The sequence below is a fragment of the Leucoraja erinacea genome, chromosome 3, assembly GCF_028641065.1.
Source record: "Leucoraja erinacea ecotype New England chromosome 3, Leri_hhj_1, whole genome shotgun sequence".
Classification (NCBI taxonomy): Eukaryota; Metazoa; Chordata; class Chondrichthyes; order Rajiformes; family Rajidae; genus Leucoraja; species Leucoraja erinaceus.
The window spans coordinates 5,576,122-5,864,479 of record NC_073379.1 but is presented as its reverse complement, the minus strand read 5'-3'; the positions used below and the strand labels follow the sequence as shown (position 1 = coordinate 5,864,479).

At 45.9% G+C, this 288,358-nt stretch overlaps 8 protein-coding genes across 16 annotated transcripts; 7 read left to right on the top strand and 1 right to left on the bottom strand.

The window, feature by feature from the left end:
* The first annotated feature begins 43,931 nt into the window (after nt 1-43,931).
* On the top strand, nt 43,932-85,812 carry slc30a5 (solute carrier family 30 member 5). The gene is made up of 16 exons (XM_055631848.1): nt 43,932-44,495; nt 48,831-48,953; nt 52,857-52,923; nt 54,112-54,197; nt 56,885-56,972; nt 57,771-57,858; nt 57,988-58,064; nt 62,289-62,459; nt 67,446-67,734; nt 69,817-70,025; nt 71,112-71,269; nt 73,290-73,419; nt 73,637-73,877; nt 79,201-79,427; nt 82,162-82,290; nt 85,160-85,812. Exons 1-16 carry the CDS (start codon nt 44,425-44,427, stop codon nt 85,328-85,330), a joined length of 2,325 nt encoding a protein of 774 aa, XP_055487823.1. The 5' UTR covers nt 43,932-44,424; the 3' UTR covers nt 85,331-85,812.
* Nucleotides 85,813-90,998: 5,186 nt separating this feature from the next.
* Nucleotides 90,999-105,376, top strand: ccnb1 (cyclin B1). Of its 2 annotated transcripts, none has more exons than XM_055631831.1 (9): nt 90,999-91,194; nt 93,547-93,672; nt 94,077-94,166; nt 97,780-97,950; nt 99,564-99,722; nt 100,400-100,636; nt 102,033-102,173; nt 102,255-102,365; nt 105,149-105,376. In XM_055631831.1, exons 1-9 carry the CDS (start codon nt 91,018-91,020, stop codon nt 105,257-105,259), a joined length of 1,323 nt encoding a protein of 440 aa, XP_055487806.1. In that variant the 5' UTR covers nt 90,999-91,017; the 3' UTR covers nt 105,260-105,376. The 2 variants fall into 2 exon arrangements, with proteins under 2 accessions (XP_055487806.1, XP_055487812.1); XM_055631837.1 differs by lacking the exon at nt 90,999-91,194 and adding an exon at nt 92,004-92,039.
* A 12,127-nt stretch (nt 105,377-117,503) lies between these two features.
* On the top strand, nt 117,504-137,288 carry LOC129695062 (G2/mitotic-specific cyclin-B1-like). Of its 2 annotated transcripts, XM_055631816.1 has the most exons (7): nt 117,504-117,919; nt 123,574-123,738; nt 128,953-129,111; nt 130,613-130,849; nt 132,408-132,548; nt 133,380-133,490; nt 136,980-137,288. In XM_055631816.1, the coding sequence occupies exons 1-7, from the start codon at nt 117,581-117,583 to the stop codon at nt 137,082-137,084; spliced, it is 1,257 nt and encodes a 418-aa protein (XP_055487791.1). In that variant the 5' UTR covers nt 117,504-117,580; the 3' UTR covers nt 137,085-137,288. The 2 variants fall into 2 exon arrangements, with proteins under 2 accessions (XP_055487791.1, XP_055487800.1); XM_055631825.1 differs by lacking the exon at nt 117,504-117,919 and having other exon boundaries at nt 122,963-123,738; nt 136,980-137,286.
* A 5,930-nt stretch (nt 137,289-143,218) lies between these two features.
* LOC129695028 (uncharacterized) lies at nt 143,219-159,666 on the top strand. The gene is made up of 6 exons (XM_055631794.1): nt 143,219-143,462; nt 144,705-144,856; nt 148,779-148,944; nt 153,044-153,118; nt 157,295-157,430; nt 158,826-159,666. The coding sequence occupies exons 1-6, from the start codon at nt 143,402-143,404 to the stop codon at nt 159,094-159,096; spliced, it is 861 nt and encodes a 286-aa protein (XP_055487769.1). The 5' UTR covers nt 143,219-143,401; the 3' UTR covers nt 159,097-159,666.
* cdk7 (cyclin-dependent kinase 7) lies at nt 157,532-262,637 on the top strand. 3 transcript variants are annotated; one of them, XM_055631785.1, is made up of 13 exons: nt 157,532-157,535; nt 224,949-225,029; nt 235,059-235,118; nt 237,955-237,988; nt 244,651-244,718; nt 248,320-248,388; nt 248,500-248,610; nt 252,117-252,235; nt 253,775-253,874; nt 255,848-255,934; nt 258,043-258,192; nt 260,948-261,092; nt 262,414-262,637. In XM_055631785.1, exons 2-13 carry the CDS (start codon nt 224,961-224,963, stop codon nt 262,440-262,442), a joined length of 1,041 nt encoding a protein of 346 aa, XP_055487760.1. In that variant the 5' UTR covers nt 157,532-157,535; nt 224,949-224,960; the 3' UTR covers nt 262,443-262,637. The 3 variants fall into 3 exon arrangements, with proteins under 3 accessions (XP_055487760.1, XP_055487753.1, XP_055487748.1); XM_055631778.1 differs by having other exon boundaries at nt 224,946-225,029; XM_055631773.1 differs by lacking the exon at nt 157,532-157,535 and having other exon boundaries at nt 224,896-225,029.
* Nucleotides 163,187-180,036, bottom strand: LOC129694988 (uncharacterized). Of its 5 annotated transcripts, none has more exons than XM_055631751.1 (9): nt 179,928-180,036; nt 178,539-178,760; nt 176,380-176,456; nt 175,469-175,551; nt 173,395-173,512; nt 172,823-172,959; nt 169,677-169,828; nt 167,236-167,353; nt 163,187-164,157 (listed from the first exon to the last, which is right to left on the bottom strand). In XM_055631751.1, exons 2-9 carry the CDS (start codon nt 178,754-178,756, stop codon nt 163,915-163,917), a joined length of 1,146 nt encoding a protein of 381 aa, XP_055487726.1. In that variant the 5' UTR covers nt 178,757-178,760; nt 179,928-180,036; the 3' UTR covers nt 163,187-163,914. The 5 variants fall into 5 exon arrangements, with proteins under 5 accessions (XP_055487726.1, XP_055487705.1, XP_055487716.1 ...); XM_055631730.1 differs by lacking the exon at nt 179,928-180,036 and adding an exon at nt 179,503-179,876; XM_055631741.1 differs by lacking the exon at nt 179,928-180,036 and adding an exon at nt 179,515-179,875.
* Nucleotides 180,145-199,555, top strand: cenph (centromere protein H). The gene is made up of 10 exons (XM_055631803.1): nt 180,145-180,223; nt 187,749-187,886; nt 190,316-190,371; nt 193,551-193,599; nt 193,759-193,830; nt 194,936-194,992; nt 195,881-195,944; nt 196,744-196,795; nt 197,471-197,631; nt 199,373-199,555. The coding sequence occupies exons 1-10, from the start codon at nt 180,180-180,182 to the stop codon at nt 199,481-199,483; spliced, it is 804 nt and encodes a 267-aa protein (XP_055487778.1). The 5' UTR covers nt 180,145-180,179; the 3' UTR covers nt 199,484-199,555.
* On the top strand, nt 202,849-219,504 carry mrps36 (mitochondrial ribosomal protein S36). The gene is made up of 4 exons (XM_055631812.1): nt 202,849-202,938; nt 212,977-213,040; nt 216,509-216,705; nt 218,911-219,504. The coding sequence occupies exons 1-4, from the start codon at nt 202,888-202,890 to the stop codon at nt 218,926-218,928; spliced, it is 330 nt and encodes a 109-aa protein (XP_055487787.1). The 5' UTR covers nt 202,849-202,887; the 3' UTR covers nt 218,929-219,504.
* Nucleotides 262,638-288,358: the final 25,721 nt, after the last annotated feature.

Below are 288,358 nucleotides of genomic sequence, written 5' to 3'. Positions count from 1 at the left end.
AAGGGATGGGCGACGTTTCGGGTTGAGACCCTTCTTCTGACTGATGTCAGGGGAGGGGGCGGGACAGGGATAGAATGTGGGCGGAGACAGTAAGACTAGTGGGAGAACTGGGAAGGGGAAGGGGATGGAGAGAGAAAGCAGGGGCTATTTGAAGTGGGAGAAGTCAATGTTCCCATCGCTGGGTAGGTAAACTAAACAAGGGGAAATATGAGGGGCTGGACAGATTAAGGGACTGAAAGTTCAGATTGGGAATGAGGGGGAGTTAAAGTGCTGGGCCACAGGAGATCGGGTCGGTTAAGTGGAAGCGAGCTTTCAGTGAAGCGATCGCCAAGCCTGCGCTTGGTCTCGCCGATGTACAGAAGTTGACACCTGGAACAGCGGATGCAATAGTCAATAGTCAATAGTCAATAGTCTATTTAATTGTCATTTGGACCCCTGGAGGTCCAAATGAAATGCCGTTTCTGCAGCCATACATTACACACAAATAGACCCAAGACACAACATAATTTACATTTTACATAAACATCCATCACATAGCTGTGATCGGATGGCCAAAAAAACCGTGCTGTAATTGTTACACTCTTATATGGTTATATTTGAGAGTTAGAGAAGTCAATGTTCATATGGCGATGGGGTGTATTAAAGCCAAGCGAAATGTGCGGGGGTCTGGACAGGTCATGAGGGCAGAGACCGGCGTGCGCTCGCATCCCGGGAATGGCCGAAGGGGCAGTGAGTTAAAGTGCTGGGCCACCCCGCAACTCGGGCGGGAGAAGTCGCCGTTGCAGGGCGGTCTCCCTCCAGGGATCCGCGGGGCGCTCCGGTGCTAAGACGCAGACCCGAGCGGCAGCCTCCGCAGTCAGCAGCGATCGCCAAGCCTGCGCTTGGTCTCGCCGATGTACAGAAGTTGACACCTGGAACAGCGGATACAGTAGATCATAAAGGGAATGTGTTGGGGTAGAGGTTTGAAAGAGTGGAGGGAATCTAATGCGTGATTGCAGATCCACTTCTGGGGCCAGCCCGCAGAGAGTCGCTGGCTGAGGTGCCATCTTAGCTCGTTCCCCTCGCGCAGGTGGTGGTGAGAAGCTGTCTGGAACCACTGTAGTAGTTCCGGGTGTTAGGTTTGGACAAAGAACAGGTTCGTGAGACCATTAAGACATAGCAGGTGAATTAGGGCCATTCTGCTAATCGAGTCTGCACTGCCATTCGATCAACCCCATTCTCCTGCCGTCTTCCCATAACCTTTGACACGCGAACTAATCAAGAACCTATCAAATCTCCAACTTTTAAAAATGCCCAATGGCTCGGCCTCCATAGCCGTACAGGTTTGTAGGTTAATTGGCTTCGGTAAATTGTAAAAATTGTCCCTCGTATGTGCAGGTTAGTGTATGGAGCAATCGCTGGTCGGCACGGACAGACTCAGTGGGCCGAAGGGCCTGTTTACGCGCTGTACCCCTGAAGTCTAAAGTCTCAAGTGAGCAGGAAGGAACTGCGGATGCCGGTTTACACCGAAGATAGCCACAATAAGCTGGAGTAACTCAGCGGGCCTGAGACAGCACCTCTGGAGAAAAGGAACAGGTGACGTTTCGAGTCGGCTGAGAAAAAAACTTTTTCACCCAGAGAGTTGTGAATTTGTGGAATTCCCTGCCACAGAGGGCAGTGGAGGCCAAGTCACTGGATGGATTTAAGAGAGAGTCAGATAGAGCTCTAGGGGCTAGTGGAGTCAAGGGATGTGGGGAGAAGGCAGGCACGGGTTATTGATTGGGGACGATCAGCCATGATCACAATGAATGGCGGTGTTGGCTCCAAGGGCCGAATGGCCTCCTCCTGCACCTATTGTCTATGTCTCTGAGTCTGAAGGTTCTCGAGCCGAAAGGTCACCTATTCCTTTTATCCAGAAATGCTACAGTCTAAATCGAAAGCATTTTATTTTATCCCGTGACCCTTGCAATTATCCCCACCCCCCCTTCAAGTATTTATCCAATTTAATTTTGAAAGATGAGAGAACCTGCTTCCAACATGCTTTCAGCCCATGTGCATTGTGGAGCATATTAGACTGCTGCATAAAATAAATCCCACATCTCCTCCTCTGCCAATTAACTCAAATCTGCATCCTTGCGATACCAGTCCCTCTGCCTGAGATGGAGAATGGGAATGACATCATCCCTGGGCACAAGGTAAGGATCAGGAGTTTGACAGAGGGGGGCGGAGGGAGAAGTACCCAAACCATCATTCCTAACTCACAAACCATCATTCCTAATTCACTGAGGCTTAACTGCAAGCTGTGATTTTTTCTTTTGCTTTTGTGGGAGAAAGCTCTCCAGAGAAGGGGTAGAAGAACAGCTAAATAATGAGATCCCCCCTCCCCCCTTCCACAATTCATCGCACAGCCTAGTTTCGGAGGCAGAGGATTATTTTGACAGGCTGCAGCCTGACTTGTTAAAGGACGCCTTTTTTTCTCTCTCTCTCTCTCTCTCTCTCGACGTTAGCATTACCTCACCCTCTCCTTTTAGCACATGATGTCATTGGCACTGAGTGAAAGCTCTCCCCAGGTAACACACGCTGCAGCCTGCCCGAAACATATTGTGTGCAGGGCGCACTTTCGTGGTTTCGGAAATCTGTCGAGAAAAGGGGCGATAAAAATAGAGCTGCAACATTTACTTTCATCGTTAGAGATGATATAATTGCGTAACCTTAAGGGCAAGAAAATGGAACAGTAATGTGGCAGTCTTCTGTGTTCACAATGAACCTGTGAAGCTGAAACTGTTAGGAATGTCACCATTTACCGCAGCATATTAGCACCCCGAGTCTAAATGCTTTATCCGCCTTACTGATTATTGTTGTTCGACTCGGAAGAAAGGCACCTGCACTGCCTGTGGGTTACTGGCATTAGCAAAGTTTGTAATCGTTTAGTAGAAGCAAGGTACTGCAGATGCTGGTTAATGCACATAAGGGTCTCATATGACTTGAGTAACTCAACAGGTAGTCAAAAATGCTGGAGGAACTCAGCGGGTGAGGCAGCATCTATGGAGCGAAGGAATAGGTGACGTTTTGGGTCGAGACCCTTCTTCAGACTGATGTAGGTGTGGGTTGGGGGGGGGGAAGAAGAAGAAAGGAAGAGGATGAGACAGTGGGCTGTGGGAGAGCTGGGAGGGGGAGGGGAATGAGGGAGAAAGCAGGGACTACCTGAAATTGGAGAAGTCAATGTTCATACCGCTGGGGAGAATCAAGTACACAGGACTAGATGTTAAAAGTCCCTTGTGCCAATAAGTGGGGAGCATTTCACGACATCCGTTGATTGTTGAGAGTGGTAGATGCTCAACATCGGTGGGGGGGGGCGGGGGGGTGATACACATATCTTGGCCTGTGTAACCTTCAGGATAGTTGGGCACAGGACACATGCAGTGTGTACCCTGCATCACTGGGTGTTTCGGCCTCGGAACACGGCCACAAGGGCGGCCCGCTGCAGGATGATCAGCCCTCAGCGCGTGTCCCGTGTCAAACCATCCCAAAGATCACCCTGATGTACTTGGGGCCCAGCATGGGTCTTTCCGCTTGAGCCAAATCCACCGGCTGCTTCTTTCAGCCGCCTCTGAGAGTGATCTTATGGTCTTCTGCAGAGCCTGACCGTGGATTCCAAGCTCCTTCAGCAGTCTGATGGTAGATGACACAACAAGTCCTCTGCATCCCACTTCAACTGGATAGACTTTGGTGTTGCAGCCACGCTGCGTTGCCTCTGCTGCAAGCTCTGCGTAGCGCAGCTTCTTACGCTCATAGGCCTACTCAACAGAGTTCTCCCGTGGAACTGTGAGCTCCATGATGTAAGCACTCTTCTGTGAAGGGGACCAGAACACCAAGTCTGGCCTGAGGTTGGTGGAAGCAATTTCAGGTGGAAAAACTAGTTGTCGGCCGATGTCCGCCAGCATCCTCCAGTCACGGGCCCTGCATAGGTTTCCTTCTTCTGATCTGGTGGAAGGATGTTTAGATGTTTTCTGTCCTTCTCGGACAAAGGTTGTTGCCCTTAGCCCTCCTCAGAGGCAAGGAGTGTGCAAGCTGGGAGTACCTGATTAACCGAAGCGAAATATGAGTGCAACTCCTCCAGTTGCGGTGGGACTCACTCTGGCCGTGGACAGAAAGGTCGGATGTGGAATGGGAGGGGGAGGAAGTGCTGAGCCACCGGGAGCTCAGGTTGGTTAATGCGAACTGAAGAAGCTGGAGCTGTGAAGCCCCCCCACCTCCCCACCTCCCCACCCACTGGCCAGCAATATTGAAATTGGTGGAGAGGTGGAATATTGCGTTGGGGGACCAGCCCTCCCATGTGAAGCTGGGACCCGACGGGTCCCACTTAGTCTAGTAAACAATACATTGCATCTTCAAACAAAATGTTGGAGTAACTCAGCGGGTCAGGCATCATCTCTGGAGAGAAGGAATAGGTAATACTTGAGGTCGAGACCCTCCATCAGACTGAGAGTCACGGAGGGGGAAACTAGAGGGCTGAGAAGGTGCTGAATCCTCCCTGAACCTCAGTCTGAATAAGGGTCTCAACACGAAACGTCACCTATGCTTTTTCTGCAGTGATGCTGCCTGACCGGCTGAGTTACTCCAGCATTTTGTGTCTATTTTTGCTGTAGACATTTTGGTGGCAAAAACAGGAATGCATATTATTGTCTGAATGGTGTCAATTTAGGAAAAGGGGAAGTACAATGGGATCTGGGGGCTCCTTGTTCATCAGTCTATGAAAGTAAGCATGCAGGTACAGCAGGCAGTGAAGAAAGCGAATGGCATGTTGGCCTTCATAACAAGAGGAGTTGAGTACAGGAACAAAGAGGTCCTTCTACAGTTGTACAGGGCCCTAGTGAGACCACACCTGGAGTGTTGTGTGTAGTTTTCGTCTCCAAATTTGAGGAAGGACATTCTTGCTATTGAGGGAGTGCAGCGTAACTTTACAAGGTTAATTCCCGGGATGGTGGAACTGTCATCTGTTGATAGAATGGAGCAGCTGGGCTTGTACACTCTGGAGTTTAGAAGGGGGAGAGGATATCTCATTGAAACATATAAGATTATTAAGGGTTTGGACACGCTAGAGGCAGGAATCATGTTCCTGATGTTGTGGAAGACCAGAACCAGGGGCCACAGTTTAAGAATAAGGGGTAAGCCATTTAGAACGGAGATGAGGAAAAACTTTTAGTCAAGTCAAGAGAGTTTATTGTCATGTGTCCCAGATAGGACAATGAAATTCTTGCTTTGCTGCAGCACAGAACAGTTCAGTGTGTCTATATAGCATAGACCATATATATACACATAAATAAACAGATAAAGTGCAATAAGCTGTTACAGTTCAGAGTTTGTTAGATCGCGAGTTTAATAACCTGATGGCTGTGGGGAAGAAGCGGTTCCTGAACCTGGATGGTGCAGATTTCGAGCTCCTGTACCTAATACCTGATGGCAACGGAGAGATAAGTGTGTGGCTAAGATGGTGTGGGTCCTTGATGATGCTGCCAGCCTTTTTGAGGCAGTGACTGTGACAGATCCGTTCGGTGGGGAGGTCAGAGCCGATGATGGACTGGGCAGTGTTTACTACTTTTTGTAGTCTTTTTCGCTCTTGGGCACTCAAGTTGCCGAACCAAGCCACGATGCAACCGGTCAGCATGCTCTCTACTGTGCACCTGTAGAAGTTCGAGAGAGTCCTCCTTGACATACCGACTCTCCGTAATCTTCTCAGGAAGTAGAGGCGCTGATGTGCTTTCTTTATAATTGCATCAGTATGCTGGGACCAGGAAACATAGAAACATAGAAATTAGGTGCAGGAGTAGGCCATTCGGCCCTTCGAGCCTGCACCGCCATTCAATATGATCATGGCTGATCATCCAACTCAGTATCCCGTACCTGCCTTCTCTCCATACCCTCTGATCCCCTTAGCCACAAGGGCCACATCTAACTCCCTCTTAAATATAGCCAATGAACTGGCCTCAACTACCCTCTGTGGCAGAGAGCTCCAGAGATTCACCACTCTCTGTGTGAAAAAAGTTCTTCTCATCTCGGTTTTAAAGGATTTCCCCCTTATCCTTAAGCTGTGACCCCTTGTCCTAGACTTCCCTAACATCGGGAGCAATCTTACTGCATCTAGCCTGTCCAACCCCTTAAGAATTTTGTAAGTTTCTATAAGATCCCCTCTCAATCTCCTAAATTCTAGAGAGTATAAACCAAGTCTATCCAGTCTTTCTTCATAAGACAGTCCTGACATCCCAGGAATCAGTCTGGTGAACCGTCTCTGCACTCCCTCTATGGCAATAATGTCCTTCCTCAGATTTGGAGACCAAAACTGTACGCAATACTCCAGGTGTGGTCTCACCAAGACCCTGTACAACTGCAGTAGAACCTCCCTGCTCCTATACTCAAATCCTTTTGCAATAAAAGCTAACATGCCATTCGCTTTCTCTACTGCCTGCTGCACCTGCATGCATACCTTCAATGACTGGTGTACCATGACACCCAGGTCTCGCTGCATCTCCCCCTTTCCCAATCGGCCACCATTTAGATAATAGTCTGCATTCCCGTTTTTGCCACCAAAATGGATAACCTCACATTCAAGAAAGATCTTTGGAAATATGCACGTCCAGGAATTTGAAGTTCTTGACCCTTTCCACCAGTGTCCCGCTGATATAAACGGGATTGTGGGTCCCTATCCTACCCCTTCCAAAGTCCACAATCAGTTCCTTGTTTTACACACATAGGGTTGTGAACCTGTTGAATTCTCTGCCTCAAGAGGGCGATGGAGGCTGGTTCTCTAGATGCTTTCAAGACAGAGCTCTTGAAGATAGCGGAGTCAGGGGATATGGGGAGAAGGCAGGAACGGGGTACTGATTGTGGATGATCAGCCATGATCACATTGAATGGCAGTGCTGGCTCGAAGGGTCGAATGGACTACTCCTGCACCGATTGTCTATTGTCTAAACCAGCATCTGCAGTTCCTTCCTACACATCCAGGCAAAGCTAATTGGCCACAATTGCTTCAGCCCCTCATGCTAAGTCTACACCGAGATGGAGGTGGTGCATGCAAAGATCATCGTGACTGCTCACAGCTCCATTCCTTTGGTGGAGGACTGGTTGCAAACCCCCTTCAGCGGACACAAGACTTGGATGGAGTGGATGTGGAGAGGATGTTTCCACATCCGGGCAGACGGGCGGTGAATCTGTGGAACTCATTGCCACCGAAGGCTGTGGAGGCCAAGTCAATGGATATATTTAAGGCAGGGATTGAGAGATTCTTGATTAGTGCGGGTGTCAGGGGTTAAGGGGAGAAGGCGGGAGAATGGGGTTGAGAGGGAAAGATAGATCAGCCATGATTGAATGGCGGGGTAGACTTGATGGGCCGAACGGCCTAATTCTGCCCCTGGAACCTATGAATAACAGCTTCTCGATTACTTCCTGGCTGGGCTGGAGCCTCCCTGGATGCAGTTAGTTGTCCTTCCCTGTTGCCAAGTGGTTGTGTTTGAGCCTGAAGAATATCAGTGTGTACGATGCCTGACATGGGTAGTCTGCCACCTGGTGTCTCGACAGCCCCCTGCTATTTCTGCCCTCCTTATCCACGAAGATGGACAAAATGCTGGAGGAACTCAGCGGGACAGGCAGCATCTCTGGAGAGTATTGAAGGTAGGCATGCAGGTGCAGCAGGCAGTGAAGAAAGCGAATGGTATGTCAGCATTCATAGCAAAAGGATTTGAGTATAGGAGCAGGGAGGTTCTACTGCAGTTGTACAGGATCTTGGTGAGATCATACCTGGAGTATTGCGTACAGTTTTGGTCTCCTAATCTGAGGAAGGACATTCTTGCCATAGAGGGAGTGCAGAGAAGGTTCACCAGACTGATTCCTGGGATGTCAGGACTTTCATATGAAGAAAGACTGGATAGACTCGGCTTGTACTCGCTAGAATTTAGAAGATTGAGGGGGGATCTTATAGAAACTTACAAAAATCCTAAGGGGTTGGACAGGCTAGATACAGGAAGATTGCTCCCGATGTTGGGGAAGTCCAGAACAAGGGCTCACAGTTTAAGGATAAGAGGGAAATCTTTTAAGACCGAGATGAGAAAAACATTTTTCAGACAGAGAGTGGTGAATCTCTGGAATTCTCTGCCACAGAAGGTAGTTGAGGCCAGTTCATTGGCTAAATTTAAGAGGGAGTTAGATGTGGCCCTTGTGGCTAAAGGGATCAGGGGGTATGGAGAGAAGGCAGGTATGGGATACTGAGTTGGATGATCAGCCATGATCATATTGAATGGCGGTGCAGGTTCGAAGGGCCGAATAGCCGACTCCTGCACCTATTTTCTATGTTTCTGTGCTGCCGGTCTGTGCTGCCGGTCCCGCCCAGTTACTCCAGCATTTTGTGTCCATCTTCAGCAGAAAATAGCATCGGCAGTTCCTTCCCACACGTCCTTATCCACGAACCGTGTTCGAGGGAAGCACTGAGATCTGGTCACGCAGCTCCAAGTAAATACACGGCGCAACAGAACCCGTATCGATAGGCAAAATGGCGGTTCGCTGCGTGGAATATTCACACACACACGGGGTGACACGGTGGCGCAGCGATAGAGTCGCTGCCTTACAGCGCCAGAGCTTCAATCCTGACTACGGGTGCTTGCCTCTGCGGAGTTTGTACATTCTCCCCGTGACCTGCATGGGTTTTCTTCGGATGCTCTGGTTTCCTCCCACGCTCCAAAGACATTCAGGTTTGTGGATTATAAGTGATAGTAGTAGAATTAGGCCATTCGGCCCATCAAGTCTACTCCGCCATTTAATCATGGATGATCTATCTCTCCCTGCCCGGGGAATGCGGTTAGACACCGGTACTAATCAAGCATCTATCTATCTCTCTGCCTTAAAAAAAAATATCCAGACTTGGCCTCCACAGCCTCTGTGGCAAAGAATCCCGAAGGTTAATTGGCTTAGTAAAAATGTAAAAACTGTCCCTAAAGTTGGATAGTACTAATGTGCGGGGATAGCTAGTCGGGATGGACTCGGTGGGCAGAAGGGCCTGTTTCTGCACTGTATCTCTAAACCTAAAACTCAACTAGTGTAGGAAGGAACTGCAGATGCTGATTTACACCGAAGATAGACACAAATTACTGGAGTAACTCAATGGGTCAGGCAAAATGGGTCCGTAGAAAAGGAATAGGGTGGCGTTTCGACATTCCAAAGACGCGCAGGTTTGTAGGTTTTAATTGGTGTGTGTAAAATTTGTCCCAAGTGTGTAGGATAGATCTAGTACATGGGCGACTGCTAGTGGCGCAGGCTCTGAGAGATAAGATGTTGCCTTCCATCACAGTGAGGAGGAGATTCACTGCGATGGATGTTTGTGTAAATTGTGTTGTGTCTTGGTTCTTTTTCTTGTGTGTATGACTGCAGAAACCAAATTTCGTTTGAACCTCAAGAGGTTCAAATGATAACAAATAAATGGTATTGTATTGTATTGGCACGGACTCGGTGGGCCGAAGGGCCTGTTTCCACACCATCCATGTTCTCCAGCGACACTGTGTGTTGGGAGGAACTGCAGATGCTGGTTTAAACCACATCAAGGCTCTCCTGAGCTCTCTGTTGGATTTTGTGGCCACCATCACCATTGTGCTGGTCTTCCCCACTTGTATTTTCCCTTGAGCGAAGGTCATTAAAGGCTGGAGCCCAAAGGACCACACAAAGGAGGAGCCGGTGGAGGTACTTTGTAACTTTGTCAGTGCTGTAAGTGGCAACTATAGAAACAGGCCCTTCAGCCCACCTTGCCCATGCCGGCCAACATGTCCCATCTACCCTAGTCCCCCCTGCATGCATTTGGCCCATTATCTCTCTAAACCTGTTCTATCCATGTACCTGCCTAAACGTTGGGATAGTCCCTGCCTCAACTACCTCCTCCGGCAGCTCGTTCCAAACACCCCCCACCCTTTGTGTGAAAAGGTTACCCCTCAGATTCCTATTAAATCTTTCCCTCCTCACCTTAAATCCATGTCCTCTGGTCCTCGATTCCCCTACTGTGGGCAAGAGACTCAGTGCGCCCACCCGATCTATTCCTCACACCCGGCGTGGCTTTAATGGCCGCGGGACAATCGCCATCGCCAGCCGGGGGCTTTGACTTTGACTCTGTCATCGGGGGGGGGGGGGGGGGGTGCGGTGGAGAGATACGTTTTTTTTGGCCTTCCATCACAGCGATGTGATGGATGTTTATGTAAAATGTAAATTATGTTGTGTCGTGGGTCTATTTGTTTGTAATGTATGGCTGCAGAAACGGCATTTCGTTTGGACCTCAAGGGGTCCAAATGACAATTAAATTGACTATTGACTATTGACTATTGACTCTCATGATTTTGTCCACCAATATCAGATCAGTCCTCATCTTCCTGCGCTCCAGGGAATAAAGTCCCAGCCTGCTCAACCTCTCCCTATATCTCAAGCCCTCGAGTCCTAGCAACATCCTCGTAAATCTCCACTGCACCCTTTCCAGCTTGACAACATCCATTGTGTATCCTTCGTGTAGTAAAAAAGTTACCCCATGGATTCATATTGAATCTTCCCCCCCCCCCACCCTCCTCACCTTAAGCCTACAGTATGTCCTCTGGTTCTTGGTTGTTGTAACTCAGTCAGAAGCGAGCATTAAAAATATATACTACGGACATAGACCAGGTATATAATAAAAAAAAAGAAAACGGTCTCAGTATTTATATTTCAGCCAAGGGGATTATGCAAAATTCTGAGCCAATCTGACAGCCTATTCCCAAAAGTATATTAAGCATATTGTGGAGGCAAAACAAACAATGCTGCAATAAAAAATATTCTGCATTCTCCGCCAACTGATTAGTATTAAATTAAATCTTGATTCAGATGACACCCCCCCCCCCCCCACACACACACACATACACACACACACACGCTAACTGCTAAGCAATTCCTTGCACACACCTCTTAAAAAATGATGCCTTCAAGTCTGTCGCCCGCGGCTGTAAATTTGAGCTTTCTCTTAACAGTGATAAGAAGTAACAATCACTCTAATGATTTTCAAACCCGTCCCCTAATTTCATTAATGTGAGAAACAGATGCAGACGGAGGGGGTGATGTCATTTTTTTCCTCCACGCGGTGTAAACGTGAGTCATGTTCCAGATATAGAAAGCAGCGATACAGCCTTCTTATCGGATTTAATGCCGTCGCACCTTGTGATCAAGAGGCTTTTTTTTTTGTGGCTGCAATCTATTAAAGCCGAAACTGTCCTTCCGTATTTCGTGGCGGACACCGAATCACAGCCGCGATGCTTTTCAACAAACCTCATGAGTTGTAGGAGTAGAGTTAGGCCATTCGGCCCATCGAGTCTACTCCGCCATTCAATCATCTATCTTTCCCTCTCAACCCCATTCTCCTGCCTTCTCCCCATAACCCCTGACACCCGCACCAATCAAGAATCTATCAATCTCTACCTTAAAAATATCCATTGACTCGGCCTCCACAGCCTTCTGTGGCAATGAGTTCCAAAGATTCACCACCCTCTGACTCTTATTAAGCTATACCTTATCATGTACACTGTGAACGGCTCAATTGACGCTGCCACCATGTATTTAATTTAGTATAGAGATACAGCGTGGGAACAGACCCTTCGGCCCACCGCATCCATGCCGACCAGCGATTCCCGCATTATAACACTACCTCGCACACACTAGGGACAATTTACACTTATACCAAACCAATTAACCTGCAAACCTGTACGTCTTTGGAGTGTGGGAGGAAACCGAAGATCTCGGAGAAAAGCCGTGCGGTCACGGGGAGAACGTACAAACTCCGTGCAGACAGCACCCGTAGTCGGGATCGAACCCGGGTCTCTGGCGCTGTAAGCGCTATAAGGCAGCGACTCTACCGCTGCGCCACCGTGTCACACGCTGACTGGTAAGCACGCAACAAAATAAAATAGTCAGTTAAAGATTATTTGTTCTTTCACAGCTAGTCAGTGCATTCTGAGATGTTTCATTCTATTCCCCCTCTATTTTACATTTCACCTCAGCAGTAAAATGTTCCTGGAATAGATACTATATCCTTGCATTATATCAATAGACAATAGGCGCAGGAATAGGCCATTCGGCTCTTCGAGCTAGCACCGCCATTCAATGTGATCATGGCTGATCATCCACAATCAGTACCCCGTTCCTGCCTTCTCCCCATATCCCCTGACTCCGCTATCTAACTCTCTCGTGAAACTATCCATAGAACCGGCCTCCACCACCCTCTGAGGCAGAGAATTCCACAGACTCACAACTCTCTGTGTGTAAAAGTGTTTCCTCATCTCCGTTCTAAACGGCATACCCCTTATTCTTAAACTGTGGCCCCTGGTCAAATGTACTCATGGAACTGATACCGGAAGCCGGTGTATAGGATGGCACAGCAGTGCAGCGGGAGAGTTGCTGCCTCACAGCTCCAGAGACCTGGGTTCGATGCGGTCTACGGGCGCTGTCTGTACGGAGTTTGCGCGTTCTCCCCGTGACCTGCGTCGGTTTTCTCTGGGAGCTACGGTTTCCTCCCACACTCCAAAAGCGTACAAGTGTGTACGTTAATTGGCTTGGTGTATATGTAAATTGTCCCGAGTGTGTGAAGGATAGTGTTAATGTGCGGGGATCGCTGGTCGGCGCGGACCAGCGATCCCTGTGTTGAAGCGTCTGTTTTCGCGCTGTGTATCTCTAAACTAAACTAAACATTAACATCAAGGACCTCGCAGTCTCTGGTTGAGACCAACATCGGGAAGCTCCAAAAGCCACACGACTAGGCCCAACCCGGGGTAGATCGCCCGGTGCGGGGGAGCAGAGATCCCTCCGCCCCCGATCGCTATGGTGAGGATGCCCGCCACCAGCTATGGAGCAAGATCGTCCCATCAACGGAAGGTTAGAGGCTCCTGCCCGCTGGAGGACAAGGAAGGGAGAGATTGAACTATTTTTAGCCTTCCATCACAGCGAGGAATGTGGAGGAGTCACTGTGGTGGATGTTTATGTTAAAATGCTTTTTATTTGTATGACTGACTCGGCAAACCAAATTCCTCGTATGTTGCAAAAACACACTTGGCTAATAAAGTATGATCATGAACTAAATAGCTTTTCACTGTATATACACATGTGACAATAATAATCTAAACTAGACTCAGTGGCAAAATGTCGCCTCACACTTTGCTGCCACATTCAAGTCACCTTCTCACGTCCAAGTTCTTATTTTGCTTAACTATCCTTCTGGGTGAAAGCCGCAATTAGTATTCCAGCACTAACGCAGAGCGATCCCCTCTCACCCTGATGCCATTGGCAGTCCTTCCATTTTAATACGCTTTTCAATCTCAACTCCCCAACCACAGTTACTGACGCAGCACTGTTTAATATATAACAAGGTGACATTTTTTTCCAACTCCCCCAGAATCACAAAGATGGCTTTGAAAGGAGGACATTAGTCCACGCTTGTGAATAAAGAATTGATAACAATTGCACAGATAGCAGGAGAGGTGCAATTTTATCAGCAAATATGCTGTGGATTAGTTTAGTGATACAGCACGGAAACAGGCCCCGTAGGCCCATCAAGTCCACGCCGACCGGCAATCCTCGCACACAAACACTACCCTATACACACTCGGGACCATTTTACATTTTACATTTGTACATTCATGCCAAGCCAATGAACCTACAAACCTGTACGTCTTTGGAGAGTGGGAGGAAACCGACGATCTCGGAGAAAATCGACGCAGGGCACGGGGAGAACGTTGGTGGGTATATGGAACAATCTACCGGAGAAGGTAATTGAGCCACGTACTATAACAACATTTAAAAGATACTTGGACGGGTACATGGATAGGACAGGTTAAGTGGGATATGGGCCAAATGGGGGCAGGAGGGACTAGTGTAGATGGGGCATCTTGGTTGGCACGGGCAAGTTGGGCTGAAGGGCCTGTTTCCATGCTGTAATACTCTACAACTATAAATTAGCCCCATGGACAGTACAGACATTGTGGGTTGAAAGGCCTATTCCTGTGCTGTACTGCTCTCTGACTAGCAGGGCAGGTTAGTGGGGATGAGTTTCCTACTTTGTTTCTGATTTCTGATGTTCTTTGTAACGGATAAACATTTCCTTTTTAAAATGTCGTACTTTCAATCGCCATCCCTTTCCAATGCTGAAATGGGCAATCCGTGGAAGCATGCACACTCTGTATAATCCAAGGTAGTATTATAATTTTCTCACCTTGGTCTACAGATAATTTGCATAGGTCGTGCACTTAATGTACTGAAAACAGCCCCGCGTTCGATTTCAAATGAGAATGACAGCTATAATAATGTCAAATCTAAAAATAAATCAGTGTGCTAACCCACACTATATGTCAAACAACCCCCGTTTAACATTTCTTTCCACCTTTCATTGATTAAAGTGCTCGCATTTGGATTGTGAAGCAAAAGGGGAACAGGAGCGATACGTAAAAGATACCGTGGCAAAGGTTATCTGCCAGCTCTGGGTCTGAATAACGTGCGGAAATAAAACCAGCCATGCGTCAAAGGTAGACATGAAAAGCTGTAGCAACGCAGCGGGTCAGGCAGCATCTCTGGAGAGAAGGAATGGGTGGCGTTTCAGGTCGGGACCCTTCTTCGGACTGAGAGTCAGGGGAAAAAGGAAACGAGAGATATAGACGGCGATGTAGAGAGATATACTGAGAGCAAATGAATGAAAGATGTGCAAAAAAAGTTACGATGATAAAGGAGACAGGCCATTGTTAGCTGCGGGCGATGTGAAAACGAGTTACCGACAATGAGACTCAACAAGACTACTTCAGTCATGCTTCTAGCCTTGTAGCGAGTGTGGTTTATCACCTTCAGCTGAAACAGGCACGGAGAGGGCCGTCGGTTCACTTGTCAATCCACACAGCATCAGTAACAGCTATCTGGCTATTAAACACTACAACCTCCAATAAGCTCTGACCTACACAAGGCTTTGGTTTTGTCATATTGCACTATTATTGTTTGTTTTTTATCAGTGTGTGTGTGTGTGTGCATACAAACTCCATACAGACAGCACCCGTAGTCAGGATCGAACCCGGGTCTCTGGCGCTGTAAGGCAGCAACTCTACCGCTGTGCCACCGTCCCGCCCAGAGGCCCGGGTTCGATCCTGACTATGGGTGCTGTCTGTACGAAGTTTGTACGTTTGCCCCGTGACCTGGGTAGGTTTTCTCCGGGATCTCAGTTTTCCTCGCACAATCCAATGACGTACAGGTTTGTACGTTAATTGACTTGGAAAAATTGCAAATTGTGTCTAAGGTAGTGTTAGTGTGCAGGGATCGCTGGTCAGCATGGACTCGGTGGGCCTAAGGGCCTATTTCCGCATTGTATCTCTAAAATATTACATTTATGTGTGTGTGCATATATGTGTTTATGTGTTCAGTCTGAAGAAGGGTCTCGACCCGAAACGTCACCCATTCCTTCTCTCCAGAAATGCTGCCTGTCCTGCTGAGTTCCTCCAGCATTTTGGGTCTACCTTCGATTTAAACCAGCATCTGCAGTTCTTTCCTACACAACCTGCAAACCCGTACTTTTTTGGAGTGCGGGAGGAAACCGGAGATCCCGGAGAAAACCCAAGGGGAGGAGATACAAACTCCGTACAGACAGCACCCGTAGTCAGTATCAATAGAAAATAGGTGCAGGAGTAGGCCATTTGGCCCTTCGAGCCAGCACCGCCATTCAATGTGATCGTGGCTGATCATCCCCAATCAGTACCCCGTTCCTGCCTTCTCCCCATATCCCCCGACTCCGATATTTTTAAGAGCCCTATCTAGCTCTCTCTTGAAAGCATCCAGAGAACCTGCCTCCACCGCTCTCTGAGGCAGAGAATTCCACAGACTCACCACTCTCTGTGAGAAAAAGTGTTTCCTCGTCTGTTCTAAATGGCTTACTCCTTGTTCTTAATGTAGGAGTTCGTGGATGTCATACAGTACAAAAGTATGCAAAGAGTCACCACCTCAAGGGCATGGACAAAGTTACAGAAGTAACAGCGGCTCATACGAGTAACTGTATGTGTACACAGGAAATCCGGTAAACTCGTGACATTTTTTTCAACACTGTGAAAAATGTCCACAAGTAAAAAAATACTCGTGATGAAAAAAATGGTTACTTTTTACTCGTACGAGGCGCTACGAGGCATCCACGAACTCCTACGGACCCACTACGGACATTCTCCGAGTTCGAATCAGGGGAAAACTCGGGAGAACTCTTGAATTACCTCGTACAGTGGGACAGCCCCTTAAGTCATGTCTGTCATAAAGAAAGCAAAGCAATAAGAGATCATTCACGTGCTGAACAATGCTGTTGATAGTGAATCTGTTCGGCAGTTGTCTGCGTACAGCCATTCCTCACCTGCCTGGTACTCTGTGGAGACCCCTAATATCTTGACAACATGCTCACAAATGTCCTCAACGTTGGAAAGTTGCAACTGCTGTATTTTGAGAATGTAATCGGGGACTCCATGTCCATAGGATCAACAGGCCAGCCAGAAGGTTGAGAAATACAGGGAGGGTATGTGTGCGTTATTCTCTGTGATAAACAAGGAACATTTCCTCAGAGTCGTTATCACGAGCCGACACTCAAATATCTTCACAAAGAAGATGAATACATTTCTGCCCTCGTGCTGACAAAGAGCCCCAGCGGTTTGCAGGGAACATTAGTATATCTGTTGGCTTCAAACGACGACAACAGCAACTCTTTTACTAATTACTGTACATGCACCTGAAACATCGCCTCACGGTCTTGTTGAACAGGTCCGTCATATATGTTTAATTAAAAAACTGACGTTGAGCAAGATGAATTAGGTGAAGCAGAATTTTAAACGCTTCCCCTGTGGCTGACTTGTTAAACTTTTATCTGAGCCAGCCTTGCTTGCCATGCCAAAGGACAATGCTATTCTTGTCTGCTTGCCTGGGTTGCGTTTTGTTTCGTTTCGTCTAGAGATACAGCGTGGAAACAGGCCCTTTGGCCCGCTGAGTCCGCACCGACCAGAGATCCCCGTAAACTGACACTATCACACGCACACGCACACACACACACCCTCGTCTCCCCTCTGCCATCAAGTATAGAAGTATGGAAATTCACACCTCCAGATTGAGGGACAGTTTCTTCCCAGCTGTTATCAGGCAACTGAATCATCCTACCACAACCAGAGAGCGGTGCTGAACTACTATCTACCTCATTGGTGACCCTCGGACTATGCTTGATCGGACTTTGTTGGCTTTACCTTGCACTAAACGTTATTCCCTTATTGTGTATCTGTACACTGTGAATGGCATGATTGTAATCATGCATTGTATTTCCGCTGACTGGTTAGCGCGCAACGAAAGCTTTTCACTGTACCTCGGTACACGTGACAATAAACTAAACTAAACTAGGGACAATTTACAATGATACTGAGCCAATGATGCAATGATACTTTTTGCACACCTTTAACTCTTGGCATAGGAAAGCAACTTGCCCCATCTTGGTTTAGTTTCCAATGAGGCACTCCAATGACATTGACAGGCAACATTTTGGATCGGGACACTTGTCGATTCAAAACATCATCTCTCCGTTCCCTCCACAGATGCTGGCTGACCCACTGAGTTCTTCCAGCACTTTGTGTTTTACTGAATATTCCAGCATTTGTGTCTCCTATCAGTAGCCTCGAGGCTTGATAGATGAGGAGAGGATTGAATGCATTTGGCTTTAGACTTTCAAAATACAGTGAGCGGGACTCGATGCTGTCCAGACAAGAATGAGGTGGGACACAAAGTTTGTCCAGCCAGTAAAATCTTTAATGTTAATCCGCAATACAGCTCCCTACTATCACCCTCGGCACAGGCGTTCCCGACCTTAAATATTCCCTAGGGGAGTCCCCTTGATCTCCACCTCCCATCACCAAGACAGACACGTGACTCCCCCCTCCAGATCCGAGGGTTCGCACTGCGCGTAGCTCACCACCAGGGGCCGCCACAACAGCGTGAAAACAGAATCGTCCGCGCCAACCAGCGATCACCCCGTACGCTAACACTATCCTACACGCTAGGGACAGTTTTTACAGTTTTACTGAAGCCAATTAACCTACAAACCTGCGCGTCTTCGGAGTGTGGGAGGAAACCGTAGCTGCCGGGGAAAACAGCGAGAACGTACAAACTCCGTACAGACAGCACCCGTAGTCAGGATCGAACCCGGGTCTCTGGTGATGTCGCTGCCTGCACCACTGTGCCAACTTTAAGCATATTGGTGCACATGAGCTTCCTTTTTGGCATGAAAACAAAATATAAAGCTTGCTGTTCCCTTCATTGGAGATGGGGGGGAATGAGCGTGACAATACGTTTTGGTTGTGTAATACCAAGGGCTCTGCAAATCTCACCGCTACGAGTCCAGATGAACACTTTAAATTCATTAAAAAGAATTAAAAGCCCAACTGTGTATAGAGATGAGAATGTTAATGATGCTTTCATGTTAACAATGTGGTTTCAAAGGTCATTCATGGCTGAAGTATTTTCCACATCTGCCTTTCTATTTATGGCACGTCGTCTACAGTATCTTCCTACTAATTGTTATCTGCGTTATTTCCAAGCAGACGCGAGGGTGGCACGGTGGCGCAGCGGTAGAGTCGCTGCCTCACAGCGCCAGAGACCCGGGTTCGATCCTGACTACGGGCGCTGTCTGTACGGAGTTTGTACCTTCTCCCCGTGACCTGTGTGGGTTTTCTCCGGGAGCTCCGGTTTCTTCCCACAACCCACAGACGTACAGGTTTGTAGGTTAATTGGCTTTGGTATAATTCTAAATTGTCCCTCGTATGTGTACGATAGTGCTAGCGCGGGGGGGATCGCTGGTCGGTGCTGACTCGGTGGGCTGAAGGGCCACACTGTTTCCACACTGTATCTCTAAACTAAAACTGAACTACAGTAGGAAGCTGAAGCACGCATTGATACTGTATATGCGGCAGCTTGTTTAGCCGCTATGGGGCAGCACAGTGGTAGAGCAGCTGCCTCACAGCACCAGAGACCTCCGATGCATTCTGTGTGGAGTTTTGCACGTTCTCCCTGTGACCGCGTGGGTTTTCTCCAGGTGCTCCGGTTTCCTCCAAATCATGTGTGTGTTTGTAGATTAACTGGTCTCTGTACATTGCCTCTAGTGTGTAGGGAGTGGATGGGAAAGTGGCATAACACAGAACATAGAACATGAATGGGTAATCACTGGTCGGCATGGACTTGCTAGGCCGAAGGGCCTGATTCCATGCTGGATCTCTAAACTAAGCTAAAAACTGACCAAAGATCTTTTCAATGCATTTTTACACAATTAATTGAGAAATTTACTTTAGACCGTAGATTCAGTGCAGAAACTGGCCCTTAAGCCCACCGAGTCCGCACCAGCCAGCAATCACCCCATTCACTAGCACTATCCTACACACTAGGAACAGTTTCCAGTTTGCAACGATGGTCCAATTCTACACGGCCATCGTAAAGTCTGTTCTCACCTTCTCCATCATGGTCTGGTTTGGCTCGGCCACCAAGCACGACACCTGGAGGCTGCAGCGAATCGTCCGATCAGCTGAGAAGGTTGTTGGCTGCAACCTTCCCCCCATTGACGAACTGTACACTGCAAGGGCCAGGAAGTGAGTGGGTAAGATCATCTCTGACCCCTCTCACCCTGGCCACAAACTCTTTGAATCACTTCCCTCTGGAAGGCAACTCCGGACTGTCAAAGCCGCTACAGCCAGACATGAAAACAGTTTTTTCCACAAGTAGTTGCTCTACTCAACAGCCATAAATCAGTAGCCTCCCTTTGACCTGGTATTTTATTTCATTCACATGTTTAAACTATAATGTTTCATTCTTAATGTTTTAATATTTTATGTTTTATTCTTAATTGTTTACTGTATGTTATGTTGTTACTTGCGAGCGGAGCACCAAGGCAAATTCCTTGTATGTGTGCATACTCGGCCAATAAACTTATTCATTTTACCGAAGCCAATTAACCTACAAACCTGCACGTCCTTGGAGTGTGGGAGGAAACCGGAGCACCTGGAGAAAACCCACGCGGTCACGGGGAGAACGTACAAACTCCGTACAGACAGCACCCATAGGCAGAATTGAACCTGGGCTCTGGCACTGTAAGGCAGTAGCTCTACCGCTGCGCCACCGTGCATCCCAAAGCTCAAATCTCAAGATTGATGGAAATACAGCTAGTAAACAGTCCTTTTGGCCAAGCTGACCGATAATATAATGCATAACCTGAAAAGTTGATTCTGATGAAAGTTTCAGACTTCTAACGCCGCCTATCCATGTTCACCAGAGCTGCTGCCTGATCTGCTGAGTTTACTCCAGCACTTTGTGTCTTTTCTGTAAATCAGCAGCTGCACTTCCTTGGGTCTACTAGTTCTATCTTATCCCACTTTTGCATTAATTCCCTACGCATTTAGGGACAATTTACGGTGACCAATTAACCTACGAACCCGCACGCCTTTGGGGAAACGGAGCAGCCGGAGAAAGCTCATGTGGTCACGGGGAGAACATGCAAACTCCACACAGACAGCACCCAAGGTCAGACACCAGCCAAGGTCTCTGGCGCTGTGAGGCAGCGGCACTACCCGCTGAACCACTGTTTTATTTAGTTTAGTTTAGTTTAGTTTAGTTTAGAGATACAGCACGGGAACAGGCCCTTCGGCCCACCGGGTCCGTGCCGACCAGCGATCCCCGCACACTAACACTATCCTACACCCACTAGGGACAATTTTTACATTTACCAAGCAAACTAACCTACAAACCTGTATGTCTTTGGAGTGTGGGAGGAAACTGAAGATCTCGGAGAAAACCCATGCAGGTCACGGGGAGAACGTGCAAACTCCATACAGACAGCGCCCGTAGTCGGGATCGAAACCGGGTCTCCGACGCTGCATTCACTGTAGGGCAGCGACTCTACCGCTGCGCCACCGTGACCGCAAAATCTACGATTAGATTTAGTTCTGGTATATCAATGAAAACGCCAAGTGCTCATGAAAGGACAAGTCCTTTGTGTTCACTTTCTGATGTCTAGGATCAGAATATTTGATTCAAAGTCAAATGTCTTTGAGAGTGGATAGCAACATAGAAGGCTCAATGCCAGGTATTCACCTCTGGTATGGGGTGGGAGATTGCAACCTTCACGTGGTCCACCCTGTTTCGACTAATGCAATCAACCTGACATGCAACTGACAAGATCAAACAATAGACAACAGACAATAGACAATAGGTGCAGGAGTAGGCCATTTGGCCCTTCGAGCCAGCACTGCCATTCAATGTGATCATGGCTGATCATCCACAATCAGTACCCCGTTCCTGCCTTCTCCCCATATCCCCTGACTCCGCTATTTTTAAGAGCCCTATCTAGCTCTCCCTTGAAAGCATCCAGAGAACCTGCCTCAACCGCCCTCTGAGGCAGAGAATTCCACAAACAAGTTGACCTGCAACTTTAGGCACGCAAGAAGAAGAGGACCTCTGGAATCATGGATTAAATGCTGGAAAAAGGATGGATCACTGCTTATAAAGGAAGTAGGTTGGAGTTTAGGTTAGGTTTGTTATAGTCACGCGTACTGTGAAACAGATACAGTGAAAATCTTGGTTTTGCCTGCTAACCTGTCAATTAAGATAATACTCTACAGAAATACAACCATGTCAAACTCAAGAACAAAGAGTAGACCAAAGGGGAAGACACAGAGCATAAAATATAGTTCTAAGCATGGGAGTGCACCAGTCCCAAAGCACAATGTCCGCAATGGTACTTTTTCACCCAAAGGGTGGTGGTGAGTGTATGTAGCGAGTTGCCAGAGGAGGTAGTTGAGGCAGGAATTATTTAAAGGTGCCAAGGAAACATTTAGACAGGTATATGGATAGGACAGGTTTGGAGGGATATGGGCCAAACGCAGGCAGGTGGGACTAGTGTAAATGGACATGTTGATTGGTGTGGGCAAGTTGACCCGAGGGGCCTGTTTCCACGTGGTATGCCTCTATGATTCTATACAGGTATCAGAGGTTATGGGGAGAAGGCAGGAGAATGGGGTTAGGAGGAAGAGGTAGATTAGCCATGATTGAAAGGCAGAGTAGACTTGATGGGCCGAATGGCCTAATTCTACTCCTATTCCTCATGGCCTTATGCCCCTAATGGAGTAGAGATCCTAGTATCAGAATCCTAGCTTATGTAAGAAGCCTGATAAACAGAGGGGAAGCTGTTGGTGAATCTGATGCTGTACACTTTCTAGTTTCTGTATCTCCTGAAGGATGAGAGTGCGGAGAAGAATGAATGACCGGGGATGGGTAACATCTTTGAGTGCGTTGGCTGTTTTCCCGAGGCAGCGTGAAGGGTGGATGGAAGGTAGGAGTCCAATTTCTTTACTATAGGTGCCAAGGAAAACAAAAGTTGATTCGAAGCCTTGCTGACTCCAGTCAAACCAGGAGACAAGACATCTGAAGTGTTGATGAACTCGAACAGCTGGAATCCGTCTCTAGACTAGAACTGTTGTGGAGTTTGTCAGAGCAATAAAATGACGGAAGGGTTAATTGCGACAAGATGTGGGGAGAGTAGATTGTTATCAGCTGCTTGGTGCCAAAGCCGAGTATCTTATGCCCCTGTCCCACTTAGGAAACCTGAACGGAAACCTCTGGAGACTTTGCGCCCCACCCAAGGTTTCCGTGCGGTTCCCGGAGGTTGCAGGTGGTTGCCGGAGGTTGCAGGTAGTGGAAGCAGGTAGGGAGACTGACAAAAACCTCCGGGAACCGCACGGAAACCTTGGGTGGGGCGCAAAGTCTCCAGAGGTTTCTGTTCAGGTTTCCTAAGTGGGACAGGGGCATAAAAGGCCTGATGATGTGTGTTCAGGACCCACATGTAGATGAAAGGCCAAGATGGCAAGGTTCCAGAACCTCCGATGACAGGAGATTGTAAGTTTAGTTTACGAATAAGGAAGCATATGTACGGATTTGGAAACTGAAATCAGACTAAGCCCATGATGAATGAAGCAGGAAATAACTCAAACAATGAATTAGGAGGGTAAACATAGAAACATAGAAACATAGAAAATAGGTACAGGAGTAGGCCATTCAGCCCTTCAATCCAGCACACCCATTCAATATGATCATGGCTGATCATCCAAAATCAGTACCCCGTTCATTCCTTTTCCCCATATCCCTTGATTCTGTTAGCCTTAAGTGCTATATCTAACTCTCTCTTGAAAACATCCTGTGAATTGGTCTCGACTGCATTTTGCGGCAGAGAATTCCACAGATTCACAACGCTCTGGGTGCCATAGAATGTCTTTAGCAAGTCGGACATTATCTTGCGCTAAACATTATTCCCTATATCTGTGTCTATCTTGGATATAAACCAGCATCTGTAGTTCCTTTCTACACATTTTGTCTTCTCTGCTTCAGAAATCCCAATGGTTCAGGACAAACGGACACAGAGTGCTGGAGTAACTCAGCGGGTCAGGCAGCATCTCTGGAGAACATGGATAGGTGACGTTTCGGGTCAAGACCCTTCTTCACTGTTCTGTGTTCCTTGTTCTGTAAATATCCAGTAGATCTGGCAGTTTCTGTGCAATGGGAGGGGAATAAAATCACCGTTTATCAGCAAAGGCCAACATTTTCTGCGGATTAGACACAAGATGCTGGAGTAACACAACGGGACAGGCAGCATCTCTGGAGACTCTGTGCCTGAAAGAAGGGTCTCAACCTGAAACGTCACCCATTCCTTTTCTCCAGGGATGCTGCCTGTCACGCTGAGTTACTCCAGCTTCTTGTGTCTATCATTGGTTTAAACCAGCATACACAATTTTCTGCAGTTTTATGCTTTTGAGATGTGTGTTAATTGAATTGCTTATGATATTTGCATGCAGCTCCCTCTACTGGTGAAGAGTATAATTTTCGAAAGAACACTGGGTCAAGCAGCATCTCTGGAGGACATTGACAAGCACCTGAAGGAGGATCTCGAGAGATTCTGTCTGACCCGCTGAGTTACTCCAGCTCTTTACACCTATCTTCAGTGTAAACCAGCATCAGCAGATCCTTGCTACACGTTTCTCCAGAGATGTTGCCCGACCCACTGAGTTACTCCAGCACTCTATGTCCTTTTATGTAAACCAGCATCTGCAGTTCCTTGTTTCTGACATAGAACTAGTGTGAATGGGTGATTGAATGGTGGGCGTGGACTCAGTGATCCGAGGGGCTTGTTTCTGTGCTGTATCATCCTATCATCATCAATTTAATCAATCAGTACCCAGCACTTTCCAGGATAGAAACATAGAAACATAGACAATAGGTGCAGGAGTAGAGGGCATTCGGCCCTTTGAGCCAGCACCGCCATTCAATATGATCATGGCTGATCATCCAACTCAGTATCCCGTACCTGCCTTCTCTCCATACCCCCTGATCCCCTTAGCCACAAGGGCCATATCTAACTCCCTCTTAAATATAGCCAATGAACTGGCCTCGATTACCCTCTGTGGCAGAGAGTTCCAGAGATTCACCACTCTCTGTGTGAAAAAAGTTCTTCTCATCTCGGTTTTAAAGGATTCCCCCCCTTATCCTTAAGCTGTGACCCCTTGTCCTGGACTTCCCTAACATCGGGAACAATCTTCCTGCATCTAGCCTGTCCAACCCCTTAAGAATTTTGTAAGTTTCTATAAGATCCCCTCTCAATCTCCTAAATTCTAGAGAGTATAAACCAAGTCTATCCAGTCTTTCTTCATAAGACAGTCCTGACATCCCAGGAATCAGTCTGGTGAACCTTCTCTGCACTCCCTCTATGGCAATAATGTCCTTCCTCAGATTTGGAGACCAAAACTGGACGCAATACTCCAGGTGTGGTCTCACCAAGACCCTGTACAACTGCAGTAGAACCTCCCTGCTCCTATACTCAAATCCTTTTGCATGAAGCAGCTCGTTCCATTTTCACCTCTTCCTCCATCCTGAACATTCAATCCACTCATCCCTGAAAAACCTTGACCATAGTGTGCGTATCATCTGATAATGGACAATGGGGACCTGGCATGTGGGGAACGCTGTAAGGAAGGGGGGGGGGGGGGGGGGGGGGGGGTGGGGGGGGGGGGGGGGGGGGGGGGGGGGAAGAACAAGTATTTAATTCAATCTCAAGAATTTCATTCAATCTCAAGCATGCTGACCGGTTGCATTGTGGTTTGGTTCGGCAATTTGAGCGCCCTGGAGAGGAAAAGACTACAAAAAGTAATAAACACTGACCATTCCATCATCGGCTCTGACCTTCCCTTCCATCGAGGGGATCTATCGCAGTCACTGCCTCAAAAAAGCTGACAGCATCATCAAAGACCCACACCATCCTGGCCACACACTCATCTCCCTGCTACCTTCAGGTAGAAGGTACAGGAGCCTGAAGACTGCAACGACCAGGTTCAGGAATAGCTACTTCCCCACAGCCATCAGGCTATTAAGCCTGGCTCGGACAAAACTCTGATTATTAATAACCCAATATCTGTTATTTGGACTTTATCAGTTTGTTTATTCATGTGTGTATATATTTATATTATGGTATATGGACACACTGATCTGTTTTGTCGTAAATGCCTACTATTTTCTGTGTGCTGAAACAAAGCAAGAATTTAATTGTCCTATCAGGGACACATGTCAATAAACTCACTTGAACTTGAACTTGAACTTGAATGCACTGCATTACTCTCCTAGGCCACTCCAACACCCATCCCCTGACCCATAACTCATAGGTTCATAAGTGATAGGAGCAGAATTAGGCCATTCAGCCCATCAAGTCTACTCCGCCATTCAATCATGGTTGATCTATCTGTCCCTAACCCCATTCTCCTGCCTTCTCCCCATAACCCCTGACACCCGTACTGATCAAGAATCTATCTATCTATCTCCACCTTAAAAAATATCCATTGACGGCCCACATCGCCGTCTGTGGCAATGGATTCCACAGATTCACCACCCTCTGATGAACAAAATTCCTCCTCATCTCCTTCTTAAAGGAATGCCGGGTGAGGTAGAGGGAGCACCGTACCGTCCCTGATGCCCACACTACCCCTCTACGGGTAACCTGTGACAACAAGAAGTACAAGGGCAGTCGGCACTAATGAACTCCATCACCAGTCAGTCCCCTGCAAAGTTGCACATCTGCCTAACTTTGAACTAAAAAGCAATTCCTTCATCATCTCTGGGTCTAAGTTATGGAACTCCCTCCTCCACAGCATTGAGGAAGCGTGTACGGACGTGGCGTCTAAGGACGAGAAGTTGAAGCGAAGAAGTGGAAACCAAATAACCGAACTGAAACAAAGCCAAAAAGCCAAAATGCACAAAATAAAAGTGTACAGAGTCAAAAAGCCAACTAACCGAAAGGCTACAATGTTGAAAAGCCAACTCACCAAAAGGCCGCAATGCCGAAAATCCAAACGTCACCTGGGGGGCGGGACTTGTCAGCGATTGGTCTAGACCCCCGCATCCATCACATCACTGCCCAGGGGAGTCGGGAGGGTGGGGGTCATTTTCCCACACAAGACCGCCCAGGCTGGAGGGTGACTGGGCGCTCTGCACCCGAGCACCAAGGTGTAAGCGGTCGAAGGAGCGCATCCCTCGGGACAGCCCCCACTCTCCCACGCAATCAAGAATCTACCAATCTCTGCCTTAAAACTATCCCCCGAGTTGGCCTCCTTGGCCTTCTGCGGCAAAGAATTCCACAGATTCACCACCCTCTCACTAAAGAAATTTCTCCTCATCTCCTTCCTAAAAGGACATCCTTTATTTCTGAGGCAATGACCTTTAGTCCTAGACTCTCCCACCAGTGGAAACATCCTCTCCACATCCACCCTATCCAAGCCTTTCACTAATCGGTATGTTTCAATGAGGTCCCCCCCACATTCTTCTAAACTCCAGCGAGTGCAGGCCCAGTGCCGACAAACTCTCATCATATGTTAACCCACTCATTCCTGGGATCATTCTTGTAAACCTCCTCTGGACCTAGGGTTGCCAACTTCCTCAATCCCAAATAAGGGACGAAAGGTCAAAATACGGGACAAATTTCCCACAGCAATTCGTTGACCGACTCGGCCGTGGCTGGATGAATGATGAGTTGGACTTTACACAAAGCCCAGCCGGCTGAGGCGTTTTTGACCGGGCCACCCACAAAGTCCGGCACCCCATCCAACTCATGAACCGATTATCGGCCATGAGACGGAGGGGTGATGGTGTCGGCGGTAAGCGAAGGTCCGAAGGTCGGACTGCCGAATAGACAGGGCCACGGGTGAGGGGCCGCTGCTGCACTCCACGGGCTGCACTACGTCGGGACGTGTGACATGGCGCTCCGACCCGACAGCCCCCTCGACGCGAGTAGTAGCAGTCAAATACGGGACAAGGGCGGTCCCATATTGGACAAACACATTTAGCCCAATATACGGGATGTCCCGGCTAATACGGGACAGTTGGCAACACTATCTGGACCCTCCCCAGAACCAGCCCATCCTTCCTCAGATATGGAGCCCAAAATTGCTCGCAATATTATATATAAGGCAATAAAAGTGCAGCTGACAGCAAGAAATTCTGTAGCCTTCATTTTAATTGCTAATTGAGTGATTCATTGGCTTTATAAATAGCACAGGGATATGAATATCTCAATCATAAATATTTCATGAATTTTGGGGTTCCAATTTTCACCACTTCTCTTTGACAAGGAGGAGTCCAGGTTCAGGTTGAATGCTCATTCTACACTTGTCCAATTTTATTCTTCATTGAAATTAATGAGGAACAAACTGTGGCAGGACGTGAAGCGGATGTCTTCCGCTGGGTTTTTAATGATTCCCATAGAGTCGGGCTAAAATCGTAGCTCAGAATCAGAATCAGAATCAGAATCGCACTTTATTCGCCAAGTATGTTTTGCAACATACGAGGAATTTCATTGGCCAAGTCAGTCATACAATTAAAAGCAACAGATCATTCAAAAACACATTTTAACATAAACATCCACCACAGTGACTCCTACACATTCCTCACTGTGATGGAAGGCAAAATAAATTTGTTCTTCCTCGGTCGGGGGCCTCGAGCCCTCCGTTGACGGGACGGTCTTGACTCCCATAGCCGGCAGCGTTTGGGCCCTCCGCGTCGAGGCGTTCAGCTCCCGCATCGGGGGGATGTCAGCTCCCCTGTGTCAGGAGATCGAACCTCACGTCGGGGCTGGTCGAACCTTCCGCGACATTGGAGCTCCCGACTAGCCTCACCCGAGACTGTGAGCCCACGTGGTAAGTCCACGGTGGTCGCGGTGGGAGCGATCCCAGGTAAGGGGTCAGGTCCGATGGTAAGTCCACGCCCCGCGGTGGGGCTCGCGACAGTCCAAGGAGACTTCCAACTCCATCGATGGTAGGCTGCAGAGCGCACCAGAGAATGTGATCCGAAAATTGATCACATCTCCGGGAAGGTAAGAACTTGAAAAATAGTTTTCCCCGTTCCCCTCCCCCCTCCCCCCACATAAGACATACCAAAGAACATTAAAATGTTCATAAAACTTTTAGCAAACTAAAAATAACGAAAAGAAAGACAAAATCAACAGACTGCCAGCAGGGCTGACATCTCCCCGGCGTCACTCGAGCAGATTGAACTGCTGAAGAATAAAAAAAACAGAGAGTCATAAGTTCATAAGAGTTCATAAGTTCACCAACTAGAGAGCAGTCACAAGCTGCCACCTACCTCAATGGTTACATGGATAGGGCAAGTTTAGAGGGATACGGACCAAACAGGGACAGGTGGGACAAGTGTAGATGGGACATGTTGGCCGGTGTGGGCAGGTTGGGCCAAAGGTCCTGTTTCCATGCTGTATCACGTTATGACTCAAAGGTATCAAAGGTATTTTATTAGTCACATTCACATACACCGAGGTGTAGTGAAGTGAAATGCTTTTTGCCATTTTGCAACACACAAAATAATACAGACATAACACCAATGAGAGTCTTAAACACAAAGAACATCCCCCCACCATGAGGGAAGGCACAAAGTCCAGTCCCCAACCCCAGTTCACCCATAGTCGGGCCTATTGAGGCCTCCACAGTTGCCTCTACGGAGGCCCGATGTTCCTGGCCGTTCTCGCCGGGTGATGTTGCTCCGGCATCGGGAGAATCCTCTATGACTCTATGACACTGTTAGAGATATTGGCAAAATTAGGCCATTCGGTCCATCAAGTTTGCTTCGCCATTCAATCACGGCTGATTTATATTTCCCTCTCAACCGCTTTCTCCTGCCTTCTCCCCATAACCCCTGACATCCGTACTAATCAAGAATCTGTCTAACTCTGCCTTAAAATTTTCCGTTGACTTGGCCTCAACAATGAATTCCACAGATTCACCACCACCTGACTAAAGAAATTCCTCCTCATCTCAAAGGAACGTCCTTTAATTCTGAGGCTATGACCTCTGACAATAGACAATAGGTGCAGGAGTAGGCCATTCGGCTCTTCGTGCCAGCACCGCCATTCACTGTGATCATGGCTGATCATCCCCAATCAGTAGCTCGTTCCTGCCTTCTCCCCATATCCCTTGACTCCAACATCTTTAAAAGCTCTATCTAACCCTCTCTTGAAAGCATCCAGAGAACCGGCCTCCACTGCTTTCTGAGGCAGAGAGTTCCACAGATTCACAACTCTTTGCGTGAAAAAGTTTTCCATCATCTCTATTCTAATGGCCTACCCCTTATTCTTAAACTGTGGCCCCTGGTTCTGGACTCCCCCAACATCGGGATCATGTTTCCTGTCTCTAGCGGGTCCAAACCCTTAATAATCTTATATGTTTCAATATTCAATCTGGTCCACGACTCTCCCACTAGTGGAAACATCTTCACCACACCCACTCTATCCAGGCCTTTCACTATTCGGTTAAGCCCCTGTCCCACGATGCAAGTTTACCCAAGAGCTCTCCCCCTCCTCTACTCCCTCTTCACCTATGACTGCACACCTGTACATGGTACTAACACCATCATCAAGTATGCAGATGATACAACGGTGATTGGCCTCATCAGCAACAACGATGAGCTGGCCTACAGGGAGGAGGTCCAGCACTTAGCAGCATGGTGCGCTGACAACAACCTGGCCCTTAACTCCAAGAAGACCAAGGAGATCATTGTAGACTTCAGGAAGTCCAGGGGCGGCACGCACACCCCCATCCACATTAACGGGACGGAGGTGGAACGTGTTTCTAGCTTCAGGTTCCTGGGAGTCAACATCTCCGATGACCTCTATTGGACCCACAATACCTCTACTCTGATCAAGAAGGCTCATCAGCGTCTCTTCTTCCTGAGGAGACTGAAGAAGGTCCATCTGTCTCCTCAGATCCTGGTGAACTTCTGCCGCTGCACCATCGAGAGCATCCTTACCAACTGCATCACAGTATGGTATGGCAACTGCTCTGTCTCCGACCGGAAGGCATTGCAGAGGGTGATGAAAATTGCCCAACGCATCACCGGTTCCTCGCTCCCCTCCATTGAGTCTGTCCAAAGCAAGCGCTGTCTGCGAAGGGCGCTCAGCATCGCCAAGGACTGCTCTCACCCCAACCATGGACTGTTTACCCTCCTACCATCCGGGAGGCGCTACAGGTCTCTCCGTTGCCGAACCAGCAGGTCGAGGAACAGCTTCTTTCCGGCGGCTGTCACTCTACTCAACAACGTACCTCGGTGACTGCCAATCACAACTTCATCACAAGTATTTTTTTACTCTTGGAAATTTTTCACACTGTTGAAAAAACTTCACGAGTTTCCGCGTTTCCCGAGTACCTGTCGTTAGCATTACGAGCCGCTACGAGACATCCACAAGCTCCGACGTACCCGCTACATACATTCTACATACTTACCAGGAGTTTGATTTTTTTTTTAACTCGGTAGAGCTCTTGGATAATAAGAGCATCGTGGGACAGGGTCTTAAGTTTCAATGAGTTCTCCCTTCATCCTTCTAAACTCCAGCATGTGGCCCAGTGCCTACAAAAACTCATCATATGTTAACCCACTCATTCCTGAGATTATTCTCGTAAACTACCTCTGGACCCTCTGCACGCCAGCACATCCTTCCTCAGATATGTGGCCCAAAATTGTTCTTTCCTTCTTTCCCTTCTTCACCTTCTTTCCAAGTTGTATCTCTAGAATGTCTCTAAGTTTTAATTTTAGTTTCAACCATTTGACCATGGACAGGTGGTAACTTATTGGAAACGTTCTATTAAATTAGCATTCGCAACTGCATTCCTCCCTCCCATTTAAGGTGAGGGGGGAAAGATTCAATAGAAACCTGAGAGGTAACGTTTTTCACACAAAGGGTGGTGGGTATATAGAACGAGCTGCCGGAGGAGGGAGGTGACGCAGGTAGTATCGCGACGTTTAAGAAACATTTAAACAGATACATGGATAGGACAGGTTTATGGGGCAACTGTCAGCAGGTGGGTGTAACGTAGATGGGACATGTTGGGCAGTGTGGGCAAGTTGGGCCAAAGGGCCTGTTTACACGCTGCATGACTCTATAACTCATCCAGTCCAATGTCACAGTCATTGCACAGAAACAGGCGCTTTGGCCCAACTCATTCCAATGCCAACCAAGATGCCCCATCTAAGCTAGTGTCAATTGCCCACATTTGGCCCATATCCCTCAAAACCATTCTTATCACTGTACTTGTCCAAGTGTCTTTTAAATACCTCAATTCCCAAAAGGACACAAAGTGCTGTAGTAACTCAGTGGGTCAGGCAGCATCTCTGGACAACGTAGATAGGTGGCGTTTTGGGTCGAGACATTTCTCGGTCCTCACCTCACACTTCACCTTACCATGTTCTCCAGAGATGCTGCCTGACTTGCTGAGTTATTCCAGCACTTTGCGTCCTTTTGTGTATTAACCAGTTTTTTGTTTCTACCTCCACTGGCAACTCATTCCATATATCCACCAACCTCAGGGAGACAGAAGAGAAATAGAGAAAATATAGGATCAGAGAAAGAGAGAAAGGAAGGGAGAGAGAGAGGAAAAAAGAGAGATGTAAATAAAGAGGCAAAGAATCACAAGAAGCAAGAAAGAAAACAGAGGCTTTCATTTATATGGCATCTCTTAATAGTTTAGCTTAGTTTAGAAATACAATAGACCATAGACAATAGGTGCAGGAGTAGGCCATTCAGCCCTTCGAATCAGCACCGCCATTCACTGTGATCATGGCTGATCATCCACAATCAGTACCCCGTTCCTGCCTTCTCCCCTTATCCCTTGACTCCGCTATCTTTAAGAGCCCTATCAAGCTCTCTCTTGAAAGCATCCAGAGAATTGGCCTCCACTGCCTTCTGAGGCAGAGATTCACAAATCTCTAGGTGAGAAAGTGTTTCCTCGTCTCCGTTCTAAATAACCTACCCCTTATTCTTAAACTGTGGCCCCTGGTTCTGGACTCCCCTCACCGGGAACATGTTTCCTGCCTCTAGTGTGTCCAATCCCTTAATAATCTTATATGTTTCAATAAGATGCCCTCTCATTCTTCTAAATTCCAGTGTATACAAGCCCAGTCGCTCCATTCTTTCAACATATGACAGTCCCGCCATCCCGGGAATTAACCTTGTGAACCTACGCTGCACTTCCTCAATAGCAAGAGTGTCCTTCCTCAAATTTGGAGACCAAAACTGCACACAATACTCCAGCTGTGGTCTCACTAGGGCCCTGTATAACTGCAGAAGGACCTCTTTGCTCCTATTCTCAACTCTTCTTGTTATGAAGGCCAACATGCCATTAGTTTTCTTCACTGTCTGCTGTACCTGCAGTGACTGATGAAGCAGTAACTGATGATGCAGCCCAGATCTCGCTGTACTTCCCCTTTCCTAACTTGACACCATTCAGATAATAATCTGCCTTCCTGTTCTTGCCACCAAAGTGGATAACCTCTTGGTTATACAGTATGGAAACAGGTCCTTTGCCCACGGAATCCGTACCCAATACACTAGTTCAATCCTACACACTAGGGACTATATGCAGAAGCCAATTAGCATACAAACCTGTGATTTGTGGTGTGGAGGCAACAAAGTAGGGCCCGGCAGGGGGGCGAGAAGGCAGAGGGACCATCGTGACTATAATGAATACTTTTAATAATAAAATAATAATAATGTGCTTTATTGTCATTGTAAATACATTTGTAACATTGTCGGTGCCCATTGCATGTTGTAGGTAAAACAAAGAATTTCACTGTATCAAGTGCATGTGACAATAAAGTATCAATCAATGGGCGTCACGGTTGCGCAGCGGTGGAGTTACTGCCGTACAGCGCTTGCAGCACTGGAGACCCCAGTTCGATCCCAATTATGTCTTCCGGTGCTGTCTGTACGGAGTTTGTACGCTATCCCCGTGACTGCGTGGCTTTTCTCAGAGATCTTCGGTTTCCTCCCACACTCCAAAGACGTGCATGTTTGTAGGTTAATTGGCTTGGTGTATGTGTAAATTGTTCCTAGTGTGTGTAGGATAGTGTTGATGTGCGGGGATCGCTGGTCGGCGCGGACTCGGTGGGCCGAGGAGCCTGTTTCTGCGCTGTATCTCTAAACTAAACAAAAATAAACTAAATCAATGAAATACCCGGGGAAAACCCCCGCAGGTTAAAGGGAGAAGGCGCAAACTCCACACAGACAGCACCCGTGGTCAGGATCGAACCCGGGTCTCTGGTGCTGCGAGTCGACAACTCTACCGCTCCCCTTACGATCTCAAAATGTCCCATTATACTTTACAAACAGTTAAGCGGAGTTTTGAAGACTGATTAAGGGCCTGTCCCACTTACGTGATTTTTTTCGGCGATTTGCCGGCATTCGTCATAATTGCAGCAGGTGGCCGAAAATTTTCAACATGTTGAAAATCCAGCATCCAGCGGCGACCAGAAAAAGGTACAACTCTTTGGGCGACTACTCACGACCACGACATGTCAACATGTGACGACTGTGGTCGTGAGTAGTCGCCCAAAGAGTCGTACCTTTTTCTGGTCGCCGCTGGATGTTCAACATGGTGACAATTTTTGGCCACCTGCTGCGACTATGACGGGTACCACCAAGTCGCCGAAAAAAATAGCGTAAGTGGGACAGGCCCCCTTAGTGTTGCAATGTGAGAAAATTACGTTGAATATTTGGAAGAAAACATTCTTCCAGCAATGGCTTTATTTCTGGGTATTGGGTATACTTCCTTCCTTCCTTCCTTCCTTCCTTGAAATGAAACTGCTGAGCGATGATCTGAGATTTATGACTGATATTAAAAAGTCCCTGGCAGTCATGAAAACAGGTCAAGAGAAAATAGGCATTTAGGTCGACTTTTGGAGATGAAAAGAAATATGATTTTTAAATAAATCAATGGGTGCCCGAAAGGAGAATTTTAACATTTTCCAACAAAGTAACAATGATTAGCCAAATAAAATCACAAGATCATGTGGTTGGAGCAGTATTAGGCCGTTTGGCCCATCTAGTCTACTCCGCCATTCAATCATGTCTTTCCCTCTCAACTGTATTCTCCTGCCTTCACCCCATAACCCCTGACACCCGTACAAATCAATTAGTAATCAATCAAGAAATAGATTTCATCAACCATAATTACTCTCTGACCTTTGGAAAGGATAATATTCAAGTTCAAGTTACATTTATTGTCACATGAACCAATTGGTACATTGAGATTTGAGTTACCGTACAGCCACACGAATAAAAAGAACACAACACACGATAGAATTTAACATGAACATCCCCACACAGCGGAATCAACGATCCCCACTGTGAGGGAAGGCAATAAGGTTCAGTCATCTTCCTCTTTGTTCACCGTGGTCGGGGCCCCAAACCCTCCGCAGTCGCCGCTACGGCGGCCCGATGTTCAGGCCCTCTCGCCGGCATGATTGGAACTCCAACATCGGAACGGAAGAACATTCTCAGTGGCTTGGAGTTTCCGAATCGGCCACTTCTCACACAAATAAATTACACCGGAAACCAAACAGATTTTACCTCACTCAAACAGGAACGTTTCCAGGGAGCACAAGAGTTTACGCAGAGAAATCTAGCTTGTTAAGAACCTTAAGAACCACCTCTTAAGGGGTTGGACAGGCTAGATGCAGGAAGATTATTCCCGATGTTAGGGAAGTCCAGAACAAGGGGTCACAGTTTAAGGATAAAGGGGAAATCTTTTAGGACCGAGATGAGAAAAACATTTTTCACACAGAGAGTGGTGAATCTGTGGAATTCTCTGCCACAGAAGGTAGTTGAGGCCAGTTCATTGGCTATATTTAAGATGGAGTTAGATGTGGCCCTTGTGGCTAAAGGGATCAGGGGGTATGGAGAGAAGGCAGGTACAGGATACTGAGTTGGATGATCAGCCATGATCATATTGAATGGTGGTGCAGGCTCGAAGGGCCGAATGGCCTACTCCTGCACCTATGTTTCTATGTTTCGTGAGCGGAATAGATAGGCCAAATGGCCTAATTCTGCCCCTAGCTCTCATGAACTCTCATGATAGGATGAAACGCACAGACCCTTTTACCCAGGGTAGGGGACACCAAGCAGCAGAGAAGCTGTAGGGTGAAAGGGACAAGAGTTAATAGGAGGTTACACAAAAAAGCTGGAGAAACTCAGCGGGTGCAGCAGCATCTATGGAGCGAAGGAAATAGGCAACGTTTCGGGCCGAAACCCTTCTTCAGTTGATAGGTTAATAGGAACAAGGGGTCTATTAGTTAAAGAGTTAATAGGAACCTGAAGGGCAGCTTTTTCACTCAGAGTGTGGTGTGTGTGTGGAACGAGTTGCCAGAGGAGGTAGCTGAGGCAGGCACTGTAACCGCACTTAAAAGACACTTGCGTGGGTACATGAATAAGAAAAGTTTTGAGGGATATGGGCCAAATGCAGGCAAATGGGACGAGCTTGGATGGGGCATCTTGGTCAGCGTCGGCAAGTTGGGCAGAAGGGTTTGTTTCCACACTGTATGATTCTATGACTCTATGACTCTAAAGAGAACAAAACTCTACTCTGTCCATGTCTGCAAGCATTTAAAAGAGACTTGCACAGCTACATGGATGAGGACGGTTTATAGGGATTTGGACCAAATGCAAGCAAATGGGATGAGCTTAGATGGGGCATCTTGGTCAGCATGGGCAAGTTGGGCTGAAGAACCTACTTCTGAGCTGTATGGACTTAATGACTCTGTGACATTAGAGGAATGTTAACGCTAATATATAGTACATTTCCAATAAATTATCACCTATGCATAGTCAAATGTTCATAATTAAAATCAAGTCTGGGCGTATCAATTTGACTCAACTTCCTGAATTAACCACCCACACTTCTCAACTGTGTTATACAATTCTTTAGTGGGTTTTTTTTTAACAAATATTAAAGATCAGTACCTTTTTCCCCAAGGGTGGAAATATCAAAGACCTGAGGACAAATTTTTATTTTGAGAGGGGCAAAGTTTAAAGGAGATGTGCGGGGCAATTATTTTTTTAGACAGAGGACGAATGGTACTGACGGAGTTGGTGGTGGAGGCAGATCAAGGTGGAGGCAGATACGATAGTGGCATATAAGAAATGTTTAGATAGGCATATGGTTATGCAGGAAATGGAGAATTATATGGATCACGTGCAGGCAGATGAGATTAGTTGGTCTCGGTATCATTTTCATCACAGACATTGTGAGCTGAAGGGCCTGTTCCTGTGTTGTGCTGTTCTATGCTCTATGTTCCATAAAAGATGAGAATCCATGCGCCAAAACCACCGAGGAAGGGTCTCGACCCAAAATGTCACCCATTCCTTTTCTCCAGAGATGCTGCCCGACCTGCTAAGTTACTCCAGCGTTTTGTGACTATTGTGGCGGCCTAGTGGTGGCTTGGGGAAATGCGAACCCTCGTTATTGGCTGGCGCCATCACGTGATCGCGGGTGTGTTTTCGTGGGCTTTTCTCCTCAGTCGACAGCGCTCCTCCCGAGGAGCAGGAGATATTATATACTTGGCTGACCCAGCACGCGGTTCCCTTTTGTTTGTTGTTTCCAAATAAAAAATTGGAAACAACCTGCCTGTCTCGCCAAACTATCTTTTGCCAAAACTACATATTAGTGAGAATCCAGTGGGCCCCCTTAAAAACATGACATTTAGCATGAGTAAAATTCTCTTTACAACAAGACAGAGCAGTGCAGATTGTTCAGAAATTGTTTATGTTCCAATGTTACCTGACCAGAAAAGAGAACAGATAGTCTTTAGACTTTAGACTTTAGAGGTACAGCACGGAAACAGGCCCTTCGGCCCACCGGGTCGGCACCAACCTGTGATCACCCAGTACACCAACACTATCCTCTACACACTAGGGACAATTTACAATTTTACTGAAGCCAATTAACCTCCAAACCTGTACGTCTTTGGAGTGTGGGAGTGGCCGGAGCACACGCAAGAAACCCATGCGGTCACAGGGAGAACATACGCTCCATACAGACAGCACCCGTAGTCAGGATCGAACTTAGGTCCCTGGCGCTGTGAGACACCAACTCTACAGCTACGTCACTGGGCTGCCCCGTCTCAGGAATGAATTGAATTGAATTGAATTGAATTTCTTTATTTGTCGTTCAAAAACAAGTTTGAACTAAATTGCGTTGCCTTGCAGTCATAACGGTAAGAAAGCAACAAAACACACAATTAAACACAATTTAACACAAACATCCATCACAGTGACTCTCCTCCAGGCACCTCCTTACTGTGATGGAAGGTAAAAAAAAGTCTTATCTCTTCCTTGCTTCTTCTCCCCCTGTCAGGCAGTCAAACTGCTGCGTTGAGGCGATCGAGGCTCCCGATATTGAAGCACCCCCACCGGGCGATGGAAGATCCCGCGGCCGATTTTAAGCCACACCGAGCGATGAAAGGCCCTGCAAACACACGCACTTACATCTGAAGAAGGATCTCAACCTAAATCGTCACCTTTCCATGTTCTCTGCAGATGCTGCCTGACTCACTGAGTGACTCCAGCACGTTGTGCCCATTTGCGGGGACACGTCTAACTTTTCCTGGGAGCTTGTGGGAATCGTTTTGGCGCCCTTGTGTCTCTTCCACCATCAGTTCATAAGTGTAGGAATATCGGAGCAAAGAGGTCCTTCTGCAGTTGTACAGAGCCCTAGTGAGATCACACCTGGAGTATTGTGTACAGTTTTAGTCCCCTAATTTGAGGAAGGACATTCTTGCTATTGAGGGAGTGCAGCGTAGGTTTACAAGATGGCGGGACTGTCATATGCTGAGAGAATGGAGCAGCTGGGCTTATAATAATAATAATAATAATAATAATTTTATTTATAGAGCACTTTAAAAACAAACATAGCTGCAACAAAGTGCTGTACATCACTAATCATTGACAAAAAAGTTAATACACACCAAAAATAACAATCAAAAGAAATAGTAGGAAAAGACATGTAAAATAAAGAAACATCAAAAACACCACAAACAGAAGCAAAGCCTCAGGCATGGTCAAAAGCCAGGGAGTACAAATGCGTTTTAACACTGGATTTGAAGATGGACAGTGAGGGGGCCTGTCTGATGTGCAGCGGCAGGGTGTTCCAGAGTGCCGGAGCAGCAACAGAGAAGGCTCTATCCCCTCTGAGCCTCCGACTAGACCTCGGTACCTCCAGGAGCAGCTGACCAGCTGACCTGAGGGACCGGGCAGGAGTGTATGGGTGGAGCAGCTCAGAGAGGTAAGGCGGGGCGAGCCCATTCAGAGATTTAAAAACAAATAACAGTAACTTAAAATGATCCCGAAAGTGCACCGGGAGCCAGTGTAGGGAGGCCAGAATTGGCGATATGTGCTCCCTCTTTCGAGTCCCTGTTAAAAGGCGAGCAGCAGCATTCTGAACCAACTGGAGACGAGCCAGTGAAGAACGAGCAACACCAAAATAGAGCGCGTTACAGTAATCCAGCCTAGATGTAATAAAGGCATGGATTACTGTCTCAAAATGCTGCCGCTCGAGAATGGGCTTCACCTTCGCCAGCTTCCTTAGGTGAAAGAAGCTGGACTTAACCACCGCGCATATTTGGCGATCTAATTTAAAGTCACTGTCCATCCTAAAACCCAGGTTCACAACTGTTGGCTTCACGTACCTTGACAATGGACCTAAATCAACAAATGGAGGTTCACGGCAGCCATTGGGATCAAATAAAATCACCTCTGTCTTCTTTTCATTAAATCCAAGAAAGTTTAGGGCCAACCAGGACTTAATGTCATCAAAACAAGACAGAAGACAGAAGCGATTTTACAGAAAAGGCATCTTCCCCCCTCAGCGGCAAATAAAGCTGGGTATCATCTGCATAACAGTGGAAGGAGATGCCATGCTTTCTAAGGATGGAACCCAGAGGAAGTATGTACAGCGAGAAAAGCAGGGGCCCCAGAATCGAACCCTGTGGAACCCCATATGACAGGGGAGCGGAAGATGATTCAAACCCAGCAAGGCTAACACACATGGTTCTGCCCGCCAGATAGGACCTGAACCATCCCAGGGCACTGTCGCAGATGCCCACTAACTGCTGTAGCCGAGATAATAAGATATTATGGTCCACCGTATCAAAGGCGGCAGACAAGTCCAGCAGGACAAGAACCACACAATCCCCAGAATCATTAGCCAGGAGGATATCGTTAAACACCCTTAGCAATGCTGACTCCGTGCTGTGCATGGTTTTAAATCCAGACTGGAAGATCTCCCGAATATCATGCTCCTCCAGGAATAGTTTTAGCTGAGCATAAACAACTCTCTCCAGTAATTTAGAAATAAAAGGCAATTTCGAGATGGGTCTAAAATTGGCCAGAACAGATTGATCCAGGCCAGGTTTCTTAAGCAGTGGTTGCACTACCGCATGCTTAAAACTCACGGGGACAACCCCAGAACACAAGCTGCTGTTAATAATGGTAAGAACCGACTGCCCTATACTAGAGAAAACCTCCTTAAAAAGATGTGGAGGGGCCGCATCACAAGGAGAACCCGATACACCAGAGTTTAGAAGGATGAGAGGATATCTCAGTGAAACATGTAAGATTGTTAAGGGTTTGGACACGCCAGAGGCAGGAAACATGTTCCCGATGTTGGGGGAGTCCAGAACCAGGGGCCACAGTTTAAGAATGAGGAGTAAGCCATTTAGAACGGAGACGAGGAAACACTTTTTCTCACAGAATTCTCTGCCTCAGAGAGTGGTGGAAGCGGGTTGATTTCAAGAGGGAGTTAGATAGGGCTCTTAAAAATAGCGGAGTCAGGGAATATGGGGAGAAGGCATGAACGGGGTACTGATTGTGGATGATCAGCCATGATCACATTGAATGGCGATGCTGGCTCGAAGGACCGAATGGCCTACTCCTGCACCTATTGTCTATTATCTATTGTGATAAGAACAGAATTAGTCTACTTCACCATTCAATCTTTGTTGATCCATCTTTCCCTCTCAACTACATTCTCCTGCCTTCTCCCCACAACCCCTGACACCCGTACCAATGAAGAATGTCAATCTCCACCTTAAAAATATCTATTGATTTGGCCTCCACAGCCATCCATAGCAATGAATTCTCCAGATTCACCACCCTCTGACTATAGAAATTCCTCCACATCACCTTTCTAAAAGGGAGGTCCATTTATTCTGAGGCTATGACTTCTGGTCCTAGACTCTCCCACTAGTGGAAACATCCTCTCCACATCCACTCTATCCAGGCCTTTACTGTTCGGTAAGTTTCAATGACGTGTCCCCTCATCCTTCTAAACTCTACCGAGTAGAGGACCAGTGCCGACAAACACTCATCATATGTTCACCCAATCACTCCTGGGAACACTCTCGTAAAACTCCTCTGACCACTCTCCAGACCCAGCACATCCTTCCTCAGATATGGGGCCTAAAATTGCTCACAATGCTCCAAACGTCGCCTGCCCAGTGCCATATTAAGCCTCAGCATTACATCCCTTTTGATGGACACTTGGAAAAACCTTGTGACGCTGCTGCAAGCAAGATTTTCATTGTACCTGTAACTCATCGTGTTTGTGCATGGGACAATAAACTCAAACTTGACGTGACCTGAGATAAGGGGGAAATTAATGAGGTTTAATGATTTCAGTGAGGCATTCAATGAAATTATCATCAATTAACAGTGATAAGAACAGACATTGTCAGCGTTCAATGCAAAATATTCCATCATAGCACATTTATAAAATTCCCTTGGAGAGAGATCCAAACATATTTCTACCCCCATCATTATCCAATTATTCCCCATTGGACCTTGAAGCTCAAGTCCATAGTTTCCTGTAATAGTTAGGATGGTGAAGAAGGCATGCCTGCCTTCATAGTTTGATGTACAGAATATAAAATGGGATGTTAGGTTGCAAGTTTATCAAACATTGGGTAGTCCGCGCTTGGGAGTATTGTGAGCAAATGCTAATAGTGATTACCAGATATTTTTCTAGGTGATAGTTAAGTGTACAACATTTTCAAAGCCATGAAAAATAATTTGTTTTAGTTTATGATAATTTTCAGCTAATAAAAATAACCAGGAATTGGAGATGAAAACAAAGTTCATAAGTTCTAGAATCAGAAGTAGGCCATTTGGCCCATGAAGTCTACTCTGCCATTCAATCATGGCTGATCTATCTCTCCCTTTCCATCCCATTCTCCTGCCTTCTCCCCATAACCGCTGACACCCTTACTTTTCAAGAATCTGTCAATCTCCACACTACAAAATACCCATTGACTTGAACTCCACAGCCATCTTCTTCTTCATCTCCTTTCTAAAGGTACATCATTTTATTCTGAGGCTGTAGCCTCTGGTCCCTGACTCTCCATAAATGCAGGAAACCCATGATAGGTACTCCTGGTGAATCTCTGCCCCACGTTCTCCAGAGTAACCGCATTGTTTCCACAGAGTGGTGACCAGAGCTGCTCCAAGTGCAGGCTACCCAATATTTTACAATCTTGCAATATAACATCCCAAATTAACTCCCCAAATGAGAGGAATAGATAGGGTAAACGCACAGTCTCTCTTGCCCAGAGTAAGGGAATCAAAAAACAGAGTACATAGGTTTAAGGTGAGCGGGGAGAGATTTAGTTTAGAGATACAGCGTGGAAAAAGGCCTTTCGGCCCACCAAGTCCACGCCAACCATCGATCACCCATGCACTATTTCTATATCCTACACACTAGGGGCAATGTACAGAAGCCAATTCACCTACAAACCTGCAGACCTTTTGAATGTGGGAGGAAACAAGAGCACCTGGAGAAAACTCACACGGTCACATGGGGGGAACCTACAAGCTCCATACAGGTATCACCCGTAGTCAGGATCAAACCTGGGTCTCTGGCACTGCAACTCTACCACTGCACCACTGTGCCGCCTCATGGGTAGGGAGCAATGTGTAGGTGAATGGTGGTATCTGGTAGTGGGTAGGCAGGGAACATGGGAATGTGGAGATCATAAAATGGGATATCAAAGTTTCAAGGTCTGTTTATTGTTACATGTACCAATTGAGGTACAGTGAAACTCGATTACCATACCATTATCAAAAAGCACCAAGACACACAAATACATCTCTATAATACTAAAGGCCTTTCTATTATTTGTGTTTGTGCCGACGATGTGCCCACATTGTATCAATCTGCTTTTCCTACCTTCCTCCATACCCTAGGCCACAGCCTTCCCTTTTTCACATATCCTACTCGTATTTTTCCCGTCGTGGCGATAAACATCTTCCCGTCGCATTCCCACTCATATTTCCGAAGTTAATAATCATTTAAATTTTAAAAACAGCCATTTCGGGCTGAGCCCGGGGGTTGCGATGGGGCCGGGTCTGGGGCCGAGAAAGAAGCCACCGCTGGAACCAAGGACGAGCCTGGGTCCGGGGGTCAGGGACGAGCCCGGAGATGAAGTCAGGGCCCGCACTGGAGCCCAGGTGGCAGCCAATCTGACAGCTGGAGTCTACAGCCAGGGTCGGGCCAAGTTCCAGGCCCTGGCGATCGATGCTCTATGACCTAGGAAGGTCCTGGGGCAGGGAATGGGCGTGAGGGGCGGAGGATGAGAGAAATGAGGAGGAGGGAGATGGGATGAGAGGGGATCTTATTGAAACATATTAAGCGATTGGACACGCCAGAGGCAGGAAACATGTTCCCGATGTTGGGGGGAGTCCAGAACCTGGGGCCACAGGTTAAGAATAAGGGGTAAGCCATTTAGAACGGAGACGAGGAAACACCTTTTCTCACAGAGAGTGGTGAGTCTGTGGAATTCTCTGCCTCAGAGGGCAGTGGAGGCCGGTTCACTGGATACTTTCAAGAGAGAGCTAGATAGGGCTCTTAAAGATAGCGGAGTCAGGGGATACGGGGAGAAGGCAGGAACGGGGTACTGATTGTGGATGATCAGCCATGATCACATTGAATGGCGGTGCTGGCTCGAAGGGCCGAATGGCCTACTCCTGCACCTCTTGACGATGTCTGTGTGTGTCTAATAGAGGTGTGAATCGTGAATGTGTTGGAAGGAACTGCAGATGCTGGTTTAAAACAAAGATCCTATAGAGCAGCTCTGCTATCTTTGGTTTAAACTGAGGCTAGACACACAGATACACACACGAGGCGGTGGCCGGGAGGGGGAGCGGCAGCGGGAGGCCAGGCCTGGCCAGGCCCGGTTGCTAGGCTTCCCTGTACCGGCGGATTCCCGCTGTCGTCGTGGCCGCTTGTGTCCGCTCCCTCTCCCGCTGGGGGAAACACGGAGCGTCCCGCGGCCCCGCTCCACACTCCAGCCGCAGGCCCCGAGCCCCGACCTAGGCCCGAGCGGCTGCACTGAGGCCTGCACTACACCCAGTGTGTGTGTGAGTGAGTGAGGGTCTGTGTGAGTGTCTCTGTGAGTGAGGGTCTGTGTGAGTGCGGGTGTGTGTATAACGGTGCGTGTGTATAAGGGTCTGTGGGTCGTGGGTGTGTAAGGGGGTGTGTTGTGTAAGGGTGCGTGTGTGAGGGTCTGTGGGTGTGTACAGGTGAGTGTGTGAGGGTCTGTGTGTAGGTGTCTGGGTGTGTGTGTGTGTCTGAGTGTGTAAGGGTGTGTGTGTGAGGGTCTGTGTGTAGGTGTCTCTGTGTGTGTCTGAGTGTGTAAGGGTGTGTGAGTGTGTAAGGGTGCGTGTGTGTGGGTGCGTGTGTGAGGGTCTGTGGGTGTGTACAGGTGAGTGTGTGAGGGTCTGTGTGTAGGTGTCTAGGTGTGTGTGTCCGAGTGTGAGTGTAAGGGTGTGTGTGTGAGGGTCTGTGTGTAGGTGTCTGGGTGTGTGTGTCTGAGTGTGTAAGGGTGTGTGAGTGTGTAAGGGTGGGTGTGTGAGGGTCTGTGGGTGTGTGTATGTGTGAGGGTCTGTGTATGTGTGGGTCCGGGACGAGGGGTGAGGAAAAACCTGAGTAACCCGCCCTCCCCGGGGTCAGACTGAGGATGGAGGACAAGTACAGCAGCAACATCATCTCCAGCGCCCGCCTGGGCCCTGTCGATGCGCCCAGCTCCAGGTACAGACCAGTCGGTTAGGTAGTTATTTAATCATGTACAGATGGCAACAACCAGGAGGGTGCAGGAAGGAAAAGCAGATGCTAATTTACACCAAAGATAAACACAAACTGCTGGAGGAACTCAGCAAGTCAGACAGCATCTCTGGAGAAACCTTTCTTCAGACTGGGTCCAATGTCGCTGGTCCAGTCATGTTAAACTGTGTTTAAAAAAAAAAATAGCAAAATGGACTGAAGAAGGGTCCCGACCCAAAATGTCACCTATCCATTCCTTCCACCGATGCTGCCTGACCAACTGAGTCACTCCAGCGCTTTGTGTGTTTTTGCTCAAGATTCCAGCATCTGCAGTCTCTTGTGCCTCTATATATTCCATGTCATGGAGTCATACATTGTGGAAACAGGTCCTTTTCCCAACCAGCCCACACTGGCCAACATGTCCCATCTACACTAGTCCCACCTGCCTGTTTTTGGCTCATATCCCTCTAAACCTGTACCAGTTTACAACGTTTCTTAAACATTGCAATAGTCACTGCCTCAACTACCTCCTCCGGCAGCTCGTTCTTTACACCCACCTATTGAACCCTGATATTGAACCCTTGTGGGTGAACAGGCATTTTCCGGTGTCACTTCCTACTAAAGCCAACTAAAGCATTCCAGATAGACACAAAATGCTGGAGTAACTTAGTTGGACAGGCAGCATCTCTGGAGAAAAGGAACAGATGATGTTTTGGGTCAAGACCCTTCATCGGACAAATTTCCCTCTCCCCCGACTCTCAGTCTGAGAAAGAGTCACAATCTATGATTAACAAGGAGGGTGAAGGATAATATTAAACTGAGGAGGCTTTCTAAGTGGCATGGGTGAGTGGTAGGACAGAGATATGGGAAGTTTGTAGAATCGGGCAACTAAAAACTAAAAAGATTGATTTGAGAGAAAATCTGTATAATATCAAAATAAACAGGAAGAGTTTCTATAGATATGTAAATATGAAGAAGAAAGATAAGTATGAAACCTCTTGAGAACAAGGTTTGTCAATTAATAACAGGAAGCAAAGAAATAGTAGATATGAAATGGTAGATATCATTTTTTTTTGCAGCAATCTGCACGTTAATAATCTCCCAGTTGCCACACACTTTAACTTCCCTTCCCCCATACTGACCTGGGCCTCCTCCATTGTCATAGTGAGGCCCAATGCAAACTGGAGGAACAGCACCTCATATTTTGCCTGGGCAGCTTACAACCCAGCAGTATGAACGTTGATTTTTTTTTATAGATAGTGGAAGATGCCTGGAACAGGCTGGCAGGGGAAGTTGTAGAAACAGATAATGACATTTAAGAGTAATTTGGACAGATAAGTGACGTACAAGGGATGGAGGGATACAGTATATCTGCAGGGATATGGAAATAATTTGTTATATTGCGACCGGCATAGACATGGGTTAAAGGGTTCTGTCCTGTTCTATGTAGCAATGTTACAAAATTTTGAGATTTAAAAAAATCAAGCCTGCAATTTATCCCATCAGATAAAGCATAAAAATAAGTTTAATTGGACACCTAATTCACTTTCATATCTTCAGTATTAAAACAGTTATGGCCATTTTCATACTCAGAAATTGCATCTTGTTCCCTATTGCTTTTCCATTGACTTAACACAAAAGCTGTGATCGAGGACAGTTAAAAGTCCATAACTTTCTTAAAAATTAAGAGAACTGAAAGAAATTTTCAGTTATTATAGATTGAAGCATTCTGAAACAAATATGAAACAATCTTACTTGGATGACCTGAAATTAAAGCATATAATTAGTTAGTTACCTAATTGTAGCTAATTACAAAATTCAATTACTAAACATCTATCCATTTCTTAAAAAAGATTAACATTTTTAAATAGCCTAAGTGTCCAAATAACATTCACACAAGAATTCACAATATAACATGATTTTTAATTCTCATTGTCATGAATTTATAGGCCAAGGAAGGAATTTAGTGTTTAATTCCCGTAAATTAATGGCCATTTAAATCATCTTGCGAGTGGGATTTTGTGGAACGCGATCGATTGGAACGTTGCGGTTGCGGTGAATTTAAACCCCATATCGGCAGAAAAAACACTGCTGGTTCGTATGGGGCCTAAATCACCTTTTCGCAACGCAGAATTTGGATTAAGGTCATCCTAAGAAGCACGTTTATATGTATAATAAACGGCTTTCCTTTAGCTGTCCCGTACGTGAAATCTGTCCCGGTTATCGGCGTTCACGGCATTAGAAGCGGATTTTAATTTTTCTACAGCGCTGAAATTGTCACGCGATTTAAAAAAAAAAAATTCACAGAACGGCAGTCGGAACAATTCTTGAGCATTAGCTAGCAGCCCGAGAAAATATATCCAGGACAGGCAGGAGAAAACTGCATTTTAACCCCCCCCCCTCAAAGGCGCCAAAATCGTGCACACGGCCAGTGGCAGAACTGCAGCGCCGCTGAAGGTAAGTTTTGTAACATACCTATTCTATGCTGCACTGTTCTATGTGGCATGGGCCCATTCCTTTCACAGTGGCGCAACGGTAGAGTTGCAGTCTTACAGCTCCAGAGACCCAGGATCGATCCTAACGACGGTGCTGTCTGAACGGATTTTGCACATTCTCTCTGTGGCTACGTGGGTTTTTCCCCAGGGGCTCCGGTTTCCATCGACATTGCAAAGACCTGCAGGTTAATTGGCTTCTGTAAATTGTCCCGAGTGTGTAGGATAGAACTAGTGTATGGGTGATCGCTGGTCGTCGCCGTGTTCAGTGGGCCAAAGGGCCTGTTTCCACACTGTATCTCGAAAACTAAAACTAAAATTTTATTTCAATGGGATTGCTGACCTTGAGTAAGAACAGAAGCAGCTAAGTGGTTGTTTACTTTTCTTTATTTCACCCAATGTTTTAATTAATCTTTAAGACTGTAAGTAGGTTGTAAAAGCCCTGTCCCACTGTACGAGTTCATTCAAGAGCTCTCCCGAGTTTTAAAAAAGAATCAAACTCGTTGAAGCATGTAGAATGTGCGTAGCGGGTTTGTCGGAGCTCGGGGATGTCTCTTAGCGGCTCGTAACACTAACGGCAGGTACTCAGGAAACGGGGTAAGCTCGGGAAGACTCGTTTTGAAAAATGTCCACGAGAGCCCCGAGTACCTACGAGCGGCCATTACCGTAAATCTCCGAGTTCGAATCAGGGCAAACTCGGGAGAACTCTTGAATGAACTCGTACAGTGGGACAGGGCTTTAAGGGTTTTCAAGGGTACTGGACCTCAGAACTTGAGGGCATGTATAAGGTGAGAGGGGAAAGATTCAAGTGATCGGAGCAGCATTTTCTTCATCCTGTGGGTGGTGCATGCATGGAATGAGCTGCCATGAAAGCTGTAGAAGTAGGTACAATGGTGACGTTGAAAATACATTTGGAGAGGGTCATCGATAGGAAGGGTTTAGAGGAATTGGATCAACATAAAATGGAGCGTGAGCAGAATGCTTAACATCTCCAGGCTTTTGACGAACCTTTTTCATTTACTATTGTGCAGGATAGAACTGCAGATGCTGGTTTACACCGAAGATAGACACAAAATGCTGCAGTAACTCAGCGAGACAGATAGCATCTCTGTTGAAAAGGAATGGGTGGTGCTTCTGAAGAAGGGTCTCCACCTGAGACATCACCCGGTCCTTCCCTCCAGAGATGCTGCCTGTCCCACTGAGTTACTGCAGCATTTTGCGTCTATCTTTAGCCATCTGTGGCGATATTTAGGGTGTGAAATATCGCTACCGTTCTCTGTCTGACATCCTTAACCCTGTTCTTTGTGATCAAAATGGAGGATACCGCATGGATGAATAAAGGCTTTTCCCCAAGCAGCAGAGAAGGAATAAAAGTGGCACAAGATGTACTAATGGAACACCCTGGCCAAGAAACCCAGCCATCTTGTCTCCCAGCAGAGAAATGATGACGAAGGAACAATTAATTTTTTTAACATAGTAATTTATGACTGGCAACGTACTGCCTGAAGGGATGTTTAAAGTAGATAAATCAATAACTTTCAGGAGGATTGAAAATGTTTCCTGTTCTTTCCCCATGCCCGTAATAGGGAACAATAAGAGAATTGTATTTCTGGTAAACTGCAGCTTTGATAACATGAGTACTGTGCTTTGTGAATGTTGGAAGGGGATATAAAACTTGCTAATGAGAAGATGAAATGCTACCAAATAATGTCTTATAAATCCACAAACTTCCTATAGCTGCAGTCCAAAAGTTATGAGCATTATACTGTGATTTAGAATTTGTCTTATTAATTCAAGAGTAACTCATCCATGTTTGACATTTTTACTTCAGGTTAACTCGATATATCTCGCTGCTGTGCCTGGCTAAGTTCCTTAAGGTTATTGGAATATTTGAATCATACGACCTCCTTAAAGTCGTCCACATTGTCCAATTTGTCTTCATAATTCAACTTGGGTAAGTTTAATCTGAAAATAATTCACTATCCTTCTATGGATGCTGTAAATTATAGAAACATAGAAAATAGGCTTCCCACTTATCCTTAAACTGTGACCCCTTGTTCTGGACTTCCCCAACATTGGGAACAATCTTCCTGCATCTAGCCTGTCCAACCCCTTAAGAATTTCGTAAGTTTCTATAAGATCCCCCCTCAATCTTCTAAATTCTAGCGAGTACAAGCCGAGTCCATCCAGTCCTTTCTTCATATGAAAGTCCTGACATCCCAGGAATCGGTCTGGTGAATCTTCTCTGTACTCCCTCTATGGCAAGAATGTCTTTCCTCAGATTAGGAGACAAAAACTGTACGCTATACTCCAGGTGTGGTCTCACCAAGACCCTGTTATTTATTTTGCTCGTGGGCACTGAAACATAGAAACATAGAAAATAGGTGCAGGAGGAGGCCATTCGGCCCTTCGAGCCAGCACCGCCATTCATTGTGATCATGGCTGATCACTGGTTGAATATAATGTAATTTTGTAACAGTGCAGTAACTTAAACGTCTGGGCACCTCTCTAGGCATTCCTGTAGATAGTCACAAAGGGGTAACTTTATAAAAATAAAACAAAGAAGGCGACTGTCCATGTGAAAGGTTTATCATTTTCTGTTAATCCATAAAACAGTGCAGCACAGGAATAGGCCAGTCGGCCCACATTGTCCGTGCCGACCACAATGTTATTAAAGCTAATGCGTTTTTACCGGAAACAGAGGATGGAGAGGGTTTACTTGTCTCGTTGGGCAGAGGGGAACTTTGTTGATTTTATAACTGTCGAAATAAGGAGCTCGGAATGCTGGTTTGCAAAAAAAGGACACAAAATGCTGGAGTAACTCAGACAGCATCGCTGGAGAAAATGAATGAGTTGCGTTTCGGGTTGGGATACTTTTTCACACCAGGTTATTTTACAAATAACCTTTCAGCAATTGAGTTCCTTTCTAAATTTAATTTAATATCCAACCTGAAGCTCCATTTTAAAAAAAATGCTTTGGAATTCAAGTAGAGACTCACTAACCTATTCACTTCTGCCTTTTTCATACTTTAATAGTGTGTTAGTTGCAATGATGACGCCAATTCATATTCTAGACCTTGATATAACTTGCCCCACCTAGGCTGGGAGGGAAATGATTTCACAGATCTGGGTGTATGAAGTAATTATATCCCTTTACCAATACCATTTAAGGAAAATAAATATTATGGTATAAAGCAATTTGATATTAGGCTTCTGATACTTTTGTAAGTACCTTTCAAAACCACAACGGCATCATTATTTCCATTTTAGCCAGCTTTTCAAAATGTGTATCCAAGTCACCTATCCATGTTCTCCAGAGATGCTGCCTGACCTGCTGAATTAGTCCAGTACTTTGTATGTAGATACCAAATGCTTGAGTAACTCAGCGGGACAGGCAGCATCTCTGGAGAGAAGGAATGGGTGATGTTTTGGGTCGAAACGATGATCAGTCTGAAGAAGGTTCTCGACCCGAAACGTCACCCATTCCTTCTCTCCAGAGATGCTGCCTGTCCCCGCTGAGTTACTCCAGCATTTTGTGTCTACCTTCGATTTAAACCAACATCCGCAGTTCTTTCCTACACACCAGTACTTTGTATTCTTTTTTTCCCAATGCCTATATATTTTTTGCAAAATAGGTAGGGCTCACCTAACCCTTAACACCTATCTATTATGTATTCCCATCTCTGTTATTATGTTTTGACTTGTTATGAAATCTGTTTAATGAATCTAAAAAAGTAGATTCCACGTGGCCTGGAAAATGAGTGGTTTGTGTAGTACTGTTCTTGCCTTTGACTGCTGAAGTGAAATCATCTGAGAGTCATTAGTAAACTCAATCTGCCATTTTCAACCTAAAACATTCATAATTTCACATTAATTAGGAATGTCAATCGTGCAGAAAAATATAAAAGATTGGTGTGATATTGGTGGCTGGATAACCAAGGTGACAAGTTTGCTTGGAGCATAAAAACACAAAGTCAGGCAGCATCTCTGGAGAATGTGGATAGGTGACATTGCGGGTCAGGACCCTTCTTCAGACTGAGGGGGGGGGGGGGGGGGGGGGGGGGGGGGGGGAGGGGGGAAACAGAGGGGAGAAAGTGGGAAGAGAGGAAGGGCAGGACAAAGCCTGGCATGTAATAGGTGGATACCGGTGAGGGAAGGTTTCATAGGCAGACTGCTGGACAAACGCCAGAGATGAAAATACAGAAGGTGTGAGACAAAAGGATTGAAGAGTTGTGAAGTTAAAGGATAGAATATAGGTGGAAAAGATGGGTGAGGTGAAAATAGGTGTGACCCCAGGTGGGCATATGGGGCAGGGAGGAATAGAAACATAGAAACATGGAAATTAGGTGCAGGAGTAGGCCATTCGGCCCTTCGAGCCTGCACCGCCATTCAATATGATCATGGCTGATCATCCAACTCAGTATCCCGTACCTGCCTTCTCTCCATACCCTCTGATCCCCTTAGCCACAAGGGCCACATCTAACTCCCTCTTAAATATAGCCAACGAACTGGCCTCAACTACCCTCTGTGGCAGAGAGTTCCAGAGATTCACCACTCTCTGTGTGAAAAAAGTTCTTCTCATCTCGGTTTTAAAGGATTTCCCCCTTATCCTTAAGCTGTGACCCCTTGTCCTGGACTTCCCTAACATCGGGAACAATCTTCCTGCATCTAGCCTGTCCAACCCCTTAAGAATTTTGTAAGTTTTCTATAAGATCCCCTCTCAATCTTCTAAATTCTAGAGAGTATAAACCAAGTCTATCCAGTCTTTCTTCATAAGACAGTCCTGACATCCCAGGAATCAGTCTGGTGAACCGTCTCTGCACTCCCTCTATGGCAATAATGTCCTTCCTCAGATTTGGAGACAAAACTGTACGCAATACTCCAGGTGTGGTCTCACCAAGACCCTGTACAACTGCAGTAGAACCTCCCTGCTCCTATACTCAAATCCTTTTGCAATGAAAGCTAACATACCATTCGCTTTCTTTACTGCCTGCTGCACCTGCATGCCTACCTTCAATGACTGGTGTACCATGACACCCAGGTCTCGCTGCATCTCCCCCTTTGAAGGGGGGGTTGGGGTTTTGGAGTACCTAAAATGGAAGAATTCAATGTTCATGCCATTGGGTTATAAGCTGCCCGAGGGGAATATGAGGTACTGTTCCTCCAGTTTGTGTGTGGCCTTCCTCTGGCAACGGAGGAGGTCCGAGTCAGAAAGGTCAGTGTGGGGATGGGAAGAGGAGCTAAAATGATTGGCATCCCGGAGATCCAGTAGGCCTTGGCAGACCGAGCGCAAGTGTTTGGCAAATCGGTCACCAAGTGAGGCCACGTTGGGAGCATCGGATGCAGTCAATGAAATTAGAGAAGGTGCACGTGAATCTCTGTCTTACCTGGAAGAGTGAACCATGGAGTTGCAGAGGGAACAGACTCTGCGGAAGGCGGAAAGGGCAGGGCTGGGAAGATATGACTTGTGGTGGGGTGATGTTGGAGAATGATGTGTTGGATGCCGAGGCTGATCGGAGTGAAAGTTAAGAACCTGTGGAACTCTATCCTTGTCCCGTCTTGGGGGAGCAAGAGAAGAACTATGGGTGGGCCACAAATGAGAATGCCTTGTGTGGATTCTGTGGAATACTCGCCAGCGCACCACCTTGCATCTTAGTTGTTCAGATAATAAATAAGAGGGAATTATTCAAAAAGAAAAGATTGTTGATGAATTTATAACAATATACTCTCCTGCATCCATTAACATTTGCAGCTGATTTGGGATGTAGCCAAAAAACACTTTCTGGTCCATATATCTTAAGTTGAAAAGTTGAGCAATATTTAAACACTCATTCTATTCTCTTTTTGCTGTTTTTAGATCTGCAGTATTCTTGGTTTTGTTCCAAAAACCATTTTCTTCTGGCAAGCCAATCTCAAAACGGCAGGTGAGTTAAATGGTATTGAGGTAGCATAACTGTTATTATCACTAACCATAACCTATCCTGGTATCAGCCAGATGTGTCCAACTATTGACTAAGTGACTTTCATTCAATTTATTAAGTTCATGTCATAGGAGCAGAATTATGCATTTAATCGAGTCTACTCCGCTGTTCTATCATGGCTAATCTATCTTTCCCTCTTAACCCCATTCTCCTGCCTTCATCCCATAATCCTTGACACCTATACTAATCAAGAATCTGTCAATCTCCACCTTAAAAATACCCAATGACTTGGCTTCCACAGCCGTCTGTGGCAATGAATTCCATCGATACGCCACCGTCTGGCTGAAGAAATTCCCCTCCATCTTTCTAAAGCTATGTCCTTTTATTCCGAGGCTGTGCCCTCTGGCCCTAGACTCTCCACTGGTGGAAACATCCTCTCTCAGAGGTCCCCCATCATTCCTCTAAACTCCAATGAGTACAGGCCCAGTGCGGTCAAATGCTTATCATGCCTAATCACTGGGATCATTCTTGTAAACCTCTGGACCCTCTCCAATGCCAGCACGTTCTTCCTCAGATATGGGGTCCAAAACTCCCCGCGATACTTGAAATTATTAATCCTATTCAGGTACATGCCACCAAAATGGGGCCACTTGCGCATGTGTGAGCTATGCAAAAAGAATTCCACTACGCGGTGCGTAAGTGACAATAAAGAACTATTGAACCATTAATATCAGAAGAGGAGACGGACTTTCTGTATTGGGTGTTGAATGGTTTTAAGTGTGATCCACTGAGGAGATGCATGTTTGAGGATCAGTCCCACAGGCGATTCTTTTGAAAATTGGCCTACAGAGAACATCAGATATTTTGACTTGAAAATCTGCTGGGCTGCCAAGTTTTGATTCTAAGTTTAAACCTTGTGTCAGAAAGATGGAGCTACCTGTTCTCCATTGTAGAGGTATCATAAGTTGCACCTATTTGTATAGTAAGATCATTAATCCATCGGTCTGAAGAAGGGTCTCGACCCGAAACGTCACCCATCCCTTCGCTCCATAGATGCTGCCTCACCCTGATGATTTTCTCCAGCGTTTTGCCTACAATCCATTGGAGGTAAATACATTTTGTCAGATTGAACTAAATGGAAATACGTGATAACCTGATTCTGAATTGCACGCTTTTCATTTATTTTTGCAGTGGATCAAAATTTGCAAACATGCAATTGGTGGCTGCGTTATTTTGCTATTGTGGTTCTTTGGTCTCACACTTTGTGGACCGTTGAGGTAAGTGTAAAAGAAAACTTGCCGATTACATTTGTTTAGTCCTAACACAATTCTGATCTGTTCTGGTCTCAGCCGCACAATTGGAAGAACCAATGAACAGGCCAGGTTTTTTCACGCATTAACTGGGTATGTTGAGTGTCTTATGGGAGGTTAACAAAACAGTATTGAGAGAAGCCGGCACAAGAGTCTTATAGAGATGTACAAAATCATGAGAGGAATAGATCGCGTAGACGCACTGTGTCTCTTGCCCAGAGTAGGGGAATCGAGATCCAGAGGACATAGGTTTAAGGTGAGTGGGGGAAAGATTTAATAGGAACCCGAGGGGTAACTTGTTCTCGCAAAGAGTGGTAGATGCACAGAACGAGCTGCCGTAGGAGGTAGTTGAGGCAAAGTTTAAGAAACATTTTCAACAGGTACATGGATAGGACGGATTTAGAAGGATATGGGCCAAACGCAGGCAGGGTAGGACTAGTGTAGATGGGACAAGTTCACCGATGTGGGCAAGTTGGGCCGAAAGGCCTGTTACTAAGATGTAAGACTCAATGAATGAATGAATACTTTTTTTATCACGTGTGACAAGTAACAGTGAAATTCTTTGTTTTGCACACCCAATGTACACCACGTAAATGGCCCGACAACGTTACAGGGTATCCCACGCCAGGTCCTCCTTTGATTCCCCCCCCCCCCCCCCCTCTATGGCTCTAAGAAATAAAGGACCAACATTAAAATGTAGTCACCTTAAATAACAGATTTGGATTTTGCATAACTTTATGGTCCATTTTAAAGTGATTGTTCTTAACATTGGTTATTTCAAAATTATCCCAGGTTTAAATTATTTCTCAACTAATCCTGTGAATACTAAAACGTTTATGATATGACTAATTAGGCCCACCTGTAGTTAGTCATAGAATATTTGTGCTGTAACACAATTCCACTGAATCTGATTGATTAATTATCTTCATCTTTGCTTTGAGGTGCAATCATCTTTTGAAATGTTGTGTTGCACGACTTCTGGAAGACAGGTTTCAGTGATAGATTATACCCTCACTTTTTTACAATTGTGATCTATTAAGTCCTTAATTTGCAATCATAATTAAAGTTAAAAATGTCCCAGTTGTGTGATTATTGCCTGCATTCATAGCGTCATAGTCGTACAGTGGGAAAACAGGCCATTTGGCCCAACTCGTCCATGCTGACCAAGATGCCCCCACTTAAGCTAGTACTATTTGGCTCAGATCCCCTAATCCTCTTCTGTCCAAATGTCATTTAAATGTTGTTATCGTACCTGCCTCAGCAGTCACGGTGGCGCAGCGGTAGAGTTGCTGCCTTACAGTGCATGCAGCACCGGAGACCCGGGTTTGATCCTGATTACGGGTGCTGTCTGTACGTTCTCCCCGTGACCTGATGGGTTGTCTCCGAGATCTTCGGTTTCCTCCCACACTCCAAAGTTGTACAGGTTTGTAGGTTAATTGGAGTGGTATATGTGTAAATTGTCCTTGGTGTGTGTAAGGTGATGTTAATATGCGGGGATCACTGGTCGGTGCTAACTCGGTGGGCCATAGGGCTGTATCTCGAAACTAAACTAGAGAGGGGAGAATGCACAGTCTTTTACCCAGGAAAGGGGAATCAAGAACCAGAGGATATAGAATAAAGTTGAAATGGGAAATATTTAATAGGAACATAATGGGGAACTTTCTTATTGAAGAAGGGTCTCAACCCGAAACGTCACCCATTCCTTCTCTCCAGAGATGCTGCCTGTCCTGCTGAGTTACTCCAGCTTTTTGTGTCTATCTCTGGTGGTATATCGGATCGTTTTGGATAGCAGGCAAAACAAATCTTTTCGCTGTACCTCGGTGCATGTGACAACAGTTAACCTAAAGGGATATGGGTTAAAGGGATAATGTGGTTTAAAGGGATATGGGCTAAACCCCCTGCAAATGGGACTAACCTCAATGGGGCATCTTGGTTGGCATGGACAAGGTGGGCTAAAGGCCTTGTTTCAGTGCTGTATGACGCTATGACTCTGTCTCTTGTTCAGCGGGGCATGAGGGAATATGCAAGTGACACATTTAAAGGTTGTGTTGACTTTCTTTTCCTTGGTAGAACTTAATAGATGACATTTGACAAACGCAAGGTTATAAATCTATCACTGAAACTTGTCTTCCAGAAGTCGTGCAACGTAGAGTGTGTTACAATCATTCAAAAGATGATTTCACCTCTAAGTCCTTGTATCAGTTTAGTGATTCCTTATAATCCATTTGAAACCTTTTGCAATCCTTTTGCACAACATAACCTTCTCGACTACTTAGTTTAGTTTAGCGATACAGCGCGGAAACAGGCCCTTTGGCCCACCGATTCCACACTGTCCAGCGATCCCCACACTATCCTACACTAGGGACACATTTCCATTAATACCAGGCCATTCAACCTACAAACTTCTGGGAAGATATCAGGAGGGAACCCACGCAGGTCACGGGGAGAATGTACAAACTGTATAGACAGCACCCGTAGTCAGGATGGAACCCTGGTCTCTGGCGCTCTTCTACCGCTGCACCACCATGCCGCCCCCTTGTGACACTTTGTGATATTGTGCGATTATGCACCCTTTGACACGGTACTGCTGATTCCTGATGGTATTGATGGGAAACTTGATGTACTAACACTGTGCGTGCGTTTTCCCTCCACAGAACAATACTTCTGTTTGAACACAGTGACATTGTGGTCATCTCACTGCTCGGTGTGCTGTTCACGAGCTCTGATGGAAGCCCGGCCAAGGTACTGTGCATTGCTAGTGTACGGGCACCTCGGGGGAACGAAGAGGGACTATATTAAATACTTTTGTAACTTCGTCGCCGCCCTTTACGTGGCCACTCTTGCATACTTGTATGCAAACTAAGAACCTCACTGTACCTAGCACACGTGATAATAAAGCATAAAGTACCAGTTTAACGATGGGTTAGGATAAGTGGAAGGTAGGATGGGAGTGCTTAGCATTTGTTGGAGTGAGTTAATCAGTACGATAAGATCTTTATTTATCCCAGGAGGGAAATTGGTTTCCTTTATTTAGTAGATACAGGTCACGTAGTTGGTGAGAGGAGGTGGTATTGAGGGGGGTTGTTCTGGGACCCCACCAGAACCAAGTGTTGAGCGTTCCCCATGCATCGTGGGCCTAACTCAACAAAACACTGGTGAAGGGAGGAGCCCACTTGATAACCCCAATCATATACTTGCAACCACACTATCAGTTTGTGTTAATGTGCTTGTCAAGATGTAGGTAGCTGACGATTGCATATGACGTTAGCTATCGTCCTTAGCATAATCGTTTAGATAGTACTTTGGCTTTGGGCTTGGTTTTCTTGGTTGAGCGCTTATCCTGGTGTTCTAGCACAAGTACCTTTGTAGTTTTAATTGTAATTAAATCAGTCAGTCAATAGCTGAGATCCACCAGACATAAGTGTGAAAGCCACTGATTTAATGTTTGGCTTCGAGTAAAAACTCTGAAGACTACTGAATTCCTATTTCATGAATCCAACCGTGTAATCTTTCTCTATCCACCCTCCTCCCGATCGCCAGACAAGAGGAACTGCATTCTTCATTATTGCCGTCATTTGTTTGTTGTTGTTTGACAATGATGATTTAATGGCCAAGATGGCTGAACACCGTATCCTTTATGTCTTTGAGTGCAAAATACTTTGTTCATTGATTAGCGGTAAATAATTTACCATGCTGTTGAATATCAGTATTTTAAACCCCTGGTGTATTTTGTTCCTTAACCAAATGTGCCATCCAGCTGAGGGACATCATGACAGTGCTTTAACCCATGCACTGTATACAGCTATCTCTCTCCTGGGGGTTGCAGACCACAAGGTAACATCATTTGTAATTAAAAAATACATGGCACTAGCCTGCCAATTAAATACGTTTATTGGCCAACTATTCACATACAAGGAATTTGCCTTGGTGCTCCGACCACAAGTAACAACATGACATACAGTGACAGTTACAAATGACTCAGAAAACACTAAACAAATAATAATAAAACATTCATGATAAAACACCATTGATCAAGGATGTGAACCAACAAAATACCAGATCAAAGGGAGGCTACAGATTTTTGGCTGTTGAGTAGAGCAACTACTCGTGGATAAAAACTGTTTTTATGTCTGGCTGTGCCAGCTTTGACAATCAGGAGTCGCCTTCCAGAGGGAAGTGATTCAAAGAATTTGTGGCCAGGGTGAGAGGGGTCAGAGATGATCTTGCCCGCTCCCTTCCTGGCCCTTGCAGTGTACAGTTCATCAATGGAGGGAAGGTTGCAGCCAATAACCTTCTCTGCTGATCGGACGATTCGCTGCAGCCTCCAGGTGTCGTGCTTGGTGGCTGAGCCAAACCAGACCATGATGGAGAAGGTGAGAACAGACTCTACGATGGCCGTGTAGAATAGGACCATCATTGCCTGGGGCAGATTGTGCTTCCTCAGCTGCCGTAGGAAGCACATCCTTTGTTGTGCCTTTTTGACTGTTGAGTCGATGGTAGCACCCCACTTAAGGTCCTTGGACTTGATGGTTCCCAGGAACTTAAAAGACTCCACAGATGTGACTGCAGGTGTTGTTGATGGTGAGTGGGGTGAGGGGAGGGGGAGCTCTCCTAAAGTCTACAATCAATTCCACTGTCTTAAGAGCATTGAGCTCCAGGTTGTTACAACGGCACCTGGACGTCAGCTGTGACACATCCTGTCTGTAGGCAGATTCCTCCCCATCCTGGATCAGTCCAATCAGAGTTGTGTCGTCCGCAAACTTGAGAAGTTTGACAGAGGTATCTGTGGAGGTGCAGTCGTTGGTGTAGAGGAGAAGAGAGAGTACGCAGCCTTGCGGTGCTCCTATGCTGAGGGTCTGCGGGTCCGAGATGTGCTTTCCCAGCCTCACATGCTGCTTCCTGTCTCAAGAAGCTGGTGATCAACTGACAGAGGGGTTCAGGCACAGTCAACTTGGAAAGTTTGGAGTGTAGTAGCTCTGGCACAATGGTGTTGAATGCAGAGCTAAAATCAACAAACTCGCATAGGTCCCCTTGAATTGTATTAGAAACATAGAAATTAGGTGCAGGAGTAGGCCATTCGGCCCTTCGAGCCTGCACCGCCATTCAATATGATCATGGCTGATCATCCAACTCAGTATCCCGTACCTGCCTTCTCTCTATACCCTCTGATCCCCTTAGCCACAAGGGCCACATCTAACTCCCTCTTAAATATAGCCAATGAACTGGCCTCAACTACCCTCTGTGGCAGAGAGTTCCAGAGATTCACCATTCATGTGTGAAAAAAGTTTTTCTCATCTCGGTTTTAAAGGATTTCCCCCCTATCCTTAAGCTGTGACCCCTTGTCCTGGACTTCCCCAACATCGGGAACAATCTTCATGCATCTAGCCTGTCCAACCCCTTAAGAATTTTGTAAGTTTCTATAAGATAGAAGTATAAGATTAATTCAATTTAATACATTCATTCTTATGCTGTCAACTCCTGAAGCATTTTCATCTGGCATTTTGCATGTTGTTTGAACTTTCAATAGTTTGGCCCCCAGAATAGTGATACTTTTACGGCAGGAACAGACAAATTCTTGATTAGAACGGGTGTCGAGGGTTATGGGGAGAAGGCAGGAAAATGTGATTAGGAGGCAGAGATCAGCCATAATTGAACGGCGGAGTAGACTCAATGGGCCGAATGGCCTAATTCTACTCCTTTAACTTGTGATTTTGCAAACATTCAAACTTATTAAATGATGCATAATACTTCCCTCTCCCATCAGGCAAGAGGTACAGAAGTGTGAAAACACACACCTCTAGATTCAGGGACAGTTTTTTCCCAGCTGTTATCAGGCAACTGAACCATCCTATCGACACCTAGAGAGCGGTCCCAAGTTACTATCCACCTCATTGGAGACCCTTGGACTATCTTTAACCAGACTTTACTGGACTTCATTTTGCACTGAACGTTATTCCCTTGATCATGCATCTTGTATGCTGTGGATGGCTCGATTGTAATCATGCATAGACTTTCCGCTGGCTGGTTAGCACGCTACAAAAGCTTTTCACTGTACTCGTTGCAAGTGACAATAAACTAAACTAAAATCTAAATCCTCCTGGTTTCCAACCCTATCCTGAAACTAAAACCTGGTTTTAATATGGAGACATAAGGAACTGCAAATGCTGGATTTGTGAGTAAAACGCAAAGTGCTGGAGGAACTCAATGGGCCAGGCAGCATCTGAAGAAACGGACAGATGCATAAACGGGTCCTGACCTCCTGTTCCTGCAGCAATTTGTTTCTTGCCCAACTTTCAACACAATGAAAAGAGGCAAAACTTTATTTGTCAATGCTGTACATTTGTTTATTCAAATGTTTGGGTTAGATCAGTTAGGCAATTTAGCTGCCTGTTATTTTTGTCATTTACTGTTTTGAATTATTTATTTCCTGGCTACGCTCCAAGTTTAGTCATTTCCCTTTGAATCATATCAAAAGTCACATACTTCTTATCTCAAGTTTAATAATCTAAAGAAACAATTTAGAGTGGTGAATTCACTCGCCAGAAAGAATAAGCATCATGTTTATTTAATCTATAGTATAAACTGTTTTGGCATGGAATATATGCAGGAAGGAACTGCAGATGCTGGTTTAAATCGACAAAGATGGACAGAAATTGCCGGAGTAACTCAACGGGACAGGCAGCATCTCTGGAGAGAAGGAATGGGTGACGTTTCAGCCTGAAGAAGGGTCTCGACCGGAAACGTTACCCATTCCTTCTCTCCAGAGATGCTGCCTGTCCCGCTGAGTTAATCTCCAGCATTTTTGTGTCTATCTTTGGCATGGAATATAATTAAACTAAATTAAAATGAATGTTACAAGTTCCAAGGGCTGCACGGTGGTACAATTGGCAGAGCTGCCATCTTGCAGCGCCAGAGACCCGGGTTTGATCCTGCTGATTGCATATTCCTATGATCACGTGGGTTTCCTCCAGGTGCCCCGGTTACCTCCCACACCCCAAAGATGTGCCAGTGCAGGATTTTAGGTTAATTGGCCACTATAAATTGCCCCTAATGTGTAGGGAGTGGATACAACAGTAGGATAACAGAACTAGTGTGAGCGGGTGATCGATGGTCGGTGCGGACTCTGTAGGCTGAAGGCCTTGCTTCCATGATGTATCTCTAAACTAAACGGTTTTATGTGACTCTCAGGTCTAGTGCACAAAGTGAAATAGTTCACCAACAGAATGATGAGATGGAGATTTGAGCTATTGATTTTTCCTGTGTAATGAGTTGCCATTTTTGGTCCGTACATCCAGGTGAAACATTGAATGCACCATATTTGTATTCTCAGACACACTGCTCAGATTTAATCTCCTCCAAGAAGCTAGCTACGAATGATAGTATTAAAAGTCAGAACACTACGGGTGCAGTGGAGAGATACGTTTTTTTGGCCTTCCATCACAGCAATGTGATGGATGTTTATGTAAATTATGTTGTGTCTTGGGTCTATTTGTTTGTAATGTATGGCTGCAGAAACGTCATTTCGTTTGGACCTCACGGGGTCCAAATGACAAATAAATTGAATTGAATTGAATTGTCACTTCATGATATAACTCGGGTGCTGGTGCAAAACGTTTCCAAGCCAAATGAAGGCTAGATCATTAGTTTCTGAAACAAATACATAAATGGGCGGCGGTGGTGGCGCAGCGGTAGAGTTGCTGCCTCACAGCGCCAGAGACTCGGGTTTGATCCCGACTACGGGTGCTGTCTGTACGCAGTTTGTACGTTCTCCCCGTGACCCGCGTGGGTTTTCTCCGAGATCTTCGGTTTCCTCCCACACTCCAAAGATTTGTAGGTTAAGTAGCTTGGTGTAAATGTAAAATTGTCCCTAGTGTGTGTAGGATAGTGTTAACGTGCGGGGCTCGGTGGGCCAAAGGGCCTGATTCCACGCGGTATCTCTAAACTAAACTAAATAAACAAATTCAGATTTAACTTCTACTACTTTAATTTGCACACTGTAACTTTTATGAAAATGTGTACGTGGAAATTCACCATTTGTTTTGCTTTTGTCTGTTTTAGGGTGGGGTTTTGCTACTCGTGATGTCGTTATGTTTTAAGGTTGGTTTTCATACAGCCTCCAGAAAACTGTCTGTGGATGTTGGCGGAGCAAAGCGTCTCCATACGTTGTCTACTCTAATGTCAGCCCTATTACTGTTTCCATGGGTGATCATATTGACCGCAACTACAGAGGTAATTCTGCATGGAATATGCTTATCAGGTTTTAAAGCATATATATATATATATGAATGTATATTGGCTTTGGAAAATGAGCCACTATAATTTAGAACAAACCAAACATCAGTTTTGCTAATGGTGCAGTTCTCTTGTATCATAGGAACACAGAACATAGAAAATAGCTGCAGGAGTAGACCATTCGGCCCTTCGAGCCGCCATTCAATATGATCATGGCTGATCATCCAAATTCAGTACCCGTTTCCTGCTTTTTCCCCATATCCCTTGATTCCGATAGCCCAAAGAGCTAAATCTAACTCTCTCTTGATAACATCATCTCTGTCCTAGTCTTCACACAGGCTAAGCTTGATGCACATCACCTTGCTCAATATACAATAGACAATAGGTGCAGGAGTAGGCCATTCGGCCCTTCAAGCCAGCACCGCCATTCAATATGATCGTGGCTGATCATCCCCAATCAGTACCCCGTTCCTGCCTTCTCCCCATATCCCCTGACTCCGCTATTTTTAAGAGCCCTATCTAGCTCTCTCTTGAAAGCATCCAGAGAACCGGCCTCCACCGCCCTCTGAGGCAGAGAATTCCACAGACTCACCACTCTCTGTGAGAAAATGTGTTTCCTCGTCTCCGTTCCAAGTGGCTTACTCCTTATTCTTAAACTGTGGCCCCTGGTTCTGAACTCCCCCAACACGGGAACCCAAGGCTAAATCTGAATCCATGCTGAGTTTAGTTTGGAGATGCAGGCAGTAACTATAATGGTGCTCCACCACCATGGCCCTTGTATTTTCCATATTTGCCAAAAACACTTCCTTTTCGTTCACCTCTCAATTTATCTCACCCGAAACGTCACCCATCCTTTCTCTCCAGAGATGCTGCTTGACCAAGCTGAGATACTCCAGCAATTTTTTTTGTATCTATCTTTTGTAGTGTGACCAGCATCTACAGTTCCTTGTTTCTACATTGTTTCACCATGAATTCCATTTGGAAACATAGAAAATAGGAGCAGGAGGAGGCCATTCGACCCTTCCAGCCTGCACCGCCATTCACTGTGGTCATGGCTGATCGTCCACAATTTGTCAGTCACCCATTGATACCATAAAACTCGGCATTTAAAATTAATATTTTAATTCTCATGAATGACATTGCCTTTGTGTGTATGATCACATTTAGAGAGTTAGATTTAGCTCTTTGGACTATCGGAATCAAGGGATATGGGGGAAAAAGCAGGAAACGGTTACTGAATTAGGATGATCAGCCATTGAATTTGGATTGATCAGCCAATGGCGGTCGAAGGGATCACAGCACTGTTCTATCCCATCAGCTCTTGCTTTAAATTTATTTAAAAACTCAATTTTCTCCCCCATATCGATTCAGAGGCTTTCCCCAAACCTACGGCATCCTTGTCCACAAAACAATTTGCTTCTATTTCCACCACTAAGACACTGCAACAGTTAGTCCACAAAGTCAATTTTCTCTCTGTGCCTTCCTATCACAAAGAGGTTCTGAAAAATGTATAGATTAAAAAAATTCAATGCTCGCGGAACAACAAAACAACCAAACAAATTGAAACACAACTGAATGTTACACGATAAATACGTATTTTGGGGGTGGCTAGTTACTGCGTTTCATGTTCAGCGTCAACCTGATATCCTGTATTTTCTTTCTTTTTCACTTAAATGTTTATTGATTTTTAAGAGATACACAAAACAGTGCAACACCGTCACCATAAATAAAACAAAGTAAGAAAAACAGCAATCAAAATTTAAAAATAAGTGCCTTCCTATCACAAAGAGGTTCTGAAAAAATGTACAGATTGGTTCAAAAATTCAAACGTTCATTGATTAGTTATCTGGATGTATTCAATATTCATACAAACACAACATGAATGTATATAACGCATAAATACCCATATCTTGGGGGTGGCTAGTTATGGTGCACCAGTCATTGATGGTCATGCGTCAACCTGATATAAAGAAAGCGAATGGTATTTAGCTTTCATTGCAAAAGGATTTGAGTATAGGAGCAGAGAGGTTATACTGCAGTTGTACAGGGTCTTGGTGAGACCACACCTGGACAAAACAGTGCAACAGTTTTCACCATAAATAGGAACAACATTAAGCCAAACAGCAATCAAGATAAAAAAACTGATTCCTGGGATGTCAGGGGGGGGGGGGGGAAGTAAAGACTGGATAGAGGTTTATACTGGAATAGAAGATTGAGAGGGGTTCACTTACCAAAAAAAAAGAAAAAACAGGCTAGATTGATTATTGTATCTGGAGATAATTCAAGCTATTCATAAAGGGGAAACATACCATCGAGTTCTATATAAAGCAATCTTCCCATATCTAGCTCGGCATTTATCTAATTGGTGTCATGGCTCAAATAAACGGTCCTTTTCCCAGATCTTCTCAAATATAACCATATAACATTTACAGCACGGAAACAGGCCATCTCGACCCTTCTAGTCCGTGCCGAACACATAATCTCCCCTAGTCCCATATACCTGCGCTCAGACCATAACCCTCCATTCCCTTCCCATCCATATAACTATCCAATGAATTCTCCTTAACTCTCCTGTATTTTCAATGTTCCCGTGCTGTTCAGGAATTCGATTTGAACCTGTTCAGTGCCACCCCTGAGTATACTCGGGTCATGGCCAATAGTGGGGGAGGGGAAAACACTTGGCAGTGAACAGGTTAATTAAAAAACCTCGATTCACTAATCATCTAATAATCACTAATTCATCCAAGAACATCCACTGGTATTTTTATGTCCTTCAATTCCATTAAGAGATGTGCTTTATGGCAAGCACTGGCTATAAATGCTCAGGGTAATTTATGACTGCATTTTTATCATGGATATATTTTCTCTTAATTAAGCACCCATTTTTCATCAAGAAATAATTCCTCCTTGGATGAGGAGCTCGATTGTACCTAAATGAAAAAGTCTGACTTTTACTAAAGAAGATTTCATGGTACAGTTAGTTTAGTTTAACGAAACAGCGTGGGGAAAAAAGGCCCTTCTGCCCACCGAGTCCGCACCGACCAGTGATCCCCCCCGTATACTGGCACTATCCTCTACACAAGCGAGAATTTACAATATTTACAGGAGCCAATTAACCTACAACCCTGTATATCCTTAGCGTGTGGGAGGAAACCAGAGCACCTGGTTAAAACTGACGCAGTCATAGAAACATAGAAAATAGGTGCAGGAGGAGGCCATTCGGCCCTTCGAGCCTGCACCGCCATTCATTGTGATCATGGATAATTGTCCTCAATCAATAACAGAGAGTGGTGAGTCTCTGGAACTCTCTGCCGCAGAGGGTAGTCGAGGCCAGTTCATTGGCTATATTTAAGAGGGAGTTAGATGTGGCCCTTGAGGCTAAGGGGATCAGAGGGTATGGAGAGAAGGCAGGTACGGGATACTGAGTTGGATGATCAGCCATGATCATATTGAATGGCGGTGCAGGCTCGAAGGGCTGAATGGCCTACTCCTGCACCTAATTTCTATGTTTCTATGTTTCTAAACCCGTGCCTGCCTTCTCCCCATATCCCTTGACTCCACTAGCCCCAAGAGCTCTAACTAACTCTCTCTTAAATCCATCCAGTGACTTGGCATCCACTGCCCTCTGTGGCAGGGAATTCCACAAATTCACAACTCTCTGGGTGAAAACGTTTTTTTCTCACCTCATTCTTAAATGGCCTCCCCTTTATTCTAAGACTGTGGCCCCTGGTTCTGGACTCGCCCAACATTGGGAACAGGTTTTCCAGCATCTAGCTTGTCCAGTCCTTTTATAATTTTATATGTTTCTATAAGATCCCTCCCTCATCCTTCTCAACTCCAGTGAATACAGTCACGGGGAGAACCTACGAATGCTATACAGACTGCACCCGTAATCAGGATTGAACCTAGGTCTCTGCTGCAGTAAGGCACATTGCAATTCTGGTACCGTTAAACATGGGTGAAAAATACTACACAGTGCTTTTTAAACAAGGAACATTATACTAAAGTGACACATTAGTGCAAGTACGTTATTGGACTTTTACAATCCATGAAATCCTTTTCCGTTGCAGTACATGTCTAAGCTTTTGAGGGCATCTGTAACATTTATTTCAATAATACAATTTGCTTCACGGTGATAGAGGCGTCTAGTTACGTTTTCACAATATTTTTCCATCATTTATCTTCATGCAAGGGTTTGACTAATATTCAACAGTTTAATGTTACAGCACATTGATTGGAATAGCATCAATGTGATGCTGAAGGATAGCGCAGTGGCGCAGCTGTAGAGTTGCTGCCTAAGAGCAGGAGACCCAGTTTCAATCCTGACCACGGGTGCTGTCTGTACGGAGTTTGTATGTTCTCCCTGTGCCCACGTGGGTTTTTCTCCGGGGGCTCCGGTTTCCTCCCACACTCCACAGACGTTTGTAGATTAATTAGCCAGTAAAATTGTTCCTAGTGGGTAGGATAGTGCTTGTGTGCGGGGATCACTGGTCGCTGCGGACCCAGCAGGCCAAAGGGCCTGGTTCCCCGCTGTATCTCTAAAGTAAAGGGCCTTTCCCACTTGGTCGCTTTCCTAACGTGGTCGCTTGAGCCATACGGCCTCACGGGGCAGGTCCCTCTTCGATCGCCGGAGCCGAATAGAGTTGTGCAGAGCTGGTCCCGACATCGCGCGGGGCTCCGAAAAACTGACCATGTTCAAAAATTCCGCGCGGCAGCGGCCTGCCAGCCCGCAGCCGCCTCGACGCTGTACGCACCGCCTCGACAGGCATACGCCTCGTCTCGACGCCGTACGCCACGCGTGAACTTCCCGCGGACTTCGCTCGAACTTCACGTCACTCACTCGACCTCCGCGCGGCCCCCGCTTCCGGTTTGGTCGGGCTTGCCGCATGCAGGTCGCATGCTCGTGGGACAGGCCCTTAAGGCTTAAAGCATCTTTAACAAGGACAAGCGCCTTACTAACTATTTGCCTTTTGTATCTTAAAGAATAAAATTGAATCCTGGTCTTCTCTCATCATGCCATTCGTGACTGTCATCTTCTGTGTGCTAATATTGGACTTCTATGTGGAATCCGTGTGTTCAGCCAAGATTGAAGTTTCAAAGTGCGCACAGTACAGCTCATTCCTTATCGTCTTTGGGGCCTTACTCCTTGCAAATTTCTGGACACATCCAATAACTGACCAGCTGCGTGTGATTAACAAACAAACGCTGCAGCACAGCACGGAACACGTTCTGTCAGGTGGAGTTTTGGTCAGTGCAGTCTTCTTCATCCTCGGTGAGTAATCTCATTTTCAGGTATTTTACAATGCAGGTGGTCCACCGGTTTTTCCCACACCCTTGGTCCCAGAACTTGGCCCTATTTTCCCTTTTGCTGGATGTTGATAAACTCCTTTGGAGTAATCTGTTCAGTTTTTCCTGTTTAGCCCTACTAGCCTTTCTCCAGGAGATGATTAGAATAGAATGGAATAGAATAGAGTAGAATGCCTTTTATGGTCATTCAAACAGCTTGGTTTGAAAAAAAATGCATTTTCTACAGTCTTGCATTACAAAGATAAACCAAGACCCACACTTAACACAGTTTACACAAACATCCATCGCAGTGAATCTCCAACACCTCCTCACTGTGATGAAAGGCAAACGTCTTATCTCTTCCCTTTGTTATTGGTGTTGCTCAGAAGTTATAGGAGCAGAATTAGGCCATTCGGCCCATCAAGTCCACCCCGCCATTCATTCGTGGCTGATCTATCTTTCTCTCTCAACCACATTCTCCTGCCTTCTCCACATAACCCCTGACACTTGTACTAATCAAGTATCTGTCAACCTCCGCCGTAAGAATATCCATTGACTTGGCCTCCAGAGCCTTCCTGAAGAATTCCTCCTCATCTTTCTAAAGGCGCATCCTTTTATTCTGAGGCAATGCCCTCTGGTCCTGGACTCTCTCCACATCCACTCTATCCAGGCCTTTCACCATTCTGTAAGTTTCAATTATGTCCTTTTAAACTCCAGCAAGTACAGGTCCAGTGCTGTCAAACGCTTATCATATGTTAACCCACTCATTCCTGGGACTATTCTTGTAAACCTCCTCTGGACCCTCTCCAGCACCAGCACATCTTTCCTCAGGTATGGGGCCCAAAACTGCTCACAATACACCAAATGTGGCCTTGTAAAGCCTCAGCATTGCATCCGTTTTTATTCTACTGTATTCATACTATACACTTCCGTATTCAGTAATGTTATTTTGGAAAACATATTCTACTTTGCTTTGCACTTTATGCATCAGCATTCAAATTGAATGTTGTAGTAGCTATTAAATTCTTATCTAACATTCCTCCTTCAAACCTATCATTTAAAACCAAAACACTTTGCACCATTTGGAGATGCAGGAAACTGCAGATGCCAGAATCCTGAGCAAAAAAAACAAAATTCAATTCAATTCAATTCAAAGCACTTTATTCGTCCCCGAGGGGCAGTTTAAATGCAGGAGGAATTTGGCAGGCCTCTGTGGAGAAAAACGGACAGACTGAAGATGAGTCCGATCCGAAACGTTGTCTGTCAATTTCCCTCCACACATGCTACCTGACCTACTGAGCAGTTTGTTCTTTGTAGTTTCCACCATTTTGCTCCTTACGTCTATTAATCTCACACTGTGCAAAGAAAAATATAGTGTTCATTCTTCCCTTCCTTCATTTGAAACGTGCAAGCTTTTGATACCGCTGCTTAATTGGAATTTAATAATGTAACGGATATTGGCTGGTGTCTTACTTCGGTTACAGTTCCATGTCAATTTGGAAATGTAGTTCATAAGTGATAGGAGCAGAATGTAGCCATTTGGCCCATCAAGTCTACTCTGCCATTTGATCATGGCTGATCTATCTCTCCCTCTCACCCCCATTCTCCTGCCTTCTCCCCATCAATTCCGCTCCTATGACTTACGAGAAATGAAGTCCGATCTTGATAGCAGAATGACTTCTCCACACTAGTGTACATGAGTACTAGTGCTGAGCAGTCAAACAGCATGTGGAAACTATCGGATATAAGCCCAAGACTGTTTGCCACACTCCATAGAATAATTCCACAAATGTAAAGGCCGGGTGCTGTCTGTACGGAGTTTGTACGTTCTCCCCGTGACTGCGTGAGTTTTCTCTGGGTGCTCCGGTTTCCGTCCACACTCCAAAGACATCCATTGACTTGGCCTCCACAGCCTTCTGTGGCAATTAATTCCACAGATTTACATTTTTAACCTGTTCGATATATTCACTGTCGGAGTATAATACGTAAAAAAGGTTTCCAAGAAATTAAAGCCCAAAACGGGACAAAACAGCAATTTATTTAATTCACCAATATTTTCTTTTCCTAGCTGCCAGCATCTTGTCCTCGCCTTCCAAGAAGGGCCAGAAGGGTACTCTCGTTGGATATTCGCCTGAAGGGACCCCACTGTATAGCTTCATGGGCGATGCTTTGCAGCACACTTCACAGTCGTTGCCCAGGTTCATTAAAGACTCCTTAAAACAAATTCTGGAAGAGTATGATTCGAGGCAGATCTTCTACTTTCTCTGCCTTAACCTTGTAAGTGCTTGCTGCATTTCTTCATGCATTAAATAAAATAAATATTGTTTCAGCAAGGATCTATCGTGAAAGAGTTTTAGCAAGATATTTATTACATATGGCAGACTAGGGTGATGTCTATGGGAGATGACTCTAATCTTGATCAAAGCTTTGTCTTTAAACAAGAATTTGAAGTGAGGAAACGGTGGCGCTGGGGTAGAGTCGCTGCCTCTCAGCGTTAGAGACCCGGGTTCCATCCTGACTACGGGTGTTGTCTGTATGGAGTTTGTACGTTCTCCCCGTGACTTGCGTGGGTTTTCTCTGGGTGCTCTGGTTTCCTTCCACACTCCAAAGACATACAGGTTTGTAGGTTAATTAGCTTGGTATAATTGTAAATTGTCCCTAGTGTGTGTCGGATAGTGTATGTGTGCGGGGATCGCTGGTCGGCGCGGACCCAGTGGGCCGAAAGCCCCGTTTCTGCGCTGTGTATCTAAACTAAAGTGCGGTGTGAAAGGTTTTATGTGCGAAACTATAATTGGTCGGGAAAATGGAAGGAGGCTGGAAAGGGAGAGGTTAGGATATGGATTTACTGCAGGTTAATGAGGTTGAAGAAAGACACTGTGAAGAACATTTACTGTAAGAATTACTTCGGTTTGGGATGGTAAATTAACACTTGCAAGGATGATTAATTGGTATGGCATTAGAAAAAGGCAGTTTTTCGGACATTGATGGAGAATGGAAGGTCACGCATGTAAATAGTCACTACAATAAATAAACATTGAGGTGAGAAGGGCAAATGCGATGGCTTCAGCAGAGTGGGCCAACTACATAAAGATGCAGCGAGACAACATGCTGGAAATAAAGTGGGACATTCGTGATGTGCAGAAAACCTACCTTTTGGCATAATGTATCATAATCATTCCCAAAGACACTTGGTGACATCTGTGCCCATTGGCTTCATGCATATCCATGTATTCTCTGTATTTTTAATCCTATCTCGGATATTGGTAAGAAAGTAATCAAATAATCAAAAGCATGTGCAATCTTGTATGTTAATCCAGCGATGAGCAAACAATCAAATACTGAGTCATCCCGTTCTTGCTTTAGGCCTTTACATTTGTGGAATTATTCTATGGAGTGTGGACGAACAGCCTTGGGCTTATTTCCGATGGTTTCCACATGCTGTTTGACTGCTCAGCACTAGTCTTGGGTCTCTTTGCAGCTCTGATGACCAGGTGGAAGGCAACTCGAATTTACTCATATGGGTTAGTGTCTCTAATGTTGGTCTTTGCATCCCATCGTGCTCATGTACACGAGTGCGGAGAAGACATTCTGCTGTCGAGATCGGACTTCATTTCTCATGAGTCACAAGAACAGAATTAGGCCATTCGGCCCAGGGAGTACAGAGAAGGTTCACCAGACTGATTCCTGGGATGGTAGGACTTTCATATGAAGAAAGACTGGATAGACTTGGCTAGTACTCGCTATAATTTAGAAGATTGAGGGGGGGATCTTATAGAAACTTTAAAAATTCTTAAGGGGTTGGACAGGCTAGATGCAGGAAGATTATTCCCGATGTTGGGGAAGTCCTGAACAAAGGGTCACAGTTTAAGGATAAGGGGGAAGTCTTTTAGGACCGAGATGAGAAAATCATTTTTTACACAGAGAGTGGTGAATCTGTGGAATTCTCTGCCACAGAAGGTAGTTGAGGCCAGTTCATTGGCTATATTTAAGAGGGAATTAGATGTGGCCCTTGTGGCTAAAGGGATCAGGGGGTATGGAGAGAAGGCAGGTACGGGATACTGAGTTGGATGATCAGCCATGAATGGCCTACTCCTGCACCTATTTTCTATGTTTCTAAGTCTACTCTGCCATTCAATCATGGCTAATCAATCTTTATCTCAATCCCATTCTCCTGCCTTCTCCCCATAACCCCTGACATAATTACTAATCAAGAACCTATCAATTTCCACCTTAAAAATAACGATTCACTTGGCCTCCCCAGCATTCTGTGGCAATGAATTTCTCAAGGCAAGTCTCAACTGCTCTCGTACAAGTGCAGTGCAATTCCAATAATGCACAGGAAATGGCAAAGGAGCAAATGATAATTTGATGCTCACTAATCACTCACTGAGAAAATATCTTGACCTAATTAATCGTTGCCGGTGAGCAATCGGCCCAAGTTAAGCTGGTTGCCTTTTGCTATTTCAAATCATTTTATCACAGTGCTTTCTGAAGCACAGCAAAACTCTGATAATCCAGCACAAACTGGACTTTGGTTACAGTCTGGCAGATATTTCCAACATTTGAATGTTACTCTATACTTTTGAAAAATACATTTGGACAGGAGCATGGACAGTAAAGGTTGAGAGGGATATGGGCCAAATGCAGGCAGGTGGGACTAGTGTAGGTGGGGTATGTTGGTTGGCATGGTCAAGTTGGGCCGACGGGCCTTACATGTTGTATGACTCTATAACTTTGTTACGCAGCTTGGATTAGAGATACAGTGTGGAAACGGGCCCCTCAGCCCACTGAGTCCGTGCCGACCAACCATCGCCCTTCCATGAGTTCTATCAAATACACAAAGGACAATTTACAGAGACCAATTAACCTACAATCCTGCATGTCTTTGGCATGGAGCAAACCGGAGAAAACCCATACGGTTGCAGGGAGAACGTGCAGACTCCGAACAGGCAGCAGTCAGGGTTGAACATGATGCTGTAAGGCAGCAACTCTACCACTGCACCACTGTGATGCAGTATTATACATTTTCTCGTGAACCTGGAGAGTTGAAAGGGAGTGTGGTAATCGGAGCCCCATGTTGTTAAAAATGAGCACGGCAAATATCATTTTAATGTGAAAGGGGAAAGATTTAATAGAAATGTGAGGGGTATGTTTTTCACACAGACGGCGGTGGGTGCATGGAACAAGCTGCCAGAGGAGGTAGTTGAGGCTGGGACTATCCCAACATCTAAGAAACATTTAGACAGGTACAAGGATAGGACAGGTCTGGAGGGATAAGGGCCAAATGCAGGCAGGTGAAGCTAGTGTGGATGGGGCATGTTGGCCGGTGTGGACAAATTGTGCCGAAGGGCCTGTTTCCACGCTGTATCGCTCTATGACTTATCACCATGTCAGACATAATTCCGAGCCATTAGGATTTCTAAATAGTTGAACTGCAGATTACCAGAATCTTCCTTTAGTGCCTTCAATTTTAGCATTGCTCGTTGACTTTAACAGCGATTCATCAAACAAATGAAACTATTTTTCTTTTCCTCACTGCAGATACGGCCGCCTCGAGATTCTGTCTGGATTTATTAACGGCCTTTTCTTAATGGTCATCGCATTTTTTGTTTTCATTGAATCTGTGGCGAGAGTCTTCGATCCTCCAGACATAGACACAGAGATGTTAACGGTGGGTGATTCTTGATGCTCACTGAACGTATGTATTTCACTCTATACAGGCTCTTTATGTTTTACGCCGGATTTACGCGTTGAAAAGTAGCGCGTTGTTCAGAAATGCGCGAATTGGGCATGTACATGACCTGAGTGCGTTATTCCAAAAAATATCTCTAAACTAAACTATGGCACCAATGCTATTTTCTGTTTTACTCCTCTTTAATCTTGCACAGCCTGTTTCCATTGGGGGTCTGATCGTGAACCTGATTGGTATCTGCGCCTTTAGCCATGCCCATTCCCATGGTGGCTCTCAAAGCAGCTGCTCATCGCATGAACACGGGCACGGCCACGGGCACGGCCACGGGCATGGGCATGGGCATGACCATGGGCATGGAGGGCATGGCCACAGTCACAGCCACAACCATGGCCATTCCCAAGGACCATCCACGGGAGGGATGAACGCCAACATGAGAGGTAACGTGTTTGATGCAATTGAACACCTTTTTTTTTTCTTTTTTTTTTAAATATTTTATTTTATTAGAAGTAAGTACAGTCATATGGCACCAAAGTGCCTAATATATATTTTCATAATACATTTTATGTACAACTTTTTTTTTTTTGTTACATTGAAAAAAGATGAGAATAAGAAAAATAAGTTAGATAGTAAAGGATAGAAAGATGTGAAATATATAGTGTGCGAAGAAAGAAAACGAGTAAATGAAGAAAGTTGAGAGAGAAAATAGTGAAAAGAAAATAAAAGAAAAAAGAAAAGGAGATCATTATTTATAATCTTGACCAACCCTCGTCCAGTCCTGAAACAGTTATTTTTTACAATTGTGTTGCACCATATGATTCCAAAAAAACGACGAATGGAGACCAACTCGTTATGAATTGGTCTGATTTATCCATTAGGAGGAATCGCATTTCCTCAAGATGAGCGGTGTCCAACATACTTGCAATCCACATTTTAAGCGTTAGTATTGATGTACCCTTCCAAAATTTAAATATTAATTTTTTTGCTATTATTAAACCATAGTTAAGGAATAGATTTGAAACACTTGAATTGAACACTTTTATACTAAATACCAAATCCACATAAATAGCAATTTTGGCTTTTTTTTAAAGTATCATTTTGTGTATTAAAAATTGGTCCTTTTATATGAAGTTGTTTGTTGTGTAAGAACCATTAAGCGGGAACGAGTGCGGAGAAGATTTACGAGGACATTGTTTCTATGTTTAATCGGCAGGACTCAAGGGCCTGAGCTATCGCGAGAGGTTGGGCAGGCAGGCTAGGACTTATTCCTTGGAGCTCACAAGCCTGGGGGGGTGATCTTACAGAGGTGTGCAAAATCATGAGGGGAATAGATCGGGTGAATGAACAGAGTATTTTACCAAGAGTACGGGAATCAAAAATCAAAGGGCATAGGTTTAAGGTGAGAGGGGGAAGATTTAATAGGAGCCTGAAGGGCAACCTTTTCACACAGTGGATGGTAGGTATTTGAAACTAGCAGCCAGAGGAGGTAGATATTATAACATAATTTAAAAGACATTTGGACAGATACGTGGATAGGAAAGGTTTAAAGGGATGTGGGCCAAACATGAGCAGATGGGGCATCTAGGTTGGCATGAACGAGTTAAGACTAAAGGCTGTTTTATAAATACCGCTGTTTCCGTGCTGTATGACTCTATAACACTCAAACTTAAATCCATGAATCATAGGATGTACCAGTATAGCAAGACAAATACCAGAGCTATTGTCTGCAAGCCTGTTGGCCTCATCTATTTCACTTGATCCAACCCCAATACATGTCCCCCATCTCTGGGTGCATGTGTAAATATGTAAATGTTAATAGGGTGGCGCAGAGTATAGTTGCTGCCTTACAGCGCCAGAGACCCGGGTTCCATCCTGACCATGGATGCTGCCTGTGTGGAGTTTGTCCGTTCTCCCCATGACCGCGTGGTGTTTCCTCCGCGTGTTCCAGTTTCCTCCCAAGGTGTACAGGTTTATAGGTTTATTAGCTTTGGTAAAGATAGTAAATTGTCCCTAGTACATAGGATAGTGTGAGGTGATCGCTGGTCCACGCTGACTCGGTGGGCCGAAGGACCTGTTCCGCACTGTATCTCTAAACTAAACTGAATGAAATGCAGGATTATTCATTCTTCAATCTTATATTTGAGATTGTTTCAATAATTTAACTACTGTGCAAGTAAGATGTTCCAGCAGAGTAGTCGGCAGAATATGGGCAGCATTTTTCTGTAGTGAACATGTACAGTAGGTTAAATACCTCATTTTGAGCCCTGGACCTGGCTGGAAGAAAATTTGCCCCCTCATAAAATAAAGAAGCACCAACTGTTAACACCATCCATCACTTGCATGGAAAGTTTACTTCTATGCCTGCCTAGCAGTGATCATTTTATCAACTATTAATCAAATTTAAATATCTATGTCTATTATATTTTATCTTTCTCATCTGCAGGGAATCTTTAAATTAACCCACTAACATGCCTATAATTCAATACTACTTGAACACATCTTTAAGATGAGCGGGGAAGATTTAATAGGATCCTGAGGGGTAACCTCTTTACACAAAGAGTGGTGGGTATATGAAGCGAGTTGCCAGAGGAGGTAGTTGAGGCAGGGATTATCATAACGTTTAAGAGACATTTGGACAGGTACATGGATAAAACAGGTTTAGAGGGATATGGGCCAAAGGCAGGCAGGTGGTACTAGTGTAGATGGGGGATATTGGTCGGTGTGGGCAAGTTGGGCTGAAGGGTCTGCTTCCACGCTGTATGACTGAGATGTCTTTGGCGTAAGTGGCGTTGTTAATAATATTTTTGGAAAAAATATAATGCTGAATTCCCTATGCAGCTGACTGCCGTATGATTGTTAGTTTAAGTTCTACTCCAGAGGCTTGACCCCATAAGTTGGGTGTTCATTTCTTTACTTAACATAACAGGCTTATTTATTAAGGGGTGGCACTGTGGCGCAGTGTTGAGTTGCTGCCTTATAGCGCCAGAGACCTGGGTTTGATCTTAACTATGGGTGGTGTCTGTACAGAATTTGTACGTTCTCCCTGTGACCGCATGCTCCCGGGAGCTCCGGTTTCCTCCCGCTCTCCAAAGATGTGCAGGTTTGTAGGTTCATCTCAGACACCTCAGACACTCTCCGCCGCCTCCGCGCATTCCACTCTCTAGGCCCTCACTCCCTCATCTTCACCATGGATGTCCAGTCACTCTACACCTCCATCCCCCACCAGGATGGCCTCAAAGCCCTCCGGTTCTTCCTCGACCAGAGGAGCAACCTATACCCAGCCACTGACACCATCCTCCGCCTAGCGGAGTTGGTCCTCACCCTCAACAACTTTACGTTTGACTCCTCCCATTTCCTCCAAACGCAAGGCGTAGCTATAGGCACACGCATGGGCCCCAGCTATGCCTGCCTCTTTGTCGGGTACATTGAACAATCCTTGTTCAATACGTACCAGGGCCCCATCCCAAACCTCTACCTCCGTTACATTGACGACTGCTTTGGGGCCACCTCTTGCACCCACACACAACTGACTGACTTCATCCACTTCACCACCATCTTCCATCCGGCACTCCAATACACCTGGACCATTTCCGACACTTCCCTACGATTCCTTGACCTCACCATCTCCATCGCAGGGGACAGACTTCTGACCGACATACACTACAAACCAACTGACCCACATGGCTATCTGGATTACACGTCTTCCCACCCTTCCCCCTGTAAAGACTCCATCCCCTACTCCCAATTCCTCCGCTTACACCGCATCTGCTTCCAGGATGAGATGTTCCACACCAGGGCATTGGAAATGTCCTCGTTCTTCAGGGAACGGGGATTCCCCTCCGCCACCATAGATGAGGCTCGCACCAGGGTCTCATCCATACCCCGCAACACTGCTCTCTCTCCCCATCCCCGCACTCGCAACAAGGGCAGAGTCCCCCTAGTCCTCACCTTTCACCCCAACAGCCGGCAAATACAACAAATAATCCTCCGCCATTTCCGCCACCTCCAACGTGACCCCACCATTCGCCACATCTTCCCATCTCCCCCTATGTCTGCCTTCCGCAAAGACCGCTCCCTCCGCAACTCCCTTGTCAATTCTTCCCTTCCCTCCCACACCACCCCCTCCCCGGGCACTTTCCGTTGCAACCGCAAGAAATGCAACACCTGTCCCTTCACCTCCCCCCTCGACTCCATTCAAGGACCCAAGCAGTCGTTCCAGGTACGACAAAGGTTCACCTGTACCTCCTCCAACCTCATCTACTGCATCCGCTGCTCTAGATGTCAGCTGATTTACATCGGGGAGACTAAGCGGAAGTTGGGTGATCGTTTCGCCGAACACCTCCGCTCAGTCTGCAATAACCTACCTGAACTCCCGGTGGCTCAGCACTTCAACTCCCCCTCCCATTCCCAATCCGACCTCTCTGTCCTGGGTCTCCTCCATTGCCAGAGCGAGCAACAGCGGAAATTGGAGGAACAGCACCTCATATTCCGCCTGGGTTGCTTGCGTCCGGATGGCATGAACGTTGAATTCTCCCAGTTTTGCTAGCCCTTGCTGTCTCCTCCGCTTCCTTAACCCTCGAGCTGTCTCCTCCCATCCCCCCGTCCTCAGGCTCCTCCTCCTCCCTTTTTCCTTCCTTCTCCCCCCCCCCCCCCGTCAGTCTGAAGAAGGGTTTCTGCCCAAAACGTCGCCTATTTCCTTCGCTCCATAGATGCTGCTGCACCCGCTGAGTTTCTCCAGCATTTTTGTGTACCTTCAGGTTTGTAGGTTAACTGGTTTCTGTAAATTGTCCCTCGTGCGTAGTGTACGGGGATGGCTGGGCAGTGCGGACGTGGTGGGCCGAAGGGCCTGTTTCCACTGTAAAGTAAACATGTTTTTAATGAGGGGCAGGAGATCTCAGCCGTGTCCTTGCCAATTTTGTTTTATCCGACTATGCCACAGAAACAGATCCTACAATCATCTACAACAGTTCTCATTTTGGGTCACTGCTGTGTACAGATTGGCTGTCATTATTAGAATAGATGTTTTAGTTCATATCCTTGAGTATTTTTTTTTTTAAACTATATGTTTAGTAGCCACACTATAAAACAAAAGGACATGCATTGACTAAGAGTATGTGAGATAGTCAAAGGTACACAAAAATGCTGGAGAAACTCAGCGGGTGCAGCAGCATCTATGGAGTGAAGGAAATAGGTGACGTTTCGGGCCGAAGCCCTTCTCCACTGTAAGATAGTCAATCTTGGTTTATGTTGACAGTAATGAATGTATGGAATAGGTGTAAAACAACAGTCAATTTGTACACAGCAAAATTCCCATGGACTGGACTGTCACAGGCAACAATAGTACCTTCAGTTAATTTTAGTGGAGTTTAGTGACACAGAGCGGAAACGGGCTCTTTGGCCCACTAACACTAACAGGCCCTTCGGCACATTAACACTACCCTACGCGCATTAGGAACAATTTTACACCTATACTAAGCCAATTGATCTTTCGTCTTTGAAGTGTGGGAGGAAACCGAAGATCTCGAACAACACCTACACAGGTCACGGGGAGAAAATACAAACTCCGCACAGACAGCACCCGGAATCGGGATCGAACCCGGTTCTCTGGCGCTGTAAGGCAGCAACGCTACCACTGCACCACCTGATAAGAGTTGAATGAATTGATTAAAAAATAGATATTTATGATCCAATGTATTTGCACAGCCAAAATAGTCTTGAGACATGAATGTACGTTCCTTTTGCAAAATGGCATCTCTGTTGCAGGAGTGTTTCTGCATGTGCTGGCAGATACGCTGGGCAGCGTGGGAGTGATCATCTCGTCTCTTCTAATCCGCCAGTTTGGATGGCTAATTGCAGATCCTATTTGTTCTCTCTTGATTGCTGTGTTAATCTTTCTCAGTGTCATCCCACTGATGAAAGACGCTTGTCAGCTGTTGCTGCTCCGTACCCCACCTGAACATGAGAAGCAACTCAGTAGTGCCCTGAATAAGGTCAGAATCTGTACATTTCATAACATCTACTCCATACTCTATGCTCATAAAATGCCACACTTTCTGAATGCAACTTAATTTGAGGAAGGACATTCTTGTTATTGAGGGAGTGCAGCGTAGGTTTACAAAGTTAATTCCACGGGCAGGACTGTCATATGCTGAGAGAATGGAGCAGCTGGGCTTGTACACTCTGGAGTTTAGAAGGATGGGGGGGATCTCATTGAAACATATAAGATTGTTAAGGGTTTGGACACGCTAGAGGCAGGAAACATGTTCCCATGTTGGGGGAGTCCAGAACCAGGGGCCGCAGTTTAAGAATAAGGGGTAAGCCATTTAGAACAGAGATGAGGAAACACTTTTTCTCATAGAGAGTGGTGAGTCTGTGGAATTCTCTGCCTCAGAGGGCGGTGGAGGCAGGTTCTCTGGATGCTTTCAAGAGAGAGCTAGATAGGGCACTTAAAAATAGCGGAGTCCGGGGAAATGGGGAGAAGGCAGGAACGGGGTACTGATTGGGGAAGATCAGCCATGATCACATTGAATGGCGGTGTTGGCTCGAAGGGCCGAATGGCCTCCTCCTGCACCTATTGTCTATTGTCCAACATTGCAACTTGATTAAATGTTACTACAGAATGACATGTCAAAAGCGTTCTCAAACTGCATAGCAAGGGTGTGGTACATGCAGGGATTTTTGCTTTGATGTGAGAGTTGGATTATTATATACAGGTCCTCCACCGATTTTCCCAGTAACTGGTGGTCTGGCCAATCCTTTAAACCAAGCAAAATTACGAGAGCGCCCTAGCAAAGTACCATGATCACATTGAATGGTGGTGCTGGCTCGAAGGGCCGAATGGCCTACTCCTGTACCTATTGTCTATTGAAATTCCCTCTGGAACTCCCCCCAAAAATGTGGCGCCTGGGCCAGATGAGGCGGCCGATCTCAACCACATCGGGCCGCTGGGCGGGTGGAATTTGCCCTCTGCCACCGGTGCTCTGGAACTCCGGCCACCCAGAGCCGCAGGAACCACCAGATCCATGCCAACAGCCGACTTCCGAGCTGGTGTCTCGGCCCTCTGACAGTCTTGGCGGGCGGACGGGCCGTCAGGAACCGTTTTACTCGTCAGAGGCCGTGACCTCTTGGTCTGGCAAAAACAGATGGCCAGAATAGTGTTGATGGATCAGTATTATCAGCTACTTCAGCTTTTTTATAATTTTATGAGGACAGGATTGAGCTGTATATTTAACCCGTTCACTCATCCAAGTTTTGACTATCAACTCTACCTTAGAGAATTTTCCAAAAATCTTATCTTAGCCCTACTTTAAACCAACAGATTTTCCACACTACCAAAAACAAGATCCTATTCTCTTCTGAATGTCAAGGTTGATTCAGCATTTAATATGCCCAGTGACTATTCATTGTGGAAGCTGACAACTTGAGTGTTTCTTCAGTTTAGTTCTAGAGTGATACAGTGTGGAAACAGGCCCTTCGCCCCAACTTGCCCACACTGGCCAACAATGTCCCAGCTACACTAGTCCCACCTGCCCGAGTTTGGTCCATATGCCTCCAAACCTGTCCAATCCATGTACCTGTCTAACTGTTTCTTAAATGTTGGGATAGACCCAGCCTCAACTACCTCCTCTGGCAACTTGTTCCATACACCCACCACAATTGCGTGAAAACTTACCCCTTACTTTCCTATCTTTTCCTCTTCACTTTAAACCTATGTTCTTTGGTCCTCGATTCTTCTCTTAGCTTTTAATAATTCTCTGCACTCCATTTGTTTTGTATTTGTAATATTTAACCAATAATCTCTTTTATCTTTAAGAATTGTTACTCAGATTCTAACAATCAAAGAATCAAATTGCTCCTCTATGAAAAGGTTCCTATTAAATCTTTCCTCTCTCACCTTAAACCTATGTCCTCGGTTCTTGATTCCCCTACTCTGGGTAAAAGACTGTGCATTCACCCTGTCTATTCTCCTCATGATCTGATACACCTCTATAAGAACACCCCTCGGCCTCCTGCACTCTAAGGAATAAAATCCTAGCCTGCCCGACCTCGCCCTATAGCTCAGACCCTCTCGTCCTGGTAACATCCTCGTAAATCATCTCTGCACCCTTTCCTATAACGTGGTACCCAAAACTTAACAGAATACTTTAAATGTGGCCTAACCAACATCTTGTATAACTGCAACATGGCCTCTCAACTTCTATACCCAAAACTCTGACTGATGAAGGCCAAAGTGCCATAGGCCTTTCTGACCTCCCTATCTCCCAGCGACATCACTGTGATTCCTGCTGTGATTTTTGACAACCATCTTATCTTACATTTTTTCACTGTGACAGCTTGAACCCTTTTACTGTACCTCGGTACACGTGGCAATAAATAAATAAATAAATAACCTGGGTTTATCTTCAACTACAATTCAACACCCAAAACCTTGTGTTGCTGCCCTCCAGCATGTTTATAAAAGCACTCACTACACAAATATCAGCTTGATTCTGTGTACCTAGTATTACTGATTATTCATTTATTGTATTATTGATTGTCCTGTATTTATTTACAATATTGCATTAATGGGCCTGTAAAGCTGCAACAAATAAGATAGTCATTGTTGCGTGCCTAGTACATATGACAATTGCCCACTCTTGATTCATTAAAGTGATGTAGACATTATAGTCGTCTTTGAATGTACTTAAAATATACCTCTTTATTTTGTTGACATATGATTTTCAGATCCAGAAAATTGAAGGCATTATATCGTTTCGAGATCCTCATTTCTGGCGCCATTCAACGAGTATAGTCGGAGGAACCATCCATGTGCAGGTCATGCCCGATGTTGTGGAGCAGAGAATTATACAGCAGGTACAGTATCACTTTAATAAACATGGTGCTTTCCTAGTTACATCTTCTTGCGAATGAAACATAAACCAAAGGAATAGTTAGATCTCAAGCTAGGTGTTGAGCAGCCAGGTTGTTGTCTCTGCGTCAATGTCTGCCAGGCCCTGAGCTTCGTTTGGTGGGTGGTAGAGCGGGCACCCAGAGATGAGTGGTTTGGTTTTGTGTTATCAGCATCTGTCTGCACGAAGTATTCCACGAGCAAAGACTAACTGGATTAACAGGAGAGACCACGAGAACGTTGCCGACATCTCTCCCATCCTAGTTACATGCATGGGGTAAAGGCAGGCACGGGTTATTGATTGGGGACAATCAGCCATGGTCACAATAAATGGCGGTGCTGGCACGAAGGGCCGGATGGCCTCCTCCAGCACCTATTTTCTATGTTTCTATGCTACTTAAGAAAGCACGAATATGAAGCAAGCTCATGAACTATCCACGTTTGCCTCGACAGAAGACATCTTTAAAAATCATCTGGTTAGCCCCAATGATAAATACATATGGAGTCATAGAGTCATACAGCACGGGAAAAGGTGGAGTCGGGGGAGAAGGCAGGAACGGGGGTACTGATTGGGGATGATCAGCCATGATCACATTGAATGGCGGTGCTGGCTCGAAGGGCCGAATGGCCTACTCCTGCACCTATTGTCTATTGCCCTTCAGCCCAACTTACTCACGCTGACCAAGATGCCCCATCTACATTAGTACCATCTGCCCGCATTTGGCCACTTCCCTCCAAACCTTTCCTGTCCATGTACCTGTCCAATCTCTTTTAATGTAGTAAAAATGCAATTCATCTGTACAGTGACATCGTCATGCGTACTGAGGTACAGCGAAAAGCTTTTGTTGCGTGCTATCCAGTCAGTGGAAAGACAATACATTATAACAAACAAGCCGCCCACTGTGTACAGATTGATACAGGATAATGGGTATATGATTTAGTATAAGATAAATCCGATAAAGTCCGACTTAAGATAGTTCAAAGGTCTCCAATGAGGTAGATGGGAGGTCAGGACCGGACTCTAGCTGGTGAGTGGGTAGTTCAGTTGGCTGATATCTATCGTCTCAGGACATCTGTGCCATAGAACTAGGAATATTTATTTGAAGTGTGGTCACAGTTTTAATGTAGGAATTACAGCAGCTAATTTACTTCGAATGTCACTAATAATATGAGGAATGACTAGATATGAAACATAGAAACATAGAAATTAGGTGCAGGAGTAGGCCATTCGGCCCTTCGAGCCTGCACCGCCATTCAATATGATCATGGCTGATCATCCAACTCAGCATCCCGTACCTGCCTTCTCTCCATACCCCCTGATCCCCTTAGCCACAAGGGCCACATCTAACTCCCTCTTAAATATAGCCAATGAACTGGCCTCAACTACCCTCTGTGGCAGAGAGTTCCAGAGATTCACCACTCTCTGTGTGAAATTGTTAATTAATGATAACGAAGTGATAACATTTAGTTTAGTTTAGAGATATAGCACAGAAACAGGCCCTTCGGCCCACCGAGTGAGTACCGACCAGTGATCCCCGCACACTAACACAATCCTACACACACACACTAGGGACATTTTACAATTTTACCAAAGCCAATGAACCTACATACCTGTACGAGTATGGGAGGAAACCAAAGCACCTGGGAAAATCCCACGCAGGTCACGGAGAGAATGTACAAACCCCGCACAATCATCACCCGTGGTCAGGATGGTACCCGGGTCTCTGGCGCTGTGAGGCAGCAACCCTACCGCTGCGCCACCGTGCCGCCCATGACATCACCATTGCGGACTTCAAAACAATGCCATGGGGGTTGATTTACATCCACTTAAAGCTGAAGGGACTTTACATCTAGAAGATGGTATCTCCTGTCTGCTGCCATTCCCCAGTCCTGTACTGGAGTGGCTGCTTAGATGTTGATGTTCTGCTCTCTAGAATAGGGTCTCCGAGTCCAGGAGGCAAGCCACTGCTGATCCTGACGGTCACTTAGATGGTGGGGTCATTTAAGAGTCAACAGTATTTTATTGTCATATGTCCCAAAACGGAACAATGAAATTCTTGCTTGCCGCATCACAACAGATATACAAATATAGTACCCTGTAAAACCCATAACAAACAACGAGAAAAAGTTCAGTATATATGTTTAAAAAACAGGCAAATAAATAGACAATAGTAGTGCAAAGTCAAAAATAATATCCCCCAAGTCTATATAGTGTGTAGCCTATATGGAGGTAATTTACAATTAACCATCTTTAGGAAACCCACATGGTCACGGAGAACGTGCAATCTCTACAAAGACAGCACTTGAGCCCAGGATCAAATCCGGGTCTCTGGCGCTGTAAAGGGTCTGTCTTACTTGGCCATTTTGCCAGCATCATATCAGCGTCGCCAAAAGATTTTGAAAATTACAAAACCCAGCGGCGACAAAAAAGTGGTTGCGACACTCGAAAAAAACACAGTCCCGTCATACGTCATCACGTCATCACGCCGTATCACGCCGCGTATTCCGGTGACACGATACGTCAGTCAATGATGCTGACAGTCGCCGAAAAAATCGCCAAGTGGGACAGGCTCTTGAGGCTGTAGCTCTACCAACTGAGCTCAGCGGTGGGGGGGTGCTAACGGAGGACCTTTGCATATCGTGGGTTTGCAAAACAAAGAATTTCAATGTGACTTGGCACAAGTGACAAAATATTCATTCATTCATTCTGATTATTTAACTCAAAGCTCAGTTTTGATTATTTAGACAACTTGTTCTATTCAAAAGGAACTATGAAATAGGATTCAAAATCCACAATTATTGATTATATATCTCTCCCGTGTGTGTTGCATTTAGGTGACGGCTGCTTTAAAAGATGCTGGCGTAAATAACCTGTCGGTCCAGGTGGAGAAAGAAACGTACTTCCAGCACATGTCGGGGCTAAGTGCAGGCTTCCATGACATCCTTGCAATGACGCAGCAAATGGAAGCCGTGAAGTATCTGAAAGATGGTACTTATATCATGTAACGAGCCCAGAAACCGAGGAGTCTATGGCAAAAGGAGCCGCGGCACTTCAATGTAAACAGGGATTTTATAAATAGCATATTTATTTTAAGAAAAACTGGACAAAACATATAGAGTTAGAGGAAAAAATGCTGGAGTAACTCAGCGGTGCAGTCAGCACCTCTGGAGAGAATTGGGTGACGTTTCAGTCCGAAGAAGGGACTAAACCCGAAACGTCATCCATTCCTTCTCTCCAAAGGTGCTGCCTGCCCCACTGAGTTACTCCAGCATTTTGTGTCTGTCTTCAGTGTAAACCAGCATCTGCAGTTCCTTTCTACACAATATAAAATTGTTTGGGAACAGTTTTAAAATCCAGATTGGTGAATAGAAATTTAAATAAAAGCTCTGATATGTCAGCAGCATTTGGGCATTTTCAGAATTAAATGCCTGTTACAAAATATTCTCCATTGGTACTGTGCTTCTGCAGGTTACTGATCGTGTGTTTACATTTTGGCTAAAAGGATCACATTTTTGTTATTTTCCTTGCACTCTACACAAAGTTCACATTGAGTGTTGGGGGTAGGTAACAGAAGGAAGAGAATCTCTGACTGAGATTGGACGAACGGTGCGTTCGGTTTAACTGGTGTGGGAAAAGGCTTGTGGATAATTGACCAACAATTTGCAGTTATTATATCAGCTTTGTATCATTGTTATATTTTGCATGTATGTTGTGAACAATCTTCTGTTGGACCATTGGATGTCAAATATTGCTTTACTCTTTATCCACATTTTTGATAAGTAAAATGAAGGAAAAAAAAGGGCTGTACACGCAGTTAATCTGAGCTAGAACAGACATTGCTGAAAATACTCAGCAAATAGGGCGGCACGGCGGCGCAGCGGTAGAGTTGCTGCCTTGCACCAGACGCCTGGTTTCGATCCTGACTGTGGGTGCTTGTCCGTACGGAGTTTGTACGTCCTCCCCCGTGACCTGCTTGGGTTTTCTCCCAACACCTGTAGTTTCCTCCCACACTCCAAAGACGTAGAGGTTTTGTAGGTTAATTATCTCTTGTAAATTGTCCCGAGTGTGTAGAAGAGAGCTAGCTAGCGTATGGGATATCACCGAACGGTGTGGACTCCGTGGGCCGAAGGGCCTGATTCTACCCTCTATCTCAAAATTAAATCGGGCAGCTAAATCTGTGGAGACAATCAAATAGAAGATTTCATCTGATGAAAGTCTGAAATATTAGCAGTTTCTCTGACTGTTTCCACCATTTTCTGCCTTTATTTTCAGTAAGATGTTTGGGGGGGAAATGTAAGTAAAAAGCACCTATCCATTTGAAAGGAATAAACCCGCTGAGTTTCTCCAGCATTTTGTCTACCTTAAATAGTTATACTCTTATCATCTACTGAATTACCTTGCCTGCATATATAGCTTCCACCCCCACCCCCAATCCAAGCCACTGTAGGATGGATCAGATGGTCTAGATCATGAATATTTCCTTTGAGAATGCGCTCCCTATTTCACTCCTTTTTTTAGATGTAACCAAAACGGACAGAATGTAACCAAAATACGCATCGTCTCAGTGTGACTTCTTAGAAAGTACTCTTTGCCCACTAACCAAAGACATAAATTTCAGATGCATCATTCTGGGACAAAAAATAGACGAGGTGCTGGAGGAACTCAAGCGTCAGGCTTCCTCTGTGGATTTACACATGAGAGTCAGCCAGTATAAATTGTTTACACACCTATTGCTCCCCCCCCCCCCCCCCCCCCCCCCCTTCTCTTTGTATAGATAAAGGGTCTCGACGTAAAAGATTGTCTGTCCATTTCCCTCCACAGACGCTGGCTGACCCGCTTATATCCTCCAGTGTGATTTTCTTTATTAAGTTGCTGGCGTTTAAAGGGCCTGTCCCACTTGCCGATTTTTTTCAAAATCCAGCGGCGACAAAAAAAATGTTGCGACCCTTGAGAAAACACCGCGCGTCATCACGCCGCGACTTTTTCGGTGACCTGATACGTCAGTCAATGATGCCGGCAGTCGACGAAAAAAATCGGCATGTGCGACAGGCCCTTAAAGTGGTACCTACCATATATTATAAGTTCTTGGAGCAGACTTAGACCATTCGACCCATCATATCTATAAAAATAATAATAATGCATTTTATTTGCTGGCGCCTTTCTGGACACCCAAGGACACCTTACAGGACATAAAATCACAATACATTTATCAATATTAAAATCAAGTTGATTAAAAACAAAAAACAAAAAAAAATACACAAAACATTTTAAGTCATTAAAATCAGGGTGAACATGGTGGAAGTTATGTCGGGTATGCTAATCTAAACAGGTGTGTTTTGAGTTGGGATTTGAGTTGAGTTGTGATATCTACACTGCCATTCAATCATGGCAGACCTATCCTACAACCTCATTCTCCTGCCTTCTCCCCATAACCCACGACACCCGTACTAATCAATTATTCTGAATATGATTTCAAATCTTCAGAGCTGAAATATCCCACTTTTTAGAAGTGTTTCAAAAATATACAGGTACCATTTCTGTAAATATAAGCAAAGTAAGTTCCCTTTGTACTAACAATACCTAAAACTGGATCATGACATTCTGTTCCAGTGATCTATTAGATAGTCATACAGCGGAGAAACAGGCCCTTCGGCCCAACTTGGCTCATACACTTCTAAACCTATCCTGTCCATGTACCTGTCCACGTGTCTCTTAATTACAGATTATTGTAGTCTGACAAAATGTTTGCTGCCTCTTACTGGGAAACTTCATGCAAATGGAAGGGTGGAGAATGTACTACATTAAAATGAAACAAAATTCATTGAAGCTCTTTGTTGGCATCGGATTTTTCTTTGTATATTATAATTTTAGGCAACCCGTTTAAAAATATGTGATTTTGTAACTTTATAATGTGTCTGGAATTCATCCTGGCAGAGAGTTTGAAATTTTCCAAAAACTCCAACAACTGGACTGCACACAAAGCCCAGCAGCGGTCAAAGTCCGGCACCCCACCCAACTCATGTGCTGATGATCGGCCATGAGAAGGAGGGAGTGGTGGTGTCGGCGGTAAGCGAAGGTCCGAAGGTCGGACAGCTGGCCGGGCTGCCGACCGACGGGGCGACGGGCGAGGCGCTGCTGCTGCTGCACTCCATGGGCTGCACTACGTCGGGGCCGGACGTGGCGCTCCGACCTGACAGTCCCCTCGACCCGAGTAGTAGCAGTCAAATATAGGACAAGGGCGGTCCCGTATGGGATAAACCAATTTTGCCCAATATACGGGATGTCCCAGGTAATACGGGACAGTTGGTAACCCTACTCCTACCGGCCCCTGCTCCTCGCTCGTGCCCATCTCTCCAGCGACTCCATCCTCATCGGCTCCTCGGGGGACAAACAGGGTGACATTCCTCGACAGGGCTCCCGGTTCCACTGCCAGCCAAGTTAAGTTGAATTTATTGTCCTATGTACAAGTACGGTGAGATGCAGGTACAATGAAAATCGTGAAAAACAAGACCACTGCAAAAAACACAATTAGTAAACAAGTCCATGGTAGTGCAAGAGGTCGGTCTGAAGAAGGGTTTCCACCCGAAACGTCACCCTTTCCTTCTCTTCAGAGATGCTGCCTGTCCCGCTGAGTTACTCCAGCTTTTTGTGTCTATCTAAGATTTAAGCCGGCATCTGCAGTTCTTTCCTACACATTTTGTCGTGCAAGAGGTGGGCCATAGTGTTCCATTGCTGAGGTGGGATTAGGTTTGTGCGAATTGGTTCAAGAGCCTGTCGGTCGTAGGAAGGTATCTGTGAGGCCATAACACCCCCACTACCGTAATTCACAGATGAGGTGCTATGCATTGGATCTTCAGCAGTTCCTTCTCTCTATACTCTGTTCTTGCCATCACTCTGATATGTTAATATTACACCTCGGGTTCGAGGTCGGAGTTGGAGTCAGTCGGATATATAAGAAATCAAGGAGTCGGAGTCTGGTGTTTTGGGTATCGACTCCACAGCCCTGCTCAAAAGTACACTAAGCCTTCTTTCCAGTCTGAAGAAGGATCTCGACACGAAACGCCACCCACTACTTTTCTCCAGAGATGCTGCCTGTCCCACTGAGTTACTGCAGCATTTTGTGTCTATCTGATGTGCCTAACTGGTCACATTTTGAGCATTGTAAGTAATTTTGGGCACCATATCTGAGGAAGGATGTGCTGGCTCTAGAGAGGGTGTCGGCACTGGGCCTGCACTCGCTGGAGTTTCGAAGAATGAGGGGGGACCTCATTGAAACGTACAGAATAGCGAAAGGCTTGGATAGGGTGGATGTGGAGAAGATGTTTCCACTAGTGGGAGAGTCTCGGACTAGAATTAAAGGACGTTCCTTTAGGAAGGAGATGAGGAGGAATTTCTCTAGTCAGAGGGTGGTGAATCTGTGGAATTCATTGCAACAAACGACTGTGGAGGCCAAGTCAATGGATGCATTTAAGGCAGAGATAGATTGTTGATGAGTACGGGTACCAGGGGTTATGGGGAGAAGGCAGGAGAATGGCGATAGGAGGGAGAGATAGATCTGCTGTGATTGAATGACGGAGTAGACTTGATGGGCTGAGTGGCCTAATTCTGCTCCTATCACTTGTGACCTTGTGATCCCACTGGCTGCCAACAAGCCCAGGGCAGCACCACGTGTCCAGCACTGCCCCGCCCCTGGCAGGCCCACCACGTGACTCCAGACCCGCCTGAGCTGTACCACGTGTCCAGCGCTGCCCCGCCCCTGGCAGGCCCACCACGTGACTCCAGACCCGCCTGAGCTGTACCCGCCCCCGCCCCCGCCAAGCCCACCACGTGACTCCAGCTCCGCCCCCTCCAGGCCCCACCACGTGACTCCAGACCCGCCTGAGCTGTACCACTTCGTTCCAGGTGCGACAGAGGTTTACCTGCATCTCCTCCAACCTCATCTATTGCGTCCGCTGCTCTAGATGTCAGCAGATCTATATCGGTGAGACCAAGCGGAGGTTGGGCGATCGTTTCGCCGAACACCTCCGCTCGGTCCGCAATAACCTAGCTGACCTCCCGGTGGCTCAGCACTTCAACTCCCCCTCCCATTCCGTATCTGACCTCTCTGTCCTGGGTCTCCTCCATGGCCACAGCGAGCAGCACCGGAAATTGGAGGAACAGCACCTCATATTCCGTTTGGGGAGTCTGCATCCTGGGGGCATGAACATCGAATTCTCCCAATTCTGTTAGTCCTTGTAGTCTCCTCCCCTTCCTCAGCCCTCCTGCTCTCCTCCCATCCCCCAGCCTTCGGGCTACTCCTCCTTTTCCCTTTCTTGTCCCCGCCCACCCCGCCCCCGATCAGTCTGAAGAAGGGTTTCGGCCCGAAACGTTGCCTATTTCCTTCGCTCCATAGATGCTGCTGCACCCGCTGAGTTTCTCCAGCTTTTTTGTGTAACCTACTGTACCACTTGTTCCCGAACGTCCGCCCCCCCGCTCCTGCACCACACGTGACCACAGCCGAGCTCGGCGCCCCGCCCCCCTCTGCTGGCCGCGACCACGTGACCACAGCCGAGCTCGGCGCCCCGCCCCCCTCTGCTGGCCGCGACCACGTGACCACAGCCGAGCTCGGCGCCCCTCCCCCCCTCTGCTGGCCGCGACCACGTGACGCGCCGTCCAAACTGATACACGTCGGTGACGTCAGCAATGGGGCGCCATGGTAACGCATCCCAGAGGCGGCGGCTCCGACCAATGGGAGCAGGCGGGCCGCTCGGCGGCGGCCAATGGGCGCGGGGTGGCGGGCAGTTTAAACCCCAGCTGGTCCGCGGCGCTCAGTGTTGTGTGGGAGCGGAGCACAAGTAGCAGCAGCATGGCGACGCTGAGAGTGAGCAAGGTATAGTGTCTAGTGTAGTGTGTGCAGGGCTGGAAGCACGGCGCTCAGTGTGTCTGTGGAAGCGGTGCAGCAGCAGCAGCAGCTGTGTCGCTGAGAGTGAGCAAGGTATAGTGTGTGTATCTATATATCTGTGGGAGCGGTGCAGCAGCAGCAGTGTGTCGCTGAGAGTGAGCAAGGTCAGTCTAGTCTAGTGTGTGTATCTATATATCTGTGGGAGCGGTGCAGCAGCAGTGTGTCGCTGAGAGTGAGCAAGGTCAGTCTAGTCTAGTGTAGTGTGTGCAGGGCTGGAAGCACGGCGCTCAGTGTGTCTGTGGAAGCGGTGCAGCAGCAGCAGCAGCTGAGAGTGGCCAAGGTGCAGTGTGAGCACTGAAGCAAGCCTGGCGCTGAGAGTCACCAAGGTCAGTCTAGTCCAGTGGTTCCCAACCTTTTTTTGGCCATGCCCCACCTAATCACCTCTAAAATCCTGATGCCAATGTGGTGATATATAATTATTATCATTTAAAAAGTGAACTCCGTTTCAGCTGAAGAAACTTAAAACGCCAATACCTTGGTTTAAACAAGCTTCAAAAGAACATGGCACCCATGGAAAAAGAAAAATGAAATAAACAAAAGACAGTTAAAGTTCTGAGCAAGAAATTACTAAAAAATCAGTCGCGCTCAATTGCCCCCCTTAAAAATCAAATTGCCCCCCTGTGGGGCGTACGCCCCACGTTGGGAACCACTGGTCTAGTCTATTGTGGGTGCTGGGCATGGCGTTGAGAGTGAGCAAGGTCAGTGTGTATACGATAAGTGTGTATACAGAAGTGTGTTTCTGTATACGAGACATGGCGCTGAGAGTGAGCAAGGTCGGTCTAGTCTAGTGTGTGTGCAGGGCTAGTGTGAGTTGCTGCTGGCATGGCGCTGCACCCAATGGTGCAAGCTAATGTGTAGTCTATATAGGCTTGTCCGCGGCGCTCGGTGTGAGCTGGTGGTCTTGGAGCCATGGGTGGACAAGGCAGGATGTGGCCAAGGTATGAGGTTTGGAGTCTGTTCATGTCTGCGGACGGCCAACGTGTGAAGTGCGTATAGGGCTGGTCGACGGCATGGTGCTGCGGGTGCACAAGATTTGGCCGGTGTGTGTGTGTGTGTACGCGGCGGGACGAGCTGTACTGTGCACTTATGCATTTTGTCCGGTTACTTCGTGCGAGCTCCTTTTTGAATTGATTTTTAATATAGCGTCCTGTAAAAAAGTTAAAACTGTACCATTCCCCCGAAGTTGAAGGACTTGGTGAGAGTGCAGCAAAGCTCTTGCCGCCTCGCCCATAAAGCCTGCATTATTGACTTGCAACCCGTCCAGATTTCCCCCCCCCCCCCCCCCCAGTCCCCCAACTTTGCATTTCATCCTTTCCTACGTCTAATCTCGGTGAAAAACAGCCTCCTCCCAACCTCTTCAGCTAACGCTTCCTCTTGGAACAATTCGACGGTGTTCCGGCCGCTAAAAACTGAATGTTGAGCTGCTGCTTCTGAGGGTTTGCATTGGGAATGAAGTGTGTTTCTGGAACTGAGCCCATAAAAGCAACCTTTGTTGTGGGGAATTTAGAACCAGGGGGCACAGTTTAAGAATATGGGCTATGACATTCAGGTATGAACATTGACTTCTCCGATTTCAGGTAGTCCCGACTTTCTCCTCCCCTTCTCAGCTCTCCCTCAAGTCCACTGTCTTCACCTCTTCTGTTCTTCTTTCCCACCCCACCCTCACATCAGTCTGAAGAAGGGTCTCGACCCAAAACGTTGCGTATTTCCTTCGCTCCATAGATGCTGCCTCACCCGCTGAGTTTCTCCAGCATTTTTGACCACCTACAAACCTGTACGTCTTTGGAGTGCGGGAGGAAGCCGCGGCATCCAGGGGAAACCCAAGCAGTCGTGGGGAGAACGTACAAACTGTACAGACAGCACCTGTAATTGGGATCGAACCTAGGTCTCTGGTTCTGGATCGGGATAATTGATCAAACCTAACTCTGTAATTGGGATCAAACCTAACTCTACTGCTGCGCCACTGTCTCTGGCAGGTGGGAGGAAATGCAGTCACAGGAAAAACATACAAACTCCACACAGGTAGCCTGTGATCAGGATTGACCCCAGGTCTCTCGTGCTGAGACAGCACCCCCACCACCATTGCTGTTCTTGAGATGTAATCATTTTATTAATAGATGCACTAGAATTATGATGCAAACTGTTTGTATGCAACTTTCACTGTGCATAGAATTTAGTGACCACCTGAGTTTCGGACAGGAGGGGTAACATGACTGGATTTTTCACAGGAATGGCCATTTTCGAGGTTGAACTATTTATATAATCTGCTTTCATTTGTAGGTTACTCGGGTTGGCAAAAGCAATGTTGAGCCAAATGTTCTTCAAGCAAAAGTTGCGGCAAAAATTGGCCTGAGACCTAGAACGGCTCTGGTGGACATCGGGAACCGTCCACAACCTTTAACGAAGGTATGTTGAGTGTTTTGTTTTTTCTCATTGTTGCTTAGTACAATTTGGATATTGGTAATGGGCCTGTCCCACTTGGGCGACTCTTTAGGCGACTGCCAGGGACTATTTAATGGAATTCACCTATGACACCTGGCGACAAACTGCGTCAACCTACGACAACTTAGACAACACCTACATCGACCTACAAAACCTACAACAGCAAAAATTGTCGCCGAATAAATTTCAGCATGTTGACAATTTTGCGGCAGAAGTCGCCCAAAAAAAATTGCCTGAGTGGAACAGGCCCACAATGAGTCCTGAGAAACCTTATGGGCTACTTCAGCGGAGTGTTTTGTATTTAAAAAAGTGGTGAGATAATCAACTTGTGCTGTCGTGAAATGTACTTTTGATTTGGACTTTTGCAGGGGAAAAGTACTGTGGTCGCGAAGGCTGAACCAGCCAAGGTTGTTAAACCTGCCGTTCCACTAACTGAAATATATGAAGACTTATCAAAGGTAATTTGAGGACTCTTGGCTATTGCAGAATAGAATGGCAAGTGTTAAGTCTTTTGCATTTGCATAAATACTCTAAACTTTGTACCTTTTAACATTGCAATAAAGTTAAACTTGACCCCCCCCACCCAACCACCCACCCACCCGTCCTGCTATAATATAACTAGATCGGAGAAGTTGGACTTTAAAATCCAAAGTCCCCGTGTGCAAGTGACTTCACAGCAAATGGCAGTATACTTAAGCATGGCTTCCAACGTGTCCTCGTGGAAAAGGCCACCGACCAACATTAACAACATGAGTTTAAGAAGGAACTGCAGATGCTGGAAAATCGAAGGTAGACAAAAATGCTGGAGAAACTCAGCAGGTGAGGCAGCGTCTATGGAGCGAAGGAAATGGGCAACGTTTCGGCCCGAAACGTTGCCTATTTCCTTTGCTCCATAGATGCTGCCTCACCCGCTGAGTTTCTCCAGCATTTTTGTCTATTAACAACATGGGTGTGGCCTATTTCCTGCTCCTCTGCCTTGGCGACCGCCCAGACCATCTTCCACTTGATGATGTTGAATGCTATTTATTGTCATTCAAACCTAGGTTTGAACGAAATTTCATTTCTGCAGTTTTTTACATTACAAAAAAACCAAAGACCCAAACTTAACACAGTTTACATAAACATCCATCACAGTGAGTCTCCAACACCTCCTCACTGTGATGGAAGGCAAAGTCTTTATCTGTTCCCTTTGTTCTTCTCCCGCGGTCCAGCAGTCCACCTGCAGCGTCAAGGCGAACTGGGACTCTCAATGTTAAAGCCCCCGGCGGACGATGATAAGTCCTGTGGCCGTTTAAGCCACGCCGGGCGATGTTAGGCCCCGGCTCCATGTCCGTTAAACGGCGCGTTTCCAGCGGGAGAAGTTGCAGTTGCGGAGCTTGGGAAAGCGGTCTCCCACCCAGGACCTGTGGGTCAATGATGGAGCAGGTCCAATGGATCACGATGTGCAAGTCGACACAACCAGGGCGAAAGCGTACCCAATGTTGCCCTCCTCCTGGTGGCTGCCTTTTTGTGTGGCTTCATCCCACTGAACCAAGTGTCATTACCTGCTGAGGTTCTACCTGTCCCAGGTGTTGAAGGAAGGGCCTGGCACTAATGTCACACAGCACCAGCCACCAAGACATTGCTCCACCACCTGCCCGTTGGAAATGTTCTTCCAGGCCAACGTCTTTGACCAAAAGTCTCGGGCAGTGGCCAGCACAGAACATCCTGCAGGACAAGGACTCTATGGCTCCTGAAATGTGATTCCCTGGTAATATGCCCCATCGTCAGAGCTCCAAGTACCAAGGCCACGCTTGGCTGTTGGGGTAAGGCCCTCCTAGTCAGATAATTCTTGTACAGTCAGTGTTGCCCCTGATGCATGCTCCCCTTTGGACAGCTAGCATGGAGAGGTGTAAGAAGGAACTGCAGGTGCTGGTTTTGTCCTGCGTTCTACGCTGGCGGCAATGCGTCAGCACGAACAGACCCTCGCACACGGACTCTCCCGCAGCTCCGGGCCTCACTCACTCGCCCTCCCACACCGGCAATGGGCCCCAACTGTGCTTCATTCTATGCCAGATCCACGCCCTGAACAAACGCTTCTGGACTTTATCGAGGATCATAAGCTTGCCTGCCTCCAAGACCACGAGTCTGAGATTGCCGCCACGAGGAGCGGCGCCAACATCCACCGCCTCAGGTCATGGAGGCGGGCAAGCTTGTGATCCTTGATAGAGACCACAGAAACTGCCGGAGCTGCCGACTTTCACCGCCTCCTTGGGGCCGCTGTCACTGACCTACACTGTCTCCCCGGGGCCACCGAAGCTGCTGCGCTGTCGCGTATATCTACTCCACCCGTGACTCTGCCGACCCTCTCCGCTCCTCTCCACCGTCGCCTCACCCGAGTTCCAGGCCCTCTACCTCCACGATGTAAACTCCCACACCACGCGGCCTGACTGCTAGGTCCCTCCTATAGTGGTGATGGGTCTTCCCTTCTCAATGGGATGTCCTCATTTTTAGGGAACAGGGGTTCCCCTCTCCCATCATCGATGAGGCCTCACTCGTGTCTCCTCGGTACCCTGCAGCTCTACCCAAAGATCTTATAGCAGAGCAAGATGGGTTACTCTCATGCAAAAGTGTAGTACGCTCATGAATGTGTGTTCCTTCCAGCACAATCTAGTCCATTGTATGCTCGCTGAATAAAACCATGCTTAAGTTATACATCATTTATAACTCATGGGTGAAATTCTACAATTCGATAACCCCACCATTCCACTCTCTGGTTATAGGACTCATTTTAGCAAGCAACTGCCCCTGCATATCTATGTTCACAGGTTTACAATTTTTTACAATGTTTATTATTTAATGTCCCTTGTCTGGTCTGAAATAAAGTTCAACATTGGATATAAAAATCAGAATAAATATAATTTTGTGTGTTACATGATTATATACATCTATATCACATTCATGAATGTGTGCTCCTTCCAGCACAATCTAGTCACTTGTATGCTCGCTGAATAAAACTATGCTTAAGTTATACATTATTTATAAATCTTGCTTAAACAAATTTAATTTTTTGTGAAATTCTACAATTAGATAACCCCACCGTTACAGACCGATCTCATTCCACTCTCTGGTTATTGGGAAGACCAGACCCCGTTTATTGTGGAGAAACAACTCCATAGAAAAAAGAAAATAAGCACAAAAACTTTAAGTAACATTTCAGGGCTAGAGCAACTGTAATCTTCATATTGCTATTATTTTCCCAAATAGTGCAGATGTGAACAGCGTGATTACATTAATGCGATTAGATGACTGAATTACAGAGTGCAAGTGTAATACAAAATCAACTCAAACACAGCCTATGAACCATTTAAAAATAAATTATTTAAAAAACATAAAAAAAAAAAAAACACTATTACCAGAGTCAAATTTTATTCTTGACAAGAATTAACAGAGGTGAGAACTAACAGAATTACACCTAAGATCCTATAACTCTGCTATAAGATTACATTGTGGGTCGGGTCGGTAGGATCAGGTTACTAAAATGGGCTGAGAAAAAAACCCAGGATTCCCTCGGTTGCGTACTACACGTCAGCCCATTGTATTTCGCAGGAGTAGCCTATAGCCTATCTTGCTGGGAGGGACATGATGAAACTCCTTAACAGATTTGCTGACCTTTCAGAGACAGGACATCAAGAGCTGCTGGAAGCTCTCAACTCTGTGAAGGAAGGACGCTATAAGATCTTTGGCTCTACCTTTTTATAAAGACCATGCCACTCCCCCGTAGCGGTAGAGTCACTGCCTTACAGTCCTCCCGACTCCCTGTACCACCCCCGTGATCAGCTGTCGCATACAATTATTGCACAATCTTCTGACATTCCAACCTCAATAGACAATAGGTGCAGGAGTAGGCCATTCGGCCCTTCGAGCGGATCATCCCCAATCAGTACCCCATTCCTGCCTTGAATTTCATTGTCCATTCATTGTCATCCTGGCTGATTGTCCCCAATCAATACCCCATGCCTGCCTTCTCCCCTGATCCCTCTAGCCCCTCTACGCTGAATGTACATTGACTTTTGCCGCCGTTGTTTGCAGGTTCCAGTGCCGCCACCCATTGAAGCAATAGACTGTGTATCTGACGACTTGTGTCAGGCCTTCTCTGAAGTGCTGCTCCCTGTGACAGATGTCGATGCAGATGATGGCGACGACCCCATGCTGTGCAGCGAATACGTCAAAGACATCTACAAATACCTGCGGCAGCTGGAGGTTGGTTATAAAATTCATCCAAGATATATTCTCAATGCTAATCTGAGGAAAGACATTCTTGCCATAGAGGGAGTACAGAGAAGGTTCACCAGACTGATTCCTGGGATGTCAGGACTTTCATATGAAGAAAGACTGGATAGACTCGGCTTGTACATGCTAGAATTTAGAAGATTGAGGGGGGATCTTATAGAAACGTACAAAATTCTTAAGGGGTTGGGCAGGCTAGATATAGGAAGATTGTTCCTGATGTTGGGGGAGTCCAGAACAAGGGGTCACAGTTTAAGGATAAGGGGGGAATCTTTTAGGACCGAGATGAGAAAAACATTTTTCACACAGAGTTGTGAATCTGTGGAATTCTCTGCCACAGAGGGTAGTTGAGGCCAGTTCATTGGCTATATTTAAGATGGAGTTAGATGTGGCCCTTGTGGCTAAAGGGATCAGGGGGTATGGAGAGAAGGCAGGTACAGGATACCGAGTTGGATGATCAACCATGATCAATTGAATGGTGGTGCAGGCTCAAAGGGCTGAATGGCCTCCTCCTGCACCTATTTTCTATGTAATGCCAAATTGTGTTCTGCGGATTAGATTCTCTTCCAGCCGCACTCACCGTTTCCTAGACCACTCGTCTCTCTTGTGCCGTTCTGGTCTCCAATGCACTCTTAAACACCTCCCAGTCTGGAGGATGTGCAATTTTAAGTTTTGCCAAAAATCTTTACTGCTCTCATGTAAATGATCATTGCAATGGTAAACTGAATATTCATGGTTTCTATGTTAACGAGCATTTGAAAGCCCGTTATTTAATCTTGCTTTGGCAATTGTCGTTATATTTAATGCTCCATAACCAGCAAATATGTTGAGGTAGCCTTGGGCGAGCTTTTAGATTTAGGGACACAGCAAGGAAACTGGCTCTTCGGCCCGACACAATCCACATCAACTGCTGACCATCTGATCCCATTGCACCATAAAGGCAATTTACAGCACCCGAGGCCGGGATCGAACCTGGGACTCTGGTCTTGCGAGGCGGCAGCAGCTCCATTACTGCGCCACTGTGTAGCCCTGTTAGTGTGGAATAAGTAAAGGTCTTGGATCCAACTTCATCCCCCGCAGTGGGAATGGGCTGGGTTCCTAATCTGTGTTTTTTTTATTTTGGGGCATGGCAGCGACAAGGAAAGAGCTGCTGCCCTTTAAAATCTGACCTTGGACTACTGATGTTTAGGAATACTAGGATATTGGGTGCTTAACTATAGATGATGTGGCAGCGCAAGTCAGATAGTCTTCCCTCATTACTACAGACCTCTTCTCTAACGGGAGGTCGTTAACATTGACAAGCAATTGCCTCCATGACACTAGTGCAGTGATACACTATTAAGCAATGTAACAACCAGCCTTTTAGTATTTTGAGCTTGCAGTAACAAAAGTATGTTGAAAATAACTTTGTATTTGAATGTCTCCTTTCACGAAGTGACCACTGGTTGATTGGAGCAAATCCCTTACTCTGTGGGATCCCTTATAGTGGTCAACATGAAGGTAGAGGCTTTGCTCTAAAGTAGAATTTATTTATTTTTGTTGCTAAATATGCTTTATAATTCTCCCCCCCCCCCCCCCCCTTTAAGATGGAGCAGCCCATCAGGCCAAGGTTCCTCGAGGGCAAGGATATAACGGGGAATATGCGCGCTATCCTGATCGACTGGCTCGTGCAGGTTCAGAAAAAGTTCCAGCTGCTTCAAGAAACCTTGTACATGACTGTGTCAATCATAGATCGATTCCTGCAGGTAAGAATGTCTCGTGGACTTTGAATTGTCGAATGGGACACCTGGATAGAGTGGATGTGGAGAGGATGTTTCCACTAGTGGGCGAGTCTAGGACCAGAGGTCATGGCCTCAGAGTTCTTTAGAAAGGAGATGAGGAGAAATTTCTTTAGTCGGAGAGAAGTGAATCTGTGGAATTCGGTGGCAAACGCCTCCGTTGCCGTGCTGTGGAGAGGATGAAAAGGAGGCCATTAGGACTGTAAACTCATATCTCACCGGGGACTAACTTTACCGAACCAATTTACTGTTGTGTGGTGTCTTTTTTAAATTGCTGGGTTTATTTCCTCCCACAAATATGTGATTCTGTTCCATTCTGTTTTGTAGTCCGTTTGCACAATCTGCAAGCATTGCCACTTTTTATTTCACTGCACATCTCGTGTGTGTTTGTGACGAATAAACTTGACTTGACTTGTCAATGGACATTTTTAAGGCAGATAGATAGACTCTTGGCATAGCTGGCAGGGGTGGGGGGGGGCAGGAGGAGGCAGGAGAATTGGGTTAGGATGGAGAGATAGATCAGCCGTGATTGAATGGCGGAGTAGACTTGTTGGACTGAATGGCCTAATTCTGCTCCTATCACTTATCAACGTGCCCTTTCCACCCCGTGTGGCAGAAGTCCTAATGCAACTGTCGCCTCCTAGGACAGCCCCGTGACCAAGAGGAATTTGCAGCTGATTGGCGTGACGGCAATGCTGGTGGCCTCCAAGTACGAGGAGATGTACCCTCCGGAGATTAGCGACTTTGTCTACATCACGGACCACACCTACACCTCGGCTGCGATCCGCGAGATGGAGAGGAGGATTCTGCAGAAGCTCGACTTTTCTCTCGGCCGCCCTCTACCTCTACACTTTCTGCGGCGAGCTTCAAAGATCACGGGGGTTAGTCGACCATCTCAATTGCCTTCATGGGGGAAGCATTGTGTGACAATGGAGTTGAAAGATTCTTCCTTGCTGTATATATTACTCTCCAATAGACTTGCTATCACTTCATCAGGGGTAACCTGGCCAGTCCGCCACTGGCTATATCTTGCTATAGCCCCTATAGACAACAGGTGCAGGAGTAGGCCATTCGGCCCTACGTGCCAGCACCGCCATTCAATGTGATCATAGCTGATCATCCCCAATCAGTACCCCGTTCCTGCCTTCTCCACATATTCCCGGACTCCGCTATCTTTAAGCTATGATTGAAAGATACATCATGGAAATGGGCCCTTTAACACTTGCCCAAGGCAGGGTGGTGGAGTTGCTGCTTTACAGTACCAGAGACCCGGGTTCGATCCTGACTGCGGGCGATCCCAGTTACTGGGTTTCCCCGAGATCTCCAGTGTCCCCCCCCCCCACTTTTGTAGGTTAATTTGCTTCGGTTAAAGTTGTAAATCGTCCCTAGTGTGCAGATTACTGCTAGTGTACAGGGATTGCAAGTCTCAGTGTGCTGAAGGGGCCTGTATCCGTGTCGTATCGCTAAAATTGGATGGAATTCCATTCTACATTTGGATCCGAGGAAGGGTCTCGACCTGCAAAGTCACCCATTCCTTCTCTCCAGCGATGCTGTCTGTCCCGCCGAGATACTCCTGCTTTTTGTGTATCCATGTTTGGGGTATTCTGTCCATACAGAGCCTAGACCATGCTGACCGTCAGTCGCCCTGAGATGTGTCAAAGGCCGGAGAATGGGGTTGAGGGAAAGAGTCAGAAGGGTCTTGTCCCAATGTGCCGTTTCTGCTTTACAGATTGATCCCTGGGAAGGCGGGACTGGGATGTCATATGTGGAAAGATTGAAAAGACTAGGCGTGTATTTACTGGAGTTTAGAAGGATGAGGGGGATCTTATAGAAACATATAAAATTATAAAAGGACTGGACAAGCTAGATACAGGAAAAATGTTCCCAATGTTGGGCGCGTCCAGAACCAGGGGCCACAGTCTTAGAATATAGGGGAGGTTGTGAAGACTGAGGTGAGAAAAAACTTTTTCACCCAGAGAGTTGTGAATTTATGGAATTCCCTGGCACAGAGGGCAGTGGAGGCCAAATCACTGGATGGATTTAAGAGAGGGTTAGATAGAGCTCTATGGGGCTAGTGGAATCAAGGGATATGGGAAGAAGGCAGGCACGGGTCATTGATAGGGGACAATCAGCCATGATCACAATGAATGGCGGTGCTGGCTCGAAGGGCCGAATGGCCTCCTTTCTGCACCTATTTTCTATGTTTCCTTTTACCATTTGGATCTTGCTATATCTTGTTAAATTACTAGACTCCTCTGTTTATAACCCTAATTGCAGGTCACCTCCGAGCATCACACCCTGGCCAAATACTTCATGGAGCTGACTATAGTGGACTATGAAATGGCGCACTATCCCCCATCTCGGATTGCAGCTGCTGCTTTTTGCCTTGCTCAGAAGGTCCTGAGTGTGGGCGAATGGGTGAGTGTTAAACCACTTGGACTTTTTAATAAATGTTTTAATGCGCTGCTGCTCTTGACTATTTTGACGTCATTCTTTCAGACCCCACTACTGCAGTACTACATGGACCATAAAGAGGAGGATCTGGTGTCGGTGATGGAGCACATTGCCAAGAACATTGTCAAGGTCGACCAGGGCCTCACTAAGCATCTGGTAAGCCTGTCTGTAACTCTTGCTCTCCATCAATGCCTCGTGCTATACATCTCTGCCTCTTAATGAGGTGTAATGTCCAAAGGCCAAACTGGTCAAAGGAGCACTGAAGTCCATTGCATCCTTGAGCAGCAAAATCTTCAGATGTTGCTTGCCCAAAGGCAACATTGTTGCAACTAGATCATTACTATCGAGTCCCACAGTTTTGTCATCCATCCCCTTGTTTTTTTTTTCAGTTTAATTATAGACTTTAACATAAGGGTAAAGCTTGCAGGTATAAGCTTTGGAATTGATCATTTCAACGCACTGTCTTTTACCCAGAGCAGGGGAATTGAGAACCAGGGGACAGAAGTTTAAGGTGAGGATGTCAGAAAATGTAATGGGAACCCAAGGGGCAACTTTTTTTTTTAATTTATTTTAAATCGCAAAGGGTGGGTGGTGTATGGAACAAGCTGCCAGAGGAGGTAGTTGAAGCTGGCACTATCACAACGTTTAAGGAACATTTGGACTGGTACATGGATAGATTTAATGGGATATGAAGTAGGTGAGACTAGTGTAGGCGGGGCATGTTGGTCCAAAGGACCTGTTTCCACGCTATCACTCTGGGTCAAGGGTTCCCAGCCTGGGTTAAATTTTGCCTACCCAGCGGGGTAAATTTGTTGATTCGGGATTTGTACTTTTTTGCCCCCCTCATTGACTGACTGTTTGGTTCTGGTATACCAGTATCTGTTCATTAGTTCATAAATAAGTGAAATAACATTGTTATGTGCTATTAAAGTTGCCTGGGGCAAACATAGAAACATAGAAATTAGGTGCAGGAGTAGGCCATTCGGCCCTTCGAGCCTGCACCGCCATTCAATATGATCACGGCTGATTATCCAACTCAGTATCCCGTACCTGCCTTCTCTCCATACCCCCTGATCCCCTTAGCCACAAGGGCCACATCCAACTCCCTCTTAAATATAGCCAATGAACTGGCCTCAACTACCCTCTGTGGCAGAGAGTTCCAGAGATTCACCACTCTCTGTGTGAAAAAAAGTCTTCTCATCTCGGTTTTAAAGGATTTCCCCCTTATCCTTAAGCTGTGACCCCTTGTCCTGGACTTCCCCAACATCGGGAACAATCTTCCTGCATCTAGCCTGTCCAACCCCTTAAGAATTTTGTAAGTTTCTATAAGATCCCCTCTCAATCTTCTATATTCTAGAGAGTATAAACCAAGTGTATCCAGTCTTTCTTCATAAGACAGTCCTGACATCCCAGGAATCAGTCTGGTGAACCGTCTCTGCACTCCCTCTATGGCAAACGGGACAAAAGGTTGGGACCCCCTGGTCTAGATGAAGTTAGCCAGCAGAGGTAAATGTGAGACTGAAAAGCTGGTCATGGCAAATGTCATGTCATAGTACGGGTGCCATGGGTTATGGGGCAAAGGCAGGAGAAGGGAGCTGAGAGGGTAAAGGGAGATCCGCCATGATTGAATGGCAGAGTAGACCTGATGAATGGCCTAATTCTGCTCCTGTCGCCTTCTGGCCTGGTTTAGCATCATGAACGTCCAGGAGCAGCATCACTGGCCATCACTGGCTCTGACCTCCCCACCATCGAAGGGATCTATGGTAGTCACTGTCTCAAAGGCAGCCAACATCATCAAAGACCCACCTCATCCTGGCCACACACTCATCTCACCACTGCCATCGGGAAGAATGTACAGGAGCCTGAAATCTGTAACGTCCAGGTTCAGGAACAGCTTCTTCCCTTCGCCCATCAGGCTATTAAACACAACAACCTCATAAGCTGTGAACGACAATAGACTATTATTATTATTGCACTGTTTTTTTTTCTGAGTTTTTGTTATGTTATTTATTATGTTGTGTTGTGCTGCAGCAAGTAAGAATTTCATTGTTCTATCTGGGACATATGACAATAAAACACTCTTGACTTGAACATACAAGCTCCGTACAGACCACACCCATAACCAGGATTGAACCCGAGTCTCTGGCGCTGTAAGGCAGCAGCTCTATCGCTGCCACCCAAATTGCCGCACGTACCTTTGTACAATGAAGTTCCTTTGCATTTCAGTCAAATCTTACGACACTGCACTTCCAAAGCCATCTTGCACCCTTCAACTTGAAAATGGTGGAGCCTGGTCAGGGGATGCTGTTGATGGCCTCCATTGTGCTTCAGGTCATGTCTGATCTGCACATTCAGCCTCTTGGAGCAGCACATCCTGTTGGTACAGGATGGGCCATGATCACTTTGAATAGAGGGGCCAGCTTCTGAGGAAAGTGCATAATCCACTGTGAAGATGCTCTCACTTTGATCAGCTATGGGCTAGGGTGAAATATCACTGGGCACTGATCACGTCAATGAAGTACCAGGTCTGATGTGATTTTCCTCTGCCTCGTAATCGGAAAAAACAGAAGTCTATTAACATAACCAGAATGGCTATTTATTGAAGTCTTGGACGTTGAATACTTTTATCAAGTCGGTGGTACAGCAGTGGAGTTACTGATTACAGCACCAGAGACCTGGGTTCAATCCTGACTACGGGTGCTGACTGTACGGTGTTTGCCCTGTGACCTGTGTGGGTTTTCTCCAGGAGCTCTGGTTTCCTCTCACACTAAAGATGTACAGGTTTGTCAATTGACTGGCTTGATATAATTGTAAACTGCCCCTAGTGTGTGTGTAGCATAGTGTTAGTGTGCGGGGATCACTATTTACGTGCTGTATCTCTAAACTAATTTTTTGCAACTGGATGCTGGTGTTGTAACTTTCTTTCATGTTCTCTGCAGACCATCAAGAACAAATATGCCAACTGCAAGCTTCTGAAGATCAGCACCATTCCACAGCTCAAATCTAGTGTGATTATAAACTTGTCCAAACATCTGATCACTCGTAAATAACTTCCCTACCACTTCTTGTATAGTCTTCCCCATGCACGTTTCGCAGCACTATGTGCTACTGTAAATAAATGTAGTTACTATTTTACTTTCACCAATAAATGGCATTTTTAAAAAGTTTAGTGCCAGTCTGAGTTTGATAACTAATTGAATTTGAGTTGAGCTCTACCTCTTGCAGTGGTAACCATGCAGTCTGTGCTGGGCTGTCCTCGGGGGGTGTCAATGCCGCAGTCAAAGTTTCTGGTCCAGTACACCTGTTTAATCTCAGAGCAGCAGTAGTCGTACAGCGTGGAAATTGGCCCTTTGGCCACTGAGCAACATGTCCCAGCTACACTAGTCTCACTTGCCTGTTTTCGATCCATATCCCTTTAAACCTGCCCTATCCATGTACATGTCTAATGTTCCCTTAAACAATGCAATAGTCCCTGCCTGAATTACCTCCTCTGGCAGGCACAAAATGCTGGAGTAATTCAGTCTGAAGAAGATTCTCGACCCGAAAAGTCGCCCATTCCTACTCTCCAGAGATGCTGCCTGTCCCACTGAGTTACTCCAGCATTTTGTATCTACCTTCGATTTAAACCAGCATCTGCAGTTTTTTCCTACCTCTGACACCCATCACCATTTGCATGGAAATGTTACCCCTCCAGTTCCTGTAAAATCTTTCCCCCTTCACCTTAAACCTATGTCCTCTGGTTCTCGATTTCCCCCCGGTCTGGGCAAGACTCTGTGCACAAATCCAATCTATTTCTCTCGTGATCTTATACACCTCTCATCCTCCTGCGCTCTGTCTGCCCAACTTCTCCCTGTACCTCAGACCCTCTAGTCCTGGCAGCATCCTTGTAAATCTTCTCTGTACCCTTTCCAACTGACCTACTTTCCTGTAACATGGTGCCCAATACTGAACACAAACCGGAAGCAGGGTCCGTGCGGCGGTCAAGTGAGTGACGTGAAGTTCGCGCGTGACGTACGGCGTCAAGGCGGCTGCGGGCCGGCAGGCCGTTGCCGCGTGGAATTTTTAAACACGGTCAGTTTTTCGGAGCCCCGCGCGCGCGATGTCGGGACCAGCTCCTCACAACTCCATACAGCTCCGGCGATCGAAGTGGGACCAGGCCCCGCGAGGCCGTACGGCTCAAGCGACCACGTTAGGTCACGCTTGCCGCATGGAGTCGCATGCTGGTGGGACAGGCCCTTAAAAGTTCTTTGCTTAATAAAGATAAATGCAATTCAGTATTTCTTAGTCGCCCAACACAGAACCAGGCCCTTCAGCCCACATCACCCAACATGTCCCATCTACACTAGTCCCACCTGCCTGCTTATGACACTGAACCTGTCCTGTCCAAATGTTTCTTAAATGTTGTGATGCTCACTACCATTTAATCTTGGCCTTGTTAACCTGCCTGGAAAATGCAAATTCATAATGGTGGTAAGCTGGGATCAATTTCTTGAGGTGGGGGGGGGGGAGAGGAGGAGAGAACTAACGGAGGTAGCAGGTATTTGGTTTCCAGTAACGTTAAAGGAAAGTGAGAGGGGATCCAGTTAATTTCCTTCTCCTGTATAAATATCAATTTCCCTCCACCTGCCATAGCCATCCTTATACTTATAACCATATAACAATTACAGCACGGAAACAGGCCATCTCGACCCTACAAGTCCGTGCCGAACAATTATTCTCCCCTAGTCCCATCTACCTGCACTCAGACCATAACCCTCCTTTCCTTCCCCATCCATATACCTATCCAATTTATTTTTAAATGATAAAATCGAACCTGCCTCCATCACTTCCACTGGAAGCTCATTCCACACCGCTACCACTCTCTGAGTAAAGAAGTTCCCCATCATGTTGCCCCTAAACTTCTGAACCTTAATTCTGAAGTCATGTCCTCTTGTGTGAATCTTCCCTACTCTCAATGGGAAAAGCTTATCCACGTCAACTCTGTCTATCCCTCTCATCATTTTAAAGACCTCTATCAAGTACCCCCTTAACCTTCTGCGCTCCAACGAATAAAGACCTAACTTGTTCAACCTTTCTCTGTAACTTAGTTGCTGAAACCCAGTTCTTTAGACTGTAAAACAGTAATACACTAGGTCATGGGACATGACAATTGCAGATAGACAGCACTCGAGGTTGGGATTGAGCCTGGGTTAAATGTTCAATAGAAATGACCAGATATTCCACTGGTACTGCCCCACGTTGAGTCCCTACTGAAGTTCAAATTATCCTTTTTTCGCCTGTTGACAATCAAAATAATCTGCGGCTTCATCCTAGAAATAGCGCCTGGCCTTTGAAGGTGTTCTGAATATTGAGTTGCGGCTAAAGGTGTAAATGTGAAGATGTTTTTTCTGCAGTGTAGAACATCGGGGTTCAATTCATGGGACATAGAAAGGAAGGAGATGGTCACTTGCACAGGGTTGGGCTGGGGTCTGGTTAAAGTGAGGAATTATGGTTGTAGATTTGACTAGGCCAAAAACAAGGTGTGATTACTGTGTAGAAAAATACAGATTTATAACAATATAAGTAAATAAAAGCCACGGGATGTACAATCCAGTTAATCATGGGTTAACACCGAAGATAGATGCAAAATGCTGCAGTTAGTCGGCTGGCCAGGCAGCATCTCTGGAGAAAGATGGGCGGCGTTGCCCTTCAGAAGTTGCAGTTGTACAAGATGTTGGTGAGACCACATTTAGAATATTGTGTTCAGTTCTGGGCAACATGTAATAGGAAAGGTATTGTCAAGCTTGAAAGGGTTCGGAAAAGATTCATGAGAATGCTGCCAGGACTAGAGGGTGCGAGCTATAGGGAGAGGTTGAGTAGACTGGGTCTCTATTCCATGGAGCGCAGGAGGATGAGGGGACATCTTACAGAGGTGTACAAAATCATGAGAGGAATAGATCGGGTAGATGCAGAGAGTCTTTTGCCATGAGTAGGGGAATCGAGAACCGGAGGGGTTCAAGGTGATGGGGGCAAGATGTAATAGGAATCCGAGGGGTAACCTTTTCACACAAGGTATGGTGGGTGTATGGAACAAGCTGCCAGTGGAGGTAGTTGAGGCTGGGACTGTCCCATCATTTAAGAAACAGGTAGACAAGTATATGAAAAGGACAGGTTTGGAGGATTATGGACCAAGCGCAGGCAGGTGGGGCTAGTGTAGATGGGACATTGTTGGCTGGTGTGGGCGAGTTGGGTCGAAGAGCCTGTTTCCACACTGTATCACTCTATGATTGAAGAAGGGTTCTAACCAGAAGCGTCACTCATAATCATAATTATACTCTATTAGCCAAGTATGTTTCGGAACATACAAGGAGTTTGATTTGCCATACAGTCACACCAATAAAAAGCAACAAGACACAAAATACATTTTAACATGAACATCCACCACAGTGACTCCTCCACATTCCTCACTGTGATGGAAGGTGTAGAAAAGTTCAACCTCTTCTCTTCTTTGTTCTCCCGCGGTCGGGGGCCTTGAGCCTGCCGTTAACGGGACGATCTTGGCTCCGGCGCTCGGGCCCTCCATGTCGGGGCAATCAAGCTCCCACATCGGGGGGGGATCTCAGCTCCCCGTGCCGGGTGATCAGACTCCGAGTCGGGCTTAGTCAAACCTCCTGCGACTTTGGAGATCCTAGGCATCGGTCTCCACCCGAGACTACGAGCTCCTCAATGTTGGGATCCGCAGACGTTGGAGCGTCGATCCCAGCGGTGGGGCTCAAAGTCAGTCTCGAGCAAGGCCGCCAGCTCCATGATGTTAGGCCGCAGAGCGACTGGAGATACGATCCGGAAAACAATCGCATCTCCGGCAAGGTAAGAGATTGAAAAAAGTTTCCCCGACTCCCCGCATAAAACAAACCAGAGAACATTAACATCATCCTTTTTCACCAGAGATGCTGCCGGGGTCCCGCTGAGTTACTTTGTCTATCTTCATTATAAACCAGCTTTGGCAAGTCCTTCCTATGCATTTTTCCCAACCCCTACCTTTTGCTTATTGCTATTCCAATTATGAAGCAGCAACTAAGTGTGGGTGGGGACTGAAGTTACAATTAAATGCAATTCAGGGGTGAAAATGTACCAAGTGAATGCACAGGAGGGTAAATGGACATAGTTTTCCGAATTTGCTATTTATCATGGAATGGTTCATTTATCTTGTGGTGGTGAAGAGGCCTGCGTGTCCCCATGATTCCGGGACGATGCTGTTGGAAGCACCAGCTGCTGGTAGGGCCACCCATCGCGGTAAGGTCGAGGATGAGGGTCCAAACTAAGAACGATCCAACCTACAAGACCTCAATGGCGGACCAGGCGGACAAAGGTATCTTGAACTCAACTGCTGTGAAGGCTGCAACAGGTCTATCAGCTCCAATTGTCTTGGTTCCCCTGCCATTGGAGTTAGTTAATTGATTTGTGAAGGACCGTGTGCTTCTTGGAGTGGAACATCAAGTCGACCTCGAGGGACAGCCACGACGACACGTTCCCAATAGGAGTGACTCCCTAATTCTACTGCCGAGCCTTGCAAGTTTTCACGAAAGCACACCAATGCCGTCTGCCTCTGCACCGTTACACACCTGATGTTTGGCATATCCCCAACAACGCTCAGAAAATTACCCATGAATCTGCCCATGACCGTAGTACGTCTTTTTCGTTGAGTGATCTATCTTGATCGCGCCCAAACCCCCTGCCCTTTAGAAACATAGAAACATAGAATATAGGTGCAGGAGTAGGCCATTCGGCCCTTCGAGCCTGCACCCCCATTCAATATGATCATGGCTGATCATCCAACTCAGTATCCCGTACCTGCCTTCTCTCCATACCCCCTGATCCCCTTAGCCACAAGGGCCACATCTAACTCCGTCTTAAATATAGCCAATGAACTGGCCTCAACTACCCTCTGTGGCAGAGAGTTCCAGAGATTCACCACTCTCTGTGTGAAAAAAGTTCTTCTCATCCCGGTTTTAAAGGATTTCCCCCTTTTCCTTAATTAGCTGTGACCCCTTGTCCTGGACTTCCCCAACATCGGGAACAATCTTCCTGCATCTAGCCTGTCCAACCCCTTTATCCCTGTCGCTTAGGCTAGTCCATTCTCGTGCCGAGGGGTTCGATAGTGGAATGGCCCGACCGTTGGGAGCCCCCACAGCTCCATAGATGCTGCCTCACCCGCTGCGTTTCTCCAGCATTTTTGTCTACCTATTGATAAATGGTAAATGGTTTATTCTGGGTCTCCAAAACGATTCTCTTCCACCAGTGAAGGCCCTCCAAGCCTTTTAAGAAGCCTAAAGAACAGCTCCATCCAGGACCGCAGGAAATCGTAGGGTTGTGGACGCAGCCCAGACCCACACATATAAACCTCCCATTGTCTCCATTTATACCTCATGCTGCCTCGGCAAGGCCTGGAGAACTGTCAATCCAGGGGTGGGGGTGGGGCAGTAGGATGGACTGTATCCATTCAAAAATCATTTAGAATGGATACAGAGAGTAACTTTGTCACATGAAGTTTGTTAGTCTTTGAAATTCTCAGTCCCGGAGGGCAATGGGACTGTGGTGATTTGAATTTTGTACATAATTGAATAAAATGATTTGGCGATCAGGTGGAAAAGGTGATCTTTACAACTCACAACTCTCTGTGAGAAAAAGTGTTTCCTTGTCTCCGTTCTAAATGGCCTACCCCTTATTCTTAAACTGTGGCCCCTGGTTCTGGACTCGCCCAAAATCGGGAACATGTTTCCTGCCTCCAGCGTGTCCAAACCTTAAATAATCTTATATGTATCAATAAGAACCCCTCTCATCCTTCTAAACTCCAGAGTACAAGCCCAGCTGCTCCATTCCTAAATTTCTCAGATTCACACAGAATTCCACAGATTCACCACCCTCTGCCTAAAGCAATCCCTCCTCATCTCCTTCCTAAAGCAATGTCTAATTCTGAGGCTATGACGTCTGGGTCCTAGACTCTCCCACTAGTGGAGACATCCTCTGCACATCCACTCTATCCAGGCATCAAAGGTTATGGGGAGAAGGCAGGAGAATGGAGTTGAGGGGGAAACCTAGATTAGCTGTGATTGAATGATGGAGTGGACTCTGTGTGCCGACAGGGCTTATTCTGCTCCTGTCAATTGTGAACATGAAAAGGTGTGCACACCCTCATAAACCATCCAGCCACCCATCCCACCTGACACCTCCACCCCCCCCCCCCCCCCCCCCCCCCAGACCTGTGGACAGTCAGCTCTTCCCATACATCAGTCACCTCGGGACCCACATAACCGACCAGACACACATTAATCTGTCCGTGGGTTCCGACCTGAAACGTGCCTGACCCACTGCCTTCCTCCAGCACTTTGTGCTTTGCTCCAGATTCCAGCATCTGCAGTTCCTCGTGACTATGAATCTGAATGTGACTGAAATGTGTAACCTTCTTAAAAGGCTTGAAGGGCGACTCTCTAAACCTATTTCACTGGTTGGAGAAGGTAGAGAGAGAGATTAGATTTGGAGACTCAGAATAAACCATTTACCAATAAATCATTTAGAATGCATACAGAGAGTAACTTCATCACATTACTGTATCTGAATTTGTACTGTGGTGAATAAAATGATCCGGGGATCAGGTGGAAAAGGTGATCTTTAGCTATAATAATATACTTAAATCTCTATTCTTAACCTATTGTTACAAACTGACATTCACCTTAGCCCCTCTAATTAATGTCTACTCCGCTATTCTCCAGCGATGCTGCGGGCATCAGGGGTTATTGGGGAGAAGGCGGGAGAATGGAGTCAGGAGGGAGAGATGATAGATCAGCCATGATTGAATTGGCGAAGTAGACTCGACGGGCCGAATGGCCTAATTCTACTCCTATTCCTGACTGACGACCTTATGCTGCCTGAACCCGCTGAGTTACTCCAGCACTTTGGCCTTCTTTTGTACGATACCATCTGCAGTTCCTTGTTTCTCTATTTGATTTAAATGTTGACCTTTGAGAATTTGGAGCATGAGGGAATGCAAATGGATTTTTTTTGACAATCATTGCTTAGTAAGTTTGACTTTCCAATGTAATCAACCATCTTTGGGGGGGGGGGGGCAGTGAATCCCCAGGGAAATGTGTTTTCATGTGTTTTGTTCCCTGAATAAAGTTGAGGACTGTCTCATTGCCAATACACTTGGACCATTGGCGTTGGCTGTCTGTCGCCAGGCTGGGCGCCGATTGGTCATGAATGCTGGACAAGCCCAACCCCAACTGCGGGCCGGCTTTAAAAGGGCCGAAGGGCTGTTGGAGCAGCTTTATTTGTTGGTTGGTTGGTTGGTTGGTTGGGTCAGCAACCTAGAGAGAGAGAGAGAGGGGGTTGAGAAAAAAAATGGCTTCGCGATTCAGACAGGTGAGTTGTAGTTGAGTGAAGGTTGGTCGGGGTGAAGCCCGCGTCTAGTGCGGGTGTTGGGCGCTACAGGGGAAAGGGGGTCTCGAACTCACGGCGCTCCGGCTGCTGACCGTTCACCACGGTGCGGTGCGGTGCGGCCCGGCTCCAGACCGGGACATCCCATCCCACCCCATCCCCCATGCCTTGCCGCCCTGATGTGTTCAGTGTGTCCTGTGTCCACCACTTACGCGGTATTTTCAAACACGCCGCCCTTGGCTTCATCAAGGATTCCGCCGCCGTCTCTCCTGTCTCTCTCTATATCCTTCACACTTATCTCCTGTCTCTGTGCTGCTGAATCTCCGTTAAGTCCAAAATAAATTCCAGTCAAAATGAAGTGTAAAACACTCTGCTCGGTAGGGCGGTGTTGCAACATGTGGCATTTAAGAGGCGTCTACATAGATGCGACTGTCTGTCTGTCTGTCTGTGTGTGTGTGTGTGCAAACGGAAAAGCCTTGGTCTTGGCTTCATGACGTTGTACAGACATTGTGGGCTGAATGGCCTGTTTCGTACTGTTATCTGTAATGTTGAATTCTTAAACTACCCCCCCCCCCCCCCCCCCCTGTCCCTTTTTTGTAAGCTAGCAACCACCCTTTTGATTTTTTTAATTGATTTGGGTGTGAAGTTAAGGACAAGGTGCTGGAGGTGCTTGGTGTGGGTCAGGCAGCATCTATCTGGTGGTGCAGTGGGTGTCATTCTGACTATGTTTATTGTCTGTATGTTCCCCCTGTGACTGGCTTTTCAGATTTCCACCTATATTCCAAAGGTGCACAGGGTTATAGGTTAATTGGCTTTGGTAAAAAAAAACCAGTGAATTGTACCTGGTGGCTAGGATAGTGCGAGTGTATCAGGATTGCTGGTTAGCATGGACTTGGTGGGCTGAAGGGCCTGTTTCTGTGCTTCTCTGAACTAACCTGCGGAGGGAATGGATAAGATGATGTTTTGGGTTGGGCCTCTACAGCCTTTGTTTTACAGCTGTGTGTTGTTTAAATTTGATTTGATTTTGCCTTGTTATAGAGATCTTTATCTCATCCCTTGACTTCTCCCACTTAAATATCCTCCATAGTGAACACAGGTAAGATTCATTAAACCTTGCCAACGGTGCCTATGTTAAGCACATATTGCTGTAGTAACTCTGGGTCAGGCAGCATCTCTGGAGAAAATGGATGGGTGATGTTTTTGGGTTGGGACCCTTCTTCAGAACATCACCCATCCATTTTCTCCAGAGATGCTGCCTCATCAAATTTTAATGATGAGGATTTGGTAGATTGTTTCCCTTGCATATCAAAGCCTTTGTTTTCATGTGTCTTGGATTTAATAATCCCTAATTAGATCTGCAGTGCAGGTTAGGATTTTGCCTGCTTTTTGAGTCTGGTCTGCACACCTTGCCTGCTGCTCCCCAATATAAAATGCACAGAAGCTCAAATAAATGAGGGCAAACAAGAACTTTACTTTTCACTTTTTTGTACCGTCTTGCCTTTGTTCATTGTTTATACACTAAATCTCTTTTACACCTATGTTTTGTTTGACGAAGCCCTGGACATTATGCCATATAATCAATAAAATTGAATTGGTGACCAAAATCTTGAGGTGGTTTGAAATTGTGGTGATACTAATTTAGCTACTTCGGAGTAATCCCCACAATCTTAAAGTTAAATGCTGACATCTTCCATAGTTCAGGCACAAAACCCAGGTTCGATCCTGACTATGGGTGCTGTCTGTACAGCGTTTGTACGTTCTCCCCGTGACCTGTGAGGGTTTTCTCCAGGTGCACTGGTTTACATAACCAGTGCACCTAACCATCTAAATCTATCCTATCCATGTACCTGTCTAAATACATAGACACGTAGAAAATAGGTATGTGCAGGTGAACCTACGCCATCGGCCCATCGAGCCAAAACTGCTCCAATACCCATTCAATATGATCATAGGCTGCCTCTCCTCCAAATCTCGGAAGGCTTTCTTCATGCCTGTACCTGCTTTTTCAGTCTCCATAACCACCATGATCCCTTTAGCCACAAGGGCCACATCCTAACTCCCTCTTAAATATATGTCACCATTGTAAATATCTGGGGTCCGGGCACTGAGCCTTGCGGAACTAGCCTCAATTCTACCTGTTAATTCTGCTGGCAGAGAATTCCACACCCCCAATATCATGTGATTTTGCACCACTAATCTCTGTACCAAAGGCTGTCCAGATAAATGTTTCTTAAATTTTTTCAAAAAATCCCGGAAATGCAACTCAGCTGGACCGATCAGTCATCTTTCTGGAGCTATTAAAGGATGGGTAACATTTCAGGTCAAGACCCATCACACAAAAGTCCTACAATTGTCTTAAACATTGGGATAGCCCCTGCCTCAACTACCTCCGCCGGCAGCTCGTTCCATACACTTACTACCCTTTGTGTAAAAAAAATGACCCCTCAGATTCCCATTAAATCTTAGTCCCCGTTTGGCCAATGTCCATCTAAATCTATCCTATCTCACCGTAATACCACGTATAGGAGTAGGCCATTCGGGCCCATCGGCCTTCTCGAATTCCATCCAACTCGGTATCCTGTACCTTCTACGCAAGATACTCTGTGTGCCTCAACTACCTGATTTATTCCACTCGTGTGTAAATGTCATGTTTTGGAAATTTGCGGGTCAGTCATCTTGAAAAAGGGATGGGTAACTTGGTGCCAATCACACAAAAGTCTACAATTCCAGGTTTCCCATGCGCAGCTCGTAACAGATGTCCATTTAATAAACCTATATCCTCTGGTTCTCGAATTCCTCTATCAAAGACCTGTGATTCCACTCGTGTGTACCTTGGAAGAAAGAGTGTGTCTTTCCAGCCCATGGTGGATATTAAAAACAAAAAGAGTCCATTGTATGGCATCAAGTTGCCCTTAAAAAGGTGAAGCTGCTTCATTGTCCCAATTTCTACAAATTTTATGTTGTCCTGTGATTAATGATTTGTTTAAAATCCACTCTAGTTCAGAGATACAGCACGGATGCTTAGAGATCCATTCGGCCCTCTGAGTCCGTCCTGTACGGACCAGCGATTTTTACCCGCACACTAACACTACCCTACACACATTAGGAACCATTTTTAACAATTATACCAAGCCAATTAACCTACCACACTCCACGTCTTTGGAGTGTGGGAGGAAACTGAAGGTCTCTGAGATAACCCATGTAGGTCACAGGGAGAGCGTACAAACTCCATACAGACAGCACCTGTAGTCAGGAGCGAACCTGTGTCTCTGGTGCTGTGAGGCGGCATCTCTACTGTTGTGCTGCCCTGGTATAAACTGGTAGGACTTTTGTGTGATGGGTCTCGACCTGAAATGTTACCCATCCTTTTTCTCCAGAGATGACTGACCCGCTGAGTTGTATTTCCAAAATTTAAGAAACATTTAGACAGGTACATGGATAGAGCAGGTTTAGAGGGATATGGGCAAAGCGGAGGCGTGGGACTAGTGTAGATCTGACATGGGCAAGTTGGGCCACACTGTAAGACTCTATGACTTTATGAATAATGCAACTTGCTGTTGGAATGGATGGTGCTCCCAATTTCAATGGAAGCACATCCCAATATGGAGTCTAGTTCTTGCTAACATTTTTCAGCTTTAGCTAGATGAAAATGTTGGAGAAACTCAGCAGGTGAGGCAACATCTATGGAGCGAAGGAATAGGTGACGTTTCGGGTCGAGACCCATCTTCAGACTGTGGGGGTGGGGGGAGACGGGAAGAAGAAAGGAAGAGGCGGAGACAGTGGGCTGTGGGAGCTGGGAAGGGGAGGGGAAGGAGGGAGAAAGCAGGGACTACCTGAAATTGGAGATCAATGTTCATACTGCTGCGGTGTAAACTACTATTTTCACCACCTCCATCGGGATCCCACTGATTTTCTCCAGCTTTTTTTTGTCTACCAATGGGATCCCACCACAGGTCATATCTTCCCATCTCCTCCCCTTTCGACTTTCCGCAGAGACCGCTCCCTCCGTAACTCCCTGGTCAATTCTACCCTTCCCACCAAAACCACCCCCTTCCTCTGGTACTTTCCCTTGCAACTGCAGGAAATGCTACACTTGTCACTTTACCTCCCCCTTCGACTCCATCCAAGGACCCAAGCAGTCTTTCCAGGTGCGGTGGAGGTTCACCTGCACCTCCAACCTCATCTATTGCATCCGCTGCTCTAGGTGTCAGCTGCTCTACATCGGTGAGAACAAGCGCAGGCTTGGCGATCGCTTCGCCCAACACCTCCACTCAGTCCGCATTAACCAACCCAATCTCCCAGTGGCTCAACACTTCAACTCCCCCTGGGTATTTTGGGTCGGGACCATTCTGCAGCAACATCACCCATCCAGGATTTTCCAGGATTACTGCCTGACCTGCTGAGTTACTCCTGCAGTTTGTCTACCTTGGGTCTAAACCAGCATCTGCAGTTCTTTGTGACTACACTAGGGACAAGGTTTGGTGGTGAAGGCTTTTCAAAGATGCTTCTCAGTGGCATATAGAAGACTAAGAATGGCGGTGCACACAGCTACAAAGCTTTGCTTTGGGCATTGAAGTAATGTGATGGTCATAGCTTGGTGTGCCATTTTGATGGACAAAATACTACCACCTCATATATTTGTTTGTTTATTTATTTATTTATTTATTAAAAAAAAAAAAAATTAGTTAGAAGTAAGTACAATAATATGGTACCATAGGTACCTAGTATATATTGACATGTTACAGTTCATGTACAGCTTCTTATTTTCTTTTATTTTAACAATAAAAAGGAGACGGAGAGAGAATAGAAAAGAAATAGAGAAGTGTGTGATATCAGAAAGTGAGAAAATAAGAAGAGGTAGAAAGCAGAAGAATAAAGGGGGAGATAGCAAATTGTTATTCTTGACCACCATTCACCCAGTCCTGAAACGGATCATTTCTACGTTTGTGTTGCACCATATGCTTGTAAGAAGTCGACAAATGGAGACCAAATCCACTACCTCGTATATTTACAGTTCGGAATTGTGCTGCTGCTGCACAAGAGAAACATCCCCATTTGCCACAACTAATTTGGGGTTCTTCATTAAAATTTCTACTAGTGTATTTAAGATCTGTTGCTCTCAACATTTGATGAATGAATCGATTACATTTGGTTGTATTTGTATCCTGGTGCAGGCTGAAATGGCAACAAACCCAGAGATGGGAAAATGTCTCTCTCCGATAAAGGAACCAGTGAAGATATTGAGACAGCCAGAGGTTCCGCAGCGGGAATTCTTTGTCCCAGAAGAAGTGGTAAAGGTCGAGATTTAAACAGATCGAGTAAAACCGTGCATATTTGTTTTGAATAAAGAGAAAGTCCTGGAGTAATTCAGTGGGCCAGGCAGCATATCTGGAGAACATGGACAGGTGCCATTTTGGCTCGGGGACTCTTCTTCAGTCATCTTCATGTCCCGACCCGAAACGTCGCCTATCCATTTTCTCTCTATGCCGAAACACTGCCGATGTTGCTTTACACAAAGTGCTGGAGTAACTCAGCAGGTCAGGCAGCATCTGGAGAAAAAGGATGGATGATATTGGCATCACAGTGAATGGTAGGGCCTTGGGGAGTATTGTACAGCAGAGGGATCTAGGAGTGCAGGTACATAGTTCCTTGAAGGTGGAGTTGCAGTTAGATAGGGGGGTTAAAAAGGCTTTGGCCTTAATCACCTACAGTATAGAGTATAGAAGTTGGGAGGTCAATAGACAATAGGTGCAGGAGTAGGCCATTCAATGCGATCATGGCTGATCATCCCCAATCAGTCCCCCATTCCTGCCTTCTCCCCATATCTCCTGACTCCGCTATTTTTAAGAGCCCTATCTAACTATGTCTGTGGAATTCTCTGCCTCAGCGGGCGGTAGAGGCAGGTTCTCTGGATGCTTTCAAGAGAGAGCTAGATAGGGCTCTTAAAAATAGCGCAGTCAGGGGATGTGGGGAGAAGGCAGGAACGGGGTACTGATTGGGGATGATCAGCCATGATCACATTGAATGGCCTACTCCTGCACCTATTGTCTATTTAGATAGGTACATGGGTAGGACGGGTATGGAGGTATATGGGTAAAGTACAGAAAGGTGGGACTAGTGTAGATGGGTCATGTTGGTTGGCATGGGCAAGTTGGGCCGAAAGGACTGTTTCCACACTGTACCACTCTATGACACAGTCCGCAACAGTGTATCTTTTTTGGGATTGTACTAATCCTGGCTGAGATCATCTGTTGCTGGCCCTGATTTGGATTTCCCCCCCAATCCCCCCCCCCAATCCAAAACGTCACCCCTCCTTTTTCTCCAGAGATGCTGCCTGACCCACTGAGTTACTCCAGCACTTTGTCCTTTTGTAAACTAGCACCTGCAGTTCCTTGTTTCTTTCTTTGGTTTAAATGCTGACATTTGGCAATCTGGAGCATGAGGGGATTGAAATTAATTTTTGCCAATCATTATTTAATAAGTTTGAATTTCCAATTTGAATACCAAGACAAACACATTGGAGTTAAAGTTTACCCCATGCAACCTGCGGTTGTAATCTTGTTTAGAAGAGTTTAGAAATTGGCTTTTCCCTGCATTGTGCAGAATTTCTGAAATGGGCTCAAAAGCAGGTCCCACCTGCTTTAAAAGGGCATCAATTATACTGGTGCCCAAGAAGAGTAAGGTGACGTGCCTCAATCGACCAGTGGCACTAACGCCGGTGGTGATGAAGTGCTTTGAGAGGTTGATCATGGGGCAAATCAACTCCTACCTCGATTAAAAACCTGGACCCACTGCAGTTCACGTACTGCCACAACAGATCAACGGTGGATGTGATCTCGCTGGCCCTCCACTCCGCACTGGACCACTTGGACAACAAAAACTCATATGTCAGGCTGTTATTCATTGATTACAGCTCGGCATTTAACACAATCATCCCCTCCAAACTGGTTACCAAACTCGCAGAACTGGGTCTCTGCGCATCCCTCTGCAACTGGATCCTCGACTTCCTCATCCACAGACCAAAGTCTGTTCGTATTGGTGGAAATGTGTCAGCCTCGATAACAATCAGCACGGGAGCACCTCAAGGCTGCGTGCTCAGCCCCCTGCTGTACTCGCTCTATACCCATGACTGCGTAGCGAACCACAGTACGAACTCCATCATCAAGTTCGCTGACGACACCACTATTGTGGGGCGTATCACTGATGGGGATGAGTCGGAATACAGAAGAGAGATCGAGCAACTGTCCATATGGTGCCAGCGCAATAACCTGGCCCTCAACACCAGCAAAACCAAGGAGCTGATTGTGGACTTTGGAAGGAGTAGGAGAGGGACCCACAGCCCCATTTATATCAACGGGTCGATGGTTGAAAGGGTCAAGAACTTCAAATTCCAGGGCGTGCACATCTCTGAAGATCTTTCCTGGTCCGAGAACACTAACGCAATTATCAAAAAAGCTCATCAGCGCCTCTACTTCCTGAGAAGATTACGGAGAGTCGGATTGTCAAGGAAGACTCTCTCTAACTTCTACAGGTGCACAGTAGAGAGCATGCTGACCGGTTGCATCGTGGCTTGGTTTTGCAATGTGAGCGCCCTGGAGAGGAAAAGACTACAAAAAGTAGAAAACGCTGCCCAGTCCATCATCGGCTCTGACCTTCTTTCCATCGAGGGGATTTATCGCAGTCGCTGCCTCAAAAAGGCTGGCAGTATCATCAAAGACCCACACCATCCTGGCCACACACTCATCTCCCTGCTACCTTCAGGTAGAAGGTACAGGAGCCTGAAGACTGAAACAACCAGGTTCAGGAATAGCTACTTCCCCACAGCCATCAGGCTATTAAACCTGGCTCGGACAAAACTCTGATTATTAATAACCACTTTCTGTTATTTGCACTTTATCAGTTTATTTATTCATGTGTGTATATATTTATATCGTGGCATATGGACACACTGATCTGTTTTGTAGTAAATGCCTACTGTTTTCTATGTGCTTAAGCAAAGCAAAAATTTCATTGTCCTATACAGGGACACATGACAATAAACTCACTTGAACTTGAAGTAAAAAAATAATCCTTGAACTGGTTTAAAATTTACAATTGATTAAAGTTTGAGCCGTTTTGTCAACAGCTTTGGGTGAAAGGATATGTAATCCCAGATTGGATAGATCCTTGATGTCCTAACCATTCATAGCATTGTTTAAATATATCATTAAACTATTTGATATTTGAACCAATTAAGCCAATGCTCAGCTGCTGGTTCGTTACACCATTTTCAGAACAGCCTTGATTTGCCATTTAATTAAAATGAGTATTTTAAAGAGATGGATGCCAGCCTCTAAATTTGAATGGGATTTGCCATTTCAGAGTCAAACAGTGTGGAAATAAGCCCTTTGGCTCATTCTACCCATCTACACTAGTCCTACCTGCCTGTGTTTGGTCCATATCCCTCTAAACCTGTCCTGTCCATGTACCTGTTTAAGAAGGAACTGCAGATGCTGGAAAATCGATGGTACACAAACATGCTGGAGAAACTCGGCGGGTGCAGCAGCATCTATGGAGCGAAGGAAATGGGCAACGTTTTGGGCCAAAACATTGCTTATTTCCTTCGCTCCATAGATGCTGCTGCACCCGCTGAGTTTCTCCATCATTTTTGTGTACCTATCCATATACCTGACCACTTGTTTCTTATCCCATCATTATATCATCATTTTAGGTGATGTGTCACTTTCTCTAAAGGTAGATCATGTATTTGATGGAATTTAATACAGAGAAATGTGAGGTGTTGCATTTTGGGATGTCTAGCAAAGGCAGAACCTACACAGTAAATGGTAGACCTCTGGAGAGTGTTGCAGACAAGAGGGATCTAGTAGTGCAGGTGCTTGACTCCTTGAAGGTCGAGTCGCAGGTGGATAAGGTGGACAAAAAGGCTTTTGGCACTTTGGACTTCATCAGTCAGAGTATTGAGTATGGAAGTTGGGAGATCATGTTGCAGTTGTATAAGACGTTGATGAGACTGCATTTAGAGTATAGTCAAGTCAAGTTTATTTGTCACATACACATACGAGATGTGCAGTGAAATGAAAGTGGCAATGCTCGCGGACCTTTGTGCAAAAGACAAACGACCAAACAGACTATAAACACAATCATAACACACATACTCTTTTACATAATAAATAATGGATGGAAAAATGTTCAGTAGCATTAGTCCCTGGTGAGATAGGCGTTTACAGTCCGAATGGCCTCTGGGAAGAAACTCCTTCTCAACCTCTCCGTTCTCACCGTATGGCAACGGAGGCGTTTGCCTGACCGTAGCAGCTGGAACAGTCCGTTGCAGGGGTGGAAGGGGTCTCTCATGATATTGTTGGCTCTGGAGCTGCACCTCCTGATGTATAGTTCCTGCAGGGGGGCAAGTGAAGTTCGCATAGTGCGTTCGGCTGAACGCACTACTCTCTCCAGAGCCTTCTTGTCCTTGGCAGAGCAATTCCCAAACCAGATGGTAATGTTCCCGGACAAGATGCTTTCCACTGCCGCTGCGTATAAGCACTGGAGGATCCTCGGAGACACTCTGAATTTCCTCAATTGCCCGAGGTGGTAAAGGCTCTGCCTTGCCTTACTCACGAGTGCTGAGGCGTGTGATGCCCATGTCATATCCTCGGAGATGTGGACTCCCAGATATTTAAAACAGTTCACCCTATCCACAGGATCCCCATTTATCCTCAATGGAGTGTACGTCCTCGGATGATGTGCCCTCCTAAAGTCCGTGATCAGCTCCTTCGTTTTTTTGATGTTCAAGAGGAGGCTGTTCTCCTGGCACCAGAGTGCTAGATCAGCCACCTCCTCCCGGTAGGCCTTCTCATCGTTGTCTGAGATCAGGCCCACCACCACAGTGTCATCAGCAAACTTAATTATTGAGTTGGAGCTGAATCTAGCCACGCAGTCATGTGTGTACAGGGAGTACAATAGGGGGCTGAGGACGCAACCCTGGGGTGATCCTGTGCTCAGGGTGAGGGACTTTGATGTATTCCCTCCCATCTTGACTACCTGGGGCCTGGCGGTGAGAAAGTCCAGGACCCAGGCACACAGGGAGATGTTGAGCCCCAATTCCAGTAGCTTCCCGGCCAGTCTGGTGGGGACTATCGTGTTGAAGGCTGAACTGTAGTCTATGAACAGCATCCTCACGTAGCCCCCCTTCTGGCTGTCCAGATGGGAGAGAGCGGTGTGCAAGACCTGGGAGACCGCATCGTCCGTGGATCTGTTCGGACGGTATGCAAACTGCAACGGGTCCATGTTCCGAGGGAGGAAGGCGCGGATGTGTTTACTGTTCAGTGCTGGGCACGATGCTATAGGAAAGATATTGTCAGGCTTGAAAGGGTTTGGAGAAGATATACAAGGATGTTGCCAGGACTAGAAGGTCTGAGCTATAGGGATAGGTTGAATAGGCTGGGTCTCTATTCCTTGGAGCGCAGGAGGATGAGGGGAGATCTTGTAGAGGTGTAAAAAAATCATGAGAGGAATACATTGGGTAAATGAATATGGATTTATGATTATTTATGTGTGTGTGTGTGTGTGTATATATATATATATCAATGGTATATGGACACACTGATCTGATCTGTATTTATGCCTACAATATTCTGTTGTGCTGCAGCAAGCAAGTATTTCATTGTCCTATCTGGGACACATGACAATAAAACTCTCTTGACTTGACTTGACTTGGACTGGTGGCAGGCAGGTGGGACTGGTGTAGCTGGGCCATTTTGGGCGGTGTGGGCAAGTTGGGCCAAAGGGCCTGTTTCTACATTGTATCACTCTATGACTCTCTATATACCTACAATATAGTAATGGAAACTGGAAATGTTAAATGATGTCGCGTTTCAGAGCTTCAACTTGCGATGCTTAATTCTGTGGGCCATGTACCACTTCTCCAAATTAATATTTCACAAATCTTCTACAGGTTCCACCAACGCCAATGGACATTTCAATGTGTTCGCCTGAGCTCTATGATGCCTTCTCTGTAGAGATCCTTCCTGTTGAAGATGTTGATATAAAGGACGGCAATGATATAGTGAACTGCAGTGAATATGTTAAAGATATATTCAAGTATTTGCGGCAACTGGAGGTTAGTTTTCCCGTTCTCTGAACTTTTATCTAGAGTTGTACGCATCAGTGTTGATTATTAATTGTGGAATGATACTGGAGTATTGTGAGCGATTTTTGGTCCTCTATCTGAGGAAGGATGTGCTGGTGCTGACGAGGGTTCAGAAGAGGTTTACAAGAATGATCCCAGGAATGAGTGGGTTAACACATGATGAGTGTTTGACGGCACTGGGCCTGTACTCGCTGGAGTTTAGAAGGATGAGGTGGGACCTCATTGAAAACTTACCAATTAGTGAAAGGCTTGGATAGAGTGGATGTGGAGAGGATGTTTCCACTAGTGGGAGGGTTTATGGCCAGGGGTCGTACACTGCAGCCTCAGCATAAGAGGACATTCCTTTAGCAAGGAGATGAGGAGGAATTTCTTTAGTCGGAGGGTGGTGAATCTGTGGAATTCTTTGCCACAGTAGGCTGTGGAGGCCAAGTCAATGGATATTTTTAAGGCATAGTAGACTCTTGATTGGCATGGGTGTCGGGGAGAAGGCAGGAAAATGTGGTTGAGTGGGGAAGATAGATCAGCCATGTTTGAATGGCGGTGTAGGTTTGATGGGCCGAATGGCCTAATTCTACTACAATCACTTATGAATACTTTAATGTCAATGTTACTATGTACAGTAAAATGCTTTGTTTTGCGGTAAAATCGTACAGTAGGCCTTGCCGAGACAGTACAAGTGTCGACAAAGATACAAAAGTTCATCGAACAGTAACGTGAGTGACTAGTAACGCTAGTGCAGTGTACTAGAACGGTACATTTGTTCAATATCTCTTTTGGGTGGGGAGTCGTCTTCTTTTCGTGTCCATCTTGTTACAAATGCTGACCTCGCTGTCATCGTCCGTCCTGAAAAGGGCGCAGGCTTCCGGCGGCAATCGGTGGAAGCCATCACTGGTCGCAGTAGATGATGGTGGTAGCATAATATGCTCGGGATACTTCCAGTTACTAGCTCCTCGACGTGGACGCTTCTGCTATGGGGCTGGCTCGGGAGTGACTTTTGAAGTTTGGGATGAAATGCTGCTCTTGCTCTAGGTCCAGAGGACATGGGTTTAAGGTGAAGGGGAAATGTAATAGGAATCTAAGGGGTAACTTTTTCCATGCAAAGGGTGGTGGGTGTATGGATCGCGCTGCCAGAGGAGGTAGTTGAGGAGGGACTATCCCAGAAACCTTTCAAGACGGGTACGTGTATAGGACAGGTTTGGAGGGATATGGGCCAAATACAGGCAGGTGGGACTAGTGTAGCTGGGACATGTTGGCTGGTGTGGGCAAGTTAGGCCAAAGGGTCTGTTTCCATGCTGTATCACTCTATGACTCTTCTAAATCCAGCACCTTGAATTGACAGTCCGCCTAGGCATACGCAATCTCCCGGTTGCCAAACGCTTTAATTCCCCTTCCCAGTCCCACACTGACCTTTCTGTCCTGGGCCTCCTCCATTTTCAGTGAGACCAAATGTAAATTGGAGGAACAGCACCTCACCTTTCACTTGGGCAACTTGCAGCCCAGTGGTATGAATATTGATTTCTTGAACTTTAAGCAACTCTTGCATCCCCTCCTTCTCCATCCCTTCCCCCTGGTGAGTTGCACCATCTGATAATTCTCTCACCGACCCAACAGCCAGCAATGAATTGTCTACGTGGTGGAGGTTGTGGGCCTGGTGCTGAGCCTGGAACTCTAGTGAGGTGACGGCTCGAGCACGCTGGCGGACTTGCTGGTGGAGACCTGTGGGGGCCTGGAGTAGTGAAATGGTTTGTCAACGGCGGTGGGCCCGGGGGGGGGGGGGGGGGGTGGTGATGATAGTTGTCGACAACAGCGCGGAGGCCCCGGGTAGGTGGTGAGAGTCGACAACCGCGGCAGTTTTGGTTGTCCGTGCTTGGGTTTGACCGGGAAGGCGGTGATGTTGCTGCTGCTCCTCCTCGTGGTGGCCATCTTGGCCTTGTGGTGGTCGGGCAGGCGGAGAGCCGGGGCCCAGCGGTGGAGCTCCGGGCCTGCGGGCGGGCAGTCGAGTGGAGGAGTGTCGGTGGAGGGAGCGGTCTGGAGGCGGGCAAGCTTGTCATCCTTGGTAGAGCCCAGATAGGCAGGGAAGCGTTTGTTGAGGGCGTGGATCGGGCGATGAATGAAGTAGAGTTGTGGTCCATTGCAGGTGTGAGTGGGTGTGTGGGTGTGTGTGTGTGAAGGCCCAGAACTGCGCGAGAGGCAGGCGAGTTGGTGCCGTGCCGGGCTGGCACCTCTGTAAAAATACATCATTACAATCTTTTTCTTTACTTGCTTGATATTTATATTTCATGATTATTAGTGAGCAGGAAAAATGTTCCCAATGTTGGGCGAGTCCAGAACCAGGGGCCACAGTCTTAGAATAAACGGGAAGCCATTTAAGACTGAGGTGAGAAAAAACTTTTTCACCCAGAGAGTTGTGAATTTATGGAATTCCCTGCCACAGAGGGCAGTGGAGGCCAAGTCACTGGATGGATTTAAGAGAGAGTTAGATAGAGCTCTAGGGACTAGTGGAGTCAAGGGACATGGGAAGAAGGCAGGCACGGGTTATTGATTGGGGACGATCAGCCATGTTTACAATGAATGGCGATGCTGGCTCCTTCACCTATTTTCTATGTTTCTATGAGCACAACCGTGCAATATTTAGTCATATTATTAAATTAAGTATCATATGTTTTATTGTACTAGTTATAAACGGGGATTTATGGGATGCATTATTCTTGTTTGACCATCTCGGGAGACCAGCTTGCCCACCCTCCCCCTCCCCCCCCTCCCCTCTCAAGCAAAGCCTGAAATGATGCTCCTGTTTGACACCTAAAAAATGAGTACGGCAACACTGGTTTACAGTACCTGCCTCGACTATCTCCTCCGGCATCAACTTCCATATACCCACCTCCCTCAGTGCAAAACGTTGCCCTGTGCGTTCCTATCAAATCCTGCCCCTCTCATCGTAAGTGTATATCCTCTGGTTTTTGATTCCTCTATGGGTAAAGGACTCCAAGCATTTGCCCTCTTTCCCTTCTGATTTTATACACTGCCAAGATTACTCCTCAGACTCCCACACTCCAAGGGACGACAGGTGGCGCAATGGGCTAAGTGTTTGGCTGGCGACCGGAAGGTAGCCGGTTCAAATCCCGCTTGGAGTGCATACTGTCGTTGTGTCCTTGGGGCAAGACACTTCACCCACCTTTGCCTGTGTGTAAATGTAATGTAATTATGTGAAGCACTTTGGGGTCAATGCAAGTTGACTAAAAATAAGTTGACTAAAAATGTGCTATATAAATAAGATTATTATTATTATTATTAAGGAATAAAGCAAAGATCCTATAGCGGAGCAAGATAGACCACTCCTTCTAAATGCAATGGGCTGACGTGTAGTACGCAACGGAGTGGTACGTGGGCCTTTTTTTCATCCATTTCAGTAACCCGACCCCACCCGACTCGCAGTGTAATCAACACTGCGGGGGAACAGTTTGTGTTAATAAATTATAATTCTGAAAATGGGGAGAAGATTTTTACCAAAGAACTTTTACGAGGATGTTTCTGTAACCGGCTTCCGTCTCTGCACTAGTTGTCTTTGCTCCGCTATGGGGTCTTTGGTGTGGAGACGGAAGCCGGTTACGGAGATGGGGCCGAAAATTACCCATGAATCTGCCCATGACCGCACTACGCCTTTTTTGTCGAGTGGACTATCTTGCTCGCTATAGGATCTTTGGAATAAAGTCCTCACCTGTGCATCCTCTTCCTTTAGCTCCGCCCCTCAGCTCTACCCCAAGGTAAATATCTACCAGCTCATGTTAACTGAGTTTGGTGTGGTATTCCATGCTTTCTAATGAGTTTTTAGATGGACACATGGTCGAGGCGGGTTATGGGTCACCTGCAAGCAGAGGAAATGAGTTTAACTTGGCATGTTTGGCACAGAGATAGTGGGCTGAAGAGCCTGTCCTGGTGCTATTAACATCACTGAGCCACCACCAGTTCTGCCACTACAAGTTGATGTACCACATTGCTCAATTGTGCTTGTTCAAAAGTGTTTAGTTCTATTTAGGCAATAGGTGCAGGAGTAGGCCATTCGGCCCTTCAAGCCAGCACCGCCATTCACTGTGAAGATGGCTGATCATCCACATTCAGTACCCCGTTCCTGCCTTCTCACCATATCCCCTTGACTCCGCTATCTTTAAGAGCTCTGTCTAACTCTCTCTTGAAAGCATCCAGAGAATTGGCCTCCACTGCCTTCTGAGGCAGAGAATTCCACAGATTCACAACTCTCTGGGTGAAAAGGTTTTTCCTCATCTCCGTTCTAAATGGCCTGCCCCTTATTCTTATTATTCTTATATCTTTCTAATGAAAGATTCTATGAATTTAACACGTGAAACACTAACTTCCATGGCTTTACCACAGTAGAATGTCACTCGGACAGTTTACAGCCCTGTGGTATGATTATTGATTTCTCTAACTTGAAGTAACCCTTGTACTCCTTCCTCTCCCACCCTAGTCATACTAGTTTCACTGTCGTCCTGCTTAGTTTCACTGTTTGTATAACTCATTATCACCTTCCCCACAACCAACAATGGACCACTGTTGGCTCCACCTTTCCTTGTTGGCTTTGATTTGTCCTCTTGCATACCATTCATAAGTGATAGGGGCAGAATTAGGCCATTTGGCCCATCGTCTACTCTGCCATTCAATCGTGGCCAATATATCTTTCCCTCTTAACCCCACTCTCCTCCCCATAACCCTTGACACCTGCACTAATCAAGAATCTATCTCTGCCTTAAAAATATCCACTGACTTGGACTTCACATCCATCTGTGGCAAAGAATTCCACAGATTCACCACCCTCTGACTAAGAAATTCCTCCTCTCTTTCCTAAAGGAATGTCCTTTAATTCTGAGGCTATGACCTCTGGTCCTCGACTCGCCCACTAGTGGAAACATCCTCTCCACATCCCCTCTATCCAGGCCTTTTGCTATTCATTCACTATTTGATTAGTTCATTCGCTTGTTCTATGTGGCTTGTTGTATCTCTTGTTTCCCTCGCCTCTGACTTGGAGTGTGAAGAAGGGTCTTGACCTGAAACGTCACCCATTCGTTCTCTCCAGAGATGCTGCCTGTCTCGCTGAGTTACTCCAGCTTCTTCTATCTACCTACAGATTGTAACCAGTCCTTTCCCCCCCTCCCCCCCCCCCCCCCACAGGTTGATCAGGCAGTAAGACCAGACTACCTGACAGGACAGGGGATCACAGGACCCATGCGCGCTGTCTTAATAGACTGGCTCGTGCAAGTCCAAGTGAACTTCAAGCTTCTTCCAGAAAGCCTGTACATGACTGTGTCCATCATTGACAGATTTCTCCAGGTAAGTATTCCTGAGGGGAAAAATGGGCTCTGTATTCTTCCCTGCAAACTGTCTGCCCATCTATTTTTAATCAGTTGATCATGGGCGGAATTCGCTGTTAAAACATGGCGGGGGTGGGGGGGGTGGTGGGGGGGGGGGGGCACAATGAGGCCTGACACCTAGGACATGGCCCATGGGCCAAAATCATCCGGCCCGCAGGCGTATTTTTTTTTCCAATTAGTTTTTGTGACGTGGGAACTACAGCCAGTCCCCAGGGCAGGCGAGCTGGGAACTGCAGGTCCTTTAGCCCACCGTGTCTGCGCAGACCAGCAAACACGAGCACCATCTGACACACTAGGGACAATTTACAATTTGCTGAAGCACTTAACCTACAAACCTGCACGTCTTTGGAGTGTGGGGCAGGCGAGGTGGCCTGGGCGCTACAGCCAGTCCCGGGGATACGCAGGCCACCTGGGAACTGGCCGGGTCACAAAACATGGGGGGGGGATTGTCCCCCACCTCTCAAAACATGGGTGGGGGGGGGCACATATCTCCCCCAACCAGTATCACTCTGACTCAACAACCTGTCCCTCTTGCCCTGTTCCTTTCAACCAATATCCCTTCCTCTTGCCTCTTCTTATCTCGAGCTTTTGTCATCGTGCCACCTCTGGCCGCCGCATGCCCATCGGCCAAACAACACCCGTCTTGTCTGCTTCCACCTATCACTTGCCCTTTCCCAGTCCCGCACTGACCTCTCTGCCCTGGACCGCCTCCATTGCCAGAGTGAAGCGCCTCACAAACTGGAGGACCAGCAACCCGTCCTCCATTTGGGCAGCCTACAACCCAGCGGTGTGAACATTGAATCCACCAATTGTAGGCTGATCGCCAAAGACGCCCCACACTTCACCCCCTTACCCCTGGCATGTGTTTCTCCCCCTTCCCATTCCTTCCTCTGGCTTCACAATTTGTAACTCGTCAATCCTTCTGTCCCTCCACTCCCTGCTTTAAACTCTTTCCTTTGTTCCAACCATCTGCCTACAAAAACGCCCTCACCTGTGTCCACCTGCCATGCTCCGTCCTGCCTCGCCTCTCCCAGCTACCTTTCAGCCCACCTCAAATCTGTCTGAGGGTCAGTGCCTGAACCTATCCATGTTCTCCAGAGATACTGCCTGACCCGCTAGGTTACTCCAGCACTTTGTTTTGTCCTTTTGTAAACCAGCATCTGCAGTTCCTCGTTTCCACTTGCCGGGGTTGTCCCACCCCACCAACTCTTCCAGCTTGCTCCTTGCTGCAGCCAGTCTGAAGAAGGGGGCCTGACCTGTAATGTCACCTATTCATGTTCTCCAGAGCTGTTGGGTTACTCCACACCTGTCTTTTCTGTAAACCAGCCCCTCGTGCCTGCTTTAAATAGCAGCTTTATTGTAAGTAGGTCTTTGATAAAGCAAACGAGATAAAAGCAGTTCAACGCAGAAGTAAATCTGGACTCTTCTACTTTATAACATGGACTACTCTTGTCTCTCAGGATAACCCGGTAACCAAGAAGAATCTGCAACTTGTTGGCGTGACGGCAATGTTTGTTGCTTGCAAATATGAAGAGATTTTTCCTCCAGTAATTGGAGACTTTGTAGTCATCACAGACAACGCTTACACCTGCGCACAAATCCGTCAAATGGAGAGGTGCATACTGAAGAAGCTCGACTTTTCCCTTGGCAAACCTCTTCCACTGCATTTCCTCAGAAGAGCATCGAAAGTTGCAGATGTAAGCACTTTATTTTCTCCCCACAAGTCTGTGTCGCTTTCATGACTGGGCAGAATGGGGCAACAAAAGCTTTTTGCTGTACCTCCGTGCACGTGACAATAAACTAATAGACAATAGGTCGGCCCTTCGAGCCAGCACTGTCATTCAATGTGATGATGGCTGATCATCCCCAATCAGTACCCCGTTCCTGCCTTCTCCCCATATCCCCTGACTCCGCTATCTTTAAGAGCCCTAACTAGCTCTCCCTTGAAAGTATCCAGAGAACCGGCCTCCACCGCCCTCTGAGGCAGAGAACTCCACAGACTCACAACTCTGTGTGAAACATTTGTCGGGGGTTATTGGGGTTATTGGGAGAAGGCAGGAGAATTAGGTTTGAGGAAAAGATAGATCAGCCGTGATTGAATGGCGGAGTAGACTTGATGGGCCGAATGGACTAAATCTGCTCCTAGAACGTAATAACTTTAATGTGACGGATAAGGCAGATCAATTTAGACAATTTTCAGACGGGTTTCCTGACATGAACCTGCCCACAGTTCCAATGGAAATTGTGGTATCGTCAAACTTTTGTCTACTGCTTATTATTGTGCATTCTATCGTGGTTGAAATGGAATGGTCCTATTAGATTGATTGCATTTCCTGCAATTGTCCCTAATAACTAGTATATTGTAATCTTTCAAGCTTAAAGCTTCAAAGCTTTTTGTATCTAGCAGAGTAAACACTGCCAAGTCCATCACGGGTACTGGGTTTGCCACCATTGACGGAAGCTGCAGGTCTTTCCTCAAAGGCAGCCAATGTCGTCAAAGACCCGCACCACCTTGGCCACACTCAGTTCCATCCTCCAACTGGGCAGAAGATCCAAGAGCCCGGATACCATGACCGCCAGGTTCAAGAATAGCTTCTTTCCAACAGCCATCGGAGGCAGCACCAGAGACCTGGCTTTGATCCTGATCTCGGGTGCTGTACGTGTAGAGGTTGCACGTTTTCCCCCTGACCTTCCTCCAGGTGCTCTGGTTTCCTCCCACATCCCAAAGACATGCGGGTTTGTGGATCAATTGTCTACTGTGATTTGCCCCTGGTGTGTGAAGGGAATGGGATAATGCAGAACTAACACCCAGGTGATCCACGGTCAGCATGGACTCAGTGGGCTGAAGGGCCTGCCTGCTTCCACGCTGTATCTATAAACTAAGAATCGGGCTCTTGACCATCGCACGACACTAACGTAAACTTTGGACTTCTATAGTTAGTCTCCGGTTGCACGAAGGACTTTGGTTTTTGCACTAGAATTATGGTTACTAACATAGACACAAAATGCTGGAGTAACTCAGTGGGACAGGCAGCATCTCTGGAGAGAAGGAATGGGTGACTTTTTGGGTCAAGACCCTTCTTCAGACTGATGATCACTGTTACTAATGCTCGTTACAGCAACTGAATTTTTAATTGATCGGCGTATCACATTTATAAGCCTATTAAGCTGCTGCAAGGTAAGAATTTCACTATTGCGTTTAGTACGGATGGGAATTAAACATTCCTGACTCGCTCGATATGTCATTTTGTTCAGTCCAGCACAGAACAACATGCTCTTGCTAAATACTTGATGGAGCTGACAATGGGGGATTACGACATGGTCCATTATCCTCCGTCCCTGATTGCTGCTGCCGCCTTCCATCTCGCTCAGAAACTCCTCCACTCTGGTGAATGGGTGAGTATATTTTGCAAGCTGCCAGTAATCAGACAATAGACACAGGAGTAGGCCATTCGGCCCTTTGGGCCAGCACCGCCACTCAATGTGATCGTGGCTGATCATCCACAATCAGTACCCCGTTCCTGCCTTCTCCCCATATCCCCTGACTCCACTATTGTTAAGAGCCCTATCTAGCTCACTCTTGAAAGCATCCAGAGAACCTGCCTCCACCGCCCTCTGAAGCAGAGAATTCCACAGATTTTAACCCTGGAGGTTTAACAGTCTGTATATCAAAACTATATAAGCCTCTTATTCTTTTGTATCCTTCTATCGGGTCTCTCCTCAACATGACGTTCCAGATTAAAAGATCCAAGTTTGTCCAACCTTGTCTTGTAGCTAATGCCCTTAAACCCAGGCAGTGTTCGATAAACATCCTCTGCTTCTCTCTCGAGTCACCTTCTCCTTTCTGTAATGGGGTGTCATACAGTGTGGAAACAGGCCCTTTGGCCCAACTCACCCACACCGGCCAACAATGTCCCAGTTACACTGGCCCCACTTGCCTGCGCTTGGTCCATAACCTTCCAAACCTGTCCTATCCATGTACCCGTCCAACTGCTTCTTAAATGATGGGATGGTCCCAGCCTCAACTACCTCCTCTGGCAGCTTGTTCCATAAAAGTTCCCAACAAAAGTCACCCCTTCAGTTTCCTATTAAATCTTTTCCCCTTCACCTTGAACCTATGTCCTCTGGTCCTCGATTCCCCTACTCTGAGTAAAAGACTCTGTGCATCTACTCGAACTATTCCCGTACTGACCAGAACTGTACATAATGCATTGTTGTTTTTTTCAGACTCCCCTCTTGCAGTATTACCTCTTGTATGAAGAAGAGGATCTTCTACCAGTTATGCAACACATAGCAAAAAATGTTGTGCAAGTCACCAACTGCCGCACCAGGCACATGGTAGGTTGTTCTAAACTCTAGCTTTATTGGCACTACTTAACTTCTTCAAAGTTTAGAGATTCAGGCCCTTCGGCCCACCAAGTCGCCACTGGCCAGCGATCACCCCTACACTAGTTCCATCCTGCACACACGGGACAAGTTACAATCTTTCTAGTGAAGCTTATTAACGTACAAACCTGGACACCTTTGGTGTGTGGGAAGAAACCGGAGCACCCGGGGAAAACCCACGCAGGTCACGGGGAGAGCTACCATGTTCAATACAGATGGCACCCGTAGTCGGGATCGAACCCGGGTCTCTGGTGCTGTAAGGCAGCAACTCACAACTACCGCTGTGCCACTGTGCCGCCTCTTATGTAATTCAACAAACTTGCAGTGTAGAAAGATGTTCTGACAATATACTGCCCAGGGGCCTTCAAGACTGAAGTATATGGTGGTCGCTGTGCTGCCCTGCATTCCAGCCTGGTCAAATAATGTACCTTTTGATACAACAAATTGCAAGCAGCAGTGCACAAACAGCCTTGTGAACATACAACAGTGCAACACAGGAACATGCCGTTCAGACAGCATTGTCTGTGCCAAATATGCCAAATCAGGGCCAGTTGGGGGTGCTGCTAGTCGGCTGCCCTGCCAGCAGTGTTCGTTATTTTTAATTATTTTTTTGGTATGTCCAAGTGTTTGTTTTGGTTCTCTCTGTGTGTCTGGTGGGGTGTGGGGGGGGAGGGGGAAAACAATTTTTTAGTAATTTCCTCGACGGCGAGGCAACTTTTCCCATGTTGCTTCTCTGCCTCCCCTCTCACGGCCTAACAGCTTGGATTGGAGCGGCCTTTCCCGGAGTCGGGCCCGGAGCTTCAGCAGCGGGCGCAGCGTGGACTTTTCCATCGTGGAGCGGGGGCAAACCCTTGCCGGGGGGGTAGTCGCTAGAGAGGAGTGCTCCGATCGCTGGCCTGGTGACCTTGGCATCATGGGGCTGTGGTCTGCGGAGCTTCTAGCCGTGGGCGTGGCGTGGATTTACCGTCCGGAGCCTGTGGTCCCTTTGCTGGGGATCACCGGAGAGGAAATCCAACCGCCGGCCTGTGGCCTGTAACATCCTGAAGCCCGCGGTCTCCGGTGGGAAAGTGGCTGATTCGGGCTCTCCAAGCCGCAGAGCGTGTTCGACCGTCCTGACGTTGAAGTTTTGATCACTCCGTCGAGAGGGCCTGTACTACATTGAGCCGTCCATAGCGGCGACTACTGAGGGTTCACGGCCCCGATCACGGATGAACAAAGGAGGAGGACTGACTGAACTTTGTTGCCTTCCAACACAGATAGGGATGCTGTGGTGGATGTTTATGTTGAATTCTATTATGTATTGTGCGTTCTTTTTTCAGTTGTATCGCTGCTGGCAAATTCATTTCACTGCACCTTAGTTGGTGCATGTGACGTATAAATTTGTATTGTATTGATGTCAAGGTAAACTAATCCCCTCTGCTGCATGTGATTCATAATCCCTCCATTCCCTGTTTATCCATGCACCTTTCTAAAAGCCTTGTGCAGCATTTTCTGCCTCCACCATCCCAGGCAGTGTATTCCAGGCACAATGCATTGATACTTTCTCCATACATTTCTCCATACCTTAAAGGTATACCCTTTGATCTTTATTTCTGCACTGGAAAGAAAGGTCTGACTATTGACCATATCTATTCTTCGGTAGACAAAAATGCTGGAGAAACTCAGCGGGTGAGGCGGCATCTATGGAGCGAAGGAATAGGTGACGTTTCGGGAAACTTACAATATTCTTAAGGGGTTGGACAGGCTAGATGCAGGAAGATTGTTCCCGATGTTGGGGAAGTCCAGAACAAGGGGTCACAGTTTAAGGATAAGGGGGAAATCTTTTAGGACTGAGATGAGGAAAAAAAATTTTTCACACAGAGAGTGGTGAATCTCTGGAATTCTCTGCCACAGAAGGTAGTTGAGGCCAGTTCATTGGCTATATTTAAGAGGGAGTTAGATGTGGCCCTTGTGGCTAAAGGGATCAGGGGTATGGAGAGAAGGCAGGTACGGGATACTGAGTTGGATGATCAGCCATGATCATATTGAATGGCGGTGCAGGCTCGAAGGGCCGAATGGCCTACTCCTGCACCTATTTTCTATGTTCTCTATGTTTCCAGCATTTTTGTCTACCTTCGATTTTTCCCGCATCTGCAGTTCTTTCTTAAACTTATCTATTCAATCAATCAATCAACCTTTATTGTCATCTTGCAAAGCAACAGTTGTACAGTGCAAAATGAGAAGACGTTTCCCAGGGAATACCAGAGCATCGCACATAAAACTTAAACATTTCACACATAAATAAAAACAATAAAAACAATCCAGTCCCTGATAAAAACAATACGAATAGTTCAAAAAGTGCGGGTAAAAAACAGCAACATTAAAATACAAGTAAAAACAGTCATAAATTGTCCAGGGCAGCTGATTTAAGTGGCCAGTGCCAGAGTTGTTGTTAAATTGTCGTTGCAAAAATGCAGCAGAATCAGGTGGAGTGACTGTTTAGCAGCCTTCAGGGTCTGTCCCACGAGCATGCACCTGCATGAGGCGAGCGCGACCAAACCGGAAACGGGGGCCGTGCGGCGGTCGAGTGATTGACGTGAAGTATGAGCGAAGTCCGGGGGAAGTTTGCGCGTGACGTACGGCAACAAGACGCTGCGTACGGCGTCAAGATGCTGCGTATGCCCGCCGAGGCGGTGCGTACGGCCTCAATGCCGTTGCCGCGCGGAATTTTTGAACACGGTCAGTTTTTCGGAGCCCCGCGCGATGTCGGGACCAGCTCCGCACAACTCCATACGGCTCCGGCGATCGAAGTGCGATCGGCCCCGCGAGGCCGTACAGCTCAAGCGACCACGTTAGGTCGCGCTCGCCGCACGGAGTCGCATGCTGGTGGGACCGGCCCTTTACAGCCTGTGGAAGGAAGCTGTTTAGCAGTCTGGTTGTCCGGGCCTTGATGCTACGGTATCTCATGCCTGATGGCAGGAAATCTAGATGTGTTTGGAGGGGGTGCAGTCTGTCCTTTGCTATGCATCGTATACTTTGTGTCTCCCTTATTGTGCAGAGATTAAAATAAGTAGAGAGATTAGCACTCCACGTGCCTGACTTAAGTTTTCTACATTTGCGCGCAAGTTAAAATTCTAGCAAGCCAGATGCCTTTGGTTTAATTTTGAGATACAACACGGAAACAGGTCCTTCGGCCCACCGACCAGTGATCTCTGTACTATCCTGCAAACTGACTGTAGCCAATTAAACTGCAAGCCTGTGCATCTTGGCGTGCAACCCGGAGCACCCGGAGGAAACCTACACGTGTCACGGGGAGAACATGCGATCTCCGTACAGAACGGCACCCGTAGTCCGGATGGAACCCGGGTCTCTGGCGCAGTGAGGCAGCAACTCTACCGCTGCACAACCGTGCTGCCATTATGTGCATTTATCAGATGCTGTTGTCTTTTCTCTTTGCTGCAGACTGTGAAGAACAAGTATGCTAGGAAGAATGAACTGAGGATCAGCACTATCTTGCAACTGACGTCAGTCCTGATTCTTAAATTGTCAAATGCATGTTGTCATTAAAATGAAGTGTATTGCCTGCCCTACTTGACTTAATGCTGCTACTGTTTTAACCTGTAAGTTATTGTTTAACCTGTAATTTATCTCTTTTAATTAATAAAGGATTTATTTTCCTTGTGCTTCGTCCCTTTCGATCTCTCATTTGCACACCTTGCCCTTCCATATCTCTCGTTTCCCTCTCCCATGACTCTGTCTGAAGGGTCCCAACCCAAAACGTCACCCATTCCTTCTATCCAGAGATGCTGCCTGTCCCGCTGAGTTACTCCAGCACTTGGTGTCCATCTTTCTAAGCATTTGCTTTAAACGGAGGTCTGTGCTTGTGCTGTAGTTTCATGTAGCTTCCACTTGGAGCAGAGTTGCTTTGGGCTGATAGCACAGCTAATCGTCACTTGTGGATTCTGCAAAGACCACAGTTTAGTTTAGAGATACAGTGTGGAAATGGGACCTTTGGCCTATGGGTCCATCTCAGGCTCGGAACTCGCTATCAAAATATGGAGGGGACAGGGGGGGACACTATTTTTTTGGCGGTCGTGCACACATGTGCACACTCACACGAGGCTTCGGAGGCTCTATCAAGCGCTAAATGCAGCTCAACTCTGCCTGTCTCGCTGGGTTAACCTACAAGCCCTGACTGGACTAACGGGACACCAGCGCTGCTTCTCCGCGCTGGCCATGTTTCCCACAAGCCCAGGCAGGTTAACCTGGCGGGACAGGCAGAGTTGAGCTGGGTTTAGCGCTGCTTCTCTGCGCTGGCTGGGGGCCTGGGGGTACAGCTCCCGTCTGACTCCCGACCTCCCTGGCAACTGAATCATCCTACCAGCAAGCAGAGGGCGATGCTGTGCTACCATCTACCTGATTTGAGACCCTCGAGCTCTCCGATTTTACTGGGCTTTATCTTGCCCTTGTACATTGTCCCTTCATCATGTATCTCTACACTGTGGCAGGCTTGATAGTAATCGGGTAATTTTTTTGCTGACTGGATAGCATGCAAGAAAGGGTTTTCACTGTGCCTCTGCACACATGACAATAATAATCAAAATGTGGGAGGAAACAGGTGTTGGAGTTATGGGGAGAAGGCAGGAGAATGGGGTTAGGAGGGAGAGATAGATCAGCCATGATTGAATGGCGGAGTAGACTTGATGGGCCTAATTCTACTCCTATTCCATGCGACCTTATGAAACCAGTGGAAACCCATGCAAACACAGGGAACGTGCAAACTCCACACAGACAGCAACTGAGGTCGGAATCTAATCCGGGTCTCTGGCGCTGACAAGCAGCGGCTCCACAAGCTACATCATGGTGCTGTCCTTATGATTTTACTTGAGGTACTGAACAGATGAGCTGGATGCACTTGTCTGCCGACAGCCTTGTGACACCCATGTCTTGTAAGCCTGCTTCATGTCTTTCAATCGAAATGATTAATCAAAGAATGAATGGGTAAGTTATTTTGCATGTGTTGAATATTTACATCCACGTGTCTGAACACAGCCCAGACCATCACACTAACAAACCTCCCTTCCATTGACTCCATCTACACCTCACGCTGCCCTGGCAAGACCAGCAGCATAACCAAGGACCAGTCGCACCCTGGTCACTCCCTCTTCTCCCCTCTCCCATCAGGCAAGACGTACAGAAGTGTGAAAACCTGACCTGAAACGCCACCTATTCCTTCGCTCCATCAATGCTGCCTCACCCACTGAGTTTCTCCAGCATTTTTGTCTACCTCCAGATTCAGGGACAGTTTCTTCTCAGCTGTTATCGGGCAACTGTACCATCCTATCCACAACTAGAGAGCGGTCTTGAGCTACCATCTACCTCATTGAAGACCCTCGGACTATCTTTAATTGAACTTTACCTTGCATTAAGCATCACTATCTACAGTATCTGTGGACAGCTTGATTGTATTCCTGTATAGTCTTCACTGATAAAGGCTTGTGGACTCTGGAGTTTAAAAGGATGAGAGGGCTTCTTATTGAAACATATAAGATTGTTAAGGGTTACAAGCTGGAGGCAGGAAACATGTTCCCGATGTTGGGGGAGTCCAGAACCAGAGGCCATCGTTTAAGAATAAGGGGTAAACCATTTAGAACGGAGACGAGGATGCACTTTTTCTCACAGAGAGTTGTGAGTCTGTGGAATTCACTGCTTCAGAGGGCGATGGAGGCTGGTTCTCTGGATACTTTCAAGAGAGAGCTAGATAGGGCTCTTAAAGATAGCGGAGTCAAGGGGTATGGGGAGAAGGCAGGAACGGGGTACTGATTGTGAATGATCAGCCATGATCACATTGAATGGCAGTGCTGGCTTGAAGGGCCGAGTGGCCTACTCCTGCACCTATTGTCAATTGTCACGCAACAATGAAGCTTTTCACTGAACATCGATACACATGACAATTATAAATTAAACTAATCTTGTTTTCAACTTGCTTCTAGTGGTGGAATGATCTGCCCAAAGACCATCAGGAGGGTAAAGTTACCTGGCCTCCTCCACCGGCTACATATTCACTGTTCTCAAGCTGCTGCTGTTAACGTGCCATTTCTGTTTGTGAAGGTGGGCCACGTCATAGCTAATTTCTGCACAGTGTCCTTCATTAACTGACCAAGCTTTTAATCTTGCACTCAAGCAACCCAAGATGGTGTTGGCCCGTCGCTAACGAGGGGGGAGAGAACGCTTTTGGTCGCCTCCTCGACGGAGAGGCTACTTTCTCCATGTCACCTCCCTCACGGCCTAACAGCTTGGATTGGAGCGGCCTTTCCCTGAGTCGGGCCCAGAGCTACACAGGCAGGCGCAGCGTGAACTTTTTCCATCGAGGAGCGGGCGAACCCTTGCCGGGGGTCGCCAGGGAGGAGTGCTCTGATCGCTGGCCTGGTGACTTTGGCATCATGGGGCTGTGGTCTGCGGGGCTTCTAGCCGCGGGCGTGGCGTGGACTTGCCAACCGGAGCCTGGGATCGTTTGCTGGGGATCGCCGGAGAAGAGCTCCGACCGCTGGCCTGCCTGCGGCCTATAACATCCTGAAGCCGCGGTCTCTGGTAGGAATGTGCCGATTCGGGCACTCCAAGCCGCGGAGTGTGTTTGACCGTCCCGACGTCGGAGTTTGGATCATCCCGACGAGAGGGCCTGTACATCGGGCCGTGCATAGCGGCGACTACTGAGGGTTCATGGCCCCGATCACGGATGAACAATGGAGGAGGTCTGGCTGAACTGTGTTGCCTTCCACCACAGTGGAGAATGCTGTGGTGGATATTTTTCTGTTAAATTCTATTGCATATTGTGTGTTCTCTTTTTAAGTGTATCCCTGCTGGCAAATTCATTTCACTGCATGTGACGAATTAAATTGACTTTGACTTTGACTATGGCGGCTTGTGCAGGCTCCATTCTGGTGAGTTCTGACATGGCTCACGAGTCCAATTCATGAAGAGCACACTCGAGGGCAGTGGGTGCAGAAGAAGGACATTGCTGGCGGGTTCTGGGTGGCAGCTTTCCTCCTCTCCCTGGCTTTGCTAATTCGCTCTAGGTGGCATTCCTCGAAGCTGCTGGCTGTGAAAAAGCTACTTATCTTAACTACTAAACCAGGTTCGCTTCTTAATAAACAGACACCACACAAACTGTTTGGTAGACCAGTTCAAAACTTTACTTAACATCGGCCGATGGAAGGGAGGGAGAACTCCAGTCAAGTGACCAACACAGACACTTGACTGTGCTCAGCCACCTTTTCTGAACAAGAATTACATTGCCTTAAATAGGGTTTTTTTTGTCCCCTTAGCACATTCCACAGACATTAGTCATGTCAGAGGTACAGGAAAAGGTTTCCACAGAATGCATCACATCAAAGGCCTTTTGTTTACATGGTACAAGATATACTAAAAACATTGGCCATTTACTTTATTGCCTCTTGCTTTCAAAGATATCTCTCTAGCTGCCTGTCACTTGGGAGACAATGTTATAGGATTTATTATCTCACACACCGCAACCTAAGGCAAGCCTAATTTGACACTAAATATAAGCTGTAAGCTAGCCCAGAAGCCAATTTAATATCTTCTTATATTTTTAACTAAAATTCGGCTTCATCAGCTGCTGTTCGCACTGCTGCGCACCAGCGTGTTCTGTCGCTGGCCCAGGCTTCCAGTTGCTTGGCCACAAGGCCACAATAGTGGAGATGGTCCTTGCCACAATCTTTGCACCGCTTGCTGGTACACCCACAGTCGCTTTGTCCCTGGGAGAGCACGCTGCGGAAGATCTGTCGAGGTATGCGGGACAAAGAAACCAAGGTACACAGCACCTAATCGTCCCTGATCGTTAGTGTGTGTTTTTACACTTCTGTACCTCTTGCCTACAGTGAGAGGAGGGAAGAGGGGGTGACTGGGGTGAGACTAGTCCCTGATTATGCTGCTGGCCTTGCCGAGGCAGAGTGGAGTCAATTGAAGGGAGGTTGGCCTGGGCTGCGTCCACAATGGAAAGAAGTATCTCTGAAAGCTCTCGGGTGGAATGGGGTTGTGGTTGGGTTGAGGTGGGCATGATGGATCAGGAACTGCTCAGTTTGGACTTGTAGAAATGGCGCCGAAACATGGCGGCGCCCTCATGTGTAAATATGCAAAAGGAATCTGACTGTGCAGCTGCACCTGCGACAAATAAAGCGCTACTGAAACATTGAAGTTATTAAAGATGGGATAGCAGCACATTTGGAAAGTGGTGAAATCATTGGACAAAGTCAGCATGGATTTATGAAAGGTAAATCATGTCTGACGAATCTTATAGACTTTTTCAAGGATGTAACTAGTAGAGTGGATAAGGGAGAACCAGTGGACGTGTCTGAACTTTCAGAAAGCTCTGGACTTTCAGAAAGCTTTCGACAAGGTCCAACATCAGAGATTAGTATACAAACTTAAAGCACACGGTATTGGGATTTCAGTATTGATGTGGATAGAGAACTGGCTGGCAAACAGGAAGCAAAGAGTAAACGGGTCCTTTTCACAATGGCGGGCAGTGACTAGTGGGGTACCGCAAGGCTCAGTGCTGGGACCCCAGCTATTTACAATATATATTAATGATTTGGACGAGGGAATTAAATGCAAAATCTCCAAGTTTGCGGATGATACTAAGCTGGGGGGCAGTGTTAGCTGTGAGGAGGATGCTAGGAGGCTGCAAGGTGACTTGGATAGGCTGGGTGAGTGGGCAAAAGCATGGCAGATGCAGTATAATGTGGATAAATGTGAGGTTATCCACTTTGGTGGCAAAAGCAGGAAGGCAGACTATTATCTAAATGGTGGCCGATTAGGAAAAGGGGAGATGCAGCGAGACCTGGGTGTCATGGTACACCAGTCATCGAAGGTAGGCATGCAGGTGCAGCAGGCAGTGAAGAAAGCGAATGGTATGTTAGCATTCATAGCAAAAGGATTTGAGTATAGGAGTAGGGAGGTTCCACTGCAGTTCTACAGGGTCTTGGTGAGAGCACACCTGGAGTATTGCGTACAGTTTTGGTCTCGTAATCTGAGGAAAGACATTCTTGCCATAGAGGGAGTACAGAGAAGGTTCACCAGACTGATTCCTGGGATGTCAGGACTTTCATATGAAGAAAGACTGGATAGACTTGGCTTGTACTCGCTAGAATTTAGGAGATTGAGGGGGGATCTTATAGAAACTTACAAAATTCTTAAGGGGTTGGACAGGCTAGATGCAGGAAGATTGTTCCCGATGTTGGGGAAGTCCAGAACAAGGGGTCACAGCTTAAGGATAGAGGGGAAATCCTTTAGGACCGAGATGAGAAAAAACATTTTTCACACAGAGAGTGGTGAATCTCTGGAACTCTCTGCCACAGAAGGTAGTTGAGGCCAGTTCATTGGCTATATTTAAGAGGGAGTTAGATGTGGCCCTTGTGGCTAAAGGGATCAGGGGGTATGGAGAGAAGGTAGGTACAGGATACTGAGTTGGATGATCAGCCATGATCATATTGAATGGCGGTGCAGGCTCGAAGGGCCGAATGGCCTACTCCTGCACCTATTTTCTATGTTTATGACCACTGCACTCCTGACCTCGAGCCCAGCCTCATTAAGTTAGCTCTTGGCGTGTTTGGTGTATAAGTAGGCCTGTGCTAAGCAACTTCCAGCTAAATCCCAATGTCACCTAGCAACCACATGAAACAAACACCCGACACTTGAGCTCGCCAGTAATCACTGGTGTCGACCTGGAGTTTGGAAGAACAAAGTTTTGTGCGTTAAAGTCTCCTCGGCCGGGCCTGCGAACATTTGGGACTGAGCGGGGCAGAGGTCGGGATGTCAGATTCCGGGATGGTCTAAACGCAAGCGGTCATCACAATCTTCAGACCATGTCTAGACCGTTCGGCAGCCGGAAAAAGCGAGTGACATTCGGAGGGCTGCAAACCTACAGTGAGTAACCAACCGCACACATCCTTAAACGCAACCAGTGAATGGCCTGCACAGTCTGGTTTAGTTTGGCTTAGTTTAGAGATACAGCGCGGAAATAGGCCATTCAGCCCACCGAGTCCGCGCCGACCAGCGATCCCCGCACATTAGCGCTATCATGCACACACTGGGGACAATTTACAATTTTACAGAAGCCAATTAACCTACAAACCTACACGTCTTTGGAGTGTGGGATGAAACCGGAGCTCCCGGGAAGAAACCCACGCAGGTCACGGGGAGAACGTACAAACTCCGTCTATCTGTACAGATGAACTGCGGATGCTGGCTTAAACTGAAAATAAACACAAAATGCTGGAAGTCTGAAGAAGGATCTCGACCCAAAATGTCACCCAGTCCTTCTCTCCAGAGATGCCGCCTGTCCCGCTGAGTTACTCCAGCATTTTGGGTCTATCTTCCATCTACCTATACACTGTGAATGGCTTAATTGTCTTTCTGCTGACTGGATAGCATGCAACAAAAGCTTTTCACTGTACCTCGGTGCACGTGACAATAAACTCAGCTGAGTTAACCTCCTGTATAATAACCTGATAATACCTGTATAATAACCTACTTTTGTCGCCTGCTGAATTTACCTGCTGTGTTAGTCTGGGCGGCACGGTGGCGCAGTAGTAGAGTTGCTGCCTCACGACGCCAGAGACCCGGGTTCAAGCCTGACTACGGGTGCTGTCTGTGCAGAGTTTGCACGTGCTCCCCATGATCGCGTGGGTTTTCTCCGAGATCTCCGGTTTCCTCCCACACTCCAAAGACGAACAGTTAGTAGGTTGAAGGTAGACACAAAATGCTGGAGTAACTCAGCGGGACAGGCAGCCGTTCCTTCTCTCCAGAGATGCTGCCCGTCCCGCTGAGTTACTCCAGCATTTAGTGTCTATCTTTGCTATAAACCAGCATCTTTCCCACACATGTTTGTAGGTTAATTGGCTTGGTGTAAATTGCAAATTGTCCCGACGAGAGTATTAGAATGCGGGAGTCGCAGATCGATGCGGTCTCGGTACGATTGGCTTCGGCACAAAGATTGTAAATTGTCCCTCCTGTGCAGGATAGTGATAGTGCTGCTCATTGCGCATCTGGTGGGCTGAAAGGCCCGTTTCCTGTTTCCGCGCTGTATCTCTAAACTAACCTGAGCTACACACATCAGCCCTCAAAGCAGGTTTACTTATAACCCTTCTCATGTCCTTCCTCTAACAGGGGCAAAGGCTGGTGAAAGCCCGCATCACCATGGCACTGTAATCCGGACCCACTTCGCGTCCCTGGTCAAAGAGATAAAGTTATCTTCCCCCTTTTACCGGGCTCTGAAGGAGAAGGGAGTCTTAACCACCGAGCAAGTGGGGCAGATTGAGGTAGGGATCATCTTTGAGTTTTGTTTTGATTTCTGTTGATTACAGCCACGATCACATTGAATGGCGGTGCTGGCTTGAAGGGCCGAATGGCCTACTCCTGCACCTATTGTTTATTGTCTATTGGTCTCCTTTGAATGTTGGCACTGTCACTCGCCAACCCTACAGAAGAAAAGAACTGAACAGATAAATACACAGATAAAACAGCATGGACTCTCCTATATTGGCGGAGTGGCGGCGCGGCTCTGGCTGCAGCGGCTTACCGGCGGTCCCGTTGTCTTTGTGTTTTTTATGTTGTTTATTTTGTTTGGTTAGTCTAGTTTTTTGGTTTTAGCTTGTATTTTTGGGGGGGGGGGGGGTTGAAACGGGGTTTGCAGTCTCTCCCTGCGGGGGAATACGACCTTTTTGTCGTATTCCCCTTCTCTGCCTCTGTCTGTGCTGAGGCCTAATGGAGCTGATGACCTCGAGGCTCCGGAGGCAGAGCACAGTCAGGACTCGCTCTGAGCTCGCTCCCGTGAGGGTGGTCCGGCTCAGGGCTGGAAGAGGCTGGGACGCTCCCGTGAGGGCGGCCAGCCCGAGGGTGGAACGAGGCTCCCGTCGGAGCGGCCGAGCTCGGGAAGGTGCGGCGCTGGCAGCCCGAGGGAGGTTCGGCGCCCAAGTCGGGGCGGCCCAGTCCGGGGGAGAAGCGACGCCCAAGTCGGGGCGGCCCGGTCTGAGGAAGAAGCGACGCCCAAGTCGGGGCGGCCCGGTCCGGGGGGAGAAGCGACGCCCAAGTCGGGGCGGCCCGGTCCGGGGGGAGAAGCAACGCCCAAGTCGGGGCGGCCCAGCCCGGGGGAGGTTCGGCGCCCATGTCGGGGCGGCCCAGCCCGGGGGAGAAGCGACGCCCAAGTCGGGGCGGCCCGGTCTGGGAAGAAGCGACGCCCAAGTCGGGGCGGCCCGGTCCGGGGGAGAAGCGACGCCCAAGTCGGGGCAGCCCGGTCCGGGGGGAGAAGCAACGCCCAAGTCGGGGCGGCCCAGCCCGGGGGAGGTTCGGCGCCCATGTCGGGGCGGCCCAGCCCGAGGCTGAAGACGGCGCAGTACTCACGTGAGGGTGGCTGGGACGGTGTTCTGGCGGCGGTGGCCTGAGTCCGGGATTCGGCCGCGGGCCAGCAGCTGCTTCTGCAGAACTGGTGGGCGGCAGCTTCAACCACCCCGGGCCGCGGTGTTTGAGCCGCGGGACTGTTCTTAACATCGCCCGGGGGTGGGGGGGGGGGGGGGGGGGTATCGCCCCAGCGCAGAGGGGCAGAAGAGGGGGAAGAGACTGCGACCTAAGACTTTGGCCTCCATCACAGTGAGGAGATGCTGGGTGGACTCACTGTGGTGGATGTTAATGTGTGTTTATTGGTGTTTTATTGTATGGTATTATATGTATGACTGCTGCAATTTCGTTCAGACTTCGGTCTGAATGACAATAAAAGGCTATCTATCTATATGTCGGCGAGAACAAGAACAGGCTCAGCGATCGTTTATAGACACAAAATGCTGGAGTAATTCAGCGGGTCAGGCAGCATCTCTACAGAGAAGGTACGCAAAAATGCTGCAGAAACTCAGCGGCTGCAGCAGCATCTATGGAGTGAAGGAAATAGGCAACGTTTCGGGCCGAAACGTTGCCTATTTCCTTCGCTCCATAGATGCTGCTGCACCCGCTGAGTTTCTCCAGCATTTTTGTGTGCCTTTAGCTTTTCCAGCATCTGCAGTTCCTTCTTAAACTCTCTAGAGGGAAGGAATGGGTGACGTTTTGGGTCGAGACCCTTCTTCAGACTGGTTAGGGATAAGGGAAACGAGAGATAGAGACGGTGATGTGGAGAGATAAAGAACAATGAATTAAAGATATGCAAAGTATCGATGATGAAGGAAACAGGCCATTGATAGCTGTTTGTTGGGTGAAAATGAGAAGCTGGTGTGACTTGGCTGGGGGAGGGATAGAGAGAGAGAGGGAATGCCGGGGCTACCTGGTGAGAGAAATCAATATTCATACCACTGGGCTGTAAGCTGCTCAAGCGAAATATGAGATGCTGTTCCTCCAGTTTGTGTTTTTCTTAATTCTGACAATGGAGGAGACTGAGGACAGAAAGGTCCGTGTAGGAATGGGAAGGAGAATTAAAGTGTCCAGCAACCGGGAGATCAGGTTGGTTCAGGCGGGCTGAGTGAAGGTGTTCAGCAAAACGATCGCCCAGTCTGCGTTTGGTCTCGCCGATGTATAAGAGTCCACCTCTAGAACAACGGATACAGTAGATGAGGTTGGAGGAAGTGCAAGTGAAACCGATACTCCCCCTATTCCTTCTCTCCAGAGATGCTGCCTGTCCTGCTGAGTTTCGTTAGTTAGTCTTCGAGCTTAGTTTTTTATAGATTAAAAAAAAAAAATTTATTAGAAGCAAACATATTATAAAGTATAGTTACATATTATAGTAAAAAAAAAACTTAGTTTATAGTTACATGTACCGAGGCACAGTGAGCAGAAAGTCAATACATGATTCAAATCAAGCCATCCACAGTGTGGATACATGATAAAGGGAATAACGTTCATAGACAAAAGAGGCAGGAGTAGGGCATTTGGTCCTTCGAGCCAGCACCGCCATTCAATATGATCATGGCTGATTGTCCTCACCTTCCACCCTACCAGCCGTCACACATACAGATAATCCTCCGACATTTTCGCCACCTCCAACAGGATCCCACCACTGGCCACATCTTCCCATCTCCTCCCCTTTCAGCTTTCCACAGAGACCGCTCCCTCCGTAACTCCCTGGTCAATTCCTCCCTTCCCACCCAAACCACGCCCTCCCCTGGTACTTTCCCTTGCAGCCGCAGGAAATGCTACACTTGTCGCTTTACCGCCCCCCTTGACTCCATCCAAGGACCCAAGCAGTCGTTCCAGGTGCGGCAGAGGTTCACCTGCACCTCCTCCAACCTCATCCATTGCATCCGCTGCTCTAGGTGTCAGCTGCTCGAAATCGGCGAGACCAAGCATAGGCTTGGCAATCACTTCGCCCAACACCTCCACTCGGTTCACAATAACCAACCTGATCACCCAGTAGCTCAGCATTTCAATTCCCCCTCCCATTCCGAATCCGACCTTTCTGTCCTGGGACTCCTCCATGGCCAGACTGAGTCCCACCGTAAATTGGAGGAGCAGCACCTCATATTTCGCTTGGGCAGTTCTCCAATTTCAGGTAGTCCTTGCATTCTCCCTCTTTCCCTTCCTCTTCCCAGCTCTCCCTCAGCCGATTGCCTCCACTTCCTTTCTTCTTCCCGTCCCCCCCCCCCCCCCCCACCCCCACATCAGTCCGAAGAAGGTTCTCGACCCGAAACGTCACCTATTCCTTCGCTCCATAGATGCTGCCTCACCCACTGAGTTTCTCCAGCATTTTTGTCTACCTTCGATTTTCCCAGCATCTCCAGTTCCTTCTTAAAGTTAACGTTTAGTGCAAGATAAACTCCAATGAGGGTGAATCAATAACCAAAGGTCTTAGGTCTAAGGTAAGAGGGGTGAGATTGAATAGGAACCAGTGGGGCAACATTTTCACTCAGAGGGTGGTGGTTGTATGGAACGAGCTGCCAGAGGAGAGAGTTTAGGTAGGTACGATAACAACACTTAAAAGACAGTTGGACAGGAGCGTGGATAGGAAAAGTCTGGGCCAAACAAGGGTAAATGGGACTAGCTTAGATGGGGCATCTTGGTCAGCATGGGCAAGTTGGGCCGAAGGGCCTGGTTCTTTGCTGTACGACTATTTGGTGAACCTGACAGAATTGTGTCTGTCATTATGTGTTTTCTTACATCAAAGCTATCATGTAATGTACACTAGGAAAAATAATATACGTGACTTAATTTAAAAAAACGTAATTGGTCAAACTGACTGTAACCAGTGACTGGTGATCCACACAGCTAGAGAGCCTGCCGGAACTGAAGGTGGCCAAACTTCTTGAGATTGTTAAAAATGCTGAGAGCCACGTGTTCGAGTCGTTTTGCAGCGTTCTGGGGGAGCTGGGATATTGGTACCTCGCCCAGACTCTTCGAACGGCCACTGAAGACAAGGACTGGGCATATGCAGGTAAGGAACAAACAGAATTGACTGGGACACAGATTGCTGGAGTCACTCAGCGGGACAGGCAGCATCTCTGGAGAGTAGGAATGGGTGATGTTTCGGGTCGAGGCCCTTCTTCAGACCGCGAGTCAGGGAGACACAGAGATATGGAAAGGTATGGTGTGAAAGCGAGACATCAAAGGGGATGCAGATCAAGGAAAATGTAGAATAGATCATTGTTAGCCAGGGGAAGGATCCTTCTGTAGTGTAGATACTTCTGATTTGGTTCAAGGTATCAAGGTCAGTGTATTGTCACATGTACATCCTTCTGATTTGGCAACAAGACACACAACCACATAAAAGTTCACATAAACATCCACCACATTCCTCACTGTGATGGATGGCAATAAAGTTCAATTTCCTTCCTCTTTGTTCTCCCCGCGGTCAGGGCAGTCGAACCAACCACAGTCGGGGCGATCAAAGCCCCCCCCCCCCCTTCCCCCTTCCCCCACAGTCGATGATCGAAGCCCCCGTCGGGGTTGATCGAAACTCTCTCCGCGGCGTGGAGCTCCCGAGTCGGCCTCTTTTTACCAGAGACCGCAGGCTTCATGATGTTAAATCCCACAGGCCCCCGCGCTTGGAGCTGCAATCCGCGGCAAAGGGATTAACGTCCCGCAGACCGCCGCGGCTTGGAGCGCTTGGTCGGTCTCCAGGAAAGGCCGCCAACTCCACGATGTTAGGCCGCAGTGCGGACAGAGATACGATGCGGGAAAAAGTCTCTGTCGAAGTAAGAGATTTTAAAAAAGGTTCCCCCAACATAATTTTTAATACAGGTACATCCTAAATTTAACAAAAAGGACAGACAGACTGTTGGCGAGGCAGCCACTGCTGGTGACGCACTTTGGTGCGATATTGGCCGATTCACAAATAATCTACCCTAGTAATCTTTTTAAGGCTCACAATTGTTTTTTTCCCCTAAAGATCATGTGAATTGATTTGCAACTATTTGATTTGCGACTATTTTGGGTCTGATATATTTTGAAATTATTTTTGAAATCTGGTTACAGTTTTGATTATGAAACCTGGCTCCACTTTTCCAAGATAAGATAAGCAATCTTTTTTCTTCCTCAGTTTGGTTTATTGCCACGTGTACCGAGGTACAGTGAAAAGCGTTTTGTTGCATGCGATCCAGTCAGCAGAAATATGATTACAATCGCGCCATCCAGTGTACAGATACAGGATAAAGGGAATAATGATTAGTGCAAGAAGACCAAGGAGCTCATTGTAGACTTCAGGAAGTCCAGAGGCGGCACGCACACCCCCATCCACATTAACGGGACGGAGGTGGAACGTGTTTCTAGCTTCAGGTTCCTGGGAGTAAACATCTCCGATGACCTCTCTTGGACCCACAATATTTCTACTCTGATCAAGTAGGCTCATCAGCGTCTCTTCTTCCTGAGGAGACTGAAGAAGGTCCATCTGTCTCCTCAGATCCTGGTGAACTTCTACCGCTGCACCATCGAGAGCATCCTTACCAACTGCATCACAGTATGGTATGGCAACTGCTCTGTCTCCGACCGGAAGGCATTGCAGAGGGTGGTGAAAATTGCCCAACGCATCACCGGTTCCTCGCTCCCCTCCATTGAGTCTGTCCAAAGCAAGCGCTGTCTGCGGAGGGCGCTCAGCATCGCCAAGGACTGCTCTCACCCCAACCATGGACTGTTTACCCTCCTACCATCCGGGAGGCGCTACAGGTCTCTCCGTTGCCGAACCAGCAGGTCGAGGAACAGCTTCTTTCCGGCGGCTGTCACTCTACTCAACAACGTACCTCGGTGACTGCCAATCACCACCCCCCACCGGACACTTATTATTATTTATTCAAATCGTTTGCTATGTCGCTCTTCCAGGGAGATGCTAAAGGCATTTTGTTGTCTCTGTACTGTACACTGACAATGACAATTAAAATTGAATCTGAATCTGAATCTGAATCTGAATCTGATAAAGTCCAGTCATTTCCTTCTCTCCAGAGATGCTGCCTCACCCGTTGAGTTACTTCAGCATTTTGTGTCTAAAGTCCAGTTCAAAGGTTCTTTATTAGTCATATAAATCGATTGATGTAGTGAAATGCGTATTGCCATTGCAGCATATAAAAAATAATACAAATATAACAATAATAAAGAAATTTAAACATAAATAACATCCCCCCACAATGGTTCCCATTATGAGTGAAGGCACAAAGTCCAGTCCCCATCCCCATGTCCACCCATAGTCGGGCCTATTTTGGCCTCCGCATTCGCCGCTACGGGTGATGGTGCTCCGGCGTCGGAAGAATCCTCACAGCGGCATGGGAAAACTGGAACGGCCACTTCCTTACCGGAGACCGCGGCTTCGTAAGCCGACAGGCCGCGCTGGATGGAGCTCCACCACCGGCGATCTCGGCGAGAGATCCCAGGCTCCCGATGTGAAGTTCAGCGCCGCCGCACGCGGCTGGCCGCTCCACAGATGTAAAGTCCAATTACAGATAGTCCGAATGTCTCCAATGAGGTAGATAGTAAGATCAGGACTGCTCTCAAATTGTTGATAGGATGGTTCAGTTGCCCGATAACAGCTGGGAAGAAACGGTCCCTGAATCTGGAGCTGTACGCTTTCACACTTCTGTACCTCTTGCCTGATGGGTGATGGGAGAAGAGGGAGTGAGACTCGTCCTTGATCATGCTGCTGGCCTTGCCGAGGCATTGTGAAGTGTAGATGGAGTCAATGGAAGGGAGGTTGGTTGTGTGATGGTGCAGCAGTAGAGTTGCTGCCTAACAGCACTGGAGAACCAAGTTCGATGCCGACTAGGGTGCTATCTGTACAGAGTTTGTATGTTCTCCCTATAACCATGTGGGTTTTCTCCGGGTGTTCCGGTTTCCTCCCACACTCCAAAGACGTGCAGGTTTGTAGTTTAATAGGCTTCTGTAAATTGTCCCTAGCATGTAGGATAGAACTAATGTGCGCGATAATCGCTGGTCGGCACGGACTCGGTGGGCGGAAGGACCCGTGTCCACGCTGTATCTCTAAACAAAACAAAACTGTAGAGACACTGATTTTTAACTTTCAATGATCCTTAGTTGCAAAATGAAAGTTAATGTTGGAGGTGCAGTCAGCATCTGTGAGGACAAGAGATGACGGGCTAATATTTTCAGTGTGATTCTCTTCATTTCATAAACCGCGGCTGATTGATGAAGGTCGCCCCTGAAACATCACACGCTGTTTTTATTCCTCATAAATAGTACATAGAACAGTACAGCACAGGAATAAACCCTTAGACTCACAAACCTCCTCAGATGTTTCTACGAATAAAAAAATATCAGGCTTGCCTATAAACATAGAAAATAGGTGCATTTGGCCCTTCGAGCCAGCACCGCCATTTAATGTGATCATGGCTGATCATCCACAATTTGTAACCCGTGCCTGCCTTCACCCCATATCTCTTGATTCCGCTAGCTCTATCTAACTCTACGTCTATGTACAGCGCTATCTAACTCTATGTCTATGTATAGACATCTTCAGGCGCTGATTTAAACAGAAAAAAAACACAAAGTGCTGGACTAACTCAGCGGCTCAGGCAGCATCTGTGGAGGGAATGTATAGACTACCTTCTGGTTGGGACCACTCTTCAGACTGAAGAAGGGCTCTAACACAAAGCATCATCCATCAGTGTAAAGAAGGGTCCTGACCTGAAACGTCACCTAACTATTGAATGTAGAGAGTATACAGTTAAAGGCAATATCTTTAACAGCATTGATGTACAGCGGGGTCTTGGAGTCCAGGTTCATTACACACTCAAGGTGGCAGCACAAGTAGATAGGATGGTAAAATATGCATTGCTGTGGGGTATTGAATACAGAAGTCATGATGCAGCTCTATAAGACTTTGGTTAGGCCACGTTTGGAGTATTGCATGCAGTTCTGGTTGCCCCATTACAACCAAGATGAGCAAGCTTTGAAGAGGGTGCAGAGGTTTACCAGAATGTTGCCTGGATTAGTGGGTTTCAGCTACAGGGACAGGTTGCATTGTTTTATTTAGTAAGTCACGTGGTCTATCCTACATCCCATTAACGTTTTTATTTTTGTGTGGAGTCCAGGTGGCTCCAAGCCAACACAGCTGCCAATGGGAGATTGGAGTTCTGTGAGGCGCAGCCGTTCAATCCCTGACCCAGGTAAGGCTGCTCAATGCTTCACTGGTGCTTGATTGCCACATGGGCAAAACACGGGGAAATTAATATTCGAGTCGCCAGATTTGGAGCCATTTCCAACGGTCCAAAGTCCGGTCACATGGAGCGGCTCCCGATCCAGGCGAGCCCCAGAGGGCCACCAGCCGTTGCCTCCGTCTGGGTCGTTCAGCAATCCCTCTCCTCACCCATGAACATACAATTAAATAAGCAAATTATAGACAGTGTATGAAGAGCGTATAGATATGTGTTACATAGAAAACAGACATTTTTCACAATGGAGAAATTGGCTTAGATAGATAGATATAGATAGATATGCCATTTATTGTCACTATACATGTACAATGAAATTAAAAGCTGCTCGTACTCAGTGCAAACATATAATTTAGTACAAAAACAAGAAACAGAAAAAGAAAAACAAAACAGGGGGGGGGGGGGGGGGGGGGGGGGGGGGGTGCACAATTCTGCGGCGCTATATACATATATACAGATGGAAGTCCGGGTGTTGGGCTGTGATGTCAGTGCATGTGTGAATTTGAATTAACAGTAGTTATAATTTTCGGAAAGCAACTATTCCTGAGTCTATTTGTCCTGGATTTGATGCACCTATAGCGCCTTCCAGAGGGCAGCAGGTCGAACAGTCCAAACGCAGGATGGGAGCTGTCTTTGATGATATTCTTTGTCCTGCTAAGGCAGCGGGAGGTGTAGATATCCATCAGGGAGGGGAGAGGGCAGCCAATGATCTTCTGTGCTGTCCTAGTTACCCTCTGAAGCCTCTCCCTGTCTGCCATGGTGCAGCTGCCATACCATGCTGTAATGCAGTATGTCAGCAGGTTCTCGATGGACGAGCGGTAGAAGGTCAGCAGCAGGTTAGAGTCCAGGTTGTGCTTCCTGAGCACCCTCAGGAAGTGCAGCCGCTGCACTTATAGACTCTCAGCATCGGAACCTTTATGTAACCTGCATGCTGCCTGTATTGTTAAGATTTTTGCATAAATGTTTAGTTTATGAACTCCATATTATCTTTTATAAAACCATACATACCATAATCAGATACGGCGCGGAAAGAGGTCCTTCAGTCAATCGAGTCCCCAGCACCGACCAGCGATCCCTGCCCATTACCACATTCCTACACAACAATTTACCATTATACCAAGCCAATTAGCTTACAACCCTGTATGTCTGTGGAATGTGGGAGGAAACCGGAGATCCTGGAAAAAAACCCACGCAGGTCACAAGGAGAATATACAAATTCTGTAGACAAGCACCAGTAGTCAGGCTTGAAGCCGGGTCCATGGCGCTGCAAGGTAGCAACTGTGCTGTGCAACCATGCTGCCTTCTGATGCTCATTTATTTCAATGTAAAGCATCACATGGCATTTATTACTGTACATGGATATGCAGGGAATGTTTCAGTTTAGTTTATTGTCACTTGAACCCTGGGGCGGAAATCTAGGGGGGGGGGGGGGATGGACACGATTACTTGGTGGCCAGGGGTGGGTTAACCATTACGCAGACTAAGCACGTGCTTAGGGCACCAGAGCCAAAGGGGGCACTACAAAGTTGGGAAAAGAGTGGAAATAAACCGCACCCAACAAGGTGCTAATTCCCAATTATCAGAAAGTGAAAGGTACTCAAAGACTTGTCAGACACTCATTGATGCTTATCCAAATGACATGAACAACACTTTGTCTACAGAGCTTCAGCAGTTTCATTCATATGTTCTTCATAAGTTTAAAACAACCAAGAAAACATCTTTCACTCACATGGAACTTTACAACACAATTACAGAAGACAAACTAGAGAGTGCCTTTCCAAATGTTGAAATTGCCTTAAGAATATTTTTAACATTAATGGTCACCAACTGCACAACAGAGAAGTCTTTCTCACAACTGAAACGTGTAAAAAAGCCAAATAGATCAGTTATGCTTCAAGAAAGACTCGACTCACTGTGTATATTAACAATTCAAGCAGACATTCTGAGAAGTATTAATTTCGAGGATGTTATCAGTGATTTTGCGAAAATGAAATGTAGAAAAATGCCTTTCAGGTCATGAATATTGGAACTTTGATACATTTAACTTGTGAAATATTAAAATAGATGTTGTATTGCATTTTTGTAGAACTTTATGTAGCCCAAGCTTGGCTTAGTTTGTACAGTATATTGTGTTATCATATAAATAAATGTTTGTACTGCTGCAACCTGCATTGAAGGGACAGAAGTTTAGGGGTAACATGAGGGGGAACTTCTTTACTCAGAGAGTGGTAGCGGTGTGGAATGAGCTTCCAGTGGAAGTGGTGGAGGCAGGTTGGTTGGTATCATTTAAAAATAAATTGGATAGGCATATGGATGAGAAAGGAATGGAGGGTTATGGTATGAGTACAGGCAGGTGGGACTAAGGGAAAAAAGTTGTTCGGCACGGACTTGTAGGGCCGAGGTGGCCTGTTTCCGTGCTGTAATTGTTATATGGTTATTGTATATCTGGTCAGACAGGTCAACAACTAAAATGGACTGGGTCAGTGTGGAAAGGAGGGGGGCACCAAGATTGGTCAGTGCTTAGGGCACCAGTGAGCCTTAATCCGCCCCTGTTGGTGGCAATGCGCGCGCGCACACACACACGGCTTTGGCCGCTGACCTGGTTGGTGAGCAACTCCGAACTCGAGCAACAGCAACAACTCCAAATCGTGGAGCTTGAATCGGCCCGTTCGCGGGGCCTTTTATCACCAGGGCGCGGCTTAAAACCAGCTGCGGGATCTTCCATCCCCCGGCGGGGGCTTCAACATCGGCAGCCTCGACGCAGCAATTTGACAGCGGGGAGGTGGAAGGTCCCGCGGCCAATTCAAGCTCCGCTCTATGATCTTTGCTCCGCTCTATCCTCAGTCCCACCCCCCCCTACTTCCGCCTCTGACCGACACCTCCCTCCTCCAATCATCGCGCTGAATCATCATTATCTAAATGGTGGCCGATTGGGAAAGGGGGAGATGCAGCGAGACCTGGGTGTCATGGTACACCAGTCATTGAAGGTAGGCATGCAGGTGCAGTAGGCAGTAAAGAAAGCGAATGGTATGTTGGCTTTCATAGCAAAAGGATTTGAGTATAGGAGCAGGGAGGTTTTACTGCAGTTGTACAGGGTCTTGGTGAGACCACACCTGGAGTATTGCGTACAGTTTTGGTCTCCAAATCTGAGGAAGGACATTATTGCCATAGAGGGAGTGCAGAGACGGTTCACCAGACTGATTCCTGGAATGTCAGGACTGTCTTATGAAGAAAGACTGGATAGACTTGGTTTATACTCTCTAGAATTTAGGAGATTGAGAGGGGATCTTATAGAAACTTACAAAATTCTTAAGGGGTTGGACAGGCTAGATGCAGGAAGATTGTTCCCGATGTTGGGGAAGTCCAGGACAAGGGGTCACAGCTTAAGGATAAGTGGGAAATCCTTTAAAACCGAGATAAGAACTTCTTTCACACAGAGAGTGGTGAATCTCTGGAACTCTCTGCCACAGAGGGTAGTTGAGGCCAGTTCATTGGCTATATTTAAGAGGGAGTTAGATGTGGCCTTTGTGGCTAAGGGGATCAGAGGGTATGGAGAGAAGGCAGGTACGGGATACTGAGTTGGATGATCAGCCATGATCATATTGAATGGCGGTGCAGGCTCGAAGGGCCGAATGGCCTACTCCTGCACCTAATTTGCTGTTTCTATCATGTCCCGCCCCCTCATTGCCTGCAGACAAACGTCTCTCGACCAATCGGCGTCCTCGATCATCTGTCCCACCTCCACTGTCTTGCCGAAAGCTGAGATTTTTAATAGATTTTTTTTTCACCGAATTTCAAAATTACGAAACATGGGGGGCATTTTCCCCCACCTCACAAAATGTGGGAGGGACGTGTCGTTCCACCCCGGGATTTCTGCCCATGCCTGTACCGAGGTACAGTGAGAAGTTTTTGTTGCGTGCTAACGGAGGGATATGCATCATGCGCAGGCAGAGTTCAGTTTAACTTGGTGCTTCCATCAGCAGACATTGTGGGCCGAAGCGTCTGTATCTGCGCTGCACTGTTCTATGTTCGAGGGCAAGTTTATTTACAATACACATTGACTACGACACAACTAACTGCCGGCATTTATAAGTGCACTGACTTGTCTTCATTTCATTTTGCCTTTGGTAGGACGCATTTCTATAAATGGTAAATCAACCATGAAAGAAATCTTTCTCTTTTCCAAAGAAGCCAATAAAAATCTGAAAGAAGACAACCTGGAGTTGGGACAAAAGGTGGAAATCATGAGGGAAGAATATTTACAAAGGTAAACCAGAAATACAAAGTCTTTTCAAAACAGAGGTTGAGAGCCTGTTTAGGTACATGAGCGACACAGTACAATCAACTTGGTTTAGTTTATTTGTACATGGGGAAACAGGCACTTTGGCCCACCTAGTCCGCACTGACCAGCAATCACCGGACACTACCCACTAGGGACAATTTACAATCTTTACTGAAGATAATTAGATGTTAGGCTCAACCTTATTCACTGTCCACACCTCAACATTTTTACCCTCCTACCATCCGGGAGGCGCTACAGGTCTCTCCGTTGCCAGTCCAGCAGGTCCAGGAACAGCTTCTTCCCGGCGGCTGTCACTCTACTCAACAACGTACCTCGGTGACTGCCAATCACCCCCCCCCGGACACTCCTCCCACAGGAAAAACACTATGTCTGTATATATGCTAATGTAAATATTTATTCAAATCATATGCTATGTCGCTCTTCCAGGGAGATGCTAAATGCATTTCGTTGTCTCTGTACTGTACACTGACAATGACAATTAAAGTTGAATCTGAATCTGAACATTTTGGTGTAATCCATAAACATACTCATCAGACCACTTGTCTTCTCCTTTCTTTTCGAATGTCCTTTTTCTGCTACCATAACATTCCTGGTGGACGAACTGAACCGTTGCAGAGAATGAAAAGAAATGGGGAAGGAGGAATCATTAACATTGATGCACAAGATTGCAGATGCTAGAATCTCGAGGCGGGAGGAACTCAGTGGGTCTGACAATATCACGGGAGGGAATGGGGAGACGGTTCGGGTTGGCACCCCTCTTCAAACTGAGAATTCAGAGAAATAATTAATATTGTTCTAACATTGATCAAACTTCAATCACCTTTCCCATTTGGCATGTTCAACACTGCCCATGTGTAGGAAGGAACTGCATACTGGTTTAAACCAAAGATAGACACAGAATGCTGGATAACTCAGTGGGACAGGCAGCTTCTCTGGAGAGAAGGAATGAGTGATGTTTTGGGCCGAGACCCTTCTCCAGACTGAGAGTGGGGGGGGGGGGGAAGGGCTGCGGCGGGGGGGGGGGGGGGGGGGGGGGGGGGGTGGGAAAGAAAAATGTAGAATAGATCATTGTTAGCTATGAGAAGGTAACAACAAGGCAGACAGAGATACAATGTAATCAGGGGACAGCCAGACTGGTCAGAAAACTGGGAAGAGGGAGGGATGGAGAGAGAGGGAAAGCAAGGGTCACTTGAAGGGCCCCAACCTGAAATGTCGTCTATCAATGTCTTCCAGAGATGCTGCCTGACACTGAGTTACTACAACCCTTTTTGTAAACCAGCATCTGCAGTTCCTTGTGACTGCATCTGTGTAATTAGGACAAGGCTGCTTTAACGTGGCTTTATTTGATTTCAACCGCAGGTTACAAGTACTTGAAGAAGAATTAGCTTCTGTGACTCACGAAAGAGACAAGAATGCGAGGGAACGTGATATCACAATGTTAGAAATTCAAGAGCTACAAAATCTCAACCATGAGCTTCAGGAGCTGATAATAAAGCTGGAAAATTCTCATTTTAATGCAATACGGAAATATCCTGGAATCAGTGTCGACTTTGTTCCTGTACAGCCAATGACTGATGGGCAAATAAGGCTGCTGCTTACCTTCAATCAACAAAGGCAAACAAGTGATTAAGTTGCATGCAAACAGGCCCTTCGGTCCACTGAGTCTGCACCGACCAGCAATCCCCATACACTAGTTCGATACGACGCTCTAGGGACAATTTACAGAAGCCAATTAACCTACAAACCTGCATGTCTTTGGAATGCAAGAGGAAACCAGTCACAGGGAGAGTGTACAAACAGCACCCATAGTCAGAATTGAACCCAGGTCTTTGGTGCTGTAAGGCAGCAACTCTAACGCTGCGCCACTGTGCCGCCCCCAATGATATCCATTGAGGAGCTTTGTTTGTGATATTGTACTTGCAGATTGGTATTTTATTTGAAAGAAAATCAACTCACTAAAAGGATAAGCAAAACAAGATGCTGGTGGAACAAGCAGCATCTGTGGAGGGAAATGAACCAACAAGGTTTTGGGTTGGGACCCTTCTTCGAACTGATTAGATTGAATTTATTGCGAATTATCGCGGAGAATTAATTGAGTATTATTGAAAAATAAATTAAGGTGAAGCGAGAAATACGTTTCTGTTTAATTATGTAAATCGTTAACATTAATAACTCTTTCATTCAATACACAGCCTGAGTTGGTGTCAGGTTCAGCACAGGCATTATAGAAACATAGAAATTAGGTGCAGGAGTAGGCCATTCGGCCCTTCGAGCCTGCACCGCCATTCAATATGATCATGGCTGATCATCCAACTCAGTATCCCGTACCTGCCTTCTCTCCATACCCCCTGATCCCCTTAGCCACAAGGGCCACATCTAACTCCCTCTTAAATATAGCCAATGAACCGGCCTCAACTACCCTCTGTGGCAGAGAGTTCCAGAGATTCACCACTCTGTGTGAAAAAAGTTCTTCTCATCTCGGTTTTAAAGGATTTCCCCCTTATCCTTAAGCTATGACCCCTTGTCCTGGACTTCCCCAACATCGGGAACAATCTTCCTGCATCTAGCCTGTCCAACCCCTTAAGAATTTTGCACGTTTCTATAAGATCCCCTCTCTATCTCCTAAATTCTAGAGAGTATAAACCAAGTCTATCCAGGCTTTCTTCATAAGACAGTCCTGACATCCCAGGAATCAGTCTGGTGAACTGTCTCTGCACTCCCTCTATGGCAATAATATCCTTCCTCAGATTTGGAGACCAAAACTGTACGCAATACTCCAGGTGTGGTCTCACCAAGACCCTGTACAACTGCAGTAGAACCTCCCTGCTCCTATACTCAAATCCTTTTGCAATGAAAAGCTAACATACCATTCGCTTTCTTTACTGCCTGCTGCACCTGCATGCCTACCTTCAATGACTGGTGTACCATGACACCCATTATGGGCCTGTTCAACATTCTATTAGTTTTTTGCATGGGTTGATCCCAGTATGCATGCATTTGGAATTAGCAAATAACTAGAAAAAAAAAAATCAGATTTAGTTTTTATAAAAATAAGCTCAAGCAGTGAATTTTATTTCGAATATTATGCAAAATAAATGATTGAGCAAGTTAGGGCATCACGACAAAATATGAACTTATGAATTATAAATATGAAATTAAGAACAAAATATAATTTACTGAAGGCAGTATTTTTCAATTAAACACCTTGGGCTGGTTCTTAAAAGTTTTCCGTTCTCCTTGGAGATCATTCCAGGGCGAAGCGCCAAGCTTCAGGCCTCGTGTCTGCCGCTCCTCTCCACTGCCGCAGAAAGCACGCCTCGCCGCCCCAGCTATTTATCGATATCATTACATTCAGGGCCCACTCAATGCTGGAGCCACAACACCAGCGCTGGGCACCAGTTCTCAACCCCATACTAGACCAACTGCTGTCACATAGGACGCCTGGACCCCCAACGCAATATTGCACCACTAACCCGTAGCCCCCAAAGGAGGCGTGGTCCCCCAACTCAACCCGTTCCCAAACGTAAGTTTGCAGCGCTCCCCTGCCTCCCCCAGCACTGGACTTTAAAAAAAATTACAATTGCAATACCAATTCACCCTCCCCCTCCTGTCCTTCCAGGAGTTGGAGTAATGTTGTATCATGGCAACATTGTTGCAAATACCTGGTGGAGGACTGTGATATTGGTGGAAGCAGTGTTCCTGTATCGCAACTTTGTATCAAAGTTTGTTGGAAGCTGGAGTAAGGATTTTAACAGTAAAAATCTTGTTAAAGTTGCCTTTAAAAACAAAACAAAACCTTGAAATATCAATAAGTTGTGAAATATAACATCAAATGTGAAAAAAACTTGATACAAATGACCACTGGAAAAAGCACAGTAAGATTCTGCAAAAATGTTGTGGCATTGTGCACCGTTTTGGCGTAGCTCCCGCGATCACAGACAGACAAACAAGTCGAGATTTTTAATAGTATATAGATCAGAGGTACAATATGCTGCAAAGTTCTTCGAATTACTCTCTCTGCCCCTGCCTCGCTATTTCACTCTCATTTTTATGCAAGCAAGGGACTGAAGGACCCCTGCGTAGATGTGATACTAGGCAGGATAGTGATTTTTGAGGGTGGACATGGAGGAAAAGAGACAGTTTCTTGGGACACATTTAGCCTGCTGAGATTAAAGTGTGAATAACCAGTCTTTAGTTTAGTTTAAGAGATGGAGCTTGGAAACCGGCCCTTCGGCCTTATTCCATGCCAACCATCGATCCCCCGGACACAAATTCTATTTAACACACAATTTACAAAGCCAATTAAACTACAAACGTGCACAACTTTGTAGTATGAGATGAAACCAGGACACCCAAAAAAAACCCACGTGGTCATGGGGAGAGCGTACAAACTCTGCCCAGACAGAACCCGCAGTGGAACGTGGGTCTCTGGTGCTGTAAGGCAGCAACTTTAGTCCTTTGCAAAAAAAAACAAAAAAAACCCCCAAAAACCCCCCCATGAATTTTAGATTTTTATTCTGAATGACTTGGAGCATGGATCTCGAGTTTAAAAGACCCATGAACCAGTAACTGACAGATAGAGCCAACTTATTATTATCATTTAATACGGTGGCCAAAATTGCATAGACAATGTGACCCATTGTGCCCGTGGCTTTCATTACATTTGGGTGTTTGTGGCACCATCCACACTAGCTTTGGTCTACGATGATGGCAACACAACACTGGATGCGACATATAACAAAAAGGAACTGCAGATTCTGGTTTATACCAAAGTTAGGCACAAAATGCTGGAGTAACTCAGCAGGTCAGGCAGCATCTCTGGAAAACATGGGTAGGCAACGTTACAGATCAGCATCCTTCTTCAGACTCAAGATTATTTGTAATGCTGTTGATGAAAATCTGATTAGGTGAACACCCTCTGCTTGAAAGGATCTCAGCTTTGAATCAAGCCATATAGTAGAGATGTTCAGTTACTAAGATCTCAGTTAGAATACACAGTAGAGAGCATGCTGACCGGTTGCATCGTGGCTTGGTTTGGCAATTTGAGCGCCCTGGAGAGGAAAAGACTACAAAAAATAGTAAACGCTGCCCAGTCCATCATCGGCTCTGACCTTCCTTCCATCGAGGGGATTTATCGCAGTCACTGCCTCAAAAAGGCCTGGCAGTATCATCAAAGTCCCACACCATCCTGGCCACACACTCATCTCCCTGCTACCTTCAGGTAGAAGGTACAGGAGCCTGAAGACTGCAACAACCAGGTTCAGGAATAGCTACTTCCCCACAGCCATCAAGCTATTAAACCTGGCTCGGACAAAACTCTGATTATTAATAACCACTTTCTGTTATTTGCACTTTACCAGTTTATTTATTCATGTGTGTATATATTTATATTATGGTATATGGACACATTTATCTGTTTTGTAGTAAATGCCTACTATTTTCTGTGTGCTTAAGCAAAGCAAGAATTTCATTGTCCTATACAGGGACACATGACAATAAACTCACTTGAACTTGAATAGACGTGAATATCACAAATATGAACAGAATGATAGAAATGTTCAGGCATTTTCAGCAGCATCTATGGACAGAAACAGGCTTCATGTCTCGTCCATGAAAAGTCATCACCGTGAAGCATTAATTCTCTTTCTCCTTAATTTCTCCTAGGAACCAATGCTTCTCAGAAAACGTGTTATACCGGATTTCCAGCATCCACACTTGCCTTTGGTTGTTATTGATTTAGGTTTATTATTGTTACATGTACCGAGATACAGCCAAAAGCTTTTGTTTGGTTATGGCAATGGGGGAGATGCATTTGCAACAAGAATGCCTCCTATTGCTCTGCAATATACATAGAACCAGAGCTTTGAGCGGTTTACACATATCTGAGCATTAAGGGAACTGACTGGGCATCAAAGAGGACAGCTCTAGACTCGTGACTGTAGGAGCAGCAGCAAAGTCATTAAGTTTAAATTCATTCCAGCACATCGTGTAATAGCAACATTATTAGGCTCAATGTGTTTCACTATTTTACAGGGAATTGAGGTACAGAGCTGCCACAATACAATTGAATACTGTTTGCGATCCTATGCAAGGTCCCAGCATAATTAGACCCACTTAATTATAAAAATCATTCAAAGGTTAAGATAATTTTAAAATAATAGTTTGGACATTTCACACAGCAGCAGTGATAAAATGCATCAAAACATTAATCCCAAGAAAGATTATCTCAAATAAATTAGTTATACAGAGCAGACAATAAGATCACAAGAATGTGTTCTAGATTCAGTTAAGGTTTAACATCAATATTGTTCTAGTTTGCAAACTAAAATGTTCCATGTCATTTAAGTAAAAAATTGAACATTCGAACAGGCATACACACTTTTAGAAAGTAATGTGGCATTGTTCCCACGATCCGATATGGAAGAAAATTATAATTGCAATTGTCCATTTAGTTGACACATGGGCCGGTGTAGATCGCCTTCAGTGCAAGTAATAATTTAACAACTGGTGTGCACAATGCTGTAATCACTGGCAGGCTGTAATACTGAAAGTAAAATGAGGCATCGTAGACTTTTATTAACCCAAATATTTTCAGAATCCCCCTTTTTGTTGGAGGAAGGCATCGGAATCGCCAATAGATAACAACGTCATGGTAGCAGCGAAGATCATGCCCCGATACTGCAAGGTCCGCCTGAAATGATGCAACAGGGTGATTAGGTTTCACCAGGGGACAACATTTTGGCGGCACAGTGGCGAAGTGGAAGAGCTCCTGCCTTACAGCGCCAGAGACATAGAAAATATGTGCAGGAGTAGGCCATTCGGCCCTTCGAGCCTGCACCGCCATTCAATATGATCATGGCTGATCATCCAACTCAGTATCCTATACCTGCCTTCTCTCCATAACCCCTGATCCATTTAGCCACAAGGCCCACATCAAATTCCCTCTTAAATATAGCCAATGAACTGTGGCCTCAACTACCTTCTGTAGCAGAGAATTCCACAGATTCACCACGCTCTGTGTGAAAAATGTTTTTCTCATCTCGGTCCTAAAAGACTTCCCCCCTTATCCTTAAACTGTGACCCCTTGTTCTGGACTCCCCCAACATTGGGAACAATCTACCTGCATCTAGCCTGCCCAACCCCTTAAGAATTTTGTAAGTTTCTATAAGATCACCCCTCAATCTTCTAAATTCTAGCGAGTACCCTGCCAGAGTGCTGTCTGTACGGAGTTTGTACGCTCTCTCCGTGACCGCGTGGGTTTTCTCCGGGTGCTCCGGTTTCCACCCACACTCCAACCACGTACAGGATTGTAGGTTAGCTGGTTTTGGTAAAATAGTAAATTGTCCCTAGTGTGTGTGGGACAGTGTTGGTGTATGGAGATCGCTGGTCGGCAGAGACTCAATGGGCCTAAGGGCCTATTTCCGCGCTGTATCAAATCCAAATCATACTCAACAAGAATGGATTTCAGATATATTCAAAATGATTTTACACCTCTGCTGCAATATTGATCTTTAATAAGTTAATTTTATTCTATTGAAGTTACAATGCTAGAGAACAAAATTAGAATTAAAGTGAGAATATGCAACATAATTAATTTGATATTGTTACTTCCCCTTTCCTAGACAATTCCCTGCACCACAAGACCAAGAGATTGGTGAACTTTTAATTAATTTTAATGTAACTGTGCTATTCTGAACATAGTTCTTTTGCACAGAGTTGAACCAGTGCTATTTTTACACATTGTGTGGGCCTTTACGTGACTGTATCTTACTCTGAATGGCAGGTTATTTACTGGAAGAAAAAACAGTATTATTCATTCTCATCATCAGCCGTCCCAAGCACACAGCATCAACATTCATCTTGCTTCATCTGACAGCTCATTTATTAACCATTATGTACAGCATTTTTATTTATTTATTTATTTATTTTTTAAAGTGAAATGGCTTTCTCACAATATACTGGATTTAAAAGCGTCAGTATAATTGCCATGCATGCTGATTGCACATTATGCCTGTTTGCATTCAAGAAATTACATCTGTAATTCTTTCAATGTAAAAACTCCTACCAGTGAATAATTGAAGATTAATTTGATTTCTAAAAAAAATAATTGATTAATTTCCACTGGGATGTAGAGTCATAGAGTGGAAAACAGGCCCTTCGGCCCAACTTGCCCAGGCTGGCCAACATGTCCCAGCTATACTCGTCCCACCTGCCTGAGCTTGGGCCAAATCCCTCCAAACCTGTCCTATCCTCATCAGGCAGCTTTTCCCCCCCATACACCCACCACCCTTTGTGTGGCAATGTTATCCCTCTGATTCCTATTAAATATTTTCCTTTACATCTTGAACCCATGTACTCAATTCCCCTACTCTGGGCAAGAGACTGTGCATCTACCTGATCTATTCCTCTCATGATTTTATACACTATAAGATCACCCATCATCCTCATGCATTCCAAGGAGTAGCTATAGCTCACACCCTCTGGTCCTGGCAACATAAATCTTCCATGAACCCTTTCAAGCTTGACAGTATCTTTCCTATACCATGGTGCAAGAACTGAACACAATATTCTAAATGCAGTCTCACCAACTTCTTATACAACTGCAACATGACCTCCCAACTTCTATACTCCATACTCTGACTGATGAAGGCCAATGTGCCAAAAGGCTTTTTGACCACCTTATCTACCTGCGACTTGACCTTCACGGAGCCATGCACCTGCACTCCTAGATCCCTCTGCCCAGATGCCTGCCATATATTGTGTAGTTCCTGCCCTTGTTAGACATTCCAAAATGCAACAACTCTCACTTCTACGTATTAAATTCCGTCAACCATTCCTCAGCCCACCTGGCCAATCGATCCAGATCTTGTTGCAATCGTTCACAACCATCTTCACTATCTGCAAAACTGCCCAATTGTAGCATCAGCAAAGTTGCTAATCTTCCAAATCATTGATGTAGATGACAAACAGGTCAGGAGTTTTTAACAGATTTAACAGTTTGGCTCCCTTTTCTTCTCAGAAACCTATAAATCTCTCGGGGATCAACAGGCCATGTTGACGCAGATGTAATAATAACACAAGTAGTTTTACAGGGATTTCTTTAGCTCTAGATTTTATGCTCCTGCATTTGACATTCAAAAAGTAAAATACTTCATATATGAATATACATAAAAACATATATAAAATACAGATATGAGCAGTATTGAGCCGATATGTAAGGAAGGTTGGCGTTGGAGAGGGTCCAGAGGAGGCTTACAAGAATGATCCCAGGAATGATTGGGTTAATATATGATTAATGTTTGACTGCACTGGGCCTGTACTCACTATAGAGTTTAGAGATGAGGGGTCACCTCCTTGACATTCACCAAATAGTGGCAGTCCTGGATAGAGTGGATGTGGAGAGGGTGTTTCCATTAGTGGGTGAGTCTAGGTCGAGGGCACAGCCTCAAAATGTTCCTTTATGAAGGAGTTGAGGAGGAATTTCTTTAGACAGAGGGAGGTGAATCTGTGCAATTCATTGCCACCGATATCTGTGGAGGCCATTGGGTACTTTTTTTTTTTTTTAAAGCAGAGATTGACAGATTCTTGATTAGTAAGGGTTGAGGGAAGAAGGCAGGAGCAGGAAAAATAGATCAGCCATGATTGATTGGCACAGTAGAGTGGATGGGCCGAATGGCCTAATTCTGCTCCAAGGACTTACGAACGTCCTGCTAGTCTCCTATGTTATGCATATGTTAAAGTTGATGAAGTAATAAATTATGTCCCCTACCAGTTCTTCTATTAATCTGTACACCGCTCCTTCAATTGCATGTTCAAGATTGTGAGCAGCAATCAGCAGCTTCATCATAAGCAAGGTCCATGATGCAGCAACAACCAGCAGAACCAACCTATTTAAGAGAATTAAAAATCACCAACAATAATGATTTTGTCAACATAGCTTTTTAATGCAACACTTGGGCAAAACATTTGAGCATGATGGAATATTTCAAACAGCAAAAAACGCTGTAAGTCATCAGCAGGCCAGGCAGTAGAGAAAAGCAGCCAATACCTCTGCAGATGCTGATTTACACCATGTTACACTCTGTATGGGCTAATGTCTACCACAGCCCCATGCACATGGCATCCCAGAATTATGTATTAGTGGACATCATATTAGACCAATCAAGTAGCCATCGGGAGTTCTTCCGAAATGCCTCTCCAAGCTTTATCGCAGCCTGTATTTTGTACAATAATCAATCATTGGTTACAAAGTGCTACAGGATATTCTGAAGTTCTGAAAAAACTACATAAATGCAAGATTTTCTTTGTTAATTATTTCCTGTGCTAAGTATGTTGGTGACATCTAGTGTTGGTATAAAGGATCCTCAAGAAAATTGTGCAATTACCACAAGACAGTGAAAGCTTTCAGATCGTGTTGCATGAAAAAACAAAAAACAAAATCAATCTTGTTTTAAAGTAAAAGTCATTGAGAAATCCGAATATCTTACTGCGAAATCAGTAAACAACCTGTCCCTGGTATTGGCAGCTCCTTGGAAAACTTCAATTAATGCTGGACGACAATAATTAATATGGATCTTCAAAGCACACTTTAATTGAATTATGTTAAATCTAAGAACGTTGCATAAACCTTTACTACACCATGGAGAATTACAAGGAAGTCAGCATAGACACTGTGGGCCAATGGGACTGTTCCTGTGCTGCACCGTTTCATTTTCCATTGCCACATTATGATGCAACTGGAAGGTACACAAAAATGCTGGAGAAACTCAGCGGGTGCAGCAGCATCTATGGAGCGAAGGAAATAGGTAACGTTTTGGGCCAAAACCCTTCTTCAATTATGATGCAACGGATTGGTTTCAATGGGTCATGGATAAAATATTTGAGGAGATAGAGTCATAGGGTTATACAGCGTAGAGACAGGCCCTTCAGCCCAACTTTTCCACACCAATTAACATGTACCATTTGACTAGTCTCACCTGCCTGCATTGGCCCATACCCCTCTAAACCCGTCACATCCATTGTACCCATCTAATTGCTTCTTAAAAAGTTGCAACAGTCCCTGCCTCAACTACCTCCTTTGGCAGCTTGTTTCATACGCCCACCAACCCTTGTGCAAAAAAAGTTACCACTCAGATTCCTATAAAATCTTTTCCCTTCACTTTAAACCTATGCCCTCTTGCTCAATGTGTCAAAAGCCTTTTTGACCACCTGCACCACCACCCTCAAGGAACTTAAGAATTTTATCAAATTCTACTAATTTCAGGAACGAACATAACTAATCTACACACTTTCAAATTCATGCCTAGGTGTTGAATATTGCTGGCACTGCTAACGTTCATTATCTATTCCTAATAGTCCCGAAGCAAATCTAGGCTCTGGAATCCAAGGTAGATATGGCATCACATAAAACCAAGAGGAACAGGAGCAAGTCTTTTGTTTAAGAAAGAAGTGCAGATGCTGGAAATAATCAAAGGTCGAAAAAATACTGGAGAAACTCAGCGGGTGAGGCAGCGTCTATGGAGCGATGGAATAGGTGACGTTTCGGTGAGAGACCCTTCTTCAGTCTTTCAATCCTCAAGCCTGCTTCACCATTCAATCAAAGCATGATCCAACATTCCCAAAATCCATGTTCCTGATCTTTACCATAATCCTAGACTCCCTCGCAGATTAGAAATCTATCACAGCCTTAAATGTACACAAGGACTCCCCACAACCATGTGTAAAGAGTCACATAATCTCATAACACTTCAGGAGAAAAAAAATTCTTCCCCAATTCAATCATAAATGGGCATGCCCCCTTATTTCGTTTAGAGATACAGGACGGAACCAGGCCCTTCAGCCTACCGAGTTCGCACTGACCAGCAATCCCCGCACATTAACACTATCCTACACACACTGGGGACAATTTACACATATACCAAGCCAATTAACCTACAAACCTGTACATCTTTGAAGTGTGGGAGGAAACCGAAGATCCCGCAGAAAACCCACGCGGTTACGGGGAGAACGTACAAAAAGCACCCATGGTCGGGATCGATCCTGGCCAAGGCAGCAACTCAATTGCAGACCTTAATTTCATTGAGATTGCTCAAGCACACTCGTTACAAGCATCAGAAGCCAAATCACTATCTCTGACCTGCGCGTTTGCTAGGTTCTATGACCATGGCTCTCCGTTTTGGAGACAGACGGTTTAAAGAATGGGCAACTTACCATTTCTTTGTTCTCTTTGGAGTGAGCCTGCTTTTCTGAATCATGTTATCTGCGAGGTAGTAAAGCAGTATCATTATCCCAGCAACATACAGCAGTACATATAGAATGAAGGTCACACGAAAGGGTGCTTCAAATTGCCATTGAATCTTATCCTGTAGTTCAACAAATTACAAAATAAGACAGGATAAGACAGTTGAATGCCTGGGCCTCAGCTATTTACAATCTCTAAATATATTTTGGTTGATGTCTAAATTGCATGGTTCCCATGCTTGCAGAAGGAATACAAACCACAAGGAAGAGAAAGGGTTTTAGAAGAAAATAAACGAGTGGATGAGAAAGTAGCAGTTAGAATATACCCATGGAGAAAAGTGAAAAGCAGAATATTTTGAAAAGTATAGCATGTAAAATTATTCCGTAGGGTGCACGGTGGCGCAGTGGTAAAGTCACTACTTTACAGTGCCAGGTTTGATCCCGACTATGGGTGTTTGTCTGTAAGGAGTTTGTACATTCTCCCCGTGACCCTGACGGTTTTCCCTCGGTGCTACGGTTACCTTTCAACATTTCCCTTGTCTAGCTCCCTAAAATGATCTGATGATATGGGTAAATGAAGGGGATGAGGTCCTATAAGCCAGATATAGAGTTAGGAAGCAAATTAAGCCGATGAACCTCAGAGTTATGACAGGATATTTCCAGTGTCATGTTCCAGTCAAAGAAGAAATAGAAGGATAAATGAGATAAATCCACAGCTTGACAAATGGTGCAAGTGGTGGGATAAAAGTTTGTGCTGTATTGATACTGCTTTTGGAGTTAAAAACAGTAGTGGAACCTACCAACAGTGACGGTGATATTGGAGGATGGCATGACACAGGAAATTAGAGGTATATGCAATAAGAATACTACAGTAATCATGGGGTGACTTTAATCTTCAAATAATTTGGGCTAACTAAATTAGTAACAATGCTTGCAGGGAGAATTTCTGGAGTCCATGCAGGATAGCTCTCTTGACAATACTACGAGGAATCTACTGCATAATGGGCTATACTAGATTGGGTATCCATGATTAAAATGCAGGTGCAGCAGGCAGTGAAGAAAGCGAATGGTATGTTAGCTTTCATAGCAAAAGGATTTGAGTATAGGAGCAGGGAGGTTCTACTGCAGTTGTACAGGGTCTTGGTGAGACCACACCTGGAGTATTGCGTGCAGTTTTGGTCTCCAAATCTGAGGAAGGACATTATTGCCATAGAGGGAGTGCAGAGAAGGTTCACCAGACTGATTCCTGGGATGTCAGGACTGTCTTATGAAGAAAGACTGGATAGACTTGGTTTATACTCTCTAGAATTTAGGAGATTGAGAGGGGATCTTATAGAAACTTACAAAATTCTTAAGGGGTTGGACAGGCTAGATGCAGGAAGATTACTCCCGATGTTAGGGAAGTCCAGGACAAGGGGTCACAGCTTAAGGATAAGGGGGAAATCCTTTAAAACCAAGATGAGAAGAACTTTTTTCACACAGAGAGTGGTGAATCTCTGGAACTCTCTGCCACAGAGGGTAGTCGAGGCCAGTTCATTGGCTATATTTAAGAGGGAGTTAGATGTGGCCCTTGTGACTAAGGGGATCAGGGGGTATGGAGAGAAGGCAGGTACGGGATACTGAGTTGGATGATCAGCCATGATCATATTGAATGGCGGTGCAGGCTCGAAGGGCCTACTCCTGCACTTACTTTCTATGTTTCTATGTCTAAAACGGAAAGTAGGGATATTATTATATCCAGGTTGAAATGCAAATTGGCCTGAAAATGCAAAAAATTTGAATTCAGCAAAAGAGAACCAAGGGATTAATTAAAGTGAGAACGGAGCATGAACACTAGCTTGCGGGGAACATGAAAACTGACTGTGAAAGCTTCTATATCTATACGAGGAGAAAAAAGACTGACAAGGTCAAATGTAGGTTTCTTATGTAGTCAGGAATAGGCACATTTATAATGGTGAGCTAATTTATAATAATCCATGTGTTCCTTTGAGAAGACAATATCAAATTCTATGGCATTGCCAATTGGTTGTGATAATTAGTTACTGACAACACAGGGCAGGAGAACATTGTATAAAGTTACATGAATCATGTTCAGAATTTTAAATAGTACACATCCCACGTCAATTCCCAGCATGTTATGATATGCAGAATTCTGCCAACCACCTACGCAGCACAACTTTCATGTAAGGAATTTACTTTACTAGAACAGTGCCAGTGGGACAGCGCAGTGGTAGAGTTGCTCTCTTACAATGCCGAAGACCCAGGTTCGAACCTGACTATGGCTGCTGTCTGTATGGAATTTGTATATTCTCTATGTGTCTGCGTGGGTTTCCACCGGGTGCTCTGGTTTCTTACCACACTCCAAAGACATGCAGATTAGTAGGCTTTGTTAAAATTATAAATGGTCCCTGGTGTGTAGGATAGTGCTAATAATGTACGAGGATTGCTGGTCGGCACAAACTTGGTGGGTTGATGGGCCCGTTTCCATGCTGTATCTCTAAACTAAAGTTAGGAATGGGCAATAAATGCTGGCCTTATTGCTGGTCACACCCTGTCGTCTAATGATAATGGGGTTAGCCATTTAAGAATTTGGAGAAATGGCCTCTATGGTAGGGCAGTGAGCCCTTGGAATTCTCCACCAGAGTAAGCTGTTGAAACCAAATTATTAACAATATTCAGGGAGTTGAATATTGAGACTAGAGGAATATTGATTCCTCTAGTCTTAGGACTAGAGGAATCAAGGGACACAGGGAGAAAGTTACTGAATTTGGGTGATCTGCCATAATCATATTGAATGTTGGAGCAGGCTGAAAGCTGAGTGACCAATTTCCACACCCATTTCTTTTTTTTTTTTTTAAATACAAGAACAAAGATTATTTTGGATCCTTTATATTGATTTGAGAGAGCATATGGGTTCTTTGTTTAATGTCTTTGCATATATTTGGCATCAGCTTTATAAAAAATAACTTTCCAACTCAGAAACAAGAGACCTGCGTATACTAGCTAATTCAGAAGCCACACAAACGTTGGATTGCCCACTTCATATAAATGCAACTAGAGTTGTTGGTAAGGATAAAAATAAAAAAGCCCAAACTTTCCATTTCTGCATTACTCACCAATAAATTCCAGAAATCTTTGTGCCACCTTATGAGTGATTGATTGAGGGCTGGTTCTGAGTGGCTCGAAATGGAATGGTCTCTGTGGAATGCTCTCACTTTCCCGCTATAGAGATTTAAACGTAAAAGTAATGGGCCTGCAAAAACATGTTCAATTATTAACATGGGGGTCATGATGACATTATGTTCCATTAAAATTAATATAAAAGAAAATTGCTCAAAGCAGGAAGAACCATGCAGTAGGTGGCTTCTACTAGGATCAGATATTCAAATATGAGTGCAAGCACAAATAAACAAAATGATTAACAAGGCATCCCTGAATTATTTTCAGAAATCATGTACAATCAGAGTTTGGAAAATTCAATAGTTACATAAAACAATTTGTTCTGATAAAAAGTAAATGAGATTAAATGAATTCAAAACATTGAATTTAGTATGCATTTTCATCAATTTCCATAGGAGAGATATTTTGGTGAGAAAAATCTTTATCGTCACCTCCTATTAGGTGAAAAAAAGTCAAAATGGAAGAAGGAATAATTTAAATATTAATTTAGTGACAAAATGAAACGTACCATGCAGATATTCAAACATGATGAAAACAGCAACACTTAGCAGCAAAGATGTTATAGCTAGACTAATCACTTCGCCTTTAGTAAGTCTCATATTGTCCATTTCTGGCCATAAACTAATCTGTAAATAAAGAAAATGAATTATTAAATGCTAATGATAGTAACAAGCTTTATTTTTTTTTTAATCAGTTATTCTTTAAATATTTTTCTGCTAATCAACATGAAGAACTTCTCTGCTTAGAGTGGATCTACTTTTACCTCATTTAACTTGGGCAGACCCCACATGAATATTGACTTCTCTAACTTCAAGTAACCCTTGATTTTCCCATCTCTCCACATTCCTAGTTCTTCGACCAGTTTGACTGCCCCCTTGATTAAATTATATCTGTTTGCTTCATTGTCACCTTCTCCTAGCTAACAATGATCTATTCTACATTTTCCTCAATGCTCACCCCCTTTGATGTCTCACGTTCACACCGTACACTTCTGTGTGTCCGTCTCCCGACTCTCAGTCTGAAGAAGGGTCTCGACCCGAAACTTCACACATTCCTTCTATCCAGTGATGCTGCCTGTCCTGCTGACTTACTGCAGCAATTTGTGTCTATCTTCGGTGTAAACAAGCATCTGCAGTTCCTTCCTTTACATTTCTTCTCTCCAGATTAAGAATAGCAGGGCGAATAAACTGTATAGGAACAAACTGGTGATGCTAGTTTATACCGAAGATAGAAACAAAATGCTGAAGTAACTCAGCGGGTCAGGCAGCATCTCCAGAGCCACCTATTCCTTTTCTCCAGAGTTGCCGCCTGACACACCAAGTTACACCAGCATTGTGTCTATCTAGGCCTAACATACAAACATTATTCTACTCTTCATTATAATATCTTAGCATCAACACCAGGATGCCATATTTGCATCTCAAGTTTTCACAAATTAAATTCAGACCTTTTGTTCCACACTTGAGAATTTATTTTGTAAGAGCACAGTCGATGTCAGATTGAACTTCAACATCAGAAAGATTCTGGTCTACATCCAAAACTGATTCACCTGTCTGTTTTCAATGAGAGGGCATGAAGGGATCCAACCCTCTGGAATGGCATGGTCAGCAAGGAAGGAGTAGGGAAGGCCAACTCCAACAGACCCCTTCCCTTGGCAAATGATTGGAGCTACAGCCCGATCATAATGAACAACCTATTCTGTTAAAGGGATTAGCACACAAAACATTATGGAAACAACCCCAGTGTAAGCACTTATCCAAGCAAGGGGCTGTAAAAGGTATCGACAGCATCTGCACAGATAACTGCCACTGCCTAATTTTCTCTATCACCTCTATCAACCTGGCCCCAAAACATCAGCGCCAACATTGCAAGAGGACTGAAGGTGTCAAAAACTCCATAAAGGAAGCTCCTTTCATAACAAGCCTCATTTACAACATATCACTCCCATCCCAGGAGTTACAAACTGTCCACAGCTCACTGACTGTTCAGATTCTGAAGACCACCAGAACTGGATGCCGAGGAGAGATTTCTGGCTTCTCTATTACAAAATCTATCAACTCAGTAAAACAGCAGACCTAAGGTTACATGGTAGTTAAAAGGCTTCCCTTTATTATGCACACATTTTAAAAGTATTTTTGTTTTAAAGTACATTAGTAAATATGGATAACTTTGCAAGTTCATGATTCCTCAAACTAAAAAGGCACTACATTGCACTATTTTAATAATACATGGTTAACGGATAATGGATGTCCTACAGTGAATTTGAGGGCATAAATGTTGAACATTTTAACAAATATACAAGACCTTCAGTTTATGTTAATGTTTGGATCTCTTACTAAGAGCACAAATATATTTGATTCATTTTAGAACACTACTCATGTGCAGGTAGATGGGAATGCAGAGCCGAGGTTTGAATTTGATCAGCAATGATATTAAATGTCAGTGCAGATGCAAGGGGCCTACTCTTGTTCCGAGCTAGTGTGAATGAATGAGAATCCGAGATCCCCTTTTGGATGTTACCAATACATTCACAGGGAATTTGCAAATAGCAAATCTATAATTATTGCAAAATAAATACTTACTCCACCGCCTATAGGAAACTTGTCCACCGCAGATTTTGCTTTTAGATGTTTTTCTTGTAAAATCTTTTGTTTCTGCTGAAGACCTGATTCATAAAATTAAGAGCCTTCATTTTTACTTCACAAGTCACAAGTCTGGAAACATTTATTAATTTTTCGTTAACGGTTGGGTAGTTTTAAAAATGCGATTCGTGCAACTAGTGGAAATAAAAAGCTACGTTAGATAACCAAATACATTTTAGTACTTTTTAAATTAATAAGCAAAAGCTCCGACTAGTTTTCCTGCAAGAAGTGAGCAGTTATGATTTCTGCTTGTTGATTGGTCCACATTCCATTGGTAGATGTCCCATTTACCAATTTCTACAGCTGCACTTTAATTTAAAATGTGGAGAAATAAGAAAGCACGTCAGGCAGCATCTCTGGAGGTGACGTTTTGGAAGTAGAGTGGGGATACAGGAGGTAGAGGGCCAGAACAAAACAGAGCCAGCAACAGATGGCCAAGGCAGTAGTAGGAATTCTCTTCTCTTACTACTGCACTGGTATCTCACTTAATATTTAGATGCTTTCTTAGCAATTAGAGAAATAATGGAATCAGTGCTAGAAGGGGTTATTATAGCATTAAACATAGTTTATCCAGTTTTATTCTCGGATTTAAAGATACTAGATACAATTTGGTATTTTGGCAAGCCACTTCAGATGCCATTTAAAAATCAACCAGAATTACATAGTCCAACAGGGCAAGAATGGCAGATTTTCTTATCCTCCCCCCCCCCGTAAATTTCTAACATGCTAAACCAGTAGGCAAAAATGCCAGAGCTTTTATGCAGGGTTTGAGATTGAGACCCAAGGGTTTAAATATCCTACTTTTATGGCATTTCACTTAAGACTCACATTTTGTCAAACTACCAACTCACCTGGTGTCATTCTAAGCATTGCAAGGTTTGGGCTGACTGCTTTTTCTGACTTCTTGTGGCTGTTTTCAACACTGGAGCTGCACAATATACAAAAGAAAATTTAATGCACATTGTGTCTCCCATTAATGTAGATCAGGACTGGATAAATAATGGTTCTTACACCAACATCAGGGGAATGCCTTTTACCACCCTCCAAAACAAAACACAACCATTGAACACGACAATCATTTTCCTGTTAACTAGCCAACGACATATCCACTCTATCCACGTCGCTTTTATTTCATATGCTTCGACTCTGCGGATAAGCTAGTTATGCGGCATCTTATCAAACATTTTCTGGAAGTCCACATATCACCTCAACTGAATTACACTCCTCAGGTAAATATGTTTCGAACAAAATATTCTATTAAAGATAGACACAAAATGCTGGAATAACAGCGGGAAAGGCAGTATCCCTGGAGAAAAGGAACGGGTGATGTTTCAGCTCAAGACCCTTCTTCAGACACAGAGCGATGGGGGAAGTCTAGAAATATGGCGATGCAAGGTGCAAAAATGACACCCGAATCAGCCTGAAGAAGGGTCTCGATCCAAAACATCACGCATTCCTTCTCTCCAGAGATGCTGCCTGTCCCTGCTGAGTTACTCCAGCATTTTGTGTCTACCTGCAAAAACAACAGATCAAAGCAGATAAGGAAATGTAGCAATTTTATTCATTGTTAGCTCTGGGGATGGTGACCAGGAGGCATATAATCAGTACAATTTATTAGGACAGTGAAACTAGTCGGACAACTAGGGTGGGGGAGTGACAGAGAGGGAAAGCAAGGTGTAGATTGGTTAAGAAGGAACTACAGATGCTGGAAAATCAAAGGTAGACAAAAATGCTGGAGAAACTCAGCGGGTGAGGCAGCATCTTTGGAGCGAAGGAAATAGGCAACGTTTCGGGCCGAAACCCTTCTTCAGACTTAGATTCGTTACTTCACTTACTAACCAATGTAGTACTTTATTATTAGAAGCTCCGCCTACTACACTGTTCATATTATCGCAACCCAACTTGTGCTGGCAGTCCATGCTGCTCCACAGCAGAAGTAGTGCATTATATGTGTTTTTCAATACTGTTGTACCATGTTCGTGAGTATGACTGGGTCATTCGACACAAGGGTTACTTGAAGTTAGAGAAATCAATATTCATACCGCTGGGTTGTAAGCAGCCCAAGCAAAATATGAGATGCTTTTCCTCCAATTTGAGTTGGGTCTCACTCAGACAGTGGAGGAGACCCAAGATTGAAAGATCAGTGTGGGAATGGGATGGGAAGTAAAAGTGTTTAGCAACCGGGAGATTGCATAGGCCTAGGCATACTGAGCGGAGGTGTTCAGTGAAACGATCACCGAGCCTGCGCTTGGTCTTGCCGATATATAGGAGCCCACACCTTTCCTATATGAAATATTGTATTAAATTTGTTAAAAATAACCCACTCTTAACAATAGTTAGCATGGATCCGGAAGAAGGTTTTGCTTGAGCAATCACCAACATTGAGGATTAGACACCTCAATGGAATCCCCAAAATCTTTGTGGAGTATGGATTTTCGAAAAAATGTTTCACAAAACTCAATATGAAAGGGGGGGGGGGGGGGGGGGGGGGGGGGATTTCACAACGAAAACTTACCAAGCAGTGAAAAGCATGGGTAGATGTGGAGAGGATGTTTCCACTATTGGGAGACTCAAGGACCAGAGGCTACATCATCAGAATAAAAGGATGTACCTTTAGAAAGAAGATGAGGAGGAATTTCTTTAATCAGAGGGTGGGTGGTGTATCTGTGGAATTAATTGCCGGAGAATGCCATGGAGGCCAAGGCATATTTAAAGCGGAGATAGACCAATTATTGATTAATAAGAATGTCAAAGGTTACAGGGAGAAAGCAGGAGAATGGGGTTGAGAGGGCAAGATAGATCAGTCATGACTGAATGGCAGAGTAGAATCGATGGGCCAAACGGCCTAAGTCTGGTCCTTTGACATGAACACTAGTTAAGTTGAAAACCAAGTGATTTTATAAATAGCCTAGAGAAATATTAAATGGTTGACATGAAAAAAGAATGAGCAATCAATAGGGGAATTATTTTGAAATAGAGGACTTTTTCTATATTTAGCTATGGTACTTACATTAGATGATCAAGTGCGTTTGAAATTAAGGGCGTTACCAATCGATGACGTGGAGTATGAGAGATTTTCCCCTTTTCATTCGGAGTTCCCATGTTTTTCCTTCTGTTTGCAAAGAGTGGCTGAGAATTTATTTGTATTCCTGTATTGAGGTTCATATATCCACGGCATGGAGTGCCATCTCCTTCCCGTAATCCGCTTGGTCTAAGAGTTGGAGCCATAAACCTAGAAAAATAAAATCATAGTTGAAGACAAAAATTACTAAAGTACTTAACTTATGCGTTATATGGTCACTATTAGTTCAAGGTTAAGTGCGTTTATTGTCATGTGTCCCTGTATAGGACAATGAAATTCTTGCTTTGCTTAAGCACACAGAAAATAGTAGGCATTTACTACAAAACAGATAAATGTGTCCATATACCATGATATAAATATATGCAGCACACATGAATAAATAAACTGGTAAAATGCAAATAACAGAAAGCGGTTATTAATAATCAGAGTTTTGTCCGAGCCAGGTTTAATAGCCTGATGGCTGTGGGGAAGTAGCTGTTCCTGAACCTGGTTGTTGCAGTCTTCAGGCTCCTGTACCTTCTACCTGAAGGTAGCGGGGAGATGAGTGTGTGGCCAGGATGGTGTGGGTCCTTGATGATACTGCCAGCCTTTTTGAGGCAGCGACTGCGATAAATCCCCTCGATGGAAGGTCAGAGCCGATGATGGACTGGGCAGTTTTACTACTTTTTGTAGTCTTTTCCTCTCCAGGGCGCTCAAGTTGCCGAACCAAACCACGATGCAACCGGTAGAAGTTAGAGAGAGTCTTCCTTGACAAACCGACTCTCCATAATCTTCTCAGGAAGTAGAGCCGCTGATGAGCTTTCTTGATAACTGAGTTATTAAGTGGCAGTAATAAATATCAGCAGGAAACAGTCATATTGCCCGGTCGAATGATCACCTCACTGACCGTTACCTCTCCACATACCGTCCAGTGTCCAGTCCAAGCGTTCTTCTTCTTTCGTGTGGCGTGCACAGACTAAAGTGTTGGACAACTTGTTCTATTTGATCTTCCGTTTGTGCACGACGAGTTGATTGCATTAGTCGAAACAGGGCAGACCACGTGAAGGTTGCAATCTTCCACCCCGGCCCAAGCGTTGATGCCCCTTCACACACCGTCCTGTCCGACCGTTGTCGTCTTGCCTGGTGTTAGACGCGATAGTTGGCCTCCACACAACTGGTTCGGTCACGACCGTTGCAGCCGTTCACACACCGTTCATCTCATTGAGACGTTTACCGGGCCCCACACACACCGTTGGACTCCACAACTCGTCCGCCCCACACTCCGACCGAAGGGCCGAATGGCCTACTCCTGCACCTAATTTCTATGTTCACACTCACCATCTATGTCCGGCACGGTATTTGGCCTCCCGTTTCAAATTTCAACCGTCCCGCCTCGCGCCGCTGTCAATCACCCCCGGAGAGAGAGGCGCGTCCTGCTGATTGACATCACTCTCATCCAATCGGAGCATTGATCCGCCTGAGATCCCGCCCCGGAACTCCAGCCCGGCCAATGGGCGGGGGGGGAGGGGTAATAGGCGGGACGGGTCGGCTGCCCACCCACCCACGCACGCACGCACTACGGTGACGGCAATGGCGACGGCGATGGCAGCAGCAGCAGCAGCACCGAGAGAGGAGTAAGACAGTGGTTCTCATCCATTACTGAGCGTTATGTGTCCATGTTCGTTGTATTGCTGGTAAATACCCGCTCGCTCTGGGGGCCGGGCTGGGCCTCCCCTCCGGTGGGAGCAACACCGGCACCGAGTGAGGAGTAAGAGAGAGTGATTACCGTCTATCAATGAGGGGTTGTGGTCGGGCAGTGTTTACCGGTGAAAGCCCCGATCCCTGTGGAGGCCGGCTCTCCGGCGGCAGCGGCATCGAGTGAGGAGTAAGAGAATGATTCTCGTCTATAATTGTGGGACTAGGGGGTCCATGTTCGTTGTACAGTGGTTGCTGGTAAAAAAAATCCCGATCCCTCGGTTGTGAACGGTTGCAGCAGGATCTGGATCGATTGGCCAGGTGGGCGGAGGAATGGTTGATGGAATTTAATACAGAGAAATGTGAGGGGTTGCATTTGGGGACGTGGAACAAGGGCAGGACCTACACAGTAAATGGTAGACCTCTGGGTAGTGTTGTACAGCAGAGGGATCTAGGAGTGCAGGTGCATCGTTCCTTGAAGGTTGAGTCGCACGTAGATAAGGTGGTCAAAAAGGTTTTTGGCACTTTGGCCTTCATCAGTCAGAGTATTGAGTATAGAAGTTGGGATGTCATGTTGCAGTTGTATAAGATGTCGGTGAGACCGCGTTTAGAATATTGTGTTCAGTTCTGGGCACCATGTTATAGGAAAGATATCAAGCATGAAAGGGTTCAGAAAATATTTACAAGGATGTTGCCAGGACTAGATGATGTGAACTATAGGGAGAGGTTGAGTAGGCTGGGTCTCTATTCCGTGGAGGATGAGGGGGGATCTTGTAGAGTTGTACAAAATCACGAGAGGTATAGATCGGGTAGATGCACACAGTCTCTTGGCCAGAGTAGATGAATCGAGGACCAGAGGACATAGGTTCAAGGTGAAGGGGAAAAGATTTAATAGGAATCCGAGAGGTAACGCTTTCGCCCAAAGGGTGGTGGGTGTATGGAACAAGCTGCCAGAAGAGGTAGTTGAGGCTGGGACTATCCCATCATTTAGGAGACAGTTAGACAGGTACATTGATAGGACAGGTTTGGCGGGATATGGACCAAGCGCAGGCAAGTGGGACTAGTGTAGCTGGGACATTGTTGGCTGGTGTGCGCAAGTTGGGGGATAGGGCCTGTTTCCACATTGTATTACTCTATGGCTATGACTCAGGGGACCCGTGGAAGCTGGAATTCTGCTCAAAGTGGCTGCTGCAGGACGAGGGATTATTTGGATGGTGGCTGTTGCAGGTCATCAGTGTGAAGACTGCAAAGTCTGAATTACAATACCACTTTATTTATCCCAGAGGGAAATTGGTTTGCTAACAGCTAAAATATACAGTTACAAGGCATTGAAAGTGTCATGTACATTATAATAATAATTAAATTTAAGTGGCCAGTTATTGCACAGCACATATGTAATATCGCACAGACATGCAGTTAAATTATGGAGTGGAAAAGTCCAGGATGAGGGATGTACAAACATTGGGGTAGGTGTCAGTCAGCAACAACAGCAACAGTTGGACAGTTTAATAGACATAGGGAAAAAGGATCTCCTGTGGCTTCTGTGCTGCATCTTTTGTTGGACCTGACCTGAAACATATTTCTCCCCCCCCATCCCCCACAGACTGGTCTGCTGAGTTCCTCCAACAGCTTGGAAAAGTCTTGATTACTATAGTACGGGTGTCAGGGGTTACGGGGGAAGGCAGGATAATGGGTTTGGGAGGAAAAAATAGATCAGCCATGATTGAATGGCAGAGTAGACATGATGGTCTAATTCTGCTCCTATATTTTATGAACATGAAACGAAAGGAACTGCAGTTGATGGTTTACAAAAATATAGAACAAAGAGTGTGTCAGGCAGCATCTGTGGAGAATGTGGACAATGTCAAAACCTCACTCTTATCTCTTGGGTGGGCTTCTCTGACGTTTTGGTCTGACCACTGCCTCTGTTTGCACTGGTACTGGAATCTGATCTGTCATGTCCTATTCCAGCAGTTCACATCTCGATCCTGGCTTTGCATAGTCTCCTCTGACTCGTGCAGTATTGGCTCATTAATTTGGTAGTCTTGAGTTTGGTCCCCCACTGTCTCAACTTCAGTTTGCAGTGTCCTGGACTATCACAACGGTGATTGAGGATCTAACAGACACGAGATATTTTGGGACATTTCTTCAGACTTTACATTCTCGTTTAGGTGTAGGTTTATTATTGTTACTGCAGTACAGTGAAAAGCTTTGCTTTACATGCAATCCAAGCAGGTCAGATAATGATATATATACAATTAAGTCAATTGCAAGTACAATAGATAGAGCAAAGGGGGAGGTATAGAGTGCAGAATATAGTTCTCAGCATTGTAGCGCATCAGTTACATTGACGAAATCCAGTCCTCAATGGGGTAGAGATGTGTTGGACAGTACCCCATAACTTAGGGAAGAAGCCTGATAACACTTTCAACTTTCTGTGGCTTCTGCTGAACATAAGTGGGAAAAGGAATGACGGGACGGGATGAGTCTTTGATTATGTTGGCCTCTTTTCCGAGGCTGTGTGAAGTTCTTGATGACCTGTAGCATCCACCATCCGAATAATCCTTCCTTCCCAAGGTAGAGCTTGAGCCCTGCCTTCATCCAGTAGTTTGTTTTTTGGCATGACACTAATGTCCGTTGCTCTGAGAAGAATATTATGCGTTCTGTATCTTTCCCTTCACTCTACCTATTGTATTTGAGTTTGGCTTGATTGTACTTTATGTATATGATCTGATTGATTGGAAAGCATAGCTTTTCACTGTACTTTCCTACACATGACAATAATAATGAACCTCACATAGTTTGTACTCTGGGCAGAGGCAGCTGATGAGTTTAGTTGTAGATCTGATGTGAGACCAAAATGTTGTGCATTTAAAGCCAGAGACTGGGGTACAGAATATGGACTGCCTGTCCATTGTATACTAATCTGAGAGGTGCAGGTGCAGTCTCTTGGGTGGATGTAATGGATACCACGGTACTTTGCTAATTGCTAGATACCCTAGCAGGGATGACAATGGCAAGTATTTCTGCGAATAAAACCGAAGGTCAGTTCATTCCAAAGAGGAAGAAAAATTCCAAGGGGAGTAAGTGGTGACCGTGGTTGACAAGGGATGTCAGGGACAGTATAAAAATAAAAGAGAAGAAGTACAACGTAGCAAAGATGAGCGGGAAGCAAGAGGTTTGGGTAATGTTTAAGGAGCAACAGAAGATAACTAAAAAGGCAATATGGGGAGAAAAGATGAGGTGCAAAGATAAGCTAGCCAAGAATATAAAGGAGGATAGTAAAAGCTTCTTTAGGTGAAGAGGGCCCTTGAAGACTGAAAAAGGTGAATTTATTATGGGGAACAAGGAAATGGCAGATAAGTTGAACAGGTACTTTGGATCTGTCTTCACTAAGGAGGACACTGATGTACTAGTGACCAGAGGATCTGACGTGACGGAGGAACTGAAGGAAATCCACATTAGGCAGGAAATTATGTTGGGTAGACTGATGGGACTGAAGGCTGATAAATCCCCAGGGCCTGATGGTCTGCATCCCAGGGTACTTAAGGAAGTGGCTCTAGAAATTGTGGAAGCATTGGTGATAATTTTCCAATGTTCAATAGATTCAGGATCAGAGCCTGTAGACTGGAGGGTAGCTAATGTTATCCCACTTTTTAAGATAGGCGGGAGAGAGAAAACAGGGAATTATAGACCAGTTAGCCTGACATCGGTGGTGGACAAGATGCTGGAGTCAATTATAAAAGATGAAATAGCGGTACATTTGGATAGCAGTAACAGGATCGCTCCGAGTCAGCATGGATTTACGAAGGGGAAATCATGCTCGACTAATCTTCTGGAATTTTTTGAGGATGTAACTAGGAAAATGGACAAGGGAGGGCCAGTGGATGTAGTGTACCTGGACTTTCAGAAAGCATTTGATAAGGTCCCACATAGGAGATTAGTGGGCAAAATTAGGGCACATGGTATTGGGGGTAGAGTGCTGACAGGAAACAAAGAGTAGGGATTAACGGGTCCCTTTCAGAACGGCAGGCTGTGACTAGTGGGGTACCGCAAGGCTCCATGCTGGGACAGCAGCTATTTACAATATACATCAATGATTTAGATGAAGGGATTCCAAGTAACATTAGCACATTTGCGGATGACGCAAAGCTGGCTGGCAGTGTGAAAACTGTGAGGAGGAAGCTATGAGAATACACGGTGACTTGAACAGGTTGGGTGAGTGGGCAGATGCAGTTTAATGTGGATAATTGCGAGGTTATCCACTTTGGTAGCAAAACCAGGAAGGCAGATTATTATCTAAATGGTGTCAAGTTGGGAAATGGGGAAGTACAACGGGATCTGGGGGTCCTTGGTCATCAGTCAATGAAAGTAAGCATGCAGGTACAGCAGCCAGTGAAGAAAGCGAATGGCATGTTAGCCTTCATAACAAAAGGAGTTGAGTACAGGAGCAAAGAGGTCCATCTGCAGTTGTACAGGGAACTAGTGAGATCACACCTGGAGTATAGTGTGCAGTTTTGGTCTCCTAATTTGAGGAAGGACATTCTTGCTATTGAGGGAGTGCAGCGTTGGTTTACATGGTTAATTCCCGGGATGGCGGGGTTTAGAAGGATGAGCGGGAATCTTATTGAAACATATAAGATTATTAAGGGTTTGGACATGCTAGAAGCAGGAAACATGTTACTGATGTCGGGGGAGTCCAGAACCAGGGACCACAGTTTAAGAATAAGGAGTAAGCCATTTAGAACGGAGACGAGGAAACAGTTCTTCATACAGAGAGTTGTGAGTGTGGAATTCTCTGCCTCAGAGGGCGGTGGAGGCCGGTTCTCTGGATACTTTCAAGAGAGAGCTAGGTAGGGTTTTTCAAGATCGCGGAATCAGGGGATATGGGGAGAAGGCAGGAACGGGGTACTGATTAGGGATGATGAGCCATGATCGCATTGAATGGCGGTGCGGGTTCGAAGGGCCGAATGGGTGCAGGGCCAAATAGGTGCAGCAGTAGGACGAATGGCCTACTCTTGCACCTATTGTCTATTGTGTAATCTGGTAAAATCCTCCAGCAGAACTCACCCAGGCAGTACACAAGCGTCGCCACATTTCTAGCGCCAACAAAGTTACAAAAGGTTCACTGAACAGTCCTGTCTTCTGCCAGCCGCCGCATGTGGCAGCACCCCCCCCCCCCCCCCCCCCCCCCCCCCCCCCCTGGGTCCCCGGCCTGCATCCTACTTCCTACATGCAGTGGAGCCAAACGACAAACAAGGTGCTGTGCATTGGCTTTTCGTACAAGTTCAGATGCCCACTGCTGGTTTTTGGAGCTAGTCTGGGAGGAATGTTCCGAACGGCAGTCTCTGACACTCCAGCAACTGCACTGGTCCCAAAAAACAAGAGACGGTGTAGTCTGTGATCTGTGCATTTGATGTTAGGTAGGTCATGTTGAAATTGTGTCATTGATTTGTGGTTTACAACGCAAGCGTCACTCACAGATCTTTGTGCCATCTAGGATCATGATTTAGACATCACCATAGTTTGTTATCTTAACTGGATATCTGCTTCCCTTGACCACGCCAGCAGACAAACTTCAATGAAGGAAGCAAAATGCTCACAACCATTACATCTACATTCTATAACAATATCCAGTTGACAACTGAGATTTCTCGGGGGAAGTTGGACTAATGAATGATAAACTCAGTTTCTCCCACATAATGTATATATTAAAAATTATGAATTGTAATGATCTTGAGCTAAATAAGTCTGTGAGGCTTTACTGAGTTATATGAGAGTCCTTGTCGTCTCTTGTAAGCAACAATGAGCAATTTACCATTTATCAACATTTTGACCTTGATCAATGATATCCAAGTCTGAAAAAAGGTCCTGACCTGAAACATAACCTATCTGCACTCTCCAGAGATGGTGCCTGACCCGCTGAGTTACTCCAGCATTTTGTATAGAACTTTGATCTTCCAACCTACCCCATTTTTTTAATCTGCACTTTCTCTGTAACTGAAGTACTATATTCTGGTATATTTCACTTTACACAAATTGGTGTATTCCTATATGACCTGATTAAGTTAATAAGTTGGAGGAGCAGAATTAGGCCATTCGGCTCATTGTGTCTACACCACCATTCCCTCATGGCTGATCTTTCTTTCAACCAAATTCTCCTGCCTTCTACCCATAACCTTTGATACCCTTACTAATCAGGAATTTGTCAATCTCTGTCTTTAAAATACTCAATTATTTGGTTGCCGCAGCTATCTCTGGCAATTAATTCCACAGATTCACCACCCTCTGAATAAAAAAATTCCTCCTCGTCTCTCTAAAGGAACATCTTTTATTTTGAGGCTATGGCCTCTGGTCCTAGACTCTCCCACTAGTGGAATCATCCACTCTATCCAGGCCTTTTGTATTCAAGTGTTCCATCCGAGGCCGATTATACTCGTATTTAGTATGATTTAACTAGATAGCACACACAGCTGTTCATTGCATTTTGGTACATGTGACAACAATAACCCAATATCAATTCTCCTGTCCCAGCTCACTCTTACTGCAATCTATGAATTCTGATGCTCAGTCTTAATTCTATGTAATTCATATCACCCATCATGTTGCATTGCAATCGTTTTTTCTTTGCAGTCTTTTTGAAGAATTTTAATGTCATTTATGTTTTTGTGTGTTGCCTGAGTCTATGTGCCTGTGATGCTGCTGCAGGATAGATTTTGATTGTACCTACGCTTCACTATACCTGGGCATATGGCAATAAACTTGACAAACCATTAAACAAATTCTTATGTCTTTACAAATCCATGCATTGTCTTGCAACTCCCCATGTTTGTAAATCTTCGAAGCACTATAACTTAGATTTCATAACCCTATCAATTGTCTTTTTGACCATGTCTGAATTTAAATACTCTATCATACCCTCAGTTGCAAAGGCTTTAAACTATACATGTGACAGTCTCTTCTTTCCTAAACCCCCCTTCCTTTTCCTTCTAAATCTATTTCTTTAGCCTCATAATCAATTATGTATTTTATAATGCTAATGTGAAGTATCTTGGCCCATTTTTTTGCTCTGTTGAAAAGTCCGATATACATGGAAGATGTGCTAGCCAATATTTATTCCTTAAAATATTATCTTGTTATATTGGTGGTTGGGGTGTGCAGACTGTTCTATTACGGGTTAATTAATTAATTTTGCTCATGTTTATAAGTGATAGGAAAAGAATTGGACGTTTCAGCCCATCACGTTTACTCCGCCATTCAATCATGGCTGATCTATCTTTCCCTCATCCCATTCTCCTTCCTTGTCCCCATAACCCCAGACAAGTGGAAAGCCCTTTTAAGGATGTGTTATATGGTTCTAATGTACCACTCTTGGAAGTTTCTTAGCCCATTCCTGTACAAGTTGCCGCACACTTTAAATTATTTTCCATCTTGCAATGGCTTAACTGTTCTCTGATATTATAGAACCGACAAGCATATTCTTCAGGAGCTTGGTGCTTCCTGTATGAAGCTGGGACAGTTGGCACTTGATAATTTCCATGTAGCACCAACTGTTGGACCAGAAAACGCTGCTCTAACAGACTCCGTTCTGCATCTTCTGTGGTGAGTAAGTGGCTGTGCATTTGGTAACGTACAGTAGATTTTCAATATCCCTTCACAGTAAAAGTATTAATGACTGTAACAGGAGTGGCACGGTAACGCAGCAGTAGTGTTGCTGCCTCACAGCGCCAGAGACCCGGGTTCGATTCTGACTGTACTGAGTTTGTACGTTCTCCCCATGGCCTGCGTGGGATTTCTCTGGGTGCTTCGGTTTCCTCCCACACTCCAAAGACGTACAGATTTTTAGGCTAATTGGCTTGGTTTAATTCTAATTTGTCCCTAGTGTGTGTGGGATAGTGCTATCGAGCGGGGATCGCTGGTCGGTGTGGGCCGAAGGGCCTGTTTCCGCACAATCTGTAAGCTAAAAAAATTTGGAATCGTAATTATGAAGCCTTTGAAGATTTAAATTTTGTGCTTGGATATAGATAATAGGTGCAGGAGTAGGCCCTTCGAGCCAGCAGTAGTTCAATGTAAAAAATGTATTAACTATTTGCCAGAGCTTTCAATGATCAGGAGAAATTTCATAGGTTTGGAATGGTTTAAACAGATAATGTCATAGCACAGGGCATGCTAGCTGCATATTCTGCAGTAATTAATGATTGCAAGGTGAAAGGAAGGCACATTATAACCGAGTCAGGAGGAAGGTCATCGGTTCAGAAGCGGTTGCAAGTGATAAATTAAATTGGCCATTGAAATATCTCTTAAACCTTAATTCTTAAATTTGATAATGATGTTGGGAAGTAAAAAACATGGGACACAAAGAACTGCAGATACAGGTTTAATTTTTAAAAAGGCTCATAAGTGCTGGAGTAACTTAGCGGATCAAGCAGCATCTCTGCTGGACAGGTGATATTTTGGGTCAGGATCCTTCTTCAATCTGAAGAAGGGTCCCTATCTGAAATGTTACCTATGCATGAAGAAGGGTCCCAACCGAAACATGTTCTCCAGAGATGCTGCATGACCCGCTCAGTTACATAGAAACATAGAAATTAGGTGCAGGAGTAGGCCATTCAGCCCTTCGAGCCTGCACCGCCATTCAACATGATCATGGCTGATCATCCAACTCAGTATCCCGTACCTGCCTTTTCTCCATACCCTCCGATCCCCTTAGCCACAAGGGCCACATCTAACTCCCTCTTAAATATAGCCAATGAACTGGCCTCAACTACCCTCTGTGGCAGAAAGTTCCAGAGATTCACCACTCTCTGTGTGAAAAAAGTTCTTCTCATCTCGGTTTTACAGGATTTCCCCCTTATCCTTGAGCTGTGACCCCTTGTCCTGGACTTCCCCAACATCGGGAACAATCTTCCTGCATCTAGCCTGTCCAGCCCCTTAAGAATTTTGTAGGTTTCTATAAGATCCCCTCTCAATCTCCTAAATTCTAGAGAGTATAAGCCTAGTCTATCCAGTCTTTCTTCATAAGACAGTCCTGACATCCCAGGAATCAGTCTGGTGAACCTTCTCTGCACTCCTTCTATGGCAATAATGTCCTTCCTCGGATTTGGAGACCAAAACTGTACGCAATACTCCAGGTGTGGTCTCACCAAGACCCTGTACAACTGCAGTAGAACCTCCCTGCTCCTGTACTCAAATCCTTTTACTATGAAAGCCAACATACCATTCGCTTTCTTTACTGCCTGCTGCACCTGCATGCTTACCTTCAATGACTGGTGTACCATGACACCCAGGTCTCGATGCATCTCCCCCTTTCCCAATCGGCCACCATTTAGATAATAGTCTGCTTTCCCGTTTTTGCCACCAAAATGGATAACCTCACATTTATCCACATTATACTGCATCTGCCAAACATTTTCCCACTCACCCAGCCTATCCAAGTCACCTTGCAGTCTCCTAGCATCCTCCTCACAGCTAACACTGCCCCCCAGATTAGTGTCATCCGCAAACTTGGAGATATTGTCTTCAATTCCCTCATCCAGATCATTAATATATATTGTAAATAGCTGGGGTCCCAGCACTGAGCCTTGCGGTACCCCACTAGTCACTGCCTGCCATTGTGAAAAGGACCCGTTTACTCCTACTCTTTGCTTCCTGTTTGCCAGCCAGTTCTCTATCCACATCAATACTGAACCCCCAATGTCGTGTGCTTTAAGTTTGTATACTAATCTCTTATGTGGGACCTTGTCGAAAGCCTTCTGGAAGTCCAGATACACCACATCCACTGGTTCTCCCCTATCCACGCTACTAGTTACATCAGCACTTAGCGACTATTTAAAACATTGTTTGAGCTTATCAAAATTACATGCTGCAAGACAGTCCATGTATATGGCGAGTTGATGGCATTGCAGAGCTCAATGCAGGCTTCAGTCCTGATAATCTGAAATGAAAGGAACACGTGTGTTTTTGTTAATATTTGCTTTTGGAAACAGAAAATAAAAAATAATTTTTATGTATCTGTAATTTATTCTTTATAGGTTAAAGGATCAAGTAAGCCAACAAACGGTGGAACTCCAGGCTGGTGTGAAAGCTTGTAAGATGTTTTGATTAAATGTTAGGTCATTTTGATTTTCTTCATGGCTCTGTGAGTTTTGAACTCTGCCATGTGTTCTATATATCCACCATCCTCTGTGTAGTAAAACCTGCCATTTAGATATCAGTCAACCCCTTGCCTTGGTTGAAAGGAAACTATTTGGGTCGGATTATCGGTTAAAGGTTCATTTTGGAGATTTGCTTGAAAAGTCCAAAGTAATGCCATGATGAACTATCACATTGTCTGGTGTACTGTCTTTTCAAGTCACATGTTGAACCATACCTCATGCCCCCCCCCCCCCCCCCCCCCCCCCTTTACAACAATTACTTTAATCGACTTTGAAAATACTTATGTCATTGGTTTATAAATATTCTGGGGTCATGAAAAATTCTTTCTCATTTTTCAGTTTAAACAATCATTAAATTTAATTTGTGCAAAATGTTGTTGCTCACCTATTAAACTCTTCGTGTTGGAGGACCTTGCATTTTGCGATGTGTTTATCTCAATAAGTATAGGGTAGGCAAAAAATAAGCGTTGTGGCTTCAGCCTATTCCTTTTTCGGTCATTGATTATGTGAACGTTGTGTGAAATGGACACAGTGTTGGTTCATATTCACACAGATTGTAAAGTTTTGTTCTTTTGAATGTATGACTGAAATAAACTATTCATTCATTCATTCCCCAAGGATATCCCTTAGACAATCTTTATTGACAGCATCCCTCTAGAAGTAGCAAGAAGAAAAACTATACACAGAAGTCTCTCCATTTTTGCTCCATTTTCGTGGTACAGGTGCACAACCTTTTATCCGAAGATCCAAATAACGAAAAGCTCCAAATCCATTTTTTCAGTCCTTGAAGAAAGGTCCTTGAAGACGTTCACCGAGGGCCGCCCGCAGAGGTGACAGCGGAACCTCCGGTCGGTCCTCGAAGAAAGGGGAAACTAAATCCCCATTCATAAAAGAGGTGAGGGTATATTGCGCGGGAGGGTTAACAATTGACAATCTGCTGCTGCCTGCCCGCCCGCTGAGTTAAAAAGTTCCCACGGTAGACTCACGATACACAGTGTATCGTGAGTCTTGCGTGGGAATGTTTTAACGGGCAGGCAGCATCAGATTGTCGCTCCCTTCAGTTTCACCCCACCTACACCCCTCTGCTTCCCGGCCATGTGTGTGACCCCTTCCCTCTCCTCTCCAGTTCCCCGCCCATTGCACCGGCGCGGGGGCTTTGCACTGTCTTCAAGTCGGCGATGCCAGCCAGCAGGTCAGTGCCAGTCACCGGAGACGTCAGGACCAACGAGACACCGTCCCCCAGGCCCACTGCAAGCACGGAGATCCCAAAAACCCACAGCCAGCAGCAGCCCAGCCCCGTTCCAACTCCAGAGGAACACGTTTCCCGTAGGGACAGAAGCTGATGGTGTGCAAGGTTCGTCTTGTTCTTGGGGTTGCAGATGAGGGGGCGCAGCTCGGGCTGCGATGTCTCCAGCCAGTACAGGAGCTGAGACTGGGAACTGTACCGCCCTTGCAGGTGAGCAGGAGAGTGGGGTTGTTTGCAGTTGCAGAGGGAGGGGGCAAGGGCGGTACAGTTCACAGTCTCAGCTCCATTCCAGGGGGGTGGCCGGAGACGTCAGGACCAACGGGACACCGACTGCAAGCACGGAGATCCCGGAGACCCCAGAGACTCACAGCCAGCAGCAACTCTAGCCCAGCCATGTTCCAACTCCAGAGGAACCCGGGTTGCGGATGAGGGGGCGCAGCTCGGGCTGTGGGCGAACTGCCACTTGTCGCTGTAGCGGCCCATCGGGGAGTGGGTTCCTGTTGGTCCTGACGTCTCCGGCCACCCCCCTGGACAGGAGCTGAGACTGGGAACTGTACCGCCCTTGCCCCCTCCCTCTGCAACTGCAAACAACCCCACTCTCCTGCTCACCTGCAAGGGCGGTACAGTTCCCAGTCTCAGCTCCTGTACAGGGGGGTGGCCGAAGACGTCAGGACCACCAGAAGCCGCTCCCCGATGGGCCACTACGGCGACAAGTGGCAGTTCGCCCACAGCCCGAGCTGCGCCCCCTCATCGGGACACCGACCCCCAGGCCCACTGCAAGCACGGAGATCCCAGATCAGCAACTCCAGCCCAGCCCCGCTCCAACTCCAGAGGAACACGCTCCCCGTAGGGGCAGAAGCTGATGGTGTGTAAGGTACGTCTTGTTCTTGGGGTGGCGCAGCTTGGGCTGTGGGCGAACTGCCACTTGTCGCCGTAGCGGCCCATCGGGGAGCGGATTCCTCTGGAGTTGGAGGGACAGGGAGACACAGCGGCTTTTGAGAATGGTGGGCAATCACTTCCAAAGTTCTGCCCACACAGTCAGTACACCTCTCCTATACTTGTCTCCTGCACTAAGATTATCTCGCAGAGAGTGATCCCAGCCTAACCCTCCCTATTCTCTCCTATTCTGCAAGAAAAAACTACATTGAAGACTCAAACTCGCGATCGAGTAACTGCCGGGATCGAGGCGCAAATTCGCGACCTTGCAGATATGCCAAGCACTCTACCACTGAGCCAGCCATTAAAATCTACGCTAAAAATCTTCCAATCCGAAAGCCGAAAAATTACAAATTACGAAAAGTGTCTGGTCCCAAGGCTTTCGGATAAAAGGTTGTGCACCTGTATTACATTCCAGAAAGTAGGGACTGAGTCTCCTCGGCCATTTTTGTTTCTCTTGCAGCAGCTTTTAAGTAATTTGCTGTGATTAGACTATTTTTCCTCCCCTTTTTTCTATACTTGCTGCATTCTTCAATTAAGTGTCGTACGCTCTGCAAGATTGTACATTATAGTGGATTTTGCTCATGATTTGTGAGTGATATTGTTTTTGCTTCTTGTGTAAAAAAAAAAGTTATCTTGCAGAAAATATTATTCCCCATTGTGTATTTAACAACCAGAAACATCTCAAGTATTATTGAATTTCTCATCTGTAAAAATAAAAACCAATTGTGATATTGAACAGTTGATTAATGGGTGATGCTGTTTTATATAATATACTGAGTGATGTGTTTCACTTCCCCATTACTCCAGAGAACTTTATCTTAGTCTGTAAAGTGACCAGGAAACTCAAGAATCAAATTTAAGGAACTGGCAAAAGGTTGTTTTGTTTTTTTTTACAAACTTTAATGAGTATTTGTATTTTATTGCCAGGTGTTGAAACTAATACAGAGGCTGTGTCAGAAGAAAACCTGAAAGAAACGTATGTTTACTTAGTTTATTGTTCTACTGTGAACCAAAAGATGGTTTATCTTCAAGTTTTCTTATTACAGTATTATTTTCATGATGAGAAACTATATGGAAAGGCATCGGTCCATCGGTTGCTTATTGAATGATTACTTTATTTTGTATCTTTTGACAGAATTCAAGCGATCGAACGGGAATTAGAAGATGTTACAGTCTCTTTCCAGCAGAAAAACATGTCTCTCCATAGGTACAAAAAAAATCCAGGTTGCGTTATTGTGATTTGGCTCCAATGTGGTATCTTTTTTGTTGCATTATTGATGTTTAGAAGTCCAGTATGTCCAGCCTTACCTCCCCTGAGAAGCCACCTCTTTAGATTGGTGTAGTGATGAAGCTGTCTCATTAAGGTCTCGTGGAATTATTCCTCAGCATTTTGGATGGCTCAACTATTAATTCTGTGCATGCAGCAGTTTGAAGAAGTTTCTTTTCAAATCAAATCCTAATGAGACACAGGCCTGTGCTGTGATGGATATTTGGTGTTTTTTAAGTTTGCTTGTTCATGGGACTAGAAGTTGCTGACAAGGCAGGTATTTGTTGTCCGCCCCTGATTGGTCCTGATCTGACATGCAGCTCCATTTCAACTCAGAGTTAGCATCAGTGGGACTGAAGATACATGTAGACCAGGCTAGGTGAGGATGGCAGATTTCTTTCCCTAAAGAACATTAAAATATCAGATGGATTTTCATCACAGAAAGAGTAGTTTTGCAAGCTCTATTTCTAATACTTCTCATTCTAGACATAATTGAGTTGAAGTTCCTCAGCTGCAGTGGTAGGATTCAAACTTTCTGGATCCTAGTCTACGCTAATGTATCTACCTGTACAGAATCAAACAACGTTTTTGTCTAGAATGGGCATGGGTTGAAAATTGAATCTGTTATGTTAAGTTCTTACTTCTTTACCAGCTGGCAGTTGGAAAACTTCAATTTTATGGGTGATGCATGCAAGTTTAATATAGACTTTGATGCAGTTCTGCAGTAGGTTGCAGACTAACCGAGAGCCCCATTACAATATTGATGCTTCCTTGTTAAAATATCTACCACGATGGCTTGTTTGAAGACATGGCTTGCTCTATGAAGCTGCTGCAAAGGCCAGAAAAAGCAAGTTGTGGACCATCAGTCCTTTATGATCTACTCAGAAAACTGAAGAAATCTAGAAGCAGATCAGACTTTCTGATGGAAATTGTTCAGTCTACTCCGTCATTCATTCATGGCTGATCTATCTCTCCCTCCTAACTTGCGTTCGGAATGAAGAAATGCATAAAATTGCAAGCGTTTGACACCTCTGCTGTTTTGCAGGCTTCAGTACACAAATGCTCTTCGAGAAGCAGCACAAATGAATGATAAAGATGGGAAGTAAGTATTTTAGATCCATGGTTTAGTAAATGCTGTGTTTTTATTCAAATTCATCTGGATTCGAACTTCTTTGATTGCCACTTAATTCAAAATTGGCCTTAAGTGCTCTTGCTTTATAAACATTCAACCATATGAATTATGAGCAGAAATAGACCATCTAGCCCCTTGAATGTGCTCCGCCATTTAATAAGAATATAGCTGATTTGTCACCTCATTTCTGCATTCCCTTTCAACACCCTGCTCATTGTATCTATCCACTTTTTACGTTAGAGATACAGCGTGGAAACAGGCCCACCGGGTCCGCTTCGAACAGCGATCCCTGAACACTAATACTATCCTAAACAAAAGGGACAAATGACCATTTTACCAAGCCAATTAGCCTCCAAACCTGTACATCGTTGGAATTTTGGCTTAAAACCTCTCTGTATTAAATGTTATCAACCGTTCCTCAGCCCACCTGTCCAAGCGATCAATTTTGCTGCAATTTTTGACAACCTTCACAATCGACAATTTAGTTCAAGCTAAACTATAAACTAATACCACCCGCTTTAGTATAATCTGCAAACTTGGTAATCATGCTTTGTACATTCTATCCAAATCATTGATATAGACGATCCCATCACAGACATTCTCTCTGTTCTACCATCTCTCCACCTCTGCAACTGAAAACATGCTTGTTTTCTCCTTTTTCTGTTCTGAAGTTTCATCGACTTGAAATGTTTCATCTGTTCTCAGCCCCATCTGCTGGCCATTTGTGGCATTTTCTGACTTTGTTTGAAATATGTCATTAGTGATATTCTAAAAATGTAAATTAGTCTTTTTTTTAAATGAGATCAAAGTTTGACGGAAGTCTACTTTTTTTTTTAATGAATCGTTCTTTGTTCCTAGGTTGATAATGGAAACAGTCAAGCACTCTTTAGATCTTTGTTCTGAGATTATAGCAACCCAGAAGGTAAAGCAAATATAATGAATCACTTGTGTATTTTCGAGTTCACAATCATTGACGGCACCAACTCTTTTTATTCTTGGATACATTATAAGCATGTAAATTGTTGATACTGTTGAAAATGTGAAATGCATTAGTCAAGTCAAGAGAGTTTATTGTCATGAGTCCCAGAACACACAAAGGTTTTTCTTTCGCCCTTTATTCTCGTTCATTTCCTCCTACTGGAATCTTTGCAGACAGATCTGCTGCAATCAACAAGCCTGCACCATCCTCTCAGTAGGATCACTATTAAAACTATCATACATTTTGATTTGTCTGCAGTCTATACAAAAAATTATCTTTTGTCACTCCAATCCTCTCCCTTCCTGTAACGAGAAACATACTTGATTTCTACGTTCACCTATTTCTGATGAAAGGTTATCAACGTGAAATATTAACTCTTTCTCTTTCTATCTCTCCAACTACTTCCTGAGTTGCTGATAACTTGCAATATTTTCTAGTTTTTATTTTTTTTAATTTATGGTATCTTGCAGTATTTTGCTTTATAAAATTGATTTAATGCTATTCCAAAGTTGGGACTAGGACATTCTTGAGGCAGAATGACAAAAATACTTGGCTTGGGAGAGTCTGTCGCAATGAGAAAAGTTCATTCCTCAGTACTGACATGAAAGTCCTCTTTTTTTTTAATAAATCAATGCTGCTGACAATTTTCCTTCAATGATTTAATCAAATTATTAACTACTATTATAGTTCACAATTAACAACTTGTGGACAGCTAGTAATTGTTTTTTTCCTTTTATTGTAGGAAGTTCACACTTTGGAAAATGCAGTGTTTGAAGTACAAAAGCAGAGACTATGTAATTATCACTTTGATACAATGCAGTTTTAATACAATAGAGTGCACTAATGGCATATCATTTTAGTAGTACCTTTTATTCCTTGCCCATCTCATGTACTACATTCCAGTCAGACCTTATCAGGGATATTCTTTCTGAATTAGTTAAGGAAATATCAGAACTTGAATACAAGTCCACCACTGGTTTTCCGGAACTCATCCTTGGTTCCAGAGCCTACATTCCAGTCAAACTTTCTCAGGGATATTCCACCTGGATTAGTTAAGGGAATATCAGAACTGGAATACTTCCACTACTGGTTTTCCGGCATCCTTGGTTCCAGAGCCTTTCTGGCTTATCCATTTTGCTGGTACAACAGAGGTCACGGCCTCCAAGAGGAATCCAAAGGTACTGGAATGGTCTGCCTCTGCTGCCAAGGAGCCGAGATACCAGCTCTCAAAGTTGGAAATGGGAATGGATCTTCCCGCTCCGGCTGTAGTAAAGTAAAGCCATTTTACAAATTTGCAATGCCCAAGGGTTCCAATTATCAGAGAATGAAGTGCAGATAAGTTTGAGATAGTTCAAGTCTTTTATGAAACGCATCAATGGAATGGATAGTGATATTGAACTCAGTGGTACTGTTACTTTACATTTTTAGTTCATAACTGAAAACGTATTTGCACTTTTTCTAATTTGCAGCACTAAAACAAAAAATGCAGGGTGTATTAAAGGACATGGAAGCTGAAAAGAAGAAGCAGCAACAACTGTTACAGCAATTAGAAAATGAACTTCCAAAACGTGGAGAAAAGAACTTGCAAGAACACTTTAAAATGGTGACATTAATTCAGAAGGTTTTGCAGGTAGGGGGTGTTAGCATCAAAATACTGGTTAATGTAGTATATTTTATTCTAAAAATACAAAGCATGGTATTTTTGCACTTACTTTAAAGATGTTCTCCACCACCTTGCTCCTAATTTCTCCGCTGACTATTTCATCCACTGATGGAAAATTCGTTTACATAAATGGTTTACGTGATCTTGGTAGTTTTGTTTATAATTATCACGTGTACCGAGGTCGGGTGGAAAGCTTTTGTTTTCTCCAGAGATGCTGCCTGACCCACTGACTGACTCCAGCACTTCGTGTCTATGTTCGGTGCAAACCATCATCTGCAGTTCCTTCTTACACATGTTTCATGTCAATGACCCTTTGATTTGTAACCTGGTATAGCAGAAGATCAACGAGAAACAGAAGGGGTGAAATGCCTAGAAATGGAGGAGGAATTGTAATACTGTGAAAGCATGTGACATGATACTTGTCAGCAAGGCCAAGGAGCTAGTTATCGAGTTCAGGAAGAATGGTGGAGTATGTGCCTCAAAATGTGTAGCAAAGAACTGCAGATACTGGTTTAATTCGAAGGTAGACACAAAATGCTGGAGTAACTCAGCAGGATAGGCAGCATCTCTGCAGAGAAGGAATGGGTGACATATCGGGTCGATGCCCGATATGTCACCCATTCCTTTTCTCCAGAGGTGCTGCCTGTCCTGCTGAGTTACTCCAGCAGTTTGTGTCTACCTTCGAGTACGTGCCCCAATCAGCCTCAGTGGTGCAGTGAAAATTGTTGAGAGCTTCAAGTTCCTTGGCGGTAATATTACCAATGATCTGTCGTGGACATTATTGAGAAAATTCAGCATGTCTCCAGACACTCTTACAAACTTCTACAAGTGCACCATGGAAAGCCTACTGTTGAGTTGCCTCACATCTTCGTTTGGGAACAGCTTTGCCCAAGACTGCAAGACATTGAAGAGAGTTGAAGATGTAACCCAGTCCATCACACAGACTCGATTTCCCACCATTGACTCCATCTACATGACAATATTATTGTCATGTACATCCCCAGCACATGACAATAATAAATCTAAAATGCCTTATCTTCTGCTTAGCAAATCCTTATTTTGTCAACTCGTTCTCTCTGCTTTTTCAATTCTTTTTGGTTGACACCCACAGATACAATTTGCCGTGCTGGCTGTTTTTTGTGCATTTAGGTTAAATGATGGAGAATAGCATCTGTGATAATGATAAGGTACTTATGAGAAGGTACTAAAGGCGGCACATTGACGTGGCTGGTAGAGCTGCTGCCTCAGAGCCAGTGACCCGAGTTTGATTCTGACCTCGGGTGCTGCCTGTGTGGAGTTTGCATGTTCTCCCTGTGACCACGTGGGTTTCCTCTGGCTGCTCCGGGTTTTCTCGATAATCCATAGATGTGCGGGTTTGTAAGTTAATTGGCCTCTGTAAATTGGCCCTGGTGTATAGGGAATGGATGACAAAGTGGGATATGCTCCATGCTGTATCTCTAAACTAAACTACTCAAAGTTAATTGTGTTTCAGCTTTTGCAATACCAGACAAATCCAATTATCTTGACACAAACTGACAATTGTATTTGGAATAATGGACTACTAATAATGGACTAATACTGTTCTACATGTTATTATGTGAGGTGTTTGAAGTATGTTAAATTGGGTTGAAAATTGCTGAATAATTTTGTTAATCTTGAACATTTTCTTATTGAAAATTAATCAGAAAATATTAACATCTTTTTACAGGGTGTTATTCTTGCCAGTGGAGTGAACTGGGCCAATGATCCTGAGTTGAAGGAAATAGTTTTGCAACTGGAGAATAATCCACTTGAAGAAACTGATTCAATCCACTCATGAAGAGACAAAGTGCTGGAGTAACTCAGCGAGTCGGACAGCGTCTGTGGAGAACATGGATAGGTTTTGCTGAAACATCACCTATCCATGTTCAGTTTTGATCGCCTGATATGGTGAGCCAAATCCCACTGACATCCCCTGCACCTGCAGTCCCCACCCAGTTGCAGTCCCTTCCCTGGGCCCTTATATAGCTGGTCTGGATGAGCTGAGCCATTGTCTCTCACCCAGTATAACGGTCTGGTGAGGCTGGAGCCTTTGTATGCCACAGTGATGAGGCACTGATACTCAATGCCCGTAACAGCTATCAAAGTTGGGATTGGGGTATAGGTTTACGATTAAAATACTCTTAATAATATTTTTTTGAATGTATATGACATTCAGAGTTCTTTAAAGGATATTGAATTGAATTTAAAGGAATTGAAATTGAAATAAAACTGTAAAATGATTAAATTTAAAACAATGTTAACTAAAAACAAATATTGCACTTATTTAGTTATCTAAAAGTAACGTCTGCCACCCTTTTGTCCTGCAGTCCCATTTGAAATCATTGTAATCAAAACCAGATCTAAAATGTTATTTTTCCCCATGCTTCCCATTTTGCCTGGCCCCTTCCCCTGCTCACCAAATATAAGTCTGATATACCAGCAGGTCTGGGCAGCACCACTGATCTTATTCCAGCCGAAGGGATAACTGATACCTTTTAGTTATCCAAAATCAGTCAGTAAATTCTTGTTAGATGCAGCATGCAAGCGAGACTGAGATTTCAGTATTGCTTAAAGTGAATTCTGGCAGTGAAGTAGTCAGCAAAACCCCGATGTGCAAAGTGAATCCCCAATTTGTTTTAAACTATCTTTATATCGTTGTCTTTTAGGTGAGATTCTGTTGGTTAAAGTGGTGAAATGTGAATTGTTTCTTAGCCTTCTGATCACTGGTTAATATAATTTGGGAGGCATTTAGAATATATGGAAACAAATCTCTGCAAGATTAACTAATTTGTTTGATTAAATATTTAATGGTGTTGTTGTAGTGTAATTTTTTCTCTTGCAAATATTTTTTCTCAATTAATATTTAATGTCCTAATTTTTAAAACATGCCCCATTATCATGGGTTAAACTGTTTCAAAATGTAAATCAGCCGTAAGTGCAAATGTCAACATTGTATGTGTAATTTAATCCTTCAGTATAAAACCTGAAGTCACATAGAAATTCAATATATTTTAGCAGAAATGTTTAAGAAAGAATTGCAGATGCTGGAAAAATCGAAGGTTGACAAAAAATGCTGGAGAAACTCAGCGGGTGAGGCAGCATCTATGGAGCGAAGGAATAGGTGACGTTTCGGATCGAGACCCTTCTCAGAAAAGGGTCTCGACCCAAAATGTCATCTATTCCTTCGCTCCATAGATGTTGCCTCACCCGCTGAGTTTCTCCAGCATTTTTGTCTATTTTAGCAGAAATGTCATTTTATATAAAAAGTAGCAAAGATGTGGTGACAATAAAAGTCAATAACCAATAACTGAACTTCCTGCTTTTTATTGCCAAATGTTATTTGTATTGTTGTTTGCATATTTATCATTTACATTTCATTTATATGTTGGTTGCTTTATTAAACTACATAATGCATACTTGCTAGAGCAAAGCCAGTGAAGACAAGCACTTGCCACTCTCAGGGAGCTATGGACTTCTACCTCAAGTTCCCTTTCTACATCAATGTGGTTAAGGGTCTTGTCATTAGCTGGAAACCTGCTAACATTGGACCTCCCAAAGTACAACAGCTCACACTTGCTTGGGTTAAACTCCATATCCTCTGTTCGCACATGATCCATATTCCTCCATATCCAAGTGCCTATCTAAAATCCTTTAAACATCACATTCATGTCTGCGTCCACCTATGTCCCACACAGTGTATGTGAGGCACCCATCGTTCTCTGTAAACAAAACAACTTGCACCGACCGCACATTTCCTTTAAACTGTGCCCCTATGATCTTAATTTGATATTTCAATCCAAGGGGAAAAGGTTCTGACGGTCTACCTGTGTCTCTCATAATTTTATATACTTCCATCAGGTCTCCTTTCAGCCTCTGACATTCCACAGAAAACAATCCAAGTTTCTCCAACCTCTCCTTACAGGTAGACACAAAAAGCTGGAGTAACGCAGCGGGACAGGCAGAGTCTCTGCAGAGATGTCACCTATTACTTTTTTCTAGAGATGCTCCCTGTCCTGCTGAGTTACTCCAGCATTTTGTGTCTTTCGCCAATATATGCTGTCAGGTCATGGTGAGGGGAGTTGGTTTGGGAACTCTGAGCTGAGAGCATGTATTTGGTGGCTTTGGGACCTCTGTCACCATGCCCCAGTGCTTCCATGGGGATCTGGCCACCTCATTGATACATTGTGTATAGGAAGGAACTACAGATGCTTGTTTAAACCGAAGATAGACAGAAAAAGTGGGTAAGACCCTTTCGAAGGTAGACACAAAAAGCTGGAGTCTCAGCGGGACAAGCAGCATCTCTGGAGCGAAGGAATGGGTGACGTTTTGGGTTGAGACCTTTTTCAGACTTAGATTCCATGATGACTCAGCCTGATGAAGGGTCTCCATGAGTGTTTAACGGCGCTGGGCCTGGCTGGAGTTTAAAATGAGGGAGATCTAATTGAAATGTACAGAAGAGTGGATGTGGGGAGGATGTTTCCACTGGTAGGCAAGTCTAAGACTAGAGGTCATAGCCTCAGAATTAAAGGACGCTCCTTTAAGAAGGTGATGTGGAGGATTTTTTTTAGTCAGGGGGTGGTGAATCTGGGGAATTATTTGCCACAGTCCAAGTTTCTCCAATCTCTCCTTACAGGTAGACACAAAAAAAAGCTGGAGTAACGCAGCGCGACAGACAGTCATTAAGGTTAAAACGAAATTTGGTTTCTGCCATCATTACATACACACAAGAAAAAGAACCAAGACACAACACAATTTACACAAACATCCATCACAGCGCATCTCCTCCCCACTGTGATGGAAGGCAACGTCTTATCTCTCCTATTTTTAGGGCAGAGATAATTGACAGATTCTTGATTAGTACGGGATTGTGGGGAGAAGGCAGGAGAATTGGGTTAGGAGGGAGAGAGATGATTGAATGGCGGAGTAGACTTGATGGGCCTAATTCCGCTGTATCAGTGGTGACCTCGTCCTGAAGCAACGTCTGCCCATTGCTTCTGCCCAGAGCCGCCGCCTGTCCCGCTGAGTTACTCCAGCACTTTGTGTCTGTCTGTCTGTCTTTGATACATTGTGTAGCAAAGATATAAGCTCCGCTATAGGATCTTTGTTGTGTAGTGTTCGCACGCGCTTCCGCCCCGCTGACCCCGCCTCGCTGTGATTGGGCCCGTGTCACCACCCCGGAAGTGCTCCGTGCGCAGCGTCGCCATGGGGAACGGCTGGGGATCTAAGATGGCTGCCGTGGGCCGGGGCGTCCGGGTAAGTGAGTGGGCGAGTGAGTGAGTGGGCGAGGAGTCGCCGCTGCCGCTGCCGCCCCTCGTCTAGCTCTTCGTGTCGTGCCTCTCGCTGCTTCACACAGAGACGCGGGGCCGCAGGTGTCCTTGTCCATGTCCACACCCTGTTACCCTCAGCTTGTCCTTGTCAGGGGACGGGAGATCCCTCGGCTGCACCAGCGGCGCCATCCGCAGCCACAGAGATACATTAGATAGCGAGAGAGAGAGACGAAATGTGTAGGAAGGAACTGCAGATGCTGGTTGACACAAAGTGCTGGAGTAACTCAGCGGGTCAGGCAGCATCTCTGGAGAGAAGGATACAGAGAGAGTGAGAGAGAGACATGTGTTGTTGCAGCCACTGACTCTGACCTCTGTCCCATTAACTGAAGGGAAGCCCCAGGGATGAGCTGCCAGCATCCGGTTACTCCACTTCATAAATTCGAGGAGCAGAATTAGGCCATTCAGCCCAGCACAAGGCATTGGGGGTTCAGTATTGATGTGGATAGAGAACTGGCTGGCAAACAGGAAGCAAAGAGTAGGAGTAAACGGGTCCTTTTCACAATGGCAGGCAGTGACTAGTGGGGTACCGCAAGGCTCAGTGCTGGGACCCCAGCTATTTACAATATATATTAATGATCTGGATGAGGGAATTGAAGGCAATATCTCCAAGTTTGCGGATGACACTAAGCTGGGGGGCAGTGTTAGCTGTGAGGAGGATGCTAGGAGACTGCAAGGTGACTTGGATAAGCTGGGTGAGTGGGCAAATGTTTGGCAGATGCAGTATAATGTGGATAAATGTGAGGTTATCCATTTTGGTGGCAAAAACGGGAAAGCAGACTATTATCTAAATGGTGGCCGATTGGGAAAGGGGAGATGCAGCGAGACCTGGGTGTCATGGTACACCAGTCATTGAAGGTAGGCATGCAGGTGCAGCAGGCAGTAAAGAAAGCGAATGGTATGTTAGCTTTCATTGCAAAAGGATTTGAGTATAGGAGCAGGGAGGTTCTACTGTAGAGTTGTACAGGGTCTTGGTGAGACCACACCTGGAGTATTGTGTACAGTTTTGGTCTCCAAATCTGAGGAAGGACATTATTGCCATAGAGGGAGTGCAGAGACGGTTCACCAGACTGATTCCTGGGATGGCAGGACTGTCTTATGAGGAAAGACTGGATAGACTTGGTTTATACTCTCTAGAATTTAGGAGATTGAGAGGGGATCTTATAGAAACTTACAAAATTCTTAAGGGGTTGGACAGGCTAGATGCAGGAAGATTGTTCCCGATGTTAGGGAAGTCCAGGACAAGGGGTCACAGCTTAAGGATAAGGGGGAAATCCTTTAAAACCGAGATGAGAACTTTTTTCACACAGAGTGGTGAATCTCTGGAACTCTCTGCCACAGAGGGTAGTTGAGGCCAGTTCATTGGTTATATTTAAGAGGGATTTAGATGTGGCCCTTGTGGCTAAGGGGATCAGGGGGTATGGAGAGAAGGCAGGTACGGGATACTGAGTTGGATGGCGGTGCGGGCTCGAAGGGCCGAATGGCCTACTCTTGCACCTAATTTCTATGTTTCTATCATGTCTACTCCGCCATTCAATCATGACTGATCTATCTTTCCCTCGAAACCCCCATTTTCCTGCCTTCTCCCCACAACCCCTGACACCCGTACTAATCAAGAATACATCAATCTCCTCCTTATGATTATCCATTAACTTGGCCTCCAAAGTCGTCTGTGGCAATGATCATATTGAATGGCGGCGCGGGCTCGAAGTGCCGAATGGCCTACTCCTGCACCTAATTTCTATGTTTCTATGAGTTCCACAGATTCACCACCCTCCGACTAAAGAAATTCCGCCTCATCTTTCCCTTATTCTGTCCTTTTTATGTTCTTTTATTCTGAGACTATGGCATCTGGTCCTGGTCTCTCCAATGAGCGGAAACATCCTCTCCATATTAAACGCCGTCTGAAGAAGGGTCTCGACCCAAAAATGTCACCCATTCTTTCACTCCAGACATGCTGTCTGTCCCGCTGAGTTACTCCAGCTTTTTGTGTCTATCTTCACTCTATCCAGGGCAATGCTCACGTTTTCATGCTTCTCTATATCAATGGTGCAGATAGACACAAAATAATTCAGCGCGTCTGGCGGCATCTCTGATGGGTGACATTTTGGGTCGGAACCCCTAATCACCATCAGACTCTTCTGAGGAAGGGTCCTGACCCAAAATGTCGTAGGTTCATACAGTATGCAAACAGGCCCTTCGGCCCAACTTGCCTACACCAGCCAACATGTTCCAGCTACACGAGTCCCACTTGCCTTTGTTACCTTTTAGCCATCCAAAATCAGTCAGTATAGAATGGTTGAGGGAAAGGAGATCGATCAGCCATGATTGAATGGCAGAGTAGACTCAATAGGTTAAATGGCTTAATTCTGCTCATATGACTTTTGAACATGAAACTCTGCACTGGCTGCAGCATCTAACTCGCAAGTAAAACCGAGAATCAAATGATAGTATAGTGCTTAGCAATGTTAATAATATACTGTTATGGTATGTGCCTCTTTGAACTGTAGGTCCACAACGTAAGCACATGCGAGTACATTGCTCCATTAATAATTTCTCTGCACAATTCTCCGAACCAACTGGAAAGGTGAATCAATGTCAGTGATCTCTCTCACACCAACATCCTGAGCGTTGATGCTCTTTTTATACCCAGTCAGCTTCATTGGCAGACATGTATTTAGATTCCTGACACCAGGCTCCTTAAAGAATAGTCTATTCTGTTCTGTCCTAAATACAGGTTACTGGGTAGAGAGAGCAAAAGATGTAAGGGAAAAAAAGCCCCTAAAGTGCTGGAGTATCTTAGTGGGTTAGGCGGGATCTTTGGGACAGACGGGATGAGTGTAGATAGGCATCATGGCCAGCATTAATGAGGTGAACTGATAGGGCTCATTTTTGTACTGTATAATTCCACGTTGGTGATCATGTTTGTACTGGTGTGAATTACTGGGAACCATTGAAGACCACATGTCCCTGTTTTTCATTGCTGTATAGCAGAAGATTTGACAAAGCCCCTTCATCCGTAGCCCCAGCCTCTGCATCTTGGCAAATGCACATTCCAGAAGGAGATGCAGAGTGATACAGCATGGAAACAGGCCCTTCGGCTCAACGCCTAAACCAGCCAACATGTCCCAGCTACACTAGTCCCACTGCCTGCATTTGGTCTATATCCCTCCAAACCTGTCCTATTCATGTACTTGTCTACCTGTTTCTTAAACTTTGGGATAGTCCCAGTCTCAACTACCTCATTGGGCAGCTTGTTCCATACACCTACTACTATTTGTGTGGAAAAAGTTACCCCTCGGATTCCTATTAAATCGTTTCCCTTTCACCTTAAACCTATGTCTTCTGGTCCTCAATACCCCTACTGTGGGCAAGAGACTGTGCATCTACCCGATCTATTCCTCTCTTGATTTTATGCACCTCCATAAGGTCACCCCTTCAACCTCCTGGGAAAAGTGTCCCAGCTTACTCAACCTCTCCCTATAGCTCACACCCTCTAGTCCTGTCACCATCCTTGTAAATCTTCTCTGTACCCTTTCCAGCTTGACAACATATTTCCTATAACATGGTGCCCAGAACTGAACACAATACTCCAATTACGGCCTCACCCACGTCTTATACAACTGCAATATAACCTCCCAACCTCTATACACTGACTGATGAAGGCCAATGTGCCAAAAGCCTTTTTGATCACCCTGCGACTCCACCTTCAAGGAACCATGCACCTGCACTCCCCAGAGCCCTACCATTCACGGTGTAGATCCTGCCCTTGTTAGACTTCCCAAAATGCAACACCTCACACATCTCTGTATTAATTTCCATAAGCCATTCCTCTGCAAACCAGGCCAATCGATTAAGATCCTGCTGAAATCTTTCATAACCATCTTCACTATCTGCAAAACCACCCACTTTTGTATCATCGGCAAACTTGCTGATCTTGCCCTGTAGATTCTCATCCAAATCATTGATGTAGATGACAAACAGTAATGGGCCCAGCACCGAACCCTGCGGCACACCACTAGTTACAGGCCTCCAGTCCGAGAAGCAACCTTCCGCCATCACCCTCTGCTTCCTTCCATGAAGCCAATTTGCTATCCATTCAGCTATCTCTCCTTGTATCCCATGCGATCCAACCTTCCAGAGCAGCCTACCGTGCGGAACCTTGTTGAATGCTTTACTGAAATCCATATACACCACAAATACAGCTCTGCCCTCATTGATCTTTTCGCTCACGTTTTCAAAAGACCCCACCAAATTTGTGATCCCACGTACAAAACCATGCTGACTCCCTAATCAGTCCTTATCCATCTAAATGCCTGCATATCCTATCCCTCAGAATACTCTCTAGTAACTTTCTGAAAACAGATGTTCAGCTCACCAGCCTATAGTTCCCAGCATTTTCCCTGCAGCCCTTCTTGAATAGAGGCACAACGTTTAACACCCTCCAGTCTTCCGGCACTTCTCCTGTATTTAAGGACGACTCGTAAATTTCAACCAAGGCTCCCTCAATTTCCTCTCTAGTTTCCCACAATGTCTTCAGATATATCTGATCAGAAAATTTGTCTGCCTTCACACATGATAATACCTCCAGCACCTCTTCGACCGTAACACTGACTGCTCTCAACACACTTCCATTGACTGCCACAAGTTCCTCCATCCTCCTGTCTTTATCCTTGGTAATTACATACTCATTGAGGACCTTGCCCATCTCCAGTGGCTCCACACAGAGGTGACCATTTTGATTCCTGAGGATTCCCACTCTCTCTCTCTCTCTCTCTCTAGTTACCCTTTTCCCATTTATGAATTTATAACATCTCTTGGGATTGTCCTGAATGTTATCTGTCAGATCTATCCCCTGGCCCTTTTTTGTCCATCTGATTTCCTTTTTTAGTTTACTCCTTAGTTCCCGAAACTCCTCCAGGGATGACAATACCCATTGCAACCAACTCATCGGTGCCATCAGTGATATTAAGACTCTAATGGGGAGATCCCTTCTCGCCATCAGCCAGGCACAGTGTAGTTACTGTGAAAGTTCTGTCAATGACGCGCACTGCCAGATGTCTTTGACAGTTTGGAGCTGACAGGATGAACAATCTCTTTGTGCCAGATTGAGTTGCGTTCTTGAGCATGAACCTTCTACCAAAGGAATGTGCTGCATCAGCATGGCCAAACATAGCCTTCACAACGCTGGGGACACATTTCCAGCCTGACCCTCATTTTGAAGTACCTGTAACACAAAAAGTATTTGAATGTCCAGGATCTGCACACAGCTTGTTGTACATTTTGTGTGTAAGACAGAGCTGCAGATGCTGGTTTAAATCGAAGGTAGACACAAAATTCTGGAGTAACTCAGCGGGTGAGGCAGCTTCTCTGGAGAGAAGGAATAGGTGACATTTTGTCACCCATTCTTTCTCTCCAGAGATGCTGCCTCACCCGCTGAGTTACTCAAGCATTTTGTGGCTACCTTTGTTGCAGACTTTGCTGGCTTTACCTTCCACTAAATGTTACTCCCTTATCATCATCTATACACTGTAAATGGGTTGATTGTAATCATGTATTGTCTTTCTGCTGACTGGATAGCACGCAACAAAAGCTTTTCACTGTACCTCGGTACACGCGACAATAAACTGAACTGAGCCCCACTCGAAGATGACCATCAGGAATAGGGCTACTTTTATCATCATCAGCACAGAACTACAAGGGACTTGGTATAAGATTGCACAACGTACTTTGGCTTGCACTATTATGGACTGGCTACCGAATATAACTGATAATTTATGATATATATATTTGTTGAATTGTTGCATTTAATAGAAACATAGAAACATAGAAATTAGGTGCAGGAGTAGGCCATTCAGCCCTTCAAGCCTGCACCGCCATTCAAAATGATCATGGCTGATCATCCAACTCAGTATCCCGTACCTGCCTTCTCTCCATACCCCCTAATCCCCTTAACCACAAGGGCCACATCTAACTCCCTCTTAAATATAGCCAATGAACTGGCCTCAACTACCCTCTGTGGCAGAGAGTTCCAGAGATTCACCACTCTCTGTGTGAAAAAAGTTCTTCTCATCTCGGTTTTAAAGGATTTCCCCCTTATCCTTAAGCTGTGACCACTTGTCCTGGACTTCCCCAACATCGGGAACAATCTTCATGCATCTAGCCTGTCCAACCCCTTAAGAATTTTGTAAGTTTCTATAAGATCCCCTCTCAATCTCCTAAATTCTAGAGAGTATAAACCAAGTCTATCCAGTCTTTCTTCATAAGACAGTCCTGACATCCCAGGAATCAGTCTGGTGAACCGTCTCTGCACTCTCTCTATGGCAATAATGTCCTTCCTCAGATTTGGAGACCAAAACTGTACGCAATACTCCAGGTGTGGTCTCACCAAGACCCTGTACAACTGCAGTAGAACCTCCCTGCTCCTATACTCAAATCCTTTTGCAATGAAAGCTAACATACCATTCGCTTTCTTTACTGCCTGCTGCACCTGCATGCCTACCTTCAATGACTGGTGTACCATGACACCCAGGTCTCGCTGCATCTCCCCCTTTCTCGATCGGCCACCATTTAGATAATAGTCTGCTTTCCTGTTTTTTTGCCACCAAAATGGATAACCTCACATTTATCCACATTATACTGCATCTGCCAAACATTTGCCCACTCACCCAGCCTATCCAAGTCACCTTGCAGTCTCCTAGCATCCTCCTCACAGCTAACACTGCCCCCCAGCTTAGTGTCATCCGCAAACCTTGGAGATATTGCCTTCAATTCCCTCATCCAGATCATTAATATATATTGTAAATAGCTGGGGTCCCAGCACTGAGCCTTGCGGTACCCCACTAGTCACTGCCTGCCATTGTGAAAAGGACCCGTTTACTCCTACTCTTTGCTTCCTGTTTGCCAGCCAGTTCTCTATCCACATCAATACTGAACCCCCAATGCCGTGTGCTTTAAGTTTGTATACTAATCTCTTATGTGGGACCTTGTTGAAAGCCTTCTGGAAGTCCAGATACACCACATCCACTGGTTCTCCCCTATCCACGCTACTAGTTACATCCTCGAAAAATTCTATAAGATTCGTCAGACATGATTTACCTTTCGTAAATCCATGCTGACTTTGTCCAATGATTTCACCACTTTCCAAATGTGCTGCTATCCCATCTTTAATAACTGACTCTAGCAGTTTCCCCACTACCGATGTTAGACTAACTGGTCTGTAATTCCCCATTTTCTCTCTCCCTCCCTTCTTAAAAAGTGGGGTTACGTTTGCTACCCGCCAATCTTCAGGAACTACTCCAGAATCTAAAGAGTTTTGAAAGATTATTACTATTTTATTAATATATTAATTATTACATATTACATAATAAAAGATTAATATATTATTACACAATGTATGTGTAAAGCTACAGAAAGTAATAATTTAATTGTTCCAGTCCTGGTGCATATGATAATTAAACACTATTGACTCTCTTGATGGTTTTCTAGCAGCAGTTAACAGTTTCATTATTTGTACCTTGCTAGTTCGATCGTTGAGTTTATTGTCACATGTACCGAGGTACAGTGAAAAGCTATTTTGTTGTGTGCTATCCAGTCAGCGAAACGACTGAAGAAGGGTCCCGACCCAAAATGTCACCCATTCCATCTCTCCAGAGATGCTGCCTGTCCCGCTGAGTTACTCCAGCATTTTGTGTCTAGCAGCAGAATGACTATACATGATTACAGTCAAGCAATTCACAGTGTACATATACTGGATAAAGAAAAATAATGTTTAGTGCAAAGATGGCCCATGAGGTAGATGGTAGGTCAGGACCTCTCTCTAGTTGGTGATAGGATGGTTCAGTTAGCTGATAACTGCTGGGAAGAAACTATCTCTCAATCTGGACGTGTGCGCTTTCAAACTTGCATCTTGCCTGATGAGAAAGGGGAGAAGAGGGAATGACCCGCCCTGTTAAAGAAAACTTTAAACAATTAGGCAAGCAATCAAAACTTTATTTAAGAGTGTCAAATACAGTGATCACTGGGGAGCAATCTAGGAGATGTGGGGAGAAGGCAGGCAAGGGTTATTGATTGGGGACGATCAGCCATGATCGCAATGAATGGCAGTGCTCGCTCGAAGGGCCGAATGGCCTCCTCCTGCACCTATTTTCCATGTTTCTAACGAACAAAGAATCATTCACTGCTCATATACAGAATTTTACTTTGATGTTTATAAAGGAACTGCAGATGCTGGAAAATCGAAGGTAGACAAAAGTGCTGGAGAAACTCAGCGGGTGAGGCAGCATCTATGGAGCGAAGGAAATGGGCAATGTTTCGGGCCGAAACCCTTCTTCAGACTGATGTGTTATTTACTGTAGCAGGCATTTTAGCACTTTTCCTTCTTCCAAATGGTCTTATAACACTTTTTTATACCGACTAGTTTATACCGAAAAACACAGAAGAGTACATACAGCCCAATTCCACCCCATTACAGATAGCAAATGTCCTGTTACCCTTTCAATCTTAACTCGTTGTTTTACAATTGCCATTTGTTCTTTGACAACAGAGAAGCAAATCTGACTAAGTAGACTTAAGAATAAGGGATAGGCCATTTGGGACTGAGATGAGGAGTGGCCTTTTCAACCAGAGAGTTGTGAATCTGTGGAATTCCCTGCCACTGAAGGCAATGGAGGTCAATTTCAGAGAGAGATTTAGCTTTAAGAGCTAAAGGAATCTAGGGATATGGGGAAAAAGCAGGAACGGGGTACTGATTTAGGATGATCAGCCATGATCGTATTGAATGGTGGTGGTGGCCGAATGGCCTACTCTTGCATGTATTTTTCTATGTTTCTATGCAGTGAGTGTCAGTTACACATGCTCAGTTTCAACCTTGGGGTGGGAGATTGCAACCTTCACGTGGTCCACCCTGTTTCGATGAATGCAATCAAGCCGGCATGCACAATCAAATAAGATCAAATAGAACAAGTTGTCCTACAACTTTAGGCTGTGCACGCAAGAAGTTTCAACCTTTAAAGCTCAGAATTATTAGAACACATGAAGAGGACTTTAAGCATTTTTAGGAACTCCACCTATCCTTATTCCTTGCTGTCTTCTTGAAGCTTTGGAATTTATTTTTGACAGCACCTCACACCTGACAAACAGGTTCTTACCTGCGATCGAGAGGGAGTATTTCTTGTACAATGTCAGTTTCTGCTGCACCTCGCCAAATGCATTCCACCCAGTGCTTGGTACATGCCCCATATCTCTAAATCTATTCCCAACTCCTTCTGTTAATCAGACTAGATAATGAAGAGAACAAAGGACCATTTGGATCAGTTGCCCAAAGATCATGGGCTTACTTTTGTTAGTTTAGTTCAGAGCTACAACATGGAAATAGGCCCTGCGACCCACCGAGTCCATGCCAACCAGCGATCTCCACCCACTAACACTACCCTAGGGACAATTTACAATCTTTACTGAAGCCAATTAACCTAGTAAACCTGCATCTTTGGAGTGTGGGAGGAAACCCGAGCTCGTGGAGAAAACCCACGCGAGTTACAGGGAGAACATAAACTAAAATTCCAAACTACATTTTCAACTGTCAAAAGCAATGAAAAATAGGACTTTCATGACTAGGATTAAAAACTATCGACAGTATCTGAATCCTATTCAAACCTGAAAAATGCACATTCATAGATTATTAGAGATTACAAATGTTTACAAAGAAAATGTCTAAGATAATATTTAAAGTGGAGTTCTGAAAATCAATATTTGTATTTTCAAACATCTCATTCGCTTCTACGAAATGCATTAAAAATATGTATATTAATAGGAATATTCATGAATCCTCATAAATAAAACATCTTGAAATGTTTTGGTGAAGATAGATGATGGAAACTTCTAAATGTTTGTTGAGAATGTTTTGAGGACTGAATAATCAGAGTGACTTGGAAAGTATGTGCTTATTTTCTTTTAAATTTCTTTGTAGATTCTGAAACCATATCAACGATTAATTCAATTCCCAGACAGAAAGGCTGCCCCTAAACCTAATGGTAAGTGTAATTCAGTAAAGCTTTCTAATTATTTACAGAAAAGATGGATAATGGGTTGGATTTTTATCCCTTGGTATTCATTCATCATGGTTGAAAACATTAGCGACGCAGTGGTGCTGGGGTGCCGAAATGGCAATACTAGAGGGCATCACACAAAGTGAGAGGGATGCAAATATGGCAAGGCTCCTCTTTTTTTCTCAGAGGGTAATTATGTTTAGTCTTTAACGTCAACTGTCTTAAGTGAAAAGCATTTTTGATTGGTCAGATTATACATCCCAAGTGTCACAATACAGGATAAAGGGAATAAACGTTTCGGGGTGATGGTGGAGCACATAGATAGTAGCATTTGCTGGCATTTCTGGGGGGCACATCGGGCAGTGAGGAAATGGAGTGATATCATCCTTCTTGCAGGCAGATGAGATCCCCAGTCAGAGGTGGATGTTCAGCTCACAGAGTGATGAAGGGCCCGTTCCTGTGTTGCACTGTCCAACTTCTACATCCCTACCCGCTTGAACAGTTCTAGCAATCAATTTCAGGTCATAGTACGCCGATCAGTTTTGGTCCCCCTATTGCAGGAAAGTTGTGAAACTTTGGAGAGGGTGCAGAGGAGGTTTACCACAATGCTGCCTGGATCAGAGGGTTTCAGGTATAGGGAGAGACTAGACAGACTTGGATTGTTTTCTGTGGAACGTTGGAGGCTGAGGGGAGACTTGATAGAAGTATTTCAAGTTATTGTAGGCATAGGTAGGATAGATACCTTTTTCCCTAAGGGTGGAAATGTCTAATACTAGAGGACATGGCTAGAAAGTGAGAGGGAGGAAATATGTGCGGGGCTAGTTTTTTTTACACAGAGGGTAATTAAGTTTAGTTTATTAACAGGTGTACTGAGGTAAAGTGAAAAGCATTTTTGTTGGTCAGACTATACATGATTGCAATCAAGCCGTCCACAGTGTATCAATACAGGATAAAGGGAATAACGTTTCGAGGTGATGGTGGAGGCACATATGATAGTAGCATTTAAAAAGCTTTTCGATGGGCACATGGCTTTTCAGGAAATGGAGTGATATGGATCACTTGCAGGCAGATGAGATTGGTTCAGCTAGAAAACATGTTCAGCTCAAACATTATGGGCCGAAGGGCCTGTTCCTGTGTTGCACTGTTCGATGTTCTACATCAGTACCCGCTTGAACAGGGTCTGAAGAAAGGTTTCGGCCCGAAACGTCAAGTCAAGTTTATTTGTCACATACGCATACGCGATGTGCAGTGAAATGAAAAGTGGCAATGCTTGCGGCTGTGCAAAAAAAACTACAAAACAGAATGGAACAGAATTAGTAATTACATATTTGTGAGAAAAAAACTGCAATTTTAAAAAGACATCACACAACAGTAAATTGGTCAAGTAAGTTCGTCCCTGGTGAGATAAGAGTTTACAGTCCTACTGGCCTCTGGAAGAAACTCCTTCTCAACCTCTCTGTTTCCACAGCATGACAGTGGAGGCATTTGCATGACCGTAGCAGCTGGAACAATCTGTTGCTGGGGTGGAAGGGGTCCTCCATATTGTTGCTGGCTCTGGATCTACACCTTCTGATGTATAGTTCCTGCAGGGGGGCGAGTGTAGTTCCCATAGTGCGTTCGGCCGAACGCCCTACTCGCTGCAGAGCCTTCTTGTCCAGGGCAGAGCAGTTCACAAACCAGATGAAAATCACGTTGCCTATTTCCTTCGCTCCATAGATGCTGCCTCACCCGCTGAGTTTCTCCAGCATTTTTGTCCTACCTCCCGCTTGAACACAGTGCTTTGATTTAAAAAAAAAACTTTTCATAGTCCATGTTTCTCTGTGTGGCCCGCCGCAATTTCCCAACTTTTGGTGTCTTCCCTGACTTTATTAGTTTTTTTGGTCCCAAATTCTAAGATCTCTCTAAAGTCCTTCTACTTTGACTGTTTCCTTTATGATAACCCTTAACACCATCTTCAGGTAACCACCCTGTTACACATCCCGTTACCCCCCCCCACCCCCCTGACAAAAATACATGTTTACATTTGTATGAAAATATACAAGTAAATTTAACAATTATATTTCTTCTACTTGTTAAGCATCTTAGGATGATTTTTTATGTTACATATCGGTAAATGTACCAGGGTGGAAATGTCCGACACCAGAGGGCGTAGCTATAAGGTGAGACGGAGAAAGTTTAATGCAGATGTGCAGAGGCAAGTGTTTTTACACAGAGGGTGGTGGGTGATTAAACATATTGCCAGGGGTGGTGATGGTGGTGGAGGCAGATACCACAGTGGGCTTAAAGAGGCTTTTAGATAGGCAGATGGGAGTGCAAGGAATAGAGGGATATGGATCATGTGCAGGTAGATGAGATCAATTCAGCTTGGCATCATGTTTGACGCAAACATGGTGGGCCTGTCCTGTGCTGTACAGTTTTATGTCCTGCTTTAGAACTATTATAGAAACATAGAAAATAGTTGCAGGAGTAGGCCATTCGGCCCTTCAAGCCAGCACCACCATTCAATATGATCATGGCTGCTCATCCAAAATCAGTACCCAGTTCCTGTTTCCTTTGGGGTGGGAGATTGCAACCTGCACGTGGTCCACCCTGTCTCGACGAATGCAATCAACCTTGGTGTGCACAAAAAGAAGATCAAACAGAACAAGTTGTCTTTAGGCTGTGCCATACGCAAGAAGAAAAAGACTTGTTTCCATTAGCCCTGAGCTAAATCTAACTCTCTTGAATAAATCCAGTCAATTGGCCTCCACTGCCTTCTGTGGCATAGAATTCCACAGATTCACAACTCTCTGGGTGAAAAAGATTTTACTCATTTGACCTGTGACCGCACGAGGTTTTTCCGGGTGCTCTGGTTTCGTCCCTCATTCCAGAGACGTGCTGCTGTAAAAACATTCCTAGTGTGTAGGATATAACTAGTGTTTGGTTGATTACTGGTCCGCATGGACTCGGTGAGCCAAAGTTTAGTTTAGAGATATGGCCCGAAAACAGGCCCTTCGGCCCACTGGGTCCATGCCGACCAGCAATCCCCGCACATTAACACTATCCTACTAGGGACAATATTTACATTTACCAAGCCAATTAACCTATAAACCTGTACATCTTTGGAGTGTGGGAGTAATCAGAAGATCTCGGAGAAAACCCACGCAGGTCACGGGGAGAACGTACAAACTCCATACAGATTGCACCAGTAGTCAGGATCGAACCCGGATCTCTGTTTCCACACTGTATCTCTAAAAACTAAAACAAAACACGGGGAGGACGCATTTTCTAAAGTAATTGAAAAAATGCAGATTATTTATTACCATATATAATGATCCACCTGGTTGCAGTAGAACAGCTACTAATTGCTTTATCTCTTGTGGATTGAAGTTTGCATTGACCTTATCTTGTGGCAGAGAAGAAGTTGGGTGCTGTACTGTGGCTTGTTCAATGATTTTGATTCTTGTTTTTTAGTGCGTGAAGCTCTCAAATCGATGTCTATATCAATCCAGGGACATCAGCCAACAACAACAGCAACAAGTTCAGTTTCTTCAGCCAGTGTCCCCGTTAGCAAATTGTCTGGCACACGTGACACTATCGAAATAATAAGAGCTCTGCCGCAGAAATACAGAAGATTACCCATTTCACAAGAAGAAATGGAGTACATTCAGGTGAGTACGGGCGCTCTAGATGAAATTAGGTTTACTCTCACAACATTGTAAGAGCTACAGGTGCGTAGTTATTATTTGACTTAGGAAATGAATTTATGAATGATGCGAGCATGGGTTTATCCTTGCCCGTCAATGGTGAAAATGGAGACTTGCTGAGGGCCTGTCTTAATGGCAGAAAGCTACTTGAAAGCTGAGGCGAACCCCACCAGCAGAATAGAACCGATGGCCCTGTCATACTGTACGAGTTTATTCAAGTGCTCTCCCGAGTTTAAAAAAAAATCAAACTCGTGGTAAGCACATAGAATGAACATAACGGGTACGTCAGAGCTCGGGGACGGTTCTTAGTGGCTCGTAACGCTAACGGCTGGTACTCCTGAAGACTCACTAACGGCAGGTTAGCCCGGGAAGACTCGTGAAGATTTTTCAACATGTTGAAAAATGTCCACAAAAGCCCCGAGTACTTACGAGCGGTCATTACCGTAAATCTCCGAGTTCGAATCAGGGCAAACTCAGGGAGAACTCTTGAATGAACTCGTACAGTGGGACAGGGCTTTAAGGATTAAGGTGCTGCTGGAACTATAACATAACTGAAACCAGCTTGTACATTTGTTCCCATCTACTCAGACTTCCCCTTATCCAAACACCTACGCTGTTTTCAATAAATTCAATAATGCAATAATTTATTTTAATAAATGTCGTCAATTGTTAAAATAGTTCAACATGAATTGAATTATGTAATACAATTTGCATTACAGAATGCAAATGCCTCATCGTGAAACTAGGCTCTCGTACTTGGCTTTGAAAATAGATCTGTACAAAATCTACCACATGACCTATGTTTTTTTCCCCCCACAAAATGTATACCATAGTCTTCAGAATCTGATCTTTACCTTTCAATTTCTGATGTAATTCACAGTTTATTAGTTCTCTAGTGTGTGGAATAACGATAAAAACCCAAACCTAACCAAAATATTCATTTGCAGTTACCTAAGAAGAAAAATGAATGGTGCTCTTCTAGTGCTATGATTTATTTCTAAATTTGCAATTTGTACTGAATTACAGAAAACTGGTTCTGTTGATTATAATCAATATTTTGACTGGGTTCTGCTTCTCAATGTTAAACAATGTTTAGTTTATTGTCACACAATCCGAGGTACAGTGAAAAGTGTTTGTTGCCTGCTAACCAGCCAGAGGAAAGGCAATACATGATTACAATCGAGCCATTCACAGTGTACGCGCTATTGTGTTTTAGTTAAGTTTGGTTAAGTTAAGACCCAAGTAATTTGGCCTTCCCTGCTTAACTGAATCCTTTTAGTTCAAGATTGAATTCTGAGTTTGACTTGAATAAGCTACATCAGTTTTAAATCTGTCTTATTTCTCTCTGGGGTTTTCCTGTAATGCAAGTAATCAGTCTGTGTACAATTATCTGAATTGGTGCATGGATTGGATACTATTTCAGACTGGGATTGAAAGTGATTTAATTATCGATTTAAGAATTTGAATATAATTGTACACAGCTTGTTTTGGAAACAGCTCCACCCACGACCGTAAGAAATCGTAGCGAATTGTGGACGCAGCCCAGGCCATCACACAAACCAACCCCCCCTTCTATTGAAGGTACACAAAAATGCTGGAGAAACTCAGCGGGTGCAGCAGCATCTATGGAGCGAAGGAAATAGGCAACGTTTCGAGCCGAAACCCTTCTTCAGACCCTCTTCTATTGATTCCATTTATACCTCGCGCTGCCTCGGCAAGGCCAGCAGCATAATCAAGGATAAGTCGCACCCTGGCCACTACTTCTTCTCCCCTCTCCCATCAGGCAAAATGTACAGAAGTGTGAAAACGCACACCACCAGATTCAGGGACTGTTTCTTTTTTGCTGTTATCAGGCAAACTGAATCACCCTACCACAACCAGGGAGCAGTCCTGAACTACGATCTACCTCTTTGATGTTCTTGGACTATCCTTGACTGGACTTTGCTGGCATTACCTTGCACTAAACGCTATTCCCTGATCATGTATCTATACACTGTAATTGGATTGATTGTAATCATGTATTGTCTTCCTGCTGATTGGTTAGCACGACACCAAAAGTTTTTCACTGTACGTCAGTATACGTGACAATAAACTAAACTGAAATGTAGTATGTATTAGTTTTATACAGATTGAGTACCTTGGTAATGGTATGGTCATTTTGTTTTACAGCGTGGTGGACCCGAGTAGGATCCAATGGCTCGTTTCTCTCATCCATCAGTGACCATACGGTGATTTGTTCATTTCTAAGTGGCAGACACTCTGTGTTACACCGTTTTTGTAAGGACTTTAAACAACTGCACTGACGACAAGTCCTTAGAATGAATGTACATCCATGAATGTTCAATAAACGCTGAAGAGTTGTCACAATTTATAAAAGTAGAAATATCCTGATGTTTTCCCCAAATTGCGTTCAGTAAATTTCATAAGAACGGTTTGGTGAAATTAAAAATCTTTTACACTGTTCTGTTCAGTAAAATTCACTAACCAAATTATTTTGGGCATAAATATCTTCCAGCCTATAATTTGATTTTGTTGAATTTAACTGCATTTTAATTGCCAGGTCTCAAATATAAGTGGTCTCAAAACATAGATGGGACAGCCCTACTTTTCAGACATTTTAATATAACTCCATCCAATTGTTTTTACAACTTGGGTGGGGAATTTGGAATGCATTTTTCAATAACTTGTGTGTATCATGATGGATCTAAAAAAAAAAAATGCTATTGACTCCACTAATTTAAAAGCCCAAGGAAATATTTACTTGGCATATTGTCAATGGTCAGTTTAAATGTAAAAGGTTTAAGTGCCTAGCTCTGCTTAAAGTCCTATGTTTGCCAGGTGTTGCTATATATTTTTTCGTAAGATAAATTTAAATATATTGCTGAGAGAAACTGTAAATCGTGGAGTCAAACCACATTCAGCTGTGTTTGAATAAAGATTTATTCAAAGTGATGTGATAATTTGGAAAGTAGAAAATTATAGATATAAGACTTAATAACGATATCATCATGTGCATGTGAAAATGTTATCGCTTCACTCCATAGAACTGAAGAGTTATTTTAATGTAAAACGGGGGAAAGTAAAGCACTATTGTAAATAAACATAGGAGTATAAAACTACATAATGTACTTTTACTGCCATATACTTTTATTCAACAAAATATTACAAATCAAGGAATTTAAATTGATTAAAGTGACTTAATTGACTCGTGCGTCTTTCTGGTGTGAAACGTGAACACAATTTACTGATTTGCATCGGCATCATACTGCATGACGTCATCAAAAGTCTGATTTCTCTCAAATATTAAGCATCTGATTTTATTTGGAAACATTCTTCTTCATCGTACTGGGAAGTTCAAAGAATTCAAATCCTTTTAAGTGTTAGGGTTTGCAGAAAGGTTTGTAGTCTGAAGAAGGGTCTTGCCCCCTTACGTCATCTATTCCTTCTCTCAGGAGATGCTACCTGACCCGCTGAGTTACGCCAGCATTTTGTTTCTATCTTCAGTATAAACTAGCATCTGCAGTTCCTTCCTGCACATAGGGTTTGTAGTTTAATTGGCCACTGTAAATTGCCTCGTGTGTAGTAGTAGGTATGAAAATGGGAAAACATAGAACTTAAATCATGGATGGTCGGCCTGTACTTGGTGGGCCAAAGGGCCTGTTTCCATGCTGTATCTTTTACTCAATCAATTATAGTAACATAGCATCAAGTTGGGAAAAAGGGGAAATACATCGGGGTCTGGGGGTCCATGTTCATCAGTCTATGAAAATAAGCATGCAGGTACAGAAGGCAGAGAAGAAAGTGAAAGTGGCCTTTATAACAAGGGAAGCCGAGTATAAGAGCAAAGAGGTCCTTCTGCAGTTGTACAGAGCCCTAGTGAGACCACACCTGGAGTATTGTGTGCAGTTTTGGTCCCCTAATTTGAGGAAGGACATTCTTGCTATTGAGGGAGTGCAACGTAGGTTTACAAGGTTAATTCCCAGCATGGCGGGACTGCCATATGCTGAGAGAATGGTGAGGCTGGGCTTGTACACTCTGGAGTTTAAAAGGATGAGAGGGGATCTTATTGAAACATATAAGATTGTTAAGGGTTTGGACATGCTAGCGGCAGGAAACATGTTCAATATGTGCTGTGCTGAACGGGAAATCATAAAAGTTTTCAATTAATTGTAAAATAATTCCCAAAGATGCCCTGTTATTATCATTGAGAATATATGCTATATTCAACACTGTAGTGACATTATGTATGAATGATTTGTGCTGAATTTTATTTTATGCTGCTTTTAATTCACGTTTATTTATCTTCCTAATCTGGGATTTGCATTATCACTATAGCCAAGCCACATGTACAGCCATCGTCTGCTCTTCAAAGAAATTATTTTCCCTTCAAAGAAATGATTTTAAAAAATGTGCTATTAGAAAATAATTGTAATCGTTCTTAATATGGTTATATTGCATTTCCTTGGAGAGAAGGAATGGGTGACGTTTCGGGTCGAAACCCTTCTTCAGACCCGAAACAGATTCGACCCGAAACATCACCCATTCCTTCTCTCCATAGATGCCGCCTGCCCCGCTGTGTTACTCCAGGTTTTTGTGTCTATTTTCGGTATAAATCAGCATCTGCAGTTCCTTCCTTCACATATAATATTTCTTTCATTGACTTCTTTATTTTACTTTAATTTTTTTCTCTCATATTAAATTATCCAGATATTTAATAATTGACTAGACTAAGTGCGGACCCGTTGGGTTTGCTCCCCAACGCAATATTCCACCACTCACCCGTTCCCCCAATGCAATATTTAACCACTCATGAATAGCTGCCAACTGCGCAGGGGCAGCTCATTTCCCCTCATCCCCCAGCACTCCCTCCCCCTCCTCTTCACCCTCCTTCTTCTTTCCCCTCTCCTCCCCTCCACAATCCTTCACCTCTCCCTCCCCTTTCCCCAACCCTGAGTCACTCCCTCCCTCCATAACTTCTCTCCCCTCCCTACCCCCTCCTATCCCCCACTCCTCCCCTCCCACTATCCCTCCTGACCTCTCCCACTGCCCTCTCCCTCTTCCCCACTCCCTACCTCCCCCACTCCTCTCCCTTTATTCCCCCTCTTCCCCCACTCTACCTCCCTCACCCCCCCCCACTCCCTCCCTACCCCCTCCTCTCCCTCAATCCCCACACTCTCCCTCACCTCCACCGATTCAGAGGTCCAAGCCGCTGAGATTGGCCTCCAGTCACGACGTCGGAGTTCTAACATCTTGGCGAGCAAGCCTGAGCGACGGGCTGCCCGTAGCGATGACTGCGGAAGGCTCCGGAGGCCCCGACCACGGGTGAACATCGAGGAAGATGACTGACTTTGGTGCCTTCCCTCACAGTGGGAAACTTGATTCTGCTGTGTGGGGAGGTTTTATGTTGAACTCTATCATGTGTTGTGTTCTTTATTTTATTCTATGGCTGTATGGTGATCACATTTCACTGTGCCAACTGGCACATGTGACAAATAAATATATCTTGTATCTTGAAAAAAAGGGAGCACTTTTAGAAAGGAGGTGAGGAGGAACTTTAGTCAGAGGGTAGTTAATGTATGGAAGGCATTAGTTAAGGCAGAGAGACAAATTCATGATTACGGGTGTCAAGGGTTATTGGGAGAAGGCTGGAGAATGGGATTAAGAGGTAGAGATCAGGCATGATTGAATGGCGGAGTGGACTCGATGGGCCGAATAGCCCAATTCTACTCCTAGAACTTGTGAATGTTTTGAAGTTGAGAAGTCTGTGAATGTTCTTTTAATCTATTTACTCTATCTTTTATTCATGCTCTGTTGCTGGCTTGACTGTTGACCAAAGATCCTATAGCGGAGCAAGATAGTCCACTCCTGCTTAATCCAATGGGCTGCCGTGTAGTACGCAACGGAGCGGAACGTCGGCAATTCAGTAAACTCGACCCGACTGGTTATCCCTCTCGCAGTGTAATCAGTGTTGCAGGGGACAGTTTGCGTGTGTGATATAGGGTTAGATTCATAATTCTGTTAATTCATAATTCTGTTATTATTTTGTTGATGATTAATATGTTAATAAATTATAATTCTGTTAATTTTATTTTTTAATGTTTAAAAACATTTTTTTTTTTAAATGGCTCATGTGCTGTGTTTGAGTTGATTTTTGTATTAAACTCTGCACTCTGTAATTCATCTAATCACACTGTTCACAACTGCAGGATTTGGTAAAATAATAGCAATATGAAGATTCCAGTTGCTCAACTCTTGGAATGTTCCTTAATAGGTTTTTTTGTGTCTACGGAATTGTTTTTCAACAATAAAATGGGTCTGGTCTTCCCAATAGCCAGAGAGCGGAATGAGATCTGTCAGTAATGGTGGGGTTATCTAAATGAAGTATTTGACAAAAAATAAAATTTGTTTTGAGCAAGATTTACAAATTATGTATAACGTAAGGATGATTTTATTCAGCGAGCATACATAGAAACATAGAAAAATAGGTGCAGGAGTAGGCCATTCGGCCCTTCGAGCCTGCACCGCCATTCAATATGATCATGGCTGATCATCCAACTCAGTATCCTGTACCTGCCTTCTCTCCATACCCCCTGATCCCTTTAGCCACAAGGACCACATCTAACTCCCTCTTAAATATAGCCAATGAACTGGCCTCAACTACCCTCTGTGGCAGAGAATTCCAGAGATTCACCACTCTCTGTGTGAAAAATGTTTTCCTTATCTCGGTCCTAAAGGATTTCCCCCTTATCCTTAAACTGTGACCCCTTGTTCTGGACTTCCCCAACATCGGGAACAATCTTCCTGCATCTAGCCTGTCCAACCCCTTAAGGATTTTGTAAGTTTCTATAAGATCCCCCCTCAATCTTCTAAATTCTAGCGAGTACAAACCGAGTCTATCCAGTCTTTCTTCATATGAAAGTCCTGATATCCCAGGAATCAGTCTGGTGAACCTTCTCTGTACTCCCCTCTATGGCAAGAATGTCCTTCCTCAGATTTGGAGACCAAAACTGTACGCAATACTCCAGGCGTAGTCTCACCAAGACCCTGTACAACTGCAGTAGAACCTCCCTGCTCCTATACTCAAATCCTATGCAACTGATTAGATTGTGTAGGAAAGAACATACATACACACACACACACATATATATATATATATATATATGAATGTGATGTATCATATAACACACATATATATATATATATATATATGAATGTGATATATCATATAACACATATATATATATATTTCTCCAGATTATTATATATAATGATAATTGGATAGGTATATGGACGGGAAAGGAATGGAGGGTTATGGTCTGAGTGCAGGTAGATGGGACAAGGACGGCATGGACTAGAAGGGCCGAGATGGCCTGTTTCCGTGCCGTAATTGTTATATGGTTATAAACGTTATATCGGACTCAAGGCCCAGACAAGGGACAACATCACATAAAAATACATTGTAAACCCCCCCCCCCGCAACTTTACCCTTTGGTGTCCCAACTGTGCTGATCCGGGCCAGACCCCACACGCTGTGGAAGGAACATAGGCATCTTTTTGCTTTTTATCGTGAGGCAGAAAGAAAATGAGGAGAAGATTTTTTACCAAAGATGTTTCCGTGACCGGCCTCCGTCTCCGTCTCCGCACTGGTACCTTTGCTGTTGTCTAGGCGACCAGCCTAGTGATGAGGAGAAGGGGGCGGATGTGGCTAGGGCGAGGGGGGCGGAAGTAGACGCGACGAAGGGGGCGGAAGTTGACGTGTGTGAGCGAGCAGGGGGGGGCGGAAGTTGACGCGACGAGGGGGGGGGCGGAAGTTGACGTGGTGAGCGAGCGGGGGGGCGGAAGTTGACGTGGTGAGGGAGCAGGGGGGCGGAAGTTGACGTGGTGAGAGAGCAGGGGGGGCGGGAAGTTGACGTGGTGAGAGAGCAGGGGGGGCGGAAGTTGACGTGGTGAGAGAGCAGGGGGGGGCGGAAGTTGACGCGGTGAGAGAGCAGGGGGGGCGGAAGTTGACGTGGTGAGGGAGCAGGGGGGCGGAAGTTGACGCGACGAAGGGGGCGGAAGTGGACGTGGTGAGAGAGCAGGGGGGGCGGAAGTTGACGTGGTGAGAGAGCAGGGGGGGCGGAAGTTGACGCGACGAGGGGGGCGGAAGTTGACGTGGTGAGCGAGCAGGGGGGGGGCGGAAGTGGCAGTGGTGCGGGGCAGGAGACGCCGTTCCCCGGGCGATGATGGCGGTGGATGTCAGGGCCCGGGCCCGGCGCTACGAGAAGCTGGATTTCCTGGGAGAGGGGCAGGTGAGGCTCTCCTCCGCTCATGTCTCCGTTTAAACCTCTCTCAGCAGCCCCCAGTCCAAACGCTGGTGGAGAAGGCCGGGGAATTACCCGGTTTAAAGCTGGGGCTTTATTCAGTTCCCATGAGAACAATGATGTGGGGTTTAAATCGAAGGCAGACACAAAATGCTGGAGTAACGCTTCTGCTTTGACTAGTACCTGCAATTCAATTAAATCATTGGTAACTCTACACATAGTTCAATATATCACCGTCCATATCTCTAGTCACCCTCTCCCCTGACTCTCGTCACCAATTCCTTCTCTCCAGATGTCCTCGTTCTTCAGGGAACGGGGATTCCCCTCCGCCACCATAGATGAGGCTCGCACCAGGGTCTCATCCATACCCCGTAACACTGCTCTCTCTCCCCCATCCCCGCACTCGCAACAAGGGCAGAGTCCCCCTAGTCCTCACCTTTCACCCCACCAGCCGTCAAATACAACACATAATCCTCCGCCATTTCCGCCACCTCCAACGTGACCCCACCACTCGCCACATCTTCCCATCTCCCCCCATATCTGCCTTCCGCAAAGACCACTCCCTCCGCAACTCCCTTATCAATTCTTCCCTTCCCTCCCGCACCACCCCCTCCCCGGGCACTTTCCGTTGCAACCGCAAGAAATGCAACACCTGTCCCATCACCTCCCCCCTCGACTCCATTCAAGGACCCAAGCAGTCGTTCCAGGTGCGACATAGGTTCACCTGCATCTCCTCCAACCTCATCTACTGCATCCGCTGCTCTAGATGTCAGCTGATTTACATCGGGGAGACTAAGCGTAGGTTGGGCGATCGTTTCGCCGAACACCTCTGCTCGGTCCGCAATAACCAACCTGACCTCCCGGTGGCTCAGCACTTCAACTCCCCCTCCCATTCCCAATCCGACCTCTCTGTCCTGGGTCTCCTCCATTGCCAGAGCGAGCAACAGCGGAAATTGGAGGAACAGCACCTCATATTCTGCCTGTGGACCTTGCGTCCGGATGGCATTAACATTGAATTCTCCCAGTTTTGCTAGCCCTTGCTGTCTCCTCCCCTTCCTTAACCCTCGAGCTGTCTCCTCCCATCCGCCCACCCTCGGGCTCCTCCTCCTCCTCCCCTTTTCCTTCGTTCTCCCACCCACCCCCCATCAGTCTGAAGAAGGGTTTCAGCCCGAAACGTCGCCTATTTCCTTCGCTCCATAGATGCTGCTGCACCCGCTGAGTTTCTCCTGCAATTTTGGGTACCTTCTCTCCAGATGCTGCCTGTCCGGCTGAGTTACTCCAGCATCGTGTGTCTGTCCCAAGAGATCAATGTGGGTCTGAAGAAGGGTCTCGACCCGAAACGTCACCTATTTCCTTCGCTCCATAGATGCTGCCTCACCCGCTAAGTTTATCCAGCACTTTTGTCTACTCGGGTTTAGTTCATTTCTGCTTTGACGAGTATCTGCAATTCAATTCAATCCCTGGATTAAAAACTGTACAAATAGTTGCGCAGGCATTTGGTAGACAGGAGGAACTGTAGATACTGAAATCATGAACAAAATACAAAGTGCTGGAGGGGAGGTGGATGCACTGTCTTTTACCCAGGGCCAAAGGGAGATTGCGGGCAGACGAAGACTATTCCTTGGAGAGCAGGAGGGTGAGTGGTGATCTTAAGGAGGTTTACAAGACCATGAGGGGACCATGTAGGGTAGATCCGCACATCATTGTACGCAGGAGTACGGGGAATCAAGAAGCAGTGGACTTTTTCATTCAAGAACATGGTGGGTATATGGGGTAAGCTGCAGAGAGAGGGGGTAGTTGTAGCAACTGAAGTGATCACTTTATCTATGCATCTATGAAGTTGTACACCTCAATGAGGTCACTCCTCTGCTTCCAATGCACTAAGGAAAAATATCCTAGCCTATCCTAAGTAGTCAAAAAACGCTGGAGAAACTCAGCGGGTGAGGCAGCATTTATGGAGAAAAGGAGTTGCGACATTTTGGGTCGAGACCCTTCTTCAGCCTATCCTACCTCTCCCTGCAAGCCCAGGTAACATCCTGGTAAAGATAGGCACAAAATGCTGGAGTAACTCCAGAGTTGCTGTCTGACCCGCTGAGTTACTCCATCTTTTTGTGTCTACCTTTGGTGAAAACCAGCATCTGCAGTTCCTTTCTACACATGTGGTCTCACCAATGTCATGTTTGGTTGTATCATGTTGTGATGGATACCCTTTCCAGTGAAGGAAAGTGTCATTGCGATCGCAATCATACTTCAAAAAACAGCACTGTTTCGCTGCTGGCCATCAAGTATGACTTTCTTCCATTCTCCAGCACTTGGCTCATAGCTATCAAAGCCACCGACGTTTGATGTATTCTTCTAAATACTTACATTTCATGAGTTTCTGTCTCCAACTCAAACACCCACCAATCACTTGTCCCCCACATTCCAAACACAGTGAACAATAAAAAAAAAACCTTTAAATCCCCTCTAAATCTCCTATCTGTTACCTTGAACCCGAATGCCTCTTGAACACAAGAAAATAGGAGCTTGAACAGGTCACTGGTCCTTCAAGGGTACTATCCAATTCACCTCTACCGCATTGAGCATATTGGACTTTGTCTATGGAACTGATGCTCTATAATGCTGAGAACTATATTCTGCACTCTGTAACTTCCTCTTTGCTCTATCTATTGCATTTGAGTTTGACTTGCTGGTATATCTGATCTGTTTTGATAGCATGCAAAACAAAACTTTTCACTGTACCTTGGTACACGTGTCAGTTATAAACATAACCCTAAAGCTGCCCAGCCATTTACTATGATGATGGCGGATCAATGCTGGCCTCGACCACTTTCTTCATCAGTTCCCCTTCACCCGCAATCCCGTGATCTATCAATTAATCATCGCCATCTTAAATATATCCGATGATCTTGTCTCTGCCGCCCTCGGGGGACAGAGCGTTCCAGAGATTCACTATTCTCTGAGATGAAATTCCTCCACACCTCCACCAGTGGTAAATGACTGGCCCCTGATTTGGAGTATAATTTCAATGGTTTCTTTAATGGCCACGTATAACGGGTACATTTTTGCATACAGCACAGCAAGATTATCCCTGTACATGAGCACAATCCCTCCCCCGGTCAGTACAGAATGCACAGAGCAGCCCACTGAGTCCATTTGCAAGAGACGCCATTTTGGTGCTATTTTACAGTCCCAGCTGCAGCTGCCCACAAAGGCCCGTTGCAGCCGTTGCCTCCATTTACAGTTGTTATACAAATCAATGTCACCTCTCCACGCCTGGCCCTCTTCAGCCCTCGTTCCCCGGGGTGGGTGGGGGGGCGCTGCGCGGCGTCTCCGCTCCCTCCTCCAATTCCCCATCCACAGGGTGAGCAGCTATATTCTCTTGTCCTTGACTCTCCAGCTGGTGAAAACATCTCAACTTCTACCCCAGTTGAGCCCCTTTTCGGTCCTTATTTATGTGAATAAGGTCATCCCTCATTATTTAGAACTCCCGAGAAGTACAGACCTAAAAGCCTAGATAGGACATCCCAGGATTTAGCCTGGTAAATCTCCTTTAGTCTGCCTCCAATGTTGCTATATCATCACCATCATCATCGTTGACAACATCAATGGGCACGGTGCCTTACAATGCTATGTACGACAGTGATCGCAACTTCTACTGAAGTGTGGATGGCCGTTGGCTCACTAGGTAGGGGCTCATCCGCCCTTTGACAGGTCTTGTTTTTGGTCCTACCAGGGGTCCACAGCCCCCTCCTCACCTGGCAAACCAGGTGGGGGAGACGGTTTAGTCACCGACTATCCGACCATGGAGCAGTAGGCACGGGATTACATGGTACCCATGGAGGGGGGAACTCTCCCCGACATGACTATATCCTTTGTGTTTAAGAAGGAACTGCAGATGCTGGAAAATCGAAGGTACACCAAAATGCTGGAGAAACTCAGTGGGTGCAGCAGCATCTATGGAGCGAAGGAAATAGGCGACGTTTCGGGCTGAAACCCTTCTTCAGACTTCCGCCTATTTCCTTCGCTCCTTAGGTGTGACTATATCCTTTATTGGATAAGGGGATGGAAGCACGTGGGTCTAGTGTAGATGCGGTGTGTTGGTCGAAATAGACAAGTTGGGCAGAAGGGCCTGTGTCCGTGCTGTGTGACTCTGTGCAATGAGCCAAACATGGGACGGTGACAGCTTGTGGTGGTGTGTGGAAGGAAGGCAGGCACCAGCAGAGCAGGCTATTGGGAGTGGCTGTGTGTTGAGGCGCACGTGTTTTGTTGAGGGTGAGTGCTGAGTTTCGGCAAGGAGGTTGGAAGGAGGCTTCCGTCAAGTTCTTTCCTGTAACTCTTCCTTGGTTGCTGTGCAGGTAGTTAGGGAAGGAAGGAACTGCAGATGCTGGTTTAAACCAAAGATAGACACACAATGCTGGAGTAACTCAGTGGGACAGGCAGCACCACCGGAGAGAAGGAATGGGTGACCTTTCAGGTCAAGACCCTTGTTCAGTCTGGAGAAGTATCTCGACCCTAGTATACTGAAATACATCGAAGTATATCTGCAGTTGTATAGGGTCTTGGTGAGACCACACCTGGAGTATTGCGTGCAGTTTTGGTCTCCAAATCTGAGGAAGGACATTATTGCCATAGAGGGAGTGCAGAGAAGGTTCACCAGACTGATTCCTGGGATGTCAGGACTGTCTTATGAAGAAATACTGGATAGACTTGGTTTATACTCTCTAGAATTTAGGAGATTGAGAGGGGATCTTATAGAAACTTACAAAATTCTTAAGGGGTTGGACAGGCTAGATGCAGGAAGATTGTTCCCGATGTTGGGGAAGTCCAGGACAAGGGGTCACAGCTTAAGGATAAGGGGGAAATCCTTTAAAACCGAGATGAGGAGAACTTTTTTCACACAGAGAGTGGTGAATCTCTGGAACTCTCTGCCACAGAGGGTAGTTGAGGCCAGTTCATTGGCTATATTTAAGAGGGAGTTAGATGTGGCCCTTGTGGCCAAGGGGATCAGAGGGTATGGAGAGAAGGCAGGTACGGGATACTGAGTTGGATGATCAGCCATGATCATATTAAATGGCGGTGCAGGCTCGAAGGGCCGAATGGCCTACTCCTGCACCTAATTTCTATGTTTCTATGTTTCTATGACCCGAAACGTCATCCATTCCTTATCTCCAGAGATGCTGCCTGACCCACTGAGTTACTCCAGCATTTTGTGGCTATCTTCCGGAAGTTAGGGTACTTGTACACTACTGCTGAATATGGGAAGTCAGGGAACTCTCCTATATCCATGAGGATAACACCCTTGGTCTGCCCATCTTACCCGACTCATCAATACCATTGTGCTGCCAGACTACATACCTCATCAACAACGTCCAGTGGAAATAATGATTGAGTTTAGTTTATTATCAGGTACAGTGAAAAGCTTTTGATGCGTGCTGACCAGTCAGCGGAAAGACAATACACGATGATAATCGAGCCATTTACAGTGTACAGATACATGATGAAGGGAATTACATGAATGAGGTTTAGTGCAAGTTAAAGCTAGTAAAGTCCAATCAAAGATAGTCCGTGCATCTCCAATGAGGTAGATAGTTCAGCACTGCTCTTCGGTTGTGGTAGGATGGTTCAGTTGCCTGATAACAGCTGGGAAGAAACTGTCACTGAATCTGGAGGTGTGCGTTTTCACACTTCTATACCTTTTGCCCGATGGGAGAGGGGAGAAGAGGGAACGTGACTCGTCCTTGATTATGCTGTTGGCCTTGCCGAGGCAGCGTGAAGTGTAAATTGAGTAATTTATGAGGTTCGTTTGTGTATTACGGAGATTCGGCATGTCGAAGAGGATTCTCCTAAACATCTAGAGGTGCACGGTAGAGAGCATTCTGATTGGTTGCATCGTGGCCTGGTTCGGCAACTTGAAAGTCCAGGAGTGAAAAAGACTACAAAAGGTTGTGACCACTGCCCAGTCCATCACCGACTTTGACCTCCTCACCGTCGAAGGGATCTATCGTGGTCGCTGCCTCAAAAAGGCTGCCAAAATCATCAAGGACCCACAACATCCTGTCCACACACTTATCTCACCACTGCCATCAGGAAAAATGTACAGGAGCCTGAAGACTAACGTCCAGGTTCAGGAACAGCTACTTCCCCACAGCCATCAGGCTATTAAACACAACAACGAATAAGCTCTGAGCCGTGAACTGCAAAAGACTATTATTATTTGTTATTTGCACTATATTTGTAATTTATTGAACTTTTGCTTTTTTCCCCCGTTATATACAATGTTTACGTATTCATATATTCTGTTGTGCTGCAGCAAGTAAGAATTTCATTATCCCGTCTGGGACACATGACAATAAAACGCTTTTGACTCTTGATAGAATCTGTAGTGAGATATTGTCATTTTTCTTGATTAGTCTTGATTAGTACGGGTGTCAGAGGTTATGGTGAGAAGGCAGGAAAATGGGGTTAGGGTAGAGAGATAGGTCAGCCATGATTGAATGGCAGAGTAGACTTGATGGGCCAAATGACCTTATCCTACTATCATTTATGATCATGAATATTAATTTTATGGCATAAAAGCAAACTATTATCCACCATTGTGCAACCTCAGCAATTTACTTGACTGCTAATTGACCCGAAACATCGCCAATTCCTTCTCTCCATGTATGCTGCCTCACCCACTGAGTTACTCCAGCATTTTGTGTCTACTTCATGAGAGGTATCGATCAAGTTCAAGTTTATTGTCATGCGTCCCTGTATAGGACAATGAAATTCTTGCTTTGCTTCAGCACACAGAACATAATAGACATTGACTACAAAACACATGAATAAATAAACTGATAAAGTGCAAATAACAAATAATGGGTTGTTAATGTTCAGAGTTTTGTCCGAGCCAGGTTTAATAGCCTGATGGCTGTGGGGAAGTAGCTATTCCTGAACCTGGTTGTTGCAGTCATCAGTCTCCTGTACCTTCTACCTGAAGGTAGCAGGGAGATGAGTGTGTGGCCAGGATGGTGTGGGTCTTTGATGATACTGCCAGCCTTTTTGAGGCAGCGACTTCGATAAATCCCCTCGGTGGAAGGAAGGTCAGAGCCGATGATGGACTGGGCAGTGTTTACTACTTTTTGTAGTCTCTTCCTCTCCAGGGCACTCAAGTTGCCGAACCAAGCAACAATGCAAACAGTCAGCATGCTCTCTACTGTGCATCTGTAGAAGTTAGAGAGAGTCTTCCTTGACAAACCGACTCTCCGTAATCTTCTCAGGAAGTAGAGGCGCTGATGTGCTTTCTTGATAATTGCATCAGTGTTCTCGAACCAGGAAAGATCTTCAGAGATGTGCACGCCCAGGAATTTGAAGCTCTTGACCCTTTCAACCATTAACGGGACTGTGGGTCCCCATCCTACTCCTTCCAAAGTCCACAATCAGTTCCTTGGTTTTGCTGATGTTGAGGGCCAGGTCAGGTAAATGTACAGTTTCTTGCCCAGAGTAAGGGAATTGAGAACCAGAGGACATAATGTACCTGTCCTCTGGTTCAAGGTGAGGACAGGGGGGGGGGATTTAATAGGAACCTGAGGAACAACATTTTTACACAAAGGGTGGTGGGCTTTACCATATACAATGGAACGAGCTGCCAGTTGAGGTAGGTACTATTGCAACATTTACAAAACATTTAGACAGGCACATGATGTTTCGAGGTACATGGGCCAAATGCAGGATCGTGGGACTACTGTAGATGAGGCATACTGGTCGCCCTGGGCAAGTTGGGCTGAAGGGCCTGTTTCCACGCTGTTTCATCCTATAAAAATCTCCCCATCTTCTCCCACCTTTTCATCTGTTGAACGCTAAACTGTATTTCATTCACTTCACAGCTTTTGGTGTTTAACCCGTTCAGATCTGGAAATCTAGATTATCGGTAGAATTTAATTTATTTGAAAAATATTGCGATATTTCCACTTTGGTTCGGATCTCATTGCTGTAACACATTTTCAAGAGTGTTTTATTGTCATGTGTCCCGGATGGGACAATGAAATTCTTGGTACACAAAAATGGTGGAGAAACTCAGCGGGTGCAGCAGCATCTACCGAGCGAAGGAAATAGGCAACGTTTCGGGCCGAAACTCTTCTTCAGACTGATGGGGGGTGGCGGGGAGAAGAAAGGAAAAAGGAGGAGGAGGAGCCCGAGGGCTGGGGGATGGTGCAGCACAACAGAATATGTGAATATGTAAACATAGTGCATAATGGGGGAAGAGACAAAAAAAGTTCAATAAATAACAAATATTGTACTTCCGGTGGCGCTGGTGCCAGCAGCCTCCACCTACAGCCCGGTATCTTTTTGTTTTTTTGTTTATTTAGTTATGTAAAAGTGTATTTTTTTGTGTTTTTTTTGGTGTTTTTAATGTGGGGGAAGAGGGCACGGTGCGGGGGATACCGTCCTTCAGCCGCTTCCTGGTGAGGACGCGACTATTATTCGAGTCGCGTCCTCGCCCCCCCCCCCCCCCCCCCCACCAGCGGCCTACCTACCTGGATTGGCGCGGCCTTTCCTGCCGGGATCGACCGGAGCTCCAGCAGCGGCGGGACAGCGCTGAAACATCGCGGGGCTGGCGATGCCTTACCGGGGGTCGCCGTCTGGAGCCCGGAGTGCTGGACCTGCTGCACCAACATCATGGAGCTGCGGTTTGCAGAGCTCCCAACGCGGGCGGCGCTGACTAACAACGCGGGGTCCTGTGACTCTGCCCGGCTCGGCCTGCGGACTCAGGAGCTGCAGACTCCGGCAGCGGGAGGCGGCTGATCAGAAGGTCCGGGCCGCTGAGGAGGAGGATGCTCACTGTCGGGGTTCAGCGTCGGCGTTCCACCAGCCCGGCGTGAGGGCCTGAACATCGGGCCACCCGGGGCGGCGACTGCGGGTGCTCGGAAGGCCCCAACCACGGATGAACACGGAGGGGAGGCTGGCTGGACTATGGTGCCTTCCTCACCTTGGTGCCATATATGTTATGTTGTGTCGTGGACTTTCTGTGTTTGTGCTTTTTTTTTAATTTTAATTTTTCAATTTCAAATTTATTTTTAATATGTTTTATTAATTATTTATTATTTATTTTTATTATTTCTTTGTGATTTTTTTTAATGATACTGCCTGTAAGGGAAATTCATTTCGTTGTCTCAAATTGAGACAATGACAATAAATTTGAATTACAATTACAAATATAGTGCAATAATAATATAGTCTATTGCAGTTCAGAGCTCAGAGCTTATTCGTTGTAGTGTATCATGCAGTTATCTCAGACAATTCTGTTGTGCTTGCCTTTGTTTGTCCCTTGTACATTGTGTGTATTTTTAACTTCAGTTATGGAATACTAGGGGTTTTTGGTTGGTAAAGTGGCAAGGACTGTCGATTTGCTGTTAAAACAAAATCACCTTGTTTTCATCATAGCAAGGATTTGAGTACACGGTTTCAAAGCTCCTTTGTATTCATGGGGATTTTTAACGATTCTTTTCTCGTCAAAAAAAGCTGACTGATGTTTATGGAGGTAATTTGTGCCATAGCCAATTAACGGCCAAAACGGCGCGTCTTTGGAGTGTGGAGGTAATTTAGGGGCGGCACGGTGACGCAGCGGTAGAGGTGCTGCCTTACAGCACCGGAGACACGGGTTCGATCCTGACCGTAGGTGCTGTATGTACGCAGTTTGTACGTTCTCCCATGACCATGTGGGTTTTTCCCGCATGTTCCTGATTCCCCCCACACTCCAAAGACATACAGTTTTGGCAGTTAATTGGCTACGGCACAGATTATAAATTGTCCCCAGTATGTAGGATAATGCCAGTGTACGGGGATTGCTGTTAGTCAGAGTCGGTGGGCCGAAGGGCCTGTTCCCGCCCTGTATCTCTGAACTAAATTGAGATTAGAGAGGTGATAAAATGCACAGTTTGTAGTTCAGAAGTCTTATATAAATGTTTCGTTTCAGAAGAACTGAATTTTTCCCCTTTCCACCTAATTAATACTTTTTTTGTATCCTAATTATAGTTTGCCACTGTATATAAGGCAAAAGACAAGAACACGGACAACATTGTTGCAATTAAGAAGGTAAGCATGATATTGTTTTTAAAGATAATCAGGTAACAAGCGGGAATTATTCTTTCGAATGAGTGGGAAACTGACAATTAAGAGACATGTCAACAATGTACATGTGCAGGGGGTGTATAAGGAATGGCCATGGTGGCAGGCAAGCTTGACGTTACACCCAGCTTTCTGAAAGCTTCAAGATAAGGACATTAGCAAAGAGTGAATTTCGCAGTTCATCCAAGGTTTCTGGATAGACTCCCATTGTCTTTCTATATCTCTCGTTTCCCTTTCCCCTGATTCGGCGTGAAGAAGGGTCTCGACACAAAACGTCACCTATTTCGTTTCTCCAGAAATGCTACCTGACGCGCTGAGTTTCTCCAGCGAGAGAGAGGGGAAAGAAGCGTCCTTTCACAAGTCACGCTGCAGCATGTAAAATATTCCACTCCCTCCGAAACTGGAGCGGGAAATTGGTTGGGGGGGAGGGGGGGTGGGGTGGATCTCATTCTTTAGCTGTCCTTTTGTGTCCTCTCAGCAAAGCTTTCTCCTTCACAAGCTTAAAAAAAAACCCCGAATCAGCTTGCAATCAGCCTCTCTGTTGGAAAGGCCTGTGAGTTAGGAATGGTGGTTTGGGTACTTCTCCCTCCGCCTCCTCAATCAACTCCTGATCCTTACCTTGTGCCCGGGGATGATGTCATTCCCATTCTCCATCCCAGGCAGAGGGACTGGTATCTCGAGGATGCAGATTTGAGTTAATTGGCAGAGGAGGGGATGTGGGATTTCTTTTATGCAAACAGTTTAATATGCTCTACTTTAATAATGCATATGCCTGAAGCAGGTTCGTTGGAAGCAGGTTCGCTCATGACTTTCAAAATTAAATTGGAGAAATATTTGAAGGTGGGGAGAATTGCAAGGGTCACAGGATTTAAAAAAAAAGCTTTAGACTATAGATAGACACAAAAACCTACAGTAACTCAACGAGTCAGACAGCATTTCGGGATAAAAGGAATTGATTGACGTTACGGGGCGAGTCCCTTCTTCAGAGTTGAAACGTCACCTATTCCTTCTCTGCAGAGATGCTGCCTGACCCACTGAGTTGCTCCAGCATTTTGTGTCTACTGCCAAAATTCACTGTTCTTGGTATATTCGCTTCAATGATACCTTATTGTCTCATGCACGGGGTGGGAGATTGCAACCTTCACGTGGTCCGCCCTGTTTCAACGAATGCAATCAACCCGGCGTGCACAATGAAATAAGGATCAAATAGAATAAGTTGTCTAACAACTTTAGGCTGTGCACGCCGTACACAAGAAGAGGCACACGGTGAAATGCTTAGTTTTGCATACAAACCGGTAAAATCACACAGCCGGCCTCACCTAGGCATTTCACGAGTGTCGCCACGTTTTGCCGTTGACAACGTTACAAAAGTGCACCAAAAATTTCTGCCATCTCTGGCCCTCCTCGCCATCCGATGGGCCACCTTGCTGTCGGCCGATGCCCACGGGTCCCTCGTCACTCTCGTGGCGTGGGTCGTGTTGACGTCCGCGGTGGGCGAGCAGGTCGTCTTGATGTTAATCGAGAATTCAAACAGGAATTCCAGAGTCCCTTTGGGGCTACACTTCCAATTGTAGAAAAAGAATGGAGACAAGTGACAAATTCAGCAATGTGCCAAATGTAAAAAATATTCCTGGGGAGAAAAGGGGAGGCACGGTGGCACAGTTGCTGCCTTACAGCGCTTGCAGCGCCCCGGAGACCGGGGTTCGATCCTGATTACGGGTGCTGTCTGATCAGAGTTTGTACTTTCTACCTGTGACCTGCGTGGGTTTTTTTCCCCCGAGATATTCGGTTTCCTCCCACGCTCCAAAGACGGACAGGTTTGTAGGTTAATTAGCTTGTTAAATGTAAACAATTGTCCCTAGTGTGAGTAGGATAATGTCAATATACAGTAGGTGCAGGAGTAGGCCATTCGGCCCTTCGAGCCAGCACCGCCATTCAATGTGATCATGGCTGATCATCTCCAATCAGTACCCCGTTCCTGCCTTCTCCCCATATCCCCTGACTCCGCTATCTTTAAGAGCCCTCTCTAGTTCTCTCTTGAATGTATCCAGATAACCAGCCTCCACCGCCCTGTGAGGCAGAGAATTCGACAGACTCACAACTCTCTGTGTGAAAAAGTGTTTCCTCATCTCCGTTCTAAATGGCTTCACCCCTTATTCTTAAACTGTGGTCGGCTTGGACTCCGTGGGCCGAAGGGCCTGTTTCCTCGCTATATCTCTAAACTAAACTATTGAAGTCTCCATTAAGCAAAGTGCGACTGATAGATGCAGGCTTTATTTGGACAGAGCCTCATTCCAAGTGGTCAAGCTTACGAAGGGCCTGTTTGTGGTAGATTTTGTCATCTTGTCACAGATGTGTGATGATTGCCACCGCGTTGAAGCTAAAATTTGTTCGGCATGGACTTGTAGGGCCGAGATGGCCTGTTTCCGTGCTGTAATTGTTATATGTTATATGTTAAACTAGAACAACCCACCAACAACTGAAGGCACACAGAATATTTGTTTCCTTACAATTATCTATGCATATATCTCATGATGGATTTACAGACTTTCCATTTGAAGATTGGTTACTTCCTGAATGCTGCTTGGAGTTTATTCTGGAACTAATGGTTCTGATTGCTGTAACTTTTGAAAAACCACAAAAACCAAGACTTCAGGGAACACAATTTATACAGCAGGCTTCATTTGAAATAGAAACATACTAATTTGTTGGTAAAATTATGATTTGCAACCAAAACATTTACTCTACATATTGGACATGATGTAATACGGCATCATTTTCTAATCTTGTTTTTGCCTTTCAGATTAAAGTTGGTCACAGATCAGAAGCTAAAGATGGTGAGTGGCACATTAGGAGCTGAGGCTGTGATCTTTTTACATAGACATAGAAACATAGAAAATAGGTGCAGGCCCTTCGAGCCAGCACCGCAATTCATTGTGATCATGGCTGATCGTCCCCAATCAATAATCCGTGCCTGCTTTCTCCCCATATCCCTTGATTCCACATTGAATGACGAGCCAGGCTCGAGGAGCTAGGGGGCCTGGTCTTGTTCTTATTTTCTTGTGTTTTTGTATTCTAATTGATTCAGGCAGAGATAGATAGATTCTTGATTAGTATTGATGTTAGGGGTTATGGGGAGAAGGCAGGAGAATGGGGTTAAGAGGGAGAGATGATCAGCTATGATTGAATGGCCGAATAGCCTAATTCTGCTCCTATCACTTATGACCTACGGACATGAATCATTGCATTTGGTTTTGGAGAGATAGTTTAGTTTAGTTTAGATACAGCGCGGCCCACCGAATCCGTGTCGACTAACACTATCCAACACACACTAGGCACAATTTACAATTTTACCATGCTAATTAACCTACAAACCGGAGCTCCCCAGAAAAACCCATACAGGTCATGGGGAGAACGTACAAACAAGCACCCGTTGTCAAGATCGAACCCAGGTCTCTGGCGCTGTAAGGAAGATACTCTACCGCGTGCCGCCTTGAAATTTATTTTACGGAAATTTAAAAAAAACTCCAGACGTTGCATATCAGAAATAATAACAGAATGCTGAAACACTCAACTAACTGTTCACACAGCGTCGGTAAGAAGAGAAAGAGTTAATGTTTCAGGTTGAAGATCCTTTGTCAGAGCCCTTCCTTCATTCTCATCTACTTTGTAGATCTCTATACTTTTGAGTGCACCATTGATCTGAAAAGGTTAAATGCTTTGAAATATATAAAAGATACATGGTGGAATACTTGCCTGTAGGTTGTAGCTTATATCGCGTCTCAAGCAGTCTTTCTCTAGTGGAAAAGTAAGGGAGAGAGACAAGTCCAGGCTTGTCAGGTTGATGTATATTGAGACAATGACTGATGCCTTTGAAATGTCTTGTCCTGGAAGTACCAACTGATAAGATGCCTTTGAAATGTGTCTACTAATTGATAAGAGACAAGCTCAGACTCGTCCTGTAGTGATGTATATTGGCTGCATCTTGTGACCATGACTAACTTGCAAATCTTTGTTCATTGAAGTGGTGGCACGGGGAAGTCAAGTGTCTGTTGGATAAATGTGAGGTTATCCATTTTGGTGGCAAAAAAGGGAAAGCAGACTATTATCTAAATGGTGGCCGATTGGGCAAGGGAGGATCATCAAAGTACTGTTCGACCTGCTGCCCTCTGGAAGGGGGTGCATCAGATGCAGCGAGACCTGGGTGTCATGGTACACCAGTCATTGAAGGTAGGCATGCAGGTGCAGCAGGCAGTAAACGAAAGCGAATGGTATGTTAGCTTTCATTGCAAAAGGATTTGAGTATAGGAGCAGGGAGGTTCTACTGCAGTTGTACAGGGTCTTGGTGAGACCACACCTGGAGTATTGCGTGCAGTTTTGGTCTCCAAATCTGAGGAAGGACATTATTGCCATAGAGGGAGTGCAGAGAAGGTTCACCAGACTGATTCCTGGGATGTCAGGACTGTCTTATGAAGAAAGATTGGATAGACTTGGTTTATACTCTCTAGAATTTAGGAGATTGAGAGGGGATCTTATAGAAACTTACAAAATTCTTAAGGGGTTGGACAGTAGGTAGATGCAGGAAGATTGTTCCCGATGTTAGGGAAGTCCAGGACAAGGGGTCACAGCTTAAGGATAAGGGGGAAGTCCTTTAGAACCGAGATGAGAAGAACTTTTTTGACACAGAGAGTGGTGAATCTCTGGAACTCTCTGCCACAGAGGGTAGTTGAGGCCAGTTCATTGGCTATATTTAAGAGGGAGTTAGATGTTAAGGCCCTTGTGGCTAAGGGGATCAGGGGGTTGTCACATGGAGGAGAAGGCAGGTACGGGATACTGAGTTGGATGATCAGCCATGATCATATTGAATGGCGGTGCAGGCTCGAAGGGCCGAATGGCCTACTCCTGCACCTAATTTCTAGGTTTCTATGTTGCTCATTTGACTGGTGTATCCTCATCACTTCTGCCAGCTGATGATCAGTAAAGCTTGAGTTGGTTTATTTACCGTTTTTGTGAATTGTCTGTTTTTTAAGTAGTGAATCGTATCAGATCTATGGTGCCAACTGTTCTTCCAATTATACATAGAACAGCACAAGAACAGGCCCTTTGGCCCATAATGTCTGTGCCAAACATGATGCTAAGGCCATCTCATTTACCTATGCACAATCCATACCCCTCCATTCCCTGTATATCCATATGCCTATTGCCAATCTAAAAGCCCCTTCAAATCAGTAATGTACAGGTGCACAACCTTTTATCTGGTGTTCCAGAAACCGAAAAGCTCCGAAAACCGGCCATTTTTTCCAGATGTCGTCTGCGCACCAAAGCTCGCGTTTGGCGCCAAACCTGACCCAAAACGACCCACGGTCAACCCAGGTCTGTACTACTGTAGCGGCTGCCTCCTCCCTGGAGACAGGGAGACGCTTAAACATCTGTAAATCATTGCTTAAATGTTAGTCAGTTAGTTTGGGGGGCTTTTATGTGAGGGGGGGTGAAGGGGTAAACTTTAATTCTTAGTCCCCTACCTGGTCGTAGAGGCGGGGAGCGGTCAATGCCTTACCGGGTCGCCGTGCAGTAAGCTCCGCAGCGCTGTGGCCGGTGGGGCAGCGGGCGGCGCCGGTTGTAGCTCCGACCCCGGCAACTCAACCCCTGGCTGCGAGGCGCTCCAAATCCAGCGCGGCCCGCGGCCCGCGGCCGGACGCCCCAGCTCCGCGAATGTCGGGAGTCGGCGACGTCGCAGCGCTGGGATACCAGCGGGGAGCGGGCAATGCCTTACCGGGTCGCCGTGCGGCAAGCTCCGGAGCGCTGTGGCCGCCGACACACAACATCGCGGAGCGTCGCTGGATTTGGAGCCGCGCAGCCAGGGGTAGAGTTGCTGGGGTCGGAGCTCCAACCGGCGCCGCCCGCGGCTGGACGGAGCCCCCAGCTCCGCGGCTCCAAATCCAGCGACGCTCCGCGAATGTTGGAAGAAGGCGGCCACAGCGCTCCGGAGCTTGCCGCACGGCGACCCGGTAAGGCATTGCTCGCTCCCCGCTGGTATCCCAGTGCTGTGACCAAAGATCCTATAGCGGAGCTCCTCTAGGATCTTTGGCTGCGACGCCGCCGACTCCCGACATTCTCGGAGCTGGGACGTCCGGCCGCGGGCCGCGCTGGATTTGGAGCGCCTCGCAGCCAGGGGTAGAGTTGCCGGGGTCGGAGCTACAACCGGCGCCGCCCGCGGCCGGACGGAGCCCCCAGCTCCGCGAGGTTGGGAGTCGCCGACCAGGTAGGTAGGGGACTAAGAATTAAAGTTTCCCCCTTCACCCCTACACCACCGCCACCACCACCACCACATAAAATCCCTCCAAACTAACTGACTAACATTTATGCAATGATTCTCCCGGTCTCCGGGGAGGAGGCAGCTGCTCCAGACTTTTCAAGCCGCCCGCGCTACCTACCTAATCTACGCTAAAAATCTTCCATTCTGAAATCCGAAAATGTCCGAAATCCGACAAGTGTCTGGTCCCAAGGCTTTCGGATAAAAGGTTGTGCACCTGTACCTGCCTCAAACACATGGCAGCATCTTCCAGGCACTCGTCACCTCTGTGTAGTCTCGCCCCGAAACGTCGCCAATTCCTTTTCACCATAGATGCTGCCTCACCCGCTGAGTTTTTCCAGCATTTTTTGATTACCTTCGATTTTTCCAGCATCTACAGTTCTTTCTTAAACATTTTGTCCACTCACTCCACTGCAAAATCTCCTCGCGGGACAGGTGCACAACCTTTTTATCCAAAAGCCTTGGGACCAGACACTTTTCGTAATTTGGAATTTTTCGGCTTTCCGAATGGAAGATTTTTAGCGTAGATTTTAACGGCTGGCTCAGTGGTAGAGTGCTCGGCTCATATCCGCAAGGTCGCGAGTTTGCGCCTCGATCCCGGCAGTTACTCGATCATGAGTTTGAGTCTTCAATGTAGTTTTTTCTTGCAGAATAGGAGAGAATAGGGAGGGTTAGGCTGGGATCATTCTCTGCGAGATGATCTTAGTGCGGGAGACAAGTGTAGGAGAGGTGTACTGACTGTGTGGGCAGAACTTTGGAAGTGATTGCCCACCATTCTCAAAAGCCTCTGTGTCTCCCTGTCCTTGGGATAGCAGGGGGCGATCAAACAGCACAATACCCCCCTCCCCCTCCAACTCCAGAGGAACCCGCTCCCCGATGGGCCGCTACGGCGACAAGGGGCAGTTCGCCCACAGCCCGAGCTGCGCCCCCTCATCCGCCACCCCAAGAACAAGACGTACCTTGCACACCATCAGCTTCTGCCCCTACGGGGAGCGTGTTCCTCTGGAGTTGGAGCGGGGCTGGGCTTGAGTTGCTGATCTGGGATCTCCGTGCTTGCAGTGGGCCTGGGGGTCGGTGTCCCGATGAGGGGGCGCAACTCGGGCTGTGGGCGAACTGCTACTTGTCGCCGTAGCGGCCCATCGGGGAGCGGCTTCTGGTGGTCCTGACGTCTCTGGCCACCCCCCTGTACAGGAGCTGAGACTGGGAACTGTACCGCCCTTGCAGGTGAGCAGGAGAGTGGGGTTGTTTGCAGTTGCAGAGGGAGGGGGCAAGGGCGGTACAGTTCCCAGTCTCAGCTCCTGTCCAGGGGGGTGGCCGGAGACATCAGGACCAACAGGAACCCACTCCCCGACGGGCCGCTACGGCGACAAGTGGCAGTTTGCCCACAGCCCGAGCTGCGCCCCCTCATCTGCAACCCGGGTTCCTCTGGAGTTGGAATGGGGCTGGGCTAGAGTTGCTGCTGGCTGTGGGTCTCTGGGATCTCCGTGCTTGCAGTGGGCCTGGGGGTCAGTGTCCCGTTGGTCCTGACGTCTCCGGTGACTGGCACTGACCTGCTGGCATCGCTGACGTGAAGACAGTGCAAAGCCCCCGCGCCGGTGCAATGGGCGGGGAGCTGGAGAGGGGAGGGAAGGGGTCACACACATGGCCAGGAAGCAGAGGGGTGTAGGTGGGGTGAAACTGAAGGGAGCGACAATCTGCTGCTGCCTGCACGCTGAGTTAAAACATTCCCACGGGAGACTCACGATACACTGTGTATCGTGAGTCTACCATGGGAACGTTTTAACTCAGCGGGCAGGCAGCAGCAGATTGTCAATTATTAACCCTCCCGCGCAATATACCCTCACCTTCTCTTTTATGAATGGGGATTTAGTTCCCCTTTCTTCGAGGACCGACCGGAGGTTCCGCTGTCACCTCTGTGGGCCGCCCTCGGTGAACGTCTTCAAGGACCTTTCTTCAACGACAGAAAAAATGTCTCTCCAGACAGTTTAGCAACATTCCCTCTCACTGCCCCCCTCCAGACAGTTGGCCATTCCCTCCCCCCCCCCCCCCCCTCCCCCCCCCCCCGCTCTGTGATTCCTCCTTCTTTCCGACTCTACGACCACGTCCACGTCTTAACCCAGACCCGTGAGTCTGAAGAAGGGTCTCGACCCGAGACGTCGCCAATTCCTTCTCTCCATAGATGCTGCATCACCCGCTGATGAAGATCAGAATCACACTTTATTCGCCAAGTATGTTTTGCAACATACGAGGAATTTCTGGAGTCTGGAGACAAAGCTATTATCATTTCTTAAAATTTCAATGCTCCATTAAAAAAAAGTATGAGTTGAGTAATCAAAAGTGCACTGAGGTACATAGAGTGGAACAGCACAGGAACAGGCCCTTCGGCCCAAGATGTCCGTACTGAATTTGATGCCAAGTTAAACTGAGCTCCTCTGCCTACACGTGATTTATATCCATTTGTTCCCTGAATTATCCGTGTTTATTAAATTGCAAACAGCCACTACATTTATAACTGTTGTAAGTGTATTAATTTGCAGATGTTGTGTACTTTGGATATAGAATGAAATGATGTTGTAGTATTTGATACCTTTAAAATGGTTTGTTATTGTCACATGTGTGTAAAGTACTATTGACACCGAGTCATTAAACTTCATAATAAGTACTTTAATAAGAATACCCACAGAGACCATAGCAATAGGAACTGTAGGCTCAAAGTCTTAGGTAAAACTAAACAGTATGGTTGCTCGCATTCCACAAGATGACATAGTGGAAACCCGACATGGATTTTGGATCGGGTCAGCTACAGCAAAACCAGACATGGATCAAATCAGCAATAGTGATTGATCTACAACATGTAACTAGGTACAGTGAAATGCATTTTAGTATACAGTTCAGTATAAGTATCACTGCACTTAGATACCTCTTGCATAAGCATCACATATACAGTACAAGTGTATAGTGATAGGTAATAGCTGGAATTGATCTGATTATGGATCCAAAGCTCAGTTTCATCTTGGAAGTCTCTGGCACACTTTCCAGGTGGCAGAAATTTGTTGTAACTTGTTGTTCAGAAAACCAAATTTCAAAAGCTGAAAGAGATTTTCAACGGGTTAAATTTACCCCATAAGGATGATTGTACGTTGTTAGATCATATGCATTTATTCTCTAACAATTTTTTTTTTTTAGGTATTAATAGAACAGCCCTGAGAGAAATCAAATTATTACAGGAACTCAGCCATCCAAATATTATAGGAGTAAGTATGCCTCAAGGATTTCAATGCCATTGTATACATATGACTGACAAATATTTGGTCTCCATTAAACTGTCAGGTGTGTGGCATCGAAAGGTTTTATTAAAGTCAAAGGCTAGCTCTAACCATATTAATTTTGTGCATTTATACCTCCTAATACAGAAATATTTCCCAGAAGATAGACACAAAATGCTGGGGTAACTCAGTGGGCCTGGCAGCATCTCTGGAGAAAAGGAATAGGTGACGTTTCGGGTCGGAGCCATCTTCAGACTGAAGAAGGGTTCTATTCCTTTTCTCCAGAGGTGATGCCTGACCCACTGAGTTACCCCATCATTTTGTGTCCATCTTCAGTATAATAGACAATAGGTGCAGGAGTAGGCCATTCGGCCCTTCGATCCATTCAATGTGATCATGGCTGATCATCCCCAATCAGTAGCCCGTTCCTGCTTTTTCCCCATATCCCCTGACTCCGTTATCTTTAAGAGCCCTATCCCGCTCTCTCTTGAAAGCATCCAGAGAACCTGTACCATGTAATCCCGTGCTACCTGTTCCATGGTCGGATAGCCGGCGACTAAACCGTCTCTCCCACCTAGTTTGCCGGGTGAGGAGGGGGCTGTGGACCCCCAGCAGGACCAAAAACAAGACCAGTCAAAGGGTGGATGAGCTTCTAGCGAGCTTCTAGCGGGCCATCCACACTTCAGTAGAAGTTGCGATCACTGTCGTACACAGCATAGTAAGGAACGATTATAAAGCACACACACACCAAAATCCTATACTTCCAGCGGCGTAAGTCCGCCGGAACTGGAGGACAGAGACGTGTGGTGCGTCCGTCACCGTTCCCGTTGGAAACCAGCACCACTGCGTCGCTAATGTTTTCAACGATGATAAATGAATGACGAATTGAAAAATAAAGGAGTCTTTACAAATATTCCCAGAATTGTCCTGTTAAGTCAAAGCTTGAAGGATAATTTATTTAAAGGAAAAGAAAAGTTTGGTTGTTTGTTAGCTCTATAATCAAAGTTAAAGTCAATTTTATTCGTCACACGCACCCGAAGGTGCAGTGAAATGAATTTGCCAGCAGCGATACACTTAAAAAGAACACACAATACACAACAAGATTTAACACAAACATCCACCACAGCATTCTCCACTGGTGGAAGTTCAATCAGTCCTCCTCCTTTGTTCATCCGTGATCGGGGCCATGAACCCTCCGTAGTCGCCGCTATGCACGGCCCGATGTACAGGCCCTCTCGTCGGGATGATCCAAACTCCGACGTCGGGACGGTCAAACACACTCCGCGGCTTGGAGTGCCCGAATCGGCACTTTCATACCGGAGACCGCGGCTTCAGGATGTTATAGGCCGCAGGCAGGCCGGCGGTCGGAGCTCTTCTCTGGCGATCCCCGGCAAGGGATCCCAGGCTCCGGTTGGTGTCCACGCCGCGCCCGCGGCTAGAAGCTCCACAGACCACAGCCCCATGATGCCAAAGTCACCAGGCCAGCGACCGGAACACTCCTCTCTGGCGACCCCCGGCAAGGGTTCGCCCACTCCACGATGGAAAGTCCACGCTGCGTCCGCCGTTGAAGCTCTGGTCCCGACTCTCGGAAAGGCCGCTCCAATCCAAGCTGTTAGGACGCGAGGGAGGCGACATAGAAAAAGTTGCCTCTATGCGGTTCCCCGCTTCCCCCCCCACCATCCCCCACACAAGACACACCGAGACACTAAAACAAACAATTGGACACACTAAAAAAAAAAGTCGAAGTAACGAACATGCTGCTGGCAGGGCAGCCGACTCACAGCGCCCCCACCGACTGTCTAATCACATTGAAGAATTAGCAGTATTATGATGGAACAATCTTATGATGCACCCAGTGAAGAGTCTTTACTTGTCATATGTACCAAAAATGCCACAATGAAATTCTTACTTGCAGCAGCTTATCAAGTCTGTACACACAGTGCTCATAGGTAACATGGGGAAATAAAGTTACATTAATTAAATAAAAATAATATTAGTGCAAAACAAAATTCTGAATTCCTCAGTGCAACCGAGACAGTTTGTTGTTTAGTTGGTGTTTGTTGTGAATGATGCATAATTACAAAGCTTTACTGTATCGGTTCCTGTTAATGCATTGGTGCTGAATATAAAAGAGTCATATTTCCCAGTCAAGAACTAAGCATTGTCGGTTGCATTAAATCAATTTGTCACAGGAGCTGTAGGATTCTTTAGATGCTTTTTAAAGAAACATTCAATTGGTTAACAGGAAACTTAATATAGGAGCAATTGGGTATTTAACTGATTGGGGGGTGGTGTGTTACAGGTTTGGTTGTGAGATGATCAAAGGTAGAGCAGGATTGAGGGGCTGAGTAGCCTACTCCTGCTCCAGATTTAGAGTGATACAGTGTGGAAACAGGCCCTTCGGCCCAACTCGCCCACACCGCCCAACATGTCCCAGCTACACTAGTCCCACCTGCCTGCGCTTGGTCCATATCCCTCCAAACCCATCCTATCCGTGTATCTGTCTAACTGTTTCTTAAACATTGGGATAGTCCCAGCCTCAACTACCTCCTCTGGCAGCTTGTTCCGTACACCCACCCTTTGTGTGAAAAAGTTACCCCTTGGATTCCTATTAAATCTTTTCCCCTTCACCTTGAACCTATGTCCTCTGGTCCTTGGTGCATCTACCCGATCTATTCCTCTTATGATTTTGTACACCTCTATAAGATCACCCCTCATCCTCCTGCACTCCATGGAATAGAGACCCAGCCTACTCAACCTCTCCCTATAGCTCGCACCCTCTAGTCCTGGCAACATCCTTGTAAATCTTCTCTGAACCCTTTCAAGCTTGACAATATCTTTCCTATAACATGGTGCCCAGAACTGAACACAATATTCTAAACGCGGTCTCACCAACATCTTATACAACTGCAACATGACCTCCCAACTTCTATACTCAATACTCTGACTGATGAAGGCCAAAGTGCCAGAAGCCTTTTTGACCACCTTATCTACCTGCGACTCGACCTTCAAGGAACCATGCACCTGCACTCCTAGATCTCTCTGCTCTACAACACTCCCCAGAGGCCTACCATTTACTGTGTAGGTCCTGCCCTTGTTCGACGTCCCAAAATGCAACACCTCACAATTCTCTGTATTAAATTCCATCAACCATTCCTCCGCCCACCTGGCCAATCGATCCAGATCCTGCTGCAATCATTCACAACGTTCTTCACTATCTGCAAAACCACTAACTTTTGTATCATCAGAAAAAAAGGCTAATCTTGCCCTACATGTTCTCATCCAAATCATTGATCTGCTATCTCTTCTTGGATCCCATGCAATCTTACCTTCCAGAGCAGCCTACCTTGTCGAATGCCTTCCTGAAATCCATGTATACAATATCTACAGCTCTGCCTTCATCGACATTTTTGGTCTCGTCTTCAAAAAACTCAATCAGATTTGTGAGACACGACCTCCCACGTACAAAACCATGCTGACTACCCCTAATCAGCCCTTGCTCGTCCAAATGCCTGTATATCCTATCCCTCAGAATGTTTCTAAGTAACAGTAATATGATACTGACATTTTCGTTTTTTTTTCTCTTTAGCTTCTTGATGTTTTTGGCTACAAGTCCAACATCAGTCTTGTGTTTGACTTTATGGAGACTGACTTAGAGGTAATGTTTTGCATGAGTATCATTTTCTGAGCAGCAATGAATTTGATAAAAAAATCACATAGTGCTGTTGTCATGAAATGGTATTTTTAACTTCCCTTTCATTAAACACAGGTAATAATAAAAGATACCAGCCTTGTGCTGACTCCTGCAAATATAAAGGCATATACGTTAATGACGTTGCAAGGTCTGGAATATCTTCATATGCACTGGATTCTACACAGGGTAAGGTGTTATTATGTATCCATATTGTACTTGTAGGCTATGTTGATGAATGTGCTCGATTCAAGCAAGATCATCGCTATTCTGGAATTTTAAAGGGGAGATGAGATACTCGTTTATCATTAAGTAAAATGTTGTAAAATCAACTCTTGAAGAATTGAAAATAGGGTCAGCTTTAATATTGTGTGTACCGAGGTACAGTGAAAAGCCTTGTTTTGCGTGCTATCAGATATACTATCGATCAGGTACGATCATCAAACGCAGGTACAATAGATAGAATAACGGGTTAGTCACAGAGTGGAGAATGCGGTTCTCAGCATTGTAGAGTATCAGTTCCGTAGATGGCCCATCAGTTTGTATTTTTGTCTTGGATATTGTATTGAAAGAAAATGTTGAGTGAATGTTAAAACGAGGAACTGCAGATAGTGGTTTACAAAAACCCCCCCACAAAGTGGAGTAAATCAGTGGGTCAGGCAGCATCTCTGGAGAGGATGGAAAGGTGATGTTTTAGTTCAGGAACTTTCTTCAGACTGATTGTGGAGCGCCAAGTATGGGGACACATTCCCTGAACAAGTGGAGAGAATGTCTTTCACTTGTTCAACGTTATCCCTGTGGTGCTGGTACATTGGAGCAGACTTCCGGTCATAGAGTTGTACAGAGTGGAAACAGGCCCTCCACCCCACCTGTCCATGCCAACCAATTTGGCATTCTGGGCAAATCCCATTTGCCTGCATTTGGCCCAGAGCCCTCTAAATCCTTCCGATCCACATATCTGTCCAAATGTCTTTCAAAAGTCAATTGAACCTAGGTCTATAGCTTCCTCGGTTAGCTCGTCCCAGATACAGGTGCACAACCTTTTATCCGAAGATCCAAATAACGAAAACCTCCGAATAGCGACATTTTTTCAGTCCTTGAAAAAAGGTCCTTGAAAACGTTCACCGAGGGCGGCCCGCAGAGGTGACAGAAGAACCTCCGGTCGGTCCTCGAAGAAAGGGGAACTAAATCCCCATCCATAAAAGAGAAGGTGAGGGTATATTGCGCGGGAGGGTTAATAATTGACAATATGCTGCTGTCTGCCCGCTGAGTTAAAAAAGTTCCCACGGTAGACTCACGATACACAGTGTATCGTGAGTCTTGCGTGGGAACTTTTTTAACTCAGCGGGCAGGGAGCTGCAGATTATTGCTCCCTTCAGTTTCACCCCACCTACACCCCTCTGCTTCCCGGCCATGTGTGTGACCCCTTCCCTCCCCTCTCCAGCTCCCCGCTCATTGCACCGGCGCGGGGGCTTTGCACTGTCTTCACGTCGGCAATGCCAGTCACCGGAGACGTCAGGACCAACGGGACACCGACCCCCAGGCCCACTGCAAGCACGGAGATCCCAGAGACCCACAGCCAGCAGCAGGTCAGCCCCGTTCCAACTCCAGAGGAAAACTGCAAACTAGCGGGAGACATCGGGACCACCAGGAGCCGCTCCCCGATGGGCCGCTACGGCGACAAGTGGCAGTTCGCCCACAGCCCGAGCTGTGCCCCCTCATCGGGACACCGACCCCCAGGCCCACTGCAAGCACGGAGATCCCAGATCAGCAACTCCAGCCCAGTCCCGCTCCAACTCCAGAGGGGCAGAAACTGATGGTGCGCAAGGTACGTCTTATTCTTGAGGTCGCGCAACTCGGGCTGTGGGCGAACTGCCACTTGTCGCCGTAGCGGCCCATCGGGGAGCGGATTCCTCTGGAGTTGGGGGTGGGGAGGGGGAGGGGGGTATTGTGCTGTTTGATCGCCCCCTGCTATCCCAGGGACAGGGAGACAGGACGTTCACCGAGGGCGGCCCGCAGAGGTGACAGCAGAACCTCCGGTCGGTCCTCGACGAAAGGGGAACTAAATCCCCATTCATAAAAGAGAAGGTGAGGGTACATTGCGCGGGAGAGTAGGAATCCCAAGACAAAGTTGAGTGAGCGTTCACCGAGGGTGGCCCGCAGAGGTGACAGCGGAACCTCGGGTCGGTCCTGGAAGAAAGGGGAACTAAAAAGAGAAGTGGAGGTATATATTGCGCGGGAGGGTATATCGCCTACCTGGAAGAAACCAGACATTTTTTCCAGGATGTCGTCTGCGCACCAAATCTCACGTTTGGCGCCTCTGCTGCACACGGATATAAGAGTGTGAAAATGTCGCCTTAGGCCGCCTTAGGGCATGTAGCCCCGCTAGGGTGACATGAGTGCGGGAGGTGATTCAATGCTGCGGTCACATTTACAAATTCAGGAACTCATTCAACACACTGCATTTCATACAGACATTTATTCTGCAAGAAAAAACTACACTGAAGACTCAAACTCGCGACCGAGGAACTGCCGGGATCAAGGCGCAAACTCGCGACCTTGCGGATATGAGCCGAGCACTCTACCACTGAGTCAGCCATTAAAATCTATGCTAAAAAATTCCATTCCGAAGACCGACAAATTCCAAATTACGAAAAGTGTCTGGTCCCAAGGCTGTCGGATAAAAGGTTGTGCACCTGTACTAGTAAGAGGAATCGTTGCCCCTGAGATACCTCTTCAATCTCTTCTCTCTCGCTTTAAACTGATGCCCTTTAGTTTTGAAATGCTCTATCCAGGAAAACAGGATGAAGCATTAACTTTATCACCATGCACCTCATGATCTTGTGCGCCTCACTGAGGTCACCCCTTGGCCACCTACATTCATAGAAACATAGTAAATAGGTGCAGGAGTAGGCCATTTGGTCCTTTGAGCCTGCACCGCCATTCAATATGATCATGGCTGATCATCCAACTCAGTATCCTGTACCTGCCTTCTCTCCATACCCACTGATGTTTTTCGCTTTGGCCATGACCCGAGTCTACTCAGGGGTGACACTGAACAGGTTAAAATACAAATATTATAGTTTGAACGAGCTGTTGTTCCCCAAGTAAATGTATTCTCCCCTATCATTTCCCCAGCCTAACTAGATCTTGATTGCATTGTGTCAAATGTTTCTCACCTTCATAGAAACATAGAAACATAGAAATTAGGTGCAGGAGTAGGCCATTCGACCCTTCGAGCCTGCACCGCCATTCAATATGATCATGGCTGATCATCCAACTCAGTATCCCGTACCTGCCTTCTCTCCATACCCTCTGATCCCCTTAGCCACAAGGGCCACATCTAACTCCCTCTTAAATATAGCCAATGAACTGGCCTCAAATACCTTCTGTGGCAGAGAGTTCCAGAGACTCACCACTCTCTGTGTGAAAAAAGTTCTTCTCATCTCGGTTTTAAAGGATTTCCCCCTTTGCTTAAGCTGTGACCCCTTGTCCTGGACTTCCCCAACATCGGGAGCAATCTTCCTGCATCTAGCCTGTCCAACCCCTTAAGAATTTTGTAAGTTTCATAATAATTAATAAGAAGAATAGCTGTGTACCTTTTCAGTATTTAGTTTCCTTACTACCACTGAATAATTTAATTTGAAGACTTTGTCGAAGTCTGTTATGAATTTTGACCTTGATGAATCTTTCAGGATATGAAGCCCAACAACTTATTAGTGGATGATAAAGGAATCCTCAAACTTGCTGACTTTGGTTTGGCCAAATCATTTGGAAGTCCCAATAGAGTGTATACACATCAGGTTGTAACAAGGTAATGCGTCACGCGCGAACGTGGGCGGCACGGTGGCGCAGCGGTGGAGTTGCTGCTTTACAGCTCCAAAGACCCAGGTTCGACCCTTAGCCGTCTGTACGGAGTTTGTACGTTCTCCCCGTGATCTGTGTGGGTTTTTTCCTGGTGCTCCAGATTTGTCCCGCTCTCCAAAGACGTACAGGTTTGTAGGCTAATTGGCTTTGATAAAATTGTAAATTGTCCCCAGCGTATAAGATAGTGTAATAGCCCTGACCAATGGTGCAAGTTCATTCCAAGAGCTCTCCCGAGTTTGCCCTGATTCGAACTCGGAGATTTACGGTAATGGCCGTTCGTCGGTACTCGGGGCTCTCGTGGACATTTTTCAACATGTTAAAAAAATTTCACGAGTCTTCCCGTGCTTACCTGCTGTTAGCGAGTCTTCCCGAGTACCTGCCGTTAGCGTTACGAGCCGCTAAGAGACGTCCCCGAGCTCCGACGTACCCGCTGCGTCCATTCTCCGTGCTTACCACGAGTTTGATTTTTTTAAATCTCGGGAGAGCACTTGAATGACCTCGCACCGTGGGACAGGGCTTTTAGTCTGCTGGGATAGCTGGTCGGCGCGGACTTGGTGGGCCAAAGGGCCTGTTTTCACACTGCCTCTAAACAAAACTTTTAAAATATCTAATTGCATGGGGTAACAATGAAGCAAATTTTACATTTTGAGAAGGCTAACACACTTTAATGTCTGATTGGGCTCATTGATGTAGAACGATGCTTTGTCAAAATTTACTTCACCCATATCATGATAATGTGATGACCTTCATGTCTCTTTGGAGGCAAGGCTAATTATATTAGCTTTTATTAGGTCGTGTAAAACTTTAAAAAAAAAAGTTAATAATCAAAGATAGTATAATTTAGAGATATGCCTTCCGCTTGGAAACAGGTCCACCAAGTCCACTCTGACCATTGATCACCCTTTCACACTTTATTTCCATGTTATCCCACATTTGAGATGCAGGCTCGTAGGGCCAAATGGCCTCCTCCTGCACCTATTTTTTTTATATTTGCACCCACTCCCTACATACTTGGGGTAATTTCCAGAGGCCAATTAACCGACAAACCCGCACGTCCTGAGATGTGGGAGAAAACTGCAGCACCCGGAGGAAGCCCACATGGTCGCAGGGGGAACGTGCCAACTCCACACAGACAGCACCCGTGGTCGGAATTAAACCCATGTCCCTTGCACTGTGAGGCAGCAACTCTACCCACTGTGCCACTGGGTCTCGTTGGGGGGGGGGAGATACTGTCTGAAGATCCGACTTTGTTTTTTTTTTTTCTTCCGCACAATATATTCCGCACATATTTGAAATACAACAATATAGATTTCTAAAAAGTCGCCATAGTTATGGCTTAATTTAGTAAGGGTTTGCACATATTACCACTAATAAGCCAAAACATGATAAGATTTGATTTTCTGAAATATATTGAATTCCTTCTGTTGACGATCTCATTTTCTGAAATACTTGTATTTTTTGATGCAAATATGACGCTTTATTTCAGGTGGTACAGATCACCGGAGTTATTGTTTGGAGCAAGAATGTACGGTGTTGGAGTGGACATGTGGGCAGTCGGTTGCATATTAGCCGAGCTGCTTCTTCGGGTAGGTGCATACAAATGAAATAACTGATCAATGAATCTCTTTTGATGGTATTATAAAGCAAAACAAAGTAAATTACAGTTTGACGAAGAGCCCCGACCCAAATGTCACCTGCCCATCCCCTCCACAGATGCTGCCTGATCTGCTGCGTTACTCCAGCAATTTGGGTTTTTGCTTGCGTTACCCAGCATCTGCAAATGCTTGTGTCTCTCCAAAAGGGGGAAACTATTTCTCTCAGTCCCTACCTGGTCGGAGTTGCGGCTTTTCTCCGAGCCGTTTTTTTTTTGCCCTTCCTCGCGGCCTACCAACAGACTGGAGCGGCGGTTTCCTGCCGGGACCGGCCAGGACTACAGCTTCGGCGGCGGTACAGCGCTGAGGCACCATCGTGGAGCGGGCGATGCCTTACCCGGGTCGCCGTGCAGTAAGCTCCGGAGTGCCGAGACCGCCGACTCCAACATCGCAGAGCTGCGGTCTGTGGAGCTACCAAAGGGGCGGCACTGAGTTTAAACACCGCGGAGCCTGGGATCTCACGACGAGATCGCCAGCGTCGGAGCTCCGACCAGCGCGGCCCGTGGACTTCGGGAGCCGCGGTCTCCTGGTGAGGAAGCGGCCGCTCCAGACACTTCGGGCCGCTGAGAGTGTTCACCCGACTCCAGAATTCCATCGGCCCGAAACGTTGCCTATTTCCTTCGCTCCATAGATGCCGCTGCACCCGCTGAGTTTCTCCAGCATTTTTGTGCACCGTAGGATAGTGCTATTGTTGACGCGGACCCGGTGAGCTGAAGGAGCCTGTTTCCCCCCCCTGATCTAAAAAAAGAAAAGGGCAGATAAGTCAAAGCTTAATGTAGGGGTAGATTTTAAGGAATATTATAAAGGAAGAAGAGAGAATGAGAGGCCTGGATAGAGTGGATGTGGAGAGAATGTTTCCATTAGTGGGAGAGTCTAGGACGAGAAGTTATAGTCTCAGAATTAAAGGGTGGTCCTTTAGGAAGGAGATGAGGAGGAATTTCTTTAGTCAGAGGGTGATGAATATGTGAATTTATTGCCACAGAAGGCTGCGGAGACTGTCAATGGATATGTTTACGGTGAAGATCGACAGACTCTTCATTAGTAAGGGTGTCTGTCAGAGGTTATGGGGACTTTAGAGATACAGCATAGAAACAGGCCCTTCGGCCCACTTGAAATGTCGCCCATCTTTGTCCTTGCCTTCTGGAGATGGTGCTTGATCTGCTGAATTACTCCAGCACTGTGTTCTCAACATTCTGGTAAACCTCTTAATTTCAAAGTTTTTTTTTTAAGGCAGAGTTAGATAGATTCTTGATCCGTACGAGTGTCAGGGGTTAAATTTATGAATTTAAGAGAGGTTAATTGTGTGAATCCAGAGCTTGGGGCCCAACCAGCTGGAGAGATCATAGCCAATTGCTAAACTGGTGGAAACCAGCAATGGACGTATTGTTGTCGGCCGATTTCTTTTACCTGATTACTCTGATACCAAAGGAAGCCACCTGTCCTGTCAGGGTCATACAACTACCAAAGGGCATTCCCAGCAGAGTAATCCCGTTATTCCCATTCCCCGTCCTCATTTTTCAATTGCTCTGCTACATATGCTATACGCCACTCAGCTGCCTTTTGCCAGGTATTTGCAATGAGTGGAAATGACAGTATCCATTGACGCAATCCACATGTAGGATCATATAGCATGGATAACAGGCCCTTCGGCCCAACTCGTCTTGCCAACCAAGATGTCCCATTTGCCCACATTTGATCCACATCTCTCTAAACCTTTCTTATCTATGTACCTCTCTCAATGTCTTTAAAATGCTGTTATAGTACCTGCCTCGACTACCTCCTCTGGCAGCTCGTTCTGTATACCCACAATCTTAGGGATGTGGCAGGAAACAAGAGCATACTCCAAAAGTTTTTTAAAAGCCAAAAGCTGTTGTGAGCTTAAATGTGTGTACTTTGTATTGATGCAGACGCCGTTTTTACCTGGCGATTCGGATCTAGATCAGCTGACCAAAATATTCGAGGCTTTGGGCACTCCGACAGAGGAAAAGTGGCCTGTAAGTTGACTTTCTGAATTGGTGCTGAAGTGTGAAATCAGGGTGGTGATTTGATATCCAAGCTTGCTTTAATGGTTAGCACCTGCCCAGAGAATATTGTATTCCATCTTAGTGCACTAGCTTTGACAGTCGCTTTGGACTTGCATATCTCACGTCGCTTTGTGGTCATTCTGATTTCCAGCACCTACAAAGGTTGGGCGGAGAATTTGCTATATTTTGCTGATTTATTGATTACACTGATAAGAGCTGCTGCCTCACTGCGCCAGAGACCCGGTTCGATCCCAACCACGAGTGCTGTCTGCATGGAGTTTGCACGTTCTCCTTGTGACCGTGTGGATAGAGTCATCCAGTGTGGAAACGGGCACCTCAGCCCAACTTGCCCACACTGACTAAGATGCCCTATCCGCACTAGTCCCACCTGCCTGCATTTGGCCCATATCCCTCTAAACCTGTCCTATCCATGTACCTGTCTAAATGCTTTTTAAACATTACGATAGTCCCTGCCCCAAGTACTTCCTCCAGCAGCTCGTTCCATACACCCGCCTCCCTTTGCATGAAAAAAGTTACCCCTCCGATCTTTCCCCCATTACCTTAAACCTATGTCCCCTACTCTGGTCAAGAGATCTATTCCTCTCATGATGGTCAGTGTGGACTCATTGGGCTGAAGGGCCTATTTCCATGCTGTAGCTCTAAACTAAACTGAATTGTGCACACCTTGTACTAGTCTGTTGAAAAAGCTACTTTTATAACTACTAAACCAGGTTCGCTTCTTAATAAACAGACACCACACAAACTGTTTGGTAGACCAGTTCAAAACTTTACTTAACATCGGCGGATGGAAGGGAGGGAGAACTCCAGTCAAGTGACCAACACAGACACTTGACTGTGCTCAGTCACCTTTTTTTAACAACAGAATTACATTGCCTTAAATAGGGTTTTTTTGTCCCCTTAGCACATTCCACAGACATTAGTCATGGTCAGAGGTACAGGAAAAGGTTTCCACAGAATGCATCACATCAAACCTTTTGTTTACATGGTACAAGATACACTAAAAACATTGGCCATTTGCTTTAGGTCCAAATAGACCACCCTAGCTCTTTTCGCTGCTTCCTCTGTCATTTGGTCCCTCATAAACATGGGTCATTTGTTTACAAAGATGTGACTGGCTATTTCTCTCTTCCTTTATTGCCTTCTCCCCATAAACATTGGTAATTTGGTTTATGGCATCTTACTTCAAAGATATCTCTAGCTTGTTATAGGATGTTATAGGAATTATTATCTCACACACCCACAACCTAAGGCAAGCCTAATTTGAGACTAAATATAAGCTGTAAGCTAGCCCAGAAGTCAATTTAATATCTTCTTATATTTTTAACTAAAATTCGGCTTCATCACTGTTATGGATTCCTGCTTGCCAAGTACGTAAAACTTAATACTGAAGTGGAAAATATATCTTTACGGTTCTCTTCCACGTGTCCAACATGTTTGAAGAATAAGGTAAACTGTTTTCCATGTGCTGAATGAACAGTATGATGTGTCTAAAGTCAAGCAAGCCTGCTATGTAGCAGTATTGATCAGGTTATACAATATTAATTTATCTTTAAGAGCTTCTTGTGTTGGAATAAATACCCCAAAAAAAATGTCTTTAACTGGAGCTGGATCACATTGGAAAAGCAAATAAAATCAGAGCACTTTATTGCAGTTGTATGTTATTAGGTACTTTTACATTTGAACACTCTTCCCGCCCCCCACCCCTCCCCCACTCCCACATCAGTCTGCAGAAGGGTCTCGATCCGAAACGTCACCTATTCCTTCGCTCCATAGATGTTGCCTCACCTGCTGAGCTTTTCCAGTATTTTTATCTACCTTCGATTTTTCTAGCATCTGCAGTTCCTTCTTAAACTTTATATTTGGACTAGGTCACTTTGCTCTACATCCAAGCTGCAAAGTTTGTATGAATATGTCAGGGGTTATGGGGAGGAGGCAGGACAATGGGGTTGGTAGGGAGGGATAGATCAGCCGTGATTGAATGGCGGAATAGACTCGATGGGCCGAATGGCCTATTTCTGCTCCTTATGAACGTATGACCTCATTTTTTTTAATTGCAGGGAATGATGAGCCTTCCAGACTATGTATCATTTAAAAGTTTTCCAGGAACTCCATTTGAACATATATTCAGGGCTGCTGGCGATGATCTGCTGGAATTATTACAAGATCTGTTTACTTTTCATCCAAACGCAAGAGTAACGGCTACACAGGTAAATGGATTCTTCTTGTATCGATTGACACAAAGGCAACAATTTGCACATGGCTCTGCTATAACGTGACCGACGCATTCCTAAGAAACCACAGATTGGAGAAACTCCCGGCGGTTTATAGGTGGTTGCCGGAGGTTGCAGGTAGTGGAAGCAGGTAGGGAGACTGACAAAAACCTCCAGGGACCGCACGGAAACCTGGGGTGGGGCGCAAAGTCTCCAGAGGTTTCCGTTCAGGTTTCCTAAGTGGGACGGGGGCATTACAGCGCCAGAGACCCCGGTTGAATCCTGGCTAGAGGTGTTTGTCTGCACGGAGTTTGTACGTTCTCCCCGTGACCCGAGTGGGTTTTTGTCCGGGATCTTCGGTTTCCTTCCACACTCCAAAGACATGCAGGTTTTTGGGATAATTGGTTTGGCATGAATGTAAGTTTGTCCCTAGTGTGTGTGGGACAGCATTAATGTGCAGGGATCGCTGGGCAGTGCGGACTCGGTGGACCGAAGGGCCTGCTTCCGTGCTGTATCTCTAAACTGAACTAAAAACAACTGTGTCAGCAGGGAGAAGGGGATTTTGGGGCAACATACAGACCTTCAGACTCGCATAATAAAGTTTATTCTACGCAAGATTGTCCAAATTAAAGGCCTTTTTCAATGGTTCAATGTTTCCTTTATTATATAGCCAGGGCTGCCAACAAATCGGGTGAGTTGGGAGTGAGAAATTGCGAGTGACCAAGTCCGAGGGAGCGTAGCGACCGGGGCAGGGGAGGGGGGGGAGGAGGATGTGGGAGGAGGGTGTCCCCCCCCCCTCCCCCTCCCATTGGTACGGAACTTTTGCATTTTTCAGCTTGCAATTGTGCAATATGGTGCATACTGTGGAGAGTCTTTTAACTTACACTTGAATGCAATATTTATGCTTTAAATTGGATTAGCTATGAATAACGTTAGGCTAAATTACATTCCTAATTACATTCCACAATAGAGCTCAGGCTCTGATCAACAGGTGCAGCACATGAATGATCTTAGTATATTCATGTATGGAAATCAGATTATAATCAAACACGGCCCATGTAGACCATCCTGGGTCTCACTGCACACCTGGTACTACTCCTGACCCTGACTCCAGTTGTATACCTTCTCTCATTCCTGACCCTGAGACCAGCCTTGCACCTGCCCCCCTATTCTACCCTGATCATAGCTGCTTACCTGCTTAGGTTCCCAGTGCTGAACGCTCCCATTGTCCCAGCTTTGACTGCACACCGAGTACTATTCCAGACCTTGACTCTGGATGCACACTTGGCCTTGCTCCTAGCACCTCTGCACTGACAATATATCTGGCCCACACATAAAGCCCCATATCTGACCCCCTGGACTTAACCTATTACGTTCAAGTCCACAAGTGCTTATCTAATGCGGTAATCTTTTATGGGGCACTTCACAGACCAAATTATGTATAACAAAATTTGCTACATCCGTTGGCTTCCTTGTTATCTAACATGCTAGTTACTTCGTCAAAGAAGTCATCAATTGGTTGAACACAATTTCTCATCCATAAAATTATGCTCACTCAGCTGTATAAATATTCTGTTATCATTTCTTTCATTTTCCTAACAAAGTCCTGAAGTCATTTTCACCCCCAATGTTTTCAGTATTTTGCTGTCTTCCTCTCAGCTGGGACTTTTCCGAAATGCAAAGTCCTATAACTATGTATTTAAGCAATAATATTCTATTTAATGTGATCTTGAGAGTATATAATATTTTCTGTGGTATTCATAACACAACAATGATAAAAAAAGATCTTTGTTTCGATTGCACCTATCAACACGCATACATTATTATATTACAGTTAAAATGTACCAAGGGCAAATTTTTGTCATAAAGTAATACAGTGTGGAAGCAGGCCCTTCGGCCCAACTCGCCCACACCGGCTGTTAGAATCTTCAGCAAAGCACAAATGCCAAAGTAACTCTGCGGGTCAGTCAGCATCTGTGGAGGGAATAGATAAACAAGGTTTCAGGTTGGGAGCATCTTTCCGACGAAGATAAATGTTACCGACCTGAAACAATGTGTACTCATTCCCTCCATAGATGCTGCCTGACCCACTGAATTACTCCAGCAATTTGTGTTTTTTACTTGTAGCAGATCTACCTGTGCTCTCAATTCAGTCAACCGAGTTAGAACTTTGTGAGATAGACACAAAAAGCTGGAGTAACTCAGCAGGCCAGGCAGCATCTCTGGAGAGAAGGAATGGGTGAGGTTTTGGGTCGAGACCCTTCTTCAGACTTTGGGAGGATTGATATATAACTCGTGGGGGGGGGGATTGAACAATTGAATATTTTTAATCTGTGGCCACTCTGAATGATGACCAGTGATCCCTCTTTAGCGTAAATGTTTGAATATCAGATGAAGATGGCACGGAGACCTGTAAGTCAATATTGAGTGGAGGAAAAATAAAATCAGGACATATATTGGCAGAAAAAGAAACGCTGGAGTATCTCAGCCTCTCCGGAGAGAAGGAATGGGTGATGTTTTGGGTCGAGACTGGCGTGAAGGAGGGTCCCAACCCAAAATGCCACCCATTCCTTCTCTCCAGAGAAGTTGCCTGTCCCGCTGAGTTACTCCAGCATTTTGTGTCTATCCATGATGGCCGCACGTTGTTCGTAGATGAGAGGTGCGGGAATTGGTTAAGCATCTCTTTGCAGGTCTCTCGAATTGGACTTGCCCGGTCTCAGTTTAGCTATAACTGGAAAATGATCTTCCCTAGGCACTGAAGAAGAGGTATTTTAGTAATCGCCCAGGACCAACAGTGGGACCTCAATTGCCCCGACCCAACGGCGTAACAGAAGTCTTAAAGGAGCAAGAGGTGAAGGCGGGTCTAAAGCGGAAACGGACTGACAACCAAGAGCAAGGTAATGAGCAGGGACCTCGCAAATCACAGCTCTACTTTCTCTTTTCCCACTCTGTTTTTAAAGGGACTAAGCATGATACGATCTGATAATACATTTGGCCAAACTTACCCATGTCGACCAACATGCCCCATCTACACTAGTCCCATCTGCCTACATTTGGTCCATATCCCTCTAAACCGATCCTATCCATGTACCTGTCCAAATGTTTCTTAAACGTTACGATAGCCCCTGCCTCAACTACCTTCTCCGGCAGCTCTTTCCATGCACCCATCACCCTTTGTGTAAATGAAGTTGCCCCTCAGGGACCTATTAAATCTTTTCCCCCCTTACCTTAAACCTATGTCCCCCAGTTCTCGATGCCTCTAGGCAAGAGACTGCGCGTCTACCCGATCTATTCCTCTCACGATTTTTGTACACCTCCATAAGATCACCCCTCATCCTCCTGCACTCCAAGGAATAGAGTCCTAGCCTGCCCACCCTCTCCCTGTAGCTCAATTCTAGGTACAGTTTTGATTTTTCACTGCTTTGAACATGTGCATGGTTTTTTTTTGTTTCTTTCTATCTGAGTGGCGCACTGAAATGGAGGAAAGGTGAAAAGGCCCATAAGTATTAAAGGTCTCCAGTTATTAGTAATATTCAATCTGTCTGATTTCACTGACTAAGTTTAGAGTGCAAGGAGAATTTTTAGTCTTGTCACTGCAAGGAAAAACCTCCAGGCTTTATTTCCACTGAGTTTAGAGATGCAGCGCGGAAACAGGCCCTTCGGCCCACCGGTTCCGCGCCGACCAGCGATTCCCACACATTAACGCTATCCCACACCCACTAGGGACAATTTTTACATTTCTACCAAGCCAATGTACCTACAAACCTGCACGTCTTTGCATAAAAAAAAACGATAGCCCCTGCCTCAACTACCTTCTCCGGCAGCTCTTTCCATGCACCCATCACCCTTTGTGTAAATGAAGTTGCCCCTCAAAAAACGATTCTCCTGGTTACTTGTCGACTATCCTGACTACGGGTTCAGTCTGCACGGAGTCTGTACCTTCTCCCCGTGACCGCGTGGGTTTTCCCTGGGTGCTCCGGTTTCCTCCCACACTCGAAAAACTACAGGTTTGTGGGTTAATTGGCTTCGGTAAAAACTGTAAATGTCCCTAGTGTGTGTGGGATAGTGTTAGTGTGCGGGGAACAGGGACTCGGTGGGTCGAAGGGCCTGTTTCCGCGCTGTATCTCTAAACTAAACTCAACCAATCGTCAGTGTGAAATTGTGTTAATGTTTGACTGATATCTCTCAGAAAATGGTGTTTGTTGTACTTGTTTTCAGGTAGCCTGGTTAAGAGATTAATTTTCTGACCTGTCGCTGGCTGCTGCTGATATACCGGACACAAGTGGAAGCATCGTGCAACAAACGATAATATACTGGTTACATCTTGTAACTGAAGGACTTAGCTGCTGTGTACAAAGTGGAGTAGATTTATTACATTCAAAAGAGCCCTGATTTGTACTTGTGAATAATGATGTCTCAGTAATTTTTCCAATAAAATATGTTTAAAAAAAAATATGTACGTAGGTTGTTGTTAATTCATTTTTAATAACATAGGTTTTTAATTCTCCACTTTTTCACTTAGTTCGTATGGCACCTGACTGAATAATGGCTGCATTTGTGATTTACTACCGGATAGCTGGGGACTGTAATATAAAAGCTCAACAAAGATAAATAACTTTCAGAGGGGTATGAATGGCATAGAAATGCTATCAATTTGATATTGAAACATAGAAAACAGATGCAGGAGTAGACATTCAGTCCTTCGAGACAGCACCGCCATTCAATACTGATCATCCTAAATCAATACCCCGTTCCTGCTTTCTCCCCCCATAAGCCCTACGAGCTATATCCAACTCTCCCTTGAAAACATCCAGTGAATTGGCCACCACTGCCTTCTGTGGCAGAGAATTCCACCAATTCACAACTCTCTGGGTGAAAAAGTTTTTCCTCATCTCAGTCCTAAATGGCCTGCCCCTTATTCTTACGTTATGGTGTCTAACTTACCTTCTTTAACATTTGAAAGGCAGTGTGGCGCAGAGGTAGAGTTGCTGCCTTACAGCGCCAGATCGGAGTTCGGTCCCGACTCCGGGTGCTGTCTATCCGGAGTTTGCACGTTCTCCCCGTGACCGCGATGGGTTTTCTCTGAGATCTTCGGTTTCCACCCAGACTCCAAAGACGTACAGGTTTGTAGCTTAATTGGCTTCGGATAAAACGTAAAATTGTCCCTAGTGTGTGTGTGTGTGTGTAGGATAATGTTAATTTGCGGGGATCGCTGGTCGGTGCGGGCAAGGTGGGCCGAAGGGCCTGTTTCTACTCTGTATTTCTAAACTAAACTAAAGGGATTGTCAAACTAGATCTATGTGGGTGGTGGGTGTATGGAACGAGCTGCCAGAGGAGGTGTTAAGGCAGGGACTATTACAACATTTTTAAAATATATTTATCCGCCCAGCTGTGGCGTGGCCCGCCGAGTTCCTCCAGCACTTTGTGTTTTATCACAAGAGTATTCACTGCCTGGGGGAGCTCCGATTCAAATACCACACAGGAATTTGAGAATTTGAATAGCATATTAGAAATCTAGCGCGTACATTTCTGGTCATAGAGTCATGCGGTGTGAAAACAGGCACTTTGACTTAACTTGCCCACACCCACCAACATGTCCCATCTACACCAGTCCCACCTGCCTGTGTTTGGCCCATATTCTTCCAAACTGTTCTTGTCCACATCATTCTTAATCATTGTTATGGTACCTGCCTCACCTACCACCTCCGGCAACTTGTTCCATACACCCACCACCCAATGTGTTAAAAAAAAAAAGTTACCCCTCAGGTTCTTATTAAATCTTTCACCCCATAAATCTATGTTCTCTGGCTCTTGATTCCCCTACTCTGAGTAAATGACAGGGTGCATTCACCCTATCTATCCCTCTCTTGATCTTCTACACCTCTATAAGATCACTCCTCATACTCCTGCCGCATCAAGGAACTAGGTCCCTTGCGTCTGTCAATGCTACTTGCTGTCTTCCTTGCTGGCTATGATCATCCTTACATATTTCATAAATGCTAGGTGCAGAATGAGGCCATTTGGCCCATCAACTCTACTCCGCCATTCAATCATGGCTGATCTATCTATCCCTCCTAACCCCATTCTCCTGCCTTCTCCCCATAACCCCTGACACCCGTACTAATTAAGAATCTGTCAATCTCCGCCTTAAAAATATCCATTGACTTGGCCTCCACAGCAGTCAGTGGCAATGAATTCCACAGATTCACCACCCTCTCGCTAAAGAAATTCCTCCACATCTCCTTTCTAAAGGTACGTCCTTTAATTCTGAGGCTGTGTCCACTGGTTCTAGACTCTCCCACCTTCAACACCACTCACCCAATTTTTTTAGTTCCCTTTCCCCTTCTGCACCTGGCAAATGGAAACTGCCAAGTACAGCGGTTGGTGGCCAGTTCCCTTGGCCTCAGGCCAGTGTTAAATCAGCGCTCTTGAACTTCACATCAAATTTAAAATAGTTGGCGCAAGTGTTCAAAATCAGTGCTAATTTTTGAGCAGCCTACCATTCATGCCATGTGCCAGGCCACACACACTCTGCAAAATGACCCGTGACAAAGGTTATGCGAATGAAGAAAAGATTTTTCCCAAACTAATTTTGCATATCTCTCCCATCTGTGATAAATGTCAATACTCAGAGGCTAATTTAACTCATACTTTTGTAAATTGCATAAAAATCAAACATTTCTGGACGGATATTTTTAGAATAATTTCTGAAGTTGTTAATACCCAATTGGATCTCGACTCAAAACGAATAATATTAGCAATGAGCCTACAAACCTGTACGTCTTTGGAGTGCGGGAGGAAACCCAAGATCTCTGAGAAAACCCACGGAAAGAACGCACTGTCTCTGTAGCCTTTCATCTTTTGTCTTTCCCCAGAGTTAACTTTGATTTTGCTTTTCCTGTGGTTTTGAAAATCTCTCTCCCATACATCTAACAAATAGATATCATGTCCCTGTAGTGAGAATTGATGGAGTTTACTTATTAAATAAGGCTTTTTGGGAGGCTTCCCTGTTAAACATAGTGACAAAGAGCAGCTGTAATCTCAAGGTTGCAACGGATAAGAACTAGACAGAACTGTGAATAACTATCCCATTCAATAGATAAGGAAGTCTGCTTTTCAACAGAGTCTATTGTCACCTTGTTGTGATGGTGGAGAACCTTGTGTGGACCTGAGATCCTGAGAGCGATGCCGTCTGGAGCTATGCTCCTGGTAGGGCCACCCATGGTGGTAAGGTCGAGGGGGAGGTCCCTGACAAAGAGCAATCCAACCAAGACCTCAACGGTGGAACAGGCGGAGGACGATGGCTGACCTTAGTGGAGCGTCACAACGGCTGGGAAGGCGGATGAAGGCTGCAGCAAGAAAGGGTCTCCGGTCGTCTTGGACTCCATGCCACTGGATCCTGACCCAGATCTGTCAAGGAACGTGTGGTGGCTGCCTGTGTACCAGTCTCCCCACGTTAAACTAAGTCACGCACAGGCGTCCACCATGAGAGGACAGTCATACTGGTTTCGAGTGACCACCGATGATGATGATTTGATTTACCTATTTTAATTAAGTTATGCTGTGAAAACTAAATACATTGGCCCATCTATTTATTACCATCGTAACATTCTATGTTGGCCATTTTCCCCATCATGTTTCCCCAGAATGTGAGCTCTAGGGTTAACCAGATTATAACCTACTCATCTTCCTTATAATTTTCAAAATTCCCGACAACACCCTCCATAGATGCAGCCTCCGGCACTTTTGTGCTTAGCTCAAGATTCCAGCATCTGCAGTTCTTCGTACCCCCAAGTATTTCATTGTTGCGGGTGGATCTTGAGCACGTGGGAGAAAAACGAGAGCACCCGGTGGAAATCCACACGGTCACAGGGCAGGACATGAAAGGCAAGAAGGGTCTCGACCCGAAATGTCACCCATTCCTTCTCTCCAGATATGCTGCCTGTCCCGCTGAGTAACTCTGAAAAAGTTACTTTTATAACAACTAAACCAGGTTCGCTTCTTAATAAACAGACACCACACAAACTGCTTGGTAGACCAGTTCAAAACTTTACTTAACATCAGCCGATGGAAGGGAGCGAGAATTCCAGCTAAGTGACCAATGTAGACACTCAACTGTCCTCGGTCCTCTTCTCTGAACAACAGAATTACATTGCCTTAAATAGGGTTTTTTGTCCCCTTAACACCTTCCACAGACATTAATCATGTCAGAGGTACAGGAAAAGGTTTCCACAGATTGCATCACATCAAAGGCCTTTTGTTTACATGGTACAAGATATACTAAAAACATTGACCATCTGCTTTATCATTTTATTTCCACTTTCCTGGTTTTTTTTCTTTGTCACTTGGTCCCTCATAAACATAGGCCATCTGGTTTATTGCCTCTTGCTTCAAAGATGTGACCACCTATATCTCTCTTCCTCTATCACCTCCTCCCCCATAAACATTGGTCATTTGATTTCCACTTTCCTGGTTTTTTCTTTGTCACTTGGTCCCTCCTAAACATAGTCCATCTGTTTACAAAGATGTGACCAGCTATGTCTCTCTTCCTCTATCACCTCCTCCCCCATAAACATTGGTCATTTGGTTTATGGCATCTTACTTCAAAGATATCTCTAGCTCCTTCTCTCTCTGCCTGTCACTTGGGAGACAATGTTATAGGATTTATTATCTCCCACACCCCGCAACCTTAGACAAGCCTAATTTGACACTAAATATAAACTGAAACCTATTTTAATTTTTTCTTATTTTTGTAACTTTATTTGGCTTCATCAACTCCAGCATTTTGTGTCTGCCACAGGGCAGGACATTGCAGTGTTCAGGCAGCCCCACCAGGGGTCAGTGTTGAGCCTGGTTCACTGGCGCTGGGGCATACAGTCTGTACCAAAGACACTAGAGGAGCAAGATGCGCCACTCAGCAAAAAAAGCGTAGTATATCTTTGGTCTGTGCCACCTGCCCCGATCTTCACCCGCTCTAGTCTTACATGTGAGCGAAACGCAAAGCACAGGAGGAACTCGGTGGCTCAGGTTGCCTGAACAACTATGTCAGTCTGAAGAAGGGTCCTGGCCTGAAACATCATCCACCCATCCATCCACACCCTCAACAGAACCTGGCGGAGGGGGGGGATCTGGCGGTGGGAGCGGTTGGGTGACCAAGAAAGACCGGGGGAGCTGACGTGGGCTGGGCCGCTGAGAACAAAGGTGGTGGGGGGGGGGGGAGGGGGGGTCTGACAGGGGGCTGCTGAGAATGAAGGGGGGGGGGGGGGAATGCAGGGGAGGGGGTGGGACACAGAGAATGAAGTGGGACATGGCGGAGGGGGCCGAGAATGAGGGGAGGAGAGGGGTTGCCAAGAATGGAGGGGGCTCCCGGGGGGGGGGGGGGTCAAGACGATGGGAGACTCGGTTAGGGGGGGGGGGGGCGGCAGGCAGAAGATGGGACCATTACTCTTGGAACTTTGTCTGCACCAGAAACGTGGCCACTCCTGTGTACTGCCTCGGTGGGGTCTGTCTGCTGTATGATTTTACCGAGTTTTACCATTTCACTGTACCCAGGTATACGTGACAAGCATTTTATTACCATATGTTCCAGATGGAACAATGAAATTCTTAATATTCTTATTGCATTCTTAGATTATATTCTCAGTTCAGATTCTGTTTTGCTTTGTTTTAATTTTTTTATTTTTTTCCTTTCTTTTTTTCTTTAGTTTAGAGGGGTTTTGTTTCCTCCTTTTTTTTGTCTTTTTATCGTTGTGGTTTTTTTTCTACATATATAAGTTTTCTTTTAAATATTTAACTATATTTACATAGAGACCGGGAGGTCTATATTCAATGTGTATTTTGACACTGGACTCGTATTAGGTTATACCTGTTTTTGGAAATTATATTCTATTCTTATCAGTATTTCATTCTTGCAATAAAATATCACTGACCTGCTGAGTTCCTCCAGCACTTTGTTTTTTTTTGCTTAGGACTCCAGCATCTGCCGTTCCTTGTGTCTCCTAGTCTTACATTTCATGGTTCTTGAAATCTTATTTATAGTCTTCAGTTATTTTTTTTGCCAAAGTCTTTATTTCTAATCAACTACCTCGTGCTGGGAAACGCAACTGGCCCTGACTTCAAAGGCGGGCGGCAACTCAAAATCCAGAATTTTTTTTTTTTTTTTTCTAACTGCAACAATTACACGACAGCATCTGGGCAAAGCAGACATCAAACGACTCTGAAACCTCTTGCTACTTAAGAAAAATCATTGCTTCAGCAGAGATTTTTTCTTGACAGTTTTTTTGGCCGCATTCAAAACTCGAAACACAATGCAAACTACTTTTAGGAAAATAGCGATGTATTTTTTAATGCTGGTTTATTATAGTTTTTTACCTCATCGGTTTTCTTTAATGGTATTTTCAAATTTCATTTGGTACGGTGATTGATTTGAATAAATGTTATTTTTAATCATTATCGTGCAGCACAAAAATCTTAGTTTAGGTTGTTATTGTCACGTGTTACCAGTCAGTAAAAACATTACACATGATTACAATTAAGTGCAAAGTACAATTAAGACAGTGTACGGGATAAAGGGAATAACGTTTAGCACAAGATAAAGTCCAGTAAAGTCCAATTAATGATAGTACAAAGATCTCCAATGAGTTAGATGGTAGGTCAGGACAGTTCTGCTTAGTGATAGGTTTTCACACTTCTGTACCCCTTGCCTGATGGGAGAGGGGAGACAAGGGAGTGGCCAGGGTGTGTCAGGCCCTTGATTATGCTGCTGGCCTTGCCGAGGCAGCGTGAGGTGTAGAGGGAAGTGTAGATGCCATTTCAGTTTTTTTGAAATCATAGAAGCGTAATGAAACATATGTGTAGGAAGGAACTGCAGGTGCTGGTTTACACCGAAGATAGACATAAAAAGCTGGAGTAACTCAGCGGGACAGGCAGCATCTGTGGAGCGAAGGAACGGGTGACGTTTTGGGTCGAGAGGGTGGTGGGTGTATGGAACAAGCTGCCAGAGGAGGTAGTTGAAGCTGGGACTATCCCATTGTTTAAGAAACAGTTAGCCAGGTACATGGATAGGACAGGTTGGAGGGATATGGACCAAGTGCAGGCAGGTGGGACTAGTGGAGCTGGGACATTGTTGGCCGGTGTGGGTGAGTTGGGCCGAAGGGCCTGTTTCCACACTGTATCACTCTATGAGTCTATGAGGGATATGGATGGAAAGGGACAGGGGTGAGGGGAAGGGGGGGGGATAAATGGGAAATAGGGAATAGAAGGGAGATGAGAATACAGAGACAGGCAGCAGCTCTACCGCTGAGCCAATCTTCCCTGTCCCGCCTGCAACTGGCCCAAAACGCCGCAGCGAGACTCCTGACGGGCACCCGATAAAGGGACCACATCACCCCGATCCTGGCCTCTCTCCACTGGCTCCCTGTGCGGTTCCGAATAAATTTCAAGATCCTCCTTCATGTCTACAAAGCCCTCAACGGGCTTGCCCCCACCTACATCAAAAGTCTTCTCACCCACCACTCCACCTCCATGTCCCTCAGATCGGCCGACTTGGGGCTGCTGAATATCCCGCGGTCTAGGCATAAGCTTAGGGGCGTCCGCGCCTTTGCGGTTGCAGCTCCTAGACTGTGGAACAGCATCCCCCTCCCCATCACAACTGCTCCCTCCATCGACTCTAAGTCAAAACGAAAAACCCATCTGTACTCCCAAGCCTTTCTTGACGTCCACTGAGCGAGGGCTACATGTATATACTGTATGTATGTGGTTTGTTTGTGTATACTATTCTTATACAAATGTAAAGCACTTTGGCCAACGAGAGGTGTTTTTTAAATGTGCTATATAAATGAATGTGACGTGACTTGGCTTGACTTTGTGCCCATGGGTCCTTTTGAGGTGGTAGGCAACAGCACAGCGCACTAGAACCTCTCGAAAGTTTGATGTGCAACCAGATTGATGTACCTTTTTGTCCACAAGATCTGCATTATGCTCAAATTTCGTTGTCTCTGCAATGCATTTCGTTGTCTCTGTACTGTACACTGACAATGACAATTAAAATTGAATCTGAATCTGAATCTGAATCTGAAATTAAAGGCTCCGGTATAGAATTGTGAAAACACACACCTCCAGATTCAGGTGTTTAAGAAAGAACTGCAGATGCTGGAAAAATCTAAGGTAGACAAAAATGCTGGACAAACTCAGCGGGTGAGGCAGCATCGATGGAGAGAAGGACCAGGAGACGTTTCGGGGCGAAACCCTTCTTCAGACCGATGCTGCCTCACCTGCTGAGTTTCTCCAGTATTTTTGTCTACATACAGATTCAGGGACAGTTTCTTCCCAGCTTTTATCAGGCAACTGTACCATCCTACCACAACCAGAGTGCAGTGCTGAACTACTATCTACCTCATCGGGGACCTTCGGACTGTCTTTGATCGGACTTTACTGGCTTTACCTTGCACTAAACGTTATTCCCTTTATCACTGTAAATGGCTCGATTGTAATCATGTATTAAAGTATCATGTGGGCTAGCCGTAACTATAAACACTTTCAAATTAAGGATGTTTCATTCTAATTATATTTAATATAAAGTAATCATAAATAATTTAAAACACTATTAACATTTATGACAGAAATGAACATTTGTGGTGATCCGTGGTGGAACAACCCCATTGAAGAAGGTCAAGTCAAGTCAAGTCAAGTCAAGTTTATTTGTCACATACACATACGAGATGGGCAGTGAAATGAAAGTGGCAATGCTCGCAGACCTTTGTGCAAAAGACACACAACCAAACAAATTATAAACACAATCATAACACACATATTCTTTTACATAATAAATAATGGACGGAAAAACGTTCAGTAGAGTTAGTCCCTGGTGAGATAGGCGTTTACAGTCCGAATGGCCTCTGGGAAGAAACTCCTTCTCAACCTCTCCGTTCTCACCACATGGCAACGGAAGCGTTTTCCTGACCGTAGCAGCTGGAACAGTCCGTTGCAGGGGTGGAAGGGGTCTCCCATGATATTGTTGGCTCTAGAGTTGCACCTCCTGATGTATAGTTCCTGCAGGGGGGCGAGTGAAGTTCCCATAGTGCGTTCGGCCGAACGCACTACTCTCTGCAGAGCCTTTTTGTCCTTGGCAGAGCAATTCCCAAACCAGATGGTAATGTTCCCGGACAAGAAGCTTTCCACCGCCGCTGCGTAGAAGCACTGGAGGATCCTCGGAGACACTCTGAATTTCCTCAATTGCCTGAGGTGGTAAAGGCGCTGCCTTGCCTTACTCACAAGTGCTGAGGCGTGTGATGCCCATGTCATATCCTCGGAGATGTGGACTCCCAGATATTTAAAACAGTTCACCCTATCCACAGGATCTCCATTTATCCTCAATGGAGTGTACGTCCTCGGATGATGTGCCCTCCTAAAGTCCACGATCAGCTCCTTCGTTTTTTTGATGTTCAAGAGGAGGCTGTTATCCTGGCACCAGAGTGCTAGATCAGCCACCTCCTCCCGGTAGGCCTTCTCATCGTTGTCTGAGATCAGGCCCACCACCACAGTGTCATCAGCAAACTTAATTATTGAGTTGGAGCTGTGGTTATCCAGACCTCGTTACTGGTTGCGAAGGGGCCCCCATAACAATTCAAGCTTCAGGGCCCCAAAAATGTAGGCCCGCCCCTGTGCGGGAGGCTCCCACCCCCCCAGGGCACAGGGGGTGGACGGGCGAGGAGAGGGCGTGGGTTCACTGGTCGACCCACACGTCCTGGGAAGGTGACGGCTGGAGGCCCAGCTGCAGCCTGGGGCTCGCCTGGATCGGGGCACCCCTCTAGAATTTAGGAGATTGAGAGGGGATCTTATAGAAACTTACAAAATTCTTAAGGGGTTGGACAGGCTAGATGCAGGAAGATTGTTCCCGATGTTGAGGAAGTCCAGGACAAGGGGTCAAAGCTTAAGGATAAGGGGGAAATCCTGTAAAACCGAGATGAGAAGAACTTTTTTTCACACAGAGAGTGGGCCAATCTCTGGAACTCTCTGCCACAGAGGGTAGTTGAGGCCAGTTCATTGGCTATATTTAAGAGGGAGTTAGATGTGGCCCTTGTGGCTAAGGGGATGCAGGGGGTATGGAGAGAAGGCAGGTACGGGATACTGAGTTGGATGATCAGCCATGATCATATTGAATGGCGGTGCAGGCTCGACTTTCTGCCGAATGGCCTACTCCTGCACCTAAGTTCTATGTTTCTATGTTTCTATAACAACTGGAGCGTGGACTGGAGTTTGAAGATGTTGCCCCTTGCTTGTGGTGTCAGGGGACTATTTCTGCACACTTTGCTAATTGGGGAATCTGCTTGGGTATGGAAATACTTAACTGAACTCTATGTCATAGAGTCTTACAGCTTAGAAACAGGCCCGTCGGCCCGACTTGCCCAAATGGGCCAACGTGTCCTGTCTACACAAGTCCCACCTGCCTGCGTTTGGCCCAGATCCCTCTAAACCCATCCTAAACCTCGAAACCTGTATGCAAAAAAAAACCAATTTCACCGTGTGTTTGCACTTGATCCCTTCGATGGTGGGGAGGGACAGAGCCCGCGATGGACTGGGCAGTGTTCCCCACTTCCTGCACTCTTCTTCACTCCTGGTCGTTCAAGTTGCTGAACCAGATCGTGACGCAACCGGTCAATATGCTCTCTGTCGAAGTTACTATCTGTCGAAGTTCAACAGAGTGCTGATCACACCAGAGAGGGGGTCACACCAGATTTCACCCACGACAGCATTCACTCATTAGGGCGGCACGCTGGCGCATCAGTAGAGTTGCTGCCTCACAGCTCCGGTGACCCGGGTTCGATCCTGACCACGGGTGCTGTCTGTACGGAGTTTGCACGTTCTGCCAGTCACCTGCCTGGGTTTTCTCCGCGTGCTCTGGTTTCCTCCCACACATTAATTGGCTTTGGTAAAATTTCCCCTAGTGTGTGTAGGATACACACATCCCCTAGTGTGTGTCTGGAACTCTCTGCCACAGAGGGTAGTTGAGGCCAGTTCATTGGCTATATTTAAGAGGGAGTTAGATGTGGCCCTTGTGGCTAAGGGGATCGGGGGGGTATGGAGAGAAGGCAGGTACGGGATACTGAGTTGGATGATCAGCCATGATCGTATTGAATGGCGGTGCAGGCTCGAAGGGCCGAATGGCCTACTCCTGCACCTAATTTCTATGTTTCTATGTTTCTATGATAGTGCTAGTGTGTGGGGATCGGTGGGCCGAAGGACCTGTTTCCCCTAATGCATTTATTCTCATTCCACTTATACCTCACGCTGCCTCGGCAAGGCCAGCAGCATAATCAAGGATGAGTCACATACTGGCCACTCCCTCTTCTTCCCTCTCCCATCAGTCAAAAGTTTGAAAACGCACACCTCCAGATTCAGGGAAAGCTTATTCCCAGCTGTTATCCGACCCGCCAGCCTACAACACCTTGAAGCCGCGGACTGCGGTGCTTCTAGCCCCGGGCACGGCGTGGACTTACCACCGGAGCGGGATCCCTCGTTGGGGATCCCTAGAGAAGAGCTCCAACCACCGGCCTGCGGCCTACAACATCCTGAAGCCGCAGTCTCCGGTGGGGAAGCACCGATTCGGGACTTACCGTCCAGACGAGAGGGCCTGTACATCTGGCTGCCCGCAGCGGCGACTGCGGAGGTTTATGGTCCCTACCACGGGGGAACAATGGAGGACTGACGGTACTTTGTGCCTTTCACCACAGTGAGGAATGCTGTGGTGGATGTTTGTGCTAAAATTTTATTGTGTATTGTGTGTTCTTTTTGATTGTACCGCTGCTGGCAAATTCATTTCACTGCCCTTTATTGTGTATGTGATGAATAAATCGTGATAGATTGATTGATTGAACTAAACCATTCGACCACAACTAGAGAGCGGTTCTGAACTACTATCTACCTCATTGGTGAACCTCGGACTATCCTTGATCGGACTTTGCTGGCTTAACCTTGCACCAAATGTTATTCCCTTATCATGTATCGGGTTACTGTAAATGGGTCGATTGTAATCATGTATTGTCTTTCCGCTGGCTGGTTAGCAAGCAACAAAAACCTTTCACGCTACCTTGGTACACGTGACAATAAACTAAACTGAACTGAACTTTACCTCTAAGGCTTAGAGTCTTTAATCTAAACTAAACTAAACTCACAGCGGGTCCCACACAGCAGTGACGATCACACACGGTGATTCTCGCCCATGCGAAGGTGAGTTGAAACAAAGGTCACATTGTATAAAGTACCTTGTAACGAAACTGGAAACCCTGAAACCAAGAGTCTGAATGAATGTAAAGTCACCTTTTAACGCTGAAAGCTTTGCTAAAACGGTAACCACTTAATCTCCATGTGATTTCAGCTTGCTTCCTGTGGAGAAGCTGGAGACCAGGGTGTGTGTGTGTGTGTGATGAATTAACAAAGACCCAGGGGATTCCCAGTTACTGCTGCGTGTGTGAAAATCTGGCAGTTTCTATCCCCGTCACAGAGCAATGACAGTAAACACGGCAGTTTACCGGTTTTGCCATCTTTCCTACTCTAATATCTAGGCCCGTGTGGAAATAATTCATCGTCGTCCACAGAGTAGCGATCTTTTGGCCTAATGAGTATGCACTGACCCCCCAAGCGCACACTTAAGCCCCTGTCCCACTTTCGCGACCTAATTGGCGACCTCTGCCGAGTTTGCCCTTGACTCATACTCGCAGCATGGTCGCCATGAGGTCGTAGGAGGTCTTCGAAAGTCTTCCTCGTGCTCGTGAGTGGTCTCCGCGTACTCGTGACCTCAAGTAGGTCGCGGCGTTTTTTCCAGCCTGATAAAAAATGCCCATAAGTAAAAGAAAGTTAATGGGAATTCCCATTAATTCCCAGAGCACGAGGAAGAGTTTCGAAGACCTCCTATGACCTCCTACGACCTCGTGACGACCATGCTGCGAGTATGAGTCAAGGGCAAACTCGGCAGAGGTCGCCAATTAGGTCGTGAAAGTGGGACATGGGCTTAAGTGTGCACTTGGGGGGTCAGTGTATACTCATTAGGCCAAAAGATCGCTACAGGTCTCTCCGTTGCCGAACCAGCAGGTCGAGGAACAGCTTCTTCCCGGCGGCTGTCACTCTACTCAACAACGTACCTCGGTGACTGCCAATCCCACACCACCCCCCCCCCCCCCCCCCCCCGGACCCTTATTATTATTTATTCAAATCATTTGCTATGTCGCTCTTCCAGGGAGATGCTAAATGCATTTCGTTGTCTCTGTACTGTACACTGACAATGACAATTAAAATTGAATCTGAATCTGAAATCTGAATCTGAAAGAAAGATCGGCATGGAAAATATTAATACTTTTTACTCGTAGTTAGGTCGCAGTAGGCCGTGATGGTAGTCGTAGATAGTCGTAACTGGCCCGAGAAAAAAATGCAAACATGACATAATTTTATCATGTGATCATTTTCCACTCGTAGCCAGTCGTAGTTGGTCTTAGATGTGGAAGACTGAGGTTGAGGGGGGTCGTAGGAGGTCGTAGACACAGTCGTAGGAGGTCGTAGACATAGTCGTTGGAGATCTTTTACTTCGGAGAGTCAACACGACCTTGACATTTTTCCCAACTCGTCTGGGGTCTTCTAAACTCGTGGATTAGGTCGTCCAAGTGGGACAGGCAACTCTCACGCATTTCGCACAATTCTCACGCCGATCACAAAACTTCTCACGCTCAAAAAATAAATAATAAAAAATAAAGAAAGTCACCAACAATTCAATTTGCCCAAGGCTTCCAGATCTCCTCCACACTGACCAATGCGAATCGTTTTCTGTCAGCAGGTTTCCCGTAAAGAATGAGCTATGTGATTGTCTTAAGCCCATCACTCACTACTAATATGCATAGGCTTGACCTTCCGCAGGAACGTGATGAGGATGCTACTTCACAGCTTGCAACATAAACAGTTTTCCTTCCATTCCACGAGAAAAGGAAGATGCAAATATATCCCTGATAGAAACATAGAAAATAGGCGCAGGAGGAGGCCATTCGGCCCTTCGAGCCAGCACCGCCATTTATTGTGATCATGGCTGATTGTCCCCAATCAATAACCCGTGCCTGCCTTCACCCCATGCATGTAACTAGGATGGGAGAGATGTCGGCAACGTTCTCGTGGTCTCTCCTGTTAATCCGTGGGATACTTCGTGGAGACAGATGCCGACAACACGAAACCAAACCACTCATCTCTGGGTGCCCGCTCTACCACCCACCAAACGGAGCTCAGGGCCCGGCAGACATTGACGCAGAGACAACAACCTGGCTGCTCAACACCCGGCTTGAGATCTAACTATTCCTTTGGTTTATGTTTCATTCGCCCGAAGAAGATTCCTTGACATCACCGGCCACGTTACGTGTGGCGTTACATAAGGTGCCATGCTAATTTCTGCGTGCTTTGGAAATGTAATTCATAACCTGGTCTGGTCTGGGCTCAACTGGGCCGAGTCACTCTAGAATCTGTGTCCTTTTGTGTATTAATCAGTTCCTTGTTTCTACATTTTGACTTCTCTATTTTTGCAGCCGTAACGTGTGCAAACTTCTGTCGGAAATCAGTGAAGGTTTGCTCAGATTGAGAGGGACATGAACCTAAACACATTCAGGGATCATCTCCAGCGCATCAAATGAAACTTCGTCATTAGTCCAGTGGTTACATTTTTCGAGATTTACTTCTTACAGTGCTGGAGAATGTCACATACCACGTATAAATATTGAGCCAAAGTGTAGCCAGTATTTTCTCTGCGAGGATGTGGACCAGATGGAATAAATATTTTTTTTCAGTTTATTAATTCCCAGAAGAAGTGGAGCAGCAGCAGAACTTATTTGGTGTTGCAAAGGATGCCTTAAACGATGTAGCTTCAGTAATTGTTGCATTAATACCAGGCTTCAGCAGCATCAGAGGCTATGTGGGTTGCACTTAGTGTTGCTGTTGTCCCGATGGAGCATGGAACACAGAGAAATACTCTCCCTCTCTCCTGAAAAGTAGAAAGAGAAAAGAAAACGGGGTGTCACTGTGGTGCAGCGGCAGAGTTGCTGCCTTATAGCCCTGTCCCACTGGACGAGTTCATTCAAGCGTTCTCCCGAGTTTGCCCTGATTCGAACTCGGAGATTTACGGTAATGGCCGCTCGTCGGTACTCGGGGCTCTCGTGGACATTTTTCAACATGTTGAAAAATCTTCACGAGTCTTCCCGAACTTACTGCGTTTCCCGAGTGCCTGTCGTTAGCGTTACGAGCCGCTAAGAGACGTCCCCGAGTTCTGACGTACCCGCTACGTTGATTCTACGTGCTTACCACGAGTTTGATTTTTTTTTTAAACTCGGGAGAGCTCTTGGAATGAACTCGTACAGTGGGACAGGGTTTTTACAGCGCCAGAGACCCGGGTTCCATCCTGACTACGGGCGCTGTCTGTACCGAGTTTGTACGTTCTCCCCGTGACCGCGTGGGTTTCCTCCGGGTGCTCCGGTTTCCTCCCACACTCCAAAGACGTGCAGATGAGATCGGATAGTCAGCCTCTGTGAAATTAACATGTGTGGCTGAGCGGTAGAATCTGAGTCGAGTTGATGGCAATGTTTAGTTTAGTTTCGAGATACAGCATGGAGACAGGCCCTTCGGCCCACCGACTCAACGCCGACCGTCGATCACCAGTTCTATGTAATCCCACTTTCTCATCCACTCCCTACACACTACGGGAATTTTATATTTGGGGCCAATTAACCTGCATACCCGCATATTTTGTTTTAGAGATACAGGGCTGAAACAGGCCCTTTGGGTCCACACCGACTGGTGATTCCCGCACACTAACATTATCCTACAAACACACCAGGGACAATTTTACAATTCTTACCGAAGCCAAATAACATACTATTGGTTGCATGTCTGCACTTCTCATCCGCACGTCTTTCGGACATGCGGGGAAACATGGGCACCCAGAGGAAACCCACATGGTCACAGGGGGAACGTGCAAACCCCACACAGACAGCACCCAAGGTCAGCATTGAACCCGGGTCTCTGGGGCGGTGAGGCAGCAGCTGTAACTGCTGCAGAACTGTGTTGCCCATTGTAAGGGGGATATTCTGATGCTCACCTTTCTTAGAGCCACCGTCCCCACCATTGCTTCCATCTCCAGTTGACGCTGCCTAGGAAAAGCAGCCAACATAAATCAAAAACGTATCCCACCCCGGTCATTCCCGCATTTCCCTGCTCCCATCTGGCAGAAGCTTGAAAGCACACACCATCAGACTTAGGAATCGCGGATCGGGGCGACCCCTTGCCGGGTGCATACTGTAGCGAGTCTTTTAACTTACACTTGAATGCAACATTTATGCTTTAAATTAGATTAGGTATGAATAAGGTTAGACTAATTTACATTCCACAGTAGGTCACCAGAGAAGCGCTCCGACTGCTGGCCTGCGGCCTACAACATCTTGGAGCCTCGTTCAGTGGAGCTTCTGGCGGCAGATGTGGAGGGGACCTTCCATCGTGGAACAGGCGATCCCTCGCTGGGGAAGCGCTCCGACCGCCAACCTGCGGCTTACAACATCTGGAAGCCGTGGTCTCGGGTAAGGAGATGGCCGATTTGGGAGCTCCGGGCCACGGGGTATGCTCGACCTGTCCCGACGTCGACGTTTCGACCATCCTGACCAGAGGGCTTGAACATCGGACCGTCCGTAATGGCAACTGCGGAGGGTCAGGGCCCCGACAAGGGAGGAGGAGGACTGTCTGAACTGTATTGCCTTCCACCACAGTGAAGAATGCTGTGGTGGATGTCTGTGTTGAATTATGTTGTGTATTGTGTCCTTTTTTAATTGTAACGCTGTTATATATAAATTCATTTCACTGCACCTTATGGAGCATGTGACAAATACATTTGAACCTTTGAGCTTCTTCTCTGTTATCAGGCTTGATGAATGGTCCTTCTATAAGTTAGGGTACTGTCTGATTCACCTCTACTCCATTGCAGACATTGGACTTTGTCTATGGAACTGATGCGCTACAATGGAGTTAGGTTAGGTAAGGGGGAGGTGCAGCGAGACCTGGGTGTCCTTGTACACCGGTCACTGAAAGTTGGCGTGCAGGTACAGCAGGCAGTGAAGAAAGCTAATGGAATGTTGGCCTTCATGACAAGAGGATTTCAGTAGAGGAGTAAAGATGTCCTTCTGCGGTTGTATAGGGCTCTGGTGAGACCACATCTGGAGTATTGCGTACAGTTTTGGTCTCCTAATTTGAGGAAGGACATCCTTGTGATTGAGGCAGTGCAGCGTAGGTTCACCAGATTGATCCCTGGGATGGCGGGACTGTCATATGAGGAAAGATTGAAAAGACTAGGCTTGTATTCACTGGAGTTTAGAAGGATGAGGGGCGATCTTATAGAAACATATAAAATTATAAAAGGACTGGACAAGCTAGATGCAGGAAAAATGTTCCCTAAGTTGGGCGAGTCCAGAACCAGGGGCCACAGTCTTAGAATAAAGGGGAGGCCATTTAAGACTGAGGCTAGAAGAAACCTTTTCACCCAGAGAGTTGTGAATTTGTGGAATTCCCTGCAACAGAGGGCAGTGGAGGCCAAATCATTGGATGGATTTAAGAGAGAGTTAGATAGAGCTCTAGGGGCTAGTGGAGTGAAGGGATATGGGGAGAAGGCAGGCACGGGTTATTGATAGGGAACGATCAGCCATGATCATATTGAATGGCGGTGCTGGCTCGAAGGGCCGAATGGCCTCCTCCTGCACCTATTGTCTATGTTTCTATGTTTCTAATGCTGAGAACTATATTGCACACTCCATAGCTTCCCCTTTGCTCAGAGGTACAGAAGTGTGAAAGCACATACCTGCAGATTCAGGTTAGACGCAAAAAGCTGGAGTAACTCAGCGGGCCAGGCAGTATCTCTGGAGAGAAGGAATGGGTGACGTTTCAGGGTCAAGACCCTTCTTCAGACTGGTTTGGGAAAAGGGAAAGGAGAGATATAGACGGTGATGTGGAGAGATAAAGAACAATGAATTAAAGATATGCAAAAAAGTATCGATGATGAAGGAAACAGGCCATTTGTTGTTTGTTGAGTGAAAGTGAGAAGCTGGTGTGTCTTGGGTGGGGGAGGGATAGAGAGAGAGGGAATGCCGGGGCTACCTGAAGTGAGAGAATTCAATATTCATACCACTGGGCTGTAAGCTGCCCAAGTGAAATATAAGATGCTGTTCCTCCAGTTTGCGTTTAGCCTCATTCTGACAATGGGGGAGACCGAGGACAGAAAGGTCTGTGTGGGAATGGGAAGGGGAATTAAGGTGTCCAGCAACCGGGAGATCAGGTTGGTTCAGGCGGGCTGAGTGAAGGTGTTCAGCAAAACGATCGCCCAGTCTGCGTTTGGTCTCGCCGATGTATAAGAGGCCCACACCTTGAACAATGGATACAGTAGATGAGGTTGGAGGAGGTGCAGGTGAACCTCTCTCTAACCCGAAAGGACTGTCGGGGTCCCTGGACAGAGTCGAGGGAGGAGGTATAGGGACAGGTGTTGCTTCTTCTGCGGTTGCAGGTGAAGGTACCTGGGGAGGGGGTGGTTTGGGTGGATGTTAACTAGGGAGTTAGATAGATAGCCTTTATTGTCATTCAGACCGAAGTCTGAACGAAATTGCAGCAGTCATACATATAATACCATACAATAAAACAACAATAAACACACATTAACATCCACCACAGTGAGTCCACCCAGCATCTCCTCACTGTGATGGAGGCAAAAGTCTTTAGGTCTGCAGTCTCTTCCCTCCTCTTCTCCCTCTGCGCTGGGGCGATACCCCCCCCCAGGGCGATGTTAAAACACCGCGGCCCGGGGTGGTTGAAGCTGCCGCCCACCAGTCCTGCAGAAGCAGCTGCTGGCCCGCGGCCGAACCCCGGACTCAGGCCACCGCCGCCAGAACACCGTCCCAGCCACCCTCACGTGAGTACTGTGATGTCTTCAGCCTCGGGCTGGGCCGCCCCGACTTGGGCGTCGCTTCTCCCTCGGACCGGACCGCCCCGACTTGGGCGCCGAACCTGCCCCGGACCGGGCCGCCCCGACTTGGGCGTCGCTTCTCCCCCTGGACCGGGCCGCCCCGACTTGGGCGTCGCTACTCCCCCGGACCGGGCCGCCCCGACTTGGGCGCCGAACCTCCCTCGGGCTGCCAGCGCCGCACCTTCCCGAGCTCGGCCGCTCCGACGGGAGCCTCGTTCCACCCTCGGGCTGGCCGCCCTCACGGGAGCGTCCCAGCCTCTTCCAGCCCTGAGCCGGACCACCCTCACGGGAGCGGGCTCAGGGCGAGTCCTGACGGTGCTCTGCCTCCGGAGCCTCGAGGTCGTCAGCTTCATTAGGCCTCAGCACAGACGGAGGCAGAGAAGGGGAATATGACAAAAAGGTCGTATTCCCCCGCAGGGCACCATCAGGCCGCCCTTGTTTTAACTTTATTTGAATTAAAATAACAAGGGCTGTTTTAGTCTCACCAGGTTTTCTCCACTGCAGTGGACAGTGGGCAGCATGGTGTCGCAGCACTGGAGTTGCTGCCTTTGCAGTGCTCACAGCGCCACAGACCCGGTTTTGATCCCGACTACAGGTGCTGTCTGTACAGAGCTTGTACCTTTACCCCGTGACCTGCGTGGGTTTTCTCCGAGATCTTCGGTTTCCTCCCACACTCCAGAGATGTAGAGGCTTGTAGGTTCATTGGCTTGGTATAAGTGTAATTTGTCCCCAGTGTGTGTAGGGTAGTGTTAATGTGCGGGGATCGCTGGTCGGTGTGGACTCGGTGGGCCGAAGGGCCTGTTTCCATGCTTATCTCTAAACTGAACTAAACTCTGTGTGTGTGTGTGTGTGTGTGTGCGTGTGTGAGTGTGTGCCCTGTGAATGGAGAATGAAGCATAAAACTGTGTGAAGATTTGAGTTACAGACAAAAATATACCAAATCAAATCGTCTCCTACATCGTGAACCAAAAATATGTTGTGGCCTCAGGAATCCAACATATTTAAGAAATGTTTTCAGGGAACCTTAGAGTGCTGCTAGGAAAATTATAGTATTTAGTTTACTATCTATTTATTAACTCTGTCTAATTTTAACCTTGGAAAGGTAAACATTTCCGCATGTAGCAAACAGTGGTACACTCCCAAGCGCACTCACAGAGTGTGTATTGTGGAACATATGAGAGAAAGCCGAGTGTTCAGCTCAGCCTTGGCACCGAGGGTTTGAACATAGAACAGTACAGCACAGGAACAGATCCTTCAGCTCACAATGTCTGCTGAACACGACACCAAGACCATCGCTTACCTTCCTGCATCGTCGTACATGTTCCTGCATTTTGCTTACTTTAGAGATACAGCGTGGAAACATTTAACCGAGTCTGCTCCGACCAGCGATCACCCATACATGAGTTCTATCCTACACACTAGGGGCAATTTACAGAAGCCAATTCACCTACAATCTTGCAAGTCTTTCGAATGTGGGAGGAAATCCGGAGCACCCGGAGAAAACCCACGTGGTCACGGGGAGAAGGTACAAACTCCGTACAGACAGTATCTATGGTCAAGATTGAACCCGGGTCTCTGGCGCTTTGAGGCAGCGCCTCTACCGCTGTGCCACCGTGCCACCCACATATAAATTGACCCGCACATTGTTGTCCTTCAAACATTCCTCCCCCCCCCCACCTCGCCACAAAGCTGTGCCCTCTAATATTTGACATTTCCATCCGAGGATAATGGTTCTGTGTTTATCCTATCTAACCACTCTCATCATTTCACATATCTCTATCAGGTCTCCCCTCACCCTCCGGCGTCGCAGAGAAAACAATTCACATCAATCCAATTTCTCTGTGTAGTTTATACTCTCGATCTAATCCAGTCATTAACATCCTCTGCACCTTCTCCAAAGCCAACCTATCCTTCCAGTATTGGGGCACCCAGAAATGCATTCAATACTCCAAACTCAGCTGAACCCCAAAGTTCTATAAAGCTGCCTCATGATGACTTCCTGACATTTAGGTCATAAGTGATAGGAGCAGAATTAGGCCATTCGGCCCATCTAGTCTACTCCGCCATTCAATTGTGGCTGATCTATCTCTCCTTCCTAACCCCATTCTCCTGCCTTCTCCCCGTAACCCCTTACGCCCGTACTAATCAACAATCTACTTATGCTTTTACAGACACAAAAATTTGGAGTAACTCAACGGGCCAGACAGCATCTCTGGAGAAAAGGAACGGGTGACGTTTCGGGTTGAGACCCTTCTTCAGTCTGAAAGACTTTCGACCCAAAACGTCACCTATTCCTTGTCTCCAGAGATGCTGCCTGACCCGCTGAGTTACTCCAGCATTTTGTGTCTATCTTCGTTTTAAACCAACATCTGAAGTTCCTTCCACCACTTTTATGTTTGCTGATACATTATACAATGAGAATTGGACAAGCAGTAAAAGGTGAAAGACACATGTCGGAACACATTAATCAATAATCTCGCAAATGGTGAAATAGGCAGATATTCAGCAGTTGAAATGATATGGAAGGTAATCTGAAGAAGGCTGTCTAATCATTTGAAATCACCTCATGAATCTAGAGTCATAGTGATAATACAGTGTGGAAACAGGCTCTTCGGCCCACCTAACTAGCCCACACCGGCCAACAATGTCCCAGCTACACTAGTCCCACCTACCAGCATTTGGCCCACATCCCTCCAAACCTGTCCTATCCATGTACCTGTCTAACTGTTCTTTAAATGTTGGGATAGTCCCTGCCTCAACTACCTCCTCTGGCAGCTTGTTCCATACGCCCATGTGAAAATGTTACCCCCTCAGATTCCTATTAAATCTTTTCCCCTTCGTCTTAAACCTATGTCCTCTGGTCCTCGATTCCCCTACTCTGGGTAAGAGACTCTGTGCATCTACCCGATCTATTCCTCTCATGATTTTGTACACCGCTATAAGATCACCTCATCCTCCTGCACTCCAAGGAATAGAGTCCCAGCCTGCTCAACCTCTCCCTATAGCTCAGACCCTCGAGTCCTGGCAACATCCTCGTAAATCTTCTCTGTATCCTTTCCCAGCTTACAGTAGATCTCCTTGTGGAACTGCACCATGTAAACAGTTAAATGTAACACGGTAATACATTCAATCATTTTATGCTGCATATTAACACTTGCACATTTTACTGCCTGGTTTATCTGGTGTACCGAGAAAGAGTGAAGAGTTTTTGTTTTACTATCCAATTAAATCAGGCCATACTATGCATGAATGCCCGACCCACTGAGTTACTCCAGCATTTTGTGTCGAAAAGAGCAATTTTGGTCCAATAATGACCATATCTCTACACGACTTAATCTCGGCAAAACAAATCAAGCATTTATAGCGAGAAACCTCATCAGAATTCGTTATTATATTATGTTTTCGTATAATTACATTTTACTTTTCAGCTTATTTTATCCGCCCACCCCTAATATTAGAAGATAGACACAAAGTGCTGGAACAACTCAGCGGGTCAGGTAGCATCTGTGGAAAACATGCATCGCGGTGATGCAGAGTTACTACCTCACATCGCCAGAGATCCCGGTTCGATCCTGATGACGGGTGCTGTTTGTGCAGAGTTTGTACGTTTTCCCCGTGATCTGCGTGGGCTTTTTTCCGGGCGCTCCGGTTTCCTCCCACACTCCAAGGATGTACAGGTTTGTTGGTAAATTGGCTTGGTATGAATGCAAATTGTCCCTAGTGTGTGTAGATAGCGTTAATGTGCAGGGATCGCTGGTCGGCGTGGACTCGGTGGGCCGAAGGGCCTGTTTCCGCGCTGTATCTCTAAACTATACTAAACTAAAAGGAGCAGGTGACATCTCGGGTCGGGATCCTTCTTCAGACTGAAAGACTTTCAGTCTGAAGAAGGGCCTCTACCCAAAACATCACCTGTTCCTTTTCTCCAGAGATGCTGCCTGACCCGCTGCATGTTGTGTCTATCTTCGGTGTAATGCAGCATCTTCCTGCACGTTATCCCTAATATTAGTCATGCAGGCAGCTGCAGCTTCACAAATAACGCAATATGATCTGTTTCAAGGCTATTTTCTGCAGACTAAAATCTTCATCTACGGACTACAGAGCAGCTAGCAGGCCAGATGGCACGATAAAATAAACTTGGGAGTGTTTATTGTGAAAAGAATATGTTTTTACCTTTCATATTCCCAAGGTGGTTCCATGCTCGAGTCCCAATAACTTTCGAAATGAGTTCACTGCAGCAAAGTGCGTGTTCTCTTACAATAGGTAGCAATTTTGATGTCCATCTTGTCAGCGCCAATATTAAAACAGTTTATCATCCTTGGCACTTTCTGATCACATTTGCCATCCATTCGTCCAGTTGCTAACTTCTTATCTGCTGTTTGCATTTTGCCATCAGCAATGAAGCTTCTTTTAGAAACTTATATATGTTCCTTGGTAAAGACAAGGATAATGAAAGGTCAACCTATCCCTCAGGGGATTCTTGTATTTATTTTAGTGATTATTTGCTTTGACTCCTAACCCCGGGAGTGTAAACTCATAGTTGAAAGGGAGTGTGTAGATTCTTAGAGTCGTACAGTGTGGAAATAGGTCCTTCAGCCCAACATGCCCACACCAACCATCATGTCCCACCTACACTGGTCTCACCTGCCTGCGTTTGGTGAGATATCCCTCCTAACCTGTCGTTCTCCAGCATTTTTGTCTACCTTCGATTTTCCAGCATCTGCAGTTCCTTCTTAAACACTATCCATGTACCTGTCCAATTGTTTCTTAAAAAAAGCTGGAGTAACTCAGCGGGACAGGCAGCATCTCTGGAGAGAAGGAATGGGTGATGTTTCGGGTCGAGACCCTTCTTCGTGTTTCTTAAACGTTGCAATAGTCCCTGCCTCATCTACCTCCTCTGATAGCTCATTCCATACACCCGCCAAAAAAGCTACCCCTCAGATTCCTATTAAATCTTTCTCCCTTCACCTTAAAGCTATGTCTTACTGTACACAATACTATACCTAGTGCTTGAGAAGTTAATAGTTTAAAAGGAAGCCTGGAATCGAAGGATTGCAATGATCAAATAGGTTCCAGAAGATATTGGGGCAGCATTGGGCCATTCAGATTCATCGAGTTCACAGAGTCCGCACAGAACAGTGATCACCCTGTAGACAAGCACTATCCTACACACACTGTGGACCATTTGCAATTTACTGAAGCCAATTAACCTACAAACTCTCACATATTGTGAGTGGGAGGAGACCGGAGCACCCGGAGAAAACGCAGGCAGTCACAAGGAGAATGTACGAACTCTGTACAGAAAGTGCCTGCGGTCAGAATCGAACCTGAGTCTCTAGCGCCGTGAGGCTGCAACTCTACCGCTGCCACCCAAATCTGCTCCGCCATACGATCGGCACTGATCTATCTTTCCCTCTCAACCCCATTCTCCCTGTGACCTTTGACGCCCGTCCTAATCAAGAACCTATTAGATCATAGAGAATCATTGAGGGATACAGTGTGGAAACAGGCCCTTCGGCCCAACATGCCTATACCGGCCAATATGTCCCAGCTACACTGGTCCTGCCTGCCCGCGTTTAGTCCATATCCCTCCAAACTTGTCCTATCCATGTACCTGTCTAACGGTTTCTTTAACGTTATTTGGCCCACCTATGCAGGCTCCAGGACCATTGCCATCAGTTCCATTACTTCACCACAACCCATTCTCCTCCAGTTAACACAACTGCCCTCCGATTCTCTTGCCCGCCCACCCGCCTTGTGCAGGGGAAATTCACAGCCCTCCTTTAGCCCAACAAATTGCTTCACCTTGGGATGTGGGATGAACCCATAGCCCCATGTGGAAACCCATACATACATTCATGGAGTCAAACAGCATGGAAACAGACCCTTCGGCCCAACTCGTCCATGCCCACCAAGATGTCAATCCAAGCCAGTTCAATTTGCCTGTTTCATAGAGTCATAGAGTGATACAGTGTGGAAACAGGCCTCACTTGCCCACACCGGCCAACAATGTCCCAGCTACACTAGTCCAACCTGCCTGCGCTTGGTCCATATCCCTCCAAACTTGTGCGATCCATGTACCTTGTCCAACTGTTTCTTAAATTATGGGATAGTCCCTGTCTCAACTACCTCCTCTGGCAGCGCGTTCCATACACCCACCACCCTTTGTGTGAAACAGTTACCTCTCAGATTCCTATTAAATATTTTCCCCTTCACTTTGAACCTGTGTCCTCTGGTCCTCAATTCCCCAACTCTGGGCAAGCGACTCTGTGAGTCTACCCGATCTATTCCCTCATGTTTCTGTACACCTCTATAAGATCAACCCTCATCCTCCTCATCCTCCAAGGAATAGTCCCAGCCTGACCCAGGATCTCCATGTACCTCAGGCCCCTCGAGTCCTGACAACATCCTTGTATATCTTCTCCGAACCCTTTCAAGCTTGACAATATCTTTCCTATAACATGGTGCCCAGAACTGAACACAATATTCTAAACGTGGTCTCACCAACATCTTATACAACTGCAACATGACCTCCCAACATCTATACTCAATACGCTGACTGATGAAGGCCAAAGTGCCAAAAGCCTTTTTGACCACCTTATCTACCTGCGACTCGACCTTCAAGGAACGATGCACCTGTACTCCTAGATCCCTCTGCTCTACAACACTACCCAGAGGCCTACCATTCACCGTGTAGGTCCAGCCCTTGTCAGACTTCCCAAAATGCAACCCCTCACACTTCTCTGTAATCACCATTTTTAAAATACCCAATGACTTGGTCTCCACAGCCGCCTGCGGCAATGAATTCCACAGGTTCACCACCCTCTGACTAAAGATATTCATCTCATCCCCATTCCAGGTACCTCCTTTTATGTTGAGGCCGTGCCCTTTGGTCCTAGATTCTTCCGCTACTGGACACATCCTCTCCACATCCACTCTATCTAGGCCAGCTGTCTTGAAGCTGTTGAATTGTCTTAAAGACCCAAATGGTTTACACTGGTCAACTAGTGTTTTATTGTCATGTGTCCCAGAACAATGAAATTCTTGCTTGCTGCAGCACAACAGAATATGTAAATATAGTACATAACGGGAGACAGATAAAAAAAGGTCAGTGTGTGTATATACACATGCACACATACTCAATAATCA

Coding starts and splice junctions, on each gene's coding strand:
- LOC129694988 (XM_055631730.1), bottom strand. CDS start 179,627: ATGCAATCAACTCGTCGTGCACAAACGGAAGATCAAATAGAACAAGTT. Junction 176,457..178,538: donor AACGCACTTGATCATCTAAT/GTAAGTACCATA, acceptor TATATTGTGCAG/CTCCAGTGTTGAAAACAGCC. Junction 164,158..167,235: donor ACAGATTAATAGAAGAACTG/GTAGGGGACATA, acceptor GCATCATTTCAG/GCGGACCTTGCAGTATCGGG.
- slc30a5 (XM_055631848.1), top strand. CDS start 44,425: ATGGAGGACAAGTACAGCAGCAACATCATCTCCAGCGCCCGCCTGGGC. Junction 56,973..57,770: donor CTGATGGAAGCCCGGCCAAG/GTACTGTGCATT, acceptor CCCGATCGCCAG/ACAAGAGGAACTGCATTCTT. Junction 70,026..71,111: donor ACTTTCTCTGCCTTAACCTT/GTAAGTGCTTGC, acceptor TTCTTGCTTTAG/GCCTTTACATTTGTGGAATT.
- LOC129695062 (XM_055631816.1), top strand. CDS start 117,581: ATGCTTGTAAGAAGTCGACAAATGGAGACCAAATCCACTACCTCGTAT. Junction 129,112..130,612: donor TCATTGACAGATTTCTCCAG/GTAAGTATTCCT, acceptor CTTGTCTCTCAG/GATAACCCGGTAACCAAGAA. Junction 130,850..132,407: donor GAGCATCGAAAGTTGCAGAT/GTAAGCACTTTA, acceptor CATTTTGTTCAG/TCCAGCACAGAACAACATGC.
- ccnb1 (XM_055631831.1), top strand. CDS start 91,018: ATGGTAACGCATCCCAGAGGCGGCGGCTCCGACCAATGGGAGCAGGCG. Junction 94,167..97,779: donor TATATGAAGACTTATCAAAG/GTAATTTGAGGA, acceptor CGTTGTTTGCAG/GTTCCAGTGCCGCCACCCAT. Junction 97,951..99,563: donor AATACCTGCGGCAGCTGGAG/GTTGGTTATAAA, acceptor CCCCCCTTTAAG/ATGGAGCAGCCCATCAGGCC.
- LOC129695028 (XM_055631794.1), top strand. CDS start 143,402: ATGTCTAGACCGTTCGGCAGCCGGAAAAAGCGAGTGACATTCGGAGGG. Junction 144,857..148,778: donor AGCAAGTGGGGCAGATTGAG/GTAGGGATCATC, acceptor TGATCCACACAG/CTAGAGAGCCTGCCGGAACT. Junction 148,945..153,043: donor CAAGGACTGGGCATATGCAG/GTAAGGAACAAA, acceptor TGTGGAGTCCAG/GTGGCTCCAAGCCAACACAG.
- cdk7 (XM_055631785.1), top strand. CDS start 224,961: ATGATGGCGGTGGATGTCAGGGCCCGGGCCCGGCGCTACGAGAAGCTG. Junction 252,236..253,774: donor ACACATCAGGTTGTAACAAG/GTAATGCGTCAC, acceptor GCTTTATTTCAG/GTGGTACAGATCACCGGAGT. Junction 261,093..262,413: donor GACTGACAACCAAGAGCAAG/GTAATGAGCAGG, acceptor ACTTGTTTTCAG/GTAGCCTGGTTAAGAGATTA.
- cenph (XM_055631803.1), top strand. CDS start 180,180: ATGGCGACGGCGATGGCAGCAGCAGCAGCAGCACCGAGAGAGGA. Junction 180,224..187,748: donor GCAGCAGCACCGAGAGAGGA/GTAAGACAGTGG, acceptor CTGATATTATAG/AACCGACAAGCATATTCTTC. Junction 197,632..199,372: donor TAATTCAGAAGGTTTTGCAG/GTAGGGGGTGTT, acceptor ATCTTTTTACAG/GGTGTTATTCTTGCCAGTGG.
- mrps36 (XM_055631812.1), top strand. CDS start 202,888: ATGGGGAACGGCTGGGGATCTAAGATGGCTGCCGTGGGCCGGGGCGTC. Junction 202,939..212,976: donor CCGTGGGCCGGGGCGTCCGG/GTAAGTGAGTGG, acceptor ATTTCTTTGTAG/ATTCTGAAACCATATCAACG. Junction 213,041..216,508: donor GGCTGCCCCTAAACCTAATG/GTAAGTGTAATT, acceptor CTTGTTTTTTAG/TGCGTGAAGCTCTCAAATCG.